The 288,358-nt window shown below is 35.9% G+C and overlaps 10 protein-coding genes across 19 annotated transcripts in view; 4 read left to right on the top strand and 6 right to left on the bottom strand.

Annotated features, from left to right (window-relative positions):
• LOC127865675 (AP2-associated protein kinase 1-like) overlaps positions 1-7,851 on the bottom strand; it is a 40,019-nt gene extending 32,168 nt beyond the window's left edge. For all 3 annotated transcript variants that reach the window (XM_052405594.1, XM_052405596.1, XM_052405597.1), the window contains exons 1-2: positions 7,565-7,851; positions 2,767-2,885 (exon numbers count right to left, since the gene is read on the bottom strand). In XM_052405594.1, the coding sequence (XP_052261554.1) occupies positions 2,767-2,885; positions 7,565-7,667 (222 nt within the window). In that variant the 5' untranslated portion in view covers positions 7,668-7,851. The remainder of the gene's footprint in view (positions 1-2,766; positions 2,886-7,564) is intronic.
• A 5,024-nt stretch (positions 7,852-12,875) lies between these two features.
• LOC127865543 (uncharacterized) lies at positions 12,876-56,898 on the bottom strand. Its single transcript, XM_052405387.1, has 10 exons — positions 55,919-56,898; positions 44,961-45,190; positions 44,232-44,408; positions 43,670-43,867; positions 37,688-37,901; positions 26,756-27,229; positions 23,407-23,636; positions 21,455-21,631; positions 20,874-21,071; positions 12,876-13,616 (listed from the first exon to the last, which is right to left on the bottom strand). Exons 1-10 carry the CDS (start codon positions 56,360-56,362, stop codon positions 13,427-13,429), a joined length of 2,532 nt encoding a protein of 843 aa, XP_052261347.1. The 5' UTR covers positions 56,363-56,898; the 3' UTR covers positions 12,876-13,426.
• Positions 56,899-62,325: 5,427 nt separating this feature from the next.
• Positions 62,326-86,834, bottom strand: LOC127865732 (kelch-like protein 2). The gene is made up of 12 exons (XM_052405664.1): positions 86,659-86,834; positions 79,911-80,109; positions 79,428-79,656; positions 78,327-78,502; positions 77,548-77,644; positions 76,923-77,189; positions 70,380-70,497; positions 69,684-69,881; positions 69,074-69,175; positions 68,033-68,161; positions 66,757-66,897; positions 62,326-65,605 (listed from the first exon to the last, which is right to left on the bottom strand). Exons 2-12 carry the CDS (start codon positions 80,036-80,038, stop codon positions 65,430-65,432), a joined length of 1,761 nt encoding a protein of 586 aa, XP_052261624.1. The 5' UTR covers positions 80,039-80,109; positions 86,659-86,834; the 3' UTR covers positions 62,326-65,429.
• Positions 86,835-92,618: 5,784 nt separating this feature from the next.
• LOC127865544 (uncharacterized) lies at positions 92,619-140,568 on the top strand. Its single transcript, XM_052405388.1, is given in 18 exon segments — positions 92,619-93,208; positions 93,970-94,113; positions 98,426-98,516; positions 107,513-107,590; positions 111,890-111,998; positions 120,270-120,336; positions 120,744-120,817; positions 123,089-123,161; positions 124,297-124,350; positions 124,620-125,777; positions 125,780-126,905; positions 127,686-127,699; positions 128,820-129,456; positions 129,891-129,997; positions 130,780-130,800; positions 132,209-133,566; positions 134,347-134,388; positions 136,814-140,568. Coding segments are annotated over 18 exon segments (5,280 nt in total). The 5' UTR covers positions 92,619-93,154; the 3' UTR covers positions 136,887-140,568.
• A 10,158-nt stretch (positions 140,569-150,726) lies between these two features.
• Positions 150,727-154,707, top strand: LOC127865733 (collagen alpha-1(II) chain-like). The gene is made up of 3 exons (XM_052405665.1): positions 150,727-152,325; positions 152,768-153,370; positions 153,964-154,707. Exons 1-3 carry the CDS (start codon positions 150,867-150,869, stop codon positions 153,990-153,992), a joined length of 2,091 nt encoding a protein of 696 aa, XP_052261625.1. The 5' UTR covers positions 150,727-150,866; the 3' UTR covers positions 153,993-154,707.
• A 1,174-nt stretch (positions 154,708-155,881) lies between these two features.
• On the bottom strand, positions 155,882-161,799 carry LOC127865734 (chymotrypsinogen B-like). Of its 2 annotated transcripts, XM_052405668.1 has the most exons (9): positions 161,693-161,799; positions 161,260-161,433; positions 161,089-161,193; positions 160,307-160,420; positions 159,764-159,977; positions 159,216-159,309; positions 157,946-158,117; positions 156,606-156,745; positions 155,882-156,420 (listed from the first exon to the last, which is right to left on the bottom strand). In XM_052405668.1, the coding sequence occupies exons 1-9, from the start codon at positions 161,745-161,747 to the stop codon at positions 156,247-156,249; spliced, it is 1,242 nt and encodes a 413-aa protein (XP_052261628.1). In that variant the 5' UTR covers positions 161,748-161,799; the 3' UTR covers positions 155,882-156,246. The 2 variants fall into 2 exon arrangements, with proteins under 2 accessions (XP_052261628.1, XP_052261626.1); XM_052405666.1 differs by having other exon boundaries at positions 161,089-161,433.
• Positions 161,800-208,740: 46,941 nt separating this feature from the next.
• LOC127865735 (uncharacterized PE-PGRS family protein PE_PGRS10-like) lies at positions 208,741-215,221 on the bottom strand. 2 transcript variants are annotated; one of them, XM_052405670.1, is made up of 9 exons: positions 215,152-215,221; positions 214,923-215,009; positions 214,326-214,883; positions 214,003-214,116; positions 212,499-212,709; positions 212,113-212,206; positions 210,253-210,427; positions 209,309-209,442; positions 208,741-209,099 (listed from the first exon to the last, which is right to left on the bottom strand). In XM_052405670.1, exons 1-9 carry the CDS (start codon positions 215,204-215,206, stop codon positions 208,926-208,928), a joined length of 1,602 nt encoding a protein of 533 aa, XP_052261630.1. In that variant the 5' UTR covers positions 215,207-215,221; the 3' UTR covers positions 208,741-208,925. The 2 variants fall into 2 exon arrangements, with proteins under 2 accessions (XP_052261630.1, XP_052261629.1); XM_052405669.1 differs by having other exon boundaries at positions 214,326-215,009.
• A 7,700-nt stretch (positions 215,222-222,921) lies between these two features.
• LOC127865736 (ubiquitin carboxyl-terminal hydrolase 31-like) lies at positions 222,922-246,220 on the bottom strand. Its single transcript, XM_052405671.1, has 11 exons — positions 245,315-246,220; positions 242,284-242,607; positions 241,206-241,402; positions 240,181-240,304; positions 239,240-239,346; positions 238,722-238,802; positions 237,019-237,145; positions 236,255-236,377; positions 235,465-235,642; positions 232,914-234,842; positions 222,922-230,041 (listed from the first exon to the last, which is right to left on the bottom strand). Exons 1-11 carry the CDS (start codon positions 245,933-245,935, stop codon positions 229,635-229,637), a joined length of 4,218 nt encoding a protein of 1,405 aa, XP_052261631.1. The 5' UTR covers positions 245,936-246,220; the 3' UTR covers positions 222,922-229,634.
• A 3,434-nt stretch (positions 246,221-249,654) lies between these two features.
• On the top strand, positions 249,655-270,002 carry LOC127865737 (methylated-DNA--protein-cysteine methyltransferase-like). Of its 6 annotated transcripts, none has more exons than XM_052405677.1 (3): positions 249,655-250,086; positions 255,240-255,394; positions 269,206-270,002. In XM_052405677.1, the coding sequence occupies exons 1-3, from the start codon at positions 249,938-249,940 to the stop codon at positions 269,466-269,468; spliced, it is 567 nt and encodes a 188-aa protein (XP_052261637.1). In that variant the 5' UTR covers positions 249,655-249,937; the 3' UTR covers positions 269,469-270,002. The 6 variants fall into 6 exon arrangements, with proteins under 6 accessions (XP_052261637.1, XP_052261638.1, XP_052261636.1 ...); XM_052405678.1 differs by lacking the exon at positions 255,240-255,394 and adding an exon at positions 267,940-268,094; XM_052405676.1 differs by lacking the exon at positions 269,206-270,002 and adding an exon at positions 261,967-262,441.
• Positions 270,003-277,384: 7,382 nt separating this feature from the next.
• LOC127865739 (uncharacterized) lies at positions 277,385-285,088 on the top strand. Its single transcript, XM_052405679.1, has 5 exons — positions 277,385-277,518; positions 280,903-280,936; positions 281,957-282,220; positions 282,857-282,894; positions 283,853-285,088. Exons 2-5 carry the CDS (start codon positions 280,912-280,914, stop codon positions 283,904-283,906), a joined length of 381 nt encoding a protein of 126 aa, XP_052261639.1. The 5' UTR covers positions 277,385-277,518; positions 280,903-280,911; the 3' UTR covers positions 283,907-285,088.
• The last annotated feature ends 3,270 nt before the right edge of the window (positions 285,089-288,358 follow it).

Below are 288,358 nucleotides of genomic sequence, written 5' to 3' on the forward strand. Positions count from 1 at the left end.
AGCCCTGACAAGAATTGCACTATATGTACAGTTAATGGAAAATTTCAAAAGGCCATAACTCTGTGAAAAATCATCCGACCAGAACCAGCTTATAATATGCACATCTCCTCTTGGTAGTGAAGCTTCCCATAAAGTTTCATTGAATTCCGGTCATTAGTTGCTGAGAAATAGCCAGGACAAGAATTGCACTATATGTACAGTTAATGGAAAATTTCAAAGGGCCATAACTCTGTGATAAATCATCTGACCAGAACCCGCTGAAAATATGCACATCTCCTCTTGGTAGTGAAGCTTCCCATAAATTTTCATTGAATTCCGGTCATTAGTTGCTGAGAAATAGCCCGGAAAAAAATTGTGCACGGACGGACAGACGAAGCGGTGACTATATGCTCCCCCCAAAATAAATTTTGGGGGAGCATAAAAACATCTTAACATATTCAATTAAAAGCAAAGTGGGTGTGTCTTGTCTTGTGCACTTGTGTTGTGTGTCACTGTTTGGTCATTAGTTCGTTTCCATATATACCAGTAAAGTTGGTACCGTAAATCTGCACCATTCCTAATGAGAGCATTTTTCCCAATTTCAAAAAAAAATATTCCGAATTCACAAAAAATACTTAGTTTTTATACAAACAATACAATACACCTATGCTTTCCATGTGGTGATTTGACGTTTTATCAGGAACAAAATAAACATGAAAAATACATGACATGTGTACTATTTATATGAAGCTTGGATAAAAGAATTTGATAAAATGGCATTAACATTAACATTGAAAAGTGGATTACAAATTTAATAATGGTTATTAGATTAATGCAACAAAGCATTTACAGTTTTAGATATTTAAATAAATAATAATTTATTGAACCACTATACTTGTGGAAATAAATGTCAACATCATTAAGCATGAAATGCACAATTTCGATGAGGATTACACCAGGTTAGAATCTTTAGTCTCCTACATGTAAGTACATGTAAGTACCTGTAACCTTTTTCTGGCCATTATTATTTTGTGGAGGAGTACACTATAAGGACTTAGTGTGGTATATATAGCAAAGCCAACAAACTGCCACAATGCCACTGAAACTATCCATTGATAGTGACACTGGGTTATCCAAGTTACTGCTACTGATTATCATTCACACATTTATACAATTCTTACTTTTAAAATTGGGGATTATGTATCAAATGCTGAGTCCAGTACATAGTTGTCAGATGATGATTATAGCCAAGTTTCATCGATGATCACGTCTACTGATGCAAACCTGGTTCATTAAGAGGCAGGTTATCCTACCGAACATGAAGCTCAGAGTCCCCATTTAGACAGATGATAATTTCAAGCATGGCTTCAGTTAAAGAGTGTTTGGTTTAATAAACTCAATGTTAAGTGTTGATAGAAACAGGATTTGGCAGGAATCACTCACCCCTTTGATTTTAATATGCAATTTATTATTTGTACATGATATATTAAGTTTTCAATATAATTAACAAGCAAATTAGTTGAATTGATATCCCCCGCCAATATGCTTCTGGACACAAAAGTGTTATATTTGACACTCAAAAAAGCATTTGTTCAAGCTACAAAGGGCCATAACTTCGTTATTATCCGATGGTGTACAATGCCATTTGGCGTGCATCATCCTCTTATTCATATATTCTCATACCAAGTTTCAATGAAATCCACCAAAGCACTTCGAAGATATGGCTCCGGACACAAAAAAAGCATTTTTTCAAGATACAAAGGGCCATAACTCCGTTATTTACAGATGGTTTACATTGCCATTTGGGGTGCATCATCCTCTTATTCATACCAAGTTTCAATGAAATCCGCCAAAGCACTTCCAAGATATTGCTCCAGCCACAAAAGTGCCGGACGGACGGATGGTTGGACGGAAAGACAGACGGACGGACAATGCCAAATCAATATCCCTCCGCCTCTGGCGGGGGATAATAATGTAGCAGGGTTAGGTATAAGGAGAACTTAAACTGCCTTGCTATATGAGCTAGCTTTTATAGCAATGCGGTAGTTTCTGTCTGATTTGGAACCGAGAGGTCCCAGGTTAGATCCCCATGGTGTTCAGGGAATTTTCTGGCTGGGTTACATTGGCGCCATACGTAAAAAATCCACAATGTGTATCATCCCTCAGATGTTGTGGCATGGAGAAATTCATGGAAGAATTTTCCTAATGGATGGGGGGGGGTGTAGCAGGGTTCGGTATAAGGCCTTGCTATATATAGTATATGAGCTAGCTTTTATAGTGACGCTGTAGAGTGTCTGTCTCATTTGGAACAGGGAGGTCCTAGGTTCAATTCCCATTGTGGTTGGGGATTTTTCTGGCTGGGTAACAATTACTTCCCCAATTTCCAGGAAAACGCCGCTAATTTGACTGGTACAAGTAACAATTCTCCATACACTTATGTTTCTTAACTATTCTAAACTGTAGTCATGTGATGTGTTCATTTATCTTCAGATAAAAAATTTTTATTCACATTACATGTAATGATAATCATTTGTATTGCCCTAAAAATTATTGTTGAATAACTGAATAATATTTTGTTAATGTCTCAAAATTATAAAATACGTCATTAACAGTCACTGAAAATGTTGGGCTACCAATTGAACATTTTGATATTTGCCAGACACAGCTACATGTAGTAGACTTCTGTTCTAACTAAAATTACATCACTTTAGACCTGCACTGTGTTAAACTTTTATTCTATACATCACCGATAAACATTACAATATATGCATAAAAATGTCGACTTACAGCAATGTGGATCTCCTTCTTACACACAGCAAGGTCCTGTTCGTTATTCACAAACATTCGTTTAAGAGCATATCGCATACCATTACCAGCCTTCACAAGAAACACAACCGCAAAACCACCTGGAATAAACATTAAAATTATTTTTTTATCTTAGTAGGTTTACAGTTGTGACTATTTCAGGATTGTAAGATTCGCTTATATCGAGCATCTCCTGATTTGCAATTCAAATGAAATAATCTAAATTTATCCCCTTTCAATGAAATGTTTTTGGTTCTCTTCATTAAACTTCCACATAAATTGCAAAGTGAGGCAGACAACTGCACAAGTGTAATAACAACACTTTCATGTTTTTGATTTATTGTAAAAATATTTTTTTACTATTTCTTAAATTCTCAGAAAATGTTGCATGAAACTGTCTAGCATAGAACTGCGTGCACATTGTGAAAATAGGTGATACATGTATAACGACATACACAAGTTCAGTGGGTATACCCCATCCCGATTTGATGCTAATTTAATTCAATCTTTTAATAGTAACGTATTTGCCAAAATTTGTTTGAAGAAATGGGGAAGGCTTGTGTTTTTGCAATTCTTGCACTTTTACGTGTCCAAGCCAAGGACAAAACAAGAATAACTGATAAAACAGAAACTTGTTAAATTGTAAATAGAAGTTAATTAGTTATAAAAGAAGTTTAATAATACAGGTTCAATTTGTTAAAATATGTTCAGGGAATCGAATTGGTGAAGTCGTGTTGAACTCATGTTAATTTCAATCGAGTACTCTCGCTTCTATAATGTGACATCTCAATGCCAGGTTAACAACGTGTGTAGTGGGAAGTTATTGCAGGAATGTATGTTTTGCGTTGTTAAACTAGTTGCAATAATCCAACTCCCAGCTATTGACCCTCCGGGTCACTGTGAGCTGCAACTGGTTATTGCACTTTCCATGTCAAGTCCCCGGCCCAAAATCTGGGCGATACTTCAATCAGTAATATTAGATATATAAACTATTTTCTGGCATTAATAAAAACAAACAGCAGTGCTTTCCACAGGCAATTTAACGGTCCCTCAGCAGGGCGCTTGAATTTGAAATCAAAGACAGCGGGGCGCCTGAAATTTTTCCGATCAGTGTATTCTGACAGTTATTGCCGCTTAAGATCAAAGCGATATCAACTTCTCCGAAAATTTTGAAAGCCGATTAACGATCCTTTGTCGCTTTACCCAACTAAAGCCCGCCTAAAGGCAGAGCGTCGCTGTATTTGAAAATCAATATTGGCCAATGAGAGCGCACGATTTGTATGAACTACAGCAGTAAGCAGGCAATATTGCAGTTAAATCATGCAGACGACTCGTGACATACATGTAATTGCCACAGAAATCTTAGCCAGTTACTTAGTAGACTGATCATGGCAACCAACCGTAATCCTCGTGGTTGTGGACAACGTGAATTTCATGCATAATTCCGTCAAAACATTTATTCGACTCATAAAGTGTTTTAACAAATTATCTTTGAATTCATAGCGCAGTTGTTAATATTTGTTGAAATCTCAAATGGGAATAATTAAATTTGTAATCCGAAACCCATTCGTGTAAGTCGATGTTAAGGTATATTAATCCGAAACACACTTCCGAATGTAAATGTTACTGCAACGTTGAAATACATTTGTATTCTTGCTTTAAATTATCAGTGCAAATTTATTTTGTGTTGAATCTTTTTCTCAATTAAAAAGAGCGCGAAAATTATGCAGCATGTACAACGTCGCGTGATTTGCATAGAAAGCGTGCATGTATTGAGCGTTTTAACAGGCACACAACCTGTCAGGCGATTAACGCATGTTCAGAGGCAATATTTCATCAAATTGACAAATAGTCACTTTAAATTTATTTGATACTATAGAAAAATGGCAAGGTTTGTGTTAAAGAAATAATTGAGAGCTTTTATCGTAAATATTTACCAAAAAGTGATTTATAAAAACGGAATAAACGTATTATCGGGTAATAAATAGAAACTTGAAAAGTAGTAAGTATGCAGTAATAGAGTCGGGTTGAAACGGATGTATTGTGGAATTGTTCGAGTCCGGATTTAACTATCAATGCGGGAAAGTTTTAAAACAATTAAACAATATATATTTTTTAATGACTGGGGGATTTTCTTGAAGAGTCATAGCGCACCAAATGACGTCTTTTGAAGCTGTTATTCTTTCGAGTTATAACGCACTTCTGTAAAGTCAGTTATACACCCTTCAATATCCAAGAACACGGGTAGTACAGTACTACCTGTATTTTTGGATATGGTAGTACAGGTACTAATTGATATTAAGCGTTACTACTTTTCTTTCTGTCAGTGGCAGTGCCGTTACTTATTTCACAAATCCTTATCTGGAGCACTGAACAGATCATATATATATCACTAACGCGCAAATTAAAACAACTTACGCGATGTGGTGTGCTCGCATAATAATGATATAAATCCAAAGTTGCAAACATGTCAACGGTTATTATATGTAAGCTATTTTTTGCAATGGAAAAAGCCCAGTATTCCGCAATTCCGAATTCAAAAATTCTGCATCGATTATCTCCTGAATCCCCGCGAGATAGGTCTTGTGTCTAATCAACCAAACATAATACACCAACTTTCTCCGTAACCTCCATAAGATAGATCGAATCGTCAATTCAAAACTTCGACTTACGATTTGATAAGTTTTTTTTATAAACTTTTAGTTTTGAGCATTTATCTTCAAACAACATGCAAATTGATATCAATGGTAACAGGTATTGTGTTTGTTACGCTGTTTTAGGTTTATTGAATGCAAATTTATAGCCAACTTGTGACTTATTATTTTGACATCGAATTTAGTTTAATCAAGAAGAACGATGAGCTGTACGTATGTAGTAGTTATGTACCCATAAAAGCTCAGAGCATTCAAGAAGAACTAGTTGTTAAACATGCTGTAAGTGAACAATTTTGTCCTGGATCTATCTCTATCTCTCTCGGTTAATGTGCTGGGCCCCTCTGGGACATTGTCGCACAATTGTGAACTATGTACACGTGTGAAGGGAAGAACAATGGTTAAAAGCCGGATAAAAACATTTTGCTCCAGAGTTATATGCACAGCTCCTCCATCCTAGTCTTAAAGACATCTATGGACGAGGAAATGACCACCTGTTCTGGGAGACCATTCCAGAGGCGTATTCCAGTTGGGAAGAAGGAATACTGGTAGTCATTGACTGTCGTGAATGGCACTATGAAGCGGTTTGCATGGCCTCTGGTGTGCACTCCTGCTGGTATGAGTATGCTTCTGGAATCGATGTCCACCAGGTTGTTTACGATCCTGTACATCATGACCACTTTTGCCGCTTGTCGTCTGTATTCAAGCGTTGGCCAACCGAGCTTGTCCATCATTGCAGTGACACTGCTGGTGTATCGGTAGTCGCCTGTGCAGAAGCAAGCATTTCTTCGTTAGACTCCAATTTGTTGATGTTGGATCGGGTTTTGGGATCCCAAACAGATGCCGCATACTCAAGCTGGGGTCTTACAAGTGATGTGTATGCCTTTGCCTTGATGTCTGTAGGGCAGGTTGCCAGATTCCTACGAAGGAAGGCTGATGTTGAGTTTGCCTTTTTAGCGGTGATGTCTATATGGCTGTTCCACGTGAGTTTACTGTCTATGGTCACACCAAGGTATTTGGCTTTATCTGTCTGTTTAAGTGTTTGGCCATGGATGTTGTATGAGCCAGGTGTGATGTTCCGCTTGTTGGTAATACGGATCATTTCGCACTTGTCTGGATTAAAGTCCATTTACCACTCCCGCTCCCATACTTGTAACTGGTCGAGGTCATCTTGAAGTGCCTTGGTGTCATCTGCCGATCTTATGGTCCTGTATAATAGACAGTCATCGGCAAAGAGGCGTACAGTTGATGAGACTCTACCTGGGAGGTCATTTATGTAGACCAAGAACAGGAGAGGCCCAAGGACAGTACCCTGAGGGACTCCTGATGTAACCGGGGCTGGTGCAGATACCTTTCCGTCAAGTACAACTTGCTGTTGTCTATCGGATAGGAAGCTGTTAATCCACCCCAGAGTCTTGCCGCGCACACCGTAGTGGTGCAGCTTTGTTGAAAGACGTCGGTGAGGCACCTTGTAGAATGCTTTAGAAAAATCAAGTAGTATCCCGTCAATCTGTTGCTTGTTACTCAACCCTGCTGCGAGATCCTGTACTGTGTTGATGAGTTGTGACTCGCATGATCTCCTCTTTCGGAATCCGTGCTGTGCATCGGAGAGAAGCATGTGTTCATCCAAGAACTTCATCCAGTGGCTGTGAACAATGTGTTCCATGGTCTTACAGCAGATTGAGGTTAGTGACACAGGACGATAAATGGAAGCTTGGGTCTTGTCTCCTTTCTTGAAAAGTGGCGTGACATTGGCTTGTTTCCAATCAGTAGGGACTTGGCACTGATAATGAGACGCTTGAAAGATGAGGGTTAGTGCTGGGGCTATGACCGATAACATCTCCTTCAGGAATCTGGATGATATCTGGTCTGGTCCTGATCTAACAGGAATTAAATAAATCTTTGAAGGCAAATCTTTTATTGCTGCATCTTTGGCATTTTTTCAGAAATTCTTAAACTTGTTTCCTTAACCGCTCGATACACAGTAATCAGAGGATATTTATTTTGGGTGTTAAATTGAAGTTCAAAATACTGAAGAACCGCCCCCTTACGAGACATGACAACATATAAATGAAGGTTTAGTGTACTTTTTGGTAAAAATCTGAAGACTATACTTGCTAATGACAAACCTTGTGCAATTACATCTTCTACTGTCACGGCAAACTTTCCTATCTGAAATACTTTGCCAATCAAAGGGTTTTGTTGAGCGGTGGATGAAAATAACTTTTTCATTGTCTAAGTGTTTTGAACGACCTTTCACTGAATCTGAAAATTCCTCCTCGTTCATTTAAAAGACTTTATGAGATATTTTAGATAAATTGCACGATGCCTTCTTTCTATCAAGATAATTTTAGTCATGAGTACATTTTACACTTAAAGAAATGACAATTTTAGTTGTCTTTTTGCCGGATGTGTTCGTGTCACGTGACATAGTGCAAAATGCGGATAGAGGATACATTCCAGTAAAAGAGAACAAAGTTTAGAAATATATTATTGCAGATTCTTCTCTGGAATCGCCAAATAGAAAAGAAGCCTGGGAGCTGTGGCACATGTTTTAGAATGGGAGTTAAAACATAATTAATGCATACAAAAGTGTTTTGGGATATGCATTATCACTTGAACACGTGTTAACCAGTATTTACGTATATGAAAGCATAACGTATACACGTGAAAAATCAAATATTTATTTTCCCACCGCTATTCCAATTCCGGATGTATCTATGAATCTACAATAATTTCGTCATGAATACCCGATGTTTTAAGAACAGTCAGATCGCCAATAACAGAAAACTTACAATTTGTCGTCCAATTTATTTATGAACCAAACTTTTAGCTTCTAACTCAAAAATAAATTATTATATATTTTTGCTTGTTCAACTGCACGTAATTGATGCAAATTTATATGAATTTAGCGCGGTTATATTCTAATAACTAACTTTAAATTGACAGTCATTTTTTCCCAATACCGGAACGTCTCCTCTAATAAGAAAAAAAAACAAACAAGTGTCGTGTAAAAACACGGTGTTACAGTGTAAATGGTGAAAATAGACAATCTCCCAATAAACTCCCGGAGCTGGCCTTTTTCCCAAAGATATTCATGCGAATTTACTTGTGTACACTTAATCAAACCCAAACCTCTGCTAACAATAATTCTTCTTAATTCAATGCGTGTTAATCTGTTTTGAACATGGCGCCTTATATTTTAATCATTTCATCAAATTTACGTCTTCTTGAGTGTTCGATATAACCACACCTTAAAGAAATATTGTCGCTCTTTATATAATTCTAGTGCATTTGCCTGAGGATATACTAGTATAGCCCCTAGGGGGGCTATTATATGGGTAAATATAGAGTGCCAAAATAGTAAAGTGTATTCTAGAACAAGTGTCATACTGTGTTCTTTTAGTTATTCTTTATCTTTTAATCACCCTTCCCCCATCCCCACCTCACAGCGTTATGGGAAAATGCGCTCTTTGGAGCTTACAAGGGCGCTCGTGAAAGCATAACATGCATCACGAGGAGACTTGTTCCAGAAGACATATCTGTTTAACACTCTACATCGCCGTAAACACCGTAATGAAATACTGATTGACAATATTTACATTGGAGAACCGGTTTTTCGGAAGGTTATCCATGTTTTTGAGTTGGCGTTCACAACCAAATTCACACGAATCTCGAAACACTGGAGTAAAAATAGTCACACGAGTACACATGCTATATTGGAATGCAAAATTTGAATTGCTCGGCAAATACGTACATTACATACAAACACATAGCGGATTTTCCATGCCATAAAGACAACAAACAAAATCGATTATTTGTCATTGTTTAAAGAACAAACATCACGTAAATAAATGTAACAATTATGACTAGTTGGTTTTGGATTCGTGTTTTGAACAGTGGCGTCATTTAAATTCACCCACGCGATAATATAAGAGACGATGGCAACATGTGGTGTTTACTGACAGCTTAAAGGGGTGGCTGATGCACAATTGGGAAGCCTTATTTGCACACTACTTCGATGGCCGTTGATCACAAATCACACCATGCGAATGAACGAGTTTGAGACCGCTGTACAAAGTCTTCCGGTCGTTCTGCGGCCACCGCATTGGTAAAGTGGGGTCACCGAACTTCTCGTGTTAAGCAGACCGCAGCTGGATGTACATATCCTGCGATTGACATGAGAATGTCGTACGCGTGCATCTCTTCAATCATCTTGCGACTGAGTTACGTGTTTTTTGTGTGTGCATCGTTGCGTTGATCGCAACTTAGCCGCAATGAAAACGCAGTCTTATAACGCATACAGTCTTCTGGTCTTATTGTGCGGGCTTTTTGCAGACGATTTCAATGCGAAAACGCGAGTGCCCGTAGGTTGACCGCAGGATGGAGGAATGTGCGTCACACTCGTGATACACGACGGTTTTTGTGTTAAGGAAGGTGTTTTCTTTTGACAAAATATCAAATCTGGCGCACGTTCGGTGTTCTGCTGTCCACAACCCAGTAGTAAGGATACTGGTAACGTCTTAACGGCAATCTTCAACTTAAGATGCTCAAAGTCAGATCTCGTACATCAATTTAATTCGAGGATCAAAAAAGAATATTGCAAGCTAAGGTCAACAGAATACACAAACGAAAGTATAAAGTCACCACTTACGAGTCCAAATGTATTAGATCCTTGCGGATCATACATAGAACTGATTTTTTGCAGTCATGTTTTCTATTCATTTAATACGTACGATCTATAATTCCCAACCGATTTCACATGAGGAGAATGCAGGCTTACCCTAGTAAACCAATTACATAGGCTAAAACGAGTAAACAGCAACACAATCATTTCAGCAAATATTGCAAGTTGTATACATTTTATATAATTATAGATCGGAACATTCATAATACTACCTTATTACTGTATTTTAATAAACCAGTGCTCGAATTAATAATGATTAAATGCTGCATTAGGTCATGTGTCGAATACAGATTTTTATGCTTTATTTGCAACTTAAATATTGAAACATTATAATTAACATAAATGTATTTGTATTTAATGAAAACTATAGACATAGACACTGATTCTAATTAAACGTGTGAAAACATGACAGCTATAAGCTGTTGTATGGGATGAATATTTATTGGAAGCGATTTGGAAATGGCGAAGTATGGTATGAGAAGATAATATATGTTCTCATGAACTACAGTTTTCATTGACTAAATATCGTGCATGAAATGGTCAGCTAGCATTCAGAATTCAACTCATTAAGAATCTATCACTTTACCGTTGATTTTCTTAAACATTATCACTCAAGATGTCTACTTTCATGTACAGTTTTAGGAATTTAAAGTTCATTCTATTAATATATAGATTTTGCTTGTTTAAGTTGTACAAAACAGCGAATTACCCACTAAAATACAATTGTTTAAGGCAGCTACACAAACTGTACCAAACAAATCTTTCACATATTCTTATCAGTAAGTTTTGTACTCTTGAAGCAAAAATTGAAATAACAGCAACACCAAATAAGACGATAGAAACTTTCAACATTTTCTTTTGCTTTTGTTCACCTTTCCCAAACAAATGTTCTTTATGCGTTTAGTGGGGTTGGTTTTTCCGTTTTAAATTGTTACAGTTCAGCAGGGTGGATAGTTTTGGCAACTCACGCTTTCCTTGGGTTATTTGGTTTAACAGTACTAAGTGCTCAGAGTACTTATGCCATTAACCTACATCTGCCCTATTTGAATCAGGGGAAGGGAGAATGGACTTAGACAGTATTTCATGACCAATCACTACACAAGTTTAATGGTTGGGCCATGGATTGAACTCCCGATGATCAGATGTGCAGTCCATTTCTCTGCTAACTTAGCTACAGGCCCAACAAATGTTTATAAAATATTCATTCTTTTGTGTGATACTGTACCTTAACACATGTTTAATGTATGTACTTATCAGATCAAACATATGTTGGTATGAACAAAAATCACAATACTCATTGTTTCAAATTAATATTTAAAGTTACGAACATTTTTTGTAAAATAGTTACGATGAATTGCTGACTTAAACAAACTTACTAAACACAATTGAAATAAAATTATTCTTACGATTTCATTGATTTACAAATTTATTTGTGATGTACGTTACATTATGGTAACACTACTTTTACGTGTTTTTTCTCAAATAAAAACAATAGTTGAAAAATGGGGATTAGTTAATAACAAACACCACATATTACAAGCATCAATCACCTTCGAAAACATAAATGAAAAGAAGGATTACTTTCACAGTTCGGTTGATTTAATTTACAAAAAAGACATTCATAAACTTAAGTATTAATAGCTGATGGGTGTATCACTTATTGTATAACTTTTTGTTACATCATGCAATCCAAAATACAAACTTGTTAAATATACCCCCCCCCCACACACACAAACAAAAAAACAACTAGTATTTTGTTATTGTCAGCTCATTTTTTATTGACATGTGCCAAATAAATAAATGTAAAACATAATTCACAGTCTGTTATATTTTTTGTAAACAATTTGCAGTACAAAGTGGGAAAAACACAAATCAATGTATTACTACATTTAAAGAAATTTAATAAAATAACTACACAAGTAAAGAATATTTACAGAAGGTTTTCTGTCATGACAATCACGAAATAAGTATGAGTACATTATTTGCAAGTTCAGTTATGTTTGATTATTTCATTGTTGTTTTTCTAACATAACACACTGAGAATAATTTTAAAAAAACGTTAACAAACGTCATGTGAGTGTGCTTTGGTTAAAAGCACTTAATTAGTCAACTTGATTTTAAAGATAATAATCATAAACTTGAATGTTCAATACATAGTATAGTAGCTAGGAGATAATCGTACGAAACTCGCTTCTGTTTATAGTGATGCCTTGTTTAAAAGATAATGAAAAGTATGACCAAAAATGCAAAGCAGCAGAAGAAATAGCGAGAGCATGTATGCATATGTCTATAGAGCAAGAAAGACATTTTACATGAGATAAGTACATATAGTGAATTACGCTACGAGTAATACTTTTGATGTAAAATGTAACAATTATAATCTATAAGGTTTTTAATAGTTTTATCATTTAACCTGTTTTTGTATCAAAACACTGCTTAAAGGGGCCTTTTCACTGATTTGGCATGTATTAATGTTTGTCATTAAGTGCTTTATATTGATAAATGTAAACATTGGATCTTAAAAGCTACAGTAAAAACAAGAATAAAATTAAAGAAAGAAAAAGGTAACCCTCAACTGGGCTCGAACCACTGACCTCTGGAGTAAAAGTCTATCGCTTAGACCACTCGGCCATCCATTCTCATACAATGAGTGATGTTTTTTATACTTCAAATAAGCAATCCTCGTAGTATCACAATATATATATATATATATATATATATATATATATATATATATATATATATATATATATATATAACGACAACAACAGAACTCTCCAAATTATTCAATCGTTTCGCGTTGCAACGCTTTTTAATTTTCAGCTTTTTAAATCGTCAAAAGATGCATCTAATGCATATTTTAGAGCATGGTAAATGTTCAGTATTACTGTTTTCTCACAAATATCATAAATACAACGAAACTAAAGCGAATCCGAAACAATATTTTGTTAAACTTTGTCAATTTACCAAAACGTGAAAAGGCCCCTTTAATTTGGAAATGTTGGATTGTACTGAGATGATGGGGCAAAATATGAGTCTGTTTACATAAGCATATTCACCATGGCTTTTATAAAAACTTTAAAAAAAACGATTTGATGGTGACCACCCTTGTTTGACACACCATTTGTGTTATTCTTTAAATTATGAGTTCATGATATAAACTACATAAAATAACAATTAGTTAAACAAATAGAGTAGGTAACTTTAAGTGTTTTTAGCACAATATCTTTAATTAATGTAAAACTAACAATGATTTGGAAACCAGACCAAACACATCTGATCGCATACAGAATTGCAACAATCATCAATAAAAATACCATTTAAAGCTTTCCATGCTTTTATAAGGAAACAATAGAGGTAATTTCACTACAGACGCCTGTTCGCAATGAAGGACCAGATCTGTAAGCGATGGATGTGATAAATCCTGCGCAGATAGCCCATACCCATGTTTCTCATCGAAGTATATCTTGCTATGCAATATCTTCCCATCAGCACTGAAATGACAACATTATCCATGAGAAGAAAACGCACGACAATCATTTTGACCTTTTGTGTTTTCATTTGAATATAATATGGCAACTGTGTCTTACTATTCTCATTTGTTCCACAATTAATAGGAAACAATACAGTAAAATAAATGTGTATGTTTTTTTTTTAAACGCAGTCAATAATGTCCCCTAAAGGCAAAACCCCTTATATATATATATAAAGTACGTGTATTGAATTGACTTACGTATACATGCATTAGTTTTGACTTCAATCCTCCACAGACATTACATTGACTTAAAAATATAACACATTAGTATGACAATTAAATTTTGCACATAATAGGGATCCTGTTTCTGATATTGAATGGGTTGCATCATTCTAACAAGTTAAGATAACGATCCAATGGAAACAGTTGTTTGAGAAGTTTCATAAGACTGATAAAACATTAATACTGTTCTGATTTAACACAAGTTATCTTTTATCAATTGTTAAAACGTGAAAAATTTCTTTGCGGTTGAACGTGTTGTTATTAGTATTGTACACTCGTAAGTTTCTTCGCAAATCAAGGGTACTGACGATCTGTTTAAATGTTATTTATAAAATAACATAGATGACTAAGGGAATTCTGCAATACATGTCAACTAGACCAGCTGCCCATAATGCTTTTGAACGGTCTAGATTATTTTATGCAGAATTCTTTTTTTTTCAATTTATAAACTTTGTATTTCAATATATCAATCACATATACATGAAAAATGCATTATGACAAATGTAGAAAGAATCATATACACAAATAATACAATATGAACATGCAATTATATATAGTATATTGCGAATTTTCTTCGGAATTCCACTGTTATTGTCTAAGAAGAATATACAAAACATGTAATAAAAGGACGTTAATATAGTGTATAAGAACATATTTTTTTGAGTACTTAAAAGAGTATATACACAAACAACGTGTATACATTGAAAAAGAATTAATAGAAAATAAACAAAAATAAGATAGAGTGCATACGGTGAGTTTTTCTTAAAAAGTTAGAGTTACATCGACCTGAATTGGAATATATAAGATTTATAATATGTATTGCATTAAAAAAACTAACATTATGCTTTCTTGTCTATATAAGTAAATTTGGTCCATAAAAAATTCTTATCAGTGACCACGATGTGACTTCTATATTTTGTAGGAGAAGGCTAAACTGTGTGAAAGACCTTCGTAATTTGGAATACAATGATATTTTCTACATTTAAAAATGTTTCTTTTCACTTCAAGACATAACATGTTAAGACTTAGTTTTTCTGGTTTGGTACTACCTAACATAAATATTTTGCAGTCTATTTCCGATATACAATTTGAAAGCCATTTAGTGAACAATTTTTCGTTTATTTTTTTTAATTAAGCTCTTTAATTTTTGGCAGTTCCAAAAGAGGTGCATGAGAGTTTCTTCGCATTGTTTACAAAAGTTACAGATGCTATTTTTTAAACAATTTCATTTTGAACATAAAAGAGTTTATACCTAGAATATTATAAATAATTCTAACTTGAAACCATTCTATGTAACTGTCCCTTGTTATGCTGAATACTGTTCTAAAAATATGTTTCCATTCTTCGTCTGCAATTACAAAGTCGGTCCATTTGCTTTTACATATAGGCTCAACATCCCGTCTAATAAGTTTGTTATAAATCGACTTGTCTTTGCTTTCATGGCACACAATGAATTTTGAATAGCATGACTGAGATGGACCAGATATTTGCACATCGTTTTTATAAAAAATGTAGATTAAATTTATTGAACAGTGTTTTGACTGATTTTACTAGTCCTTCATAGAGGATAAAGTTTATGGCTTTTCCAGTGATCATTTCTATTTGTGTTTTATTCAAAAAGGATTTTGAATCGATGGCTATATCCCTCACAAATCGTATACCTCTGTCGTTCAATTTTTTCAAAAAGAATGGTTCATTACCTATTTTAATGTTTTCATTATAAAACTGAGGCATTTTAAGAATATTGTCTACATCATGCATGTTTACAGATTCTAAAAGCTGTTCATAACAGGAGAATACTTCTCTCCAAAATTGATTTTTAATATAATGTTTACAGTATACTGTATTCCGGTATTAAAAAGTTTAATAGATCGTATAAGAATAATACATTTACTTTCGCTACACGAATACAATTTTCTCAGCCAAGACTGCTTAATGTTTTTACAGTATGCATAAATATCTAGCATCTGAAGTCCACCCTTGTCATAGCTTTGAATAAGTGTTGAACTTTTAATTTTATAAGGTTTGTTTTCCCAAACAAAATCAAACAACAATTTATTTAATTTATCTAGGACGCTATTTTTGGAGTGGGTATATTGAAAACAAGAGATGTGTTTGTCAGAAACACAATGCCCCCTATTGCGCCGCTTTGATGCCATATATTTGACCTTGAAGGATGACCTTGACGTTTCACCACTCAAAATGTGCAGTTCCATGAGATACACATGCAAGTATCAAGTTGCTATCTTCAATAATGCAAAAGTTATTGCAAAACTTTAACCAAGGTTTAAGTTTTGGGACACACAAATGAATGAATGAATGAATGAATGACAGACTGACAGACAGACAGGCCAAATATAATTAATAATAAGCAGTGCGTAAACAATGCTAAAATTAGTGATTTGGTTACGGTAATTCTACCAATAGGAGTAAGTTTTTTTGTTTTTTTTTTCCATTGATTAATAACAGTATTTGCTTTGGTGATTTTTTCAGAAAAATTTAATTTAGACAAAAGTTTAAGATCAACATCGAAAATAATACCTAATAATTTAAATCTGGTCGCACCCCACGTGAGTTTATATTTTGTCCTGATGGACCGAGTACTATATTTTAGCGCTCCGATCCAGATAACATGTGTCTTATCAAAATTAACCTTTAAACCAGAAAATAGTGCAAAGGTCATGGAGCATTTTAAAGCAGAATTAAGAGAAAGTTCAGAACCGTCTAGTAACAAAGAAGTGTCATCAGCAAACTGTGATATCTTATATTCTATGCCGTTAACCGTAATGCCTTTTATATCTTTACAATGTTTGATCTTAATTGCGAGGAGTTCTGCACATAGTATAAAGATATATGGCGAAATGGGGCCTCCCTGTCTACAGCCGCGGCCAATTGAAAAACTTTCAGACAAAAATAAAAAAATCGAAATCCAACCTTTAAAGCTTTGTCCGAAGTTAAACAAGTTTAAGGTTTGTTCGATACAATCAAAAGACAATGAATCAAATACTGTTTCGAAATCTATCATCATAGTTAGTCCAGGTATTTATTTTATTTTTGGTGTAATTCATTACATCATTTAAGAGACGTGTGTTTCATCCTATGTATTGGCCTGAAACAAAGCCAGTTTGGTCTTTCGATGTAATTGTTTGTAAGCATGGTTTTAATCGATTCGCAATTGACCCAAATGCTATTTTATAAACGGTATTTAGCAGAGTGATAGGCCTTCAATTTCTTAGAAAGTGTCTTAAGGAATACATGTAATAATCCCCTGCTTTTGTGTAACTGAAAAAGCGTTATTAGTGTATGCAAAGTTAAGGCTTCGTAATACAAACATTCCTATTTTATTCCAAAAGACTTTTTAAAAATTGTTGTAAATCCACCTGAACCAGGGCTTTTATCGTTTTTCATATTTTTCTGAGTTATGGTTATTGCATCAAATGTCAAAAGGCCTTCGAGAGTTATTGATTGCGTTGCATATAGTATATTAAAATGTATATCTTGTTAATCGTTAAGGATCTGATTTGGTTGTTCTTCTACTTTTGCATATAGTGTTCTATAGAAATCTGAAGTTTCTTTAAGAATATCTGATTGATTGTATAGAGTTGTCCCATCTTCTTTTTGGATAAATGGTATGTTTTTGTTAGTATAGTGGTGTTTTTCTAATGAGCAAAAGAAGTTAGTTGTTTTCTCACCCTGTTCTTTTACTTTTTGACCTTATAATATGTCCTTTAACTTTTATATCTCTTACAAAATTTAGTTCCATAATTAAATTGTTAAGTTGTTCTTTATTTGACTCATCAAGATTTTTTCAAGGTTTTCAATTTTCACTAACAGCTTGTGTTCATATGTAGTGTTTAATTTATTTCTATGACTTGAATACGAAATAGTTTTCCCTATAATTTCCATTAAAAACGTTTCTAAAAACAGTTGGTCATTAACAGTAAAATATATATCACTGTTATTAATGGACTGAATATTATCTAAGTTAAAGACTGGCAAACAATATTGTTTTCTTATTTCATCTACATGTATTACATTATTTACACAGTTTAGAAATTCGATGTCATGTAGAAGAGAGTTGTTAAATTTCCACAGACCTTTACCATGTTCAATTTTATTTAATTCGAGGGATATATCAATAATTGAATGATCAGATTTAATACTTGATTTTATATTTGATGCGTTTAACGAGTTGAGCAAACATGGAATTATAAGAAAAAAAGTATAGTCTTGCTTGTTGTAAAGGATTTGTGCGTTGCCATGTAAAACGTTTCGTATTTTAATGCATTTTCCTGTTTGTAATTTCTTGTTAAATAACATTTCTTGATTTTAAATTGTTGTTATGGGATATAAAATTACAATAATCCAAGCTGCTATCCATTACCAAATTAAAATCGCCACATAATATATTTTCATCATTTCCAAATTCATCAATATTAAACATATCATTATAAATTTTTGGACAATCTATATTTGGACCATAAACAGTAGTTAATGTAATTTTTATTTCACCAACGGAAATATTTATAGCTAGCAGATTTCCGTTATCATCAATTTTTACTTGATTAACTTTTTTGATTGACATATTTTTCCTATTATGGGCATTTTTCACTGTTGAATTCAGCTGAACAGAATTAACAGGTCAAACGAGTTAGTTATAATGTGGTTACTGACCAATTATCTGCAACTCATCTTGCTACCGGTTGTTTATAAAAAATATATTTTATATTCGATATCTTACGTGACTCACCCAGTTCACTAAGCCGAAATGATCCATAAAACAAAATTGTGTCTTTGTGTCGTATGAACGAATCTGCACTAAAACTAAATTTAGGTTCACATCGTACATGCATGATCAGTTGTCAAGTACGGTTGATATTCAAGTGCATTTTTTTCTCTTTCCGGGTTATTGTTTTAGTATGTTGATGCTGCATTAACAAATATAAGTGTATATGTATATATATATAAGTGTATATGAGGTGAAAACACCAAACATAAACAACGGTTGCGATAGACACCTATAAACTGTTAGATGCCCATAATATCACTTTAAAATTGCACAGCCTCTGCATTTGATTTTCCATTGCTTACAAACACCCCTCCGACCCATTCAGAGTAAACTGCTTTTTTCCAATTCCTTTGGCCAGCGAGTGTCTTGTAGACAGTAAATATGATAATCTTTTTCTTTAAGGACATTTAAAACGTCTATTATTATCTTATTACAGTAGAGGCCGCGGCAGTTTAGGGAGGCAATTTTAACAGAATTCATTTAGGTTACAACAATACGACACTGCAATAACATTGAGCTAAAATATATGTAACACATTTTATAACATTTATAAATATATAAACATGCAGTTCTGAAAGCAATTGTAAACTATATATTTTACTAATGGACAAGAGATGCAATAAATAAGTCAAGATGTGTCATCGTATGCAACAATAAAAAAGGAAACAAATCTAACTACATATATACATTTGTTTTGTGTGTATTCAGTACAAAGGTTGGTTGGCCACATGGCACATGGCAGGAAGATAATTATCTGTAATTATAGCATCAACAAATTATAATGGACATTTTAAAAATGAACAATAGTATTTCTTTGTTTGTGTGCTATCTACAATTGGTCCATAATTACCCCTTCCACACGTATTTTTTATGCTAAAGGGGCCATTGATTTACTTAAATAATGGTATTTGGCATTTTACTTACATCTAAACATAGAACGAAAGCGAAATGTGTTTAAATGGAAAAATGCGGCGTAGTATGGTGTATCAGCTTTACTGTTAATCGTGTGAGCATTATTTCTATAACACATATTTTAATATCCTATACAGTTTGTAAATATTTATACACTGTTTAAAAACACAACAACTGTACAGTGATGTAAAGAAGAAAATAAATACATTAGCTACAGTATAAATTAGCAACAGGTTAATATGTTTACTTTTACGAATATATATCTTACAGTTAATTAGTATTTTGGTGTTTGCACCTATGTAAATGTGATACTTGTAAGAAGACAAAGGAAAACACTAAACAATATAACTGATTATCCCTTAACCTAGCACATTTCATGAGAAAAGTAATTAAAGTTAACCATACAAACAATAAAACGGCACAAATTAAAAACAAAGGCATGCTAGTAAAAGTATTTAGTCATTATTTTGTGTACCATTGTAACATGGTGTGAATATTTAGCTATAATTAAAATGTAGAATATATTCCATTTATGATAATGATTAATATTCTCATCGGCATACAATTAATCAATTAATACTTGTCGTATACAACTTAAAAATTCTATTCTGTATGCAGAATTCTTGTTATTTTTGTATTAAACGTTTAAGCTTACCTGAGCACAACATGATATGGTGAGATTTTGTAAGCTTTTTGACAGGCACGTGTCATACATTGTTCATCGTCAACATTTACCTACTTAACACTCTTAAGTCACATTAATTTCCAAATCTTCATGAATGTGTGTCAGATATATTTTTTTCAATGATATCTCGGCAGATTATCTTGTTAAGACAAATGTTTTGATAGCATCTTATTAACAGAGGGAACACAAATTACTTGGAGTGATCACAAGTTTGTTTTATAATTAAACAAATTAAACCTAGCGTTTGACCCCACATTACCAAGTTTCAAGGTCGACCATGATATAATTGGGAAATAATTACAGACCAAGTTCCATAAAGATTGTACGATAATTTGGCCTCTTTGGTGTTTTTTCATTTTTTCTTTACTAAGACAACGTGACCTGTTATTTTTAATCCCATAACACCAAGTTTCAAATAATATATCATTGGAACAATTGTTCTGCCTAAGTTTAATGAAGAGTGGGCCACACAAATGGCCTCTAAAATATTCATAAGTTGTTTATTTAATTTAACCTCGTTGTTTACTCAACACACTACAATATAAAACTTTGCAAAGCTATCACAATCGAATGCCATGACAAGTATTTGCGCATGCATGGCTACTTACACAATTGAAATGGCATAGCAATCCGTGCCATTTTTCACCCCTTTCCTGACCAAGAATGTTCCAGAGTCACACAATTGCCCGTAGTGAGGGTCCATTGGGTCTGGGTGCTTCAGAAGTTTCTCAGCCTCGTCCCGGGTACATTCAACATACCATGTCTCCTCCACGGAATGAGGCAACAACCCAGTCTTTACCAGATATCTGGCAGAAGAAAAAATGATTGATAATTGTGAAGAGTCAATTCGTATACTTAAAAGGCCCAGTATAAAATATATGGCTATTTTAAATATATTGCAAATTTCAATGAAATGTTTGTTATATTCATGTTTTTTTCTATATATATACTTAGCAAATAAGCTTAATATGAAGGAGAGGAGAAACTCAGACTTGTAAACATGTTCTTAGCAGATTTCCTATTACTACTATGCTGTGTACAATTTGCAAATAACATAATTAAACGTTAGCATTGTAATCATTTAACTTATATTCACCCATGAAGAATAATCTCAGTGTATTTACTCCATGCATATGGACTTTATTGTTTGAAGTAAATGCTTTTTATTATGTACAACTAGCTATTAAACCTTTGTTTGCGCATTTTTTCCGTTAACAGATTTAAAACATTTTTCTTTTGATCCTTGATTTTCAAAGTTATTATCCTGTTCTCTTGTAAAATCTGCTTGTGTAGTAGGTCCACTTGGTTCTTGTACTCGCAAATCTCTCGCTTTCTGTCCAAAAGAGCGGTGTTATTATTTAGGACTCTGAAATTTCAACAGAGCAGATGAATTTTTTGTGGACTCTAAAATTTCAACAGAGTAGAGGAATTGTTGTGGACTCTTAAATATCAACCGAGCAGAGAAGTTGTTGTATATTCTGATATATCAACAGCACGGTGGAGTGTTGTAGATTCTAAAATATCAACAGCGCAGAGAAGTTGTTCTATATTCAGAGCGGAGAAATTGCTATGGACTTTGAAATATCACCAAGGCAGAGACGTTGAAGTGGACTATGGCGTAGAAGCAGAGAAGTTGTTGTTGACTTTGAAAAATCCACAACCCAGAGAGAAGAAATATCAACAGAGCTGTGACATCTTGTGGGCAAAGAAATATAAACAGAAAAAATAAGTTTTAGTGGGCTTTGAACTATTAAAAAAGAATATAAGTTGTTGTTGAATACGTAGTATCAACAGAAAAGAGAAGTTATTGTGAAATGTAAACTATTTTCAGAGCATATAATTTGTTGTGAACTCTGAATTATCAACAGAGCAGAAAAGATGTTGTGGACTAATAAATATCGACAGAGTAGAAAAATTGAAGTGGATTATGAAAAATCAACAGAGCAGAGAAATTGGTGTGGACTATCAACGCAATTATCAATAGAGCATGGCAAATATAAACAGAGCAGAGATGTCAATTATGAATAATCAATTGAGAGGAGAAGTTGTTATGGAATATGAATTATAAACAGAGCAGGGAAGTCGTTGTAGACTCTAAAATATCAACAGAGCAGAAAAGTTTTGTAAACTCTGAAATACAAACAGAGCAAAACAGAGCAGAGCACTTATGTGGATTTTTAATTATCAACAGAGCTGAGAAATTGTTGTGATCTCTGAAATACCAACTTATCAAAACAGAGCAGAGCAGTTATTGTGGATTTTTAATTATCAACAGAGTTGAGAAATTGTTGTGATCTCTGAAATACCAACAGAGCAGAGCGTTGTAGTGGACTTAGAAATATCAACAAAACCGAGAAGTTGTAGTGGACTGTAAATTATCACCTGAGCAGAAAAGTTGCGGACTCAAAAATATCAATATAGCAAAGAAGTTGAATTGGACTGGAACATATAAACCGACTAGAGATATTGTAGTGGACTTTGAACAATCAACACAGAAGAGAAGATATTGTAGACTCCTAAATATCAACATGGCAGATAAATTGTCGTGGACTCTGAAATATCAACAGAGCAAAGAAGTAGGTTTGGTTTATTGGAAAAAGCAATTATTGTGGAAGTGGTTTCCTAAATATCAAAAGAGCAGATAGGTTGTTGTGGAAGACATGCATAGTACCATGTCAAAGTTTTGCATGGAAGTTATCTTGGACTAAGAAATATCAATCAAGTAGAATATCGATAAATTAAAGAGAAATCCTTAAGGGTTCATATTTTGCAACAAATAAGCATATCGATCCATCGTAGAGGAATTGTAATGAAATATGAACAAAGTATGCATTAAGTGAAATCACTAAAATAGTTTATACACTTGTAGTTAAGTCGAGAGATATCAGTTCCCTAAAAAATCTGAGTATGTCTTGAAAACAGTTCTCAAAAACGAGTTTTAATGATAAGACACAGTTCAAACGCAACGTCACAATTAAGAGGAGCAATTTCATGCTATATGATATTGCGTATCACCAAGTTTCTGTTTTGATCGTTATTTTGAATGATCGTTGTATAGACTGATCTTCTACTATATCAGTATGATTAAATTAATCGAAATGTATATTAAGAATACTGAGAAACTTGTTTACGATGCCATACTTGTAAAGATCGCCTGCTGCTACATCCCCATGGAACTCGCGATGTCGCTCAACCTGCTGTGTATATACGGCGACTGTCGTTTCCAGAGCTTCAAGAAGCTTTGTGTTCTCTCTGAGGTCGCGCAAACAAATCTCCTGCTTGTCATACATGTTCCCAAGTTCCATTTCCTCACAACGGAGTTTGTCCACTAGTTCCCTGTAGTCTTGTTTTCGTTTTGTGTCATCTCCAAACTGAAAACAAAAAACAAAAAGGAATAATTTATAGTGTTACAAATGCTTGATTAATATTTGTTGTCTCAAAAATTCTGGCAAATATGTAATATGTATTCAGTTTGTACCCAAAATTTGATGCACACTATGTTAGTGCCAGGCTAATATTAAGGTACATTTTGTGAAGAAGGCAAGCTTTACGGCATATACAACAAGCAAAAGTAAACTTGTTATATAACAAGGAAAAGTAAACTTTTTTCCTAGAATACAAAAGCAGCAATCGGATTCCGACAAGTAATGCTGGGCGTCCTTTGAGTTAAAAACATGTTTGCTTTACAAGCCGGGTTTTGGAAATCATCTGTTATATGTTTAATGTTGAAATATCAGTCTTGAAAACTATGTCATCCCCTTATTTGACACTTGACCAAAGAACATGGATGCCCTCGCATTCCAATTTGATCTCAAAAGTTCACATATGTCAAAAACAAGCAATTTGACTTAATTAAAACCTTACGATAAGACCCTGATCTGTGAGGAAATGAGACGTGTGTTAACCGTACACTTCGTCACATAATGGTGGTCATTCATTTTAAGTTATTTTCAAATTGAATTTTGTATGGCAAAGTTACAATCCGGATAAGCTGCGTTATTACCTAATTTGATCTTTGACATCTAAGTGTGACCTTATTCTTTGAGGTCGACAAACAGGCATTGCATCAGACATACTGTTTCCTAATGGTGGCCATTCGTGGAAAGTTATTTTAAAATAGCAGGATGAATGAACAAGTTATCGTTTCGGTTAGGCAAACATTCACCCTTTGATTTTAAGTGGTACCTAAACCTTCGAGGTAGTAAGATGAGTTTTAAATGTGTCAAATTTTCTTATGAGTATTTGCATGGTACCAGTTTTTTTAATAGATCAATACATAGCAAAGTTATAGCTTAGATAGCAATTGTTGAACTGTTTATGGAAAAATTGTATCTTTGACCTCTAGGTGCGACCTTAACCTTAGGGAAGTGGGTGTTACAAACGTCACATTGTTTTTGGAGGTTTGCATATTCATAATACTTGATTACAACCAGATGAAAACGTGTTGAGTTAAAGAGGCGAGTCTTTAAATATACATAGAAGCAAGACCAACTAGTGTTTACACAAGTTACCAACACCACATTGAGCTGTAAAGGACCACTTAATTAACTGAATGTTTTTGAATGGTACCGTGTATTTCCTTTACCCAACAGAAAACAACAATTGTGTTATATGAAGTGTGTCCGTGTCAATTAACGTTTGGAAGGCTTCTTAGAATTGTTCAGTGAGTGCAATGAAAGATTAGCGGAACTTTTTAGAACTTAGTGATATGGATTATAAAACTGTCTAAAGAACAGTTATAACTAAATATTTCTTGGCAAATGAGAAAGCGTTTTTGTTAAACATATAACCTGATTGCGAACAATTACTTAACTCGTAAAAAAATAATATTACAACAGGTTCAATGAGTAGTCTTTTCTGAATACCTTTTGAGCTTAATGCGAACGTAAAAGTACACCTAAACATCTGCAAAATATATTTAAAGCCATTCAAGTTTGAATCTACCATATCTGACATGTCCACCTTAGCATGTGAAGTACGTAAGAAGAAACCCTAAGTGCATAGGTTATTATCACTTTAAACTGAATGAGGCATTTTCACAGATTGTCGAATAAATCTTGTTGAGTATCTGCAAATGAAAAAATAACAATCACATTCATAGCTCTGGTTAATGGGTTTTTAGAGGGAACTTTTTGTTCAGTTTTCACCAGAAATACACATAATGCAAACAGACTAACCCCAGGGCTTGAAAAATGCTGACCTCAGGGGAATGATCTGAACACACTTGAATGTTACATCACAAAATGAAAACGTTTGGCCTCTCTGATTCAGAAGACAAGTTTTTCAATTTGTCGCTATATACATTTCGTCGCTCAATTGCTATAGTGCTCTATCTCCATTTTTTTTCAAAAATGAGTTTTTTATATTGCTGTGTTCGTGAGAACGATATCTTTAATATGACGTAATCGGATGAATGCTGTACTTCACCATCTTCGGGACTTAGAGCAAACTAGAATTCACGCTCAGATTAGCATATCAATAGCCAGAATTTACACCACGTGACTTTGTTTCATTTAAGAACTGTAATAATCCATCTCCATGACGTTCAATGAATAAATGTCCAGATCCGTAACCTATAAAATGCTCTATGTCCCGATAGAGCAGTTCAGCATTAACGTTTTTTTTTAACCAGAATACTCTTTCTGCATAAATAAAATTGCAAATAACATTAACATATAATTTACTTAAGTTAATATTTAATGATATTCATATTCTCCGTTTGCTCCGGTATATTTTTTTCCACATACGTGCATAAATAAAGTGAGAAAATAAAGGTTAAACCTTTACATGCGTTTTTCTCCAAAACATGAAAATGGTAGTTAGAGCACTATAGCAATCAAGCGACGATTTGTTTAGGAAAACATATTTTTTAATTGAACAAACTTGGAAGAGGACCGTTATATTCAAGTTCATATATATTCAAGTTCTCCGTTTGAACTTTAGTTTTAGCTTTGGTGCCCTACTAAGGCAGCAGCCCAGAATTCTATGAAGAAGGATTGTCAAATGCCGTTGAGAGGGATACGTTGTTTGAATCAAATCGTTGACAACACACAACACATGTACGACACACGACACATGCACGATGTATGACAGACGACGCTGGACAACCATTGACTGATCGAGTCATGACGAGGGATCAAAAATGAGAATTCCATTGCATATGATATATTTAAGAGCATAATAAAATATTGCGTAAAAAGAATTGTCTTCAATATGAAATGTCAATAAAAGAAATTATAATAGAGTAGTATCAGCTTTTTTGTTTTTGGCAGTTTATGGTAAAATGCTCCATATTATCCGATCCTAACACCGTTTTAGCCGCAGATCCCAAATACATGTATACTGTAAATCAATCAAGTATCAACTATTCTGACACGAGAATTAACTTAACATTTCTTTTTATTGTATATAAGGCATTATGTGTTGTTGCATATCGGGCAAAAAAAACACAATCTGGTGTGTGTTACCGAAGTTTGATCGAGATACTTACGGAATCCCTTTTGACTTCCCTGATAACTGGATAAAGCAGTTTTATATCCAGCAAGGGATTATATAATTGGAGAGAATTCACTTTGTGATAATCAATTAAATCCTTCAAAGAATCAAATTCATACGGATCTGAAAACCCAAACTTTCCTACATAATTATAAATCTTTATCAACTTATTTGCACCGCCTTTTTTTAGTGTCAGGGTGTAATCGCCAGGTGTTGAGGCATCCCGAACTAGAAAAGATCCATCAGGTTTCCCCATCAATAGCTCGTTGACCTCTGACTTTGAAATATCACAATAGTAATAATCTAGTTCAAGGCCATCAGATGCACTTGAACTGGGTGAAGGCGCTGAATCGTGTGTATAATTAGCCTTATTTTTTCCATTATCGTATCTTGAGTGTAATGATAATCCAGACATCTGCACATCCATATATGGCTCTGCCATTTTCAGTTTGATAACTCGATAATTCCTCTAAAACTTTCCTATTGGAAGGCGAATGTATACACATTATTTTTAAACATTAATTTTTACTTTCCAATAACAGTTTAAGTAAATTGCAGCATTTTTGTAAATGATCATTTATTATTTATTCAGTCATTACACATTTACCATTTCGTAAATTTTCGAGTTTATGTTACAACTCAGACATAAACTTCCTTGTAGCTTGATCACATTACTTCTCTCATGCATCAAATAGCTTTCTGTATATAAAAAAACAATAGCTCACGGAACTTGATGTTAAACAACCATGATCCTCTTAACAGAAATAATTCAATACGAAAGTATAGCTATGTATGCCTTCGAAAACTATTCCAAGGACACCATGCCAGACCATGCAAACGAACGAGTTTAAGACCTCTAGCCAAATTCGCGCGTTTTGTAAAACCACGTGTAATTCATATGGGTTTTGTGCGGCCACCTTACGGGTAACGGGGGGTCACTGGGCGTCTCGCGGGTAATGATTGTTAGCAGACCTTAGCTGCAACTGGCATGCGAATGTCCTACACGCTTCTCTTTCATCATCTTTCTACTGTGACGTAAATGAAAAGTCGGCGCACGGCCTTCGTAATGTTTCGCGCGATATGCGGAATTAACACTCGCCGCGTAACACAAAGTGTATTTTGCCAAACAAACACACGAATACTAGTGTCATAATGTTTCGTACAGATCTGGTATTGTGTCAGTTTCTGTTTTGTGGCACAGTTGCGTTTATCGCACCGAAACCGCAACGGCAAAGCCAAGTTTAGTAACCAACACTATAGTATTGTGTGTGCTTGTTGATGGTTGATTGCAGTATGGACGCAAGTACGTCCCCCCCCCCACCCCATGTTATTGGTACGTTGTTGTCTTTTACTGAAGTGTGCTCTTATGTGCTTGATTGTCTAGGGGCCGTTTCTATTTCGAAAATTAAATCTATTCTGGTCGCATGCTCGACGTTATGGTTGCCGCAACCCGGTTGTGAACGAGGCTTGAGCGTGTTTGAGCGGATACGGTAAACTTAAGTTAAAGGTGCTCAAAAACAGATCTCGAATATTAATGTTAACAAAAATCAAAGAAAACAGCTGAAGGCTGAAGTCAACAAAGCTTACACATAGAATTATATAGTAACTGTTAACACATGTCTAATGCTATGAATGTTCCGAGTCCAAAATGGATCACATCCGTGCTGATCATCCAGTTTTTACATTTGACATCACTCACGCGTCAGTTTATAGCTTGGTTTGGTAGAATACAAACCATTAGGACCTATAATATTTCACACAACTCTTTGATGATCATATAATTTTGATATGTTTATTTATTAACCAAAACTAAGTTTGTATTTAACTATTTTTTAGATTGTGCAGTCACTTTTCTATTCGTTCAGTACTTAGTCCTTACCGATTTCACAGGAGGGGACTATACAATCCCTAGTGTACCATGTCCGGCTTTCTTTCTTAAAAGTCTGGATCCTGTGATACAAAGTATTTAACCTTGATTTATAAAATGCTATATTGATAGAGGGTCAAATGGGAAATAGGCATACTATTTCCGTTTGTTCATCAGAAAAAGGTATGTTTTATTGTTGCATTTATACTTGACAACTTAGATCGGAATCCTGCAATATCCTCAAAAGGTCTTGAACATATATTGAATGAACTAGATGTGTGCATAAAGGGCCAAATGGATCATTTATACACTATTTCTGGGTTTTTTTCTCGAAAGATAGAAAATGTAGTGGCTATTGTTATAGAAATTTGAAAATCATTTATAACAAATCTAGATGGCGATCTAAACAACATACAAGTGTAAGTTCAAAAGCAGGCTCCTCAATTTGTGTTCCTTTGAGTTTGTTAATGAGTTCCTGTTCTCACTCTGACAACATTACCAGAGCATGGGTCTGCTGTAATGTCATGTTACTTTGAATTTTATTTCACATAAGTATCATATTGATTGAATGCAGTGTAGTTCCTTAAGATTTACATGCCTTGTTGTTCCATGAAATACTTGCTGTTCAAAGCAAAATGATACCAAAAGAAGCTTGGCTATCAATACAAATTGCATCTTGTAGAGATAGAGAATGTAAAACGTAGAAAAACGATAGCACTAAAAATCAAAACAAACAAACATATACAGAGGCTTCAATAAGTAAACAACAAAAAAATCAAACAATTCGAATAATGCTTTTGTTGCATTTGTTAATATATGGCATAAATATGTTTATGTTTAATTTGCAAATTCAAATGTTTAAGACCTTTTTCTAACATAAATGTATATTTATTCAAACAACATTAAAGATATTTATGTATACTGAAAATGATAAAACATGACAGCTATTCATATTAATTTATTTGGAAATGATTTGAAAATGGTAAATTATAACAAGAGAAGATAATATGTATATTCATGAACTTCAGTTTTAATTGACCATACATTTTGCATGTATGTGACAGCTATTTTTGAGAATGCAACGCATTTAGAAAGAAAATCACCCAAAATATCATTTTAATGAACAGATATTTAAATTTTATTATATTTATATATACAATTACTTGTAACAGTAATAAACATCAGTCAAATACATAATACAAAAACGCACGGTTTTAGAATGCTACTCAGACAAGAACGTTGAAATTTTCTTATCAGATTTGCTCTTATTCCAAACAATTACAAGAACAATAACAACAAATAAAAAGAAACATACTTTCTATATTTTCTTAGCTATGAAATTACTTTTGTACAAGATCTTTTCCTAACTTATGTTATTTTATTAGTTTGCTGTTTGCCGTTTTCAACAATCTTACAGTCATATCACGGCTGTCAGTTAACCTATTACCACTTGTCTTGGGTTAGCTGGTTTTCCAACGGCTGTCATTCACCTATTACCACTTGTCTTTGGTTAGCTGGTGTACCAAAGGCGGTCAGTTCAACTATTAACACTTGTCTTGGGTTAGCTGGTTTACCAACGGCTGTCAGTTCACCCATACCATTGTCTTGAGTTAGCTTGCTTACCAACGGCTGTCAGTTGTTATATTACCACTTGTCTTAGGTTAGCTGGTTTACCAACGGCGGTCAGTTCACCTATTTCCACTTGTCTTGGGTTAGCTGGTTTACTAACGGCTGTCAGTTTACCTATTACCACTTGTCTTGGGTAAGCTGGTTTACCAACGGCTGTCAGTTCTCGTATTACCACTTGTCTTGGGTTAGCTGGTTTACCAACGGCTGTCAGTTCACATATTACCACTTGTCTTGGGTAAGCTAGTTTACCAACGCCTGTCAGTTCACTTATTACCACTTGTCTTGGGTTAGCTAGCTTACCAACGGCTGTCAGTTTACCTATTACCACTTTTCTTGGGTTAGCTGGTTTACAAACGGCGGTCAGTTCACCTATTACCACTTGTCTTGGGTTAGCTAGCTTACCAACGGCTATCGGTTCTCCTATTACCACTTTTCTTGGGTTAGCTGGGTTACCAACGGCTGTCAGTTCACCTATTACCACTTGTCTTGGGTTAGCTGGTTTACCAACGGATGTCAGTTCATCTATTACCACTTGTCTTGGGTTAGCTGGTTTACAAACGGCTGTCAGTTCACCTATTACCACTGGTCATGGGTTAGCTGGTTTACCAACGGCTGTCAGTTCATCTATTACCACTTGTCTTGGGTTAGCTGGTTAACCAACGGCTGTCAGTTCACCTATTACCACTTGTCTTGGGTTAGCTGGTTTACAAACGGCTATCAGTTCACCTATTACCACTTGTCTTGGGTTAGCTGGTTTACCAACGGCTGTCAGTTCACCTGTTCACCTATTGCCACTTGTCTTGGGTTAGCTGGTTTACCAACGGCTGTCAGTTCACCTATTACCACTTGTCTTGGGTTAGCTGGTTTACAAACGGCGGTCAGTTCACCTATTACCACTTGTCTTGGGTTAGCTGGTTTACAAACGGCTGTTCGTTCACCTATTACCACTTGTCTTGGGTTAACTGGTTTGCCAACGGCTATCAGTTCACCTATTACCACTTGTCTTGGGTTAGCTGGTTTACCAACGGCTGTCAGTTCACCTGTTCACCTATTACCACTTGTCTTGGGTTAGCTGGCTTACCAACGAAGGTCAGTTCACCGATTACCACTTGTCTTAGCTGGTTTACCAACGGCTGTCAGTTCACCTATTACCACGTGTCTTGGGTTAGCTGGTTTACAAACGGCGGTCAGTTCACCTATTACCACTTGTCTTAGGTAAGCTGGTTTACAAACGGCTGTCCGTTCACCTAACACCACTTGTCTTGGGTTAGCTGGTTTACAAACGACGGTCAGTTCACCTATTACCACTTGTCTTCGGTTAGCTTGTTTACCAGTACAAAGTCTATGTACAGTACGTTTTCAAGTAAATGACAACTGCCCTTATTAAATAACGTGCGTGTGTGGGGGGAGAATGAATACAAGGTGGGCGAGAATTCATAAAAGATGGGGGAGAATGGCCTTAGAAAGGATTTTATGACCAATTCCTACACAACTTAAGTCGCTAGCCCCAAACAATGGTCTACATAAATGTATTTTATAATATATATGTTGAAGACAAATGCCATATCAAAAACGTTCATACTAAATCGAAAATAAATGTACACAATTGTGTCAAAATATAGTGTGTGTGTGGGGGCGGGGGGCGCGCGCGCGCGCGCGTGTGTGTGTGTGTGTGTGTGTGTGTGTGTGTGTGTGCGTGCGTGCGTGCGTGCGTGCGTGCGTGCGTGCGTGCGTGCGTGCGTGTGTGTGTGAAATTGTTCAGTAATACATGTATTATGTTTGTTACTATCGGATCAACTATATGTTTGTAAAGTATGCATTTAAACTTAAACATGAACAAACTTTCACAACACTCATAATTACAATATAAAATTTGGAGATTGGCACCGACAGGTGTATGAAATAAATAGTCAAATACATTCTGCTGCTAATATTTTCATATGTTAATGATACTTGGTGCATGAAAATTCAGTCAATCTGAATAAAAAACGCGGACATAAAGATACATAAATTGATTTCTAGATGTAAATGAATTTAATGCGATGATACCATAAGACATTAATAATCTCTATAGGAGATTTTCTGACATGATAATCACATAATGAGTGTGATTAACTTAAATGCAAAAACAGGTACATAAATTTGTTTATAATCTGCAACAAGTTTGATTTTGCTCTAATTGTCATTCCGAATGTGTCGAATATTCTAGTGTCTTTAGACAAGTGGAGGTTGTTTCCCCTTTGCTTAAGTGTCTCTATTTTTAAAGGACTAAGAAATTGTGTTGTTTTTTGCAAAATATTAAATGCAAATGCTGTCATTTAGTGTATGCTATTGTTTTGCTGATTTTATTTGTTTGCAGATGATATGGTGATTTATGGCAAAAATTTCTAACACACATAATTTAGCCATTTATTGCAATAGGCTACGTGGATTCTTGAAGTCCGTAGTTCGAAAACACTGGTTTTCAGAAAACGTGATGCCCAATGTGAGGACGAACGATTGCTGTATAAAATTGAACCAATACAAGTGGTGATCAAATGAATTATCCCGACTTGAATTTGTTTTAAAATATGCTGGGAATTGGCTACAAATAATTAGTTCATTATTGGTAAATCTTTAAAAGATTTAAATAATTTGTAACATAATTATTTAAAAATCCTATTCAACCCAGAGACGTGTGAATTGTTCGATGCTGTTTAGGTTCTATACTTAATTATGCGTCAAAAGGATGGGGTTTTACCACGTCTAAGATATAGAACGTGTGCATTAAACATTGTGTAAGTCTATATTAAATGTAAGTAAATCAGCTTCATCTGTAGGTGTATATTCTAGCTAGCTAGCTAGCGACTTGTGGCGCTTCTCTTTATATATGTCAAGGTATACGAGAATTGTATCTTATTGGTGTAAGATTTTGCGAAGAGATAATGCAATTATTACCATTTTTAATTTTAAAGCTTTAGAAGATTGTAAACTAGGTCGCTCTAACTGGGTGTCCTGTGTTAAGAAACGTTTAGATGATTTGGGTTTTTAGGGGTATATTTAAATCCTGAAAATTAAATATGTAGTTTTTTTCTTTCGTATGTAATGAGCACGGACTCTAGATTACACGGATAAGAAACGGGACCGTTACGCCAAATATCTTGTTGTGTCTAAGTCACGTGACCGTGTCGTAACTAACGATCTTTTATCGAAGCGCCGAGGTTATAAATTTGATGTACCAACTCACGTATTTTGTTAAATTATAGTTTCATTTCTTGACCGATTTTGACAATTTATTTATCATTAGAAAGCTTACGTAACGTAGTTTTCAGATATATAAATATGTATTAAGTTTTTCCTCTGATTTCGGCAGCCCGGCGAGGTATAACTTTAACTTTTGCAAATATCGTACCGTTTTGGAGTTTTAGCATCTAGATTTACGATTGACATGTTCGTACTTAATACCGATTTGTAGCGTTTATATTTGGAGTTCAGTTTTAAAAATAACATCTTGCTTAGGAGAATTGAATTATGTAAATGATAGAGAAAAAAATGGTTTAAAAATGAAAACAAGTAAGGAATGAAGGCGGGAAAAAGTAGCGCGCGTTCCTAACGCACTGAACTGATGCTAAGGTCTTGGCGATTATGCTTTTGTTTAGATACCGGCCATTGAATTTCCTTTGCCATGATTATTATATTTTTTATGAAATATATTGAAATATTTTGTTCTAGAGACATATCAATAAAGCTAAGTATTAATGAAGCTTAATAAATTAACGATTTCAGCTCTTGATTATAACACAGAAAGGGTGTTAAATTTATGATGAAACAGCGTATATAGCGGACCCTCTTGATATTTTTCGGCTTTGCATACTTCAAATATAATGGGTGTCAAAACATCCATCGTTTGTTGTTGATTATCAAAAAGGTATTTATGTAAAATTATATGAAATGTTATTAACCATAAATTATCAATTATCAATTAATTAAAATTATTTAAAGATTCTTGAAAATCACGGTCAACTGACTATGCATGTATATTGAAATATAGTTATAAGTTAACAGAGTTATAAATATATAGAATTCTAAATTAAAACTCTGTATTATTTGTATTTTTCGGAAAGATTATTTAACCCCGTTGTGGTCAAATGAGAATGCTGTTTTTAATTATGTTGTTCCGTACACTACCATACACTCTTTATAGGACTACGAAATTACGGAGTTTTTTACCGGTACCCGCTAAATACGTTAAATGTTAAGTATTAGATTTTTTAAATGTTTAAAATGTACATGTATAGGTATTAAGCACTTATAATTATTATGATTAAGCTGGCTGACATCTATACAGTATTTAGTTTATTTATATTATTTATTATTTATTTTAGTTTATGGCAATCTGTATGGGCAGATGACTATAAATGTTTTCAATACGCTACATATCTTATAAACGCAAACTTGAGTATTTGGCGTTACATTACTCCAAGAAATGACCACTTATACCACGAGAAGACATGGAGGTATCATAAAAAGTGTAAACTGACCAGACATTGCCACCTGTGGTTAGGGACCAATATACAAGTATAGGTCCCTGCTGTGGCGTATGACACCATAGTGTTATTTAGTATTGGTCGGCACAGTATCTGATCATAACGAGATAATTGGTTTGTGCTGAACACAGGGGCAATAAAACCACAGATCTATCAATAAACAAGATTATTGAGATATCTTTTATTGAACACCGCGATAAAAATGCTAAAACCATGGACTCTAGATTACACGGATAAGAAACATGGCAACATTCTCAGAATCATCGCTGCTATATGTGTAATCACCTAACAATTCGTCTAAAAATAATTTATTTATTTGAGTTGAAGACGATGTACTGTTTTATAAGTCTGAACAAACTATCTGTCTTCTTGTCTAAATCTAAGCCGTCATCGTCCCGGTGAAAAAAATCTGATTTTGAATAGTTGGACATGATGCCCTGATGTCAAAATACGAAATGACCCGCGTAACACCGACCGTGATTTTCAAGAATCTTTAATAAATTGATAATTTAAGGTAAATAACATTTCAAATAATTATACATAATTACCTTGTTGATAATAAACAGCAAACGATGAATGTTTTTGACACCAATTTTATTTCAAGTATGCATGCAAAGCCGAATAATATCGAGAGGGTCCGCTATATACGCTGTTTCATCATAAATTTAACACCCTTTCTGTGTTATAAACAAGAGATGAAATCGTTAATTGATTAAGATTCATTTATAATAAGCTTTATTGATATGTTTCGTGAACAAAATACTACAATATTTTCCATAAAAATATAATAATATGGCAAAGGAAATTCAATGGCCGGTTTCTAAACAAAAGCATAATCGCCAAGACCGTAGCATCAGTTCAGTGCGTTAGGAACGCGCGCTACTTTTTCCCGCCTTCATTCCTTAATTACTTTCGTTTTTAAACAATTTTTTTTTCTATCGTATACAGAATTCTATTCTCCTAAGCAAGATGTAATTTTTAAAACTGAACTCTAAATATAAACGTTACAAATTGGTATTAAGTACAAACAAGTCAACATACACTCCGTGGTAATGAGCGAGTAATACACAACCTGATTCAAGAATGGCAAGGTTTATTACTGCGTAGATCAGTTTTAACGGATTATGTTCATTACAAAACTAACTTAGCCTTTCTTGTCCAAGGCCTCTAACTTTTTAAAAAATCAATGGACTGGAACAAAACTCGAACTTTATCTATTAGTCATGAAGGTTGACTCACATACAAAAATCTGGAAAATATCTAAAGGCATTCAGGACAAAAACAACTTATGCTGGACCGACGGACAGACATACTGACGGACGGACGGGTAGACAGTCCGACTGCTATATTCCACCATACCCGGGTAAAATAACACCTGCCGTTAGGAAGTGTGCTAACATACTCAATATACATTTATATATTTTGTCGCTTTGCTTTGTTTTTCATACGAGTTGTTTTCTGTAAAATGAGGCATACCGGAAATTAAAAGTGAATTACGTTACAATTAATTAGTTATTTACCTTGATTTAAATTTAAATTCATTATCAAATTTATATATCACACCAATACAAGCAAAACAGTACGTATCAGTGTAGTTCGGCTGTAAAATATATGCGCCGAATTTTGAAAACATGTAGACGACTGTGCAAAACAAAACAACACATTGTATAAGCCATACAAAAACGAGGCCGGAATATTTTTATTAAAGCACTGTTTGTAGTTGGCGATGTTATTAATTTATTACATCTGAACAAGTAATTAAGCCCATAAATTTGAGATAGAAGTGTGTATTGGTTGGGATACGTCAAAATAATCCACTGCAATTCACGGATTTTACTATTCAGTGCGACGCAAAGAATATATGCAGCTGAGAAGACTATTTTTGGAAGAAGGGTCCTCCACGTGTTTATATATTAAGAGCCTTTGTGTAAACGTTTTAAATTTCAACTGCATCAGTCTGCAAGTGAATAACATTTTACAATCGTCTCAATTAATTTTGTAAAGTGTTCGCTTAAATTTCATATTTAAAATATTTGGACCGACATTTTCAGTTTAAAATGTAACAATTATGAAATATTAGGTATTGAATACTTTCGATTTTCAGTTTAAATAACAAATCAAATTTTCTGTAATATAATTCACATCAAATTCTGTGACATAGATAATTAACAATTTCGTATATCCAAACTAAGCTTTATGTAAAAATGATTAATTATATACGTAACAGCAGGTCAGAAATAATCTGTTGACATTCAAAAATCTACTATGGCTGTTATACTCATCTCATTTATTGTTATTTTGTACATTATTATTAATTCTAATAAACTACTGTATACATAAAATAACACCAATTTACAAACAAATAGATTTGGTGAGTTTTTATAGCGCATGTCAGTTTGAATGGTTTGTGACATGCAAATTACTTGTGTGGGACTATTTCACTGAATGTGTAAACGTAGATGACAATCATTTAAGCAATGGCCCGTGGGAAAGGCATGTTAAAATTAATAGAAAGGTAACTATACCATGCAGCCACAACATGAAGTCATAATACACATATACATAAACATTATGTGGCTATTTTTTATAAACGGCATAGACCAACACTTATAATAACTTAATTTAATTTTCTTTCATAAATTACATGGCTGTTGCTAACATGTTGTGAATATGCTGAACACACTTATTACCCTAGGTTACTCAGTTCAAACTGTTACACACACTGGTGCATTCTTATAATGCACAATTTGTTTTGTAAAGAGCATAATGAAAAACAAAGTTTGTGAAAATCTAACGTTTAACAAAACATTAAAACGTACATCAACATGATTTGGATACCAAACCATGCCCATCTGATCAAGTCAAGAATTTATACACTTGTCAATAAAAGTACCCTTCAATTATATATTGGTTCAGCGTCATAGTATTTAAAGCTTTCCATGCTTTTATAAGGGTACACTAAACGGGATTTCACTTTTTTGTATAATGTCTCTAAAGACGTCTGTTCGTAATATAGGACCAGATCTATAAGCGATGGGTGTGATAAAGTCTGCGCAGATAGCCCATACCCATGTATCTCATCGTAGAAAATCTTAAGGTGCGATATTTTCCCATCAAAACTGAAATAAAAAAATACTATTTGAGAAGAAAAAGAAAGACAATAATGAAAAAATACTATTTGAGAAGAAAAAAGAAAGACAATCTCTTGGACTTGCTTTGTTTTTATATCAGCATAAAACGGCAACTGTGTGTAAGTTTTCTCGTATGATCCAAGTATGGTCCACAATTGAAAGAAAACAACATCATATAATATGAATGTAGATTGAGTTGTTTGAGAAAAACAAATGTCAGTCAATATATACTTGTCCTATACAGCAAAACCAGTTCCAGTCAGCACTGGCAACAAAAAGAAAATTCAGTCCCTGTCAATATTGGCCTCAAAAAATAATAACCAGTTCCAGTCAATACTGGCCCCAAACAGCAAAACCAGTTTCAGTCGATACTTGTCCAAAACAGCAAAACCAGTTCCAGCTCATGCTGGTCCCAAACAGCAAACAAGAGGGCCAAGATGGCCCTAGTTCGCTCACCTTTTTTACAGGGTCTTGTTTATTGCTTAGTTGAAAATTCAGTACTCGGGAGCATATTAGATTGGTTCTCTTCTGTTTACTTTTACAGTGTGAGCATATGATTAATTCTGATTGAGTACTGTCTATTTGCATGGATTTTTTGCATGCAAACATTTGCAAGTAATGCTAATTCTACATGTGTTAACAAGGTTTTTGTAAGATTTGGACCTCCTGACCAAGATTTTGACCCCACATTACCCAATGTCAAACTTTGCATAGATATCATCAAGAAAAACATCCTGGTTAAGTATCATCATTATTGGACCAAAACTATGACCTCGAGTGTGTTTACAATGTATCATTGGGACAAATCTTCTGACCAAGTTTCATGAAGATTGGACAAGAAATGTGCCCTCTAGAGTGTGTACAAGGTTTATCTATAGCCGAATAAGGAAAACTGCCCCGCCCACTGGCAATCATGTTTTTCAACGGACCGGAACCACTTTTGAACTCAACCAAGATATCATTAAGACAAACATTTTGACAAAGTTACATGCAGATTCGGCATGAACTGTGACTTCTACAGTGTTAACAAGGCTTTTCTTTTTTTAACCTAGTGACCTAGTTTTCGACCAAGCATGAACCAGTTTCGAACTCGATCGAGGTATCATTGGGACAAATCTTCTGACTAAGTTTCATGAAGATCTGACAAGAAATGTGGCCTCTAGAGTGTTTACAAGGTTTCTCAAAAGCCAAATAAGGAAAACTGCCCCGCCCACTGGTGGCCTTGTTTTTCAACGGACCCCAACCACTTTTGAACTCAACTAAGATATCATTAAGACAAATAATTTTGACAAAGTTACATGAAGATTGAGCATGAAATGTGACTTCAACAGTATTTACATTGTTTTTCTTTTTTTAACCAAGTGAGCTAGTTTTTTACCCAGCATGACCCAGATTCAAACTCGACCGAGATTTCAATGGGACAAAGCTTCTGACCAAGTTTCATGAAGATCGGACAAGAAATGTGGCCTCTAGAGTGTTTACAAGGTTTCCCAATAGCCAAATAAGAAAAACTGCCCGCCTACTGGCGGCCATGTTTTTCAATGGACCGGAACCACTTTTGAACTCAACCAAGATATCATTAAGACAACCTTTTTGACAAAGTAACATGAAGATTGGGCATAAAATGTGACTAATACAGTGTTTACAAGGTTTTTCGTGTTTTGACCTAGTGACCTAGTTTTTGACCTGGCATGACCAAGTTTCGAACTCGACTGAGATTTCATTAAGACACAGCTTCTGACTAAGTTTCATGAAGATCGGACAAGAAATGTGGTCTCTAGAGTGTTTACAAGGTTTCTCAATAGCCAAATAAGGAAAACTGCCCCGCCCACTGGCGGCCATGTTTTACAACGGACCGGAACCACTTTTGAACTCAACCAAGATATCATTAAGACAAACATTTTGACAAAGTTACATGAAGATTGGGCATGAAATGTGACTTAAACAATGTTTACAATGTTTTTCTTTTTTTTGACCTACTGACCTAGTTGTTGACCCGGCATGACCCAGTTTCCAACTCGATCGAGATATCATTGGGATAAAGCTTCTGACCAATGAAGATTGGGCATGAAATGTGACTTCTACAGAGTTTACAATGTTTTTCTTTTTTTTAACCAAGTGACCTACTTTTTGACCCGACATGACCCAGTTTCGAACTCGACTTAGATTTCATTGGGACAAAGATTCTGACCAAGGTTCATGAAGATCGGACAAGAAATGTGGCCTCTAGAGTGTTTACAAGGTTTCTCAATAGCCAAATAAGGAAAACTGCCCCGTCTACTGGCGGCCATGTTTTCAACGGACCTGAACCACTTTTGAACTCAACCAAGATATCATTCAGACAAACATTTTGACAAAGTTACATGAAGATTGGGCATTAAATGTGACTTCAACAGTGTTTACAAGGTTTTCTTTTTTTTTGACCTAGTGACCTAGTTTTTGACCCAGCATTACCCAGTTTCAACTAGACCGAGTTATCATTGGGACAAAGCAACTGACCAAGTTTCATGAAGATCAGACAAGAAATGTGGCTTCTAGAGTGTTTACAAGGTTTCTCAATAGCAAAATAAGGAAAACTGCCCCGCGGACTGGCGGCCATGTTTTTCAACGGATCGGAACCATTTTTGAACTCAACCAAGATATAATTAAGACAAACATGTTGACAAAGTTACATGAAGATAAGGCATGAAATGTGACTTCTACAGTATTTTACAAGGTTTGTCTTTTTTTGACCAAGTGATCTAGTTTTTGACCTCGACCGAGATTTCATTGGGACAAAGCTTCTTACCAAGTTTCATGAAGATCGGACAAAAAATGTGGCCTCTAGAGTGTTTACGAACAAATGTGGATGGACGGACGGAAGGACGGACGGAAGGACGGACGGACGGAAGGACGGACGGAAGGACGGCCAAAAGCCGGTCACAAAAGCTCACCTGAGCAATCAGGTGAGCTAAAACAAGAGGGCCTGAAAGGCCCAAAGTCGCTCACCTGAGATAACAAGATATTATTGGGACAAATCTTCTGACCAAGTTTCACGAAGATCGAAAAATAAATGAAGGTTTCTCAAAAGCAAAATAAGGAAAACTGCCCCGCGGACTGGCGGCCATGTTTTTCAACGGACCGGAACCATTTTTGATTTCAACCAAGATATAATTAAGACAAACATGTTGACAAAGTTACATGAAGATAAGGCATGAAATGTGACTTCTACAGTATTTTACAAGGTTTGTCTTTTTTTGACCAAGTGGTCTGGTTTTTGACCTCGACCGAGATTTCATTAGGACAAAGCTTCTTACCAAGTTTCATGAAGATCGGACAAAAAATGTGGCCTCTAGAGTGTTTACGAACAAATGTGGATGGACGGACGGAAGGACGGACAGACGACGGACAAAAGCCGGTCACAAAAGCTTACCTGAGCAATCAGGTGAGCTAAAACAAGAGGGCCTGAAAGGCCCAAAGTCGCTCACCTGAGATAACAAGATATTATTGGGACAAATCTTCTGACCAAGTTTCACGAAGATCAAAAAATAAATGTGGCCTCTAGAGTGTTAACAAAGCTTTACTATAGTAATATAAGGAAAAATGCCACGTCCCCTGGCAGCCATGTTTTTCAACCAACCGGCATTATTTTTTTACTCGTCCAAAATATTATCGGGATGAATCTTCTGACCAAGTTTCATGAAGATCAGACAGTAAATGTGGCCTCTAGAGTGTTTTACTATAGCCATATAAGGAAAAATGCCCCGCCCCTTGGAAGCCATTTTTTTAAAGCAAACATAATTATTTTCGAACTTATCCAAGATATCATTGAGACCAATCTTCTGATCAAATTTCATGAAGATTGGACACTAAATGTGGCCTCTAGAGTGTTAACAAGGTTTTACTAAAGTCATATATAGCCATATTAGGTAAAATACCCCGCCCCTTGTGGCCATGTTTTTAAAGCAACCAAAACCATTTTCAAACTCATCCAAGATATCATTGGGACAAATCTTCTGACCAAGTTTCATGATGATCGGAAAATAAATGTGACCTCTACAGTGTTAACAAGGTTTTACTATAGCCATATAAGGAAAATAGCCTCGCCCCCGTGGTGGCCATGTTTTTCAACCAACCCGCATCATTTTTGAAGTCGTCCAAGATATTATTAGGATGAATCTTTTGACCAAGTTTCATGAAGATCGGACTATAAATGTGGCCTCTAGAGTGTTAACAAGATTTTACTATAGCCTTATATAGCCATATACGGAAAAATGCCCCGCCCCTTGGCGGCCATGTTTTTCAAGCAAACGTAACCATTTTCGAACTCATCCAAGATATCACTAAGACAAATCTTCTGACCATATTTCATCAAGATTGGACAATAAATGTGGCCTCTAGAGTGTTAACAAGGTTTTACTATAGCCATATAAGGAAAAATGCCCCGCCCCCTGGCGGCCATGTTTTTCAACCAACCTGCATCATTTTCGAACTCATCCAAGATATTATTGGGATGAATCTTCTGACCAAGTTTTACGAAGATCAGACAATAAATGTGGCCTCTAGAGTGTTACTATATTTTACTATAGCCATATATTGCCATATTAGGAAAAAAAAACGCCCCTTGGCAGCCATGTTTTTCAAGCAAACGTAACCATTTTCGAACTCATCCAAGATATCATTGAAACCAATCTTCTGACAGAATTTCATGTAGATTGGACAATAAATGTGGCCTCTAGAGAGTTAACAAGGCAAATGTTGACGCTGCACAACGCACAATGGACGATGGCCAAAAAGCGATCACAAAAGCGATCATGTTATGCTCAGGTGAGCTAAAAAGTTCCAATCAATACTGGCCTCAAACAGCAAAACATGTTCCAGTCAATTCCAGGTCCCTTATTCAAAACAAGTTCCAGTCAATACTGGCCCCAAACAGAAAAAACAGTCATAGCCAATACTGGCACCAAACAGCAAAACCCATTCCATATAATACTAGTCCCAAACAACAAAACCAGTTCCAATCAATACTGGCCCCAAACAGCAAAACCAGTTCCAGTCAACAATGGTAAAAATAGCAAAAACAGTCCCAGTAAATAATTGCCAAAAATATCAAAACCAAATCCAGTCAATACTGGTCACAAACACCAAAAGCAGTTCCAGTCAATACTGGCCCCAAACAACAAAATCAGTTCCAGTCAAAACTGGTCAAAAACAGCAAAACCAGTTCCAGTCAATACTGGCCCCATATGGCAAATCCAGTTCCAGTTAATACTAGCCCCAAACAACAAAACCAGTTCCAGTCAATACTGACCACAAACATTAAATCAGTTCCAGTCAATACTGATCAAAAACAGCAAAACCAGTTCAAGTAAATACTGGCCGGGCCAAACAACAAAACCAGCTCCATTCAATACTGTCCCCAAACAGCAAAATCAGTTCCAGTGAATAGAGGCCCTATACAGCTAAACCTGTTCCAGTCAAAACTGGGGCAAAAGACACAACCAGAATCTGATAAAAACTGCCCCCACCGCTAAAGGCAAAACCAATCCTGCTCAATAATGGCATCAAAAGGCAAAACAAGCACCAGCCAGTACTAGCAAAAAAACACTCAACTTTTCTCATGATAAATTTTAATCTCAACAGCTTACCATTAGCTTGTTATTCGTAGGTGAGCTAATATGGCCAATACTTTATGCACATAGCACTAAATGCTTTATAAACTTAAACAATCTCACCGTAATGCCATTATAAGTACTTGCATGTGCATGCATACTTACACAATTGAAATTGCATAACAATCTGTGCCATTTTTCTCCCCTTTCCTGACAAGGAATGTTCCAGTGTCGGAAAATTGCCTGTAGTGAGGATCCATGGGGTCTGAATGCATCAGAAGTTTCTCTGCCTCGTCCCTGGTACATTCAACGTACCATGTCTCCTCCACGGAATGAGGCAACAACCCAGTCTCAACCAGATATCTTGCAGAAGAAAACATGTTTGATATTGGTGAAAGTCTATTCATATACTTAATATGACTTTATAGGACAAGTATCAGGTAAAAGGATAATTTATATGGGGCAATAGTTGATGCTATATGTGTTATACATAGAGACTAAGAATAAAAGCTCAATATTGTTGAGAGGAGTAACATAGACTTATGAACGTATTTTAAACAGATTTCTTATGGCTTGACCTACAATATAATATATATTTGAAAATAACATAATTCCACCTTAACAGTGAGAAAATATTATCAATATTCCCATATCGTCAACAATCTAAATCTATCCATCCCAGGCACATGGACACGCCTTATATTATATATGCAACTAGCTTTAAAACCTTTGTTTGCGCAATTTGTCCTTTGAAAGCTTTACAACGCTCTCCTTTTTATCCTTGATATTTGCAGTTATAATCCGGTTCTCCTGTACAATCTGCTTGAGAACTTGGTCCACTTGCTCTTTGTATTCACCAATCTCTCGGCGTCTCTCCAACAGAGCAGAGAAATTGTGGTGGACTCTGAAATATCAGCAGAGCAAAAAAGTTGTTGTGGACTGAGAATTATCTTCACAGCAGAGAAATTGTTGTTTACTCTAAAATATCAGCAGAGCGAAAAGTTGTTGCAGTACTGAAATATCAACACAACAGAGAAGTTGTAGTGGACTGTAGAGGCATTGTTGTAGACTCTGATAAATCAATAATGTATTGGTTGCATTTATGTATTGCAGAGAAATAGCTTAAAATGACCAAGATTGTTGATGAAATTGCAGTAAAGTTGAGCATTGCCAATCCTCAAAGTGTACATGTGCTTTGGAAATGGTTCTGTAACACAAGTGTTTTAATCAGAAGATCCATTTCAAAAGCATGTCCACTATTGAGATCGGAAATTTAATTGACTGTGTATTTAGATTCTAAGTCTTTATTTTGATCATTCAAATTGAATGATCGTGATTCGGAGTAAATTTGTCATCTTCTATTATCTGTTAATGTATTAATTAATTCAGTATTGGAATTAAGCCAAATTTAGGTGTGCTATTAAACCCACTGACAGATTATTCCGCAAAGCCTTACTTGTTAAGTTCGCCTGCTGCTACATCCCCATGGAACTCACGATGTCGCTCAACCTGCTCTGTATAGACAGCGACGGTCATCTCCAGAGCCTCAAGAAGCTTTGTGTTCTCATTGAGGTCTTGCAAACATATCTCCTGCTCTTCATACATATGGCTGAGTTCATTTTCCTCACAACGGAGTTTTTCCACAAGTTCCCTGTAGTCTTGTTTTCGTTTGGAGTCATCGCCAAACTGAAAAACAGAACAAATACAAAATATTTATGATGTAGGTTTAAACTTATTTATTTTAGCTAGATTGCATCAAAAGCCTAGTGCTTATTTGAAACTCTCTCGAATCCATTTTTGCAGTTACAGATATATTAACAATATTTGTTGTCTCCAAAACCATGGGAAATATGTACACAGTTTGTACCAAAACGTGCAGCACAATTTGTTAGTGCTAGGCTAATATTAAGTTACTTATTGTGATTGCATTATTTGGGGCATTATAACAAGTAATAGTTAACTTGTTTTCTGGACTACAAAATCAGCAGTAAGGACTCTACATTAAGTACCCTAAACAACTTTCATCCGATGTAATGACTACGAAGACATAATCATTTGAAGGTGACTATTTTGTAGTCTTAACAGAGGTTTATGCAAATAAAAATCTAATATGTATCAATTACAACAATAAAGGTGACTGAATGCCATGAAACTTGATTCTTTATGTTTTACGTTTTCTTAATAAATAATGTTTAATCACATAAACTTTGAAATCACAAGCAAAGCCTTCTTTAAACAGACCTAGCACATTAAATTTCAGTGCAAAACCAATTATTTTGTGAATGCATTTTATTCGGATTTAAGTAGTGGTGACCTTGAGGCAACTGGCCCAAAATGCAATCCCACCTGAATTAATCTTTTTGTAGACATAAAGATTTAAAGTAGCATTTGGAATCAATTTGGAAGAACAAACAAAGGAACTAAATTCTGCAAAGTTAGAGGTCATAGTTATGGGTCTTGGTCAGTGACTTTTTATGACGTGTCCAAACACATGAGTGAACATGATGAAGTTTCATTTTAATAAATGTAGTAAATACAGATGTGTTCTATTGGATGCAAACTTATGCTCAGTAATTTTCTTTCATCCAAACCTTAACCTGAATATTGTTAAAAGAGGGGCAAAATTTTGCTAAATGGTTAGTCACAGCACAGCTACATGGTTAGCATAATTATTACGTATTTGTGATTAAAAAGTCATTATTAGAACACATGATTGCTCTTTGCATCATATTTTTCTTTAACAAAATTTATGTGGTGAAAATTTATTGAAAATATATGTATAATCTAAAATTTCATCTAAATACCTGAGTAAATTTATTTGATTTCAGCTTCTTTCAAAGAATAAAATGTTGAATATTTTTTTTGTAATTGTGAAGTGTTTTGAAATGTCTTCATTATTAATTTTGTTCCACATTAGCTATATGAACATATTTTGAATTACCTAGAGATTTAAGTATGCAAATATATGTATTGAAAGGTAAGACATGGGTTTTAATTTTGCTTAATACAGATCAGAGTGAAGAGTCTAGCTAACTATCAACCCTTTTATCTGCAGTTCCACGCCTCATAAATAGCAGGAACTATAAAATATATTACTAATCATATTGAAAGTTTATGAGAGTAGATGTGATCTCTAAAAGGCAGAGCTTCTACAAGTTAACCTGCCACAGACCATAACAAGTATAAATGAAATATAACAATATGTGCTTTATGAATGTATTCTAGAAGTTATATTGATAAAGGTATAATGAGAGGGAAAAAGAGCATCAAACAACTTTTAAAAACCTGTGCACAAATAAAACCTAGTAAATCAAGACATGTGTCTACAGGGCATGGATGCTCCAACATTCCAGGTTTGTCTCAAAACTCCAATTTAAAAAAACACAAAAAGCTGTGTTTAATCTGTATTAGACTTTGACCTTGATCTTTGAGGCATGCGCCACTCCTGCACCTAATGGTGGTCATTTATTTAAAATTACATTAAGTATGACACAGTTACAGTTCTAACACGCTCATTTATGGCAATATTTGAACCTTGTTCGGAGAAAACTGGGTTAAATGCGTGTGCGTAAAGTGTCAACCCAGATTAGCCTGTGCAGTCAGCACAGGCTACTCAGGGACGACACGTTCCGCCTAAACTTGATTTTCGGTAAGGAGGGACTGCCTTGAAACTAAAAATACCATAAAAGGGGAAAGTGTCGTCCCTGATTAGCCTGTGCAGACTGCAGACTCTTGGAGGACACTTTACGCACATGCATTAAGCCCAGTTTTATCAGAACAAAACTCATTTGATCTTTGGCCTGTAATCGTGCACTTGACCTTTGATGTAGGAAGATTAGTGTTACATAGGACACATAGTGTTACATAGGACACATAGTGTTACATAGGACTCATAGTGTTACATAGGACACATAGTGTTACATAGGACACATAGTGTTACATAGGACACATTGTCTTACGATGGTTTACATTTGCAATATATGTGGTTGGACTGACAGTGCGTGTAGGAGAGTGGAAATCAAACAGTGTTGATGGACTGACAGTGCATATAAGAGAGTGGAAATCAAACAGTGTGGATGGACTGACAGTGCCAGTAAGAAAGTGGAAATCAAACAGTGTGGATGGACTGACAGTGCCAGTAAGAAAGTGGAAATCAAACAGTGTGGATGGACTGACAATTCAAGTAAGAAAGTGGAAATCAAACAGTGTGGATGAACTGACAATTCAAGTAAGAAAGTGGAAATCAAACGGTGTGGATGGAGAGACAGTGAGAGTAGGAGAGTGGAAATCAAACAGTGTTGATGGACTGACAGTGCGTGTAGGAGAGTGGAAATCAAACAGTGTTGATGGACTGACAATTCAAGTAAGAGAGTGGAAATCAAACAGTGATGATGGACTGACAGTGCGAGTAAGAGAGTGGCAATCAAACAGTGTGGATGGACTCACAGTGCAAGTAGGAGAGTGGAAATCAAACAGTGTGGATGAACTGACAGTGCAAGTAGGAGAGTGGAAATCAAACAGTGTGGATGGACTGACAGTGCGAATAAGAGAGTGGAAATCAAAAAGTGTGGATGGACTCACAATGCGAGTAAGAGAGTTGAAATCATACAGTGTGGATGGACTGACAGTGCGGTAACAATATGCCTGTGGAATTCCTAAAAGCAATGTGATGTGGATCATTTTACGTGTTTTTTGCCATGCCATGTTACTTTCTTACATCATTGATCATCATTGGCAAATATTAATTATTGGTTACCTTTTAAATGGGCAATATTTCAATTATATGTCAACAAGCGTGTCAAGAGATGCTCTCCTGAGAAGTTTTAATCTATTTGGTATGAAACATCCTGGTATAATAATCTGGGGAAGGTCGACACAGTGTTAGATCAACTATTGATAATCACTTCAACATCCAAATAATTCAAACAAAGATGGCTGATAGATCAATAACAGTTATTGAAATCAAGCGGTTGAATGCACTTCCAAACGACATTAACCCTTTGAGCGCTGGAACCGGATTTTGAAGGCCTTTGCAAACAGTTTGGATCCTGATGAGACGCCACAGAACATGGCGTCTCATCAGGATCCAAACTGTTTGCTATTCTGATAGTATTCTTTGAAAAAAAATCGAAGAAAATGCTAATTTTAGAAATTCAGCAGACGACATTTTAGCAGATGACAAATTTCCCAGCATGCAAAGGGTTAAATGCACTCAGAGTGAATCTCAGTTTAAAACTTAACTTAAAAACGCATTTGTTGTTTTGTGTTTTTTCTGTTAAATAAGCTTCTTGAGTGATAGAACAGTGCAATTGAATATTATCAAATAACTTTTGTGCTGCGTAAGTATATATACTTGTACTTGTATTTGGAATAGGCACCCTTGAGGTGTGGCTTATTATGCAATATTTGTAGAGGAACACTTATAATACTATTGTTGGTACCAAATAATTGAAAATCTGGTCCTTAAAAGTTCAGTGATTTTAAAAGTCATTTCAAGACATCATAATTATATCCCCAAGGCATAACCATGTTTTTACATCAGTAGAATACTTATAACAAACTATGTAGAAAACATAACAGATTAGAATTCAATACCTTAAAGGGATCTTTTCACGGTTTGGTAAATTGACAAAATTGATAAAAGTTGTTTCAGATTCTGATATTTTCGTTTTAGTTATGATATTTGTGAGGAAACAGTATTACTGAACATTTACCATAGTCTAATATAGCCATTATATGTATCTTTTGATGATTTGAAAACCTAAAAATTATAAAGCGTTGCAATGCGAAACGATTGAATAATTTGGAGAGTTCTGTTGTTGTCGTTTAAATTTACGAAACTACGAAGATTGCTTATATAAGGTATAAAATACTTAAACTGTGTATACTAGGCGGAATAGCCAAGAGGGCTAATGCGTTTTTACTTCAGACTAACTCCAGGACTCTGGGGGTCACTGGTTCGAGCCCTGGTACCGGCTACTTTTTTTCCTTTTTTAAATTTTATTCTTGATTTTTTACTGGAGCTTTCAAGATCCAATGTTTACATTTATCAATATAAAGCATTTAGTGACAAACTTCAAAATATGCCAAAATCTGTGAAAAGGTCCCTTTAAGGGGTGTTGCTGCAGTTTTGCTGATTTTTTTCCATCAAATAGATTTTGTCAAAAATTAATATTTAAGATATACATACAAATACTATATGAAAAATGAAATAAAAACATAGGGTCACCGGCCTTGTTTTTATTTTATTCACCATTTATATAACATGTACTTTTTCAATAAAACTGAAAAATCTCTAATTGCGTAAAAAGAATTAATAACCTATGAAATTGGCAACATGTAGATATTATTTAAGCTAAGATACATCAAATACCATTTAATTAAACCACACACTACCAATAAAATGGAGTACACAAGTTAAATTTTTAGAAATTTAGTTTTTAAATTGTTTATGTCTCCCCAAAAAACATCATTTTTTTTACTATTTTAACCACATAGATGGAATTTTAAAAAATTCTGCTAAATCATGGAGTGTATATTGTGTATTGTAATCTAGAGTCGGTTGCTTAATAGAATTCTGCGAAACTGATCAAATATGTTCATCTACGTATTGTCATCATAAAAAACACACACAAAAAAAGGGGGTCACTGCACTTTTAACAGAGATTCTTTGTTTTAATTATCCCTACCGTCTAGACGTCAAATTTCATTTTAAAAAATCAGCAATAAGACAAAATCCAAGTACCGGTACATAGATTGTCAGAATTATGCATAAACATTAGAAATTGTTTACAATCTTAACTGGGATCACAACAGCTTACCAAAAGACATTAATAAAAAAACAATATTTAATCACAAACATAATACCATACAGAATCAAACTTGACCTTAATCATTAATAACTTACATGTTCACAGATTTCGGCATGATTTGAAGTTTAAGTGTTTAAATGCTTTCAATTGATAAATGTAAACAACAGGACTAAAGTAGAGGGTTTTATACTACTATTGCTATTTTCATAGTTTTATACTACTATTGACTCAGATCTTGTTCATTGTTGATAGAGACCATTAAAGTTCATCCAACAAATAGACGTATTCTTATTTATAAAGAGCTCCAGTATAAAACAAGTATAAAATTAAAGAAAGAAAAAAAAAGTAAAAAAAAGTTAACCCCGCCTGGGATCGAACCACTGACAATTGTATCATGAACCAACTCGGTCATTTCTGATGATACTGATAACAAAAATATTGAGTTGTGATAATAGCATCATCGGTGTTGCAATAAATATATCCTCTGTTAAATAAACTGCTGCAACACCCCTTAAACATGCAAACCAAATCATGGCCCATGTCAAAGACCTATAGATAACACAGATTGTTATCTATAGGTCTTTGCCCAAGTTGACCCAATCATAATATCTTTATAGATAACCCTAAAGGACATATCAAATATAAAATCTCTGGGTCTTGAGATTCAGAAATAAAGCTACTTAAAGGGGTCTTTACACGTTTGGGTAAATTTACAAAATATATATAAAAAAAAATATTTCATATTTGCAAATTTTCGTTGTATTTATGATATAGGTGAGGAAACAGTAAACATTTACCATGCTCTATAATATCCATTAATAATTTATATGCATCTTTTGACCATTAAAAACCTGAAATTTATAAAGCGTTGCAACGCGAAACGATTGAATAATTTGGAGTTTTTTTGTTGTTAAATTTTGTGACACTACAAGGATTGCTTATATAAGGAATAAAATACAACAATCATAGTATGAGCACGCATGGCCGAGTGACAAACTTCACTACATGCAAAAATCTGTAAAAAGGCCCCTTTAAATAAAAACATATCAAATCTAGATACTGGTCCCTTTTGAGCTATTATTTTGTTATTTTCACAAATTGTTTAGAGAATTAAATTATTTTGTTTGTTTATTATAAATATACATCAAATGAGACACCTTTTGGCCTAATGATTTTAAGGGAGAGGATGTTCACTGCCTTATCGTTTTTAGTAGGCTGCATGCAAATAAGACAATATAAACTACTTTGGCACAGGTTCACACAAGCATACCGGTTATTTTGAGAGATATGTCTTAAAATTTGCAAAACAGTTGAGAAACAAGAGCTGTTTGTTTCATCAGTTCATAATGGCTGCACACACGCATGGAAGACAGTCAAATTAGTAATCATTAGTTATCAAAAGGACTTTCAGCTATACAGGACCTCTACATTAATTCAATGACAATGGATACATTCAGATTTCTCGAGGTCCTATGAAACTCAAAGTAAGAAGTGAAAGTCCAAGTGTTGACATGTCCTTAACCCAGCAGAAAAAAACAATGGTTTTGTATGAAGTGTTTTCCATAACTGTTTAAAAGCTTAATTGCATTGTTCATGGTGTGAACTATAGTACTAGATGAGCTGTACTTTTTCATTCATTAGTGATATGGTTTAATGTATATTTCAACTGTTTATGGGACTTCTTTAAGTTCAAAATACTTTGCAAAAAGAGAAAGAGTTAGATGTACAATGTTAAAAAAAAATGTGGCCTCCAGAGTAGTAACAATTCACAATACATGATGAAAAAAGACAAACATTGGGCATCACCTTATAGCTAACCATGGTTTACTGTATGTCATTATTCTTAAGATAATATACAGGGCCGTACCCAGGAAATTTTGACTGGGGGGGCCCAAACGGGGAGGGTGCGGGAGGGGTTGCCCCTACCGAATATATTTCTTTTATTAGGCACTGTTCAAGGTGAATTTGAATGCATATAAAAACATTATTTTATGCTTTAAATTTATGGATATATAACAAGTAAATAAGCACTTTTCTGAAGTCTAAAGCATTAACCATTAGCGGCAGTCTATAAAGTATATCATGCTCCAGGTGGGGGGAGGGGGAGTAAGAAAGTGTGACAGTTTGTGACATGGGGGGAGGGGGGGGGGGAGGGCCATGTGTGATGTAACACATTTATTTAAAAAATATATGTCTAATTTATTTATTATTTCTTTAGTAGAATTTAAAGAATATGTTTCAAAAATTTGTGAAAAATTTGAATTAGTTTTATGTCAAAATAAGACGAATTGCTTATCTTCTGAATGTGTTGTTTGAATGTTTAAAATCCGGATCTCACTTGCTTGATTTTGCGGTGGTAAAATGTTAACCTACATTAACTAGTGGGCTGGGTTTATCTGCCAGTGATTTTCTGGTAACATTAATGTGTTTATAAACATAAACACGTGTTTGAGCAGACAGCAATTTGGTATAATGTTGAATCTGTATTTACATGTAAACTTGATTTGAGTCATCCGCTAGCTATTGGCTGAGAGAAGTTCATAACCTTTCAAGTGGGCGATGCTTAGCATTTACAGGGATATTTGAATTTCAAGCAGACAACAAAAAACTTTTTTATGTAAGTCAATAACTATATAACTTACAACCACCAAATTACGCATACATATCGTATGTATACTAAAGTATATGTATGTCAAATTTCATTGGATAATATTAAATACAAACTTCAATATTTTGAAAATAGTCATTTTTGTTTTCTGCTGTTAACATACCAGTGTTCAACTGAAAAATAGGCATTTTGTGAGTTTGTGGCCCTTTTATACTGCTTCTCTGGTGTAATAGGCAACTTGGCTGGGCCGGCTTATTCAATAGGCACAACCTCCACACAGATTTCAATGACGAAATAATTTATTGGACTGTTCCATTTTAGTTAGTAAAATTTCGTTTTTATTAGAGGTTAACACATAGATAAATATTCATACTGCCCATCATAACAACCCTACAGTCATAAAAGCTTGTAATGTGAAAGTTCTTTTACCGGTTAGTGAAATTTTAATACTGTTTAATAGTCATTAGTGTATTGTGATTTAGATTAAATTTGAATTTGGTATTCATTTTAAAAAAATGTTCGAAATAGTGAGTTTGTGACGTACTTTAGGGGGGTCCAAGATTGTGTAACAGTTTGTGACATGGGGGGGGGGGGGGGGGGGTTAATGGTAAAAAAAGCGTGACATGCTTTATCGACGGCCCCTTGGTGTGAAATTCACACATATGTTTAAAGCTTTAGATTTCAGATATGTATGACACTTTATGAAGAAGGAAAAGTAACCTTTAAAATAAAAAACCTTTATTATGAAATGTAACATAAAGTATAACTGTATATGAGGTTTGATTTCAAAGGGAAAATACTACTCTGGTTATAGTCAGTAACTGACATATAACCTACTAGTATTTTCTCTTTGAAATCAAACCTCCTCTAAAGTTTCAAAGTAAATTCATAATAAAATGTCTATCATCTACAACTACAGTTTTCACAGAAATGTATAATAAGGTATTACTCTAGAGGAGGTTTGAATTCAAAAGACAAAACACTATTATCCTTCAGACCTACGACCCTCTGTATCAGTTCCATTTATTCGCTGTTTCTCTTTCCTTGTCCAATCAAAAGACGTGTTACACCAATCATCAAAAGATGAAGCATTGAGCATAATAGGTAATTGACAGATCGGGGATGTCAATCTCTTGCACGACGGTTACATTACATTCACCTCTGTGTTGGGCTCAGAACGGACTATTGTTATGAAAGCGTCTCATTCATGTCATGATCATACCAAGCGTTCATCATTGAGGTTACAGTATACTAAACAATCTCTTGCACGACGGTTACATTCCATTCACTGCATTAAAGAAAACCATCTCATACCATGATATCTTATATCAGTCTCAATTCATTATTATAAAATTGATATGGTTTCTTGATGTTAAGAAACCAACATACATACACACGTTGAAGCAATTCCTAACGTCACTCAATAAACATTATGTTCAATTGTTGACATTTGTAAAGTGCGTGAAATAATTCCATCTGCGTAAATGGGCAATAAAATAGTTCCAAAGAGTTGCATTAAAACTCGCAAGTTTTTGCACGATTTATCGTACATTTAAAAGTCATATTTCTTAATTTAATGCATGCGATCTTAAATATCCAATCAAATATACATTGAATGCGTTTGTTCGGTTTTAGCTATTTTATAGACAAAATGGCGTGCTGAGCCTTTCGCAGAGTTGTATGTGAGAGCAAGGAACGACAACTCTGCGTGGAGTTTGCGGGGATGTGTGTAATTTAAGGTGATAAGAAAACATAGCCTAGGGGCTTATCTCCACTGGTGAGTAAATTAGCGCTAATCCCCTTGTGTATCAGGGGCAAAAAAACACATCTGCGCATTTGTATTGCAAGGAAGTGTACAGTGGGCCCTTTCATGTGAGAAAAATGTGTAGTTGGCCCATTATTAAAAAATCATAACTCGACAGCCAGCTGGGGGGGCCCAGGCCCCTGGGCCCAGTGCCTGGGTACGGGCCTGATATACATATAAACTATATTGAATCTGAAATGTTGTGTATCCTGATTGTGAAAAAATACTGTATAAACTCTTCAAATATAAAGAATTGTTTGTTTGTTTGTTCAAATTTGGGTTGGAAAGGGGGGGGGGCCCATTCCAGATAGAAAAAAAGTAGTGTTTTCCCATTAATGGACTAGAAACATTCCAAATGGTTGGTTTCCAAGAAGTTTGTTATATTAGTTTTAATTTTTCTGAATATGGTATAAAACATTCAGTTCAGCTCAAACACAAAATAAATTTAAAGACATTCAAAAAAGAAAGAACTACCATGCCTCAATACACCCCACTTAGCATGTGAAACAGGATTAGATGAAGGCAAAAGATTCACTCTAAATTTATCATCATTTTTACAGAATGTGTGATAAACCTGATGTTGAAGTTTTTCCTGGATGGTGTTACATAACAAAACTCACCTCTTGTATTGGGTTTTATGAGGGTGATGTTTTTACTTAGTTTTCACCAGAGATACATATATGGAAAACAAACTATCATAGGGCAATAACAGTAATAATATAGTATATTATAAGATTGATGTCTTTATCCCATCCACACACTGTTCAAGCCCCAGTTCCCAATATAATGTGTCTTGTTCTGTGAAAATTGGGCATAATGCATGTGTGTAAAGTGTCGTCCCAGATAAGCCTGTGCAGTCCGCACAGGCTAATCAGGGACGACACTTTCCGCTTTAATGGTATTTTTCGTTTAAAGGAAGTCCCTTTTTACCGAAAATCTAGTTTAAGCGAAAAGTGTCGTCCCAGACTGCACAGGCTAATCTGGGACGACACTTTACGCATATGCATTAAACCCAGTTTTCTCAGAACGCGACTCTAATGTAAATCAATCAAGTATTCTCTAATCTGATCAGAGAATTAAGTCCTCCAATCCAGCCCAAATTTTCTCTGATATTTGGCATTTTTTGATTTTGCATATCTGGAAAAAAAGCAATGGTGTCTAAATTACAGACATTTGATCGAGATACTTACAGAATCCCTTTTGACTTCCCGGGTAACTGGATATAACAGTTTCATATCCAGCGAGGGATTATATGATTGAAGGGAATTCACTCTGTGGTAATCGATTAAATCCTTCAGCGAATCAAATTCATAAGGATCTGAAAACCCAAACTTTCCTACACAATTATAAATCTTAATCAACTTATTTGCACCGCCTTTTTTTAGTGTCAGGGTGTAATCGCCAGGTGTTGAGGCATCTCGAACTAGAAACGATCCATCAGGTTTCCCCATCAATAGCTCGTTGACCTCTGACTTTGAAATATCACCATAGTAATAATCTAGTTCAAGGCCATAAGGTTCACTTGAAACGGGTGCAGGCGCTGAGCTAGGTGTATTGGCGTAAATTTCTCCATCATCGTATCTCGGGTCTAATGATAGTCCAGTCAACTGTACATACATATTTGGCTCAGCCATTTTCAGTCGTATAAATCATCAAGTCCACTAAAACCACTTCCTATTGAAGTCTTATTTGCCTTGAAAGGCACATTTCCTCAAATGCTTTTAGGTCCTTTTTACTTCTAAACAAACAGTTTGCTTAAAATCTGCACATTTTTTTAAGTCATAAGACATTTCATTCAGGCATTTCAGCATGTTTCCATTAGTTTAACCAAGCTTTAAGTTTATTTTACAACTTGCAACTCAGACATATAAACTTCCTTGTAGCTTATCGCATTACTGCTCTCATGTATCAAATATCTCACCGACTAAAAACCCCAAACACAATAGCTCACTCTGCACTTGTCATTTACCAACCGTGATCATGTTCCTTCTCTGCTTAACCCAAAATATTTCTAACAACAGTATAGCTATGAGCTATGTATTCGTTCAAACACTGTAAGTAAAATATCACAACTTCAGGAAGTTTTATCAAGGATTTCATTGGCAAATGTGTGAAGAAAGATGGAAAAACAGATTAAATCATGTCCCATTGTTAAGAGGTGCTCTTGACAAATTCATCTATAATCATATGATGTACCGAGAAGTATCCAGTGTAGTGCCCCCAATCAAGGATGTTATGGTCTGATTCACAATGAAAGTGATTACAATTGTCTCATTTATGCACATCGTTAACTTGAAGATAATAAGTAATTCAGTGCAAAACTGCATTGACTAAATTTGATTTTTGTGTTCACACCTATGCATCTAAAAGTCAATAATTAAGTTCCCCTTTAATTTTTTTGGTTTTTACATCATTTAGTTTAAATAATCAGTCTTTATGAGATATTATTTTAAAGTGTGAACTGTCTTGTCTGATAACCTTTTATAAACATGATCTCAATAGACCCAGGCAGAGTGACTGCGAGTTGAAAGGATCATTCTTGTATGATATCCACTGATTTTCATATAGACAAACAAATACAAATTAGCTGCGGTATGGGAAAACTGGTCTTAATGCATGTGCATAAAGTTTCAATTCAAATTAGACTGGGCAGTCTGCACAACAACTCCGCTTTTATGGTACCGATAATTTTCATTTAAATAAAAAAAATCTTAGCAAAAATACAGTTTTGACAGAGAGTGTCAGCCCTAATTAGCCTGTTGTATTTATTTTATTAACTTGAATAACGCCGTATGAGTAACACTGGCACTAACTTATACAAAAGCATGATTAAAATTTATTTTAAAGCAAAACTGCATATTTGTATGGATTAAAAACAAATCCCTTAAAAATGTCATAGACAGAAATCATAATAGGTGTCTTGTAAGAAATTGACCACACATCTTGAAAGGTTCGATGAAGATTTGGTGAAAAGCAAATTAGTTCAGATAACTTACATTTCAATTTTTGCAGAGAAGTAACCAGCTAATAGTTGACAACACACCCCAAACATCACACAACATTGTGGACAGTAAACGGGTGATCACAATAGTTCACCTTTAGTACGTTTTGCTCAGTTGAGCTCAAAAAGGAAACACAAAAGTTGCTTTAACAGGCTTAAGTCCCTCATCCTGAAGATCAAAAGGCAGAGGCTTGAACCGTGAGGTTGTTTGAGCCTGACTGGGTGTATGGTTGCAATTTATACCTCATGTTAGCCAACAATGATTGTGTTGTTACAATGTTCATGATCATGCAACAAAACAACAAACATTTTGAAATTATTTATTTGTTTTGCATTATATTCATGTATAATTTTCTCAGTTACAACTCATCATTACTCGTTCATAAAAGACTATTATAAAAAATTTGTATTTGACTTATTTATATACAATATCATAATTATTATATAATTTTTTTTATTTTTTTTAATTCCATGAAAACAAACATAAAAAATTGAATGGTTTTCAAATAAATATATCTACAGTCAATATTTATTAGATTTGGTATAGTTATAAGCTTTATTAACATGACAACCTTTAATATGTTACAATGAACATCTCGGATTTGTTAATACCCATTCATTTCATTTTTTACCTTTTTTGGCTACCAATTGCAGGTAGAAGCTTCCATTCTTATTAGGCATGATGAAGCTGTGTAACATAAGAACAAATAGCATCATAGAAAATGGTAAAGTATCAAAATACACATACCATACTTATGCCTAAATAGATCCATTAAGAGCAAAATACCTAAGTTATGTAACATAATATCAATAGATAAATATCACAACATTATCAGATAACAAATGTGAAGTTATCTGACAACATACCATATTTTTTATTTTACTTCAAGTGGCTGTACAGGAAGGAACAAGTTTTATTGTTTAACCATAGTTTAAACCCTTTTTTCGGCTGGATTGCTTCAAAGCTTAGGGCTTATTGAGACATTAAATTAGAGTCGAGACACTCCTTGAGTCAGTTTCCTAGGTAGAACCAGTAATTATGGTCTTAATTGAACTTTGCCAGACTTGGTATTGAACCTATACCTGATTACGCATTCACCATAACCACTATCACACATTGATTTGGGTATTTTATATATTGATAGAGAAAAATCCAATTATTGTTTTTAGATGGTAGCTCTTATTTTCATACTGAAATAAAAGTAAGCATTATAACAGTACAATTAGTTATATTCTAAAATAATTTCATCAAAAAAGTTGTATAACTTCTGTAACTGCATGTAATTACTGGTATCTGGAATTTTGATACTAAAATAAAAGTAACTATTGACACATGGTGTGTGCAGTTGATTTACTGGAGTGTGCATACAAACTCGTGTCTGAAGCCCAATGATAAAGGACATTCCATTTCATGACCTGTATCAGAGGATGTTAGCAATGAAAAATACACAAAGGGGTATAACAAGGTGAAAATATTCTTATTGGTCAATTATCGGTATCTAGTTCTGTTTAAAATTGAAAAGGGTTATGGTCAAACTAATAAGTATCAAAGTATTTTATAAAACACTGAATATTACAAGATCGCTTTTGAAATCAAAGCGCTGAAGGCACCGAATTTGTTCGCTGTTGTATAATCTTAGACGCAACTCAGTTTTCAAAATTATGTTATAGCTTTTTATATCGCAAGTTTGAAATGACCACAACCCATTCAAATTTATAAAGAGTGTGTCTTAAAGCACTGGTCGAGATGTGCTTTTTTTCAAATCATAAATAAACAAGAGGGCCAAGATGGCCCTAGTTCGCTCACCTTTTTTCACAAGGCCTTGATCATTGCTTACCAGTACTCTAGAGCATATTAGATTGGTTCTCTTCTGTTTACTTTTGCAGTGTGAACATATGATTAATTCTGATTGAGTACTGTCCATTTGCATGGTTTTTTTGCAATGCAAACATTTGCAAGTATAATGCTAATTCTACATGTGTTAACAAGGTTTTTGTAAGATTTGGACCTAGAAATGTTGCCTCTAGAGTGTTTACAAGGTTTCTCTATAGCTAAATAAGGAATACTGCCCCGCCCACTGGCGGCCATGTTTTTCAACGGACCAGAACCACTTTTGAACTCAACCAACATATCATCAAGACAATCACTTTGACAAAGTTAAATGAAGATTGGGCATGACATGTGAATTCTACAGTGTTTACAAGGTTTTTCTTTTTTATGACCTAGTTTTAAACCCAGCATGACCTAGTTTCGAACCCGATCAAGGTATCATTGGAATAAATCTTCTTACCAAGTTTCATGAAGATCGGACAAGAAATGTGGCCTCTAGTGTTTACAAGGTTTCTCTATAGTACTATAAGGAAAACTGCCCCATCAATTTGCGGCCATGTTTTTCAATGGACTGGAACCACTTTTGAACTCAACCAACATATCATTAAGACAAACATTTTAAAAAGTTACATGAAGATTGGGCATAAAATGTGACTTCTACAGTGTTTACAAGGTTTTTCTTTGTTTTGACCTAGTGACCTAGTTTTTGACCCAGCATGAATCAGTTTCGAATTCAATCGATAAATCATTGGGACAAATCTTCTGACCAAGTTTCATGAAGATCGGACAAGAAATGTGGCCTCTAAAGTGTTTACAAGGTTTCTCAAAAGCCAAATGAGGAAAACTGCCCCGCCCACTGGCGGCCATGTTTTTAAACGAACCGGAACCACTTTTGATCTACCAACATATCATTAAGACAAACATTTTGACAAAGTAACATGAAGATTGGGCATGAAATGTGACTTCTACAGTTTTTACAAGGTTTTTCTTTTTTTTACCTAGTGACATAGTTTTTGACTCAGCATGACCCAGTTCCGAACTCAATCAAGGTATTATTGGGAAAAATCTTCTGTCCAAGTTTCATGAAGATCGGACATGAAATGTGGCCTCTAGAGTGTTTACAATGTTTTCTATAGCCAAATAAGAAAAACTGCCCCGCCCACTGGCGGCCATGTTTTTCAACAGACAGGAACCACTTTTAAACTCAACCAACATATCATTAAGACAAACATTTTGACAAAGTTACATGAATATTAGGTATGAAATGTGACTTCCACAGTGTTTACAAGGTTTTTCTTTTTTTTTGACCTAGTGACCTATTTTTTGACCCAGCATGACCTTGTTTCGAACTCGATTGAGGTATCATTGGGACAAATCTCCTGACCAAGTTTCATGAAGATCGGACAAAAAAGTGTGTTTTCAAACCAAATGTAGATGACGGACGGACGGACAGACAACAGACAAAGACCGATCACAAAAGCTCAGCTGAGCAATCAGGTGAGCTAAAAAGATAATTTAAGCTTCATTTTAGGAAAACAGGGCTTAATCCATATGCATTAATTGTCATTCCAGTACCAGAAACTCTCTTTAAACCAAAAACACCACAGAACCAGAAAGTGTCGTCCTTGATTAGCCTGTGCACATTGCACAGGCTAATCTGTGTGCACAGGCTAATCTTTTATGACATGCATTAAGCCCCGTTTTCCCTGAAAGCAGCCAATATGTACAGATTTCAATGATAAACACTAGACTGGCCAATGTTGTTTAACAAGCTGTTAAATACTTTTGAATACATACACACTATGTAGTGTACCAGTGGAAACTATTAACAGGCAGATGCGGTGGTTAAAGCAGACACTCCTAGCATTCTTCGTCTGCTTAATTTTACTGCAGTTATCCATTCAAGGTTACAGTCCGCGTACTTAACGCAGACTGCCTTGCAAAATTGCCTCTTCATTATTTGTGAGCTAACGTTCACAAATAAAAACTGTCCATTTTACCGAACACATTTAAGGGAACATTAATTAGCTAATTGTCAATAGTTAACAAACACTTTAAAATAATTTCATAATAAACATAAGGGTATTATGGACATAAGGCCAGGCAATTTATGTAGCTTTAAAACGCATATTATACTTGCAAATAAATGCTAAATACAAGAGCTATATTTAAGAATAACCAATTAATCTTTGGGTTGTACTGAAAGTGATGAAGGAAGTTAGTTTAATTGCAAATACACATAGCTGCTTAGAGAGTACATCATTCATGTATGAATATGATTGGTTGTTAATATCTCAGTTGAAATCTCCCAGATCATGGTTATTGCTCAACTACAACAGTAAACCAGTAAACTGGGGGTGTATGGAATAATTTATAAATACCATAAGCAGCTGAGAAGTATTATACATATTATACCACATGACAAGTAATGACAAATCAGTTCCAAGGCTCTTGTTTTAACCCTTTACCACATTTAGATAGATATTTGACACATTTGTAGTCCCTTAGAAAGTTATATTTAATAAAAGACCTTTCTTACTAGATTCAAGTTTTAAAGGCTTTATTGGCAACCCTTAGATACTGATGAGCAGCAAACAGCATAAAACTTGAACAGACTGTGAGATACTCAACAGCTATTCTGGTTTTATGCTGTTTGCACATAGCCATTTTCACTTTGCTACTGAGTGGGAAAAGGTTAAGCACTTTAAAATGACATGACAATGATATTTTAAAGGGATTTTTAGGAATGTATAAGCACCAGATCACTTGTTTATCATTAATTTATTTAACAAAATAGTGACATTAAGTCTATTGCAAATATTTCAAGCGAGACCTTGCTAAAATAATTAACATAAACATAAAAGTATATCATGCACAAATGCTATTCTATCAAACAAAGACATAGTTAAATGTTTCACTAAAAAAACACACAGCAAATGAGGAGCATTATTACACTGTTGAATTGATAATGAAATTACTGACACTATTGTATAAATATTGTTCACAACATAATTATAAATACAACAATGTAACCTTCAGGTAGCACAGTCATAAAATATAAAATCATGATTAGTGTCAAATATTCAACAATAATATGTGTCATATATGAGTGGCGTTCTGAGAAAACTGGGCATAACGCATGTGCGTAAAGTGTCGTCCCAGATTAGCCTGTGCAGTCCGCACAGGCTAATAAGGGATGACAGTTTTCGCCTGAACTTGATTTTCGGTAAGGAGGAACTTCATTGAACTAAAAATACCATAAAAGCGGAAAGTGTCGTCCCTGATTAGCCTGTGGGGACTGCACAGGCTAATCTGGGACAACACCTTACGCACATGCATTATGCCCAGTTTTCTCAGAACAAGACACATATAGGTTATATATGTTTATATACTGAGGAAATATTATTAACAACTTAAAGGTAAAACCTTTTGCATGTTGGGAAATGTGTCGTCTGCTTAAATGTTGTCTGCTGAATTTCTAAAATAAGCATTTTCTTCGATTTTTTCAAAGAATTCTATCAGAATAGCAAACAGTTTGGTTCCTGATGAGACGCCACGTTCTGAGGCGTCTCATCTGGCTCCAAACTGTTTCCAAAGGCCTTCAAAATTCGGTTCCAGCACTGGAAGAGTTAACAGATTGGATCATTTTATGGCAGTACATTCCTCAAATTGCCAGACGTTAGACTTTAGCTGTGGAACTATACAGCTCCATACAAGGTAATGGTTACATGTATAGAACTAGAAAATAATAAATGCTTGTCTCTAGATGAGCACAAACAATTGTCATTTGTGTTAAATGGATATCATCATGTCCACTTTGCCATCCAGACTGTTATATATGTGAATGCATTTGATAATTTATCCACATGTAACAAAAAAAAACAAAAAAAAACTTCAGAAAAAAACACATTAAATGATATTCAATAGCCTTGCTTTGTAACAGTTGATCATTTTAAGACTTTCAATATGATTCATTGACAAAACTGTATCTCCAGTATGAGACAATCTATTATGTTGCTCTATGATAAACTTTGTTCTTTTGAATCTGTGACAAAAAATTGACTGAACCCTATGGGTAAAGATATTCTAGATTGGATTGATCACTGGCAAGCAACAATCTACTGATTTATTTAATTAATTAACTCAAAAATAATGTTATAAAAATTTCACATAAATCAACAAACAAGAGAGTTCTTTGACACGCTTGCAAAGTACATGTATATGTGGTTATCAATGAATTGTAATGTATCAATAACCCATAGCTGGGTGCTGTTGAGACGTAAATGGCTATATATTGGCAAATTGTCATGTTTGATTGGAAACAGTTAAAAGAACAGTTTAGAATTCAGTATCACAGACAATACAGAAAATAAGTCTTCTCTGATACATGTACAAAAATGACAATACAATAATATATCTTTCTAACAACATGATTTCTGAGGAAATTACCCTATACAGGGTACCGTAATTACTCTATGTTTTCGGACACTTACAAATAATTATTTTTTTGTGTCCAAAAACTTAGATACAAAAAAAATTCACAAAATACAGGTGTCCGAAAACTTAGAGTTGAAAACTGAAGTGTCCGAAAATAGCGTCAATTGTATCACCGACTACCAGAAATAGCATGCACTTGTAAAATACCATGCCGTGTAGTATAAATCACTGCATTTTAAATAATTTAATTTTAAATGCTTAATTTATTTGACAGAAAGTTACTACAAGGTTGTACTTTGACCAACGAATTCAAAGATGAGCATGTGATGTACCGATACTCGCTAGTATGAACCTGTAATTAACGCAATAAAAAAGCAAACTATGAATTCTTTGTTTGTTCATATCTGATAGTTGTTTTCTAACACCTTCCATTGTTCATAAAACTTGCAATAGGGTGCATCACACTTTGAAGCGTTTAGTATTTGTCACAGTTATTTTACTGAGAAGGGGTAGTGCCATTGCGGTAGATAATTGAACTGTTAATTGGCACTACCTCTGGTAATTGTCATAACGCTTATGCTATCGGGCGAAACCATTGTTTTATACCGGTTTACAAGGTTATTTACCCAATAACGCAAATGTAATGTTCCGTTGCCCTCAGGCATGCACCTGCCATGTTTTATGATAATAATCTGGTTTTAAAACCCCATGATCGAAGTGTCATTAGATATCGAAATCAGGACTGAAATTTGGTAAAATAGCGCTGTAAAATATACTGTCCGAAAACTTAGAGACATTAATTATGGACAAAAACTCGTGTGTCCAAAAAAAGTCACGAAAAATATTTTTTTTTGCTAAAAAAAGGGGTATCCGAAAACTTATAGTGTTCGAAAACATAGAGTAATTAAGCTAATCAGTTTCAAGAAAGCATTCACTGATAATGTATGCGTGCATGACATTTACCCAAACAGTTGCAAATAAAAATGCATTAAACAATCTAAATGTCCTGTATCATTATACCTTTTAAGTTGTACATGTTTTCTCCAAGCAAGAGGGCCATAATGATCACATGAGAAGGTTGATCATACCTTTCTGACAAGTTCAATAATAATTTTAATTAAACATCTGTAAATGCATAAAGGGTTTGAAAAAGTTTAGAATAAAAATCATGAAGACTTTAGTAATGAAGAACTGAGTGGCAGCCCCTGGTTTTGATAAAGAACAAAACCATGTTTACGCTAAGATGACAGTACGAATAACAGGTGTACGTTCTGTTTGCTGGTGTGTAGTTTCTTTGGTTCATCTTCACAAGAAAAACTGAAATGTCAAGACTCTGCTAAGTCTGTCTCCTCATCATCACATGTACAACAGACGGATTCATCTTGACTGAATGCTCAAAGATATTTTAATATTAGTAGAAACCATATGCCATTTAATATGATGGCCGGTCTATAACTGTGACCCCAGCATAGCTCCTTCCTGTCATCATGCTGGAGGGCAGCAAGGTCCATACGTTTGCTTTGGGGTCATAGCACTCCACTGACCCAAGATTGGAAGATCCATCGTCCCCACCCACTACATACATCAATCCAATATTAGACACAACACCTGAAAGATATAAACAACATACATGTAACATGTGAGTGATAAACAAAGATGTACACAAATCAACATATAGAGCCAGCATGCAGGGCATTTTCTCAACAGTTTGAGATAATGACATTTACTTGTGAAATTGGGAATTCGACCATCAATTTAATCTAAATCCGGATTGTTTCAATAGTTTAATTTATTAAGTTTGAACAATTGCTTTTAAATTTGCATAAACCAAATTCCAAACATAAACATCTTAATAAAAAATATAACACAAATGCAAAGTCCTAATTTCTAAGCTATTACTAGACTTTAAACAGTTGATCTATTGGCAACTTTTGGAGTGCATTTGGGCAAAAAGATACTTTATGCCATCTAGAATATGTCCTAATAACAGCTACCAGTATATAAGCAACCAAATAGTTGCAGAAAAATAAGTATATAAGTACACATTTTACAAATACAATAGCTGAAACAAGTGCAATAATTATTGTTTTGTAATCATTTATAGCAACAATTATACTTCGCAAAACACTGATCATGTAAATCTAGGGAGCCATTACAGCATTTGCTAGCAAATACAAATTTTGCAAATATTCAAACAAGAATTTAAGGATCATAGTGTTTACATATAGATCACCATTTCTTATTCATTATGTCTACCGGTATTGAATTTTGATGAACATTAAAAACTATTACAGATTTTACCTTTAATGCCAATACAATGCACATTTAATAGCAAATCGAGTGTTACAAAACTTCAGAACAAGTTTTGCATACAATTTTTTTCTGAAGTTGAAACAAAACTACTTAAAATTCATATTCAACATTCAATATAAAACAATACACATCATTAAGTTTTGATTATCTGTAACACGTTACTTACAATTAAAATGAGACGCATCATGCAAAAATGGGTATGATGCCATATGCAGTCATATAGCTCCAGGCCAACCTGCACATTGGCACAGTACATGGACTATGACAATATGGAAATTGCGCTGCGTGAATATTTGATCTGAACTAAGTGAACATGTGTCCTGGAATTGCTTGACAAACAAACGTAACCAAACCAACTTGCAATCCAGTGAAAGCTTTACTGTGCACATTTATAACATAACATATATTCATGGTCCCCTTTCACTTGAATTAAAAATCAAGCAAACCTGCATTCCTCCGACAGCTGTGCATGTCGGCCAGTGGCGTCCAGATGTTGGTCTCGGGGTTGTACATCTCCACAGAGTTCCGTACCAGTGGTCCATCATGACCCCCTACTGCATACAGCACTCCGTCTATCACTCCAACACCTGCACATTAATATTATATACAAATTTTATGAATTTCCAATCAGTAAGGACTATATTAACTCTATGATGAGGCCCATGCTCGCAAGTTTTGACTACCCTGGAGTAATTTGAAAAAACTTTGTAGAAGACCACTAAAAATATCATACATAAAACAATACCCTAAGATTTCAAAGGAAACACTATTGAAAAGCATTTCGCTATACAGGTTTATACCATCAACGACCAGCCTCTGCAAGAAGTGGACAAGTTCATTTACCCAGGCAGCAAGGTCACCACAGATGGAGACTGTGCAAGGGAGATCAACACGAGAATCAGCAAAGCTAACCAAGCCTTCGAAATGCTGAAGCCTATCTGGAGAACCACAAGTCTTAGCATCCACACCAAGCTCTGCGTCTTCAAGAGCAATGTGCTGAGCGTCCTTCTATATGGGTCTGAGTGCTGGAAGACCACTGCTACCATCGAGTGCAAACTGGAAGTCTTCCAGAACAAGTGCCTGTGCCGGATCATGAAAGTCTTCTGGCCAAACATGATCACGAACATGGAACTGCTTGGAAGAGCTGGCGCAAACAGCATCGCTGAGACCATCGCTTTGAGGAGATGGAGATGGCTAGGCCACGTCTGCAGAACGCCACTACCCAGGGTGGCACTGAGATGGACTCAACAGGGGAAAAGAAACCGTTTACGACAGAAAGTGACGTGGCGCCGAACTGTGGAGCGAGAGCTCAAAAACAGAGGCCTCACTCTACAGACAGCACCCGCAACAGCAGCTGACAGACCAAAGTGGGGCTCCCTTGCCATCGCCTCAAGCACCAGACCGCGCAGAGAGGATTGAAAGAGTATTCAGGTTTATAAAATATATGTCACCCCTCAACTCGGCAAAATTTTAACCCAGGGAAAAATGTGTTCATCTTTATATAATGCTATATAATTCTATGTAATTGCAAAGTCCTATAATGCACTATAATACTTCTGAGCTTGAAAGGTTTCCCTTCAGGGGTTTTATGACATCATCATTTAAGACATTTTAATATTTATTTTTATATAAACCATGCAATAAACAGGTTATGCTTAATTTAATCTTTGGGGTGTGGGGGATAGGGGTTCTCTGGGGACTTTTATATGCAGCATAACTCACCAGCACCACTGCGCCTGCATGACATCTCAGCCATTATGGTCCAGACATCATCCACAGGGTTATAGCGCTCTACGGAGCTGAGACACTGTCTAGAGGCACCATCGTATCCACCCACTGCATAGACATACCCTGCAACAACAGAAGATTGCATAAACTTTCCTGCAAACCAAACAAGAGTACTCACATAGCGTTTTGACACATTAGCAATTCTTTGATCTTAACTTTATAGATAGCCAACAGGTTTTTCCTAGCTTTGCACTGTCTTATTTAAAAAAAAATTATTTCTGCAAATTTATTTCACAACTCTTAGCTAAAAATCACTGGAATGCAATAGCGCGTATTTGCTCTATCTTAACATTAAAATGTTTTAAAAGTTGACCTTGAATTGTGCCATTTACCTTGTATGTACATGACACAATCCCATATCACAAGCTTTTAAAAATTAATAGGGGCTTTTCTTTCCTTCAAAATTACCATCACATCAATTTGCAAGATAGTAGGTCTGAGCATCTCTACAGAAACCACAAAGAAACAAGCAATGTGTTTGTGAAACACTATGTCCCCATATATATGACCTATGACCTTCAAGGATGACCTTGACCTTTCACCACTCAAAATGTGCAGCTCCATGAGATACACATGCATGTCCAATATCAAGTTGCTAGCTTCAATATTGCAAAAGTGACATTAAATGAGCGATTTTGACCCATATATTTGACCTTTGACATTGAAGGATGACCTTGACCTTTCACCACTCAAAATGTGCAGCTCCATGAGATACACATGCATGCCAAATATCAAGTTGCTATCTTCAATATTTCAAAAGTTATGGCAAATGTTTAAGTTGGGGCAAACAAACAAACCAAAAAACAAACCAACAGACAGGGCAAAAACATTATGTCCAGCACTTAAGTGGTGGGGGACATAAAAATTGGTATATGGACTGACATACCTACCCACCAACAAACGGATACAAAGCTTCTTGAATAAGAGCATAATTTTTATTTCAAATTGTATGCCTGTCCTTTGTGTAGTACGTACCGTTGAGTACTCCCACCCCTACACTGCTTCTGCGAGTGCTCATATTGGCAATTAGACGCCACTCTCCTGTCCGAACATCAAAACACTCAGCAGAGTTGAGACCTGAAAGAGAGGGAAAAGATGTCATTATTGGAATTAAAGCTGAAAGATGCAAGCATGATACGGGGCAGCAATATGTATGAATGATATTTTAAATAACGTGCTTTTTGGAAATGTACAGCTAAATGTATGCAGCTGCATTACTTTTTGTTACTAATCTATTGAAACAAAAATATTTATTAAGTGGAATATATTATCTACATATAAAAACTAGCCGCAGTTTTTTTAATTTAATTTTGAATTAAATGACTCATTCACTATAACACCACTGTAAACTGTAAAATATAGGCGTAGAAAGACTAGTCAGGAATGATTCACTAAAACAACACTGTGAACTGTACAATATAAGTGTACAAAGACTAGCCAGGAATGATGAAATATAGTTCTTATTAAATAGCTTTAAAAAAAAGTGATCATGTTAGAATTGAGAAAATATTTTTCCAAGATAATATATTAGACCATTGAATAATCAATGGTAGAGAATATTGACAAGTGATTAAACTAACAGAACCTGATGAGCCATCAAATCCCCCGACAGCGTATATGAGGTCATTGAGAACAGCTACCCCCAGGGTGCTTCGTCGTGCCTCCATGTTAGGGCAGCTTGTCCAGAGGTCCTTCAGGGGGTTGTACATGTCCACTGTACGCACACGCAAGGACCCATTGAAACCACCGACAGCATACACCATACCGTTGATCACCGCAACGCCTGAACACAAAGTAAAAAATTGTAAATAATTGAAGAAAAATCTAATTGCTAGTCGCCTGTAAAAGCTCTGTAAGGTATATAATTCAAATTTAGAACTTTTTTTATGACAAGATGATGTTCCAATTGATCAATGACACTATTCGAGTTGTAAGAAATGAGTTCACAACAAACTTGAAAAGATGACCTTCCCTTGATTCTAATTTACGAAATGTACATGGAAAAAATATGTAATTGGGATGATTCAGCTTCAAAATAAAACAAAAAGTGACCAATTAGAAAAGTATAAGTCTGTACAAGATTGGTAAAGAGCATAATAACTTTGTACAATATTCATATATATATAACTTAAAACTTTGAACAAGATGTAGTAACATTTTAAAACAACACAGTTTTGATGATCTTTTCTAGCCATAAACATTTTTTATTAAGTCACAATTTGTTTAAGATAATCCTTGGCCAAGACTTGGCCCCAGTTCAAGCTGTAAATATCATTCTCACCACATCGACATCTCCTTGACGGCATTTCTGCAAGCTGATACCAGCGGTCTTCCTTGAAATCAAAACACTCCACGCTGCGTATTGCTTTTGGGGCCTGTCCTCCTATTACAAGCATCACCTGAAAGTGTACAGTCTTTGTGAAGTGTTTGTTTGTGGTAGTGCCAAGCCTGTAAATTAAAGGCTAGACTTTTTATTTATGATACAACTTTTCTGATAAACATCACTACTTCTGATTTGTACGGGTATTCTATATTGGCGGCATCATGCAAATATTGGTCTTATGCCACAAGCTGTCTGTGTATCTGAAGAACAGTCTGCAGATTTGAGAAGTCTTGTCTAAAGATGCACTGTCCACTAGTCTTATAGCTATACAAATGCAAGTTATGTTGTTTTATTGGCGCTAGGGTAGTTGCTGACCAGACTGTGGCAATGGGCAGGCTCGTCTGAATCAATGCTGGTCGCTTATGGCATAAGACCTATTTTTGTGCTCATATGTTGGTCTTTTGACAGAAAGCCAATTGGTACCCTATAAATTTAAAAGTTGTTTTCTGACGCCATGAAGTATTCAACACTTATGAATGCAGACAGTGAATATGAGGATTGTATAACAAGAGGGCCATGATGGCCATGTATCGCTCCACTGATGAGAAAAGGCTGAAACAAATATTCTCTGCATGTTCAAATACTTAAATATAGGCCCTATTTAAGCACATGTACACTTTTTTGACCCCCTGGGCTTGGTCAAATTTAACCTCAGGGGCATAATTTGAGCAAACTTTGTAGAGGACTACTATATCTCACTACATGTACATACAAAATATGGTAGCCCTAGGTCCTTGAGTTAAGGACAAGAATATTTTAAAAGTTTTCACAAAATAAGCAAGATATAAGCGTATATAATGTTCAATTTTGTGACCCGCGGATCAGGGTCTAATTTGACCCAAAGAGCATAATTTGAACTTGGTAGAGGACTATAAGATGTTACTGCATACCAAATTTGGTAGCCATAGTCTGAATGGTTTTCAAAAAGAAGATTTTTAAAGATTTCACAAAATAGGCGCTTTATAAGTGTTTATTCAATTTTGTGACCTCCCAGGGCAGGGTCAAAGTTGACCCCAGAGGCATTATTTGAACAAATTTGGTAGAGATTTATTAGATGTCACTACATACCAAATTTGGTAGCCCTAGGCCCAATGGTTATGGACAGAAAGATTTGAAAAGTTTTCACAAAATAGGCCCCATATAAGAGTATGTTCAGTTTTGTGAGCCCCCGGGGAGGGTCAAATTTTAACCCCAGGGGCATAATTTGAACAAACTTGGTAGAGAACTGTTAGATGTCACTACATACCAAATTTGGTAGCCCTATGCCTTATGGTTAAGGACAAGAGAATTTTTAAAGTTTTCACCAAATAGGCACTATATAAGCATATAATCGATTTTGTGGCCCCCAGGGCAGGGTCAAATTTGACTCCTGGGGCATAATTTGAACAAACTAAGTGGAGGACTATACAATGTCACTACATACCAAATTGTGTAGCCCTAGGCCTGATGGTTATAGACAATAATTTTTTTTAAGTTTTCACAAAATAGGCAATATATAAGTATATGTTCAATTTTGTGACCCCCCCCCCCCCCCCCCCCCCCCCCCCCCCCCCCGGGCAGGTTCAAATTTGACCCCAGGGATAAAATTTGAACAAATTTGGTAGAGGACTATAAGATGTCACTACATACCAAATTAATAGCCCCAGGCTGGATGGTTATGGACAGAAAGATTTTTGAAGTTTTCACAAAATAGGCCTTATGTTCATTTTTTTGATCCCCTGGGGCAGGGTCAAATTTGACCCCAGGGGCATAATTTGAACAAACTTGGTAGAGAACTATAAGATTTCACTACATACCAAATTTGGTAGCCCTAGGCCCAATTTTTATGGACAAGAAGATTTTTAAAGTTTTCACAAAATAGGCCTTATATACATGTAAGCGTATGTTCAATTTTGTGACCCTCGGGGCAAGGTCAAATTTGACCCCAGGGGAATAATTTGAACACACTTGGTAGAGAACTATAAGATGTCACTACGTACCAAATTTGGTAGCCCTAGACCCAATGGTTATGGAAAAGAAGTTTTTAAATTTTAACAAAATAAGCCCTTTATTAGCATATATTCAATTTTGTGACCCCCAGGGCAGTTTCAAATTTGAACAAACTAAGAAGAGAACTATTACATGTCACTACATACCAAATTTGGTAGCCCTATGCCATACGGTTATGGACAAGAAGATTTTTGAAAGTTTTCCCACAATAGGCCTTATATAAGCATATGTTCAATTTTGTGACCCTCGGGGCAGGGTCAAACTTGACCCTAGGGGCATAATTTGAACAAACTTTGTAGAGGACTATAAGATGTCACTACATACCAAATTTGGTAGCCCTACCCCCAATCTTTATGGACAAGAAGATTTTTAAAGTTTTCAAAAAATAAGACCTTTATAAGCATATATTCAATTTTGTGACCCCCGGGGCAGTTTCAAATATGACCCCAGGGGCATAATTTGAACAAACTAAGAAGAGAACTATTACATGTCACTACATACCAAATTTGGTAGCCCTATGCCATACAGTTATGGACAAGAATATTTTTTAAGTTTTCCCACAATAGGCCTTATATAACATATGTTACATTTTTTGACCCTCGGGGCAGGGTCAAACTTGACCCTAGGGGCATAATTTGAACAAACTTTGTAGAGGACTATAAGATGTCACTACATTCCAAATTTGGTAGCCCTACCCCCAATGTTTATGGACAAGAAGATTTTGAAAGTTTTCAAAAAATAAGACCTTTATAAGCATATATTCAATTTTGTGACCCCCGGGGCAGTTTCAAATTTGATCACAGGGGCATAATTTGAACAAACTAAGAAGAGAACTATTACATGTCACTACATACCAAATTTGGTAGCCCTATGCCATACAGTTATGGACAAGAATATTTTTTAAGTTTTCACAAAATAGGCCTTATATAAGCATATGTTCAATTTTGTGACCCTCGGGGCAGGGTCAAACTTGACCCCAGGGGCATAATTTGAAAAAACTTGGTAGAGGACTATAACATGTCCCTACATACCAAATTTGGTAGCCCTAGGCCCAATGGTTATGGACAGAAAGATTGTGAAAGTTTTCACAAAATAGACCCTATATAAGCATATGATAAATTTTATGACCCTGGGGAAGGGTCAAATTTGACCCCAGGGGCATAATTTGAAGAAATTTGGTAGAGGACTATTAGATGTCTATACATACCAAATTTGATAGCCCTAGGCCCTATGGTTATGGACGGGAGATTTTGAAAGTTTTCACAAAATAGGACTTATATAAGCATATGTTCAATTTTGTGACCCCTGGGGCAGGGTCAAATTTGACCCCAGGGGCATAACTTGAAGAAATTTGGTAGAGGACTATAAGATGTCTCTACATACCAAATTTGATAGCCCTAGGCCATATGGTTATGGACGAGAAGATTTTGAAAGTTTTCAAAAAATAGGCATTATATAAGCATATGTTCAATTTTGTGACCCTCGGGGCAGGGTCAAATTTGACCCCAGGGGCATAATTTGAAGAAATTTGGTAGAGGACTATAAGATGTCTCTACATACCAAATTTGATAGCCCTAGGCCCAATGGTTATGGACGAGAAGATTTTGAAAGTTTTCACAAAATAGGCCTTATATAAGCATATGTTCAATTTTGTGACCCCAGGGCAGGGTCAAATTTGACCCCAGGGGCATAATTTGAAGGAATTTAGTAGAGGACTATTAGATGTCTTTACATACTAAATTTGATAGCCCTATGCCCAATAGTTATGAATGAGGAGATTTTAACAGTTTACACAAAATAGGCTTTATATAAGCATATGTTCAATTTTGTGACCCATGGGGCAGGGTCAAATTTGACCCCAGGGGCATAATTTGAATAAATTTGGTAGAGGACTTTTAGATGTCTCTACATACCAAATTTGATAGCCCTAGACCCAATGGTTATGGACAAGAAGATTTTGAAAGTTTTCACAAAATAGGCCTTATAAAAGCATATGTTCGATTTGTGACCCCCGGGGCAGGGTCAAATTTGACCCCAGGGGCATAATTTGAAGAAATTTGGTAGAGGACTATTAGATGTCTCTACATACTAAATTTGATAGACCTAGGCCCAATGGTTATGGACGAGAAGATTTTGACCCCAGGGGCATAATTTGAAGAAATTTGGTAGAGGACTATTAGATGTCTCTACATACCAAATTTGATAGCCCTAGGCCCAAAGATAATGGACGAGAAGAGTTTGAAAGTTTTCACAAAATAGGCCTTATATAAGCAAATTTTCATTTTTGTGACCCCCGGGGCAGGGTCAAATTTGACCCCAGGGGCATAATTTGAACAAATTTGAAAGAGGTTCACCCCAGGAACATTCCTGTGAAATATCATCAGAATTGGACCAGTTGTTTAGGAGAAGATGTTTTAAGGAAAAGTTAACACACGCACGCACCGACGCACGCACGACGGACACAGGACCATGACATAAGCCCCGCTGGCCTCTGGCCAGTGGAGCTTAAAAATTGAAGTATGCAATGTATTGTTTATGCATTCAAAGAACGTTGGTTTTTTTAAGTAAAATAAAATTAAAAACGAGTTCCCAATTAACATTGCTGTTCATGAACAAGAAAAAATAGTGTTTGTATTGTTTTTCTTCGATCTAATATGTTAAATTGGTAAATATGAACTCATGCGAGTCAAGAACAGCAGGGTGACATATTTTGTGAAAAATCTTCACATGGTTAAAATTGCATATTGTATGTTTATGTTGTTTTCACTTAATTTATTATATAGGATCATCCATTCAGCATTATTGCATTAAGAATATTCTTAATCAAATACATGTAAAATTAAATTTCATATAAAGTAATACATTATGTTACTTTATAAAATCATCATTAGCCAATAAACAATAACAAATTGCGTGTGTCTGCATTTACCATAACATTAAGAAACAAGAGTCTAACTTTGAAGTCTAACAGCAGCTGTTTTACAGAAAACAAGGACGATAATGTTGCAAATTATCAACGAACTGGAAGGAAACTCACACTTCATCTGTAAGACATGAAGGTAGACTCAAAAACCAAAAATCAGCTCAATATATGAAAGCCTTGCGTAAAAAATCCTCTGGAAAACAGTTATTATAGAGGCAATTTCTAAGTCAAAGGCCCATAACTTCAACAAAAATCAATGGACTGGAACAAATTTCACACAAGTGTTGCCTTAAAAACATCCGCAAAATGGTTAAAATATAGCAAATTTATAAGTCCATGCCCTATGACTTTGCCAAAAATCAATGGACATGAACAAATTTCACAATTCATCTGTAGGTCTTGTAGGTGGACTCACATGCCAAAAATCAGCTCAATATCTGAAATGATTGCAATTATACCTCCGGAAAACAATTATTATATAGAACATTTATAAGTCCAAGGTCCATAACTTTGCCAAAAATATATGGACTGGAATGAGTTTCACACTTCATCAGTAGGTCATGTAGGTAGTCTCACATACCAAAAATCAGCTCAATATCTCAAAGCATTACATAAAAAAAACCTCTGGAAAACAGTTATAATAGAGAAAATGTCTAAGTCTGAGGCCCATAACTTTGCCAAAAATCAATGGACCTTATCCAATTTCACACTTCATCTGAAGTTCATGTAGGTAAACTCACATACCAAAAATCAGCTCAATATCTGAAAGCATTTCATTAACAAACTGCCAGAAAACAATAATTATTGAGAAAATGTCTAAGTCCAAGGCCCATAACTTCGCCAAAAATCAATGGACCAAAATGAATTTCACACTATCTGTAGGTCATGTATGTATGTATGTACTCAAATACCAAAAATCTGCTCAATATCTGAAAGCATTGCATAAATACTCTTCAAAAAACAGTTATTATAGAGAAAATGTCACATTGTACCTGCCAAATGAAAACAATATTTCACTTAAAAGCTTATTGCTTCCCTTGACAAAAATTTAGAGTCCAAGACCCTTATCTTCATCAAAAATCAACGGAATAGAATGAATTTTACACTTCATCTGTAGGTCATGTAGGTTGACTTGCATCCCAAAAATCAGCTCAATATCTGAAAGCGTTGCATAAAAATCCTCCAGAAAGCGGAATGACGGACGGATGGACAGTGGGACTGCTATATGCCACTGTACCGGGGCATAATAAAAAGGGACAGAAGACGCATCTTAAAAGGGTGGAGAATAAAAATGAAAGGAGGGACCATATGTTAAATGGGTGTAGAATAAAAATGGAAGGCTGCCCATCCCCCTCCCTTACACTGCTGCAACAACAAAATCCCTTGATAGAGGTTTCAAAAAATCATTTTTCATCAACACCAAAAAAAGATAAGTACAAAGAGTATTGCTTTGATACGATATAAACCAATAAAAAAACTTAATCAACACAAGCTTACTAGTTTGTGACTATTTAATAATAATATCTTACCTTAGGTAACCCAAGAGGAGTTCTTGGTATGGTTCGTGGTGTCTGGAATATCGCCTTCTGCTCTCCCTTCAGCAGATGAAACTTCATAGCCTCTATCAGGAAGTCCTTGCAGCGACTGTTTGTCTTCACGAGGGGCTCCTCTTCCACGTGCTGAACGAGATATTCCTGGGACATCAGCGGCAGACGGACATTCTCCATGAGTTGCGAGACCACTTCCTGTCGGCTGCTGCGGTCGTGGTTCACCCATGACAACACCGCCTCAAACACCTTCATGGGAAAAAGTTTAGATCAGACCAGGTAAAAATTGTATACCCAGTACTTATTAAGTAGTGTCTAAAGTGAGAGGTATTCTAATTATTTTCCTAGTTATCACAAATTATTTTTTGTTACAAAAAACTCAAACAACCGCGATTAATTAAAAAAGCTATTAAAACCTTGATAACATAGTCAGAAACCAAGGATAAACCCAAATACTCCACTTTTTTTAACAGTTGGGTAAACAAACAGAAATCTGGATATAATGTTTTCATTCTAATCAAACTGCGTAGAAAGAAGCCATGCAAATGATTATTTGTTTACAAGAACAGGCTTTGAATGTTTAAATAAAACGTATAAATGTATACACCTGTTCTTCCGAGGTGACAGTGAGTCGGTCACTACATATGAGTTTGCTCACACTTTCCACTGGCAGTGATAGGAACTCGTCATAGCGGAACAATTCCCTGGAACAAAGTGCACACTGCATTGATATCACTACAGGTATGTCAGATCCCAGAGCTCTCACAGTGTTTCAGTTATATTCAACATACACATCCACAAGACAACAGTAAGAACATTTACACAGAGATGTAATTGTTCATTTAAGTCTGTCAGCTCCAACATTTTTTTCTCATTTGTCTTATTTTGGCATGAATGAGCGTTTCTACTATTTTTAGCTGCAGTTTTTCAGTAATAAATAAAACACTGTAATTTTAATTTGGTGCACACAAAATAACTTATGATAATTTAGCGCAATACAACTTTTGTTAACAGTACTAAAGCGTCAAGAAGACTAATAGCCCTGCATCCTTTAAAAGAAGGCATTTCGATACCAAAAGAATGTCACAAAAGAAATTTGAGCTTAAATAACTAAAATACTATAATTGCCATTGCTTTCATAAACCATGCTCCCAAATATATCATTTTCACAATATTTTTCAATCAGCACAAATGAAAATGTTGCTTTTCATATGATGCATTAAAATTTCAAAAAGACCACACAAGTTTAAATTTGGACCAGATCAATTACAGACAAAAATCTGTCAAATGTTTTTAAAAGACATACAGCATTAACGCTTTCACAAACTAGTAACCAAAGCTCAAGACACAGCTGATTCCTAGAAGTATGATGAATGGATTCCTTACGTGAAATGCTGCTCACAGTATGTATTGGCGTACGAAAAGAGATCTGAACAAGCATGAAGATCAGCGAAAGCCTTGATTCCGAGGGCGTTTGAGGGATGCAACTGTGACTGAAGAAAATCACAACACGCATCTCGCACTTCTGTCATCTGTAGGATATTGGCTGCTGGCAGCAATGTCTGAAAACATCAAATGATCACTTGATCAATTAAATATCAATAGTATATCGCACTTTGAAACCAACTGAATATAACATTGTTATAAATCGTATGTACTGTATAGCCAAAACAGATTTGTCCAGTCAAGTGTGAAAAAAAAGACTTATATTTTGGAAACAATTAAAATAGATTCAAACTTGGATCACATTTTGTAAAGGTAAACATTCTTACCATATTTCATAAAATTGAGTCATAAATATAGCTTTTCTAGTGGTAATAGGTTTATCTAGGATTTAAACTGATGCTTTTTTGTCCTAGAAAATGTCCAGAAAGTATTATAAAGATTGAGTTATAAATGTGGCCAGCAGAGTGGTAACAGCTTTCCTAAGCTTTGACCTGGTAGCCTATTTTTTGGACACACATGACCAAGATCCAAACTCCGCCTAGATATTGTCAAGATAATCATTCTGACAAAGTTTAATCATGTTTGTGTCATAAATGTGGCCTGTAGATTGGAAACAAGGTTTCGACCTGCTTACCTACTTTTTGGATGCATGCACCCCAAATTCAAACTCGGCCTATCTATGGCATAGAAAAAATTCTGACCAAGTTCCATCAAGATTGGATGAAAAATGTGGATTCTAGAGGTGTAACGAGGTGCACACTGTGAGCTGCATGTCTGATGACAGACAACAACGGCAGACTGACCAATAATATCTTAAATTGCATGAAATCAGGGATTCTTTTTTTCATTGTGAGTAACCAGGTAAGTTCAACACATTGTAGGGATAGTCTATGTATCACTAAGAAACATCCACACAAAAACACAACAAGCTTGCATGTGTTCAGAGCCATTACAAAAGTTTTGCCAATGGTGCATAAGCATTAAATACGCATTCAGTTGTAAAATATGCACAATTGTAAGTGCTTCCATGGTTTACTTTACCTGCACATTTTCTTCAGTAACCTGTATTTCTGATGTGTAAACAAAGTCTATTAATAGCACCAGTGCTGAAGAGTCTATTTCTTGTAAAATAATCCGATTGGCTTTTGCCTCAGCAAGATCGCCAGTGAACATGGCGTAGAAATACTGGCTGCAGGCACACAGGACAACTTTATGACAGGGAATCTCTATTGAGTCTGCCACCAGGACAACATCACACATGACATTTTGTCTGAAATTAAATAGATAAATACAAATGTGTGCCAAAAACATCTGATATAATAAAATAAGTGCTTAACTGGAATGTATACTTACTTCACAGAAATTGAAATTTAACTCAAAAACAAAATTTATAGAATAATTATGTCTATTAATATATACTGATTACATAATTTCAAAGCACTGAAAAATGTAATCTTTTACTAATTCGGTATATGTTGAAGAAACTATTTCACGTTTGTGATCATCAACACATTAAATACTTACTTTCTCATGACATTAAGGTAATCAAATGCCTTATTAGTGTGATGGGGGTGTCTAAAGGCAGGCCTCGAGTCCCTCGTCCCAATGAACATCTTTGGCCTGGCCTCCACTTCCATTGGCATGGTGGCCATTGCAGCAGTAAAGGAACGTCCAGGCTGAACAACGAATCACATCAAAATGGCTGAGACGTTTTACTGAAATGCTGAAATAAAGACATAAACAATTATTATAAAGGAAATAAGACATAGCCCACATTTTTAGGATGAGCTTGAATGAAGTACAACAGTTTTTCCGACGTGTACACTTTAACTTAAACAAGAGCACCGCATAACGGGTGCCAAGCTAGGCTGTGGGTGCAGTTTTGAATAAATGAAAGCTTGACAGAATTTTTTATTTTTTTATATTTTTTTTAGAAGTCACAGTGACCTTGACCTTTGACCTAGTGACCCAAAATTTGGTGTGGCATGTAGAACTCATCAAGTTGTAGGTTGAAGCACTTTGATTTTAGAGCCAAAACCTTGACAAAATGTTAAGGTTTTAGCACAACGCGTATGATGACGGACACGACACGACGAGCTGCCTATGACAACACCTCAGGTTTTCCTCGAAAACAGCCAGCTAAAAACAGCTGTCCCAAGAAAGCATATTTTACTTTTTTTTTGCTTTGATAGTATAATGTACATATTTTGTCAGTGTTAGTCAGTTTCAAGGCCACAAAGACATATTTAAAGTTGATTATTTTCAACGGTTAAATGGTTTATGTAAACGACATATTTAAAGTCGAATATCTTAATATATAGTTATTTGGCATAAATAAAAAAGCTAAACAAGAGATTGCCAAGCAATATGGTTCCCTACCGGTGAAACTCCACCATTGTCAGTAAAAAAAAAAAAATTAATTACATTTTTTGCCATAGCAACCACAATTTTTTATGCAGGAACAAAATGAATTGATGTGCATAATCTCCATATTGCCATCTGTCCATGTTTCAAGTTTCATGAAAAAATATGAAGAACTTTTTAAGTTATCGCAGGATACAGAAAAGTGTGACAGACTGACACACAGAGCACAAACCTGAAGTCCCCTCCGGTTTCACCAGTAGGGGACAAAAATTATAACCTAAAACAATAAGTGTGACGATTTCAGCTTTAACAAAAGTCATAATCACTTGGCTCTACATTTTAAACAACGCATATCAATCTGCATGTTAAAAGTCCAGAGTTCAAATAAATTTTATTTTGAAAACAGACATTATAAGTTTTACAATCAATATCATAGTTTGACAATTGAGTATTAACCATAAGATAAACAAAATTATTTCAGATGCTTTTATGTCAAGTTACCGGCATGTAAAATAATCAAATAGGTATGTCAAGTTAAACATAATGTATTAAATTCTCACTTAGCCTTTGGCACAAGGAAAATGCGAGGCACTATTATTTTGTTCAAACAACTTAACATGCATTTTACTTTACATAAGGCAGTGAGTTTAATATGGAGATAATGTTTAATAGGATAAGGACAGTAGTTAAATTTCATTTACTTCGAAAGGAAAGGGCTGGCTCCAAATCCAATCATACCCTAAAACTGCATGTAATCAAGTCATTACCAATCCAATCATACCCTAAAACTGCATGTAATCAAGTCATAACCAATCCAATCATACCCTAAAACTGCATGTAATCAAGTCATAACCAATCCAATCATACCCTAAAACTGCATGTAATCAAGTCATAACCAATCCAATCATACCCTAAATATGCATGTAATCAAGTTAACAACCAATCCAATCATACCCTAAATCTGCATGTAATCTAGTTAACAACCAATCCAATGATACCCTAAATCTGAATGTAATCAAGTTAACAATTAACAAATCTAAACTAAAAATATTGAATTGAAACCATTTTCTATATATAGTTACAATCACAAATGTTATTTCTTGTCAGATCAGCCTCTAACCTATGTACACACACAATTTTAGTACAACATCTTATTTATATTATAAACAACATATTTTTCGGCTGTGATTTTCAAGAATCTTTTAATAATTTTAATTAATTGATAATTTATGGTAAATAACCTTTCATCTAAGTATACATAATAACCTTTTTGAAAATAAACAACAAACAATGAATGTTTTTGACACCCATTTTATTTGAAGTATGCAAAGCCAAAAAAAATATGAAGAGTGTCCGCTATATACGCTGTCTCATCATAAAATTAACACCCTTTCTGTGTTATAAACAAGAGCTGAAATCATTAATTTATTTAGCTTCAATAATAATTAGCTTTATTGATATGTTTTGTGAACAAAATATTTCAATATTCCATAAAAAATATTATAATAATGGCAAAGGAAATTTAATGGCCAGTATCTAAACAAAAGCATAATCCCCAAGACCGTAGCATCAGTTCGGTGCGTTAAGACCGCGCCCTACTTTCTTTTGCCTTCATTCCTTACTTATTTTTAAACCATTTTTGTTCTATTGTATACAGAATTCTATTTTTCTAAGCAAGATGTAATTTTTAAAACTGAACTCCAAATATAAACGCTATAAATCGGTATATAGTACGAACATGTCACCGTAAATCTAGATTCTAAAACTCCAAAACGGTATGATTATTGCAAAAGTTTAAGTTATAACTCGCCGGGCTGCCCAAATCAGAAGAAAAACATAATATATATTTATATATATGAAAACTACGTAATGAAGGCTTTCTAATGATTATAGATATATAATTTGTCAAAATCGGCCAGGAAATGAAAGTATAATTTAAAACAAGAGCACCGCATAACGGGTGCCACGCTCGGCTGCGAAAGCTTGTCAGAATATTTTTTTTTAGAGGTCACAGTGACCTTGACCTTTGACCTAGTGACCCAACAAGAGATGTCTTTGTCAGAAACACAATACCCCCTACTGCGCCACTTTGAAATAAAATTTCTATTTATCATTTGGCAGGTATAGACATCATCACCCTTTACAGCTTTATTACTTCTCTTGGATTTTGTCCAATCCAACCAGGGGGGGGGGGGGGGGGAGTACTGTAGACAGACAAAAATGACCAAGTCAGACATCACTGACAACCAAGGCCTGTGGTTTATCAAAGAGATCATAGCCAGAGTTCATCATGTATGTATGGACATAAGTCCACTGGTATTTAATGAAAACTAGCCTTCACAATTTAGAACAGGTAAGAAATGATAATTATATCAAGAGATGTGTTCGTCAGAAACACAATGCCCCCTATTGCGCCGCATTGAAATAAAATTGCTATTTATAATTTGGCAGGTAAAGAAATCATCTCCCTTTAAAGCTTATTACTTCCATTGAATTTTGTCCAATTCAACCAGGGGGAGGGGGGGGGTCTCACAGTCAATTATGTCCATGTCAGACATCACTGACAACCAAGGCCTGTGGTTTAAAAGATATCATAGCCAGAGTCGATCATGTATCTATGGACATAAATGCATAAGTCCACAGGTGTGTAATGAACATCAAAGAAATTATATTTATATCATTAAAAAAACAAACTTTTACATATCAATCATTTAAGTTATAAATAATCAAAATTTTTAATCTGTACAGTAAATGTGAAAAGAACTTCAATTCTTGGTAAGGAAATATATAATATGAGATTTATAATTATATAAATTACTTCCCTTGAAAATAATTGTCTCTAACAAATCGCTATTTTTAGTAGCAAATTATTAAAAGCCACTACTGTGACTGTGATTGACCACTCAAAATGTGCAGCTCCATGAGATACACATGCATGCCAAATATATAAAGTGGCTATGTTCAATATTGAATTATTATCTCCTTTTTTTTAAGCTTATTACTTCCCTTAAATTTGTATTTTTTACCGTAGACCGTAAAGGATGACCTTGACCTATTACCGCAATGTGTTTGTCAGAAACACAATGCCGCCTACTGCGCCGCTTTTATATATTTAACAAAAATATACACGTGGGCAGGTCAGATAACTATGTCCATTAAAGCTTATTACTTCCCTTGACTTTGTTTTTTCAACCCTAGACCTTGAAGGATGATGTTCACCTTGAAGTTTTACCACTCAAAATGTGCAGCTCCATGAGATACACATGCATGCCAAATATCAAGGTGCTATCTTCAATATTAAAAAAGTTATGGCCAATGTTAAGGTTTAAGCACAATGCCTACAGCGGACGGCAGACGATGAGCTGGCTATGACAATAGCTCGGGTTTTCTCCGAAAACAGCCTCGCTAAAAAGACTTGTGTGGGTACATAAAAAAATGTATAACCTTTGCGCTTAGATGTTCGCTAATTATAAAAGATCTATAGTTAACGGTCACGTGACTCAGTTACCACACGGTTTAACCCGCTGTGGTAAAACATAAAATGTTGATTTCTTGTGTTTAACTCGCTATAAATCCATTAATAACTAGACATGGAGCGGCAGAGGCCGACGCGTATCTCCACACCGCATGTTTGACCCAGGGGGGCGCCCCAGGGTTGGTAATGGGGCCATGCTTAGTTGAGATTGACCGTATTGTCATAAGAGATGTTCAGTATCAATTGGAAGTAAATCTGTGTAGAAATGAAGAAGTTAATGTCAAATAACATAAAACAAGAGATGTGTTTGTCAGAAACACAATGTCCCCTACTGCGCCGCTTTGATTTATTAAAAAAAAATATCATTTCTCATGATTTGGTAGGTTCACTAATTACCTCCCTTTAAAGCTTATTACTTGCCTGGGATATTTTTTTTAACCTTTGACCTTGAAGGATGACCTTGATCTTTCACCACTCCAAATGTGCAGCTCCATGAGATACACATGCATGCCAAATATCAAATTGCTATCTTTAATATTGCAAAAGTTATGGCCAATGTTAAAGTACATAAAAATAAAAACAAGAGGCCCATGAGGGCCTGAATCGCTCTACTGCTATAAACATTGTGCAAGTTTGGAAAAAATAAGATGGAAACTGTGTACTTAATCGCGCAAACAAGGAGAATTTTCTCAAATTCAAGGGGAGATTATTGTGTTCTTATTTCTTCGACACTGCTCATATTCAATATGGTTCAAGTCCTCATTGATATAAAGATACTGTGCAAATTTGGAAATAATTGGATGAAAACTGTGGAATTAATTGCGTAAACAAGTGGGATTTCAAAATTTTCTCATATTCAAGGGAAAGTCATTCTGGACTTATTGCTTTGATATTGCTCTTTTTAAAAAAGAGTTTGAGTCCCCATTGATACAAAGACACTGTGCAAGTTTGCCAAGAATTGGATGAAAATTATGGACTTTATCACATAAAAAAACTGAATTTTCATTTTTTTTCTTAAATTCAAGGGGAGATAATTCTGGACTTATAACTCCGATATTGCTCATTTTCAATAGGGTTTGACTCATCATTCAGAAAATTTGCGAATGTTTGTGTTTCTTGTTATTCTTAAGCACATTTATAGTAAATATTTACCAGAGTTTGCTTTAAAACTGGAATATACGGGATTATCAGGTAATTGGTAAGTTATAATTTTGGTATTATTTATTCGCAAATTTTCTTAAGTATCAAATACATTTTGGCATTTGTTACTATTTAAAGATGTGATGAAATAACGTCCAACTGGGGCGTTTTTTCCACTGAACACGCGTAATTCACCTGACATAATGTTCCTGTTTTTATACAACACAAAATACACCCATACTTTCCATGCAACGTTCTACATGTCTGTATAATTTTCGCGCGCTTTTTATTGAGACAAAGGATAAAGCACTTTTTATTTGACGCTAGAAATTTTTATTGTCGCATTAGCATTAAAATTTGGAAGCGTATATCCGAAATTCGGATTACAAATTTAATAATGCTCAATTCAGAATCGAACGAAACATTTACAGCTGTGCGCAATTAATTAAATGATAATCTGTTCAAAAGCATCGAACGAATGCTCTGATGTATTAACGCTACTCCGTATAATACACTTTTCAGAATGCTATTTTTACGAAAAAAATTATTTACACTGATTTGTTTTGTTTACCTTGTTATCATTATTTCGGATGGCTTTTCTGGACGAAATGTGAATGAATTTTTGTAAAATTTTCGTACCAGTATAATGAAAATCGTATTGCAATACAATATGCGGATTGCGTATTGCGATATATACCGATATACCGGTATATTGTTGCAGCACTACAAGTTAGCAATATATTGCGATATATTGCAATATGGGTTTTTGAACTGACAATATATTGCGATACGGTTTTTGGCGTATTGTTGCAGCACTAATGGTTATATACTAAAATTTATATTTTTTTGAAAGAGGAATTAATAAGCAACAAGATAAATGTATAAAATAAACCAATAAAATTGGATGATAAGTTTCTGCATTAGATTGAATTTACTACCATGAGTAAGGGTCAAATACTTGATTCATTCTATCAATATATGCTCCGTACTGTCAGATTTGGCTCCGTACTGTCAGATTTGACAAGAAGGTCATGCAGAATTGTTAATGAACAAAATCCAGAGGGCGCTAATGAAATATCACGAGTTAATCCGACCTGGGAATACAACAGGTTTGAGTATAAAAACTATAATTACACAGATATGTACTTGTTACTCACAAATTTCTTCTTGCATGCAGTTATAAACTAGAGTAAAACATTACAACAGGCTGATAATTGTTGTTAAAAAATAGTATGCAAGTCTTATTAAGTGACTTTTAGTACAAATTATTTTCTGTGTTTACAAGTATTTTACCTATTTTAGAGATTTCCTATGAATTTAAACGATTGACAACGTCATCTCCTGTTCCATAATGCAACTAAAGTTATCTTATCACAACTGATTTTATGATCATGTTAAATTAAATCGAATATATTTATACTATAAACTTTTTATGTTTTGACAGTACAATTAGTGTTATTAACCGGATGTAATTGTATGCAGCACGCATGCGCAATTCACCATATTAACAATATCGGTTACCGGCTCAATGGCACAAAGTTGCTTTCAGTGATTGGTTTCCAGCACCTTATTGGTTTCATCATAGAAAGCAAAAGCGTTCCGTAGCGTCCTTAGTCACACATGGCGGGTCATGTAAAAAAGTGAAAGGGAAAAATCAGTTACTTTCACTAGGGAAATTACTAGATTTTTTTACTATCAAAATGGGAATTATATAGTTACTATGTCAGTTCTTCAGGTAAGAATTGTATTTGCACAGTATAGTATGTCTGACAGTTTAAATTTAATTAGAGTAATTATGCAAGCACTAATTGCTAATTAGTGAACCTATTTAATTTGAGCAAGATTAGACCTGCGAAAGTAAACTGATTAGCGGTTTAAGAGGCATATTGCAAAAGGTTTATGAATGGCTCAATAATCTTGTACATGAATGAAATAAGCTCCCTTTTGAAAAGTAAAATGTTTATGAACTTGAATGATAGTGGACTGGTCTTGATTCATAATCATATTTGTATTATTATTGCAAAAAGTGATTTAACAAATTAATGGAATTATATTTAAAGGAAAATAATTGAGAACACAATATTTTATTAATTAATTTTATAAAGCCATTGATCTGAAGTGCATAGATTTTAAAGGGGCATTACAATATTTAGAAGTCCCCTGAATAGAGACAAATATACATGTATCAGGATTCATCTGATTTACAGTGTCAATAAAATTGTTTATGTTTGTGCTTATTATTTAATGATGTGCTCTTACATTGCAATTGTCTGTACACATTGTGACATGAGTATTTTGCAGATTTTCACATTAACAATGATACAAAATACTTAAACCACTAAAACTTAAGTGCTGCTGATTTTTTTTGCTATTTTGTCAGCATTACCCAGCAGGAACGATGAACTCAGATAGGATTATTGAATCACTTATGCATTAAATCATGATCTGTTCATTTAATTATATATGTTATGTTTAAGCACAATGTTTTTTCAAATGTCTTATTTTAAATGGTTATTAAGCCAAATTTAGTTAAAGTCATGGAATCAAGTATACAGTATCTGGAGTAAAATATGTTTGTCACATGAATTGCTAGCTTGAAAAGCATACCAGTTGTACTACATCAGTATTTTTGAAAAAAACAAACAGGCCATACATACATGTAAGTTGATATTTAAAATATGACATTTAATAGTACCAGAAGAAGGTAATTTACAGAGGGTAAATACATTTAGCAATATTATACTGTATAATGGCTTTTAATATGTCCCTTATATATTGTAAAATTTTAATTGATTTATAACAAGTGTTGTTGTTACGCAAAATTGTAATTCGAATGATTGCATTTGTAAATTTTGAAACCGTTATATTTTAATTTATTTTCAATTTAAGTGCTTCAAATTTAACTTTGTTGTTTCCCCTCAGTGGAAGCTACATGTGTACATGCAGTGGCCAATGTGTAGACGAGAGGTATTTTACAGTGTACATTATGTGATGTTATGGGCATGCGGTTAAATAGTTTATTACTGCATGTATGACTGCTGAATATCTGCATTGGTTTTCTACTCTGTTATATATGTTTTGGGTGAGCATGTGCCAGTGAAATAAGAGCTAAGCTGACTGTTTGTCACACAATTGATTATCTTTCAGATTTAACAGTTTTGTAGTTTTCGAGTTAACAATTGACAGTTGTGTATATTGATTTTTACCATTATTATTGAGTAACAAAAGATCATGTGTTATTCTTGTCACTGTCTTTCTATGGAATTACTTATTGCCCTGATCTGCAGATTAAAATGGATAATCTTATTGACATGATAATCATTAAACATTATGTTTTATTCGTATTTCTTTTACCAAGCGATACACCTAGTTATCACATGTAGAATTAGACAGTCTCAATGACAATTTGTATTACTTACAATTGGGTAGTGAATTCAAACTTGGGAATACAAGCAGTAAAATGGGTTACTCATCTGAGGTAAATAATTATTATGTATATTATTTCTATTTTATTCAACTGGAAACACACAACTTGTTAGCTAGATTGGATATACAGTCACTGCATATCGTGTTACACTACGGACCTAATTATGCTCATGCAAATGTGGGCAATCAATTGTGTTGTCTATGCATACAAAAGTAGCTTAGTAATAATCATGTGTGTCGTGTTCTGAGAAAACTGGGCATAATGCATGTGCGTAAAGTGTTGTCCCAGATTAGCCTGTGCAGTCCGCTCAGGCTAATCAGGGACGACACTTTCCGCCTTAATTGTATGTTTGCTAAAAAGAGACTTCATTTAAACGAAAAATGTCATTAAAGCAGAAGTGTCATCCCTGATTAGCCTGTGCGGACTGCACAGGCTAATCTGGGACAACACTTTACGCACATGCATTTTGCCCAGTTTTCTCAGAACACGACTCATTCAGACACCGATGATAATACAGGTTCCAATCCTTGTCAAAGCAAGTTTGCTTTTAAGACTTTAAACAAGTGATGCAGTATAGTGTTTTTTTCATGACTTCATCATCTAAAGTTAATTTGATTAATATGGTTCTACTGGATCAATTCACTGTATCTCAGATACTCAAAAGCATTCTATGCAAACATTGATGGAGTTCTAATCAATCCCGCTGGACGTAAATAGCTAAAGAACAGTGCAAACAATGTCCTAAAGATTTTTCTAAAGACTTCAAAGTATATGAAGCAATTTAAGTTAATAAAACTCTGAAAGGTGTCTCGGGTAAAAAAACTAATAAGAATTGTTTATAAACAAAGGACGGAAGATCAATTCTTTGAGCCTTATGTTAATTCCCAAAGAAGAGATTCAGGTTATACATTATTAATGCATGATCACTGGCCCACAACTGATATTGAGCTCATAGGGAGATAACAAATGGTGTGCATGTTGCTTTAACCATTTCCCACTCAGAAGCAAAGTTAAAATGGCGATGTGCAATCAGCATAAAATAAGAACAGCCTGCAAGTTACTCGCAGTCTGTTCAGGTTTTATGCTGTTTGCTGCTCATCAGTATCTAAGGGTCGGAAATGAAGCCTTTAAAATTTGAATCTAGTAAGAAAAGTCTTTAATTAAATCTAAAATTGCGTCAAAATTCATATCTAAGGAGTATAGGGTTAAACAGATAACATTAACTGTGTTTAAGGCTTTAAAACATGTTTACTATTTCTTGAATGTGAAAAGTGATGTGGGGTTGCCTGTAAAAGAGACAGTGAATTCTTAACCAGACATATTTATTTCCGAACCATTATTACTGACACAATACTTTTAATTTGAATTTGCTTTAGAGTGTTTGAGACAAGTGAATGCTTTATGGCCTGTTCAATTTTACGAGTCACACAGCAATAACAACTGACATGTTTTAAAGATTGATTTTATCACAGTTTTATTATGGGTTAGTTGTAATAAAATAATTTAACTGTTTGTATAAAGGGAAATGTTATCAATACATTAAATTACAGAAGTTTGGAGCAGTAAAATAATAATATGAGCCCTGTTATGCAAAAGAGGATGCAGAAAGAATTATTCCTGACCAGCCTGCGCACTTCCCTGCCTGCTGAACAGTCAAGCAAGACATTGTAGCAGATATTAGGGGATAATTTGACGCAACAAATCACTTAAGACTATAAACTGAATTATTTATTGTTTCTATAACCTTCTATTTGCAAAGCCATTTTAGACTGATTAAAAAAATTAAAGTTTGCTGTTGTTTGTCATTGTAAAATCTTTGTAAATGAAAAATGCATGACTGGATTTCAGTGAATCCAAAATACTATTCCTATGAACTTCATGAAAATAATAAAAACATTTTCAAGAATATTTTTTATTCTTCGGTTTGTTATATTCATAAGATTTGCTGGTAAATATGATTCTTGGTAATGTAAGCAAGTTTATTGAGTACCAAAATAAGTTATGAATACATAGAAGATCAGCCAGAAAGATCACGAAAGTTTAGCCTTATGACTCCAAACAGGCTATAGTGGCATGTAACCGTCACCAAGGCTGAAAAAAAGTTTTGATTGGAATGTGGTAATAAGAGTATTGATACTCAATGGATTTATTGGCATGCAAAATCACATTTTATCTTTGATTGCTTGTTGATATCAATGATACCATTGATGTAGTCAGATCATCACTATTTCTTATACAATGCTGTGTCAACTGTCTAAAAAATTGACAGGTACATACTTTTCTAAGCTATTTCACATGGTGGGTGGTAAAGTTTAGATATGTTTGATCAATATCAGGAATGACAATTGTTACATTTTTATGCCCCCGGTAGGGTGGCATATAGCAGTTGAACTGTCCGTCAGTCAGTCTGTCCGTCCGAAAACTTTAACATTGCCCATAACTTGTGCAATATTGAAGATAGCATCTTGATATTTGGCATGCATGTGTATCTCATGAAGCTGCACATTTTGAGCGGTGAAAGGTCAAGGTCATCGTTCAAGGTCGAAGGTCAAATATATGGCTTCAAAGGGACGCAGTAGGGGGCATTGTGTTTCTGACAAACACATCTCTTGTTTATCATACATTACAGTTACACTTTTGGCTCCAATCTGCTTTTGCGGACGTTTGATGTGGAACACTGAATGAGATTCCTGAGAGAAAATGTACATCAACCATGTTTAATTATGTTAGATTTCATATAAAAATGTGAAACTCTGAGTTAAAAACGTTAACACATTTCGAACAGGAGGCCAATAGATTGTAAATTAATTTCTAGATAAATATGTATAAAATATCTTGATATATTAAACTTATATTTGGTATTACTTTATTTATGTTCAGACATTTTACTTAGAATGTTCACCAGATATTGACTGTCATTGCCTTCTAAGCTCTTTCAGTGCTCACCGGGAACCAAATTTTGAAAGCCTTTGCAAACAGTTTGGATCCTGAACGTGACAGTTTGGATCCAGATGAGAAGCCACGTTCAGGATCCAAACTGTTTGCTATTCTTAAAATATTCTTTGAAAAAAATCGAAGAAAATGCTAGTTTTAGAAATTCAGCAGACAACATTTTAGCAGACAACTAATTTCCCAGCATGCAAAGGGTTAACTAGAGTGCTTGAAGTCTGCTGTAGTTGATGGTACAACCCAATACAGGTGGACTATTTATCTATAATCCCTCTGTATCACATGCACTTACCCGTATGGTTTCCTAGGTAATATCATTTACGATGTAAGCATTTCCAATAATTACTTCACATGCATGACAATTGTGCTGTTTCCCTATGACGTGTGGGTGAAATTTAAAATCCAATTTCATTTATTATTCATTTGGAGGTTTATTTGTAAAACAGTCTGTGTTTACTGATAGTCAATATTATCATTGCTCTTATTCACTTAGCAGGCAATATTAACACATTAAGAAATATGATATATTGATTTCTGTCCAATAATATTACTAATTAGACATTAATACAGTAACAATGATTGACCTATGTTTGCTTCACAAAACTGAATGCATTCATGTTCAAAATTGACCTTCATTGAACAATATTGCTATTTTCTGCTGATAGTAACAAATTGATAAATAATGCTGTTACTTGACCGCTAGAAAACATTATGTAATGGAAAGGATTTGAGATTTTTCATTGAATAAGAACCACAGCAGCTAAGCCATTTACCCATATTCCAGACTGGATATTGCACTTAGTAGAACTATTGTCGCACAAAATATATGCATCAAAGATAAATCCGAAGTTCTGTGTAATCAGCCACTCATCACTGGAATGATAACATAAGTGTGGAATTAAAAAGAAAACATAAATTTTAGTTTATTGCCGGTAATAAGTAAATGCCTTGATAATAAATTATTTATGAAACACTTTAGTTGATAAGCAAAATTTGGATCAATGGAACTGTATTGTATTTAAAATTCATCAAACAAAGGATGTTATTAGTTTCTGAGCTGCATTGACATAGGGTGTTATGATTGCATTGTTCTGAGATTAAAATGCCTGAATTTTTAAAGTGCGTTGGGATATAAAAACAAACAACATTTTTAAGTTGTTATTTTGCTGGTGGTAAAAAACACGAAAAACTATTGTAAGTTGAAACGATAAATTGTGACAAAATGTTTGCAATCTTGGACCTGTTAGCTACATGTAACTATTTTCATGTGAAACATTCATTTGGATATAAAACAAGGAAGATTCAATAAGAAGAAAAAAATGCTAATAAAGTGTGTGTTTTACTTAAATATGGAAGTCAACAGTCATGGAAGTGCAGTATAGTTGTTAATGAGAACTAAACTTTGGAAACATTATGCTTCATTTGTTGAAAAGTAAATATGATCCTTTTGTTGGTGGGAGTTTGAATGTAAGTAGAAACATATTCAAATGTCCAGTGTTCCTATCAGTTTGTTTTGTTCAGTACAGTGCTTTGAGGGTTTTTTAAACACATTTTATTATTTTTTTAGGGTTTCAATTAAATGTATGTTACTTAAATTGTAACAAATAAGTAATATATAAAGAAACATCTATATAATCTGCTAACAGGTATCCTAATGTGTTATTATGGAACGCAAAACAACACAATGCATGAAAATGTGAACCAAATTCAAACGTTAGACACATTTCTATGTAATGCATGTTCTTGGGCTATTTTAAAAGGACAAATTGTTCACAGTTTGGCAGAATATATATTTATTTTTTTAATTGATTAAAAAAAGAATTTATGCATTACATTTAAACAAGCAAAATAACAATCCTGACTAACAAATGTTATTAATATATGTTTGTTTATTGATAATCAAAAATTGAAATGTTAGTATTAATGGATCGTTTGTAAAGCTTTTAATCGATAATTTAGCGAAACAAACAAAGGATTTAAACTTTGTTGCTGGTTCATAAGTCTGCATAGTATGGTGGTGGCAAGTTGGTTTTTTCTTTGTGATGTCCTGTTTCCGATCCTCAGGACACTTTCATTTTTTTTTCTGTGTAGTTACAAAGTAACATAATGGAGTTTTGTAAAATTTTCCCTTACATATATGAAATCAAAAGCATCAACTTATTAAATATATAATGCATATAAAACAAGATTTAAAAATCAACACATATAAATATGACCTTGTTTTTCAGGTGTACCTCAACTGGGTCAACTCTGTTCTCAGTGGCCATGGCAACATGGTCTGCCCCGGGGTGGCGACCATACAGGAGGGCAAGGTCATCTGTCAGCTGATTGATGCGCTGTGTCCTGACGCAGACCTTCAGCACAAAGTGCAGGTAAATTGAACATATTGACGGCTGCTGTGGACCCATTTATCATGAGTTTTCTGACGCCATTATTGCTTCTGTTATATGTTCAGAAAGTCAGTCAGCAAAATAGTTTTAACAAAAATAGAGGTTTTATACAAGTTTGCAATTGAGCCATTTTGCTATTTTTGTGTATAATTGTACCGTGAATGATATGAAAGGTATAAGAATTCATTACGTTGAATTCCTAGACAGTTAGATTGCTTTAAATTGTGCCCATTGTAAATGCAGTATACAAAACCTTGTTTTCATGTTTCTGAAACCTATTAATCCTCATACCGTTCTTTTATTCAGTTAAGATTTGAGTTAATGACTTTGTCATTTGCTGTCCATCCTGTTTATCAGATAAAATCTTGGCTAAGTTGATCTGTTAAGCAAAAGCTATAAACACTATTAAGCTGTGAAAGCTTGCGCACGTTAAATGCTAAAAGCATACACTAATATTGAAATATTGGTTTTCATCTTAAGTGTTTTAAATAAATAAAGTGGTTTTTACAACTCCATTTATGATCTGATAAGGTACATCAATATTGCCGTTTCAATAAATGGGCAGCAAAACAAAATTGAATTCTATTAAAGCGGGTATATACGATCTTGTCAAATATTTATAAATTAATATAACATGTATAAAAAAACTTATTATACATATATTTCAATATAAACTAAAATAAAAGTTAAGAAGAACATGTGTCGAAAAATGCGAAATTAGCCATATTTTTAATTCTGAAATCGAAAAAGGCTGTACAGCCGAATTCGCTAGCATGTATATAATGCATGTACGATGTGAATCTAAATTTAGTTTAACGGTTCATTTTAAATACCTGCAGCGATATCGATTCATACGACACACGAACACTTACTAAAAAGACGAATGCATCGGTTATTGTAGGAAAGTATGTACGAATTATCTTCGTCACAATCGGCTCGGGGCGCTAATTTGTATTTGCTGCATTTTATGAAATTCGTCTTAAATGTATCATTTTTCTTGCATATTGTGTGTTTTGATAACATATTTGTATCAATATATTACAATTTTACACATATAAAAATCGTATATACCCGCTTTAAAGCATTAGGGTAAATTCAAGTTCTCGATGAATGTTTAATAATTTTATGTTGTTGAAATAGTGTGAATAGCTTACAGCTAAGGTTCAATATTAACAAGGTCTGTTTGCCTTCAAGATCATAATGTTTGACCATTCAAGGGCTTTGTAATGTTAATATTTAAAATCATAATAAACCTGGATAAAAATTGCTTACATTTGAATTGATAAATGGCAACTGAACCAGTCTGGCTATTCTTTGGATGTTTGTACTGTATGTCTTGACAAGTCGGTAAACACTTATGATAAAACATTTTCAACACAGATTACAGGATTATCGCCTAATTGAATTTTTGTCTGACATACAAAGTGTTGCAATTTTTAAATTTGTCGACTCAAGCTTGTGTCAAATACCATTTGTATTCAAATGAAAACCTCTTTATAAATGTAACTCTATCTGCCAATATCGCTCTCTAATTTTAGCTTATCACAACTTTGGTCTTTGGCTAATATTCATCGAATTTCAAAGATAATTGATAAGTCTTTGAAAACCCATTAAAATTAAGTGTGAAATTAAATACCAATAAATTGTTGAAAAAAGACCTCTAAGTGACTCATTAAAAAGGGTGCTCAAAATTAGTGCTAATGAGATGTGATTAAAGCGGGTATATACGATTTTTACATGTGCTGAATTGTAAAATATTGATACAAATATGTTATAATAACACACAATATGCAAGAAAAATGATACATTTAAGACGAATTTCATAAAATACAGCAAATACAAATTAGCGCCCCGAGCCGATTGTGACGAAGATAATTCGTAATTATTTTCCTACAATAACCGATGCATTCGTCTTTTTAGTAAGTGTTCGTGTGTCGTATGAATCGATATCGCTGCAGGAATTTCAAATGAACCGTTAAACTAAATTTAGATTCACATCGTACATGCATGATATACATGCTGGCGAATTCGGCTGTACAGCCTTTTTCGATTTCAGAATTAAATATCTGGCTTATTTAGCATTTTTCGACACATGTTCTTCTTAACTTTTATTTTAGTTTATATTGAAATATATGTATAATAAGTTTTTACACATTTTATATTAATAAATAAATATTTGACAAGATCGTATATACCCGCTTTAAGTGTAATTGAATGAGTAATAAGAGGATTGGGTTTTGTACTTTCAAACCTTATTTGAATATCCTGTGCTGTGTTATATCTGGAATACTGCTTAAAAGGGCAACAAAGACAAACTATGAAAATCCTGTTAAATGTCACCTGTAAACTGCAGCCTGCTACATTTAATATATCATAACCAAGTATCTGAGACCAATATAAACCCTTTACCACTTAAATACGTATTTTGACAGATGTGTTGTCCCATAGAAAGTTGAATAAAATAATTTCAGACCTTTCTTACTAGATTTAAGTTTTAAAGCGGGTATATACGATTTTTTATATGTGTTTAATTGTAATATATTGATAAAATATATAACAATAACACAAAATAGGCAAGAAAAATTATACATTAAAGCCGAATTTCATAAAATGCAGCAAAGACAAATTAGCGCCCCGAGCTGATTGTGACGTACATATTTTCCTACAATAACCGAAGCATTCGTCTTTGTATTAGGATCGGAGTTAGTGTTCGTGTGTCGTATGAATAGATATCGTTGCAGGAATTCAAATAAACCGTTAAACTAAGTTTAGATTCACATCGTTCATGTATGGTTTACATGCTGGCGAATTCGGCTGTACAGCCGTTTTCAATTTCAGAATTGAATATCTGGCTTATTTCGCATTTTTCGACACATGTTCTTCTTAACTTTTATTTTAATTTATATTGAAATATATATATAATAAGTTTTTTACACATTTTATATAAATTCATAAATATTTGACGAAATCGTATATACCCGCTTTAAAGGCTTCATTTCCAACCCTTAGATACTGATGAGCAGCAAACAACCTGAACAGACTGAGAGTTACTCCCAGGCTGTTCTGGTTTTATGCTGTTTGCACAGAGCCAATTTCACTTAAAGCTTCTAAGTGGGAAAGGGTTAATGAGAGATATAGAAATGTGATAAACATCTGCAGTCCTTGTACAAGTTATTTGCAAAAATCTACATGTCTGCAAGCTATTAACACATATATTGTAATAATAATTTCACATCCATGATTACTTTGAGGAGATCTCTGGAAAAACCAGGTTTAATGCATGTGCATGATGTATCGGCCCAGATTAGCCTGTGGTCGGCTTAGGCTAATCAGGGATGACATTTTCAGTCTATACTGGATTTTCCTAGATTGGTCTTATGTCATATGCGACCAGCATATTCCAGATCAGCCTGTGAAATTGCACAGTTTGGTCATGACCTAATTTTTCCGCTATAAAGTCACGCAAAGCTCCCGACCAGAGTGCTCTGATGCATATCAAATAAGACCCAATTTGGCATGACGATCAAATTATATGCACCTCTGGGTATATTTAAGTCACTCTTGTCAGTCTGTGGGTCCTTCTGTCAGTGTGTTGAGCAAATTAATTTCTTTAGCAATTAAATTGAAGCTTAAAATATGTCATCACCATTTAATGTAGATTTTGCAGTGGTGTAGTGGATATGGTGTCCGCATAGGGATTTAGAGGTCACGGTTCGATCCCCACTGTGATAGCGTTCTTTAGATTTCCCCCATAGACACCAAGTACTGGTTCTAGTCCCAGGAAATGGACTCCAGAGCATTTCAAATAAGCCTTAGGCTTTCCGTGCAATCAAGCTAAATTAAATTGGTTTAAACTAAATGTAGATGTTCAAGGCAATTTTCATGCCCAATAATCGAAGCAATTTTTTTATGTTTTTTTTCCTTGAACATAGCTGACAAAGCGCTATGATGATATTCCACATGTTTGTGACAAAGATCCAGTTTCTTGGGGAGCTAAACAATAAAAAAAAATGTTTGTCTGTGGACAAATAATTTTTCTTTAAAAATGTTTTGCTGTTATAATGATGTGGGGGCCATAGCATAGTTAATATAGTGTCCACCTAGTGATCTGGAGCTCGCAGGTTTTATCCCTTGCGTCTTGTCAAGACCACCACTTACGACGTCTCCTACTGGTTCTACCCAGGAAATGGTCTCAAGAGTGGCTCGATAAGTGATAGGCTTTCAATGGAAGTAAGCTAGAATAAACACGTTCAAACTTTACTCTAATAATGTGTGCATATGCTCCCACCTTTAGGAGTCGGGCCCTGTGTCCAATCAGAGTTACCTGAGGACTGCACTGGACCATATGAGAAGTCATGGGATCAAGTTTCATTTTACACCTCAAGGTATGAATGTCCTGTGGCATACATAGTAACGCATGTATTGTATGCTTGTCTCATAACTGTTTACTTCTTTAGCTTATTTCTTGTCAAATTTCTTGTCTTACAGACTATAATCAGGGTAATGTTTACTAACATTTATAACTCTTGTATATATGGGATCTAGCACGAGTTGTCATATCATAACATATTTTATTAAACAAGTTCAGGAATTTCGTTAGTAAGCGAGCCTTTAGCGAGCTTACTAACGAATTTCCAGGACGAGTTTAATAAAATATGGTATGATATGACAACCAGTGTCAGATCTTTTTTATCACATGCTTTTAAATGAGCAAATTAAATAAATATTTACGCAAACATAATGATAAATCCCGAATGTTGTTTACATTTCGTGACGTCATTTGACGCATTGCAGCAAAATAACAAAATGCGATTTGCCAATAAACGAAAACTAAGCCAATGAAAACGCTTAAAAATGCTTTATTACACATGTGTAATAAAAAAAAATATGTAATGGTTGTATAACATGGGAATCAGGGTATAGCATGTGATAAAAATAATTATGTTGATTTTTTACGTCTTATGTGTGTATATTTTCTGACTTTGAAGACTGGTTGAAATAAGTATCATAAGTTATGGAATGAACCAGCTGGTTTCCCACTGTTGATTAATGTTCACAAATTTGATTAATGTTCAAAAAAGAGATTACGAAGTGCCTCCTCTCAATGAAATATCATACACAAATTGATGATCTTTAAACAGTGACATTCTGTGAGCTTACTCGAAAATTAAAGTTTGTTATCTAAATTCATGTTTCTTGAATTCTGTAATTGATATATTCAGATTTAATTACCATGTGCTGTATATTGAACAGAGGCACAGAGGTTGGTATTGTTATCAATTCATAGTCATGTTTGAAATGCCTTTCTAAAGACCTCTCGGTTTGTATGTTAATCCAATATACATATTCAATTTATTATCTGAATTTGTAAATTGTATGACTTGAGCTCGTTGTTGACATAGTACACTGCAGCCAGCTTTAACGATTCAATTTCTGCCTGTGTGCACGATTTCTTAAGAAATTTGTTGACAAAGCTTTTATCAAGCTTGCAAATGAAAACATTTGAAATGCAATAGTGGGAAAGCGAAGAATTGATCGTACTTGCAAAATATAATTGCACCTTGTCATTATGCATTCTTGATCAGAATAATTGTTACCAAAAGCTCTTTGAACATTTGACATTTAATATTCATATAACGGAAATAATTAATTTCTCAAGTTAAAATTGCCTGTATGTATCTTATGACATACTGCATTTCAATAATTAATGATGAATTGTCTGTCTGGTAAGATTTTTTATTGTTAAAAAACTTTTTTTTTCATCAGCGACCTTCTCTGAATAAGTTTTTATCAAATAAAAATTAAACAAAATTGTGTTATTATATAACATAGAAAATATTGTAAATAAACAGCAAGGCTTATTGTAAGTTTTGGATACGAATAAGGTTTTTATCAATCACTGCGAGTTATTGTTAACCAATCTTAATGCTCGAAGAACAATCAACCATTGTATCACATTGCATAATGTCAGCACTTAGCTCAACAAAAGCCGAAATAAAAGAATTTAGGTATGGAGTTACAGACTCGTTTATTAAATTCACACTTCGTAAATTTTTACAAGGTTGTTTCAATGCTAACATTGTCTACAATCAGGGTAGGAATGTTGAGCACATTGTACCTGTTAAGCCGTTAATCCAATCGTTTAAATCTCACTTTCAAATGCGATAAAGCCTTAACATTTATGCTGACAGTTTCGTGTGCTTATCTGGAGTCCAGCTTTGTTGATTAGTGCTGATTAGGAAAATGCTTTCATTTGTTCCATTGACCTTAACATTAATGTACAAAAGGCCCTCTATTTTAAACACTGGTTTGGAAGTATAATGGCTGAACATTATACTGTTGTTAAGGTTAAACTTTGTCTTCATCATATACCATTGTTTGACACGTAACCCTCTACATCATTGTATTGTTGGCTTAAATTTAATTTTTTGTTCTCTTGATTTGATTTGAAAAGATTTATTAATTATTTGAACGATCTCAGAACATATTTTGTGTTTAATTTATTCAGTTTCTTTTTTCTCATGAAACTCTTTTCATTTATTAAGTGCACTTGTTATTTTATAATGTTATAATATAAAAATGTTAAAAATAAATCTTGCTACCAATAATATTGTGTCAATATTTCGAAATATTAACATTGTTTTCTTGTTTGGAAAATTATTATTTTAATATAAATAAACATAAATAAATGAATATAAAAACTACATTTATTAGGCAGTCTGTGTATGTATGTAGCACTACACATATTAGTCTTCTTTTGCGATGTAGTAGTTTGGCATGTTATGCATTTTGTTAAAATATATGGCTTTGCATTCTTTAAAAACAAACTGCATCTTTTTATGAGTGTGCCTACTTTTAGATTGGAAAAAATGGATGAAAAGTAAGTCACGGTCAACAAGCAAACTCTAAATTCTTTTATCTTTCTTGTTTCTTTTACTTAGAAAAACTTGTTCATTAGAGCTCAAAGCATTTGATTTGTGGGAAACTTATTGTTGTAATTGAAACATTCAATGTTTATTGATATAATATTATATAATATTAAAAACAAAATTGTTTTCTTAATTACATTGATGTTTGGTTAGCCAGTTGGAGGGGCAGTCTTCATACAATTTTATATGTTTATGCAGTAAACTTTCTCCAAATTTCTGAACAAAAATTATTAAACCTTCAAATATGTCTTTGCCATCAAGTGTAGATGTGCAAGACCATTTCCATGCACACTGATCGACACTTTCCTGAGTTATTTGCCCTTGAACATAGCTGGCAAAGCGGAGTATTGTTATTAGTTATGTAAGTGACAAAGTTCTAGTTTTAAATGAGGATTAAATAAACCTGCAAACACATTTTTCGCATTGCTTTATATTGAAATATAAACATATTCAAACCAATTGTTTAAAAATGCAAATCTGTCTTGCAATCTTTGTCTAGCCCAGATTTTCATGAACTGAACTATTTATGACTGTTTGCACAACTTCTTTAAAGCATGAACAAATTTGTGTTTATTGTGTTAAATACCTATATTTGCATTTTGAACAGGTACTGTCTTGAAACTACTGCTTTTTCTTCCTTCTTTAACCCCTATAAATGTGCCATGGTATTTTTTTTATATTTTACCATAAAGTCAGATCAGTCTTCTAAAATTTAAAGGGAAATAACCCCATCATTATAGTACCTTTACATTTGAGTAGTTTCCCTTTTATAGACTGTTAAATGGATAAAAGAAAAGAAAATCTGTGCTAGTTACTACACACTTTTTATGCCCACACTGAATGGGAGGCATTGAGCATTGCACTTGTGCGTTTGTCCAGTGGTATATATGTCCAAACATTGGTACATACATCCGGAAGCTTGTGTTTTCATTCCCCCTTTAACTTCGGGATGGATCTTGCTTGAACATACCCTTTGTATTGCCTTAATCAGAAGATACTCTTTAAGAAAGAATTTTTGCTGCAGTGAGTTTTGGCCCAATTAATGGCATTTATCTGTTTTACCATTAAAGATTATATAGTCCCTTAATTTTTATGCCCCTAGATCGAAAGATCGGGGGTATATTGTTTTTTGCCTGTCTGTCATTGTATGTGTCTGTGTGTGTGTGTGTGTCCCAAAACTTTAACCTTCTTCATAACTTTTGCAATATTGAACATAGTAACTTGATATTTGGCATGCATGTGTATCTCATGGAGCTGCACTTTTTGAGTGGTGAAAGGTCAAGGTCATCCTTCAAGGTCAAAGGTCAAAAATGAAAATTCAAAGCGGCACTTATTATACAGTTATCTTTAACATCTGAGTGGGTTTTGTTCAAACCTTCTCTGCTAGATGGCCTAAATGTGTTGATTATCATAAAAAAAACATTTTTGCTGTGACATGCTTCGACAGAACTGTGGGCTTTTGTCTGTTTTTCAACAATGAAATTTAGTGTCCCAAAATTAGACATTGTTACTGTATATTTTTAATTTCTCTTACTGCTCGGGAGATTTCGTTTAACCTATCACTGCACATTGTATTGTGGGGTTTTCTGTGTCCAAACATTTGTCCGGTGAGCATCATTGTCTTGGACACATTTCTAGTTAATAATCTGTTTGAAATTTCACTTTGTTTGGCATCTTTTGACTTTCTATGTTTTGGACAAGAATCTACTGAAAAGTTTGGTTGCAATTTCTTTTCAAAGTGTTTCATTTGTGCATTTTCTCGACATGTCGCTTTTTGGAACATTATAATGTCTTTAATTTGGTGAATAGTTTATTTTATATAAAAAAATTATGTACAAAAATATTCATTTAAATTGGAGAAATATAATCTTTTTTGTTAATTATAATATTATTATTAAGACTGTGGCTCTCAAACTCTTTGAATCCATTTATTCAAAGATAAACTGTTGAGCAACTTGTTGGTAAAAATAAGGGTAGTTTCTCTATCTTACTAAATTTTTCTATGCCAACACCCAGACAGTTTTGAAGATTGTGTGCAAAGGACTTTTATTTTATTTTTTCATTACAGATTTTGTGTGCTGTAAGAACACATGACTTTTGCTTGCTTCTTGCAACAAAAATGAAGTTTGTCTTATTATTGAAAGACTCTTTTTACTACATTTCTATATACATCCTGGAGCATTTACGTATTTTAAGCTTTAACAAAATGATGATTGGTTAATGATATATGCAGTTTTTCAACAGAAGTTTAAGTAAGGCAAGAAAAAAACATCATTTAAAAGATGACCAGAATTAGGGAGGATGTTCCTCGACATCAAGATTTATTTTGGAATGCTCAGATTGTTAATAAATTTTTAGGCCGGCGTTTTTGGAGAAAACCCAAGGTATTGTCATTGCCAGCTCTTCGTGTCGTCCGACGTCCGCGTCGTGCTAAAACCTTAACATTTTGTTAAGGTTTTGAACATTGGCTCTAAAATCAAATTGCTTCCACTTACAACTTTGAAACTTCATATGTAGATGCACCTTGATGAGTTCTACACGCCACACCCATTTTTGGGTCACTAGGTCAAAGGTCAAGGTCACTGTGAACTTTAAAAAAAAAAAATCTGACAAGCTTTCATTTATTCAAAACTGCACCCATTGCCGAGCGTGGCACCCGTTATGCGATGCTCTTTTTTTGTGTTGATACAGATTCTTTTGAATCAGCATGTGAAATTTTCTTAAGCCTTTTCATAAGAGAAAGTAATTTGTTACTTTTATTTTTTAATTTGCATGCATGATTTACCTCCCTTAGTGTTTATTTTCTTTTATAAAGAAAAGTAACTCTTTGGTGATTGGATTAGCTGAATTCAAGGGAGGCAATATGTAAACTGAAAACTCTTATCTGCTTGCTGAAAATGTTTGTACATGGAATTTATTGAACCTTAAATAAACTCATTTATTTTGGCATTTATAGACTCTCACTTTAAACTTTAAGTGGGTTTATCAGATAAAGAAAATTAAATACAAATTGATCATTAGCTCAAGTACTGATGTAGGGTATAAAATACAACCTGGGAATGGCAGTTAAGAAAAAACCTTGCCTTGCCAACTAGTATAAGCCTTACATGTTTGACTCAACACAATTCATGCATTTGTAATTTGGGATCATAAAATATTGTCTATTATTTTCAGGACAACTGTGTCAATAATTGTAAAGATCTGTTGCGACATGATTCAAAATTGGACGTTCTAAAAAATGATATTTTACACATTTAATGCCTTTCCTAGTATATAGAAACAATAATTAAATAAAAATCAAGTTTTTGAGTCCACAAAACCATAATTTAATAAAATTTTATCTTTTCAGTTCTTAAGTCCACAGCAAATTAATTATTTTCTTAACTGTGTAGAAGTCATTTCATTACTAATATTATCATCTGCATAATGCATGAATTTATGGGAATGATTTAAATGATTTTTGTCATTATTTGTGATTTCTGAATGATACATTTATTAATGAATGATTTGTCGTAACATCTTTGAACGAAGAAATGTCTTAAGTATATTTCAACTGCATCAAGAAAAATGAAATTAATTAAAGTTTATTAAGAAATAATTTCCTTCTTAAAATAAGCAAATGTTGAGCCGGTAAAAAAAGATCAATATGGTTTTTTATTATGTTTTCTTCTGAAGTATGTACATTATTATTTTGTACACTTCTTTTATGCCCCCAGATTGAATGCTCGGGGATATATTGTTTTTGGCCTGTCTGTCTGTCTGTCATTTTATGTGTGTGTCTGTCTGTCATTGTATGTGTGTGTCTGTCTGTCATTGTATGTGTGTGTCTGTCCCAAAACTTTAACCTTGGCCATAACTTTTGCAATATTGAAGATTGCAACTTGATATTTGGCATACGTGTGTATCTCATGGAGCTGCACATTTGAGTGGTGAAAGGTCAAGGTCATTCTTCAAGGTCAAAGGTCAAGGTCAAAGGTCAAATATTGAAGATAGCAACTTGATATTTGGCATGCATGTGTATCTCATGGAGCTGCACATTTTGAGTGGTGAAAGGTCAAGGTCATCCTTCAAGGTCAAAGGTCAAATATATGAGTGGGGGCATTGTGTTTCACAAACACAGCTCTTGTTAAACCATGACCTCAAGAGACGGTATTAACAAATTTGTTAAATTCCTGATTCAGGAAAAAGTCAATATATCATAATTTCATCCACAAATTTGATACACAGGGCAGATTAAATCTTAAGTGGTCGCCCCATCAAAACTGATCCAGCCTGCAGGTTATAGGTCTACGGACAAGTCCTGGGCAAATATAGTACCTACCTTATAAACCTCCATGTCTTTGATCGCTCGAACAGAAGATAAACATTGGCCCGTATTAAGGATTATGGGAACAGTATCTGTCAGAGCCATGATCCGTAGTGACATGATATTAATGTGTAGTCTGTAGCCGTTATAATTTATAGTTATTGTTCTGTTGCAATCATTTCAAGTATTTTGCTAATACATAACTATCCATAATTTCACAGTTGTTATTAAGAGGAACATATGTTTATCCTGCTAGAAGTTGTATTTGTAGAGTAGAAATTATCTTTAAATATAACTACAATACTTAAATGTTATATTATTTTATAAGGGTTACAGTAATTGCAGTTATGTCACTTTCTCACATATTTGAAATTCTCATCCATTTGATTTTTCTGACTGTTTTTTTTATATTCTGCTCACCAGAGGAAAACAAGGTGAGATTTTGTGATCACTTTTTGTCCATCCTTGGTTGTGCATTTTCCTATGAAATCTGTTAAGAGCAATGATATCTCGACTGAGTTTGAAACTGGATCACATTGGCTCTAAACCTAGGTCACTAGGTCTAATTAGAGAAAAAGCATATGAACACTATGGAACTCACAGCTGAGCTTTATCAAAGCGCTGAAGGCACTGAAGTTGTTCGCTGTTGTCGTCCTTGATTAGCTTGTGCGCATTGCACGGGCTAATCAGTGTGCACAGGCTAATCTTATTTGACGTGCATTAAGCCCCGTTTTCCCTGAAAGCAGCCAATATGTACAGATTTCAATGATAAACACTAGACTGGCCAATGTCGACTTTACAAGCTGGTATATAAACTCACTGCTAGAGGGTATATACACTCACTGCTAGAGCAGAATCATTTGTCGTCTGCTGCAGACAGGCAGGGGTAGTAGTCCCTTGCAGAGTGAGTTATGGTTCTTACGTTAAGGCTTCTAAGCACATACTGATTTGCAAAATATGCTCTGTAAATTTAGCTGGCCGCTAACGCGACCAACTAAAAATGATTCTTTTTCATTGAAAAACATGGCAGGATTGCTTTTATGGCTATTGTGTAACCTACTTAACACTCAAGAAGTAACATTTTTGGCACAATCATCATGAGACTTGCTCATAACATCAATTGTTTTGTTTAAATGATATCTGGGGCAAGTTAAAACTTGATGGTCAAATGCAAGATTGATCATAGGGGGTGGAAAAGTATTCCTTATATGACTAATGTAGATTTTTGTTAACACTAGAAGTCACATGGTAAGTCCAATCTTTAAAAACTTGATAGCCAGTGGGCAGGGCAGTTTCCCTTATATGGCTTTTTATGAAAGCTTGTAAATTGGCTAAAATTCACTTTTTTAGTCATGAAATTTACTTTTAACATTACTTCTAATGTTATCTTGGCAGAGTTAAAAAATGGTTCTGGTACTGATACGATAATGGACAACTATGGGTATTTCGCAATTTTGCCGATATGGCTATAGTGAAACCTTATTAACACTCTGAAAGTCATATTTTTGGCCCAATTGTCATGAAACGTGCTCATAACATTTGTTCTAATGATTTATTGTCTAAGTTAGAAAATGGATCCTCTCCCTTTAAAAACATTGCCTCCATGGGGTTGGGCAGTTATATGGCTTTTGTAAAACCATGTGAACATTTTTATGAAAATATATTGTTTGTGCCCCGTCTGATGGTTTGTTTGCGTTAAACTTTAATATTGGCCATCACTTTTGCAATATTGAAGATAGCAACTTGATATTTGGCATGCATGTGTTTCTCATGGAGCTGCACATTTTGAGTGGTGAAAGGTCAATGTCAAGATCATCCTTCAAGGTCATGGTCAAAGGTCAAATTTTACAATATTGTAGATAGCAACTTGATATTTGGCTTGCATGTGTATCTCATGGAGCTGCACATTTTGAGTGATGAAAGGTCAAAGTCAAGGTCAACCTTCAAGGGAACAGGTCAAAGGTCAAATATATGGGGGGACATAGTGTTTCACAAACACATCTTGTTTTGTTTTTGTATTTTTTAAAAATGGCAGAAATTTATTTAATGTTTGCAATTAATGTGTGACTTCAATTGGCTATTTATTTAATATTATTATATAAATAAATAATCCAATAATATTGCATGTTTGCTTTTGCTGTTTTAGATGTATTAGATGGTGACATCAAATCTATCCTGGACATTCTATGGTTAATTATCCTGAACTACGGAGTGCACACAATAGGTTTGTATAAATTGGATTTCCCACTTACAAAGATTCTAAGGCCTTGAATGAACTTAACCCTGTTACCACTTTGATATGTATTTTGACGCATTTGTAGTTCCTCAGAAAATTAAATTTAATCAAAGACCATTCTTTCTAAATTCAAGTTTTTGAGGCTTCATTTCCAACCCTTAGATATTGATGAGCAATAAACAGCATACAACCTGAACAGACTGCGAGTTACTTGCAGGCTGTTCTGGTTTTATGCTGTTTGCAAATAGCCATTTTAACTTTGCTTCTGAGTGGGAAAGGGTTAAATAGACATATCAATGTCTAATTCGGTATTCTGTTTTCTTCACACAAAATATCATTTAATTATTGTTACACAAAATATCATTTAATGATTGTTTAACACATAGATCTTGTATTTATATACTCTCTTTAAAAGAGGTATCTTATTACTTTATATTTTAAAAAGATGTCCCTGGGTCAACTCTTAGGCGCAGGAATGTTTGTTGAAAAATAAACTAGTCACTGAAGAAACAAAAATAAATTTTTGTTTGGTTATGAGCAAATCCGCACTATTGATAACATGATTTTAATGTTGCCCATTTTGCAATGAAGTTTGTAATATTTTTTAACATAAATTAAAACAATATGTATGTATATATATTTTAGAATTTTATTAGTTTCAATTAAGATAAATATTTTTTCTGGTAATAAATATGCAAGTCTTTGTCATACGATTACCAAAATTCTTCATACAAAAATGTGTTTGCATTTTTAAATCAATTGGCTAAAAAGCCACAAACTTTTTCATAAATAAGTATAGGAAATATGAAATTGGTTTCAAAATGTGATTTGTAAATATAACAATAAAAAGATTACAGCATTAAATTGTCTTACATCTATGTTTAAACATATTTACACTCAGAAACCATACTTAAAATTTATATCACAAGTTATTTAATAACTTATGGAAAATAAATTCAATAGTGTACATGAAATTAAATAGGAGGATATTACCGTAATTAATTCCTTTAAGTTCATTCAAATTTACAATTAATTATTGTACTAGTAAAACAATAAGAATCTTTTCGGGCATTGTTCTGATTTCAAAGATCAGTCATTGTCGAGCGACCATGTATCTGTATTTGAATGCATACCAAATAAGCCACTGCTAAGTACTATAGCCATTGATCTGGCTAAATGATCATCAAAATAATCAATACATGATCACATATGCATTTTTGCTTCAATATGAACTAACCACACTTGGCGTGATGCCTTTTTCTGCTTTTTTGGGGGTGAATTGTGGGTTACTTCAAAGGGAAGATGGGCTTTATTTTCCTTTTGAATTCATACAGACTGTTTGTTTTCAATTACAGTCATAAATGCATAAGACGAGTTTTTGTGAACAAAAAATAGGCGTTGAAGGAACTGATTTTTACGTCGACATCATTATTGTGTATTGGAAATTAAATTGTTTACATTTATTTTTTTTTAATGGATTTCAGTGGATGGCAAACAAACGCAAAGTGTTAATCTTTGAAATATAATATATAAAAACAAATAGAAACAGATATGGCATAAGAATGTTAACTTCTTCAAATGACAAAGAAGGATTTTTAAAAAAGTGATATCAACGCGGTTTATATTGTAGAGTTAAGCGTTCATCATAGGAGCTGTTGACTCTCAATTAAGACTTTATTTGTTTTACTTTCTTATCTACGCAAAGGTTAACACCAGGTGAATCTCTTTATTTACTAATCTTTTTGTTATATGATCCTTAGTCAATATTCCATATTTACCCATGTTAGTCAATGTCTTCTTAAGAATGTGATGGAAAAGTCACTAGTTTGAAACTAATTTGTGATTTTACAAAAAAATAGAGGATTTAAATCTAATGGCAGATGGTAATATTTTGTGATTTATTTATTTGTCCATGACTTTTGGTGACAAATCTTTACCCTGCCTTTTTCTTTATATAATATGGATTAAAGTTCATTTTTACATTTTAAGATAAAGGTATTGTTAGTTAGTAATTTTAAATATATTGGCATAAAACCTGTCAATATACTATAAAACTATAGATGAACAAAATTTCATAATTTAATGGTTTTAAAAATATGTTGATGCATTCTATTAATTAATTGTATAAAATAAAAGGTATACTGTCTTGGGAAGGACTTTATTGGCATGGAATCAGAGTTTTCATGTCACATGTTTTCATTTTGTTTTCAAAATATTTAATTGTTTCCAACGGCTTTGCAATAATTGTGTAAATTAATGTACATTTGAATTGACTTTAAAACAGGACAGAGCAAGTGTAGACCTTAGTCATGTCGGGTAATAATGAGACAACTACTTATACAGTTTAAGTACTTTTTATTCTAGTTTGTTTGCGTCAGAGTTATTCCTTTTTTATGTACAGACATTTCTTTTGGCAATTATGCAAAGAACCTGGTCCTCTGCATTGTACAATCAATAAATTAAATAGCTGAACCTTTGAGTTTTGTATAAATTTTACAAAATGTTAAGGAAACATTAACAGGCTGAATTAGAGTTTTGCCAATCAAGTTAGGTTTACAGCATAATTGTTTTTATCTTTCTTCTATAATGCTCTGTCAGGAAATAAGTTGACTTGCAGAGAAAACAAAACAACAGATATTGCTTAAGTTTTGCATGTATGTATTCAAATGCAAAAGTGTTTCTTGTTTACTTTTTTATATACGCCTGTTTTTTCAAAACGGGACATATTATAGTTTCACCGTTGGCGGGCGGGCGGCAGGCGGGCGGGCGGCGTCCACAGCAGTGTCGGCTCTCTCATTCAAATATATCATCCGATCTTCACCAAACTTGGTCAGAAGTTGCATCTAGACAATATCTAGGTCAATATCAAAAATGGGTAATGGCAGGTCAAAAACTAGGTCACGGGGTCACTTAGTGCATTTCAAAGATTAAGCATGGTGTCTCAGCTCTCTAATTGAAGTAGTTTTCATCCGATCTTCACCAAACTCGGTCAGAAGTTGTATCATGACAACCTCTAGGTCAGATTTGAATATGGGTCATGCCGGGTCAAAAACTAGGTCACGGGGTCATTTAGTGCTTTTTAAGGATTTAGCATGGTGTCTGCTCTCTAATTGAAGTAGCTTTCATCAGATCTTCACCAACTGTGGTCAGAAGTTGTGTGTAAATTATATCTAGTTCAAGTTCAAATATGGGTCATGCCGGGTCAAAAACTAGGTCACGAGGTCACTTAGTTCATTTCAAGTATTTAGCATGGTGTCCGCTCTCTAATTGAAGTAGTTTTCATCTTATCTTCACCAAATTTGGTCAGAAGTTGTGTCTAGATGATATGTAGGTCAAGTTCAAATATGGGTCATGGTAAAGTTATCAAGTTGTCCAAAACCTTTAAACGGGCATATCTTGTGACAGTTTGGCACTCTTGTTCTAACATTTATTAGCCTGACAACATTTATAAGATTGAGGCTAGGCAGGAAGGAGGGCTGTTGGGACGTAGGCATTCAACAGATGGCTTCATTGAGTGTGCATTGACCAATATTGAAGGCATTATGAATATACAAGATTGTGTTGAGGACTATCTTGGGATTGTATTTGGGCTTCTTGGATCAAGGTCACAGTTAATAAAAATATATAAGCAACAGTTTCTTTTCAATAATTTTAGTTTTAAAAGAATTTGCTGGGAAATTTGGAGTTAAGGTAGCTTACATGCTGATTTAACTTGGGGTTTTATTTTGCCAGTTGGGTCAAGGTCACAGTTACTAAAATATAAAATAAAAACAGCAAAACATGTACCGGTAAGTTGCGTAAAGTTGTTGTCATCGACCCCCTATGGTGAAACTTTGGATGTAGCAGAAGGAGACCAAGTTTGGGAATGTACTTTGGTATAGTTGGGTCATAATCAGTGTCACTGTTACTATTTATAGAAAAAAGACTTTTCAGTCAATAATAGGAGTGTGGATTTTGATGTTGCACTGAAATGTTTCAGCAGGTAACTTACATGATGACCTAGCATTTGATTGCATTTGGATTCAGGTGGTTTAAGGTGAAGATGATTGTGAATTAAAATAGAAAAGATGGTTTATACTCAATAACTGAATTGTGGGTGGAGATATTGTGAAAGTGTTTGTGAAGGAATCTTATATTTAATTTATAACCTTACTAGGGATTGCACCATCATTTTAAATGATGTAAATTAATAAGTAAATAAGTTATACATTCAAAAACCAGGTTTCATGGTTTTGCCATGTTTTTTTTTCAATCATCATGGACACAATTTGTAACACATTCTTTCAGGAAGCAGTCCGTACCAGCGCAGCGTGGGTATAGGAAAGAAGCTGCTGCTTGACTGGTGTCAGCGGGAACTAGGTGTGGAATTCGATCCACAGAATTCTCTTACACACAAGTAAGTTTCTTCCCTACAGATTTCTTATGTACATGTGAGTTTGATTCCCAGAATTCTCTCATGTTCAAGTAAGTTGTATCTCCTGAATTCCCTCACATACAAATAAGTTTGATCCCAAGAATTCTTTCATACAATTCATTTTGATCCCTAGAATATTCTTAAACTCACATGACATCCGGAGGGTTTGAAGCAGACAAATAGCTGATGGTTGTTCTGTAATTTTTACTGAATAAGGAGGCGTTTTAATTAAGATATATGTATTAAGTGTTTTGAGGGATCCATGGATCACGATTGCCATATATCCGGATTGCGATGTATCCAGATTGCAATATAACTTGTCAGGTCATTCATGTGTACATATGTATGCATGAGCATAGTTTGGCAATCTCAAAACATGATATGTACCAACCTTATTATAATGTGTTATATCCATGTGTTATACTTAAGAAATAGTAAACTCCACTGAGGTCCCTATGGCATTATAGTGACCAGCCAGGCAGCCACAAACCGTATATGGACCGAAGCTGTAGGCTGAGGTCCATATACAGTTTGTGGCTGCCTGGCTGGTCACTATAGTGCACTTGGGACCGAAGTGGAGTTTACTATTTCTTATATTACACCGAAGAGTTTCTCCTTTACCATTGTACAGTGTTGTACGATTGTTTATGGTTTAAAAGAGATAAACTGAAGAATTTCGCAGGAATAATGACGTCATTTCGTTAAAAAATGACATCATTTTACAGTTAAACAGTGCAAATTTAGTGGTGTGTAACCCCGAACGGTCCATATACAAAAAATAGTGACCGGTCCATATACTATTAGGTTCCTCTATCGCATTTAACAGACTGAAACCGGTCATATAGATATAGAAGGACCAATATCACTGAGGTGTAATATATTGATATAACAAAAAGTATTATTCAATGTAAGTATTTTCAAATGCGTATTATTACATTTGCAATCTGAAAAGCATTGCATTGGTTTTATTGTTCATGTAAAGTTAACAAACTCAAGCCTTTTATAGACATTTCTCATGTATTTCGTGTAAACTGATCAAAAGCATGGAAAAATTACACTTCATGTATAGCATCAAGCCATTCTTCTTTAGGAAAAGCGTGGGCTTAAATAATTAACTGCTGAATAAAAACTTCATTGCGCAGGGGAGACAATTAACTCTAGTAAGATCTTCGTCAAGCTTTGTTCTTTTAATTACTATTAAGTTGTTAAGATTACCAAAGGTAATTATTGATTTGTAATATTAACAGTTATTTTTTGCACCTTCATTTAGGGATGACCTGTATACTGTTGCCTTAGTGCTGATTGGTTGATACGATTACCAAGAACAATGTCAGTTAAAAGAAAATTTGAAAAGAATGTTTTCAAAGGTGACACACGCAATGACTTCAAACTGTTTATCTCTGATATAGGGCAAGTGGGGTTAATGTTTGTCACACTACATGTATAATTAAGACGCAGAAAATCTGGACCTAACTGGATTTAGCTATGAATGCAAGATGATATAGAAAATTGAAGTGCGTGAAAAAAGGGGTCCACTGCCAACTCGCGATATATGGAATATTGCGATATAACGGATTTTCAGTGTATTTCTTTTCAAATGAGGCTACAAATCAGTTAATCAATATATACATGAGCGATGGTTTGTTAAGCTTCCTCTTTAGATACTACTTGCTGTACACAAATCAGAAGAAACATGTACAACTTAAACACACAGTGGGACTATGCATACAGGATTCATGTCATTGTTCTTGATTCTGCAACATTTTTTAGATGGTCGCTTAGCGACCGTCTAAGGTGGTTAGTCTAAAATTCAGGTCGATACGGCTTAGCTACTAGGAGCCCAATACCCGCTTACTACGCGTATCTTCGTGAGAAAGAGTTGTATAATTTATGCAAGAGGTTTGAGTTCTCCAATTATATTCATTTACAAATGAAAACATGATATTAATATCGTGTTAAATGCAATAGTTTCGAACGGTGCTTTTATAGAAAATAATAAATAAACAATGATCGTATTGTACGTGTCGCGGAGGAGATTGTTTATGAATGAATAAAAGAGTCCACTTTCTGCAGCGTCTTCATGACGTAGTATTTTTGCCATTCATAATATGAGGCTATTAATAGATGCGCCTGTCGATAAACAAAGGAAAGTCCACGGGCGATAACAAGCAATAGGTTACGCTCTCACATACACCTCAATGACGTAGTACAGGTTGTAAATTGAGGCTATTAATAGATTAGGGAAAAAAATAATGCTTATTTATATTCTCAATTTATAAAACCTTGAACATAAGTTCAACAATAACTTCAGTGATACGATAGACAAAAACAAAAAAATGTTTCATAATCGCTAAACCCGAATATAACAAACAATTTATAATAATAATACGAATGACCTGTTTCGTAAACTCGTTCATGCTGGAAAACGTTCTTTGGTTCTCAACAGATAGCGGCGATCTTTTGTATTTACGGGTGCTAGCAACGCAATAGTAGAAGGTTTAGCTTGTTTATATTCACATGAGTTCATCAATTACTACAGGCATACTATAGGCAACCTCGTAAATGCTTTATAATCGCTAAAACCGAAAATAACTAAATATATTATATTAAATATATTTATAACAATAAATATCTTTTTAAAATGTAGTCGGCGTATACGCTGACTTTGAAATAAAGTTTGCAATTTACTTTTCTAAATAAAAAATACAATTAAACAAAAGTTAAACTATTGTGTTGTGTTTTTCACTTGTAAGTTGCATATTCACCGCATGAAATGTGTGTTAGCATTGTCAAACCACACATTAGTGTGAGTAGATAAAAAATATACTACGCGAGAGCACTTCATATGTGTCCTCATATGCCTTGTTATGAGTATCTTTCTTCACTATCGAAATATATTGTATGTTGATATTTGATTTAAACGCAGTTTTCTTTCGACGCATTTAAATCACACGTCAATAGCGCCGTCATGCAACAATGGGTCTTATGTGTTTCGGCAAGCGTTTGTTAAACCCAACATGTGCTTTTGCGCAGTCAGGCCATAGGCGATGCTGTTCGCTATTAAATTACTCAATATGTTATTTTTCTCCTTACCAGAAGGAGAGATAGCTGAGTGGGCTATTTATATGATGGGCGCATATGGAATAAGACCCATTTTCGCATGACAAGGGTCATTACAAATCTCATTGCGAATTGAAAATGCCACATTTAAGAACAATGCGTGTTGATACAAAATTGAATTCAAAATAGCAAACTTGTTAATAATGGCAGCCTATCCACACATTAAGGAATGATTTCCAGACATGCTGACCAAGTACGGCAAACATTGTGGTATGATAATTAAACGATTTTCTCTTATTGTGACACTATACTATTTCGCCTATGATTGTTTTCTCATCTTGAGGCGAAAGTGAAATTCTGCGAGATGGATTGTAACGCGTAATTGTAACAGGGCCACAATTTGTGTCGTTTGAGCATACAGAGAGTAGTCCGGAATTCCTTACACTGAACAGTGCTACATCCTTTAAATTGAGCACATACGCAGTGATGTAGCAAAAATTCAGAGGTTGTATCTCGAATCAGCTTATTAAATATTCGAAAATATTCATGCGTGTCTGTTGGCGTTATGTAAAAGTCACTAAGATGAAAACTTAGTAAAACAGCTACGCCTAAAAGCGCATTAGTGCTCTATACCTATGTTCATGTCAGCGTTGTTGACACCGTGTGAACTGCTCGGGTATCAAGTAAAGCATAAACAGCAATGTTTATATACTTTTATTCCTCCATATACAAGATACGAAGATTATTGTATATTTTGAATTTGTATATGGTGTCAAAAATCAAAAGTTTTGTACACGGAACTTTCATTATGAATTTATATTCTTGGTGAGATAGTTATTTGATATTAGAAAAAATATTCCTTTAATATGATAGTGACTGCAAATTTTCTTTATATTAAGTTCTCATTACCATTTTCATCATACTTTCTATGTTTTCAGAACGTCCAAAAAGCATGTTGTTTTTATTTTGTCTAAGTTATATCTATGAAATAATAAGGATGATAAAAAGTGCACACAAAACTCAACCCGTGCCCTATGACACACACTTTATAAAGTTGAATGGCGTGTGTTCATTTCAAACTTGCGATTGATTTTGAAAAATGAATTGCGTGTTAAATTATGCAATAGCGAACATCTTTAGTGCCTTCAGCGCTTTGAATATTATTATGCAGTCTGTTAAGTAGGGTATCCTGATCACCAATATTGATTTTGTAATTAACTGCTGGAAACTAATTAATTAATTTATTAATCAAGGTTACAATCATGTGACAGTTATGCAATTGAGGTTAATTGTAATTAGCAAATGATTGTTAAAGCAGAAGGCCTTTTAAATGTATTTACTTTGTATTAACCCAGTTATTGCACTTGTCTATCAATACTTGGGGTCTGGACTTCTCCTAAACCCATTACCACTTAGATATGTAAACACATTACCACTTAGATATGTAAACCCATTACCACTTAGATATAAATTTTAAAGCATTTGTAGTCCATCAGAAAGTTAAATTTAATCAAAGACCTTTCTTACTTAAGATTCAAATTTTAAAGGCTTCATTTCATACCCTTAGATACTGATGAGCAGCAAACAGCATAAAACCTGAACAGACTGCGAGTTACTTGCAGGCTGATCTGGTTTTATGCTGTTTGCACTTAACCATTTTCACTTTGCTTCTTAGTGAGAAAGGGTTAATTGCTCCACAAATACTGCTCAGACTTTCACAGATGAAGATCGAGCATTAATGTTTAATTGACAGTTTCATCAGAATTATGGCCATTTGTCTTTTTATATGAACTTTGTTAATATGCTGGATAGTATGACAAAGGGCAAAAGGGGAAAAATAAATTACTAAGATTTAGTTATTGTATCTCAACAACATGATAATGCACTGTCCAAACACTACAAAGCCAGCTGTTTTACTAGTACAATGGTTTTATGTACGTTCTCAAACATTGCAAACAGGATTATATCATTACCTACTAGAATATTAAGTCAATTTTATAAATTATAACAGGTAATGAAGTAAATGGACAGTGTTAATGGTTCGAAACTTACCATCATCAGCTCATTAACTAGTTAATGTCTTCTCTAAACATTCCCCGACATTGTGTGAAGGGGAAGTGCTTGCGCATAAATTTCATTCAAACAGGATAAGTTTTGTCAACATTTAAACCTAAGTAAATGTTTGTAGAGTTGTAATTGCATTTAACCAACCACAAAGTTTACATATTGGTCTGATTGTATTTTCGCTCATTCTTTTCTGGCGGAGAAACTAATGAGGCTAAATTTAGAATATTAAATCAAATATTTGATATCCTGTTATGTTTGTTAGAAATCAGATCCATAACACTGACTTAGGTAAATGTTGAGATGAAAGATTAGGCCAGGTTGTAAAACTAAGGCTTAGTCAAGTATTCCAACCTAGTTCATATACGGTTAAATTATATGATTATCAAGACTATGAAGTCATGATGGCAAAGAAATTTTGTTTTTTACAATCTTTACAATCTTTAAATGTAGGAAAAAAGGATTTTAGACAGTCAGTGACATATATCGGTTAACATAGAAAACATGACCATCAACATAAGTTACAACTAGACATATTTTTTTAATTATAGTTGATACAAAAGGTAAACATTATTTTCTAATGTGTGTGACTGTTAATTTACTGTTAATTTTACAGTATAGAAGTTGTTTTTTTATTAACAGTGAACTAATAAATTAAACTCAATAACCTTTGGTAAAATGTACATTAGTGCTTCTGTGAAATTGTACTTTAATAACAAGTATTGATACTTAACTTTATTGCTTACTAATGTAAATTGGTGCTTTTTGTTTTAATCAATGCTCAACCATGTTAAGGAAGTGATAATAAGTACCTTAGTGTTTCAACAGAGGGCACTATAATAGATTACCCACTGTCTGTTCAACTAGTTGGGCCAATATTTGGGTCCATCTATCAGTGACTGTCAGTATGTTAGCAGACTTAACCCTTTACCGCTTAGATGCGTATTTTGATGCCTTTGTAGTCCCTTAGAAAGTCAAATTTTGTTAATGGCCTTTCTGACTAGATTCCAGTTTTAAAGGCTTTATTTCCAACCCTCAGAAACTGATGAGCAGCAAACAGCATAAAACCTGAACAGACTGCAAGTTACTCGCAGGCTGTTCTGGTTTTATGCTGATTGCACATAGCTATTTTCACTTTGCCTCTGAGTGGGAAAGGGTTAATCCTGTAACAATGCAGGAAGAACTGAAGACACTAAGGAAACTTTAATGGCCTGCTTTTACATAGAAAAATGCAGATAATATATCAATTATTTTTCCATTGGTCTAATTCCAGGTTATTCTATGTTTTTCTTATTTTATATGCTCATGTATGTTTTACAAAAAAAATGTAGGGGTGGGGGATGGTTAGCCTATCAAACACTCCCCACTTGGATCTGTTGGGGGTTTTCACTAGTATGTGCTCCACTGTTGTCAAAAGCCTTTTAAGGATTTTTTAATACAGCTTGTTCACTAATATAACGGTTTAATAATCTAGCACATGTGAGAATACAAAGACAATAGTCATTTTAAAAATGGTTTTGGTAATACTATATATTCAGGTATAATTAAATCTTCTTGAATGACACAACTTAACTTTATCAAACAATTTAAGAACAAACTGCCATATAAGCAGATGTACATTCATGATCCTTCAGTGTTTTAACAAAAAAAATAAGTTTGAGAGCAAATAAGCCTCTAATAAATCCCTCAGATTTTTGTGCAGGTTTATAGTTTCCTTCCTTGAAGTAAAGCATGGCAATTTCAACAAATGTCTTAATTGAAACAAGTATAGTATGAACGTAGATAACATTCTGACCTCCTATTTGCATTTGAAAAGAGTTGAATGTTTGCAGATAATTTAGTGAAAGCAGGTAGTGGGAAGTCTATGATACTTTGTTGAGGTATTTACGCCAAAAGCAAATTATTGGACCTTTATGATGTACAAATATTCTTAAGTTGTATGACTTATTTTATGGACTCAAAGTCATAAAAGTTATTGTCTTAATTTTAAACTGTATTGAACATCTATGGAATTGAGAAATTGATATCAAAATCTAAATATTGGAATGTTAAATAATTGAACATATTCTGATTGGGATCATCATTTTTGAAAGACAATGCTTGGTATCAGTGGTGTGATTAACAATTGACGAACTTGAGTTTTACATCAAATTGCTTTAGATCATTCGATTTGAGGCACTCGTTAAAGAGAAAATCGGAGATTTGTTCTGGAGATTTGGACCCTTTTGATGTGTCAGAATAAGAAAGAATAATAGAAATTAGCTTGGATTAGTGTTGGGTTAATTTTATGAGTGAAATATTAAAATAATGCCTTTTGTTTTGGCCGCGTGGCAGTGTTATTTGATATGTGTTTGTTTGTGCCAGGATGAATGAGCAATATTCAGTTAAGTTGTAACTGTGTCATTTGATTTGTGGGGGTGAGGAAAAACTAACTGGATTGATGATGAATTGATTTCATTTAATAAACTTGGAGGGCATGTCAGCTGTTGAACCAAATCAAAATTGGAACTGTTAATATTTACAGAGGATTAATATTAAAAAATAGTTTAAGTGAGTTATTTTACTAAAACATTTAAAGTCTATGCATATTTCAAAATTTTTGCTTTTTACAGAAATGTGTTCTCATAAGAATTGTATCTTATTTAATAAGTATAACATAATATGAAGATAAGTGATTATCTCATCCTATTTAATCTCAATTTAGCTGCAAAATATTATTTGATTTTTTTTCATCTGTTACTGGACAATGATCAATATTTTGGTGGTTCTGATGCATTAGCCCAAGTTTGTTGTTTAACAACCAAACATTAAAATGTAACATTAGTTGTAATGAGCAGAATTGTGTGAACATGGGTATTATGTTGTATGAAACCAGTGTAGCTCAAGACCAGCCTGCGCAATGGTAGCTCAAGACCAGCCTGCACAATGCCAGTGTGATGAGGAGCTACCCTGTCCACAAATAAGACCACCAAACCTTGCGTGCCCTTACAACGGACAGGGCTGCTCCTTGCGAATGCCAAGGCTGGTCTAGAGCTGTGCTGGCAGGATATGGCACATGATGCATTTTGGCATGATGGGGCTTACTTGTTGTCCCAACGCTTATTATGTATTTTATGTTATTTTTTTCAGTCTTTGTTCAGGTGATTGGTTTCTGAAACTGCTGGCAAAGAGCTCTGGAGCTCCACTAAGTGGTGATGTAAGTGTATACATTTACAATCACTATATTGATAACACAATTTCAAAATTGGAATACATGTTATGGAATATATTCCAGAAAGTACTAAGAGCGTCTCAACGTAGTTACTCTACAGTTCAAGTTGTTTTATTTATTATTTTAAACTAAATTATGTTCTATGTATTTTCTTGGAAGTTAAAAGACTTGAGCTTATCATCAATTTCTTAAAATGGTTTGTTTTAATCCCTTACAAAACTTTTTATTAGAAACATACATGAAAACAAATCACTTTCATGATAACTTATATTGGTCACTTATTATTTTGATCAGCAGCTTAATGGCAAAAGAAAAAGATTGATTACTTAGGTCCATATATTTATAATAGTGAAAAAATGTGTTCTGTATTTTAATAGTTATATATTTACCAGGACAGAGAACAAAATCTAAAGCGACAACTTGCAGCCATTGAACACAAGTACGGAATAAAGCAAGCCTTAATCAGGTAAAGTTGTACAAAAAAAACTATTTGTTTTTAAGTTTGCAAAACATCCAAACATATGCATAATTATTGCTGTGGTAATCAATAAGTTAATTTGTAAATGCCTTTGCAAATTGTTAGCAATCAGATAGTGTGCTTGCCTCTGTCTGTGTTTAGACAACTATATTTGCATGAAACACCTTTCTCCCTAACTCAAGGCCAAGGTCTCACTAACAGGTCAAGGTCAAATATGGTCGTACAACAACATGTCCAGATTGTTACTTAAACCTTTATCATACTGTTATATTGTATAATAACACTTTTGAAGATCTGTATCTCAGATAATTATTTGTGGGAGATGATGTGTCTAGCACAACACCTGTGTCTCTAGCTCAAAGGTCAAGGTTGCACTATGATTGTAAAGGCCTAATATGGGCAAAGCTCTCCTTGTCTGGACTGCATCTTCATCTTCCAGGCAAACTTGAAAAACCTTGCTTCAATTTATCAACAACATCGCATACTTCAACTCTTATATTTACACCGGTGTTTCCTATCCCTAATTCACCCACTGTACACAGCCTCTTTGACCTTAACCTTTTTTGGACAATAAATAATTTAAAAGGAATGACTAGCACTAAATTGAAGCCCTCAACCAGGGGCATGTGTGTTTTGAAAAAGCAGGCTTGTTATGACAAAGCCTGGCCCATTTGGAGGTTTAGGTAAAGCATTATTGAACTCCTTTGCATATTTGCTAATTCAGTATTTATCTATGTAATTTTATTTTTTCTCAGCATTTGTTTTGCCATACACACTGACAGTTTTTATTTGTTTAATATATATGTTTGGATAAGTTACAAACTGTCACTGTTTTTAGACTTGCTTCAGACACAGTTTATATGAAAAATAAAATAAATTTGTCATTGAATGGCAATCAAGTTTATTTAATTAGATACGATTACCTTTTGATTTTAATTTGTCTATGTCCCTTTCAAAGATGCCCTGTAATGGTTATTAAGTCTATTCACTTTTATCTACAGGGGGTAAGGTGCCTTAGTCTCACTAAAGCAAGTATTATCTGAAAAGAGACCATTTTGCTCAATCAATGCAATATAGTTTAAGTATCAATGAAACTCACAGCATGCCCAATCATGCACTGGTTATATATCTTTGAACATTTACTTATAGTTTAACCAGGCTTGTTTGCCAACTTCTTAAATGTCCTCCCAATGTTTACCTGCCTAAGCTGATAGTGTCATATGCGTGCAAACAATGGAAGCCTTTGAAAATGTAGCCCTTCTTGCTGAAAATGATAGCGCTGATGTAAAACTTTCTGTTTTTATTTGCCAACCTGATGTTTGTAAAAAGCTCAGAACTGCTTATTTACTGGTAAAAAATTGCATCAATATTTAACTCTTTCAGTGATGGAACCGAATTTTGAAGGCCTTTGCAAACAATTTGGATCCAGATGAGATGCCACAAAACGTGGTGTCTCATCAGGATCCAAACTGTTTGCTATTCTGATAGTATTCTTTGAAAAAAAATCGAAGAAAATGCTAATTTTAGAAATTCAGCAGACAACATTTTAGCAGACGACAAATTTCCCAGCATGCGAAGGGTTAATAACATATGTGGAAGATTATTGGATAGAATTGATAATAGTAGTCTGCACATGTACCTCCTGACAAGTTGGACTTGAGGTTCTTGAATGAAAAAAAAATCAGTGTGTTCACACATTTATAGGACATACATTTGTAAAGAAATAAGAGTTCAACAGTAATTATGGTAATTCGCTTGCAAAATTTTTGATTTGTGAAAGTCACATTTTACTTTTTGGTCAGAACTCTCGCACCAACTGTTGGTTTATTAGTTGCCGGTTGATAGAAGTACACAAGCTCATTGTTTTGCAAATACTTGCACATTTTACTGGAAATGTTTAGTGAAATTCAAATTTATCTGAGAGGAGTCTTAATATTGTTGTCGTTTCAAAATAAATAATACCATTTATTGCACTGATAGTTCTTGCATTAAAATTTTATTATTGTACCTCCTTTAGTAAAATAAAATCGAGGTTATACTGGATTCACCATAGACTTTTCAGAATCCCGCTGTCAGTGTAATGAAAAACTTGTCCCATCAAGTACTACAAAATTGCAGTTAACTCGTGCAATTAGTATTATCCCACAAAAAAAGCATAGAATTTCTATAACATGATTTACCATTTATGACATGTCTGGTTGGCAAATGTATCAATCTTTGCATATCAGTACTGTATCCGTACATTATTTCTGATTTCAGTCCCAGTGATATAACAGAAGGTACAGCAGATGAACACACATTGATGATATATATCTCACTACTCAGACTCAAGGTATGTTGGACTCTGCCACGTTGATGATATATATCTCACTACTCAGACTCAAGGTATGTTAAACTCAGCCACGTTGATGATATATATCTCACTACTCAGACTCAAGGTATGTTGAACTCAGCCACATTGATGATATATATATCTCACTACTCAGACTCAAGGTATGTTGAACTCAGCCTGGCTGAGTAACATAATTACACAAGGGGTTTCATTAAAAACCAAGAGGCAGGTTAATCAGCCTGCGTCTTGGACCAATGTATGAGTATGAGCTCACGGAAAACAGGGCTTTATGCATGTGGGTAAAGTGTTGCCCCATATCAGCCTGTGCTGTCTTCAAAGGCTAATCAGGGACAACACTTATTGTTGTGTTGCCCCATATCAGCCTGTGCTGTCTTCAAAGGCTAATCAGGGACAACACTTATTGTTGTGTTGCCCCATATCAGCCTGTGCTGTCTACTAAGGCTAATCAGGGACAACACTTATTGTTGTGTTGCCCCAGATCAGCCTGTGCTGTCTTCAAAGGCTAATCAGGGACAACACTTATTGTTGTGTTGCCCCATATCAGCCTGTGCTGTCTTCAAAGGCTAATCAGGGACAACACTTATTGTTGTGTTGCCCCATATCAGCCTGTGCTGTCTACTAAGGCTAATCAGGGACAACACTTATTGTTTTAATGGTATTTTGTTTAATAGAAGACTCTTCTTAGTGAAAATCCAGTGAAGACCGAAAGTGTTAATATGAGACAATACTTAACGCCCATACATAAAGCCCCTTTTTCTGAGAGCAGGGCTCATAATAAATAACACTGGGTGTAAATTTCACTAAGGCATTCTTACTTTAAGTGTATTGTGTGGTTGTTATAATAATGAAATAGGTATTAGACATTTTGTTAATGAACCTCCCAATATGTGCCTTCAAATAATCACTGAATGCTTGCCTCAAGTGAATAAAATCTCTGCATGTTTATAATTACTGGCATATATGATTTGTTTATCATACCTCCATGTATTTCAAAACATTTATGCAGATTTGGTGGTTTAAAAAATGCTTTTTGCTTAAATCAAGGGGAACCAACATCTAGTGTATCCATGTTCATTATTTTCATTGCCATGAATTGTATTTTTTCCTGTTACAGATTGGTGATAGTGTTGATCTACCAGAGAGGTCATCAAGAGAGTCATCCCCCCAGGTAGGCTGGCTCGTGTTTTCCTGTGTAGGCTTTATCATTACATGTACAATATTGATTCCATATTCTTATACACAATAATCTCAGTTCAATGTAAACAGATCAAGCTCTGTTGATAACACAGTAAAAGGATATTCTAAGAAATATGTACTTGCTGCATAAGATATGTGTGTCTTTTAGAAAATTTCCTTAAAGACCTTTCTTAATATGATCTTGAAAATGTATTATCTTATTAGCAACATATATGTGTATTGAATTGTTTGTAACTTCAGGCCTCAGACAAAGTCTCCACAGTTAAAGAAGTACCGGTTATTGTGCTATCAAAAGCAGGGGAGGAACGATCTACCAGTTTTTCCCCGCCAAGGCCAGGTTCCCCTAATTCATCTCCTACGCAGTCACCTCCCAGAAAAAGAAGTCCAGAAACCGATCCGGAAACATCTGATTGGCTATCGCAGTCTTCCGAATCTCCGATATCATCGTACCATGAAAAGTTATCTGGACCTCACACTCCGGACATTTTGCCTGAAGTGGAGAGTCTGATAAAAGAGACGATTAGTAAACACATCGAGGCAGCTATTACTCCCAGTGCAGAAGGGATGCAAAAGCAAGAGAATCATAGTGCTCATGGAAGTAGAATTCCTGTACGAGTAAAGCAGTCAGATGAATCACATGGGACTTCAAGTAGTCCAACTAGAGTAGAAATAGATAAAGACGGACCAGTTTCAAGTAGGAAAATTTCTATTAAAGTACAGAGACCCAGAAGTCCAAATAGTATAATGGCTGAGGCAAGAGCTAGACAGGAACAGGAGAGAGAAAGGAGAAAAAGAGAAAAGGATGAGCATGAGAAACTGAAGAAAAGAGAGAGTGAAAAGGATGAGACTGCAATGACTGGCAGTGCAAGCGAAGGTGGTGAAATGACTGAGCTAGGCGCTAGATTGAAGCATGACATAGATCCTTTAAAGTCTGATGATGAGGATATAGTGAAACCAAAGTCCTGTGTATCTCTTAATAACATTCCTGACTTTGCTCGATTGAATGGAGATGCTCATAATGGCGTTCCAGTGTTTGTAATGCCAGGTAAAAAGCATGATATGGAGTTATTGTTGGAGGCCTTACGTCACGCTCGCACTGAAGCCAGTGTGCAGGATCAGTTAATACAAAGTGGACCATCAGATGATCCAGAGTTCAAACAAGTCATAGATAAAAATATTGAGCAGCTTGAGGCTCAGCTGGCTGCTGTGAAAGCTCAGTCAAAGGAGATTTTTAATGGGCCTGAAAAAAGACCAGATGAAAGTAATGGAACCAGAGGTAGGAAGCCTTCGAGAGAGACATCCAGAAGAAGCCCTGGACGCAGCCCCCCAAGGGGAATCCTGGATTTAATGGCTAACCAGGACATTAGGTCTGAAGAGACCTCCCCCAAGGAACGAGAAATGAACAAACTACTCCTCACGGGATTCTTAGAAATCGAATGAGATCACCCACAGATCATGCCCGAAGATTCACTGAGGACAGCGAGAGGGTTAGAGAAGGTTCCACTAGTCCTGATAAGCGAAGGTCTGTTTCCCCTTACCATAATGGGCATGAACGAGATTTAGACCAAGATCCTGACAAACGGCTTATTAAGTTCCTTACAAATGAAATTGAAAACATGAAGTTGAAGATGGCAGTCATGGAACAGAAGAGTGCACAAAGATCGCTGAGCCCGTATAGTGCTGCCCCTAGGGTGACCAGCGGGCTGCCTGACAGGGAACGAGATAGGAGCCCAGCTCAAATTAGCTCAAGGGCCCGAGCCCGGTTCAGTGAGTATGGTACAGAGGGTAGTTATTCTCCTACAAGAAGGGCAAGGTCAACTGACCTAATTGATGAGATAAGGTCAAGGTCACCACGTTTTGAAAGTCCCAGCAGGTCCTTGTCAAGGTCGCCGGCAAGGTCCCCAGTGGGCGTGTCCAGATCTAGAACTCCAGAGTTGTATTCAAGGGAGAGAATTCGACCAGTTTCACCATCTGCCAGAGTTTTAAGCTTGCAAGATTTGTCTACCTCTATAACTGATGATATTGATGGGAACTTGACATTTTCACCAGCCAGTGGGGCCAGACCTGTGAATCTAGGGTACAGTAGTCCCATAAGAAAAGTGAATGATGAGATCTGGGGTCATGGACAAACAGAAGAAGAGTATTATGCCGACACTGCCAAATACGACAGCTGGAAAAGACTGATCTCAAGAGAAACTGTCACTGATGAAGATTCACTGGAGTTGAAACAAGCCTTGGCTTCTGCCCTTGTTGAGTTAAATATTGTCACAGCTAAACTTAAAAATGCTAATTCAGATATTAAAGATAAAATGGCCAAAACATCAGATGTTCTGAATGACTGCCGAGCACAAATTTCGAAGTCTCAAGCTGAAAATGCAGAACTGAGATCACAGATTGAGCGCGAGAAAACAAAGGCGGAGTCGCAGGAAATGCGTATAAAGGAGATGGAAAAGAATCTGCATAGCGCAAAAACAAGTCAGGATGACAAGACCCTTGACCTTGAGGAGTCTGTGATGACCTTGAAAGGTAAGGGCTATATGATTTTCTTTAGTAGCACTGTCTTACCCATATGTCACTTAAGTGAGGATGTGCAATCTTTCATATTTGTATTTTGTTGTATGAAAAAAACTGTATTTTTTATGGAATCAGTAAATATTGATTTATTGTTGTAAGTTAATATGAAGCTTTTTAATTTCAATTATAGAATGTAACCTTACTGCTTTCTAACTAAGACTTAACATTTAAATTAAATGCTTCTTAAGAAGGGCGTATATTCAAGTCATTTTTGGTTGTCTGGTTTGTCTGAGCAGTGCTCCAGCTAGGCCTAAATTGAAGGGCGCCCCGCCCTGCCCTTTCGAACCTCCGCCCTGCCCTTCCTAGGGCCCCCCTGCCCTTTAAAAAAAAAATATTATTTTTTTTTACATTTTTTTTTTAACATATCATAATTACTAAATCTCTTATAGAATTGTATTAAATTTATTCCTAATTGTAGACATTATATTTGAATGGTTTAATAATGGTTTAATAGTAATGGGAATAATATATTCTAACAATTATTAATAACATATTATTTAACGTGCAACAGGAAGCATTCCTGAAACGACTGCGCGCTCGAAAGTGCCCTTTTGACAAAATACTACTCGTCGAAAGTGCCCTTTTGACAAAAAAGCCCCCCTGCACTTTTCAAATTCTAGCTAGAGCACTGCTGAGGGTCATTAAAATAGAAGAGTTCACATTTCTGTTGAAATTGAATCTTTATGGAGTGTAGATCTGCATGGTGTGAGATATATTTTCGCTATAACCTAGCTGAAAAGAAGTGGGTGGGTACTCAGTCATATTTGGGGAAAAGCTAAAATTAATATTTGTTGATCTGGAAAAACAGGGCATAATGCATGTCAGTAACTTGCTGTCCAAGATTAGTCTGTGCAGTCTGCACTTGCTAATGGAGGATATTTTGTTGCTTTTGCAAATTATTTTGTTTAAAGGAATTATTTTCTTGTGGAAAATCCAGATAAGACAGAAAGTGTTTTCCCTTATGATCCTTTAGGGATTGCGCAGGCTAATCTGGGACAACATTTTACCCAAATGAATAAACAACCATATTCCAAAAGAGGACCTCGTATTTTTACTTGTTAGTTGATATATTGGCAATCATACACAATTAAAGCAATTTGGTTAATTTCAAGAAAAAAAATTGACCTAGTTTTATGCAATGTTTATAAAATATCTCATTATATCATATAACACAAGAATATATTCACAAAAATTCAGTATTTCTATATGCTAAGACAAAAAAGAACTATGCATTTACTCTGGCATTATTGACTCGATTGACTCCATTGTTCTGATAAATAATGGATTTATCATCTATACATTATTAACCAGGGCTAATAAATACTAGTGACTTCATATACCATAATCTGCTGAACACCTCAATAATCATATGGTGGCAACTGACAGATTTGACAGACTTGAAGATAACTCATTTAGTATCGAATAAAGATAAAACAAAAGCTCTGAGATTTCTTAAGAAACCTTTGGGGAAAAATATCTAAATCTCTAGATTAAAATACCAGCTTGTGGTACTGTATGTGGAAATCTTCAAGAAAAACATGCTTGAACATGCTGTAAATTTTAAAAAACCTTTTAAATCAGAATAATTCAATAAATGTGAATTTTAAAAATGAAGAGTGAATATGTAAAGCTGGAGTAAGCTTCAAAAAAGTATCCATGTAAGGTGAATACGATTTCTTCTCATTACATATGGGACAATGTGACATTATAGTTTCAGATGGCATTTAATTTCTCCGGATTTGTTTGCAAAGAACGAGTTTGAACAAGTGAATTTGAATTAATTGTGTTTGAACACCCATTCGGGTGGAGGGGCACTGTTTACATACTAGTAAAGTGACAAAGAAATAGATTAGGATTACTTACAAGATGTATTCTTCCACTCCACGGCATAATTTGTGTAAAGACAGTTATATGGACACAGCCCGTTTGTTTGACCTTCTTAATGAGGAGTATAGTTGGAATTGTCGAGCGTTGGGTATTCGCCCAGAGAATCTAAAAATTGAAGATTTTGTTGATCATGATTTATCTAAACATCCTTTAAAAGTTTCTGAGAATATTAGGAATAGTTTGTCTTGTGACAGAAAGTTTAGAGATTGTTCAGAAAGTAGTAATCTTTTTAATATTAATTCTCATCTTCCACAAGAACAAGCTAATTTATGGTACAGTGAATCAACTTGTGTTAGTGGGGATTTAAACTATTTGGGTTTTGTGGAAGATGTATTAAGTCAGTCATCAGAATTAGACAGTGTCAGTAAAGTTGAAGCAAAGCCAAAAATGCCTATCATACATTCAAAGATCAATAGACATTCAAACAGTTCAAAAGTGCCACTGTATAGTACAAAGTCACAACATAAGGTGCTAAAGGCTGCCACTGGGCAGTCTGATAATATGAAGCCAGTAATGTCAAAGGCATTGTGGGATTGCAAAACAGAGTTTCCTGATAAGCCCGTACTGGATGACTGGGAAATGAGTTGGGCTAGAGAAATAAGAGAATTAAAGAAAGGTACATGTTAATCACATCAGATAAAATGTAATGCAATGTGTTATATGTAGATTAGATTATCATCATCACTACTGTTATGGCATGAACATTTCATAGGGTACTTGGGTTATTTTTTTTTTCAATACCTTCCAAGATGAAGAACTAATTGATTGAGAAGATGCAATTGTTTGCAATTGTGATTTTGTTTTCAGTTGTTTGAAAAAGTTCACTCATCACTTTAATCAAGAAGGTAGATGATAATCATAATTTATTAGCAATGAGAAACCATATTAGATGCTGTCTTTATTTTCAGCCATCAAAAACAGTTGCGAATTGCGGATAAGCATGAGTTGCTTGATTTAATGCCAAAACAAATGTGTGCTGTTATTTACATTTTTAGTTAGATAAGACAGTAAGATTTTTTTTTCTCAATTTTATATTCAATGTTTTTATAGGCATAATTAACCTGGACAAGACACAGATGACTCAACTGGAGGAAGAAAACGACAAACTCCGCAAACGCATCTCGGAGTTTCAGCGGGAAAACATCAAACTACGAGAGGTAAATGTTCCTGCTCTGATTCTCTGCAGTCTGTTAAGGACTGAGATTGCGCTTTTTATCTGATCCAGTAAATTTAAAGATTTATGATAAGGAAAAATCAGTTGATGAACCAGTATAGGCTTTAGGTCGATCTCGAGGAAAACTAATGCATGAGTATTTCACAGGCTAACAAAGGGCCAAACGTTCCACTTTTATGGAATTTTTCATTAAAAGGGAGACTGTTCTTCAGGAAAATCCAGTCTAGGTGGAAGTGTCTCTAAGATAGTAGTAGACCTGTTGTTATTCTAAACAATTAGAACTGAACATAAAAACAGTAAAGCATTCTAATCACTTGGATTGGACCATTCAAGCATATACCACAGAAAAAGTGTGGTCATGTAAACAGGTTTGTTTTGCTTTAGTTGTTCTGTACCTCAAGACTGTTAATGTTGTTTTGAATTTTTATTTTGCTCGGTACCTGATGTTGCAATTATTCATGCTCTTTGTTATACATTGTTTTATAGTTGTTGTTAGCCTATTCAAGCCGAACATCCATACACTGTCTGTCAATGTCATACATTCTGCTGTCATTGTCACATGACATTTGATAGATATTATACTGTTTTAAACTTCTTTAATGCCACATAAATTTATTTCATCATTGATCATTCAATTGGTTAAAACTTGGCAGTTTAGACTTACATATAAAAATATTACATCTTAAATTGTGCAGTCATGCTGGTTGGTATATGCTTATTTATTTTGTTCTCCTACATTTTGCTTTGATGGCAATTTTTGTTCAGATTGCGTCCTATGCTCTAAAGGTAAACCTGGGCACTTTTTGTTGCACATAGAAATTAAATTGCGCACCAAAACATCACTTGTATGAGACGTTTAATGCAAACATGGGCCTTATGCCATATGTGGCTGAAGATCCTGTACATAATGAGACCACCAAATCTTTCCTGACTATCTGGCAGACATGGAAGCTATTGACAAAACTGCCGGAATGCACAGGCTGGTCTGTAGCTACTCTGGCCAGCATATGGCATAATACCCATTTTTGCATCATGGGGCTCATATGTTATAGGGTTAATATAAATAACATTTGACATATTCAGTATCAGTGTAAAAAAAACAAACATTTTTAGTGTGTACTATTTCTAGAAGTACATATTTTAAAAACTAAGAATATTAACAACAGTATATTGTGTACATAATTGGTCAGCAAAAACTATATAATCAAGTCATAGTTTTGCTAATTATTTATTTAAATAAAGAAAGAAACTGAGTCATTTTGTGAAGAAATCTTTTGTTTATGCAATCTTCTAATAAGTTTTAATAATTGATTTCGCGAGAGTGGTTAGGCACCGGAAATGATGGAGGCTTACTAGCACTCTTTCAAATCTGTTAAATACAACTTCCCAGTATATTGTTTGCTTTCTTTCTTTCTGAGATAATTAACACAATGTGTGGGTTTTTGTGGTGATTCACTCCATCTTCTCTTACATGGTCCTCCTGTGCAGCACCTAAATTTTTTAACTCTTCCAGTGCTGGAACCGAATTTTGAAGGCCTTTGCAAACAGTTTGGATCCAGATGAGATGCCACAGAACATGGCGTCTCATCAGGATCCATACTATTTGCTATTCTGATAGTATTCTTTGAAAAAAATCAAAGAAAATGTTAATTTTAGAAATTCAGCAGACAACATTTTTGCAGACGACAAATTTCCCAGCATGCAAAGGGTTAAGGACTACTTGTATGTTATATATTCAATAATCTGTCATAATTTTTTTCATATTTATATTCTGATGGGGTATTTCTAATATTAAAACTAACTTAAACTTAACATGTCTAATGACTCTTGTACATTTTTACTTGCTTTTTGATATGATTATCTTCTGTTTATTTGATTTTAACTTCTTGTTGCTTGGGAACGAGTCTATGACATTTCAGAAGTGATAATATTTTTAATGATAATTGTGAGAACTGGGTGTTTTATTTTTCGAACTTCCCTTGGACTTAGTTATTATTGAACCTAAATGAAACTAGTTTGACTTAGCTTATGGACTATGCACTCAAGGAAAGAGCATCTTAAGCTTTTTTGAACCCCAAGAAAGGATAAGGTTGCAAAACCCTAGTGAATTTTTATTACCAAATCACAATTTAAATATTTATTTGCGTAGCTATTTTGTTAATTAACTCATTATTTATTTAATCATTCGTTGCAGGATTTCAATGAGCTCAAAATCTACAATGATAAAGCCCAGCAGACAATAAAGGACCTAAAGACATGTCTTGAAGACGCAAGGACTGAACGTACGCAGTTTGTGACTGAAATCAAGAAGCTTAAAGAGCAAGGCATGAACAACAAGATCAATTCCATCGTGAACACGTTTGTAGAGAAAGGCATTTACGAGGATGCAGAAAAAGATCACCTGGTTGAAAGGTCAAGGGCTCGTTCTCCATCTCCAGTGCGATTTAACCGACCTCGAAGCACCTCACCGGTATTTTCTCGACCTGTTACGCCTTTACATTCCATTAGTCCAATTCACAAGCCCGATCTGAGTTACACGATGTCGTACACGCCCATGTCAAGGTCACAGACCCCAATTCCCAGCAGCTTCAATTTTGAGGACGTCTCGCCTGACGACGGTCGACCAATTTATCCACACCGTCGAACACTTTCATACATGAAGAAATTTGGGTCCCACAATGATGTGTCTGCAACTCAAGTGGATTTAAATGATCCTGAAATCCAAGAGCTGCTGAAACCTAAAGGAAAGCTAGAATATGACCTAGACCTCAATGATAACCAGTACAAAGAAGAAAAAGAAAGTCAGTCAGAAAAGCGTAAATTGTTGTACAGCCCTTACATGGATAAAGATTTTATTCCAAAGTCAGGGCACAGTCATTATGAGAAAGATTACGAAAACGAAAAACCGTCACCAGAAAGTAAGTCCAGTCCAGCGTATTTTTCAACTAGTCAGAGAAAATCTTCTATCGAGGATGACTGGGAAAGCAAACAGTTTATACAAGCCCTGGACTCAGCAGTGAAACAGACACCTGCTCAACTGGCAAATCAGCGTTTCCTTCAGGAGCTAGACAGATCATCAACCGGTGAACACACTTCTCCTGATAGATGGCGCTCACCTTCGAAAGGAATTCTGAAAAATACAAAAATGGCCCAGAATATGTCAATAAAAGAGAGTATGCCTTTAAAAAGGTCTATGGAGTCTAGGTCATATTCACCTGCAGTGAGATCAGGCACTTATTCTCCAAGGTCACCAAGGTCATTCACCCCTGAGTCAAGGTCATACTCGTCACCTTCCCCAGTCAGGTCTTACGGAGCAAGCACTCCGCAGGCAAGGTCATATTCGCCAGCAACTGAGAGAACTAGGTCACAGTCACCTAGAACAATGGCTCAGAGGTCTTATTCCCCAGGTAGCACTGCATTGTCTCCTGGCGATCGTTTCCGTAGCAACCCTATGAGAGATAGTGGTTACAGCACACCAACCTATCCTAGGACCCGGAATCCAGAAAGCCGCGACTATGCAAGCGGGCCCAAAACGCCCACACGACAAAATAAGTAAGTTTGATACTACATGTACTTTGTTTGTAGTTTGTATGTACAACTATATACCCCCCATAATTTCCTCAGTTCTTTAACGTTATGTCTTGTGGTGGTATTCTAAACCTCTCATAGACAATTTTTATCTAAGAATTTAAAAACTTTCTATGAATTATCTCAACCTTAGTTTATAAAAAAATATTGTATGATACTTCTAGAAAAGTCATAAAAATGTCAAATTTATAATAAAAAGTTGCAATCATCACAGTAAATTTATCAAATTTCATAATAAAATACTTTTTTAACTCAAAGTTACAGATTCCATATTCAATAATGAAAAACATTGCCTTTAAATAATTCTTCACCTTAATCATTTTATTGGAAATAGAGCATGTTTCATAAAGTTATTTGTCAAAAAAATCCCTCATAGAAACTTCTATGACTAACAATAACAATATAAATATTGAAGATAACATTCAAATTATAGAAAATCCCCAAGGGTCAATTCTTAAAACGATGTAGAATACCACCCAAGAACCCCTCATGTTTGTAAGCCCATATATAGTAGTAGTCCTCTACATATTTGCATGATTTTACCATTAGAAATAAAAATGTGTTTCTACTTAGAAAACAAATAAATAACTACATTATTCTGCTACTTGTCAAATTATGCAAATTTTTGATACTTGTATCTGTTTTTATATTAATATTCACTGATAATAAACTAACACAACAATATCACTCTGTGAATAATATTATGATCCAGACCTAGAAGCTCCCATAATGTTTTGTTTGCAGCATGGGCCCCTCTTGTGGACTCCTGTCAGAGGAGGAACGACGGTATGCAGATCTGCTGATCGAGAAATACACAAGGCAACATATAAAAAGCCTGGCTATTTCCTCTAGTTAGCCTTTAGTGTGGTGTAACCTATCTAGGTAATCTGTCTTTTTGGTACTAACACTATCCTCCCCCCCTTTCTTTTCCTGGAGTTTCTTTTTTTTCTCACAGAGATATTATATTTGGATTTTTTTATAAATATGCAGCTGAATTATTCCTTTATTTTCAACGTATGTATTAAGCTTGATTGCGTCAAATGTTCATTGAGACGTTCTGGAATTTGTTTCCTCAGTAAAACGTTAACATGAGAACTATGTTGTGCTTCCGAAGCTACACGGATATTGTTGCAGGAAATTAACATGGAACATATTGTGACACACAAAAAATAAAAAAAATTTGTATTGGGTTAAAGCTATGTCACCAGACCGCATCTAGCGTTTAAATTTTGGCTATGGCTATAAGGAACATTGAATTTCTGTGTGTTTACTTTATTTTTCGAAATGTTGTAAGAAATATTTGTTGATTTTTAGTGTTTATTGGCTTTTAATTTTAATTAGCATAAGCATTAATTTTTTATGGGGTTTTAATTTAATTCAGTGATACAGAATTTACAAAGCAAGCATATAAATGTGACATAAAATAAACTGCTTGCAGTGTCATACATATATTGTCAAAGTGTTCTGTAAGAAATTTAATATTTTATTTTCAGTGTATTCAGAATGAAATTCAATATTTTACTTTTTGTGTATAAATAAAAAACGAGGTAAATTAAGCAAAAAGGTTAATACCATAGTGTTACAATTTTTAGAGCTTTTTGCAAAGATTTTAATGTATCTATTTATTGGTTCCAAAATATTTTGAAGTAGTTGTGAACGATAAAGTGCATGTTTGCTGAAAACTTATTTTCATATTTGATTTTTTTTATTTTAAATTAATCATTGCACTTTTTTTTCTTCATTAATTGCAGTTATATGAATATACTGGCACTTTGCATACTATTATACGACTCGTATGATGAGAATATGGGTGCTATGCCATATGCATCAAGATCATGCAAGGCTTAGGGGTCTTGATAGGGGACATGGTAGCTCTTGACCAGACTACATGAATGCGCAGGCTGGTCTGGAGCTACACAGAACGCATATGATTATGGCATTGCACCCATTTTTGCATGATGCAGCTCATAATTATATAGATCAGATGCTAATGTAAGAGGCCATTGTTCATGTTATGGCTTGCTATTCAGATTTCTCACTCCCTTTTATAATAATGTACCAAAAATAATAGTTTGTAAAATAAAATTATGTTAATTCATTTGTATGTGCTGGCAATTTTGTACATGTTACTTGCAGTTTTTTCCTGTGGTTTCGGCTCTTGGTACAGGTTTCTCATACTTGAGGGCACAGACATATTGATTGTAGCCTGTTTTCTGTTTGTACAAATTTTCTGTTGTATGTTTTTGTGAGACAGGGAATGGGTTTGAACTAAATTTGCTGCCTCGTATGTGTTTGTGTTGTTTAAGGTACAGAAATTCTTTTTAAAAAAATAAATGATTTTGACTAAATTTATTCTGCCCTTGATTCGACCATTTGCCAATCTTTTACTTGGGTATCTGGATAATATGTGTTTGCTGAGCAATTGGGTGTGCATATGGATTATATGCAACTGTAAGACAATCGGTTTAACCCTTTCCCTCTCAGAAGCAAAGTGAAAATGGCTATGTGCTTACAGCATAAAACCAGACCAGCCTGCGAACAACTCGCAGTCTGTTCAGGTTTTATGCTGTTTGCTGCTCATCAGTATCTAAGGATTGGATATGAAGCCTTAAAAACCTGAATCTAGTAAGACGGTCTTGAATTAGGGGCTACAAACGCTTAAAAATACGTATCTCAGTGTTAAATGGTTAACATTCTAATTGCATTGTTTATAAAATAATATTTCGTTAACAAGTTGGCGTTTACAATAGACATTGATATACAGTGATCACAAAGTTTAATTATGAATGATAAATAAGTGTTTGTGGTGTTGTTTTTTAGCTCGACTATTATATATGAAATATATATAGTGGAGCTATCCTACTCACCCCGGCGTCAGCGTTAGCGTGAGCGTGCAAATGTTAAAGTTTGCGTACTACCCCAAATATTTCCTATGTCCCTTGACATATTGCTTTCATATTTTGCATACTTCTTTACCAACATGACCCCAACCTATGAACAAGAGCAGACAACTGTATCAAGCATTTTGTAAGTCGAGCGCTGTCCTCTGACAGCTCTTGTTCAATCTTAATGAGAAGTGCAGTTTTTATTGTAATTTTAATTATCATTCTGCGTTGCAAATCTTTTACATTGGATATGCTTTTGATTTTTATCTGATTATTCTTTTTCTACGTGTTATATGCAATTAAATATTTTAATCATATTCTTGCAGCCATGAAGTTATCAACATTCAAGAGAGCTACCAGAAAACACACAGCCTAGAACCAAGTGACCTTTGGTGCTAACGTTCACATTTTCCATCACCATAGTGATGCTTATAGTGATGCTTCTATTGTCATAGCAACAACATTTCTGTCATAGCAACATTATAGATATATGCCAGCATTTATGTTATTTTAAGTTTTTATAAAAAGTAGACTTCAGGTACAAAAGTTTTGTAAGTTTCTTATAAATGGTTATTTAGGTTCTAATAAGTGTACATGGATATTTTATGCCATCATGAAGTGGAATTTATTTAGCATGGCACTGGTCCATCCATCAGTATGTACCTTGCATGACATGTCGGTATGAACGTACCTCCGCAAGCTTTTGTTTTGAACTCCTCTCAAATATTTAGTGGATCCCTCTCAAATTTTCACACTGGAATGGCCTAAATGTGAAGATGATTGTAAAGAAAGAAATTGTGACTGAGACCTGTTTTGTCTGAAATATGGCCCTTTTTCTTTTTGTCCAGTGTAGTACTATGGTCGATTTCTCTATGTCCAAACATGTGTTGTCGGGGCATCAGTGTCTGTGACTCATTTATAGTTCATTTTCTTTTTGGACAAGAGTATACTTTGTGGCATGAAAAAAAAAATCATGTTGGTTAATTCACTGAAAAATATGTACACAATATTATTAATGACAGAATGTGATGAATCTGTGTGTAATTTATGTCCTAGAATTTATTTTAATTTTCTATTTACATGTATATTCATGTATGCTTATTGAGTACTTTTGTTTTACTTGAATGCTATTCTCTCAGCTTACCACACCTTCTTTGTGTTTCAATTTTGCCAAAGAAGGTTGACTGATGGAGACACTGCTTGTAAGGTTGACTGATGATGACACTGCTTGTAAGTTTGACTGATGGAGACACTGCTTGTAAGGTTGACTGATGGAGACACTGATAGTTTACACTTTTAAACAGTGACTTAATTAGCCATCCCAGTGAAAATTGCTTTCAACTCACTGGGATGAACATATTGTTATAGAAACTTAAAAGTACTTTACCTCAATGAACCAATCAGTTAAGTAATGTTATATCTATAAAAAAAAGCTTTAAATTGACATTTTTATTTTTTAAATGCAAAACATAAAGTTTACTTGAATGTTTACAATGCTTGGAGAAGTATTTTTATAATTAAACAATTTATCTACTATGTGTTAGGTTCATTTAGTTAATTTATTGCTTGTCATAATTAATTATGTTGTTTGATGTTTTGCAATCCGATGTTCACATTGGAATTGAAAATGAATTACATGCTATATGAATTGCTTCTGATTGTTTTATGGGCTGCATAGATTTAGATTTTTACTACATGATGACAATTTATTTTTGTCTTTTGTAAAAGCAAATATTTAATTAGCTAGTTGTAATATTTCATTTGTTTTATTTGTTATTAGGCGACTAGAAGTATTTTAGTATTAAAAGCACATGTGATAGCAGAAGTATTGTTTGGAATTGAGCATTCAAACAAATAATTGTTGTTATTGTTGTTTCAATTTTTGTGATTTTGTTACATTTTAGAAACCAACAATTTGGTATCATTTTGTTTGAACAATGATGAAATGTATCAATGTACGTCTGGAGTGTTTCATGTGTAACATTGATATTGTTAAAAAAAAGATGTATGTGCTCTACATGTTAAAAAATGAAATTTATGAGTCCAGCTGTTATAAAAAGTAGGTAAAATGAATAAAAAGGCCATAAAGATCGCACACTTGACATCATTTTGTCCTTAATTGGGTTGCATACAATTTACGATCAATGTAATACATAAATGTCATTTTGTGAGTTAACAGCTGGTAGGATTGTTCGTGTTTGGGACAAAAAGTATAACCGCAATTTTTTTATTGGAATTGCTCGATATTAAACAAATAAAGTTATTTTTTTTCTATTAAGCACCTGTGATATATGTTGTACACAAGAACATTTTGTTTTTAGTATTTTAATTTAATGTAACTACACATATTTATTGATTTAATTTTACCGATATATTGCTTTATTTATTTTTAATATATATATATATTTATTTGCAGAAAAATGTTGTGATATCAAATGCTGGTATATTAACAGATCATTGTATGTGTTTTTTATAAGTAAACCTATTATTTATATTGCAGTATGTATTTTGCTGACTTAAGCTTATGCTTTTCTGAACTTTTTTTAAACGTTGACAAATTAGTGTTACAGCAAATTTGAAATAAATCTGCTTTATTCCTATTTTGCTCTAAGTTTCATGAAGATCAAAGCGCATTAAAAAAGTGCTCCATCTTTACAATTGCTAAAAAAATGAATTACCCATCTACTTTAACACAATTAAACTAAACAAAAGGCGTAGCAAAATATAACTTTGTCTTTGATAATGATTATTCGAGGTTTCATTTCAGAATTAATGGCTTAGGGAAACCTTGGGGGCTGTTTTTTGTATGTAAATCAAAGGGACATTTTGCCACTAGAGCACAAAGCGAAATTTGTAACATGAACACTTAATGGAATAATGATGACTGAATATAAAATTAGAAATGACTCATGATGTGACTTGGAGTGTTTCATGTGTAACATTGATATTGTTAAAAAATATCATTTCGTGCATTTAACTCTGATAACCAGGTCCCAGTTTTGTAAATATTCTTAAGTCTGTTTTATCATGGTAAATTTAAGCTCACTTTTTGTAATTGCAATACAAAATGCACACATTGAATATAAACATTAAAAAAATCTTTAAAGGAAAATAGCATGTTGAGTAAAGAACATTAATACTGTTTTCTACCACACAACGTTTAGCAAGCATTATGAATGAATAAAATTATCAACTTTAACCAGTTTTGCTTAAAACAAGACTGAAGAACTTTTGACAAATTTGGGGCCAGAAACTTACTTTTAAAACCTTGTATTGTAAATGGAACAAATAAATAAACCAGTCTCTGTGAAAATGGGGCTTACTGCATGTTTGTAACACATTGTCAGGGCCTGACCAGGCAAGTCAGAGATGACACTTACCACTTCGCCTGCATTTTTGTTTAAAAGAGATTTCCTTAAAACAAAAAAAATAAATAAATAAAAGTGGATGGTGATGTCCCCAATTACCCTTTGTGAACACGTTAATCTTGGATGATACTTCTCTTTGGGAACGGCTCAATTAAAATACACCCGAGCTGCCTGCTTAATTGAAACATGTTAGTATTATGGCCTTTTTGTGGAAATACTTTTTAAAATTGTGTTTAATATTCGTGCTATTCAATGTTTTGTGGTTGTTTTAAATAAAAATGAAAAACATGCACATCAATGTTCAGTGCTTGTAATTTTACATATATTATCTTAAAGAAAAATTTCATAAAAAAATTATATTTTGCTGTGTTTTTTTAAATTATGTCAAACAATGTTCAGATGTTTTTTTCCATTTTGGAATATCGAACTTTTCTTTAATTCAAAGGGTTCGGTGTTTTATTGAAAAATGTTTAAACATTTCGTTTTTGAAACCACAATGCAAGTAATTGCTTACACACTAAGCATAGTTTCAATAAGAAACAAATGAGTGTATGTGTGTAATTATAAGTTTGTTTTTACTTTCATTGTAGGCTTTTCAATTTTGCTTGTACCGGTATTTATTGTATTGAAGGATTGTTATAATTACTTAATTTTAGAGTATTATTTTCTTATTGCAAATATACACATTTTAGGAAATAAACTGTTTGATTAAACGAACTTGTTATGCATTCTTCATAGACGTGTAAGAAAAAAAATTGAATGGCAATTTTTGAAAAAGCTGTAATTGTGCTGCTTATAGGATACTGGCCAAATTTAAATGTTGGGCTTACGAAGATCGCTTTTTGCCCACAACCCCTGCAGTGATAATAGCTAAAGGGCATAAAATGTTACCCCTGCTCGTTAATTAAAATATGTATATGTGTGCGCGTGTATGTATGAGACAAATTATGTCCGACTCATAACTTTTTCGTACCATTAAATTACATTTCTTGCGACCATACTTTATGTACGTCATAACAATTAATGTCAATAATATTTAGTCGATCTAGAGGGCAGGCCAGACCACGTGGTAACAAGTTACCGTATCAATTAACGCCCGTACTTGTGTTCGATGATGTTCATTAAATTGATGGTACCGTTCGAACAGTTGTAATTGATCTGAATCCGCTGTTACTAATAATCGATTACTAGTACACAAAGGGGTCGGTCATTGATCTAATGACCACACCTTTAGCGTGGGTGTCATTTAATGCAACGCATCAGAAAAATCGTTTGATTCAAAACCATCCGTCATTCAATACACGTTTTTCTATACACCAAAGAAGTCAGGGAGAAATGGTTATTACTTAATCAACATGTCTCTTTCCTGCAGTAGAACTGTTAACCATCCCAAAATATTGTACCAATTGACCTTTCGACAGCCGATTGATTGACAGGCTTATTAACCAATCAGATTACAGCATAGATTAGGCCCGTTACTATCCGCCATTTTGTCCGTCAAACTCGCCGTTGTCCGACACATAAGCTTATACGTAATTCTGTGTTTTAAACAAAGAAAATGGTTGAAAGGTGCTGTTATGGCACTTGTTATTCAGACACAAGGTATCCAGAACGGTTAAAAGATGGAAGTACGTTTTTTCCGTTCCCTCAACCGGGTACTAATCTTGAAAAATTCAAACGTTGGATTCGTCTTTGTGGTCGTCCACACGAACAGCTTAATCTCAACATATTAAGCGATCGCCCGAAAGCAAAACACAGTCGTTATAATAAGATACTACGCGAAAATAGAAAATGTAAGTTTTGCAACGGACACGTTATAAAAAAGAGTATAACTTTGTACTTGTTTATCCTCTATATAGACAAATTAGAAAGGAACATTTAAAACCATTTTTCAAAGGTGGCCAACGTTAAATAAATTTGACATTCTAATGCAGTCGGCAAATAAATAAGACATTATAAACTTTGCTAGATTTTTTTAATGCTAATGAAATCGTAATAATAAAGACAATCAGTTATTATTTTTAATAATATCACATAGAATAAAACATTTTTTATTTCTTTCGGTTTAAGTCTTCCAAATTTAATGTAAGTTAAGAAACTATTTTCAAATGCGCAAGTAATTATCAATAGGGGCCAATAAGTGTCATTTTACACCATATGTGGGCTTTCTACTAATCCGTTATCAAAACAGATGCCGCAAACTGTGAATGACCCTTTGAAAACCCGGTCTGATTAGCGAGTTTTTTTGTACATGAAAATTCTTTCAACTTTTTATATTTTAAACATTGCAGAAGATAGTTTTCGAGGAAATAATAATATATAATAATATATTGTGTATGTTACTCTTTTGACGACTTTGACTTTGTTATACGATTATAACAATGCGCATGGGTCATTTTGACCAAACGCATTGTAGATATGTGTTATATCGGATTTCAATAGAAACGTTCTTCGTCTTCTATTATAATAAATTTACTTACCTGTGCCACATTTGCGATGTTGCCATCGGTTGCAAAAATTAACGGCTTTTAATTAAAAAACTGAAACATCTATTACTCAAGGAAAAATATTGTGACTAACGAACAATTCATACTGTATGCGATAATTGGCGATAATTTTGCCGACTTTGATGATAAATTTAACGGCTTTTAAGTAGACTAATAAAAAAGTTTTGACTATTTAATAGATATGATAATTATATTCAGCACCACTATTCAATGATAATAAAAACTAGTGTATGGCCTTTCTGGTATACCATGAGGCCTTTTTGGTTCACTTATGCGGCCGATTCGCGTAGCCATTTTTATGACGGACTTCGGCGGAGTGACCCCCCTTGAAATCGGTGGGCGTGGCTTCACTCTCGCTGTCGAAAGGTCAATTGGTGGCCGATTTTGTCGTTCTGGTGGCTAGATTTGTTGTTTTTTCGTGTTGCCGTGTTTGTGACCTCTTTCAAACCCACCAACACGCCAGAAAGGTATGGCAGAAATCAGACATAGCAAACTGTTTGCGCAATCCTACATGTCAATGGCCATGCCACGGATGGGGTCATCAACCCCCGTTGTTATCGTCGGTTATGTACTTGGTCACTCAGTTATAACCAGTGGTCAAGTCAGGTCACCGTGTTCATACAAATCAATTAGCCAGTAATTAATGTTATTGAACGCAATCACATGCGATAACAATGTTTTTATTTTAGTTTATATTTCATTTTAATTACATGTTTTGTCATTATTGTCCGCCTACGTTAATAACTGAATCGATATATAGATGTAAATGACATTCAAAACTATCACAGATAATAATTTAATGTTATACTAAGAAGAAATTGTATGAAACAATTGTTGAATTTTGGTCCAATATTATATTTTGATGAAATGTTTGCGTGTACTGTGTTGGTGTTTGTTCTAAACCTCGTTAACGGGCAAAAATTACCGCTTTTTCTCGGACAAAGTACTCCAGCTGTTCAAGCACGGATGGCTAATTCTATGGTTTCGGAACATCCGGTTGCTTCTCGGAACACATTTCTGGAACCAGCGCTGCAGCCCGGAAAATGGTCACCAGGGGAACCGATCCGGGTATTTCCGGGAAGTCGCGACGAGCCCGTTAATTCCTGTCAAAGAAGGTGAGAGTAGCTTAATGTTTTCGTAGTTTTATTTATTTTTCCATTCATTTTCTTTGTTGGGCAAGAGTTACATGAATCTGGTAATAAAAACACACCCTGTTAAAGTATTAAAGTAATATGACCTTAAAGCGCTGTATTTCAACTGAACAATGTTATATGCTGTTTTCTTAAATTTTTGTTTAAGAATGCGTTAAAAATCTTTTCATAAAAGAAAAGATAACGGAAAGTAACAATACAATCGATCAATCGTGGTTGTACTTGACATTGGAATATTATAATGTATTGCTAATCGTTATTATTATCTTGGCGGTGACTGTCTCTTAATTGGTTTTGGTCTTAATTTATGCAAGTGCATCTTATGCGTAATATTTTGAAAATGCCCCAGGCGATCAATTTATAGTCCATTTTACTGATAACAAAAAAACAACAACATTTGTGTTAATTTATTTAGACGTTTCTGTATTGTTACATATTGTTTATTGCGTTTCTTGGTTTATGTGTATGAAATTGAATTTGTTAAATGCTGTAGTACAACACATTATGATTTATTCTGCCGTGCCTTTAGAAGCTATGCTGTGCTTTGTTGCATGCATTTCTTAGTGTGTACGTTCTTCCGCGCCCGAGGTTGCATTATGTGTGGATTCGGAGTGTATCCCAAGTATTCCTATCTAATGAGTCGCGTTCTGAGAAAACTGGTCTGAATGCATGTGCGTAAAGTGTCGTCCCAGATTAGCCTGTGCAGTCCGCACATGCTAATCAGGGACGACACTTTCCGCCTTAACTGGATTGTTGTGTAGAAGAGACTTCCTTTAAACGAAAAATACCATAAAAAGCGGAAAGTGTCGTCCCTGATTAGCCTGTGCGGACTGCACAGGCTAATCTGGGACGACACTTTACGCACATGCATTAAACACAGTTGTCTCAGAACACGTCTCTTATGAACTTCCTTGACTCACGAAAGTTGGAACGACTTTTTCAAGTACAGTCGCAATTCGAAAATTCCACCTACGTGTATTTAGTTCAAAGTTTATGTTTTTCGTTTATGTGGGGTCTTGTGCTGTGGTGGACGGTGGAGTATCCGGAGGGAGACTCAGCTGTCCAGTATTATGAACACCGACCAAACTCCGCGCCATGAGCGGGGATTGAACATGTGTTGTCAAGATTAAAAGCGCATGTAAAACCACTGCGCTTACTGGGCAGCGCGATACATTTCTTCAAAAGGACCGACGTATTTAACCTGAATTAACCGACCATACATTACCGACGAGCTAACAACTCTTTACCTTAACGTCGAATATACGGTAGAGATACGCTCGTCATTCACTGAAATAGGCGAACAGACGCTGTCATACATTCGTACAACAGATCATAAATTAATATTAGCACATTTTATACTCGCTTCCTGAGTGAATCGCGTGTCTTCAACAAAATCATACGAGATGAGTGCATTTTCGGCAAAACGTTAGAAATCCGCCTATTGCAATTATCTAACTCGGTGCTACTTGGCGATGAGTATTTAAACAACAACAAGATAAGTATTGATGCGAAGCAGCAAAAATCTAAGATTTTTTAGTTATAACCCCCAAATAACCATTATCTATGATGTTGTGTTATAGCCACCAAATAACCATTATCTATGATTTTGTGTTGTAACCCCCAAATATTTCATAGTTCATTTTATTTACATTGGTTTCCTTTTTTTTACTGGCATCCGTGTGCAGTTTTCTTTAATGGAACAGAACTGTGTAGGTTTTAAAAAATCTGCTTCATCTTGTAAGCGTAATTTCATATTTTTCTCAACTTCAAGGGGAGATGATTCTGAACTTATTCTTACGTTGCTCATTTACGATAGGGGTTGAGTACTCATTGATATGCAAACACTGTAAAAGTTTTAATGTGTTTACGAACCCCCCCCCCCCCCCCCCCACCCCCACCCTCTCACACATATATTTCATGGGCATAATTCAAACAAAAAATGGTTACAATAAAACAGCATATTTATTTAAACTAAAATGTCTACATCAAAACAAAAAGTTAACATAGAACACAAATAAAATATTTTGATTCTACTGGGGCTCGAACCTTGGGCCTCTCACATGTGAAGCGAGCGTGTAACCATGACACTACGGAACCACTTGAAAATTCAATTTCTAACTAAGATATTAATAAGGGACTGTAATGTAACGGTTATCAATAAAGCAATAAACCGTGTAATCGCTGTCGTCTTGTAAAATTGAAGAAAATACGCGTTAACCAAAACTCGAACAGCAAAAGTCTGCGCTATTTTATTATTGCCCAGTCCATGTGATCAGTTATTAATTAAAAGAATTAGCTTTGCATTATTGGCAATAAATGTTGTAGTATATGTAATAGGCATAAATGCAGTACTTATTTACACTAATTTACACAAAAACTTACCACTATGCAAGATATTCTGACAAAAATATACATTGATCCGTAAAATAACTTCTCCCATAAGCGAAAAAAACGAATTACATACGAGTCGCCGCACTTCAGTGCGACGCCAATGACGATTCAGTATCAGTTGCACGTGAATTTTATAACAAATAATTACACTTGATGCTCCAAGAAAATTAATCAGTTGTCAGATTTATTGACAAGATTTTGTTGGACTGGCGATAATGATACATTCCAATATATTATCGTGCTATTTTTTATAACGAGTAAAGTAAAAACGTGTGGAAGAGCATTAGACATGTCCTTCTTGCTTTAACAGTAAAAGAAATGTTTGTTTCCGCCAAGCCGATCAATTACTTTTCGTGCCGACCTTAAAATTGTTTGTTTTTCGTATATAAGGTTGACCTTATACATCATTTAACATCATTTTTGCTTTATTCCATCATATTCACTTAATTTACTAAATATCACATATATAAAGAAGTGAAACTCCAGCTGCTGGAGCAGTATTGAATTCTCATTAAAACAATTAGTTGGTCCTTTATTTAAGTGACCGATTGCCCAAACAATACAAAACAGCACAATACAGCACAATACAAACCACCATAAACACAAAATATGAATAAAGCTGGGGTCACCGCCTTGGAACGGTCAATGCAAAGCATTGGGGGTTTAAACCGGTTATAGAGCGCTCAACCTCACACTTGGCCCAACAGTATTCATAATACATTTAAGTGTAAATAAAATTTAACGTCATAACATTGTAACTCAAATCAAACAATAATAAAAGGGAATTAAACGCAATTTAATTACAATTTAATTACTCATTGGTATTGAGCATACCAGAGCAACAGAGTTACAACTGAACTTTTTGACGAACGATAAAATGAAACTACAAACAAGTGTCAACTACATTCCTTCTTTATAGAAAAAGATTTAAAAATATAGCGTCATTAAGTTAATATTTCAGATAATCATCGCGCAAATATAGGAAGAAGCAGCAATAATGGGTGTAAAAATTCCATATAACATTGCTTGGTTGTTTATGTGACTGCTAAAAATTAAATTAATAATAATTAAATAAAAAAGAAACGCCTATCAGAGAGAAAATATAAATAAAATTGAACGTTATAAACCCAATTACCTATGCATGTAGCTTACAACTGGAATAGTGATATGGAAGATTAATTTCATTATATATCCCTTATACGAGTAGAATGACTCAAGAAATGTTAAAAAATAAACGGAAAAAATAAATGGAAAAAGTCGGGACGCCCTATGTACCTTAATTGTTTTTTTAGATGTTAGTGAAAACAAACCCAATATTTTGGACTCGATGTAATTCTAGTATGTTTTCCCCTGTTCTTCAGCGGTTGCTCAGGATCCGGCATGCACTGCGTCTTCTGGGGAAGTCTCTGTCCACGTGACTATCGCGGGTTGCCATGTCGATGTCAGAGAGGTGGGTGCGCATGCTTTAATATTATAAATGTAGAATACACTGTTTATAAATTCGTGAAATTGTTTTACTTTGTATATAATAATGCCATACAAATAGCTCCATGCAACAATTATATTTGCCCCAAAACCCAACATGCGTTATGAGATTTTTTTGTCCTTTTTTTTGTAAAATCGTAATCATCTTATAAATAACTGCAATATAAGTTATACATATTAATTAAAATAATATAATCATAAATGTGCATTTTTTATTGAATAGTTATAGATATTCACTTGTTTGGTTGAAAAAGCGCATTAAATTACAGTTGTATCTTCAATACTCTCTACATTAAACTATTCACTCCCAAAAATTCAACGATACAAAATGGATTTGTAGCTAAGATATAAAGAAGAGTCTGTCTCGGTGAAAACCGCCCGTAATGCATGTGCGTAAAAAATCGTCCTCTTTATTCTGTACGGAACTGGAACGACACTTTCCGCTTTTAATGAATGTTTGGTTTTACGGAAAGCCTCTTCTAAACAAAGGTCAAGCTTAGGCGGAAAGTGTCGTCACTGACAAGTCTATGCGAACTGCACATGCTAATCCGGGACAACACGTTACACACCTGCATAAATCCCGGATTTCCCAGAGACCGCCTCTTATACATATACATTATTTTGAGAATTATCAACGTATCAAGATCAGCCTGTGCAGTTCAATCAACTAGAACTAGAAGTTCATATACAGTTAACGGTCAGTCCTTCTTAACGTGAACATATTGTGTTTGGTGCGGTTCCCAGGCTGTCTCGTGGACACGTACTTCATTCCGTTCGGGCAGTCACGGAACATGGACCGATGTAACAACGTCTGCACGTGCAGATCACGTGAAGGAACGGTACGTCGTACATATTTTGTTGAAACAAAACATATTAATTATGTTTCAAATGTTACTATTAATATATACAAACAACAGTAGCACACACGCAATACTTATTAATTATGTTTCAAATGTTACTTTTAATATATTCAAACAACAGTAGCACACGTATCGCTTCCACACATTTATTTTACCTCCATTGTATCGAACTCATTACGCATGTTGAAATAATGTTGAATAATAATAATATACATAGTTCACGAAATTACTCTAGGCGTCGAATATCTTTATTATTTTCTGGTTTATTCTACAAACTAAGAAAACACACTTAAATTATGTTTCAGCCCACCTGCACTTTGAGAAATTGCTAGTGACGTTGCCTGACCCAGTTTCGACGCCACGGTCTCGACGTCTGCCAGAATACTACACTCGGTTGAAGAGACAGGGCGTTGCTTTTTGTCTGTTATATATTTTGTTGTTTGAGATTTATTGACCCATTTTTAATACAGGTTCAATACAAGTGTGTTCACTCTTGAATATTGAGACCAAGTAACTTATTCTCGTACCTGCATATTTCTTCACACACCAAAAACGAAAAACAGCAACAACAACATCAACAAAAAAATATGTGTTATGTTTAAACGACGCCCACGCATAATGATCTATGTTAAATTTACTCCGAATATCTAGTAATGGTATGTATCTTAAGATCGCTTAGTCTACAGTTTGACCCAGCAGTGATTGTATAACAAAGGTTACGTCATCAGACTCATCACATTCGTCGCTCAAGTTGTTATGGACGTAACAGGATTTTCATTAAGCTTGCTTTCATAAGATCTGAAAATAGGCCAACAGACCTGATTATATGTTTTGAGTCCCCATGTTGTTTTGTTATAAAAGCTATTTTCAAAATGTAACAACCACGCAGATACAGCAACAACACTTTGTTCAGCACCGTTTTCTATATCACTGTAAATGTGACAATAGTAAAAGCGGAAGATCAAACACATATTGAATTTCTGTAGATCGGTATATTATTTTGAAACTGGATCCTTCTGTCTGTTATATAGTCACGCAATGTTTCTGATAAGCGGGCGGAGAATCTCCTGACCAGAATGTGCGAATGCACAGGCTGGTCTGAGGCGACGCTGGCCTCACCTACAATAACACACAGGTTTTTATGGCGCGGCTCATTTAACAGAATAATGACCAGCAAGTTCCACACGACATTGAACAAGTATAAGTTCATGTCAAACATATTGAAGGGACAAAGCGATGGTATTTCTCATATGCTATTGTAAAGACCTGAGTAAAACTGCATATATCTCCTTCCACGTATAAAATATTCCAGTAACAGTAACTTTTCATGAATTGTTAACTCTTTCAGTGCTGGAACCGAATTTTGAAGGCCTTTGCAAACAGTTTGGATCCAGATGAGACGCCTCAGAACGTGACGTCTCATCAGGATCCAAACTGTTTGCTATTCTGATAGTATTCTTTGAAAAAAAATCGAAGAAAATGCTAATTTAATAAATTTAGCAGACGACATTTTAGCAGACGACAAATTTCCCAGCATGCAAAGGGTTAAAGAAAACAATAATGCCAAAGATATTTCTTTTATACACGCCTCACGTGGGATTCTACTCACGTCTGTTAAAATAGCTTACTACAATGAGAATGTGAGAGCACTGCTTAAAGTGTTCTCTGATACAAGTATTTAATTACATAAACATAATATAATGAGCGTTTATAAAAAAAATAGATACATGTGTCAAGTGACCATTTAATTTAGACTTAAAAAATAAATATCCTTATTTTTGAAAATATAATACCGTACTTATCGTCGATATGCGTTTTATTAGTATTCTAAAAACATGTAATATTTCGCACATCGAATGTGTTTGTATAAGTTCAGGCATCCCAAAACCATGCAACCCGAAGATGCTACACATAGTAGTATTGTGACCTAAACGATTTATTTAAATCGAACGTTTGATCCGCATGCACTATTAATAAGTATATGTACTTGTAATTGCAATTAAAGAATGCCAAACATCAACGATTGTCAAATGTTCAAGGTATCCTCTCTTACGCTGTAATTGTCTTATAAACAAGCGAACAGTCTTTTATTTCCCAATCGATATTGATGTCACTGTCATAAATTACAGAGACGATGCTTTTGTTCTGTTCATTGATCTTTTTGTAATTAATTACAACTAAGCCAAAATTAATTATGCAATCATTCAAAACGCACGTTCATTGTTAACGTCAATTGAGCCCATGACCTCAACGGGTCTGGATTGGTCGCAATTCTTTTCAATTGGTCGCGTACTAGCTTTGACCACGGACGTATAGTATTATGACGATTGTTTCGTAAAGGATTTACGCTATTGTTATCTATCTAGTCTACGTAGCGTCATTAACCAACGCGGTGATGGATGCCTGGTGTAGCAGTAGATCGATCTCCGGAGCGTCACGCTTCTAGACGTATAAAATTACCTGCACGTAACGTTACGTTAGTTTTTCGCAGGACCGCTCTCAGTGAGCAAACAACATTAGATGTTAAATTAAACTTTCGTGGATATGACATTTCGATTTTAACAAAAACATTGACACATATTTTACTAAGCTGCATTTTATCACATCTCAGTAAAAAATGACTTTTAATAATATTTCCATTTTGCTCGGGATATTAGTATGTGTGCACGGGCAAGGCACGGGTGTTAACGAACGAGTGACGGTTCAAAACCTGGATCCCCGGGGGCATGGCGCGGCCGTTCCAGGAATCAATGAGGTGTTAGACACCATGATGTCTGCGGGAACTGGAAGTGCATCTCAAGGTCAAGCTACTGGAGGTTTCGTAACAGATGGAATTTCAACAGCAGGAGGCGGTTTCGTTACTGATATGGATATCGGTAGAGTCGTTGAAACACCATACCCACCCGTCGGAAGTGAAGGACTAGCTGTAGGCGGTATCTCAATGGAAGGGGGAGCTTCCAGTTCAACAGGAGGCTCAGGCGCCAGCCGTAGTAGAGACCGAACGGGAAGTATCAGCACAGAAACGAGATTCGAACCTGTGAGTGGAACAAGTGGGCAACTTCCAAGAGAAACACGCAGAGATCCAGCTCGGGGATCAACAAGCGATCCGACGCGAGGAGGTTTTGGTAGTTCTGTGCGCGATTCTACTCGTGGTTCCATGAATGAGCCCAAGCGTGATCCAATTAGAGGATCATTTGGTGATCCCATGCGCGATCATAGTAGGGGATCCTTTGGTGATCCTATGCGCGATCCGTTTAGGGGTTCTATGGGTGATCCTATGCGCGATCCTTTGAGGGGATCTATGGGTGATCCGATGCGCGATTCAATGCGAGGACCATTTGGCGTATCAAGCCGGGAGCCAATTAGGGATCCAATGCTGGATGGAATGCGAGGACCACCGTTCGATCAAGTCGACAGGAGAGTCGAGCCGCGCGACCGAATATTCAGCGATCCCCGCGATGTGCGAGGTGGGGCCGGTATGTTGGATGATCCCTTTGTCGGACAGAGGGATCCCGTATTTGATCCTCGCCTTGATTCCAGAGATACGCGTCCTGCTTCCAGAGATGCTCTTCTTGATTCCAGAGACCCGCGCCTTGATTCCAGGGACCTGCGCCTAGATTCCAGGGACCCGCGCATTGATCCCAGAAATACGCGCCTCGATTCTAGAGATGCTCGTGTTGATCCAAGGGACCCGCGATCAATGGATCCTCGTGGTCCGACCGGTATGTTCGATCCAAGGGGTGGTTCGACCGGTATATTCGATCCAAGGGGTGGTTCGACCGGTATGTTTGATCCAAGGGGTGGTTCGACCGGTATGTTCGATCCAAGAGGCTTCTCTGGAGATGTAAGAGGCGACATGCTGCGGGCACCTGCATTTGGCGGCTCGAGGCCGATCATATTTGACGAGTTTGGAAGACCGATCTACTCGGATCCTATGGGAAGCGATCCGTTCCGTTTCCGAGGAAACATGAGTTCCGGTTTCGATCCGCGTTTCACACCATCAGGATTCCCAATGACCGAGGGTGGCCCTGGCCCGTTCGGCATGTTCGAACCCAGAATTCCCTTTGGGCGAAGACGTAAGATTGTTTCCTAATATGTTATATTATGTTAAGCGATGTTTGTATCTACATTGTATACAATTGTTTAAAACATATATTTCTTGTTATATTTTGTTTAAAGATTTTTTTTAAGTGCTATAAGTTTTCAAAGCGCAGTTTGAACGGAAAATGTGGTAGCTGTACTACTTTAGTCACACGATGTCATTCGTTCAGAAAGCACGAAAGATATCGTACTAATTTACAGGTCAATTATGTTTCAATTAGCACTGTGTTCCTTGGTTAAAACCACATTGAAACCCTCTGCTAAGTTATATACGAGCATATAAAAATATACTTTTTACGAAATAATAAATGAGTACACAGCTTGTTTAACAATGAAAATACAGTTAAAATTAAGATTTGCGCTGGAGAAACTCTAGATTTTATGTTGGTTTACTTATTTATAAACTTATATTTCTAGCATTCCCATATCCGCCTTACCCGGGCGGCTTTGGTAGCCCCGGGTTCTTTGGCGCACCAGGCGGCTTCTTCCCGTACCCGACCGGACCGTTTGGGGGCATGGGACCGGGTTTCTTACCCAGCGGTGGAGGTATGGGACCCTCGTCGCTAGGTGGTGATGGCCTCCGGTTCAGAGGCGATTCGTTTGGCGGATTTTCTTCCGGCGTAGGTTTACCACCTCGAGGTTTTCCACCCATTTCTGGCGGAAGTTTCCCACCTATTTCCGGCGGATTTCCCGATCCCTCTGGATCCCCCGGCGGATTTATGGATCTGAGCGGAAGTTCCGGTGGACGCATAATGGATTCAGGAAGCATGGGCGGAAGTTCTGGTGGCCGCTTTATGGATTCAGGAAGCCTTGGAGGAAGTTCCAGTGGACGCTTTATGGATTCAGGAAGCCTGGGCGGAAGTTCCGGTGGACGTTTTATAGACTCAGGAAGCATCGGCGGAAGTTCCGGTGGAGGCTTTATGGATTCAGGAAGCGTTCCGTTACGTGGAGATTTCGGCGGTGCCACTCCCTTGGGAACGGATTCCGGATTCTCCAGCTCCGGTTCCAGCTTTAGCAGAAGTAAGAGGGTGTTAAATTCGCTTGATTAAAATCTTGACTTTAAATAATACAATAGTGCTTTACTATGTTGATTATATTTGTGGCCATTCCAGTTCAAGTAGTTAAATAACATTGCTAGTGTAAGCGCGTTATAACCTTGCAAAAACAGATTTATTTTGAATAAAAGTGAAATGCACAAAAACAACAACTCACATACTATACAGCTAAAATGTGTGATTAAAAGCCTGGGTTAGAAAAAAGACAACATCAAATCAAGAGAATTTTTTCTATACTGAAAATTCAACCACGACATTATAGAATATATCAAAATGATGTGTTCGTTGTTCAGTATAGAATTTAACACATAACTGTTTTGATTTAAATCCGTTTATATTTATATGCCTTAAACATATAAACATAAATCGATGAGGCTAATTTAAAGCACACGTGGTTTGAGCGCTTCGTGGATATTTGCCGTTTAAAACAACGTTTATATTAAAATGCAACGAACAATGTGTTAATGTTAAATCTTGCACTTTATGATTATATAAAGTTCTGTTGTATGTGCATGTAAGTATGTGACAATGTATAACTCATATTTTCATTCTTTTCAGTGGACCCCGGCCCGAGAGGCGTTTTCTAAGTTGTAGAAGGGTCCTACGAGGGGGCGTAGCGACGCCAAACTCGAGCTCTGAACAAATCCATGTATTTTTATTTAAATACCCTAGTATTTTTATTTTCCTGTTTGTCGTGTTTTAAAAATTATGCGATTCTGTACGGTTATCTTTCACATAAAATATTTTGGTCCTCTACTTACTGGTATAATTTTTTCCATAATTTAGAATAAAAAAAAATAACGAGGATAAAATACGTGAAATTTTTCGCGGTAAAAAATATATTAAATATGGCAAACTATGCGTTTAAGTGTACGCGTGATTTTCAACCGTTGTTTATAAAAAAGATGTTTAAATGTTTTTGTCTAGTTTTTATGTCCCTGCTTTGTAACTAGCAAGTGCTTTTTGTTAATCGTCTGTAATGTATTATTTCTATGTTTCACTTTGACGTAAAAAAGTAATTTTAATTGCAGCCAGACACAAATCGTTTTTAATCGATCACGTCATGTACAATAAATCGAGCACAAACTGTATACTATTGAATTGATATAAATGTAGCCTCCGCGCAGAGATTTGACTGGAACCAGCATTGCTGGATCAAATCCCTGCCTTCATAACCAACCACGTGAGGATAGGCGAGACAGGTGGTACACAAATGTTGCCGTTGTAATTTTTACTTTTTTTAAGGTATTTTTTATTATGAGCCTAAACTTATACACTATTTCAAAATATAAAAGAAAATTATACTACTTTTTTTATAATATTACACTTAAACAAAAATAATAAAATCCTTGTGTTGGCAGAGACTGTGTGTGTGAGCATGAAACGACAACTCTGCGTGGAGATTAATGTAAATTTTGAAGTTGAACGATACGCTGTCAAATAAATTATTGCGGACACTAATTTGACTGAAATTGTTCTTATTTAATGATCGATGCAATTGATCTTGTTTGATACATGAACCTTACGATAAAGTATTGGTGATCGATTTGAAATCAGAACAAAGAACATTTTGAATTAATTATTTTGAACAAAAACTCCATCACCCGAATGACTTATACAAGCGTAGAACATCTGTGTACGTAAGTACAGAATAGTCAGATGACTTAAGAAGTGAACAACATTGCTTTGAGAAAAAAAGCTTAATACATTTATGCCTAGCGTCTAGAAAAAAAGGCCTTGGCAAACAGCGTAGACCTAGATGAGACGCCGCATGATGCGGCGTCTCATCAGGGTCTACGCTGTTTGCTGAAAGGAATTTCTGTCAAAAATATTCTATATATAGAAATAAATACACTGGACATCACTAAGTTTGAAAATAAATTGATCCTATTTAGAAGGATGGGAGAGTCCACTAGGCATAAATGGGTTAAGTGTCGTTCCAATTACTGACTAAATATTATTGCGTCTATTTGAGAAAAAACATGTCCCTTTGTAAACAAGGCCTAACTGGATTGTGTATGGCACAAAATATTCGTTGAAAAAAGCCCACAAGAAATATCAATAAATGTTCCAGTTATTAGATAAAAACACATCGACGCTCTGAATTGAAGGAAAATACATTCACTAAAAGTTAAGTATGTGACGGAATGAAAATCTGAAAGCTGTCTGTATTTATTAAGACCTTTATCACTATCAAAACATGAATGCGTACTCTAGTGATTATTTATAAGATTGCATTTGTTGATTAAAATTCTACGTAACATGTTTCAAGGCTAAGGAATTAAACACCGTTGTGAAAACTAGATCAATTATCGAATGCTAATAGCGATGTACAAAAGAATACAAGAAGGCTCAGTGTAATTTTAAAAAATCGACCGTTTACTCGTACGATGTAGATGTATGAAAAGCAACTTTCCTTTGTCAATTCTTACTTTATCATCAAGTTAAATTGTATATAACAAACAACGATCACCACTTCGTCATGTTTCATTTATTTTATTATCGTGTCAAAACCGAGGAAACATTTCGCAATTTTAATTGATATTTGTTTTGCTCTGAAGATTAACCACTACACATCACACCACACGATCATTTGACACATTACGCATTTGTTTATAACTTGTCATACTATCCATGTTTTATCGTCACGATTTTGTAATCACATCATTAACTAAAGGAAACGGAACACTTGAATTAAATTAAAAATAATATTTTAACAAATATTTTTTGTATCCAGACATGCATATATTTTATTATTTTACCGCCACCAAATTAATCATTATTGAAACAGATATATTTTTTACAACTTATTATGATCCGTTTTACTAAAAACTCGTCATGTTAGCTATTTCGGCGGATTGTGGATAGAATCCAAGGCCGGAAATCGGATACCCGGGTATACACATTGGGCTTTTTGGCGGTGCGACACCCTGAAGCTCCCCAGGAGGTGGCGCCTGCCAGCTCCCACGTGACTTCTCCTTTTCTGAGACACGAGAGGGGTCCACCAGAATCGCCCTAGTATAATTTATACATGTGTAGTGTTATTATTTAAGTACGCGTCATCTACCTGGCAAATTAACTAAATTCTTAATATACTTTTTGCATAAACATTCACAAAACGTGACCCGATATCATCAACGCATATGTTATAATCAAACGAACATTAAGAAAATGTTTTTTCCAAATTCCAATTATACTACCTGACATGCGCCGATGTCCCCGTTGCCGACGCAGATGTGGGAGTCGAGAATGTAGTTGCCCCACATGTCCCCGCCGCTGCACACCGCGTTAGGGGTCAGCGAGACGCGCAGTTCGTTTAGCTTCGTCTCGTCCCCAGTACCTGCAAAGTAATCCGGACAAACGGTTATCCCAAACAAAAGCAATTTCACGGAGAAGAGCATTTCCGGACATAATGAATATTATGACCAAAACACTGCCGGACTTAAGGATTTAGTGGAAAAAACAGGCCACAGCGAATTTGCGGATAAAAGCATTCACGGACAAAAGACATTTAAAGTCAACAGCACTTCCGGACAAAAGATTGACCGGATTTAGAGACTTTTCGGACAAAAGCAATCCCGGTTAAAAGCTCTGCCGGACATGAGAATTCACGAACAAAATGACACCGAACAAAATCATTTTAAACAAGAAACTGTCGAAGACGGGTGATGCTCCCCAAAGTTTTTTTTGTCACAATATTTCACTATATTCAGATAAAAGGAAACGTCTTGAGGGCACAGTAGTTGGGGGGACAATAATTTTTTTTAGCAAATTTCAAAGGGCCATAACTCTGTGAAAAATCATCCGACCAGAACCCGCTGATAAAATGCACATCTCCTCTTGGTAGTGAAGCTTCCCATAAAGTTTCATTGAATTCCGGTCATTAGTTGCTGAAAAATAGCCCGGACAAGAATTGCACTATATGTACAGTTAATGGCAAATTTCAAAGGACCATAACTCTGTGAAAAATCATCCGACCAGAACCGGCTGATAATATGCACATCTCCTCTTGGTAGTGAAGCTTCCATAAAGTTTCATTGAATTCCGGTCATTAATTGCTGAGAAATAGCCCGGACAAAAATTGTGCGCGGACGGACGGACGCACGGACGGACAGACAAAGCGGCGCTCCCCCAAAAATTTTCTGGGGGAGCATAAAAAAATCCGAACAAATCAATACCAGGACACATCGCAATGAGTGGGCTTTCGTCTGCGAAACGAGCTTATCAAGATGTGGAAAGCAGCACTAATAAAGTACCGGTATTACAAACTTGTAAATTTACTGGGAACGTAGTATTGAATATACTAATCCATGCATAATTAAGATTAAATATTATTTCAATCTTGCTTTATATCTTGCTCAAAGCTAAACAAACTTCTACCAAAAATGCTGTGATCTACTTTCAGCCTTTTGTCATTTCATGAACTGATTACATTATAAATATTACTATTGAAAAAAAAGTTAACTCTTGAATGAACATTATATACAGCCACGGAAAAGCGTCTGCGTGTTGCTGATGAGACATTGTAACATAGACTGACTTTTTGTATCCCCCCAGCCGGAAATCCAACATTCGTCCTGCGACGTGTTGTACACAGTTCCCACTTCCGGTACGCAGGCCGGAAACACGTGCTCCTCAAAGGCGACAGGAGCCGACAACTTCAGTAGAGCGATGTCGTTGGGATACGGCGCTCCCTCGCGATATCCTGGATGCTGAAGTGCACGGAAAATATACAGCATCATGCGTACATCTATAACTGTTTTGACTTACTTTATATTTTAGCACTATATCCCCATGGGAAGCGGCGGGCTGACTGAATGAAATGTGACGTTTTTGTTGGGGTTTGGGCCAATTGGCCTAAACAAATAATTCAATAAATCAGATCCGAGAGAAGCGTTTATGTCTAAATCATCACAGTGTGAGATGCTATCAAGTTATATCGATCAAATGGACCAATACTTATATTACGAAATACAAAAAAGCCAAACAAACAATAGACAAAGTGTAACAGTCCGATGCCCAAAATCTTTTGGAATATCTAATAAACCGGCTGAATGGTATCGAGTTCAGTCTAATGTGTGGATATGTATTCAATTTGTTTTTCACCCTTTGCATGCTGTGAAATTTGTCGTCTGCTGAATTGTTGTCTGGTGAATTTGCATAATTAGCATTTTCTTCGATTTTTTTTTCAAAGAATGCTATCAGAATAGCAAACAATTTGGATCCTGATGAGATCTGGATCCAAACTGTTTGCAAAGGCCTTCAAAATTCGGTTCCAGAACTGAAAGAGTTAAAGGCGATTTTTATTGAAGCAGTATACAGTATTGTTACAATCTTCCACATGCTCTGTGCTTTTAACCCCAAGGAAAAACAAATGTGCAAAAGTCGCATGGTGAAGTTGATATGGTGTCCGCCTAACGACCGGGATGTCCCGGGTTCGGTCCCCATTGTTGGAGCGTTCTTAAGATCTCCCCCAAAGACACGAAGGACTGAGCGTACAAAGGCAACGGATTCCACATCGTCTCAATAATCTTTTGTTCTTCGATGCAATAAACCTAAGTTCAAAAATGGATCTTTAATAAATTAGATCTCGTTCTTTGAAAAAAATGGGCTTATTGCATGTGCGTAAAGTGTATTCCCAGATTAGCATAATGTGCAGTCCGCACAAGCTTATATGGGACGACACTTTCCGCCTAAACTTGATTTTGTTTTTAATGGACAGAGTAAAAATTTCATAAAAGCGGATAAAGCCGCCCATGGTAAGCATGTGCGGACAGAGCAAAGCTAATGCAATTCCAATGTATGCTGACATTGAAGACAGTAGCCAGGTAGACCCGCTCCCGGTCTGTGTTGGTGACCTTCCTGTCGTGCTCGCCGAGCACCACCCTCGGGACTGAGCTGGACCTTCAGTGGATAACAGAGGAGTTAAGAGGTCGGGCGCGGTGGTTGGGATGGTCGTGAGCTGATGACATGATTATGAAGTCATGAAAAGATTTCCGTCATAGATTTTACAAATAAAACACACATATATATATATAGATGTTATAAGAAGTTAGTTTTATGACCAGCTCTAATTTCAATTTGAAAAATTATGATCGTGACCATTTTAAACCGACATGAATAATTTTTGATGTTTCTATTGTATGGTTTTGGTGGATTACCAATATGAACTAACAAATACAGTTACTTAATTACTTTCGCGAATGTCTGAGCGCTGAAGGCTCAAATCCCATTTCAAAATCCTGTAGTCGGCAACTTGTGTTTTTTTCGTTTTTCTCTGTTAATGTTCGGGATATTGTACTTGTTTGTTTCCTATTCTGTGACCGAAACTCTTTAAAGCGAGAGATGAACTCCTTACCCGTCCACACAGTGCGCTGCTGTCACCACCCACTGTGGCGCTATCAGGGAACCACCGCAAAAGTGGAACTTGTCCGAGTTTTGGAGGGACGCCTGCCAGGGCCACGTGTGTGGCGTAGCTTCCGTCCCTCCCACGATGCGACTCTGGCCCATCCGACTGTTCCTTTTGAAGCGACGGATCGCCGGAAGGTACGGGTTTCCACACACGACTGGAACTAAAAATGTTCATAATGAATTATAATATTTAATAAATACAGTACACAATAAGGAAATGTGTTTTTTTATGGACAATCCCCACAAATTAATTGGCGTAATTTACATCACGCATACGTCGAAAAGTCGTTAAAATTGATTTATTGGCAGTAATTTGTTATCGTCTTGAGGGCGAAGAAAAAATAAAATAGTTTCTGATGTAAATTAAATACACAGATTAAAGAATCTTTCATATATAAACCAATTTTGTTTTGTCGTTTTTATTATTTTATATAAAAGAAAGAAATAGGTAGTAAAAGCGATTAACAAGTGCCACCGATAAGGCACTTACGAACAATCGGCAGACAGCACGAAGTTCCTGACGTCTCACAAGTGAAACTGACGTCAGCCTCGCCGTCACAGCCGTCACTGACGCACCTACCACCGTTACCTGAGCACGTAACGTCTGAAAATTGAAATTTGAAATTCATGCGATCGATATAATGAATGTGCCGTCTTGTACATGTAACCGTTTCGTTCGAACAACAATGCCGCTTGAAATACGACTCAAACAGTTTTCTGTCTACAATATACGTCAATAGCAGCCAAGCTAACATCGAGTTTGATTAATTATTGACTGAGATAAATTTCAACGAAACTTTTAACTTGGTGTGCACTATCGGAAATAAAACCGCTTGGTGCAACACGTGCATGCTTAAACAATCGTTGCCTGTGATTACCCGAAATTCACCCATTACAGTTTGGTTCGACTTTGACATTTGGACTAAGGATATATAAACCGCCGGTCTATGGCAGATTGTGTAATTCCGTTTAGCATAAACTCGCTTCGATAATTCTGTACAATGCCACGGGTGTTGCATATGTATACCCCCCTAGCCATTATCCCTCCTGTCATACCAACACAGGGAGTCTTATTTGACTATTGTCTGAACGTCAAGCACTAACCGGGTCAAGTGTATTCATAAAAAACAGATGCGTTTAAAACAATACTTAAAGAAAACAACAACCAATAGTTCGATTACAAAGCTAGATTCGTTTCATCTATGTTTAAGTTCCATATGAATAGTTTGTGAAATTGCTTAAATGAAAATAACACGACATCTTAACCCATACCTGGTTCTTGGGTTGTTGTGGGAATACCGGTTGTCATCCAACCACCTCCACCAGGGCCTGTGGGCCATCCACCGCCACCACCACCGCCGGGGCCAGTCGGGATACCTCCGCCTCCACCAGGACCCGTTGGCCACCCGCCACCACCACCACCGCCGGGGCCAGTCGGGATACCTCCGCCTCCACCAGGACCCGTTGGCCACCCGCCACCACCACCACCGCCGGGGACTGTCGGGACACCACCACCGCCACCGCCGGGGTATGTCGGGTTGCCACCACCACCGCCACCAGTTGGCAAACAGAACGGCCAGCAACTACCCCCGGATCCACTTGTGGGCATAGGCCACCCTATGAATTTATTTGTAAATCCATTAATTTATGTTTTTGACTTCGAAGTTTATAATTACAAAGCGTGTTGTAATATTGGCGGTTTAATTCCAAATATAAATATTCTGTATAAGAAATTTTCATTGCGAATCAGGGTTATTCAATTGTTATTAAATGACAGATGCTCCCTTTCTATATTGTTAATAGAATAGGCCGAAATTATATGAATAAATTGATAAAAGACATATACGCTTATTTTGAAGAAAAGAGATATACTTACACTGCCCACGTGTGTGACCAATAAGACATATATAAAAAAGAAGTCCGGAAAACATTGTCGCCTCGAAATGCTCTGGAGAACCAGAAGACGTCGCTCTTTATGTACAGAAACCTTTGACTTGCGTCCAATATATCACCTTGCCAGCTAACAACACCTTGTATCGTTCACAAGGCTAATGACTGGGGCATGCGTTGGGAACACTTAGCCGCCACTTGATGGGACTAATAACGTAAATGAAAACTCTTACACCAGTCGAACCCTTGTCGTTATGGTACTTTATATGCGTTCCATGTTTTCAAAATAAGACAAAGGTGAACGCCATGACTATTGACCACGGTCATTGACCCGTTCTCAAATAATGATGAAATCAAAACATATAATTCAGGGGCAGATTTGTTTTGTTTTGTTTTAGTTTCGGTTTGTTTACCAAACGCTGTACAGTGAAAAAGCACTTTTACACCTCTCGTTGCATGCTTTCAAAGAATGCAATTAAGTTCGGGTTATTCTGCAATAATAACGAGCTGAATGTTTAAAAAAAAATCTGACGAATTCCAGGAAATTGTACATTAAATTTTACATACAAACAAGAAAGGACATGTCTTTCCAGATAAAAGTTATCATACGAAAAATAATAACAAATATAAGTTGTTTTCGTGTCTTCTTTTAGATACCCTCCAATAATACAACACATAATATATCATTCAATAAATAACTATATTATGTGTTGTATTAATTCCATTCTTTGAAAGCGTGCATCGAGAGGTGTAAACGTGCTTTTAAAAAACACTTTTACATAAAAACAATAAACGATAATTCTTTTGAAATAAAAGTTATCATGCGATTTGAAAAAAACAACAACAACAAATATACACTGTTTTCGTGTCTTGTTTTGAATACCGTGCATTAATAATATACTTATTTAATGAATGATATATTCGATGTGTACGGGGTCAACGTTAGGCGGATCACGCGTTCGTTGGATACAACAGCAGGATGACGTTCCCACAACAAAGCCCTAATTAGAAGTGTTCTTACAAATATTTGACAAACAACGAACTTCGATAAAGTTCACGGTATTTTCATGACAGTTTTCAAATGGTGTGTTCGTATGGTTTATTATGGCGATCAATTTTGGTGAAGTGATGTCGAAATTGGGAATTGACACGTGTTGCTTTGTTAATATTTTCGGACATTCGTAGATACTGATATCTTGTTTTTGCGAGTGCGTCTATGACGTACGTGAAGGATATCAATAACATAGCCGTATCTTATTCTCGTGCCATAAATCAATCAATCGTTAAATGTCAACTCCCAAATGTTCTAAGGTTAGACATTTATGGTCTTAAAGGGGCCTTTTCATAGATTTGGGCATGTATTGAATATTAACATTAATGCTTTATATTGATAAATGTATACATTGGATCTTAAAAGCTTCAGTAAAAGAACATTCAATAAAGAAAAAAAGAAACCCTCAATTGGGCTCGACCATTGACCCCTGGAGTAAAAGTCTATCGCTAAGACCAATCGGCCATCCATGCTCATATAATGAGTGATATATTTTATACTTTATATAAGCAATCTTCGTAGCATCACACAATTAAACGACAACAACAGAACTCTCCAAATTATTCAATCGTTTCGCGTTGCAACGCCTTATAATTTTCAGGTTTTTATATCGTAAAAAGATGCATATAACGGATATTTTTGAGCATGGTAAATGTTCAGTAGTACTGTTTCCTCACAAATATCATAACTACAACGAAAATTTGCGAATCTGAAACAGTTTTTATTTTTATTTTGTCAATTTACCAAAACGTGAAAAGGCCCCTTTAAGCACTGCTAGTAGGGCTCTTGTTGCAAATATTAAGCAATTCTTATATAGCAATATCTTCGGACGGGTTTGTTTTAGAAATTAAAGCTGCTTTTAGAAAGCAGGACCAAGTTAGATCAATACGAAAAGAACAATAACACAAAATATTCCGTTAATAATGACCAAGCGATTTAAAATCTGAATGTTACATATATATATCAAACATAAAAAATAGTTATCGCGTGTATATTGAATCATTTCATAAGTTAGAGTTATTTTAGAGAATTGTTTAGGGAGCGGAGCGGACGGACCGACAAAAATAACGGACGGAGGGTAAACCAATAGTCGCATCCGGTTAATCCGGTCAAAGGCTTATGAATTTTCTTGCCGTGTTTACCGCTCTCTTTGTGTGATTTCATTGCTTTTTGCAGATTAATCCATGCAGTATGTTTAACAGGTTAATATAGCTCGATCGGTCATTGTCTAGGATACTACCTTTACTAATGGTGTCCGCCTAGCGACCGGGAGGTCACGGGTTCGATCCCCGCCGTGGGAGCGTTCTTTAGATCTCCCCCAAAGACACCAAGTACTGGTTCTAGGCCCAGGAAACGGACTCGAGAGCGTTTATATAAGCTTAGGGCTTTCGATGCAATCGAGCTAAAATAAATAGGCTTAAACTAAATGTACACCGGGCACTCTTAAGTATGCGTAAATGTACATCGGGTACGGAAAATATACTAAAACGTACCCGGGAAGAATAGCGCTAAATCGGTCGTTGTCGGTTCTTTTTTTCAAATAAATTATGTTATTATGTATGTCAAATTTTGGTTAACTGGTCAAAGAGAATTTGTTTTCATATTCCGTAGCGCGTTTCACGACATCGGATTTTGGGCGGGAATAAAACTACTACTACTACTACTACTACTACTACTACTACTACTACTACTACTACTACTACTACTACTACTACTACTACTACTACTACTACTACTACTACTACTACTACTACTACCTACTACCACTACTACTACTACTACTACTGCTGCTGCTACTACTACTACTACTACTACTACTACTACTACTACTACCACTACTACTACTACTACTACTACTACTACAACAACTACTACTACTACTACTACTACTACTACTACTACTACTACTACTACTACTACTACTACTACTACTACTACTACTACTACTACTACTACTACTACTACTACTACTACTACTACTACTGCTGCTGCTACTAGTACTACTACTACTACTACTACTACTACTACTACTACTACTAGTACTACTACTACTACTTCTACTACTGACAGGCTGCGTATCGTTATTCTTGGTGGGTGTCGTCATACTCATCGATACCGGCGTAAAAAGTCTCGACCTCGCCGGGATTCTCACCGTAAAGCTTGAACCGAAGATCGAGAACCACGTTTTTCTTTAGGCATGCGTACTGGCAGTACGTCTGCAGCAGTCCCTCCGCTACCAGGATGCGCATGCGCAGTTTGTACCGGAAGCACGTGTCGTTATCTCTCACGGCTTTCTCGTTTCTGAAAACATGCACATACAGAACTATAAAATGTTGTTGTTTAAAAGATTATGTCCACTCAACAAGCTGCTACTCTCACTCAATCTTGATGAAACTTATTCAGAATTTGTTTTAATCTTGTTGAGGTTGGGTAACAAGAAATGACACCCGGTCAAATCTTTTTTACAATAAGCATTTAATTAAATTTTCAAAATGTTTATCTTGACGATATTAAGGCTGTAATGAAATCTTGAACATTTGACTAAAACACTGTCACAAGGTCAAGTCTCCGACACTAAGGACTTTCATGGCTCTCTTTTTAAACAACAAAATAAATGGCAATATTGACGTGTCGTGTTCACCAGTTTTTAAATGATTCTCCAATGCTTTTAGCTAGAAAACCGTGAAATCACTTAAACTTTAATTTAAGACAAGTGTTAATGTAAAGTTGACCTTTGGCAGTAAGTCGCGAGCATTTAATACGGAGAGTGAGAAGTACCTTTACGGAGACGGTGCATTTTCGGTTATAAATAACGGAAGGGAAAATACGTCAAATAAATATGTTTTATCAGCTTCCGTGTTGATGGACGTCCTAAATGGGCAAAGTTGTTTCGGATCTACCTAAATGTGTCAGAAGTACAAAAAAGACAGAAACAATCGGCAAAATAGTTATAAAATGTATTTGCTTTTGCATCGACCGTTCCAACTTCTGCATAACACTATTTTCTAGCTGAAACAACCCAACAACATTAAAAAACGCGAAGTAAACAACAAGCTACTACTATCACTCAATACTGATGAAACTTATTCAAATTTTTTTACCCAACCTCAACAAGATTAAAACAAATTCTGAATAAGTTTCATCAAGATTGAGTGAGAGTAGTAGCTTGTTAAGTGGACATAATCTTTAAAACAACAACATTTTATAGTTCTGTATGTGCATGTTTTCTATTTTATGGACTGGCTGACATGTAGTTCTTAACTAGTGCGTTGACCTTTTGACAGGTTGACATTGATTCAAATGAATCTTAGCTAGCACGTCAATTATATGACAAAATTCAATTCAAAAGTTATTTGCAACAGTTGAGTTTGTAGCAAGCACGTCAACTGTGTTCAACGGGAAATTACTATAGCTGAGTTCTTTACTCTCATGTTAACTGTATAACAAGGTTCAACACCAAATTACTTCAGCTGAGCTCTATGTTATCACGTTATCTGTATGACAAGGTTCAACGGAAATTACTTCAGCTGAGTTCAATGTTATAACGTTAACTGTATAACAAGGTTCAACACCAAATTACTTCAGCTGAGTTCTGGGTTATCACGTTAACTGTATGACAAGGTTCAGCAGGAAATTACTTCAGCTGAGTTCTATGTTATCACGTTAACTGTATGACAAGGTTCAAGGGGAAATTACTTCAGCTGAGTACAATGTTATCACGCCAACTGTATGACAAGATTCAGCAGGAAATTACTTCAGCTGAGTTCAATGTTATCACGTTAACTGTATAACAAGGTTCAGCACCAAATTACTTCAGCTGAGTTCTATGTTATCACGTTAAGTGTATGACAAGGTTCAACGGGAAAATATTTCAGCTGGGTTCTATGTTATCACCTTAACTGTATGACAAGATTCAACGGGAAATTACTTCAGCTTAGTTCTATGTTATCAGGTCAACAGTATGACAAGATTCAACAGGAAATTTATTGAGCTGAGTTCTATGCTATCACGTTAACTGTACAACAAGGTTCAACACCAAATTACTTCAGCTGAGTTCCATGTTATCACGTTAATTGTTTGACAAGGTACAACAGGAAATAACTTCAGCTGAAGTCTATGTTATCACGTTAACTGTATACGAAAAGAACAATAACACAAAATATTCCGTTAATAATGACCAAGCGATTTAAAATCTGAATGTTACATATATATATCAAACATAAAAAATAGTTATCGCGTGTATATTGAATCATTTCATAAGTTAGAGTTATTTTAGAGAATTGTTTAGGGAGCGGAGCGGACGGACCGACAAAAATAACGGACGGAGGGTAAACCAATAGTCGCATCCGGTTAATCCGGTCAAAGGCTTATGAATTTTCTTGCCGTGTTTACCGCTCTCTTTGTGTGATTTCATTGCTTTTTGCAGATTAATCCATGCAGTATGTTTAACAGGTTAATATAGCTCGATCGGTCATTGTCTAGGATACTACCTTTACTAATGGTGTCCGCCTAGCGACCGGGAGGTCACGGGTTCGATCCCCGCCGTGGGAGCGTTCTTTAGATCTCCCCCAAAGACACCAAGTACTGGTTCTAGGCCCAGGAAACGGACTCGAGAGCGTTTATATAAGCTTAGGGCTTTCGATGCAATCGAGCTAAAATAAATAGGCTTAAACTAAATGTACACCGGGCACTCTTAAGTATGCGTAAATGTACATCGGGTACGGAAAATATACTAAAACGTACCCGGGAAGAATAGCGCTAAATCGGTCGTTGTCGGTTCTTTTTTTCAAATAAATTATGTTATTATGTATGTCAAATTTTGGTTAACTGGTCAAAGAGAATTTGTTTTCATATTCCGTAGCGCGTTTCACGACATCGGATTTTGGGCGGGAATAAAACTACTACTACTACTACTACTACTACTACTACTACTACTACTACTACTACTACTACTACTACTACTACTACTACTACTACTACTACTACTACTACTACTACTACTACTACTACTACTACTACTACTACTACCACTACTACTACTACTACTGCTGCTGCTACTACTACTACTACTACTACTACTACTACTACTACCACTACTACTACTACTACTACTACTACTACTACAACAACTACTACTACTACTACTACTACTACTACTACTACTACTACTACTACTACTACTACTACTACTACTACTACTACTACTACTACTACTACTACTACTACTACTACTACTACTACTACTGCTGCTGCTACTAGTACTACTACTACTACTACTACTACTACTACTACTACTAGTACTACTACTACTACTTCTACTACTGACAGGCTGCGTATCGTTATTCTTGGTGGGTGTCGTCATACTCATCGATACCGGCGTAAAAAGTCTCGACCTCGCCGGGATTCTCACCGTAAAGCTTGAACCGAAGATCGAGAACCACGTTTTTCTTTAGGCATGCGTACTGGCAGTACGTCTGCAGCAGTCCCTCCGCTACCAGGATGCGCATGCGCAGTTTGTACCGGAAGCACGTGTCGTTATCTCTCACGGCTTTCTCGTTTCTGAAAACATGCACATACAGAACTATAAAATGTTGTTGTTTAAAAGATTATGTCCACTCAACAAGCTGCTACTCTCACTCAATCTTGATGAAACTTATTCAGAATTTGTTTTAATCTTGTTGAGGTTGGGTAACAAGAAATGACACCCGGTCAAATCTTTTTTACAATAAGCATTTAATTAAATTTTCAAAATGTTTATCTTGACGATATTAAGGCTGTAATGAAATCTTGAACATTTGACTAAAACACTGTCACAAGGTCAAGTCTCCGACACTAAGGACTTTCATGGCTCTCTTTTTAAACAACAAAATAAATGGCAATATTGACGTGTCGTGTTCACCAGTTTTTAAATGATTCTCCAATGCTTTTAGCTAGAAAACCGTGAAATCACTTAAACTTTAATTTAAGACAAGTGTTAATGTAAAGTTGACCTTTGGCAGTAAGTCGCGAGCATTTAATACGGAGAGTGAGAAGTACCTTTACGGAGACGGTGCATTTTCGGTTATAAATAACGGAAGGGAAAATACGTCAAATAAATATGTTTTATCAGCTTCCGTGTTGATGGACGTCCTAATCGGGCAAAGTTGTTTCGGATCTACCTAAATGTGTCAGAAGTACAAAAAAGACAGAAACAATCGGCAAAATAGTTATAAAATGTATTTGCTTTTGCATCGACCGTTCCAACTTCTGCATAACACTATTTTCTAGCTGAAACAACCCAACAACATTAAAAAACGCGAAGTAAACATACTTATCTGCTTACCTTGAATACCAAGCTGTCAATGATCAACAAGTCGTGCAACTGTGAAATATCCGTAGTCCATCAGCAACTTTTACTAACCATTCACACTCGTAACGAGGTGTGAAAAAGCTTGATGGATGCCATTAATTTACTTGAGTGACACCAGAACTCATGTCGATGAGCAACTTAAATCACAGTTTTTACTCATCAAGTGTAATTGATATGTATATAAGTAATATGCCTTAATTATTCAATAAAAACAAAAAAGTAATTGAAGTATTAATGCTGTACTCTATTCTCGTTTAATTGGGGTGCTGTACTGCATGTATTGTTACTGCACGTATCACAACTTATTACTTTGCTTACGGACAAACATACGAGATTGCTGCTGTTGTTTTTGTTTTCATTACTCTAATCAACGGATATCTGGAAATGGATATGGAAATGTTCAACATGTGCGCCCATCTGTACGAATCTGAACGTCGGTTCCAGAAGGCATGTGAACAGATTGCTTTCCTTAACGGCAGACTGGATGACTTGCAAATGACGTACGAGAAAGCCGTGAGAGATAACGACAAGTGTTTCCGGTACAAACTGCGCATGCGCATCCTGGTGGCAGAAGGACTGCTGCAGACGTACTGCCAGTACGCATGCCGAAAGAAAAACGAGGTTCTCGATCTTCGGTTCAAGCTTTACGGTGAGAATCCCGACGAGGGCGAGACTTTGTACGCCGGTTTCGATGAGTTTGACGACGCCGACCAAGAATAACGATACGCAGCCTATCATTGATCTCACAAAACAAATCCTGGTGTCCAACTATGCACCGAATGGCATGACAGTATATGGAGATGATGAGGAGTTTTGCAATGTCATTTACAATATCTATTTGGGCTAGATACCCTCCTCTCGACCATGCATGGAGGAATCAGTCGGATGTAACCTCACTATACGCTAAGGTGTTTCCGGAGATGATTTTGCGAAATTGTCATGACACTGTTTGTAATCATGTAATGAAAATATACAAAGATAGATGTGTATTCTCCGTGAGGAGAAAGTTTGCAGAAGGCAGTATTTGTTCAAATTACTGCTGTTTCTTTTTTGCTAGCTGGAAATTAAAAATATTCTTCCAAATCAATTTTGTTTTATTTAAATCAAGACAAAAATCACGAAGAACTCAGCTGAAGTAATTTTCTGTTGAACCTTGTCATACAGCTAACGTGATAACTTAGATGAATCAATTTCCTGCCTTGTCATACAGTTAACGTGATATCATAGAACTCAGCTGAAGTAATTTCCTGTTGAACCTTGTCATACACTTAACGTGATAACATAGAACTCAGCTGAAGTAATTTGATGTGGAACCTTGTTATACAGTTAACGTGATAGCATAGAACTCAGCTGAAGTAATTTCCCGTTGAACCATACATTTAACGTGATAACTTAGAACTCAGCTAAAGCAATTTCCTTTTGAACCTTGTCATACGGTTAACGTGAAAACATAGAACTCAGCTTAAGTAATTTCCTGTTGAACCTTGTCATACAGTTAACGTGATAACATAGAACTCAGCTAAATTAATTTCCTGTTGAACCTTGTCATACACTTAACGTGAGAACATAGAATTCAGCTGAATAATTTGGTGTTGAACCTTGTTATACAGTTAACGTGATAACATAGAACTCAGCTCAAGTAATATCCCGTTGAACCTTGTCATACAGTTAACGTGATAATTTAGATCTCTGCTGAATTAATTTCCTGTTGAACTTGTCAAAAGTTGACGTGCTTGCTACAAACTCACTGTTGCAAGTTACTTTTGAATTTTGTTATATAATTGACGTGCCAGCTAAGATTCATTTGAAGCAATATTAATGTCAACCTGTTAAAAAGTCAACGCACTAGTAAAGAACTACATGTAAGCCAGTCCATAAAATAGAAAACATGCACATAAAAATCTAGAAAATGTTGTTGTTGTTGTTTAAAAGATTATTGACACTCAACAAGCTACTACTATCACTCAATACTGATGAAACTTATTCAAATTTTTTTACCCAACCTCAACAAGATTAAAACAAATTCTGAATAAGTTTCATCAAGATTGAGTGAGAGTAGTAGCTTGTTAAGTGGACATAATCTTTAAAACAACAGCATTTTATAGTTCTGTATGTGCATGTTTTCTATTTTATGGACTGGCTGACATGTAGTTCTTAACTAGTGCGTTGACCTTTTGACAGGTTGACATTGATTCAAATGAATCTTAGCTAGCACGTCAATTATATGACAAAATTCAATTCAAAAGTTATTTGCAACAGTTGAGTTTGTAGCAAGCACGTCAACTGTGTTCAACGGGAAATTACTATAGCTGAGTTCTTTACTCTCATGTTAACTGTATAACAAGGTTCAACACCAAATTACTTCAGGTGAGCTCTATGTTATCACGTTATCTGTATGACAAGGTTCAACGGAAATTACTTCAGCTGAGTTCAATGTTATAACGTTAACTGTATAACAAGGTTCAACACCAAATTACTTCAGCTGAGTTCTGGGTTATCACGTTAACTGTATGACAAGGTTCAGCAGGAAATTACTTCAGCTGAGTTCTATGTTATCACGTTAACTGTATGACAAGGTTCAAGGGGAAATTACTTCAGCTGAGTACAATGTTATCACGCCAACTGTATGACAAGATTCAGCAGGAAATTACTTCAGCTGAGTTCAATGTTATCACGTTAACTGTATAACAAGGTTCAGCACCAAATTACTTCAGCTGAGTTCTATGTTATCACGTTAACTGTATGACAAGGTTCAACGGGAAAATATTTCAGCTGGGTTCTATGTTATCACCTTAACTGTATGACAAGATTCAACGGGAAATTACTTCAGCTTAGTTCTATGTTATCAGGTCAACAGAATGACAAGATTCAACATGAAATTTATTGAGCTGAGTTCTATGCTATCACGTTAACTGTACAACAAGGTTCAACACCAAATTACTTCAGCTGAGTTCCATGTTATCACGTTAATTGTTTGACAAGGTACAACAGGAAATAACTTCAGCTGAAGTCTATGTTATCACGTTAACTGTATGACAAAGTTCAACAGGACATTGCTTCAGCTGAGTTCTAAGTTATCACGTTAAAGGGATCTTTTCACGCTTTGGTAAATTGACAAAATTGAAAAAAGTTGTTTCAGATTCGCAAATTTTCGTTTTAGTTATGATATATGTGAGGAAACAGTAATACTGAACATTTACCATGGTCTAATATAGCCATTATATGCATCTTTTGACGATTTTAAAACTTAAAAATTATAAAGCGTTGCAACGCGAAACGATTGAATAATTTGGAGAGTTCTGTTTTTGTCGTTAAATTTTGTGAAACTACGAAGATTGCTTTTATAAGGTATAAAATACGTCAAGTATGTGTACTCGGCGGAATAGCTCAGTAGGCTAAAGCGTTTTTACTTCAGGACTCTGGCAGGACTCCAGGGGTCACTGGTTCGAAACCTGCTCCGGGCAATGTTCTTTTCCTTTTTTAAATTTTATTCTTGATTTTTTACTGAAGCCTTTACGATTCAATGTTTACATTTATCAATATAAAGCATTTAATGAATGAATTAAAAAATGCCAAAATGTGTGAAAAGGCCCCTTTAACTATATGACAAGGTTCAACAGGAAATTACTTCAGCTGAGTTCTTCGTGATTTTTGTCTTGATTTAAATAAAACAAAATTGTTTGGAGGATTATTTTCAATTTCTAACTAACAAAAAAGAAACAACAGTAATTTAAACAAATATTGTCTTCTGTAAACTTTCTCCTCACGGAGTATACACATCTATCTGTGTATATTTTCATTAGAGGATTCCAAACAGTGTCATGACAATTTCGCAAAATTATCTCCGGAAACACCTTGGCGTATAGCGAGGTTACATCCGACTGATTTCTCCATGCATGGTCGAGAGGAGGGTATCTAGCCCAAATAGATATTGTAAATGACATTGCAAAACTCATCATCATCTCCATATACGGTGATGCCATTCGGTGCATAGTTGGACACCAGGATTTGTTTTGTGAGATCAATGATAGGCTGCGTATCGTTATTCTTGGTCGGCGTCGTCAAAGTCATCGAAACCGGCGTACAAAGTCTCGCCCTCGTCGGGATTCTCACCGTAAAGTTTGAACCGAAGATCGAGAACCTCGTTTTTCTTTTGGCATGCGTAATGGCAGTACGTCTGCAGCAGTCCTTCTGCCACCAGGATGCGCTTGCGCAGTTTGTACCGGAAACACTTGTCGTTATCTCTCACGGCTTTCTCGTACGTCATTTGCAAGTCATCCAGTCATCCGTTAAGGAAAGCAATCTGATCACAGGCTTTCTGGAACCGACGTTCAGATTCGTACAGCTGGGCGCACATGTTGAACATTTCCGTACCCATTTCCAGATATCCGTTGATTAGGGCAATGAAAACAAAAACAACAGCAGCAATCTCGTATGTTTGTCCGTAAGCAAAGAAATACGTTTTGATACGTGCACAAACAATACATGCAGTACAGCACCACAATTTAACGAGAATAGAGTACAGCATTAATACTTCAATTACTTTTTTGTGTTTATTGAATTAATTAAAGGCATATTACTTATATACATATCACTTACATTTGAGAGCGAGTCAAAACTGTGATTTAAGTTGCTCATCGACATGAGTTTTGGTGTCACTCAAGTAGCTTAATGGCATCCATCAAGCTTTTTCACACCTCGTAACGAGTGTGAATGGTTAGTAAAAGTTGCTGATGGACTACGGCTATTTCACAGTTGCACGACTTGTTGAACATTGACAGCTTGGTATTCGAGGTAAGCAGATAAGTATGTTTACTTCGCGTTTTGTAATGTTGTTGGGTTGTTTCAGCCAGAAAATAGTGTTATGCAGAAGTTTGAACGGTCGATGCAAAAGCAAATACATTTAATAACTATTTTGCCGATTGTTTCTGTCTTTTGTGTACTTCTGACACATTTAGATAGATCCGCAACAACTTTGCCCGATTAGGACGTCCATCAAGACGGAAGCTGATAAAACATATTTATTTGACGTATTTTCCCTTCCGTTATTTATAACCGAAAATGCACCGTCTCCTGAACGGTACATCTCACTCCCCGTATTAAATGCTCGCGACTTACTGCCAAAGGTCACCTTGACATTAACAATTGTCTTGAATTAAAGTTTAAGTGATTACACGGTTTACTAGCTAAAAGCATTGGAGAATCATTAAAAAACTGGTGAACACGACACGTCAATATTGCCATCCATTTTGTTGTTTAAAAAGAGGGCGATCACAGTCCTTAGTGTCGGAGACTTGACCTGTTGACAGTGTTTTAGTCAAATGTTCCAGATTTCATTACGGCCTTAATATCGTCAAGACAAACATTTTGAAAATTAAATTATAATGCTTATTGTAAAAAAGATTTGACCGGGTGTCATTTCTTTTTATCCAACCTCAACAAGATTAAAACGAATTCTGAATAAGTTTCATCAAGATTGAGTGATAGTAGTAGCTTGTTGAGTGGACATAATCTTTTAAACAACAACATTTTATAGTTCTGTATGTGCATGTTTTCTATTTTATGGACTGGCTTACATGTAGTTCTTAACTAGTGCGTTGACTTTTTGACAGGTTGACATTGATATTGATTCAAATGAATCTTAGCTAGCACGTCAATTAAATGACAAAATTTAATTCAAAAGTTATTTGCAACAGTTGAGTTTGTAGCAAGCACGTCAACTGTGTTCAACGGGAAATTACTGTAGCTGAGTTCTATATTCTCACGTTAACTGTATAACAAGGTTCAACACCAAATAACTTCAGCTGAGCTCTATGTTATCACGTTAACTGTATGACAAGGTTCAACAGAAAATTACTTCAGCTGAGTTCTATGTTATCATGTTAACTGTATGACAAGGTTCAACAGGAAATTGCTTTAGTTGAGTTCTAAGTTATCACGTTAAATGTATGACAAGGTTCAACGGGAAATTACTTCAGCTGAGTTCTATGTTATAACGTTAACTGTATAACAAGGTTCAACACCAAATTACTTCAGCTGAGTTCTATGTTATCACGTTAAGTTTATGACAAGGTTCAACAGGAAATTACTTCAGCTGAGTTCTATGTTATCACGTTAACTGTATGACAAGGTTTAACAGGAAATTGATTCACCTGAGTTCTAAGTTATCACGTTAACTGTATGACAAGGTTCAACAGGAAATTACTTCAGCTGAGTTCTTCGAGATTTTTGTGTTGATTTAAATAAAACAAAATTGCTTTGGAAGAATAGTTTTAATTTCCAGCAAACAAAAAAAGAAACAACAGTAATATGAACAAATACTGCATTCCGTAAACTTTCTCCTCACGGAGTATACACATCTATCTGTGTATATTTTCATTACAGGATTACAAACAGTGTCATGAAAATTTCGCAAAATCATCTCCGGAAACATCTTAGCGTATAGTGAGGTTACATCCGACTGATTCCTCCATGCATGGTGGAGAGGAGGGTAGCTAACCCACATAGATATTGTAAATGACATTGCAAAACTCCTCATCATCTCCATATACGGTGATGCCATTCGGTGCATAGTTTGACACCAGGATTTGTTTTGTGAGATCAATGATAGGCTGCGTATCGTTATTCTTGGTCGGCGTCGTCAAACTCATCGATACCGGCGTACAAAGTCTCGCCCTCGTCGGGATTCTCACCGTAAAGCTTGAACCAAAGATCGTGAACCTCGTTTTTCTTTAGGCATGCGTACTGGCAGTACGTCTGCAGCAGTCCTTCTGCAACCAGGATGCGCATGCGCAGTTTGTACCGGAAACACTTGTCGTTATCTCTCACGGCTTTCTCGTACGTCATTTGCAAGTCATCCAGTCTTCCGTTAAAGAAAGCAATCTGATCACAGGCTTTCTAGAACCGACGTTCAGATTCGTACAGCTGGGCGTACATGTTGAACAATTCCATACCCATTTTCAGATATTCGTTGATTAGGGCAATGTAAACAAAAACAACAGCAGCAATCTTTCTGAAAACATGCACATACAGAACTATAAAATGTTGTTGTTTAAAAGATTATGTCCACTCAACAAGCTGCTACTCTCACTCAATCTTGATGAAACTTATTCAGAATTTGTTTTAATCTTGTTGAGGTTGGGTAACAAGAAATGACACCCGGTCAAATCTTTTTTACAATAAGCATTTAATTAAATTTTCAAAATGTTTATCTTGACGATATTAAGGCCGTAATGAAATCTTGAACATTTGACTAAAACACTGTCACAAGGTCAAGTCTCCGACACTAAGGACTGTCATGGCTCTTTTTTTAAATAACAAAATGAATGGCAATATTGACGTGTAGCGTTCACCAGTTTTTAAATGATTCTCCAATGCTTTTAGCTAGAAAACCGTGAAATCACTTAAACTTTAATTTAAGACAAGTGTTAATGTAAAGTTGACCTTTGGCAGTAAGTCGCGAGCATTTAATACGGAGAGTGAGAAGTACCTTTACGGAGACGGTGCATTTTCGGTTATAAATAACGAAAGGGAAAATACGTCAAATAAATATGTTTTATCAGCTTCCGTCTTGATGGACGTCCTAATCGGGCAAAGTTGTTTCGGATCTACCTAAATGTGTCAGAAGTACAAAAAAGACAGAAACAATCGTCAAAATAGTTATCAAATGTATTTGCTTTTGCATCGACCGTTCCAACTTCTGCATAACACTATTTTCTAGCTGAAACAACCCAACAACATTAAAAAACGCGGAGTAAACATACTTATCTGCTTACCTTGAATACCAAGCTGTCAATGATCAACAAGTCGTGCAACTGTGAAACATCCGTAGTCCATCAGCAACTTTTACTAACCATTCACACTCGTAACGAGGTGTGAAAAAGCTTGATGGATGCCATTAATTTACTTGAGTGACACCAGAACTCATGTCGATGAGCAACTTAAATCACAGTTTTTACTCGACATCAAGTGTAATTGATATGTATATAAGTAATATGCCTTAACTATTCAATAAACACAAAAAAGTAATTAAAGTATTAATGCTGTACTCTATTCTCGTTTAATTGGGGTGCTGTACTGCATGTATTGTTACTGCACGTATCAAAACTTATTACTTTGCTTACGGACAAACATACGAGATTGCTGCTGTTGTTTTTGTTTTCATTACCCTGATCAACGGATATCTGGAAATGGATATGGAAATGTTCAACATGTACGCCCATCTGTACGAATCTGAACGTCGGTTTTAGAAGGCATGTGAACAGATTGCTTTCCTTAACGGCAGACTGGATGACTTGCAAATGACGTACGAGAAAGCCGTGAGAGATAACGACAAGTGTTTCCGGTACAAACTGCGCATGCGCATCCTGGTGGCAGAAGGACTGCTGCAGACGTACTGCCAGTACGCATGCCGAAAGAAAAACGAAGTTCTCGATCTTCGGTTCAAGCTTTACGGTGAGAATCCCGACGAGGGCGAGACTTTGTAAGCCGGTATCGATGAGTTTGACGACGCCGACCAAGAATAACGATACGCAGCCTATCATTGATCTCACAAAACAAATCCTGGTGTCAAACTATGCACTGAATGGCATCACCGTATATGGAGATGATGAGGAGTTTTGCAATGTCATTTACAATATCTATTTGGGTTAGCTACCCTCCTCTCGACCATGCATGGAGCAATCAGTCGGATTTAACCTCACTATACGCTATGGTGTTTCCGGAGATGATTTTGCGAAATTGTCATGACACTGTTTGTAATCATGTAATGAAAATATACAAAGATAGATGTGTATTTTCCGTGAGGAGAAAGTTTGCAGAAGGCAGTATTTGTTCAAATTACTGCTGTTTCTTTTTTGTTAGCTGGAAATTAAAAATATTCTTCCAAAGCAATTTTGTTTTATTTAAATCAAGACAAAAATCACGAAGAACTCAGCTGAAGTAATTTTCTGTTGAACCTTGTCATACAGCTAACGTGATAACTTAGATGAATCAATTTCCTGCCCTGTCATACAGTTAACGTGATATCATAGAACTCAGCTGAAGTAATTTCCTGTTGAACCTTGTCATACACTTAACGTGATAACATAGAACTCAGCTGAAGTAATTTGATGTTGAACCTTGTTATACAGTTAACGTGATAGCATAGAACTCAGCTGAAGTAATTTCCCGTTGAACCATACATTTAACGTGATAACTTAGAACTCAGCTAAAGCAATTTCCTGTTGAACCTTGTCATACAGTTAACGTGATAACATAGAACTCAGCTGAAGTAATTTCCTGTTGAACCTTGTCATACAGTTAACGTGATAACATAGAACTCAGCTAAAGTAATTTCCTGTTGAACCTTGTCATACACTTAACGTGAGAACATAGAATTCAGCTGAATAATTTGGTGTTGAATGTTGTTATACAGTTAACGTGATAACATAGAACTCAGCTCAAGTAATATCCCGTTGAACCTTGTCATACAGTTAACGTGATAATTTAGATCTCTGCTGAATTAATTTCCGTCAACTGTCAAACAGTTGACGTGCTTGCTAAAAACTCAACTGTTGCAAGTTACTTTTGAATTTTGTTATATAATTGACGTGCCAGCTAAGATTTATTTGAAGCAATATTAATGTCAACCTGTTAAAAAGTCAACGCACTAGTTAAGAACTACATGTAAGCCAGTCCATAAAATAGAAAACATGCACATAAAAATCTAGAAAATGTTGTTGTTGTTGTTTAAAAGATTATTGCCACTCAACAAGCTACTATTATCACTCAATACTGATGAAATTTATTCAGAATTTTTTACCCAACCTCAACAAGATTAAAACAAATTCTGAATAAGTCTCATCAAGATTGAGTGAGAGTAGTAGCTTGTTAAGTGGACATAATCTTTAAAACAACAACATTTTATAGTTCTGTATGTGCATGTTTTCTATTTTATGGACTGGCTGACATGTAGTTCTTAACTAGTGCGTTGACCTTTTGATAGGTTGACATTGATTCAAACGAATCTTAGCTAGCACGTCAATTATATGACAAAATTCAATTCAAAAGTTATTTGCAACAGTTGAGTTTGTAGCAAGCACGTCAACTGTGTTCGACGGGAAATTACTATAGCTGAGTTCTATACTCTCATGTTAACTGTATAACAAGGTTCAACACCAAATTACTTCAGCTGAGCTCTATGTTATCACGTTAACTGTATGACAAGGTTCAACGGAAATTACTTCAGCTGAGTTCAATGTTATCACGTTAACTGTATAACAAGATTCAACACCAAATTACTTCAGCTGAGTTTTGGGTTATCACGTTAACTGTATGACAAGGTTCAGCAGGAAATTACTTCAGCTGAGTTCTATGTTATCACGTTAACTGTATGACAAGGTTCAACGGGAAATTACTTCAGCTGAGTACAATGTTATCACGCCAACTGTATGACAAGATTCAGCAGGAAATTACTTCAGCTGAGTTCAATGTTATCACGGTAACTGTATAACAAGGTTCAGCACCAAATTACTTCAGCTGAGTTCTATGTTATCCCGTTAACTGTATGACAAGGTTCAACGGGAAAATATTTCAGCTGAGTTCTATGTTATCACGTTAACTGTATGACAAGATTCAACGGGAAATTACTTCAGCTGAGTTCTATGTTATCAGGTCAACAGTATGACAAGATTCAACAGGAAATTTATTGAGCTGAGTTCAATGCTATCACGTTAACTGTACAACAAGGTTCAACACCAAATTACTTCAGCTGAAGTCTATGTTATCACGTTAACTGTATGACAAAGTTCAACCGGACATTGCTTCAGCTGAGTTCTAAGTTATCACGTTAACTATATGACAAGGTTCAACAGGAAATTACTTCAGCTGAGTTCTTCGTGATTTTTGTCTTGATTTAAATAAAACAAAATTGTTTGGAGGATTATTTTTAATTTCCAGCTAACAAAAAAGAAACAACAGTAATTTAGACAAATATTGTCTTCTGTAAACTTTCTCCTCACGGAGTATACACATCTATCTGTGTATATTTTCATAACAGGATTACAAACAGTGTCATGAAAATTTCGCAAAATCATCTCCGGAAACATCTTAGCGTATAGTGAGGTTACATCCGACTGATTCCTCCATGCATGGTGGAGAGGAGGGTAGCTAATCCACATAGATATTGTAAATGACATTGCAAAACTCCTCATCATCTCCATATACGGTGATGCCATTCAGTGCATAGTTTGACACCAGGATTTGTTTTGTGAGATCAATGATAGGCTGCGTATCGTTATTCTTGGTCGGCGTCGTCAAACTCATCGATACCGGCGTACAAAGTCTCGCCCTCGTCGGGATTCTCACCGTAAAGCTTGAACCGAAGATCGAGAACCTCGTTTTTCTTTAGGCATGCGTACTGGCAGTACGTCTGCAGCAGTCCTTCTGCAACCAGGATGCGCATGCGCAGTTTGTACCGGAAACACTTGTCGTTATCTCTCACGGCTTTGTCGTACGTCATTTGCAAGTCATCCAGTCTTCCGTTAAGGAAAGCAATCTGATCACAGGCTTTCTGGAACCGACGTTCAGATTCGTACAGCTGGGCGTACATGTTGAACAATTCCATACCCATTTTCAGATATTCGTTGATTAGGGCAATGTAAACAAAAATAACAGCAGCAATCTCGTATGTTTGTCCGTAAGCAAAGAAATACGTTTTGATACGTGCAGAAACAATACATGCAGTACAGCACCCCAATTAAACGAGAATAGAGTACAGCATTAATACTTCAATTACTTTTTTGTGTTTATTGAATTAATTAAAGGCATATTACTTATATACATATCACTTACATTTGAGAGCGAGTCAAAACTGTAATTTAAGTTGCTCATCGACATGAGTTCTGGTGTCACTCAAGTAGCTTAATGGCATCCATCAAGATTTTTCACACCTCGTAACGAGTGTGAATGGTTAGTAAAAGTTGCTGATGGACTACGGATATTTCACAGTTGCACGACTTGTTGAACATTGACAGCTTGGTATTCGAGGTAAGCAGATAAATATGTTTACTTCGCGTTTTGTAATGTTGTTGGGTTGTTTCAGCCAGAAAATAGTGTTATGCAGAAGTTGGAACGGTCGATGCAAAAGCAAATACATTTAATAACTATTTTGCCGATTGTTTCTGTCTTTTGTGTACTTCTGACACATTTAGATAGATCCGCAACAACTTTGCCCGATTAGGACGTCCATCAAGACGGAAGCTGATAAAACATATTTATTTGACGTATTTTCCCTTCCGTTATTTATAACCGAAAATGCACCGTCTCCTGAACGGTACATCTCACTCCCCGTATTAAATGCTCGCGACTTACTGCCAAAGGTCACCTTTACATTAACAATTATCTTGAATTAAAGTTTAAGTGATTACACGGTTTACTAGCTAAAAGCATTGGAGAATCATTAAAAAACTGGTGAACACGACACGTCAATATTGCCATCCATTTTGTTGTTTAAAAAGAGGGCGATCACAGTCCTTAGTGTCGGAGACTTGACCTGGTGACAGTGTTTTAGTCAAATGTTCAAGATTTCATTACGGCCTTAATATCGTCAAGATAAACATTTTGAAAATTAAATTATAATGCTTATTGTAAAAAAGATTTGGCCGGGTGTCATTCTTTTTACCCAACCTCAACAAGATTAAAACAAATTCTGAATAAGTTTCATCAAGATTGAGTGATAGTAGTAGCTTGTTGAGTGGACATAATCTTTTAAACAACAACATTTTATAGTTCTGTATGTGCATGTTTTCTATTTTATGGACTGGCTTACATGTAGTTCTTATCTAGTGCGTTGACTTTTTGACAGGTTGACATTGATATTGATTCAAATGAATCTTAGCTAGCACGTCAATTATATGACAAAATTCAATTCAAAAGTTATTTGCAACAGTTGAGTTTGAAGCAAGCACGTCAACTGTGTTCAACGGGAAATTACTGTAGCTGAGTTCTATATTCTCACGTTAACTGTATAACAAGGTTCAACACCAAATAACTTCAGCTGAGCTCTATGTTATCACGTTAACTGTATGACAAGGTTCAACAGGAAATTACTTCAGCTGAGTTCTATGTTATCATGTTAACTGTATGACAAGGTTCAACAGGAAATTGCTTTAGTTGAGTTCTAAGTTATCACATTAAATGTATGACAAGGTTCAACGGGAAATTACTTCAGCTGAGTTCTATGTTATAACGTTAACTGTATAACAAGGTTCAACACCAAATTACTTCAGCTGAGTTCTATGTTATCACGTTAAGTTTATGACAAGGTTCAACAGGAAATTACTTCAGCTGAGTTCTATGTTATCACGTTAACTGTATGACAAGGTTCAACAGGAAATTGATTCACCTGAGTTCTAAGTTATCACGTTAACTGTATGACAAGGTTCAACAGGAAATTACTTCAGCTGAGTTCTTCGTGATTTTTGTCTTGATTTAAATAAAACAAAATTGCTTTGGAAGAATAGTTTTAATTTCCAGCAAACAAAAAAAGAAACAACAGTAATATGAACAAATACTGCATTCCGTAAACTTTCTCCTCACGGAGTATACACATCTATCTGTGTATATTTTCATTACAGGATTACAAACAGTGTCATGAAAATTTCGCAAAATCATCTCCGGAAACATCTTAGCGTATAGTGAGGTTACATCCGACTGATTCCTCCATGCATGGTGGAGAGGAGGGTAGCTAACCCACATAGATATTGTAAATGACATTGCAAAACTCCTCATCATCTCCATATACGGTGATGCCATTCAGTGCATAGTTTGACACCAGGATTTGTTTTGTGAGATCAATGATAGGCTGCGTATCGTTATTCTTGGTCGGCGTCGTCAAACTCATCGATACCGGCGTACAAAGTCTCGCCCTCGTCGGGATTCTCACCGTAAAGCTTGAACCGAAGATCGAGAACCTCGTTTTTCTTTAGGCATGCGTACTGGCAGTACGTCTGCAGCAGTCCTTCTGCAACCAGGATGCGCATGCGCAGTTTGTACCGGAAACACTTGTCGTTATCTCTCACGGCTTTGTCGTACGTCATTTGCAAGTCATCCAGTCTTCCGTTAAGGAAAGCAATCTGATCACAGGCTTTCTGGAACCGACGTTCAGATTCGTACAGCTGGGCGTACATGTTGAACAATTCCATACCCATTTTCAGATATTCGTTGATTAGGGCAATGTAAACAAAAACAACAGCAGCAATCTCGTATGTTTGTCCGTAAGCAAAGAAATACGTTTTGATACGTGCAGTAACAATACATGCAGTACAGCACTCCAATTAAACGAGAATAGAGTACAACATTAATACTTCAATTACTTTTTTGTGTTTATTGAATTAATTAAAGGCACATTACATATATACATATCAATTACACTTGAGGGCGAGTAAAAGCTGTGATTTAAGTTGCTCATAAGCATGAGTTCTGGTGTCACTCAAGTAGCTTAATGGCATCCATCAAGCTTTTTCACACCTCATTACGAGTGTGAATGGTAAGTAAACGTTCTGGTGTCACTCAAGTAGCTTAATGGCATCCATCAAGCTTTTTCACACCTCGTTACGAGTGTGAATGGTAAGTAAACGTTGCTGATGGACTACGGCTATTTCACAGTTGCACGGCTTGTTGATCATTGACAGCTTGGTATTCGAGGTAAGCAGATAAGTATGTTTACTTCGCGTTTGATAATGTTGTTGGGTTGTTTCAGCCAGAAAATAGTGTTATGAAGACGTTGGAAGGGTCGATGCAAAAGCACATACATTTAATAACTATTTTACCGATTGTTTCTTTCTTTTTTGTACTTCTGACACATTTAGATAGATCCGCAAGACCTTTGCTCGATTAGGACGTGCATCAAGACGGAAGCTGATAAAACCCCTTCCGTTATTTATAACCGAAAATGCACCGTCTCCGTAAAGGTACTTCTAACTCTCCGTATTAAATGCTCGCGACTCACTGCCAAAGACCAAATTTACATTAACAATTGTATGAAATAAACATTTGTACAGGAAGCACGTGTCGTTATCTCTCACGGCTTTCTCGTACGTCATGTGCAAGTCAACCAGTCTGACTTTAAGGAAATCAATCTGATCACAGGCCTTCTGCAAAAGCATATACAATTAATAAATATTTTGCCGATTGTTTCTTTTTTGTACTTCTGACACATTTAGATAGATCCTCAATACCTTTGCCCGATAAGGACGTGCATCAAGACGGAAGCTGATAAAACATATTTATTTGACGTATTTCCCCTTCCGTTATTTATAACCGAAAATGCACCGTCTCCGTAAAGGTAATTTTCACTCTCCGTATTACATGCTCGCGACTCACTGCCAATAGTTAAATTTACGTTAACAATTGTCTTGAATTAAAGTTTAAGTGATTACACGGTTTACTAGCTAAAAGCATTGGAGAATCATTGAACACGACACGTCAATATTGCCATCCATTTTGTTGTTTAAAAAGAGGGCTATCACAGTCCTTAGTGTCGGAGACTTGACCTGGTGACACTGTTTTAGTCAAATGTTCAAGATTTCATTACGGCCTTCTATCGTCAAGATAAACATTTTGAAAATTAAATTATAATGCTTATTGTAAAAAAGATTTGACCGGGTGTCATTTCTTTTTACCCAACCTCAACAAGATTAAAACAAATTCTGAATAAGTTTCATCAAGATTGAGTGATAGTAGTAGCTTGTTGAGTGGAAATAATCTTTTAAACAACAACATTTTATAGTTCTGTATGTGCATGTTTTCTATTTTATGGACTGGCTTACATGTAGTTCTTAACTAGTGCGTTGACTTTTTGACAGGTTGACATTGATATTGATTCAAATGAATCTTAGCTAGCACGTCAATTATATGACAAAATTCAATTCAAAAGTTATTTGCAACAGTTGAGTTTGTAGCAAGCACTTCAACTGTGTTTAACGGGAAATTACTGTAGCTGAGTTCTATGTTATCACGTTAACTGTGTAACAAGGTTCAACACCAAATAACTTCAGCTGAGCTCTATGTTATCACGTTAACTGTATGACAAGGTTCAACAGGAAATTACTTCAGCTGAGTTCTATGTTATCATGTTAACTGTATGACAAGGTTCAACAGGAAATTGCTTTAGTTGAGTTCTAAGTTATCACGTTAAATGTATGACAAGGTTCAACGGGAAATTACTTCAGCTGAGTTCTATGTTATAACGTTAACTGTATAACAAGGTTCAACACCAAATTACTTCAGCTGAGTTCTATGTTATCACGTTAAGTTTATGACAAGGTTCAACAGGAAATTACTTCAGCTGAGTTCTATGTTATCACGTTAACTGTATGACAAGGTTCAACAGGAAATTGATTCACATGAGTTCTAAGTTATCACGTTAACTGTATGACAAGGTTCAACAGGAAATTACTTCAGCTGAGTTTTCGTGATTTTTGTGTTGATTAAAATAAAACAAAATTGCTTTGGAAGAATAGTTTTAATTTCCAGCAAACAAAAAAAGAAACAACAGTAATATAAACAAATACTGCATTCCGTAAACTTTCTCCTCACGGAGTATACACATCTATCTGTGTATATTTTCATTACAGGATTACACACAGTGTCATGAAAATTTCGCAAAATCATCTCCGGCAACATCTTAGCGTATAGTGAGGTAACATCCGACTGATTCCTCCATGCATGGTGGAGAGGAGGGTAGCTAACCCACATAGATATTGTAAATGACATTGCAAAACTCCTTATCATCTCCATATACGGTGATGCCATTCGGTGCATAGTTGGACACCAGGATTTGTTTTGTGAGATCAATGATAGGCTGCGTATCGTTATTCTTGGTCGACGTCGTCAAACTCATCGATACCGGCGTACAAAGTCTCGCCCTCGTCGGGATTCTCACCGTAAAGCTTGAACCGAAGATCGAGAACCTCGTTTTTCTTTAGACATGCGTACTGGCAGTACGTCTGCAGCAGTCCTTCTGCAACCAGGATGCGCATGCGCAGTTTGTACCGGAAACACTTGTCGTTATCTCTCACGGCTTTCTCGTACGTCATTTGCAAGTCATCCAGTCTTCCGTTAAGGAAAGCAATCTGATCACAGGCTTTCTGGAACCGACGTTCAGATTCGTACAGCTGGGCGTACATGTTGAACAATTCCATACCCATTTTCAGATATTCGTTGATTAGGGCAATGTAAACAAAAACAACAGCAGCAATCTCGTATGTTTGTCCGTAAGCAAAGAAATACGTTTTGATACGTGCAGTCACAATACATGCAGTACAGCACTCCAATTAAACGAGAATAGAGTACAACATTAATACTTCAATTACTTTTTTGTGTTTATTGAATTAATTAAAGGCACATTACATATACATATCAATTACACTTGAGGGCGAGTAAAAGCTGTGATTTAAGTTGCTCATAAGCATGAGTTCTGGTGTCACTCAAGTAGCTTAATGGCATCCATCAAGCTTTTTCACACCTCATTACGAGTGTGAATGGTAAGTAAACGTTCTGGTGTCACTCAAGTAGCTTAATGGCATCCATCAAGCTTTTTCACACCTCGTTACGAGTGTGAATGGTAAGTAAACGTTGCTGATGGACTACGGCTATTTCACAGTTGCACGGCTTGTTGATCATTGACAGCTTGGTATTCGAGGTAAGCAGATAAGTATGTTTACTTCGCGTTTGATAATTTCCAAGTCCAAAATTTATTGCATAAACATTATACAATGTCAAAGCACAACAAATAATGTTGTTGGGTTGTTTCAGCCAGAAAATAGTGTTATGAAGACGTTGGAAGGGTCGATGCAAAAGCACATACATTTAATAACTATTTTACCGATTGTTTCTTTCTTTTTTGTACTTCTGACACATTTAGATAGATCCGCAAGACCTTTGCTCGATTAGGACGTGCATCAAGACGGAAGCTGATAAAACCCCTTCCGTTATTTATAACCGAAAATGCACCGTCTCCGTAAAGGTACTTCTAACTCTCCGTATTAAATGCTCGCGACTCACTGCCAAAGACCAAATTTACATTAACAATTGTATGAAATAAACATTTGTACAGGAAGCACGTGTCGTTATCTCTCACGGCTTTCTCGTACGTCATGTGCAAGTCAACCAGTCTGACTTTAAGGAAATCAATCTGATCACAGGCCTTCTGCAAAAGCATATACAATTAATAAATATTTTGCCGATTGTTTCTTTTTTGTACTTCTGACACATTTAGATAGATCCTCAATACCTTTGCCCGATAAGGACGTGCATCAAGACGGAAGCTGATAAAACATATTTATTTGACGTATTTCCCCTTCCGTTATTTATAACCGAAAATGCACCGTCTCCGTAAAGGTAATTCTCACTCTCCGTATTACATGCTCGCGACTCACTGCCAATAGTTAAATTTACGTTAACAATTGTCTTGAATTAAAGTTTAAGTGATTACACGGTTTACTAGCTAAAAGCATTGGAGAATCATTGAACACGACACGTCAATATTGCCATCCATTTTGTTGTTTAAAAAGAGGGCTATCACAGTCCTTAGTGTCGGAGACTTGACCTGGTGACACTGTTTTAGTCAAATGTTCAAGATTTCATTACGGCCTTCTATCGTCAAGATAAACATTTTGAAAATTAAATTATAATGCTTATTGTAAAAAAGATTTGACCGGGTGTCATTTCTTTTTACCCAACCTCAACAAGATTAAAACAAATTCTGAATAAGTTTCATCAAGATTGAGTGATAGTAGTAGCTTGTTGAGTGGAAATAATCTTTTAAACAACAACATTTTATAGTTCTGTATGTGCATGTTTTCTATTTTATGGACTGGCTTACATGTAGTTCTTAACTAGTGCGTTGACTTTTTGACAGGTTGACATTGATATTGATTCAAATGAATCTTAGCTAGCACGTCAATTATATGACAAAATTCAATTCAAAAGTTATTTGCAACAGTTGAGTTTGTAGCAAGCACTTCAACTGTGTTTAACGGGAAATTACTGTAGCTGAGTTCTATGTTATCACGTTAACTGTGTAACAAGGTTCAACACCAAATAACTTCAGCTGAGCTCTATGTTATCACGTTAACTGTATGACAAGGTTCAACAGGAAATTACTTCAGCTGAGTTCTATGTTATCATGTTAACTGTATGACAAGGTTCAACAGGAAATTGCTTTAGTTGAGTTCTAAGTTATCACGTTAAATGTATGACAAGGTTCAACGGGAAATTACTTCAGCTGAGTTCTATGTTATAACGTTAACTGTATAACAAGGTTCAACACCAAATTACTTCAGCTGAGTTCTATGTTATCACGTTAAGTTTATGACAAGGTTCAACAGGAAATTACTTCAGCTGAGTTCTATGTTATCACGTTAACTGTATGACAAGGTTCAACAGGAAATTGATTCACATGAGTTCTAAGTTATCACGTTAACTGTATGACAAGGTTCAACAGGAAATTACTTCAGCTGAGTTTTCGTGATTTTTGTGTTGATTAAAATAAAACAAAATTGCTTTGGAAGAATAGTTTTAATTTCCAGCAAACAAAAAAAGAAACAACAGTAATATGAACAAATACTGCATTCCGTAAACTTTCTCCTCACGGAGTATACACATCTATCTGTGTATATTTTCATTACAGGATTACACACAGTGTCATGAAAATTTCGCAAAATCATCTCCGGCAACATCTTAGCGTATAGTGAGGTAACATCCGACTGATTCCTCCATGCATGGTGGAGAGGAGGGTAGCTAACCCACATAGATATTGTAAATGACATTGCAAAACTCCTTATCATCTCCATATACGGTGATGCCATTCGGTGCATAGTTGGACACCAGGATTTGTTTTGTGAGATCAATGATAGGCTGCGTATCGTTATTCTTGGTCGACGTCGTCAAACTCATCGATACCGGCGTACAAAGTCTCGCCCTCGTCGGGATTCTCACCGTAAAGCTTGAACCGAAGATCGAGAACCTCGTTTTTCTTTAGACATGCGTACTGGCAGTACGTCTGCAGCAGTCCTTCTGCAACCAGGATGCGCATGCGCAGTTTGTACCGGAAACACTTGTCGTTATCTCTCACGGCTTTCTCGTACGTCATTTGCAAGTCATCCAGTCTTCCGTTAAGGAAAGCAATCTGATCACAGGCTTTCTGGAACCGACGTTCAGATTCGTACAGCTGGGCGTACATGTTGAACAATTCCATACCCATTTTCAGATATTCGTTGATTAGGGCAATGTAAACAAAAACAACAGCAGCAATCTCGTATGTCCGTAAGCAAAGAAATACGTTTTGATACGTGCAGTAACAATACATGCAGTACAGCACTCCAATTAAACGAGAATAGAGTACAACATTAATACTTCAATTACTTTTTTGTGTTTATTGAATTAATTAAAGGCACATTACATATATACATATCAATTACACTTGAGGGCGAGTAAAAGCTGTGATTTAAGTTGCTCATAAGCATGAGTTCTGGTGTCACTCAAGTAGCTTAATGGCATCCATTAAGCTTTTTCACACATCATTACGAGTGTGAATGGTAAGTAAACGTTCTGGTGTCACTCAAGTAGCTTAATGGCATCCATCAAGCTTTTTCACACCTCGTTACGAGTGTGAATGGTAAGTAAACGTTGCTGATGGACTACGGCTATTTCACAGTTGCACGGCTTGTTGATCATTGACAGCTTGGTATTCGAGGTAAGCAGATAAGTATGTTTACTTCGCGTTTGATAATGTTGTTGGGTTGTTTCAGCCAGAAAATAGTGTTATGAAGACGTTGGAAGGGTCGATGCAAAAGCAAATACATTTAATAACTATTTTACCGATTGTTTCTTTCTTTTTTGTACTTCTGACACATTTAGATAGATCCGCAAGACCTTTGCTCGATTAGGACGTGCATCAAGACGGAAGCTGATAAAACCCCTTCCGTTATTTATAACCGAAAATGCACCGTCTCCGTAAAGGTACTTCTAACTCTCCGTATTAAATGCTCGCGACTCACTGCCAAAGACCAAATTTACATTAACAATTGTATGAAATAAACATTTGTACAGGAAGCACGTGTCGTTATCTCTCACGGCTTTCTCGTACGTCATGTGCAAGTCAACCAGTCTGACTTTAAGGAAATCAATCTGATCACAGGCCTTCTGCAAAAGCATATACAATTAATAAATATTTTGCCGATTGTTTCTTTTTTGTACTTCTGACACATTTAGATAGATCCTCAATACCTTTGCCCGATAAGGACGTGCATCAAGACGGAAGCTGATAAAACATATTTATTTGACGTATTTCCCCTTCCGTTATTTATAACCGAAAATGCACCGTCTCCGTAAAGGTAATTCTCACTCTCCGTATTACATGCTCGCGACTCACTGCCAATAGTTAAATTTACGTTAACAATTGTCTTGAATTAAAGTTTAAGTGATTACACGGTTTACTAGCTAAAAGCATTGGAGAATCATTGAACACGACACGTCAATATTGCCATCCATTTTGTTGTTTAAAAAGAGGGCTATCACAGTCCTTAGTGTCGGAGACTTGACCTGGTGACACTGTTTTAGTCAAATGTTCAAGATTTCATTACGGCCTTCTATCGTCAAGATAAACATTTTGAAAATTAAATTATAATGCTTATTGTAAAAAAGATTTGACCGGGTGTCATTTCTTTTTACCCAACCTCAACAAGATTAAAACAAATTCTGAATAAGTTTCATCAAGATTGAGTGATAGTAGTAGCTTGTTGAGTGGAAATAATCTTTTAAACAACAACATTTTATAGTTCTGTATGTGCATGTTTTCTATTTTATGGACTGGCTTACATGTAGTTCTTAACTAGTGCGTTGACTTTTTGACAGGTTGACATTGATATTGATTCAAATGAATCTTAGCTAGCACGTCAATTATATGACAAAATTCAATTCAAAAGTTATTTGCAACAGTTGAGTTTGTAGCAAGTACTTCAACTGTGTTTAACGGGAAATTACTGTAGCTGAGTTCTATGTTATCACGTTAACTGTGTAACAAGGTTCAACACCAAATAACTTCAGCTGAGCTCTATGTTATCACGTTAACTGTATGACAAGGTTCAACAGGAAATTACTTCAGCTGAGTTCTATGTTATCATGTTAACTGTATGACAAGGTTCAACAGGAAATTGCTTTAGTTGAGTTCTAAGTTATCACGTTAAATGTATGACAAGGTTCAACGGGAAATTACTTCAGCTGAGTTCTATGTTATAACGTTAACTGTATAACAAGGTTCAACACCAAATTACTTCAGCTGAGTTCTATGTTATCACGTTAAGTTTATGACAAGGTTCAACAGGAAATTACTTCAGCTGAGTTCTATGTTATCACGTTAACTGTATGACAAGGTTCAACAGGAAATTGATTCACATGAGTTCTAAGTTATCACGTTAACTGTATGACAAGGTTCAACAGGAAATTACTTCAGCTGAGTTTTCGTGATTTTTGTGTTGATTAAAATAAAACAAAATTGCTTTGGAAGAATAGTTTTAATTTCCAGCAAACAAAAAAAGAAACAACAGTAATATGAACAAATACTGCATTCCGTAAACTTTCTCCTCACGGAGTATACACATCTATCTGTGTATATTTTCATTACAGGATTACACACAGTGTCATGAAAATTTCGCAAAATCATCTCCGGCAACATCTTAGCGTATAGTGAGGTAACATCCGACTGATTCCTCCATGCATGGTGGAGAGGAGGGTAGCTAACCCACATAGATATTGTAAATGACATTGCAAAACTCCTTATCATCTCCATATACGGTGATGCCATTCGGTGCATAGTTGGACACCAGGATTTGTTTTGTGAGATCAATGATAGGCTGCGTATCGTTATTCTTGGTCGACGTCGTCAAACTCATCGATACCGGCGTACAAAGTCTCGCCCTCGTCGGGATTCTCACCGTAAAGCTTGAACCGAAGATCGAGAACCTCGTTTTTCTTTAGACATGCGTACTGGCAGTACGTCTGCAGCAGTCCTTCTGCAACCAGGATGCGCATGCGCAGTTTGTACCGGAAACACTTGTCGTTATCTCTCACGGCTTTCTCGTACGTCATTTGCAAGTCATCCAGTCTTCCGTTAAGGAAAGCAATCTGATCACAGGCTTTCTGGAACCGACGTTCAGATTCGTACAGCTGGGCGTACATGTTGAACAATTCCATACCCATTTTCAGATATTCGTTGATTAGGGCAATGTAAACAAAAACAACAGCAGCAATCTCGTATGTCCGTAAGCAAAGAAATACGTTTTGATACGTGCAGTAACAATACATGCAGTACAGCACTCCAATTAAACGAGAATAGAGTACAACATTAATACTTCAATTACTTTTTTGTGTTTATTGAATTAATTAAAGGCACATTACATATATACATATCAATTACACTTGAGGGCGAGTAAAAGCTGTGATTTAAGTTGCTCATAAGCATGAGTTCTGGTGTCACTCAAGTAGCTTAATGGCATCCATTAAGCTTTTTCACACATCATTACGAGTGTGAATGGTAAGTAAACGTTCTGGTGTCACTCAAGTAGCTTAATGGCATCCATCAAGCTTTTTCACACCTCGTTACGAGTGTGAATGGTAAGTAAACGTTGCTGATGGACTACGGCTATTTCACAGTTGCACGGCTTGTTGATCATTGACAGCTTGGTATTCGAGGTAAGCAGATAAGTATGTTTACTTCGCGTTTTATAATGTTGTTGGGTTGTTTCAGCCAGAAAATAGTGTTATGAAGAAGTTGGAACGGTCGATGCAAAAGGAAATACATTTAATAACTATTTTGCCGATTGTTTCTTTCTTTTTTGTACTTCTGACACATTTAGATAGATCCGCAAGACCTTTGCTCGATTAGGACGTGCATCAAGACGGAAGCTGATAAAGCCCCTACCGTTATTTATAACCGAAAATGCACCGTCTCCGTAAAGGTACTTCTAACTCTCCGTATTAAATGCTCGCGACTCACTGCCAAAGACCAAATTTACATTAACAATTTATATTAAATAAACGTTTGTACAGGAAGCACGTGTCGTTATTTCTCACGGCTTTCTCGTACGTCATGTGCAAGTCAACCAGTCTGACTTTAAGGAAATCAATCTGATCACAGGCCTTCTGCAAAAGCATAAACAATTAATAAATATTTTGCCGATTGTTTCTTTTTTGTACTTCTGACACATTTAGATAGATCCTCAATACCTTTGCCCGACAAGGACGTGCATCAAGACTGAAGCTGATAAAACATATTTATTTGACGTATTTCCCCTTCCGTTATTTATAACCGAAAATGCACCGTCTCCGTAAAGGTGATTCTCACTCTCCGTATTAAATGCTCACGACTCAATGCCAAAGGTCAAATTTACGTTAACAATTGTCTTAAATAAAAGTTTATGTGGTTTCACGTTTTCTAGCTAAAAGCAGTGGAGAACCATTTACAAACTGTTGAACACGCCAATATTGCCATTTATTTTGTTGTATAAAAAGAGAGCAATGAGAGTCCTAAGTGTCGGAGACTTGACCTGGTGACAGTGTTTTGCTCAAATGTACAAGATTTCATTACGGTCTAGATATCGTCAAGATAAACATTTTGAAAATTAAATTATAATGCTTATTGTAAAAAAGAATTGACCGGGTGTCATTTCTTTTTACCCAACCTCAACAAGATTAAAACAAATTCTGAATAAGTTTCATCAATATTGAGTGATAGTAGTAGCTTGTTGAGTGTCAATAATCTTTTAAACAACAACAACATTTTCTAGATCTTTATGTGCATGTTTTCTATTTTATGGACTGGCTTACATGTAGTTCTTAACAAGTACGTTGACTTTTTGTCAGGTTGACATTGATATTGCTTCAAATGAATCTTAGCTAGCACGTCAATTATATAACAAAATTCAAAAGTTACTAGCAACAGTTGAGTTTGTAGCAAGCACGTCAACTGTGTGATAAGTTCAACAGGAAATTACTTCAGCTGAGTTCTATGTTATCACGTTAACTGTATGACAAGGTTCACCAGGAAATTATTTCAGCTGAAGTCTATGTTATCACGTTAACTGTATGACAAAGTTCAACAGGACATTGCTTCAGCTGAGTTCTAAGTTATCACGTTAACTATATGACAAGGTTCAACAGGAAATTACTTCAGCTGAGTTCTTCGTGATATTTGTCTTGATTTAAATAAAACAAAATTGCTTTGGAGGATTATTTTTAATTTCCAGCTTACAAAAACACAACAACAACAGTAATTTAAACAAAAATTGTCTTCTGTAAACTTTCTCCTCACAGAGTATACACATCTATCTGTGTATATTTTCATTAGAGGATTACAAACAGTGTCATGACAATTTCGCAAAATTATCTCCGGAAACACCTCAGCGTATAGCGAGGTTACATCCGACTGATTCCTCCATGCATGGTCGAGAGGAGGGTATCTAGCCCAAATAGATATTGTAAATGACATTGCAAAACTCATCATCATCTCCATATACGGTGATGCCATTCGGTGCATAGTTGGACACCAGGATTTGTTTTGTTAGATCAATGATAGGCTGCGCATCGTTATTCTTGGTCGGCGTCGTCAAACTCATCTTACCGGCTTACAAAGTCTCGCCCTCGTCGGGATTTTCACCGTAAGGCTTGAACCGAAGATCGAGAATTTCGTTTTTCTTTTGGCATGCGTAATGGCAGTACGTCTGCAGCAGTCCTTCTGCCACCAGGATGCGCATGCGCAGTTTGTACCGGAAACACTTGTCGTTATCTCTCACGGCTTTCTCGTACGTCATTTGCAAGTCATACAGTCATCCGTTAAGGAAAGCAATCTGATCACAGGCTTTCTGGAACCGACGTTCAGATTCGTACAGCTGGGCGTACATGTTGAACAATTCCATACCCATTTTCAGATATCCGTTGATTAGGGCAATGAAAACAAAAATGACAGCAGCAAAATCGTATGTTTGTCCGTAAGCAAAGAAATACGTTTTGATACGTGCAGAAACAATACATGCAGTACAGCACCCCAATTTAACGAGAATAGAGTACAGCATTAATACTTCAATTACTTTTTTGTGTTTATTGAATTAATTAAAGGCATATTACTTACATACATATCACTTACATTTGAGAGCGAGTCAAAACTGTGATTAAAGTTGCTCATCGACATGAGTTCTGGTGTCACTCAAGTAGCTTAATGGCATCCATCAAGCTTTTTCACACCTCGTAACGAGTGTGAATGGTTAGTAAAAGTTGATGATGGACTACGGCTATTTCACAGTTGCACGACTTGTTGAACATTGACAGCTTGGTATTCGAGGTAAGCACATAAGTATGTTTACTTCGCGTTTTATAATGTTGTTGGGTTGTTTCAGCCAAGAAATAGTGTTATGCAGAAGTTGGAACGGTCGATGCAAAAGCAAATACATTTAATAACTATTTTGTCGATTGTTTCTGTCTTTTGTGTACTTCTGACACATTTAGATAGATCCACAACATCTTTGCCCGATTAGGACGTCCATCAAGACGGAAGCTGATAAAACATATTTATTTGACGTATTTTCCCTTCCGTTATTTATAACCGAAAATGCACCGTCTCCTGAACGGTACATCTCACTCCCCGTATTAAATGCTCGCGACTTACTGCCAAAGGTCACCTTTACATTAACAATTGTCTTGAATTAAAGTTTAAGTGATTACACGGTTTACAAGCTAAAAGCATTGGAGAATCATTAAAAAACTGGTGAACACGACACGTCAATATTGCCATCCATTTTGTTGTTTAAAAAGAGGGCGATCACAGTCCTTAGTGTCGGAGAATGACCTGGTGACAGTGTTTTAGTCAAATGTTCAAGATTTCATTACGGCCATAATATCGTCAAGATAAACATTTTGAAAATTAAATTATAATGCTTATTGTAAAAAAGATTTGACCGGGTGTCATTTCTTTTGACCCAACCTCAACAAGATTAAAACAAATTCTGAATAAGTTTCATCAAGATTGAGTGATAGTAGTAGCTTGTTGAGTGGACATAATCTTTTAAACAACAACATTTTATAGTTCTGTATGTGCATGTTTTCTATTTTATGGACTGGCTTACATGTAGCTCTTAACTAGTGCGTTGACTTTTTGACAGGTTGACATTGATATTGATTCAAATGAATCTTAGCTAGCACGTCAATTATATGACAAAATTCAATTCAAAAGTTATTTGCAACAGTTGAGTTTGTAGCAAGCACTTCAACTGTGTTCAACGGGAAATTACTGTAGCTGAGTTCTATATTCTCACGATAACTGTATAACAAGGTTCAACACCAAATAACTTCAGCTGAGCTCTATGTTATCACGTTAACTGTATGACAAGGTTCAACAGGAAATTACTTCAGCTGAGTTCTATGTTATCATGTTAACTGTATGACAAGGTTCAACAGGAAATTGCTTTAGTTGAGTTCTAAGTTATCACGTTAAATGTATGACAAGGTTCAACGGGAAATTACTTCAGCTGAGTTCTATGTTATAACGTTAACTGTATAACAAGGTTCAACACCAAATTACTTCAGCTGAGTTCTATGTTATCACGTTAAGTTTATGACAAGGTTCAACAGGAAATTACTTTAGCTGAGTTCTATGTTATCACGTTAACTGTATGACAAGGTTCAACAGGAAATTGATTCACCTGAGTTCTAAGTTATCACTTTAACTGTATGACAAGGTTCAACAGGAAATTACTTCAGCTGAGTTCTTCGTGATTTTTGTGTTGATTAAAATAAAACAAAATTGCTTTGGAAGAATAGTTTTAATTTCCAGCAAACAAAAAAAGAAACAACAGTAATATGAACAAATACTGCATTCCGTAATCTTTCTCCTCACGGAGTATACACATCTATCTGTGTATATTTTCATTACAGGATTACACACAGTGTCATGAAAATTTCGCAAAATCATCTCCGGAAACATCTTAGCGTATAGTGAGGTAACATCCGACTGATTCCTCCATGCATGGTGGAGAGGAGGGTAGCTAACCCACATAGATATTGTAAATGACATTGCAAAACTCCTTATCATCTCCATATACGGTGATGCCATTCGGTGCATAGTTTGACACCAGGATTTGTTTTGTGAGATCAATGATAGGCTGCGTATCGTTATTCTTGGTCGGCGTCGTCAAACTCATCGATACCGGCGTACAAAGTCTCGCCCTCGTCGGGATTCTCACCGTAAAGCTTGAACCGAAGATCGAGAACCTCGTTTTTCTTTAGGCATGCGTACTGGCAGTACGTCTGCAGCAGTCCTTCTGCAACCAGGATGCGCATGCGCAGTTTGTACCGGAAACACTTGTCGTTATCTCTCACGGCTTTGTCGTACGTCATTTGCAAGTCATCCAGTCTTCCGTTAAGGAAAGCAATCTGATCACAGGCTTTCTGGAACCGACGTTCAGATTCGTACAGCTGGGCGTACATGTTGAACAATTCCATACCCATTTTCAGATATTCGTTGATTAGGGCAATGTAAACAAAAACAACAGCAGCAATCTCGTATGTCCGTAAGCAAAGAAATACGTTTTGATACGTGCAGTAACAATACATGCAGTACAGCACTCCAATTAAACGAGAATAGAGTACAACATTAATACTTCAATTACTTTTTGTGTTTATTGAATAATTAAAGGCACATTACATATATACATATCATTTACACTTGAGAGCGAGTAAAAGCTGTGGTTTAAGTTGCTCATAAGCATGAGTTCTGGTGTCACTCAAGTAGCTTAATGGCATCCATCAAGCTTTTATACACCTCATTACGAGTGTGAATGGTAAGTAAACGTTCTGGTGTCACTCAAGTAGCTTAATGGCATCCATCAAGCTTTTTCACACCTCGTTACGAGTGTGATTGGTAAGTAAACGTTGCTGATGGACTACGGCTATTTCACAGTTGCACGGCTTGTTGATCATTGACAGCTTGGTATTCGAGGTAAGCAGATAAGTATGTTTACTTCGCGTTTTATAATGTTGTTGGGTTGTTTCAGCCAGAAAATAGTGTTATGAAGAAGTTGGAACTGTCGATGCAAAAACAAATACATTTAATAACTATTTTGCCGATTGTTTCTTTCTTTGTTTTACTTCTGACGCATTTAGATAGATCCGCAAGACCTTTGCTCGATTAGGACGTGCATCAAGACGGAAGCTGAAAACCCCCTTCCATTATTTATAACCGAAAACGCACCGTCTCCGTTAAGGTACTTCTAACTCTCCGTATTAAATGCTCGCGACTCACTGCCAAAGACCAAATTTACATTAACAATTGTATTAAATAAACGTTCGAACCGGAAGCACGTGTTGTTATCTCTCACGGCTTTCTCGTACGTCATGTGCTAGTCAACCGGTGTGTCTTTAAGGAAATCAATCGGATCACAGGCCTTCTGCAAATGCATATACAAGTAATAAATGTTTTGCCGATTGTTTCTTTTTTGTACTTCTGACACATTTTGATAGATCCTCAATACCTTTGCCCGATAAGGACGTCCATCAAGACGGAAGCTGATAAAACATATTTATTTGACGTATTTCCCCTTCCGTTATTTATAACCGAAAATGCACCGTCTCCGTAAAGGTACTTCTCACTCTCCGTATTAAATGCTCGCGACTCACTGCCAAAGGTCAAATTTACGTTAACAATTGTCTTAAATTAAAGTTTAAGTGGTTTCACGTTTTCAAGTTAAAAGCAGTGGAGAACCATTTACAAACTGTTGAACACGTCAATATTGCCATTTATTTTGTTGTATAAAAAGAGAGCAATGAGAGTCCTAAGTGTCGGAGACTTGACCTGGTGACAGTGCTTTGCTCAAATGTACAAGATTTCATTACGGCCTTGATATCGTCAAGATAAACATTTTTAAAATTAAATTATAATGCTTATTGTAAAAAAGAATTGACCGGGTGTCATTTTTTTACCCAACCTCAACAAGATTAAAACAAATTCTGAATAAGTTTAATCAATGTTGAGTGATAGTTATAGCTTGTTGAGTGGCAATAATCTTTTAAACAACAACAACTACATTTTCTAGATCTTAATGTGCATGTTTTCTATTTTATGGACTGGCTTACATGTAGTTCTTAACTAGTACGTTGACTTTTTGACAGGTTGACATTGATATTGCTTCAAATGAATCTTAGCTAGCACGTCAATTATATAACAAAATTCAAAAGTTACTATCAATAGTTGAGTTTGTAGCAAGCACGTCAATTGTGTGACAAGTTCAACAGGAAATTAATTCAGCAGAGATCCAATTTATCACGTTAACTGTATGACAAGGTGTAACGGAAATTACTTCAGCTGAGTTCAATGTTATCACGTTAACTGTATAACAAGGTTCAACACCAAATTACTTCAGCTGAGTTCTATGCTATCACGTTAACTGTATGGCAAGGTTCAACGGGAAAAATATTTCAGCTGAGTTCTATGTTATCACGTTAACTGTATGACGAGGTTCAACGGGAAATTACTTCAGCTGAGTGCTATGTTATTACGTCAACAGTATGCCAAGATTCAACAGGAAATTTATTGAGCTGAGTTCTATGTTATCACGTTAACTGTGTAACAAGGTTCAACACCAAATTACTTCAGCTGAGTTCTATGCTATCACGTTAACTGTATGGCAAGGTTCAACGGGAAAAATATTTCAGCTGAGTTCTATGTTATCACGTTAACTGTATGACAAGGTTCAACGGGAAATTACTTAAGCTGAGTTCTATGTTATCACGTCAACAGTATGCCAAGATTCAACAGGAAATTTATTGAGCTGAGTTCTATGTTATCACGTTAACTGTGCAGCAAGGTTCAACAGGAAATTACTTCAGCTGAGTTCTATGTTATCACGTTAACTGTATGACAAGGTACAACAGGAAATTACTTCAGCTGAAGTCTATGTTATCACGTTAACTGTATGACAAAGTTCAACAGGACATTGCTTCAGCTGAGTTCTAAGTTATCACGTTAACTATATGACAAGGTCCAACAGGAAATTACTTCAGCTGAGTTCTTCGTGATTTTTGTCTTTATTTAAATAAAACAAAATTGCTTTGGAGGATTGTTTTTAATTTCCAGCTAACAAAAAAAAGAAACAACAGTAATTTAAACAAATATTATCTTCTGTAAACTTTCTCCTCACGGAGTATACACATCTATCTGTGTATATTTTCATCAGAGGATTACAAACAGTGTCATGACAATTTCGCAAAATCATCTCCGGAAACACCTTAGCGTATAGTGAGTTTACATCCGACTGATTCCTCCGTGCATCGTCGAGAGGAGGGTATCTAACCCAAATAGATATTGTAAATGACATTGCAAAACTCCACATCATCTCCATATACTGTGATGCTATTCAGTGCATAGTTGAACACCAGGATTTGTTTTGTGAGCTCAATGATAGGCTGCGTAGCGTTATTCTTGGTCGGCGTCGTCAAACTCATCGATACCGGCGTACAAAGTCTCGCCCTCGTCGGGATTCTCACCGTAAAGCTTGAGCCGAAGATCGAGAACCTTGTGTTTCTTTAGGCATGCGTACTGGCAGTACGTCTGCAGCAGTCCTTCTGCCACCAGGATGCGCATGCGCAGTTTGTACCGGAAACACTTGTCGTTATCTCTCACGGCTTTCTCGTACGTCATTTGTCATTTGCAAGTCATCCAGTCTGCCGTTAAGGAAAGCAATCTGATCACATGCCTTCTGGAACCGACGTTCATATTCGTACAGCTGGGCGTACATGTGGAACATTTCCATACCCATTTTCAGATACCCGTTGATTAGGGCAATGAAAACAAAAACAACAGCAGCAATCTCGTATGTTTGTCCGTAAGCAAAGAAATAAGTTTGTATTGTGCTGTTTTGTACTGTTTGGGCAATCGGTCACTTGCCTTAAATAAAGGACCAACTAATTGTTTTTAATGAAAATTCAATACTGCTCCAGCAGCTGGAGTTTCACTTCTTTATATTGATACGTGCAGTAACAATACATGCAGTACAGCATCCCAATTAAACGAGAATAGAGTACAACATTAATACTTCGATTATTTTTTGTGTTTATTGAATTAATTAAAGGCGTATTAATTATATACATATCAATTACACTTGAGAGCTAGTAAAAGCTGTGATTTAAGTTGCTCATCAACATGAGTTATGGTGTCACTCAAGTAGCTTAATGGCATCCATCAAGCTTTTCACACCTCGTAACGAGTGTGAATGGTTAGTAAAAGTTGCTCATGGACTACGGCTATTTCACAGTTGCACGACTTGTTGATCATTGACAGCTTGGTATTGAAGGTAAGCAGATAAGTATGTTTACTTCGCGTTTTATAATGCTGTTGGGTTGTTTCAGCCAGAAAATAGTGTTATGCAGAAGTTGGAACGGTCGATGCAAAAGCAAATACATTTAATAACTATTTTGCCGATTGTTTCTGTCTTTTGTGTACTTCTGACGCATTTAGATAGATCCGCAACACCTTTGCCCGATTAGGACGTCCATCAAGACGGAAGCTGATAAAACATATTTATTTGACGTATTTTCCCTTCCGTTATTTATAACCGAAAATGCACCGTCTCCTTAACGGTACATCTTACTACCCGTATTAAATGCTCGCGACTTACTGCCAAAGGTCACCTTTACATTAACAATTGTCTTGAATTAAAGTTTAAGTGATTTCACGGTTTACTAGCTAAAAGCATTGGAGAATCATTAAAAAACTGGTGAACACGACACGTCAATATTGCCATCCATTTTGTTGTTTAAAAATAGGGCCATCACAGTCCTTAGTGTCGGAGACTTGACCTGGTGACAGTGTTTAGTCAAATGTTCATGATTTCATTACGGCTTTAATATCGCCAAGATAAACATTTTGAAAATTAAATTATAATGCTTATTGTAAAAAAGATTTGACCGGGTGTCATTTCTTTTTACCCAACCTCAACAAGATTAAAACAAATTCTGAATAAGTATCATCAAGATTGAGTGATAGTAGTAGCTTGTTGAGTGGCAATAATCTTTTAAACAACAACATTTTATAGTTCTGTATGTGCATGTTTTCTATTTAATGGACTGGCTTACATGTAGTTCTTAACTAGTGCGTTGACTTTTTGACAGGTTGACATTGATATTGATTCAAATGAATCTTAGCTGGCACGTCAATTATATGACAAAATTCAATTCAAAAGTTATTTGCAACAGTTGAGTTTGTAGCAAGCACGTCAACTGTGTTCAACGGGAAATTACTATAGCTGAGTTCTATATTCTCACGTTAACTGTATAACAAGGTTCAACACCAAATAACTTCAGCTGAGCTCTATGTTATCACGTTAACTGTATGACAAGATTCAACAGGAAATTACTTCAGCTGAGTTCTATGTTATCATGTTAACTGTATAACAAGGTTCAACAGGAAATTGCTTTAGTTGAGTTCTAAGTTATCACGTTAAATGTATGACAATGTTCAACGAGAAATTACTTCAGCTGAGTTCTATGTTATAACGTTAACTGTATAACAAGGTTCAACACCAAATTACTTCAGCTGAGTTCTATGTTATTACGTTAAGTGTATGACAGGGTTCAACAGGAATTTACTTCAGCAGAGTTCTATGTTATCACGTTAACTGTATGACAAGGTTCAACAGGAAATTGATTCACCTGAGTTCTAAGTTATCACGTTAACTGTATGACAAGGTTCAACAGGAAATTACTTAAGCTGAGTTCTTCGTGATTTTTGTGTTGATTTAAATAAAACAAAATTGCTTTGGAAGAATATTTTTAATTTCCAGCAAACAAAAAAAGAAACAACAGTAATATGAACAAATACTGCATTCTGTAAACTTTCTCCTCACGGAGTATATACATCTATATGTGTATATTTTCATTACAGGATAACAAACAGTGTCATGAAAATTTCGCAAAATCATCTCCGGAAACATCTTAGCGTATAGTGAGGTTACATCCGACTGATTGCTCCAGGCATGGTCGAGAGGAGGGTAGCTAACCCAAATAGATATTTTAAATGACATTGCAAAACTCATCATCATCTCCATATACGGTGATGCCATTCAGTGCATAGTTGGACACCAGGATTTGTTTTGTGAGATCAATGATAGGCTGCGTATAGTAATTCTTGGTCGGCGTCGTCAAACTCATCGAAACCGGCGTACAAAGTCTCGCCCTCGTCGGGATTCTCACCGTAAAGCTTGAACCGAAGATCGAGAACCTCGTTTTTATTTAGGCATGCGTACTGGCAGTACGTCTGCAGCAGTCCTTCTGCAACCAGGATGCGCATGCGCAGTTTGAATCGGAAACACTTGTCTTTATCTCTCACGGCTTTCTCGTACGTCATTTGCAAGTCATCAAGTCTTCCGTTAAGGAAAGCAATCTGTTCACAGGCTTTCTGGAACCCACGTTCAGATTCGTACAGCTGGGCGTACATGTTGAACATTTCCATACCCATTTTCAGATATTCGTTTATTTGGGTAATGAAAACAAAAACAACAGCAGCAATCTCGTATGTTTGTCCGTAAGCAAAGAAATACGTTTTGATACGTGCAATAACAATACATGCAGTACAGCACCCCAATTAAACGAGAATAGAGTACAACATTAATACTCCGATTATTTTTTGTGTTTATTGAATTAATTAAAGGCGTATTAATTATATACATATCAATTACACTTGAGAGCTAGTAAAAGCTGTGATTTAAGTTGCTCATCAACATGAGTTATGGTGTCACTCAAGTAGCTTAATGGCATCCATCAAGCTTTTCACACCTCATTACGAGTGTGAATGGTAAGTAAACGTTCTGGTGTCACTCAAGTAGCTTAATGGCATCCATCAAGCTTTTCACACCTCGTAACGAGTGTGAATGGTAAGTAAACGTTCTGGTGTCACTCAAGTAGCTTAATGGCATCCATCAAGCTTTTTCACACCTCGTTACGAGTGTGAATGGTTAGTAAAAGTTGCTCATGGACTACGGCTATTTCACAGTTGCACGACTTGTTGATCATTGACAGCTTGGTATTGAAGGTAAGCAGATAAGTATGTGTACTTCGCGTTTTATAATGCTGTTGGGTTGTTTCAGCCAGAAAATAGTGTTATGCAGAAGTTGGAACGGTCGATGCAAAAGCAAATACATTTAATAACTATTTTGCCGATTGTTTCTTTCTTTTTTGTACTTCTGACACATTTAGATAGACCCGAACAACCTTTGCCCGATAAGGACGTGCATCAAGACGGAAGCTGATAAAACATATTTATTTGACGTATTTTCCCTTCCTTTATTTATAACCGAAAATGCACCGTCTCCGTAACGGTACTTCTCACTCTCCGTATTAAATGCTCGCGACTCACTGCCAACGGTCAAATATACATTAACAATTGTTTTAAATTAAAGTTTAAGTGGTTTCACGGTTTTCTAGCTAAAAGCAGTGGAGAATCATTTAAAAACTGGTGAACACGTCAATATTGCCATTTATTTTGTTGTTTAAAAACAGAGCCATGACAGTCCCTAGTTTCAGAGACTTGACGTAATTTCCTGTTGAACCTTGTTATCACGTTAACTGTATGACAAGGTTCAACAGGAAATTACTTCAGCTGAGTTCTATGTTATCACGTTAACTGTATGACAAGGTTCTACAGGAAATTGCTTCAGCTCAATTCTAAGTTATCACATTAACTGAATGACAAAGTTCAACAGGAAATTACTTCAGCTGAGTTCTTCGTGATTTTTGTCTTGATTTAATTAAAACAAAATTGCTTTGGAAGAACAAAAAAAGAAACAACAGTAGTTTAAACAAATATTGCCTTTTGTAAACTGTCTCCTCACGGAATATACACATATTTTTGTGTATATTTTCATTTCGAGGCTTAGAACGACGGGAGCGCGAGCCTTGGCGAGCGCTTTCGGTGTTCGAGCCGAGCAACATAAACTTCTCTGTTGCTAAAGAAACTTCAGCGTACAGTTTACATAGTATTGACAGACCTGTATGCTGAAGCTAATCCCGTATCGAAAGTCAACCAGAGTCATAACATATTTATGTCAAGCTATAAATCAAAGAAAGCTCATTTTCTTGGATACATTTCTACATATATTGGTGAATGAATATAAAATACTGCATTGGGGATTATTTTAAGGTTCAAATGTTTCAAATGCATCTTACAATATACGAAAATAACTCTCATCAGTCTGAAATTCACAATTTTGACGCCATTGTCGCTTTGTCACGTGACGAGTTTTCATTTCGATACTTTCAGATCGACCTTGACATTATTTGCTGAAATTGTAAACATTACTTTCGTTTTCTGAAATCTATTATTTGTGATAAACAACTTACGTCTGGTGGATTATAAGACTGATTTCAGTGTGAATCCGGTAGTTTTAAATAATATTTACTTTGAGTTTGTATTTACACTACAATTTGTTTACAAAACAAGCGAGAATAATATAAAAAAAATACCGGGAAATGTCATTCTGAATTTGAAAACACTTGAGCACATGGTATGTTACTAAAAATAGAAATAATGTCATATGACCGTAAAATCTCGGGAGATTCGCATTTCAAGTAAGTCTGACACATCGGTGTTTTTCTCGATATGTAAAATCAGAATAGATAAATTTGAAATGTTTAAGATAGTATTTTGTGAAAGATTATATCAGTTAAATGTAAAAATGTCAATCTTTCCGATCAAGTGGTTGATTTGGGACAATAACTGCATTTAAAAGCTGTTTTGGACCGGTATTTATTGACTGTCAACTTTTCGGGAATTTCTGGATGACTTTCCTAATGGGGTTGGTCCATAACTATAAAGTCGCGCCAGTCAAAAATCATAAAAAGCGACATTTAAAGTTATGGTAGCCAGAACTAACTTCTCTGTATTCAACGCTAAGCCTAGTATTCTATTTATCCCATTTGATTTTTTTTCAACGTGACATTTAACATAAACAGATCTAATAACCTAAACAAGAATTTTATTTCAGTCTTAAAAGCGCTTAAAATCTAACGAATGTAACCATGCGTAGTGATATAAATGTATTTGTTCTGGTACGAAAATAGTCTTTAAAAAATTCACACACAAACTGTTAAACAGGTAATAATATCACCATATGCCTCGATGAAATTTTACGCAGTATGCGAATTGTAACACATAACGACCGCAAAAAGAAGATTTTACTTTACTATAATTCATTTTATTTTCGAAAGAAAATGATCAAAATCCAATATGGCGGCGATTGCTCCTGACAAAATGATGTCGATGTCCACATTATGATACATGTACACCATCGACGACCTTGACAATTTCGACAAGTAAACAGACAATTGCAGCGACTGACACTTTATTTGACTTAATATACAGGGCAATACGTTTTCCGAGTTCGGACGACGAATTTAAGGATGCGCAGAACGTGTTTTTTTATAAAATGTTATGGGTATGCCGTGTGTGATCCGATGCATCAATGGCGCCCATGTTAAAATCATTTCCCCGAGAACAGGGAACGACAAAAGTACAAACAAAAAGCAAAACACGTTCGAACTAGTTTCTTACCTTTAATTATCCTTTAAAACCCATCTAATAATCCATTTAACTCTATAATTGACGATTTTGCATTTAGGGTCTTTAATAATTATTTTAGCATAGTTAAATAAAGACCATTATGCCATCCTATCACTATATTCCAATGAGTTTACGAACTCAATAAACTTTCTTCTTCATCACACGCTACATCATGTACTCTATGTACATTACTGCTGTTAAAATGAACCGGAGCAGTTTATTAAATAAAAGCCGTTGGTAAACTCGGTTGCATTTGCAGATTTCTGCATACAAACATAATTATGTTTAAACTTGCACAATGTTTTATTTGTCTATGGTAAATGCCCATATTGTACAAAACAATTTAATATATAAATACACAAAGAATGGAAAACATTCCATTACACAACAGATAAATGAGTGGATAATACCCGTATACAAAATGGGACGTTCCGAATTCCAGTGTGGTGCTATTTTTACCATCTTATACTTTACACAGCTCTATGCCTAACGTGAATTAAATCGGAAAGCAAATATTGCAGATTATTTATGAATTGTGCGATATTTGTATGGTTTGTTGTACATTCTTAAATGTCAAAAGTATATGGATGGATTATAAACAATGCACATTACACGAAATAAGGAACATGTGATAAATTGACAATTATGTCGATATACAGTACATGTTCATGTGAAATAAGTCGCGTTTATAATAAAGCGTAAAAAAAATGGGGAAAATGACGCAATAAGTATGTCATTTTATGGCGCCATCAATCAGCTGATTCATTATACGGATGGCGAAAAATTATGTCATATGACTAGATTTCATACTTTTGAAGCTAAGTTTTCTCGACTTTATTTCTTATGAAAAATCATTCAGTGGTAAAGTAAAAAGTAGTCCGTGCACGCGACAGGTATATCCCACAAGGTTGAATACAGGCTAGTATATTCCATAAGGTGTTATACCGTCAATGTCGCGTTGAAAATGGGATAAAATATACACTGTTGTCATTATCAAAATTTTGTTATGAATCATAGTGTCTTGTATTACACACCGGTTGACGTAAACACCATTCAACAGACACATCTTTATGCCGCCCTTCGAAGAAAAGCGGGTATATTGTTTTGCACATGTCGGTCGGTCCGTCCGTCCGGATTCAGGATAATACCTCAAGAACACTTAGGCCTGGGATCATGAAACTTCATAGGAACATTGACCATGACTGGCAGATGACCCTATTGATGTTAAGGTCACTAAGTCAAAGGTCAAGGTCACAGTGACTCGAAACAGGTAACATGGTTTCCGGATGATAACTCAATAACGCTTAGGCCAAGGTTTATGAAACATTTAGGAACATTAATCATGACTGGCAGATGGCGCCTATTGATTTTCAGGTCACTAGGTCAAACGTTAAGGTCACAGTGACTTGAAACAGTAAAATGGTTTCCGGATGATAACTCAAGTACGCTTAGGCATAGGATCATGAAACTTCATAGGCACATTGATCATGACTGGCAGATGGCCCCTATTGATTTTCAGGTCCCTAGGTCAAAGGTCAAGGTCACAGTGACTCAAAACAGGTAAATGGTTTCCGGATGATAATTCAAGAATGCTTAGGCCTAGGATCATGAAACTTCATTCACACAATGGCTGCCACTACAACTGACAGCCCATTTGGGGGGCATGCGTGTTTTACAAACAGCCCTTGTTAATGTAGCGACATCTAAATAGAAATTAGTAACTAAATTAAAATCTTCATGTATATGGAATAAATAATTTTTCGCCTAAGCACCGTATGTGTTTCGTCACGACTTGCATTTATCAGCGGGTCATAAAAATGTGACAAACCAATAATACTTGTTTCATTATGTCATATGGTAAACATCGCATAGAAGTAGGATTAGCAGAAATAGTAATAGTAGTACTCGATGTTCAACATTCGGATGTTACGGCAGATCTGGTAGTGGCAAATTACGAAATGTCTAAACTTAAGTTACAATCAAATGACGACGCAATATTTAAATATATTTATTTACATACAAGTGTTTGTTAAATAAACAGTATATATTTTCCAATCTAAAACCAAATTATAAATTCCAAATAAATCAACCTAAAGCACCTTGAAAAAATGAAACATTTCATCAAATCTACATTAGACACTTTATGGCAGGTTTTCAGTGCTTGCAGTATTATTGGAGTGTTAGCTGTTTTTGCGGATGGTGGCGAGGATCCAGGGCCGGAAGGAGGACACGCGCGTGTAGACGTTCGGCTTGTTGGCCTGGCGACATCCGTTGTAGCCCCAGGAAGTGGCCCCTGCCAACTCCCAAGAGGTCTCGCCCTTTCGGACACACGACAGGGGGCCACCGGAATCACCCTGTAACAACATTAAATGTGCAATATATTTTGGGAAATATTTCGTTGTCAACATATCGTAGCAGTTTAAATGTTTGCTGCTTTAGTGTGATGCATGAGCGCACATTGCCCACGCCCACGTCTCCGAGGCCGACATAGATCGGGAAGTTACATGATATGAAAAGCGTCTAAACGCATGCCGTTTACGTAAGTCGCTAATATTGTACGTACGTTGCACGCGCCAATATCCCCGAGGCCGACGCAGATCTGGGACTCGAGAATGTAGTCGCCCCACATCTTACGACAGACGTCATTGGCGGTGATGTTAACACGCAGTTCGTTCAGCTTCGTTTCATCTCCAGTGTCTGCATTGGGATAAAACTTGTACAATGACACTTGACTGTCTTACGGCGAATGACAAACTGTGTACAACAGGTTCATATCAGTTACAGTGATTTCACACGCGCGCACACTTTATGTATTGAAAGTCTTTTTAAACGATTTTATCACTAGAACGAAAACGCAAGCTTTCGAACGCATACAAGACGGATATTTACGGTAAGTACATATCATAGTCTTTCTGTACTCTCTTATTTGGGAAGTATTGCTATTCACATATCCTAAGGTTCGAAACAAGCGAAATTTATCATTAACAACTTAAAAAAGCATCGCATATATAGCATCTGGCACGAGTTGTCATATCATACCATATTTTATTAAACGAGTTCAGGAATTTTATTAGCAAGCGAGCCTTTGGCGAGCTTACTAACGAATTTCCTGGACGAGTTTAATAAAATTTGGTATGAAATGACGAGTGTCAGATCTTTTTTATTACATGCTTTTAAAAGAGCAAATTAAATAAATTTACGCAAACATAATGATAAATCTCAAATGTTGTTTACATTTCCTGACGTCATTTGACGTTGCGACGCCACTATAGCAAAATGACAAAATGCGATTGGTCAATAGAACGAAAACTAAGCCAATGAAAACGCTTCAAAAGTATATTACATATAAAGGTTATATTACATGGGGAAACACGGTATGGCATGTGATTAATACTATTTCATTGCCAAAATCAATGTATCTGCAAAACAGGTTCACTATTAACCGTAATTTTGCATTTGCAGTAATTGAATGACTAGCTTTTAATCCTAACTGTCATCAGAACCTACCTTTCGTATCACCCCAACCGGAGATCCAACACTCATCACCACGGGACGTGTTGTACTCCCTGCCAATTTGCGGTACGCAGGCCGGAAACACGTGGTGACCAAGGATCGCCGGCGCCGACAGCTTCAGCAAAGCGATATCGTGGGGTATGGCGACGCCCTTATTGTACTCCGGGTGCTGAGATTTAAGTCAAAAGTTAAGAATAATATGTATAGAACATTTTTGTCAACTGCACCCACGTGGATCTGTACGACTCTGTACTATACTGAAATATACTGTAATATATAAATAATGGATACAACTCGACCTCTGCAGTCCGGAGATGGGTTCGTCACTTTAAATTCAGTTTTTAAATTGCATTAAAATACAAATAAAGAAAATATATTTATTGATTTCTATTAATAATTCATGAAACAGTTTATAATAATCGGTTTCTTATACGCACATTCTGCGACAATCTTTACTACATGTAATACGTTGAGTATTTTTACAATTTACCAGTCAGTCAATTTTCAACTTTACAAGGGTTAGCTACTTGCTATGGACAATAAAACTATCGTATATCGAATAGTAGTTAAGAAGGAAATTACTCAAATGCGTTTAATGAAAAATAACCAATTATGTTTTATCCCCCGCCCCTCGTTTTAATGCAAATGGTGTCTGTTGTTCTGTATTTTGTTTTGCGCGTCTTATTAACGGCAGTGCACAAAAGAACAAAAAGCCAAATATGAGCAATAATATCGCTTGTTATGAAATGACGTTTGGCACCGACATTTATTGACAAGACGGCTGTCGAAGTAAAAATAAAGTATATCTTTTGCAAGTTTTGCTTACATTGTATTTGGCAAACGTTTGGAACAATTTTGGAATATAATAAGTCATAAATAGTTTTTACCAAAAACATTATAAATCCAATAGCATATTTTGGTTCGTTTGTAAAACACGTTATATTCCATTTCCCTACAGTATTATGGTGAAGCCGAGGTTACGATCCGGAAAGAACATATGTTAATTTGTTGTTGACCGACACACTAAACGTCATTTTTGCCAAACAGAGAACTGCTAGAACTGTTGTTTAGTTTTGTTAAAAATCTACAGGGCCCTCACACTACTTTGGGGGAAGGGGTCCGCAGACCTTAGGAGGGGGAATTTTCGCGGCGTTTCCCTTTTTGGGGGATTTTTTTACTTACTCTCTCATTATTTCATTTGTACACGTTTGCACTATATTCATTGCATTTTTCATAACTTAGTATGTTTGAAAAGATTTAATTGAAATAGAATTGAGGTATAATAATCATGAGACACATCTTTCTATTAAAAAAAAAAAAAAATAATTTTTTTTTTTTTTTTTGGGGGGGGGGGGAATTTTCCCCCCAAAAGGGGAAAAAAGTATACTTTTCAGGTGGGGGACTGCCACCGAAATTCGGCGGCAGATTTGATAGATTGAGGGCTCTGATCTATTTTTAACTTTGATGATCATCTATGTAGCAAACAGAGTGATTTGAATAAATTTAAAAAACAATCATCCAAGAATCATTCATGTGATGTTTTTATAAACGGTTTAGGAGGAGATTGCTCTCAACGGAAAGTTTACGTACGACGCCCGACACGACTTACGTCGGGCAATGGCGGTTTCTGAATCCCACAATGTGATTTGCACTGGCGCGAGCTAAAAGTAAGCGTGTCATTTGTTGGGAGTCCATATACTGAGTACAGTATAATATGTATTAATTCTTTTCCTTTACGAATAGACTCAATGCTTTCTATTGATCTAGTAGTGATCGGCTATTCGAATACACTACATGTCCTATTGCATCACCCGTTTCGCGAATACGCCCCACCCGATACAAGCGTACACCTACCGAAAATACAGAGGCCTTGAACACTTGCTCGCGACCGGGGTCAGTTATCTCTCGGTTGTGTTCCCCAAGCACTACCCTCGCCACTGAGGTCACCCTAAAATGTGTAAGAAACTGCGAATTTGCTGAAACTAGCATGTTGCAGACAAAATCAAAGGCAGAAAAAATAATAGGAAAACACAAAATTATTGATGATATTTGAAGTACGACGCTCTTTATATTTTTATTAGAGCAATTGTTGCAGAAAGTGTGAAATTTAAAGATAAAAAAAAACATTAATCAACTTAAACCTTAACAACTCAATCATAATATATCTGAAGATATTTCGGAATGTTTTTGGTGTGACATCAGTTTAAAAGCTATTTATTGCAAGCGTCATCAATTCTCACCCTTCAACACAGTGTGCTGCGGTTAAAACCCACTGTGCCGCTATTAAGGATCCTCCGCAAAAGTGAAATTTATCCGACTTCTGGAGGGATGCCTGCCATGGCCACGTGTGTGGCTTTGCTTCCGTCCCTCCCACAATGCGGCTCTGACCTCCCTGAAGGACCGGAAGTAGGCCACTTCTAGTTAAGTAGGGGTCTCCGCACTCGTACGGAACTGTAGTTTACATAAAATATATATAAACAAGCAAATTGCAATGATAATGATACCATGGAATAATTATATAATACATGACACTTGGAGCATTTTTGTATATAATCAAACTACGATGGCGTTAGACAGTAAGAATTGAACAGGAAGACGTTAGTCAGTAATAATTAAACAGGATGGCGTTAGACAGTAATAATTTAACAGGATGTCGTTGGTCAGTAATAATTAAACAGGATGGCGTTAGACAGTGAGAATTAAACAACGATGGCGTTAGACAGTAAGAATTAAACAACGATGGCGTTAGACAGTAAGAATTAAACAGGATGGCGCTAGTCAGTAATAATTAAACAGGATGGCGTTAGACAGTAAGAATTAAACAACGATGGCGTTATACAGTAAGAATTAAACAATGATGGCGTTAGACAGTAAGAATTAAACAGTATGGCTATAGTCAGTAATAATTATTAAACATGATGGCGTTAGACAGTAAGAATTAAGTAACGATGGCGTTAGACAGTAAGAATTAAACAACGATGGAGTTAGTCAGTATGACTTTAGTCAGTAATAATTATTAAACATGATGGCGTTAGACAGTAAGAATTAAGTAACGATGGCGTTAGACAGTAAGAATTAAACAACGATGGAGTTAGTCAGTCATAATTAAACAGGATGGCGCTAGTCAGTAAGATTTAAACAGGATTGAGTTAATCAGTAAGAATTAAATCACGATTGTGTATGTCATTAAGAATTAAATCACGGTGGAGTTAGTCAGTAAAAATTAAATCTCGATGGAGTTAGTAAGTAAGAATTAAATCACGATGGCGTTAGTTCAATGTGTCACAGAGAGACGAAACATAACGAAAAATAGATGTTTGAAAACATTGTCATGAGCCGGACATCTTTCTGCTTTTTTGTTGGAAAGTTTAACAAATATTAATTTAGCCTTTGCTTATAGGGAAATCTGCGGCTATCAAGCTTGAATCTTAAAATTTTAAATAAGGTCATAATCAAGTTACAAAAAATACGAAGAGATATTTTGTGTTTCTAAAAACAACAACAATATTCTTCTGTATTTAAATAAGCTGATTTTTTGTATTAATAACAATAAACATTCGTCTATGACTCTGTAACAGACTTGTATCGGTAAGATAAAAATAATGCATACGCTGTGTACAATTTTTAGCAATTATTTATGTTATGGTTCCAGTAATACATTCCAGCTTTGTTTGGACTATCATCTGTGCGGTGTGATAAAAGTGCTCAGCTTCCTATTGGCTTCACATCTACACATGTACATACGAACGTTGGGTAGGCAGCAAGAGGTCCCGGTAGTAGCGCACTCGAAACTCGCGTCCACCTCGCCGTCACAGTGTCCACTGACGCAAGTGCCTCCGTTACCATCACAGCTGAGATCTACACATAACCAGAACGACTGCTAGAATCAAAACCATCCTCGACATATCGCTACATGTTACTAACAATAAAAGCTTACGTGAAACGATATAATTGATGATAGTGATGATGACGAATAAACTGACATTACATTCGCCATCACCCATAATAATAATGATGTAAGAAAAAAAATGAATACAACAATTCAGAACAAAACATGGTAATTCTACCTGGTTCTGGTGTCGTCGGTATACCCGTTGTCCCCCATCCACCTCCACCTGGCCCTACAGGCCATCCGCCATCGCCAACAGGTCCAGTGAGCCAACTTCCTGTTCCCCAACCACCACCGCCACCGCCGCCGCCGCTCGAACCGGTCGTTCCCCAGCCACCACCTCCTCCACCGGAACCAGTTGTTCCCCAGCCGCCGCCACCACCCCCGGAACCTGTTGTTCCGCCGATACCTCCACCAGGCCAGCCTCCACCGCCACCTGATCCCGTTGTTCCCCAACCACCTCCACCACCTCCGGAGCCAGTTGTTCCCCAACCACCTCCACCACCACCGTTTCCTCCACCACCAGGCCAACCTCCGCCGCCGCCTGATCCAGTTGTACCCCAACCGCCACTACCGGCGCCGGAGCCTGTTGTACCGATACCACCGGGCAAACCTCCGCCACCTCCACCAGGAAAACCTCCACCGCCACCGGATCCCGTTGTTCCCCAACCGCCACCACCACCGCCAGACCCTGTTGTTCCAATGGGAAAACCTCCGCCACCTCCACCCGGGAAACCTCCGCCGCCACCAGAGCCTGTTGTTCCAACGGGAAAACCTCCGCCGCCAACAGATCCTGTTGGCACCCACCAGCCACCGCCTCCACCTAAACTACCACCACTACCACCACCAACTGGTGGGCCCCCTGAAACAAGATAATAAAAGCTAACGTTTGTGATCGCATGTAAATACGGTTTTCAATAATTACCCTTTCATGTTGAATGCGGCATAAAGATACTTAAATTTTACGCATTTTGCATCTAAATTAAGAATATGAAAAGCTGTACACCACGCGGTGGTCATGCCAAAACAGGCAAGACCGATCAAAACTGGTGATAACATGTGTCTGTCCACGACAATATTGCAAACCGTTTCGCGAACCAATTTCTTATATTCATATCCAAAAAGCAATAAACAACCGAACGTCATGATCTAGTAACTACTTAAGAAAACAAGTGAAAATTATGAGCCACTCAGAGAATTTAAGACAATCGTTAAATGAATTCGCACCGAACAGAGGCTTTTAATAGCTGTGTTTATTACCTGCATAGAGCCAGTTGTCCAAAACTTGATCAGTCAATAAATAAATAAATACAATGATACGTCAGTAAAAGTTGCACTGGCAAGTTTCTCATGAAATAAGGGTTTTTATGACTGTGCTAATTAAAGGACCGTCAAAGATCCTTCGCCCGGTATTTGTAACAAGAAGACAACTTCATTAAAAGCCGCAATAGTGAACTGTGGAGTCGAAATCCTGTAAAAGAGTTCACTTATTATTGTTATCTTCGGTTTCCAAATTTCGTCGCACTATCAAAATGTAATGTTTTAGGCTCAGAACCTAATTATATTAAATAAGTCCATATCGTGACCATAGATTGGCGTTGCATGATCTTACCTCTATACATTGAATAAAGTTGTACACATAAAGAGTGCATTTGTTGAAAATGTATACTAGTATTTGTTTATAAATCAAACGTTTTGGATTTTGAAATACGCGACATGTGTCAATTAACGTACCACATTTTGTATTTGGGGTTACATATTGTAAGTTGTACGAAATCTGTATATTTTAACACAAAATTTCAAAAATAATAAAAACGTAATAAGTGATAATTACATGTGTGATCGCATTCCAACATGACCATTGAAGATCGAGTCTGTGGACTCGTCTACCGACTCTCACGTTAACCCCCTAATCGCTGGGACATAACTCGTCCGGTAACACTTGGGGCCCTATGTAACCACGTCACATTGACATAGTTCCCTCATAGGTACCCTGGGTATAGAGGTGAAAGCGTGGGATTATATATTTGCTAGAAACAATCCAGAGCTCTGACTGGGATTCAAACCAGGCATCTCCTAATTCCTAGACCAGCATCCTTCCACTACATCACTGTTCCCCTCATGAATGTATTTAGCTTTTTTTGCTTACCATGTTTTGAGCGAATGTGGAGATAACTGTTTATGTCGGTTATTAAGATGTATATGTCTGTCAGTCAGTGGATGTTTTTAAGAATCAAAAGTTTCAAAACCACAGTTCAGTCTTAAATTTTTTATCTGCAGCACCAAACGTTTGCATACATGCTGAACGAGGTTTAATTAAACTTATATAGCGTTTGGCATTTGGACTCGAATGATATAGCAAGACAGGTTCAACAAGAACTGTTGGATAAACTTAAGATATACGCATACTCAAACTTTGGACTCAATCCAAGTTAACCTGGAAGCAGGCGTCACCAAACATTAGAGAAATCCGGTATTAAATTGATTTTTTCAATCACTATAAAACTATATGGCAAAGAGGAACATGTATCAACATTTTTAGACCAATTTTTATGCCCTTTTAGTGAACTTATTTAAACATGGGTTATGATGACAAGTATATGAAAAACTGCGTGTCGCCAGAACTAAGTGAATGAACGAAACTATGCGTAAGGTATCAAAAGTACATTCATGTTTCAACTGTTGATCGTAATTATCATCATCATCATTCCATTTACTGGTCTGGTTGTTTGAGAAAAATAAGGGGCAACGATACAGATATCCTCCTCCAGTCAGGTAGTAATTCGTCTATGGGGAGAGATGTCTACTCATTCACATTTTCCTTCCAGCTTTTCTTTTGACGGCCTCGACGGCGATCTTCCGTTAGCCTTCCATGGAGAACAGTCTTGCACAAACAGTCGTGCCTGGTGACGTGTCCAAACCAAGCCAGCTTTCGTCGTTTATCGCCAGAAAGGGCTCTTGAGGACAATCAAGTGTTACAGTCATGTTCCGGACGTACTAGTTCGACTTGTGTTTCATGTAGGAGATGCGGAGCAGTCTTCAGAGACAATTGTTCTCAAATGCCTGTAAAGCGTGATGGTCTCACAGCCGCACAGTAGGATGGAGACTACAGGGGACGTGTAGAGCCTGTTCTTGTTGGTATAGCTGATGGATTTCTTGTCCACCACCTGCTTAGTCTGGTTATGGCTGCGGTCGCAATGCCAATTCTTATTCTTATTCAGCGGTACTTGAGGCTGGTCAGTGTGAGTATGTTGGTGAGATCTTGAAGTTCACTGCCGGTGCCACCCATGAGGTTAATATCATCAGCTAATCTCAAGTTGGAGATAGATCTTCAGCCGATAGAGGTAGAGGTGTGTTGATCATGGAGAGTCACCTGCATTATCTGCTAAAGGAATGGGCTAAACAGGACGAGAGTGAGCAGACATTCTTGACGGACACCTACTGATGTCCTGACAAACCCCTCCCAACCCCTCTGCTCTCCATTGATAAGTACAATGCTTCTGGCGTTTCCGTATATTTCTTTGATGACTTGCAACAGCCCTTGTTGAATTATCAATGTTGAATTATCTCATAACATGTCATAGGCCATCATGTCATACGTGGGCGAAATCTTTCTTAAAGTCGACAAAGTTGTGGAGGACGTAACATTGGTTCTGCAGGTGTTTCGCAATTATGACAAAGTTGTGGAGGACGTAACATTGGTTCTGCAGGTGTTTCGCAATTATGACACTGCGGTTGACGACCTGTTCTACTGTGTTCCATCCAGCTCTGAATCCAGCCTTCTCTTCGGTCAGCAGTTTCTCGGCCTCACTTTTCTATCGGTTGCGGATGATGCGTAGCATGACGTTGCTGGAATGACTGATGAGGCTGACGATGCGGTACTTGAGGTTGCCCTTTTTCAGTAGAAGGATGACCAGAGACTGGGGTTGTTCTTTAGGAGACTGAGGTCTGATTTACAGAGACTGGGTTGTTCTGTAGGAGACTGAGGTCTGATTTACAGAGACTGGTTTGTTCTGTAGGAGACTGAGGTCTGATTTACAGAGACTGGGTTGTTCTGTAGGAGACTGAGGTCTGATTTACAGAGACTGGGTTGTTCTGTAGGAGACTGTGGTCTGATTTACAGAGACTGGTTTGTTCTGTATGAGACTGAGGTCTGATTTACAGAGACTGGGTTGTTCTGTAGGAGACCGAGGTCTGATTTACAGAGACTGGGTTGTTCTGTAGGAGACTGTGGTCTGATTTACAGAGACTGGGTTGTTCTGTAGGAGACTGAGGTCTGATTTACAGAGACTGGGTTGTTCTGTAGGAGACTGAGGTCTGATTTACAGAGACTGGGTTGTTCTGTAGGAGACTGAGGTCTGATTTACAGAGACTGGGTTGTTCTGTAGGAGACTGAGGTCTGATTTACAGAGACTGGGTTGTTCTGTAGGAGACTGAGGTCTGATTTACAGAGACTGGGTTGTTCTGTAGGAGACTGAGGTCGGATTTACAGAGACTGGGTTGTTCTGTAGGAGACTGAGGTCTGATTTACAAAGACTGAGTTGTTCTGTAGGAGACTGAGGTCTGATTTACAGAGACTGGGTTGTTCTGTAGGAGACTGAGGTCTTATTTACAGAGACTGGGTTGTTTTGTAGGAGACTGAGGTCTGATTAACAGAGACTGGGTTGTTCTGTAGGAGACTGAGGTCTGATTTACAGAGACTGGGTTGTTCTGTAGGAGACTGAGGTCTGATTTACAGAGACTGGGTTGTTCTGTAGGAGACTGAGGTCTGATTTACAGAGACTGGGTTGTTCTGTAGGAGACTGAGGTCTTATTTACAGGGACTGGGTTGTTCTGTAGGAGACTGAGGTCTGAATTACAGAGACTGGGTTGTTCTGTAGGAGACTGAGGTCTTATTTACAGAGACTGGGTTGTTCTGTAGGAGACTGAGGTCTGATTTACAGAGACTGGGTTGTTCTGTAGGAGACTGAGGTCTGATTTACAGAGACTGGGTTGTTCTGTAGGAGACTGAGGTCTGATTTACATAGATTGGGTTGTTCTGTAGGAGACTGAGGTCTGATTTACAGAGACTGGGTTGTTCTGTAGGAGACCTAGGTCTGATTTACAGAGACTGGGTTGTTCTGTAGGAGACTGAGGTCTGATTTACAGAGATTGGGTTGTTCTGTATGAGACTGAGGTCTGATCTACAGAGACTTGGTTGTTCTGTAGGAGACTGAGGTCTGATTTACAGAGACTGGGTTATTTTGTAGGAGACTGAGGTCTGATTTACAGAGACTGGGTTGTTCTGTAGGAGACTGAGGTCTGATTTACAGAGACTGGGTTGTTCTGTAGGAGACTGAGGTCTGATTTACAGAGACTGGGTTGTTCTGTAGGAGACTGAGGTCTGATTTACAGAGATTGGGTTGTTCTGTAGGAGACTGAGGTCTGATTTATTTAAACAGTTGGACCGAATACTGCAGCGACATCTACAACTACCGTAGAGGTCGCTGCAGTATTCAGTCCACATGTTTTAATAAATCTAAACAATCAGACGGCTGTTTGGAACAGAATTTGGTACATTCGAAGAGGAATATGCTTGATGACATCGGGAAAATAGCAATACAAATACACATTATGATTGGTTTCAGCGTATAAAATGATTAACTGCACATTTTGTGCATTCGATATTATATCTCGCCAAATTCAATAAATATACGGAACAAATGTTTAACAACAAAACTATATTTTTTAAAGCACTCAAGGTATGAAAATATTCATGCATTTTACTCTTCCTAATCACTTAAGTTGTTAAATCTTAAACCTCAGATTAAAACGAGCAATAGCAATGGTCTTTTATCCGAACAAAAAGAAGGCTATTTTGAACATACGTTGTACATTTGATACGAATATACTTGATAACATCAGCGAGAGAGTGAAGAAGCACGGTGAGCAAGGAACTCGCTGCGATCATGTTTCAGATGAGAAATACATCCCAACACAATTCCAAAAAGGAATCAGCAAAAACCAGTGAATGGTCCATGAAAGAACATCTTACATTTTTATTAACGAATGACACTCTATTTTAAAAAAGATTACATTTGGAATATCGGATTTCAATACCTTTTGTGATAAAATAAAGCTCAAGTAGTTTTGTATATGCCAGTTTGCAAGGTTAACTCGGGACGAGTCTTTGTTGCGAACCGGTTGAATTAACAGCGTAATGGAACCAAGCATAGTATATTTGAACTATCGTATACGTAATTCACGATCATTAACATGGTATGCTTTAAAGGAAACTTTTCACAGATTTTGGAATATATTCAAGTTTGACATCAAATGCTTTATATTTATAAATGTTAACATAGGATCTAAAAAGCTCCAGTAAAAAAAAGAATAAAATTAAAGAAAGAAAAAAAGTAACCCTCAACAGGGCTCGAACCACTGACCCCGGGAGTATAAGTCTTACGCATAGAGCACTCGGCCATCCGCGCGAACAGCATTAGGATGTATTTTATACTTTATATAAGCAATCCTCGTACTGTCACACAATATAACGACAACAACAGAACTTTTTAAATTTTTCAATCGTTTCGCATTGTAACTTTATAATTTTCAAGTTTTTAAATCGTCAACAGATGCATATAATGGATATTTTAGAGCATGGTAAATGTTCAGTATAACTGTTTCCTCACAAATATCATCACTAGAACGAAAATTTGAGATTCTTAAACAACTTTTTTTCTTCAATTTTGTCAATTTACCAAAATGTGAAAAGGCCCCTTTAACTGGCGGTTAATTGACTGCGTAAACATTTGAATATTCTAAGCTGACTTATATTTGTGGGATTGAAAGCATTTAACATAAATATTATATGTATTAATATTATCTGAATGCGACATGTTTGTATTTCAATTTGTTATATGAATGCATGTACAGGTACGCGTGTACAAAACCACTCAAAGGTAAATCATGCTTGTCAAATAATAGAATGAGTGTTAAAATAGGTAAAACTAATTGGTAAAACATGTGATCGTTTCTCATCGTAAAACTGAATCATGAGATGTATAAGGGGTTTGAGTATGCCATTAACTTTTATATGGCTGCTTATCGTCTGGTTGTCCAATTATTTCCTCGATGCACTTCCAAATACTGGTTAAAAACCATACTATACCGGGCGTACCGTAGATGCCTTGCATGGTGTCGCCGAGTGCGAGCATGGTGTCGCCGAGTGCGAGCATGGTATGCTGTATAACTGTATATAACGTGCCATAACTGCTTTTAGCTTTTATATCCCCCGAAAAAGGCGGTGTCCATCTGTCATAAACTTTTCAGGGCCTTATCTCAGAAACTATATAAGATATCAACATGAAACTTCATGGGTAGATTTATATCGATGAGGAGAAGTGCCATGCTTAAGAACGATAACCCTATACTTTTTAAAATAAGTTATTGCCTTTGTCGTTTTTGTATGATGTAATTTTCAGGGCTATATCTCAGATACGGTACAAGATTTTAACATGAAATTTTATGAGTGCGTAGAGATTTATGAAAAGGAGTGTAATGCAGTAGAACCATAACTCAATATATTCTTAAATAAGAGTTATTCCCCTTTATTGTGTTTCGAACGATGTTTCTTGGGCTGTATCTCAGAGACGATACAAGATTTCAAAGTGAATTTTCATGTGTGTATAGATAATAATAAGGAGCATTGCCTTGTACAAGAGCCACAACCATACATTCTTAAATAAGAGTTATTGTCTTTTGTTGTGTTTGTATGATGTAACTTTCCAGCACTATGTCTCAGATACAATAAAAGATTTCAACATGAAACTTTCCGTTGTATATATATATATATATATATATATATATATATATATATATATATATATATATATATATATATATATATATATATATATATAAGGAGCATTGCCATGCATGAAAACATTTACCATACACATAATTATTTTTATACCGTATATCAAGGGTTTTGTACCAATCAATAAACCATTTGACGAAGGATATCAATTCCACGCATTTGCTTTTTTTATTGTATTGCAGTATAACATCTAAAGAAATACGCCTGGTTTAGGTCATTCTGGTCAGTATTACAGATGACCATACGAATAATTCAATACTGGCCGAACATATCTCCCCTGATGACACAAAACGGTCTTTAATGAACGTAATTCGGAGATCAGCCTCGAGCTGCAAAAAAGCAGAAAGACGAACAAACATGTTTTAAATGCCACATTTATTGTTAAGATCTATTTCCAAAGTGTTAGTAAGAACGTTTTGATTTGTAAAATGTAATAATTTAACAATATACACAACAACTTAAAGCTCTTATATAAATTCTAATATAGGATCGACGAACATTATAACAAATTGTGTTCTCAAAAGTAAAGGTAATATGTAATTTTAAGAATCTATCAGACCAAATTTAATAAACCAATGTTTCATTGTGACAAAACTGTGATACAAAACGAAACGTATTCTAAATTTAACAACTTAAGAAAAGGTTAACAGAAATTTTGGAAACTAAATTGATAATATGTCACTTAAAGGACAATTTTGGTATCATAAAACTCATGTTGCACAAAATTTACATTAATTAGCGTTCTTGTCTTACTTAACAGAATATACTTGAAAATGCTAACAACAACTGCACAAAAACTAAATCTTACAAACACTTTTACGCGTTCTTGAACATGTATTATTCATAAAAAGCTGTAAATTACCAGACTTCATCATCATCCATCGGAAGACAAAACTATCAACAACAAACAATCTGCAACAATAGTAAATGTAATATTTACAAATATGCACATATGAATATTGATTTTTAGACTGCACAGTTAACATATGTTTGCAGAATAACAAATAATTATTTTTAAACATAGATTAGAAAACATAACATTCAGGCTACAATGTGATTTAAAAGTACATAATATTTATGTTTAATGTAAACTAAAGTTTGTGACAGAGGTGACGACAAAAGCTATGTGCAGCTTCATATAATGCGGCACAAGTCATGTGAATTTGGGTGTTGTACATTAAAAGGTGCAGGAAAAATTCTCTGGACAAAACTGCAACAACGTTAAAGTAGAAAAAGATGCATGACTTTTGTAATATTTAGCATAGGGTGGTCAAAACTCACATGCATAATTTCAAATTATAAGGAACAATGTATGTTATTTGAATGCTGTGTTTAATTGGAGTTTATTGAGGAATATCATAACCTTCATAAATGATAATTAATAATGAGATAAATGGCGTTTGTTTTTGTTCAATATTATTTCACAATTTTCCACATCTATGATTGGGCACATCACGGGTTTGCTTGGCAAGTGGTTAGTTGGACATTAAACAGTTCCAAATAAAAATGTTTGTTCTGTTAGAAAAAATGTAATACTTAAATGCATTCAAATTAATTTCAAAATTCAAAATATTAATAATGATTTTGATTTGAATTAATTTTCATTTTCACCAAAAAAAATGTAACATAACTTCCATCCCAAATCTCCCACTCATACCGAAAATTGATTTAAAACAAATGGCACTTTAATATTTCTTTTAAACAAGAGCACCACATAACGGGTGCCACGCTCGGCTGCGGGTGCAGATTTGAATGCTTTAAAAAAAAAATTATTTTTTTTTGAGGTCACAGTGACCTTAACCTTTGACCAAGTGACCCGAAAATTGGTGTGGCATGTAGAACTCATCAAAGTTCAGCTACATATGAAGTTTCAAAGTTGTAGGTTGAAGCACCTTGACAAAATGTTAAGGTTGTAGCACGACGCTGACGGAAGACACGACTACGGACACAACATGACACGACGAGCTGGCTATGACAATACCTTCGGGTTTTCTCCGAAAACAGCCGAGCTAATAAAATCAAACAGAGAATTGACACCAGTTTACATACATTTCTCTACAAAAGAACTACTATTCAGAGTTTTTGTCATGGACGACTGAAGAGGACACAGTTAATCAACAAGAGAAAGTAGCACAACTAATTAAGGTATGCAAGCATTATGTCTGTTGAATGAACCAACAGTTCCTAATGATTCTAACAAATGTCTAAGTAAATCCATGTTTATTTTCTACATTTTGTCTTTGTTTTGACCACAAGAAACTGTATTGTATGTATATGTAAGTATGATCTGATAAATGAGTTTAAACAATTAGTAAAGACTGTTTAGTTACACATAACATGAATTGTCAAAGTAAGCACACAGAATTTAAGTATCAAACTAAATTTGTGCAATAGGTGACCATAAACAATAACATGTTAAAGAAAATAAATTAATGAAATGTTTAAGAAAATAAATTAAGATTTCATTGAATGTCATTTTGTAAATGATCCAATATGGAAAACGTAATGAAAACAAGAAATAGAAAAGAAATACAAAATGTCTTACACATTAACAATACTGTACAAAAAAACATGAATATATTTTTATTCACATCACACTTGACTAAAAAAAATTACAATAAATACTAAAATATTCACAAATCAACCCTTCTAATCAGGCAAGATTTAATTAAGACAATAATTGACAGCAACTAAAAATAAGTTTTGAACAACACAAATAGTATCCAGATTTAACATCAGGGTGCTGACCTTTGATCCTACTTGTTTTCAAATCGGGGTGTTGTAGGGATGGAGCAGGAAAAAAATCATTTGAAACACTTAGTACGAAAATGGGTATTGTGTCAAATGCAGCCAGCATATTTCTAAACCACAGAATGGTAAGGAGCTACCATGTTCGCAGTTAAGTCATGCAAGGTTTTGTTCTCTCATTAACGGACAGCGTAGCTCCTCAACAGACTGTGCTGGGAAAGAGCTTAGCTGGCTGCATATGCTTTAAGACCCATTCACTCACGACGCAGCTCATATGTTAAGAGTGAATAAGCAATCGGCTAAATATTGCTCCATTATTAGTACCACCAGGCTGAATGGCCGAAAAAAAAGTTTTAAATCACTTCATAAGTTTCTCCAAATTTTGAATAAGTCATATCAATCATGAATGTGTCATGTGCCTGAAAAGAAAACTGTCAAACCCTGTGATTGATCAATTTTTGATGAGTGAAAATAATTTTGAGAAATTTGGTACAGGCACATTTCTAAAATTGTTTTAAAATCTGATAATCAAATTTTGAGAATATATTGAAAACAACTGAGATGCATCATGATGTTGTTTGTAATATGAAGTTAAAGAATAAGGAAGCTGGTTACTGCCAAAATCATTTTTAAATGTTACCATAATATTTTGAAATAAGATAACAGTTTCAACAGTTTCTAGGATTTTCAGCGTTTTCCAAAATAACAATTTTAGGGAAACTGACACTCCATGACATCCATGTGTTTTTTGTGTTACAAAAGCACCATTATTCATAGAAAGTGTGTAGAGGGTCAACACATGAACATTTCTGGTGAATTAAGTTTTACTGGTAAGTCTGATGATCACTTTTGAAGATTTATTTCAGTGAAAACTATTTGAAATACAGCAATTGATTTCTGACCAGTTTTATAGTTGCTTGTTTTTTTAAGCTTAAAGAAGTTTTTGGTTACAAGGGATAACATAGCTTCAAAATATTTCTTTGATATGAAGACATTTGGTCAATGGGTACCTCATAAACCTTTCTGATATGTTGGGACAAAATCCACATGGTGGTTTCACACGTTTAGTATTTTGAAGAAATTTTTTATATGGGAAGCTGGATGCAACTGACCACAAAAGCTTCACACCTTCACCCTTTCCCCAATAAGAAGCAAAGTGAAAATGACTTTTGCAACCAGCGTAAAACCAGAACAGCCTGGAAGTAACTCGCAGTCTGTTCAGGTTTAATGTTGTCTGCTGCTCATCAATAACTAAGGTATTGAAATGAAGCCTTTAAAGCTTGAATTTAGTAAGAAAGGTATTTAATTAAATTTAACTTTCTATGGAACAACAAATGTGTCAAAATACGTATCTAAGTGGTAAAGGATTAACAGTTAACTCATGATGTTCTCACACAGCAACAGTTTTGTAAAAGCAAAAGTAATACAGTTATGAAATTAGAAGCCAACCAGGGTAGATACATTTTTTACCTGCACCACACTTTGTTAATAATTCTTATCTAGAAAAAAATCAGGATACGATTTGGTAATATCCTTGGCAAATAATAATAGACCAAGAAAAACAAACTGTCAAATATGTGCCATATAATCCGTGTTTAAACATTAGATCTAATCATTAATGTTTGAGAGAAATATATGAATAACAAAACAAATGTGAATGTACATTTAGTTGTTTTAACCTTTGTAAGATACTCTCAAACCTTTTGTGATTGTAGATTAACACTAGAAAACACATCTCCAAAATCAAAGAATCAACATTTTAATGTACAAGTACAAGCATGCTATTTATTGTTTCACAAACATATATTTACAGTATTTACAGGTTTATGATATGCATGAACTGTTATCACATGCCAAATAAATGTTATATAAAATCTTTAAAAATTGAAAAACTGTGGGTTCTAACAAATGCATCACTTTGTGATTAACAACATGGTATAAGAAAACTATTTTTACTAAAATAACTTTTGATGTGAATACATTAACAAGATAATTAATAGCACTTTAAAGGTCTTTAACAGATCTTTGTGTTACATGACACTGTCAAAGTTTGATAAAACACAACACCGAATTGATACTTCAAAGATAAAATGATTACATGTATAAAAATAATGAAACATAAAAACCTGCTATGCCTTTACCTTTTTTTACTTTGTGTTAATACAAATTATCTACGTATACTTTAATGTAAAATTATTTTTTCTCAGTATTTAAGTAAGATTATGTTACTCCTATAAAATTTAAAAAGGAAGTAAGTAGTATGAAATTTAAGAAAAGTTGATAAATATATATTTGTGTCATGAAAAGAAATGGAATGTCCTCAATAACAGACATTTACAGTATGGTAGCTTTGCTACAGAATTCAAATCAGTTACTTTTACAGATTTTTGGAAAATGTGTACAGTAAAATATCAATTAGGCCATTTATCAGTCTTCTGCCATAATCTGACAGATTATGTACATGATTATAATATTTAATAAAAACAAACTATTATAAATGTTGCATCTAGAAAAAATATGACCATCTAGTTTCTACAGTAATTTATTCTAATAAAGTAATTAAGCATTGCTTTCTATTAAATATAAAATAGGAAACTTGTTTTGTTACTAAAATAGTATCTAATACTAATGTAATATTTTGCTATACAATACAATTATTTTTTCCACTGACAACTAATAATATATGGAATGCTTCATAATTTTAATCACAGGAAAGTTTGTATTTCAAAAATAAAAATAGAAGCAACTTTTTAAATCTTAAAACTTAGTAAAATATACATCATTTAAAACATGACTTGTAAGATGTGTTCAGATTTCATATATTGGGTAAAAACCATTAATTGGCGTCTAGTACAACAAATAAAGACCAATATTGTCCTGCAAGAAGAGTTGTAATACATTTGCAATAATAGTTATTGGTATTTGCTAAGCACTGAAACTGTAAATACATTGTTTGTAGCAGTATCAGTTTAATGCTTAACAGGTTTAGTCCGCTTGCAGTAACCAAACTATCTAGCACTAGATATAGATACATTTAATGCATATGAATTGAGGTATTTAAATGTCTATTTGTACCAAACCTGGATTCAATGTAACATCATACTCATGATTAACCCATTTATGCCTAGTGGACACTCCCATCCTTCTAAATTGGATCAATTTATTTCCAAAATTAGGGATGTCTAGTACATTTATTTCTATATTTAGAATATTTCTTACAGAAATTTCTTTAAGCGAACAGTGCAGAACCTGATGAGACGCCGCATCATGCTGCGTCTCATCTGGGTCTATGCTGTTTGCCAAGGCCTTTTTTCTAGACGCTAGGCATAAATGGGTTAAATTAAACACAAACACATCCTACTGGGTAATTTACTATTCATACCTAGTAAGTAAGCAATACAGTATGTTACAACATTGCTGGCCATTAGCATGCTAATCGAAAGTCAGTAAAACCTAACTGTTCACTTGTGTGCAAGTTTCTTTGTAAATTGTTTACCCTGCAAATATTTAAAACTAACTGTACACAATGTATGAAACTGAAAGTAACTGAGATTCACAAACATAGACTTAATTTGTTAATACATTATGTTTACAGTAATGACTTAAATACAATGCTTCAACATGACAGTGAATTGAATATGATCACAGTTCTATGCAAGGAAGAAAATGTAATCTCATAACTAACAGAATCTGTGCAAGGGTAATGCTTTTTCTTCGGAAAACATTATAATGGCAATTGTAAATATATCTACAACATTTACATAATAAAGCAACATTATCAACAATCTTGCTACATTAACATGGAATTCAGTAACACATTAACACTTGAATCATACCTTCTCTACAAAAAACGCTCATATACCAGCACTTTGAGGATGGAGTGTACAACACGTGAATATTTGTGCCACAGTCTCTGTGAAAACCACTCTTAATGCATGTTCATTAAGTATTTTCTGGAGATTATTACTTTCCACTTTTGTGGAATTGTTCATTGAATTATCTCCTAACATAAATCCAGGCTATGCAGAAAGTGTTGTCCCTGATTAACCAGTGCAGAGTGCGCAGGCTAATCTAGGCCAATACTTTACACACATTCATTAAGCCTGGTTTTCCCAGAGACTCATTTGTATCAGTGACACATTTCTTAAATGAGACACTTTTATCTCCTCTTGATCTTTTAAGCCCTTTTCATTTCAACTCTTGACAAATAATTAGCACAAATTGTAGTTACCGGGTACATGTAAATCTACTATTTCTAACATACTCTGTCTACCACATTGGACAAACTTTAATACATCAATTGTTTGTGTCTGCATTATACATATTCCAAATATCTGAAACAAAATCAAATGCATTCAAAACCTGCACATAATCTCTCATTCAATAATATTCATTAATGAACACACATGAGGTATTTCCATCGAGGAGTGTCAAAATCGTTTATCATATTCAACTTAATTTTACATTAAAGTTTGGCAAATCTCATTGCATGCCTCAGACATGCAGGTCAACATGGACACTTATTTTGCCACATCTGCAGCATGGCTTAGTCATACAGCCTTCTCTCAGTATCATGCCGATGAAAAACACTTGTATAAACATTACACTTATAGATTATAAGAAATAGGTTACGCATCCTCATTTTTAGAGATTTGCATCTTAAAAACACATTTAACAGTGAGTTAGAATTGTGTGTGAGTAGGTATTCAACTTCCTCAACTAATTTGGACGTGACCAATATGTGATTACATGCTTGAGACCTTGTAGCAGATTTTAATGTAAACACAACTTTGTCTATTGGTCACAGAGACAAACAATTTTCACTTGTTTTATAAACAGACATAACATTGTCAGTTGATTGTGCTTTCACTCAGACTATGTTCACACACTGGACTCCTTCAAGCAATTCTGCTGGGACCGAGACTTGCGTTGTTTGATGGCAAGTCGCTGGATCATCTTCTCCGTGTGCAGGTGGGGCTGATACCTGTCCACGTACAGGTGGGGATTGTACGGTGCGCGCGAGCGGGGCGGCTGATAAATAGATGCATCGGGAAAGTCGGAGGACTGTAAGGACGAGTATCCAGTATCAAATGTGGTGTAGGAGTCGTTGTGTGAGTCAAGTATGGGGTCCGCGCATGGCTGGTGGCGTATTGTGGCATAACGGCTGGTACGCTCAAATGCTGTTTCATCTACAGGTTGAGATAGGTAGTATTCGTCGCTGTACTCACTGGCAGACTGATGATAGGACAGTGGGCGCTCAGTTTTTAAGCGGACACTTCGCCGGTTGTCTAAAAGAGTGAAAGCAAAGCAATTTAACATAAACAAGACATGTGTCACTGAAACTGATTCACCCACAACACTTGCTTGGACACAGAGTAATCCACATCATATTCTACAGAATACGAAATGAGAAAGGGCATAATGTAGCCAAAAATGGTCGCAGTCACTATTTGTTCAAGTTCATTCACACATTAAAGCCATCAAACTGTGATAGTTGGATCAAGATTTATCGGTAAGCATTAGTTAAAGAGGAGTAAAATCACTAAATTGTAGGCCTATATTTTAAAGTAGAAAAACAGACAAAGGGGCATAATTCTGCAAAAACGCATCATTACAAATGTCTGCTCATATAAGTCATTCAGTCGCTAGTGAACAACTTTAAACAGACATAGGGCCATTATTCTGCCAAAATTGAAGTAGCCACAATTCCTTTCTTAAAGGGACTGTCAACCACATATGACGAAAAAAGAAAAGTTCTAAAATACCGTATTTGTTTACAATTATTAGTTTATATTGGTTAAAATATCACGACTGGTATATAACATTACTTGAAAAAAGTTCATATTATCAGTATATTTGGTAATAAAATTTCGCAATGTGAAATCGAAAGAACATCGGGAAAATAGGTGACATAACGATATACACACTATAAATAATGCAAGTAGATTGATAATTTTATATATTAGATATATACAATTCACTACGCATGCACAATTTGCATTCCTGGGTTTACCACGTGACGATGATGATCAATCTACTGGCGTTATTTATAGTTTACTTTTAGTTACCTGGTAGACATACCCAGTAAAATTTATTACCAAATATACTGAAAATATGAAAACTTAACAACTTTTTTCAAGTAATGTTACATACTAGTCGTGATATTTTAATCACTATAAACTAATAATTTTAAACAAATACGGTATTTTACAACTTTTCTTTTCTTCATCGTCGTGGTTGAAAGTCCCTTTAAAGATCATCTATAATGAAGGATATTTAGCTGTTAAAGTGTAAGTGAGAACCACCCATTAGTTAACCCTTTCCCACTCAGAAGCAAAGTGAAAATGGCTATGTGCAAACGCTGCATAAAACCAGAACAGTCTGTGAGTGACTCACGGTCTGTTCAGGTTTTATGCTGCTCATCAGTATCAAAGGGTTGGAAATGAAGCCTTTAAAACTTGAACTTAGTAAGAAAGGTCTTAAATTAAAGTAAACTTAAATAGGGACTACAAATGCGTAAAAATACGTATCTAAGTGCTAAAGGGTTAAAGAGAATTTGAAAACAGAAGTTTCATAGGAATATAAATTGAAAAACAGACAAAGGCAATAATTATGCCAAAAATAGTTGCAGACCATATAAGCCGCATTCTGAGAAAACTGGGCATAATGCATGTGAGTACATTGTCGTCCCAGATTAGCCAGTGCAGTCCACACAGGCTAATCAGGGACGTCACTTTCCGCTTTTATGGTATTTTTAGTTTCAAGGAAATCCCTCCTTACCAAAAATCAAGTCTAGGCGGAAAGTGTCGTCCCTGATTAGCCTGTGCAGACTGCACAGGCTAATCTGGGTTGACACTTTACGCACATGCATTAAGCCCAGTTTTCTCAGAACAAGGCTCATATTTATATCTTTATGATTGTCAATTTGATGGCAATCCACCAAGTTATTTTTTTTTCAAATACACAAGCTTTGTTACGAACGTACAGACGGACAAATGCAATACAGGTCATGCCTCCCATTTCTTGGGGGCATAAACACACAAAAGACTGTATTGTTAGAAAAATGGTTAAAACAAGGGTTGTTTGTAAAACATGCATGCCCCCCATATGGGCTGTCAGTTGTAGTGGCAGCCATTGTGTGATTACGTTGTTTGTCACTGTGACCTTGACCTTTGACCTAGTGAGCTGAAAATTAAAAGGGGTCATCTGCCAGTCATGATCAATGTACCTATGAAGTTTCATGATCCTAGGCGTAAGCATTCCTGAGTTATCATCCAGAAACCATTTTACTATTTCGAGTCACTGTGACCTTGACCTTTGACCTAGTGACCTGAAAATCAATAGGGGTCATCTGCCAGTCATAATCAATGTACCTATGAAGTTTCATGATCCTAGGCGTAAGCATTCTTGAGTTATCATCCGTAAACCATTTTACTGTTTCGAGTCACTGTGACCTTGACCTTGACCTAGTGACCTGATAATCGATAGGGGTCATCTGCCAGTCATGATCAATGTACATATGAAGTTTCATGATCCTAGGTGTAAGCATTCTTGAGTTATCATCGGGAAACCATTGTACTATTTCGAGTCACTGTGACCTTGACCTTTGACCTAATGACCTGAAAATCAATAAGGGTCACCTGCCAGTCATGATCAATGAACCTATGAAGTTTTATGATCCTAGGCATAAGCATTCTCGAGTTATCATCCGGAAACCATTTTACTATTTTGAGTCACTGTGACCTTGACCTTTGACCTGAAAATCAATAGGGGTTATCTGCCCGTCATGATCAATGTACCATTGAAGTTTCATGATCCTAGGCCTAAGCGTTCTTGAGTTATCATCCGGAAACCATCTGGTGGACGGACCGACCGACGTGTGCAAAATAATAAACCCCCTTTCTTCGAAGGGGGGCATAATAAAAAAATAAGATTTTTGAAATATTCTTAGCCTAATTAGGTTATATGCAATAAATGAATACTTAAATCAAGTGTTGTAACATGTGGCATTGGTACTAGACAACACAATTAAATCTTGGAATTATCACATGGTTTTTGGGACAGAAAAATAACTGAAGGCTTCACAAATCAATTTTTGTTGAGTAAAATTTAAGACATAATTTTTTTTACAAAAAATGTTACACTTAATAACCTACATACCAGATTGTCTGTCTGCAGACCGATTTCTCATTCTAACAACTGGCCTTGATCTTTTATCCTCGAGGTCATTGCCATTCAACCCCTCACTCTTTATACCCTCTGTGAATGGCTGCCTTGACCTTGAACTAAGGCCCCTGTCTGACATCCTTGCACTGGGTTTCATCTCTTGTGATCTTAAAGTGGACTGACCCAAAGCACTTGACCTTGGCAATGAAGCACTTGACCTTGGCAATGGAGGCTTATCAGCAGCAGATGACCTTGAAACCTGGTCAGCTGGAAGACTCTTGGGCTGACTGTCGTAAATTCGATGACCTTCAACCGCCATATTAAAACCTTGCTTGTCAATATTGACAAGAGGCTTTTCTGAGTTTTGGGGACCGGAACACTGTCTGTCCACCACTAGCCTTGCAGGTTCTTTGGAAAACTGTCTGTCAACCATAGGCCTTGAAGGCTCTGGGTAACTCTTCCTCACAGGTTGAGGGGTGGAGAAGGAGCGCTTTGGGAGGGGAGGAGAGGGTGACTTCCTCATCTGCTGAGGGGTGGCGAAAGCATCGGGTCGATATGGAGGGGAATCTGGTGTCACTGGATGTTGGCTTGTTCGATTCTGGGCTGTTTGATTTACTAGCTTGTTGCTCCGAGAATCTGAAGGCTTGGGATGCTTTTCACTTTTGGATTTACTGATTTTATTTGAGTGAATTTTGAGTTTCTCGCTGTTGGATACTGACCCATTAGTAATTGTTATGTTTCTCTCATTATTTAGACCAGCCTGCGGGCCAGCCTTTGTCAAGCCCGTTGCACTATTACTTAAATAGTAAGAACTGTCTGACTGAGTATGATAAGCCCCTACACTCTGCTGTTGCTGATAAACATCTGGCTGTTGAAACTGGGCAGCCGCTCTCATTGGCTCCTGCTGGTACAGATCAGCCTGGTGAGACGGCATGGATTGCTGCAACAAAACGTAAGTCCCCGCATTAGATGGGACAAGGATTCCAGCGCTGGGAAAGGACTGATAAGCTGTTGGGCTGCTTTGCTGCTGACAAGCACTGGGGCTGGGTTGTTGAAATGGGTCTTGTGGAGACGAGGGGGCACTGCCGTCACTTCCAGAGGTCAGAGACTTGCTATTCTTGCTGGAATCTACGCTATCTGACCTTCTATATCGGTCACTGGCTTGTCTGGGTGGGGGGATAGGTCTCCCAGACTGGGTCGTGTTTTCTTCCAAGGTTTTACTTCTCAAGATCTGCTCAGCGACACTTTGTTTATGCCTGTCAGTGTTTCTAGGAATAACTTCACTGCTGTAAGTTTTGTGAGATACAAATGGATCCTGGGGTTGGAATAGCTCTTTTCTTGGGGATTCATGAACAGCATTTTTGGCCTGCTGCCTGGGAGAATTTATCCCAAAATCATCCCTATCTCTGTCCCTGGGAGAGCTAATATCCTTCGGAGAATTGATTTCAGATCGCACGCTATCTCCATAATAATCTCTACTCTGCAAATCTTTTCTAGGACTTGCATTCCTGTGCTCCTCAGCATCTTTGAGTGAAATCGCAGCAACGTCCAAACTCAGGTCTTTCCTATTCCCACTGTGGCCATCAGGTTCGAGTCGCACTTTGTTTAAATAAAGGTCATTAAACTCAGGATCACTTGACCCATTCTTGCCCTCACTTGATGCATTAGCAAGAACTTTTCTACCCGGAACCTGGTCTGATGAGGGTCGACTTGTCAACTCATCCTTGCTTAATGGCAGCTTGTTTAGTGAGAAAACCCAGTGATTCCTTGTTTGTAAACTGTTCAGAGTGTAATTTGTTAGACCCTTTCGTTGGTAGAACAAGAGGTATGCAGCTTTAGTTACAATGTCCTGACGTGACAGGGGTTTCACATTGGTGTCATCATATTCATACCACTTCATATCTACGGGGTTCTTGCAGAATGCTGGAAAACATAATTTACATTCAATTGTATAAAATCATAAGTTCAGCTGTAATAGATGGCCTTCCAGATTTTCAAATGTGGAAACAAATTGAAATATGAACAACTGGGTAATAATTATAAATAATAATGTTTACTTCCATCAAGAGTCTTAATGTGTGTATGTCAGAGTATATGTAAAGGTCATCACCCAGTCTTCACAACCACCTCATGTGCTGACCTGGCTGCCAAGAGTCTTAAAATTTGTTGACATTTGAGTTAATTACTTTAACAACAGTGTTTAACCATGTCTGTCACAAACCTTTATCTTTAAAAAACAACAACATCATTTTGCACATTATCAGACTGTAGTTTATTGTAAAGCCCATGCATAACTTAAACTTAAGCATTTTTACATGCCTTTTTTTGCTTGTTTTGTTAAATATCTCTAAAAACACATGTAAACTTTTAGATTATTCTCACAAGCCTTTCCAATTGTATTACAAAGATAGGTTCTATGTTAAAATAGATAAAAACCTACGAAGTGAAAACATCATCCTTCCTCACAAATCTAATTGAATTATAAGGTCAAACATGTAAGTCTCATAATTATTAAAACATGAAAACTCAACTCAAAATATCATACCTGTGTAATGTCCACCACTCATGTTACCATAGTGATTGGCAACGGCATAAAGGTCGTAATGATTGTACAGCTCTTCATCGGAGCCTCCCGGTGTTTCTAATAATAGATGTGGGGTCATGTCAAGGTCACCCACTGGGAAGTTGACGAGAACGTTGACCTTGCTCTTGTGCAATCCACACTGAAAGGTTAACAAACTTTAATGAAGATACAAGTTTTAACCAATGGACAGTACTTTTCCTAAAAAGAGGCAGGGTGACTTCTTTTGTGAAAATGGGTGGATAGTAAACTGTGTCCATTGTCAGTGACTTAATTGTGCTGTTTCCACATAAGTGATATTCAATTATCCATTCAGTTAAATGTTTAATATAAACAGGAGTTTCTTCAAATCTTATTTTCACCCTTTTACTCCTGGATTTAGTAAATATGCTTTTTGACTCTTCAGTTTTATCATGAAAGTGTTAGAAAAAATTACAAAATCTGACCAATTCTAAAATATATGAGGTTACTTGTGTCAACTTTTGACTTTTTGAATCTAATGAAAGTCCTGGTATAAAGGTTAGTATTTTTACTGATGAACAAAATAATAGAATGTGTGTGTTTTAATTATTGAGCTATGAAATGATTTTGATCCATTTGGAAGGCTATTTACACAATCATTGAATGTGTTGGATTCCACTCTGAAATCTGTCAAGCAAAAGTTAAACCCTGCATATAAACCCTGGTTCCACTTTTGAATCTGAAAGCTTCTATTACCCTCAAATCCCACAAAAACATGTAAATGTGTACTTACGTGTCTGAATCGTTTGAGGTGTATGACTAGAATATCAGGGGTGGACCAGAGACCAAGCTTCTTGATGGCCCCGTCTGGCACCTTGCCACACACAGGGCAGTTCCAGGCATCTCCCTCACCCAGCTGTAATATCAATTTATGATTTGTGTGACTATTCAGTTAAAAATTTAATTTGATTCAAATGGTAATATAATTAGTTAATGAGACAATAGTGGTATTAATTGTTCATGATATAAAGCTGAACTGATACAAACTTGAAATATGTAGGCACTATTGATATGTTTGTAAAGTTTTATATTTCCAGCACCAGTACTAGTTGAATTACATGTACACAAAATAAGGGACTGACAGGAGGACAGAAAGAATAGAAGGACAAGGGCACATCTATATTTTGCATTGCTCCTTCCCTCTAAAAAACGGGGCACAAACATGAAAAAAAATGTTTCAAATACAATTTAACATGCCATAATAGAACAAACTATAAAAAACATAATGAAAGTTACAATCTACCAAAAATGTCAATGCAGTATTGAACTTCAATTAGGAAAGCCTCTAAAAATGCTTTTTCAGCAAAATAAAATGTAGGGATACTCTGTCATTGGCTAAATAAGCAAATGGTAAGCACATTTGGATAAAGAATATTCTTTTATGCTACATTCATTTAACCATAAAAATAGTGAAAATGAGAACAATTTTTACAAAATGCTGTAAATTTTGGCAAAATACATATTTAAGCCAGTGGGAGCACTGTTGAGCATGCCTACCCGTTCCTCCTTGGTGAAGACCCGGAGACAGTCCTCGAGGGAGACAGAGGTGGGCTGCTGCAGGTTTAGCCGCGCCGTGTGCACAGAGTCATGTTCCTCCAACTGGTCATCATCCAGCTCCACATAGCTGTAAGCACCCCAAACATGTGTTCAATAATGGAAGGAAATCTCATTTATCAATGTCGACTTTTCCTGACATGAACTTCCAAAATAAAGTTAGGCTATACTCACAACTGTAATCACCAAACAAGTAATCGGGAAAGGAAGGTTATCTTTTTTTTATCAATGTTGATTTTTCAAGACACAAACTTTCAAAATGAAGGGATAGTTTTTATTATTGTTACAGACAAGACAGTTATAAATTAGATACATAAAATGTGCAGATTGCCAGAATCATGCTAAAATGGGTCTTATACTATATGTGGCTAGCATTGTTCAAGTTCAGCCCGCACAACCAAGTAGTCTGGTCAGGACCTACCTGTCCAATATAAAGACACTAAAGCAGGGTTTTTTATTTGATTTTGGGGAAAGGGCCTTGCCTTTTTTAAGGGGAAAAAATCGCGCGAAACTCCGGATTTTGGGGAAAATAAGGAAAGTCTTATATAATCAATTATTCATATTTTACTGTTTTTAAAACAAATTCAAGGCAACAGATAATTTAATTATGCAATATTTTTCTATTTTCTACACTGGATCAGGTAAACTTATATAATTAAAGAATATTTTTTTTTATTTTGTTTAGATATTGTTTTGGGGAAAATCTCTGTAAGAGGGGAAAAATTCGTCTAGGGGAAAGGGCCGAAATTTGGCGGGTCTCAAAGAAGGAAAAACAAGAGATGTGTTTGTCAGAAACACAATGCCCCCTATTGCGCCCCTTTGAAATAAAATTTCAATATATCATTTGGCAGGTTTAGAAACTATCTCCCTTTTATAGCTAATTACTTCCCTTGGATTGTATTTTTTGACTTTTGACCTTGAAGGATGACCTTGACCTTAAAATTTGTTTTAGATTATATTCTTTTAACAAATATTACTTCCCTTGTGAAAATGATCTGTACCTGCCAAATGATATAAAATAGAAATTATCTCCCTTTAAAGCTTGTTACTTCCCTTGGATTTAGTTTTTTTACCTTTGACCTTGAAGGATGACCTTGACCTTTCACCACTCAAAATGTGCAGCTTCATGAGATACACATGCATTCTAAATATGAAGTTGCTATCTTCAATATTGCAAAAGTTATGACCAATATTAAAGTTTTCGGACGGACGGACTGACTGACGGACAGTTCAACTGCTATATGCCACCCTACTGGGGGTATAAAAAACCTGTAAAGGTATCGTGGTCTCATTCACAGACAGGGTAGCTCCTGACCAGGCATTGTAGATATGCAGGCTGGTCTCGAACTGGTTGCATATGGCATGAAACCAATTTTTGCATGACACTGGTCAATATGGCTTGGTCACTTGGGTCTGTAAGTGCGCAGAATGTCTTTGCGTATTAGATCCCCAATCAATGAACCTTCTATATAGTGTTTCAAAGACATTATTTCTTCCAAGGGAATGGACTCATAAAGTGTTTATACAACCCTTTCCATTAAATCAAGCTAAAAAATAAGGTTAAATTGACAAGCGTTTTCTCTTCCTTTACCTTCCAGAGAAAAATAATGTTATTTAATGAAATTAAATTAGAAAGGCAGACTCACCTGTTCTTCATACGTGGGTCCCATTCCACGACAAACTTCACATGTGCCGGACCAAACTTTGCATCATAGGTGGACAGTGCTCTGTAAGAAAAAAACACTTCAAAAGTTAACTGAAAGAAAAGGTGATATCATGTTTTTAACTCTATTTTGCTTTTTGATCAGACCATGGGAAATAACACTATGTAATCATAAATAAATTACGATGTATCTGATAAGTTCTGTATCCTACCGATAAAATGGCAAGTTACTCAGATATATATACAACTGATAGTACCAGGTAAAGTTGACTAGTGAAAAACATTATTTGGATCACTAATTGAAATCCCAACACAACATAAGAACTTCAAGCTAGTCCAAAAATGAGTGGAGATAATTACTTATGTTAAATGTGAAAACAGCAGTATCTGTTTGAATTGGGTGTAAAGGCAGGTAATGGTAAACCAATGTTGATAATAAAAAAGTTTGAAATACATGACAGTGTACCACTTTCAAAAGCCAATAAAGCCGTCCAGACCTACCTGTCTATAGCCTCTGTGTACAAGGGCATGTCTACATCTGTTGGCAAGTACATGTCTGAAGGTCCACTGTCGATCACACGAACATCAAATATGATACGTTCTAAACGCTGCAACAAAGTGTGAATAATAGTATGAGGCAACATGATCCTGCAACATCATCCAACATCTTGCCATTGGTCTCTTTTCTGACGACAGTTTTCAATGTCATCACAGTCCCAACATGTAATATTGACTATTGAAACAGCTTGTAACACTATTAGTATTACATTCATTTAATTGTATTGAATATTTATTAAGGAATTAAGCAAAATGATGTTAATGGTCATGGTTGCTGGACTATTTACAAAATGCCAATAAATCAGTGCTGATATATATACTGGTTAAAAACAAAATGCCTTTCTTTGCATAGAACACCATTTAAAGAATAATGCATGCATTATTATAATGCATATGTTTGTGCATAAACACATCTAAATTTTAAAGAAAAAACTCTCCTGGTGGTACTTTTTGACAAAAAAATTCTTATTACCGGTACAAAGAAAAAAATATATACAGAAATAGATCGACTCTTGACTTCTAAATAATGACCCCTGACAATTTAAATTTGACCCTGTTCCATATTTTTAGCCAACAGTAAGTGTTGTAGTATTTAAAAAATCTATAGAGCCTGGTTCTGGGAAAACTGGGCTTAGAGCATGTACATAAAGTGTCATCCAAAATTAGACTGTATAGTCTGCATGGCATAGGCTAAACAGGGTCGACACTTTCCACCTGTACTGGATTTTGTTTAAAAGAGACTTCCTTTAAATGAAAAAATCCGTAAATGACGAACATATCGTCTCCTGAAGAGCACAGGTTGATCTGAGCGACACAATATGATTATGAATTCAACCCAGTTTGCTCAAAACGCTGCTTGATTTAAATTGTGTGAAAGTCCTTACCACACTTTTCTCTACGAGCTCCTCTGACACCGCCTCTCTCATGCTCTTGAGGATGCACCTCTGCAGCTGGCGAAAGTCAATGTCTCGGGGAATCTTCAGCACCTCAGGTGGACAGAATCTGAAACTGAATGACAAACATTGATACTGCAGGTGACTGTGATATATCAACAAAGCAATGAACTCTGAATTAGTTGATTCATAACAAACTAGGTGGTTAAACACAAAATATTTGTCCTTTAATACAAGGAAGTAACTATGTTCTTATCAAATTTTCAAGTGCATGGTTGTAGCTTAAATAATTTCAAACGAATGAAAAGATGACTATTTTTATCTGATTTATTTTGCTAGGGATTAAATATATGGGCCCCACCTGTATTAATGACTGTTCTTTCCTTTCAAAATACAACCAACTTTTAATGATTGCAAAAAACAAGCTTCCTAGGCTATTGGTAAATAATAACCATGTAAGATGTTTATTTCCCTTTTAAATGCTTAAACACACCATTAACAACAAGCCATTTTAAGTGTTACATTATTTTATTTTTCAGGTGCTTTAATAACAATGCTAATTGAATCACAACAGTTGTCGTATATACATGTAAACGCTCCCTGATACAGTGTTTTTTTCACCATTTTGGGAATGGGGCCGGCTCCCTTTGGATTGGGAAATTCGCAGCGTTTTGACTAAAATAAGGGAAATTAGTGTTGTTGTTGTTTTGCTAACAAATGCTTCAAAATTGAGGATACAAGTGTGTCCAGTATTATATTTACTAAGGTTGATCTTATATGGATGGGAGATAAACAAAATATTGAGTTCTAAAAAAAAATATATATATATATTTTTTTGAAACCTTCCATTGGGAATTTTTAGCCCCCAATTGGGAAAAATATATACTTTTTTTCATTGGGAATGCGTCTGGTTACCGGACCCGATTTTGAATTAAAAACACACCGTGATACCATCTTTAAATAACACAAGACACAAATAAGAAATTTAGTTAACAATTTTCAATTAAAGTCCTTACCTTTTTTTAGTAGATGTAAACTTTTCCACATGCACAAGGAGTATTTGAATCATGTCTTCATCAGGCGTTTTGTTCACTTCACTGAGTGGAAAAGTTTCAAACACAAATACATTTTCTGATTCGTGAATGTCAGTGAGGGGCTGATCATCACTGAATGTATTCCCAAATCCATCGCTGTTTATTTGGCACAACACAAGCTAAAACATAACATTGAACCCAATTTAAGACGTATTTTAAAAAACCTTTGTGGTTTGGGTATTTTGGGTCCCAACCATTGTTTGGAAGAAACCACTCACAGTATTAAATGGACATTATAAATTGCATGGAAGAGACAATTAAAGACAATGTCTAAAAAAACTAGAGCTTTGTCACAGACATGACGCATACCCCCACATGCCGCATTGACACAGAATATTTTGCATGTTGTCTTCCCACAAAAAAAGCGGACACCATGCTCAATGTTTAAAACGCACTAAGTGACCCCGTGACCTAGTTTTTGACCCGGCATGGCCCATGTTCGAACATGACCTACACATCATCTAGATACAACTTCTGACCAAATGTGGTGAAGATCGGATGAAAACTACTTAAATTAGAGAGCGGACACCAAGCTTAATGTTTAAAACCCACTAAGTAACCCCATGGCCTAGTTTTTGACCTGCAATGACCCATGTTCAAACTTGGCCTAGACATCATCTAGATACAACTTCTGACCAAGTTTGGTGAAGCTCAGATGAAAACTACTTGAATTAGAGAGCGCACACCATGCTCAATGTTTAAAACGCACTAAGTGACCCGGTGACCTAGTTTTTCACCCGGCATGACCCATATTTGAACTTGGCCTAGACATCATCTAGATACAACATCTTACCAAGTTTGGTGAAGATCGGATGAAAACAACTTAAATTAGAGAGCGGACACTAAATACGGACCGAAAGACTGACCGACCAACCAACCGACAAACAAGCTCACACTATATACCCCCCTAAACTTCGTTTGTGGGGGTATAACTAAGACCCTTAAATATTTAATGGCATTATCACGACATACAAGAAAATGAAGATAGTTTATAACTTACTCGATTTGTATTGACACGGAGTTCAACAGACAATTTCGAACGCAGATCATTAACACTGTCCATCACATTCATTTCAAGGGCAATCTTCAACTGCTTTGGATTTTCATCCAGGTACACTATGGTCAGAAATACTGGACGAGTGGCTTTCTGGGGTACAGGTATTGAAAGGCAGAGATACGATTCAAAAGTATTGCTGTGTTTTTCACAGTTTGGACAAGACAAGGATGACTGGTACAGGGCCTGGAAGCGGTTGTACACTTCAAATCCACTGGCAGCTATGAGGACCATGTCTGGACTGCTACTGGCGAATGAGGCTTCAATAAGCTGTAAAAACAAATATATTCAAACACATAATTTTAAATATTTACGCATAAATTTATATTAAATAATGCTAATTTTATTAACTAGCAGCAGTAGAAGCAGAGGCAGAAGTTTCAAAATGTACAATGTAAAAATATTGATGGCAAAACATGTTGTTTCAAAAAGGCATAATGGAATGCTAAAGTAGTAATATTGAGATCTAAATAAAAACGTTTGAGAATTTGCGGGGAGAATTATTTTTAACACACTCTTAGGCCAGAGAAAAAAATTAGTATTTGTCAGACCTGCCACAAATAAAATTTGTAAACTTTAATAAAAATATGTTGTTTTTATCAAATTATGCAAGCATGATCCCTCTTGCCCTGCATCTCAACTTGGCTATACATTATGACATAGACTGATAGTACAAAACGGCTCCATCTATCAACCTCTCTGTTCTTGGCAGAACATTAAAAAAAAAGTTTTCAATGACTTTTACTTTTGTATTCAGCTTTATATTGGTGTTACTGGGTCCAAAGCTTTGGGGCCAGATTCCTTCTAACAGCTGATCAATTTTTTATCATTTAAGGGATTCTTAAGGATTCACTGTCACCTTAGCACATTGTTATCACCAATAGACGAATTAATTGTTATTGTTTACATTCGGGATTTTCCGCGCATGCGCACTGACTGGTTGGCAAAAAACACTGGTTACAGTAACGTAAAATATGTATAAAGGGCTTTTGTTAAGTAAATAAATTTGATAATAAAACCGAAATAAACATTAAAACTCTTAAATAATAGTGCAAATATATCATATATGGTACCAAATAAATGTATATTCACAAATAAAATGTCATCTTAATAAAAATACTAAGTAGTTATAATTAAGCATATAGAGTAACCGTGTTCGGAAGACTAAATACTGACAATTCCACAAGACAAAACAATAAATTAGCCGTATTCTTCCTGATAATAAGACTTGAATAAATTATAGTTTAACACTAATAAAACATATATTAATTTTATTATAATTATATGTGGGGTGGATAGTGTTAATTTTCATCAGCGATCAATAGTGTAAGAGGCGCATTTGGTCAATTATAAAACAAAGTCCTAAAAAGCGGAATACATTGCTTGTTTTAAATATTGTGGTAATTTTTCTTTAACATTGAATGAACAATATAAATACAATTTAGAATACAAATGGAAAAACCCTGCATAATAATTATGCAAATTGAACTGTCTTTGCATGTATATATTGAAATCCCTTTAATAGAAATAAATTAAGGAGTGATAAAAAATATAACATTTTATGATAAATGCATATATTTAATTTATTTAACGAAAGTAGTTTTTACCCTATTGTGATTGCTTGTGTTCATGATGGTGTTTCGTAGACTCCAGTAATGTAGAAACTTTACACGTAATAGCGGAGTTAACTTTTGTCGGTACCCGTTAAATACCTGAATTGCGTAGCAGTAAAATTTAACAATATTTAAAATGTATAGTTATTTAACAATGTATTATTATGATTAAACTGGCTAATCGATATAAACACTAGTTCCTGTTAATCCATTTCCGAAAAATGTCTCCATTTTTGTTCATGTTAAAATATTTTCATTGAAGCAACTGATCAGTATTTTTTAGCTTTAAAATTTGACTTAAATGATTGCTCAATATGCCAAGAGATGACATGGAGCAGGGGTTTTTCTGCCTATTTTGGGAAAAGGAGTCTGACCAAATTGGGAATTTCTATCGACAAAATTGGCCATTTTGGGAATTTTTGCTTCGATGAAACGGCTCATTTGGGAAAAAATGTGAATTTGTCATGCTTAAATAATTCAGTGGTTTTACAAATAAATTTTATTTTTATTTGTTATTTCGTCTTCTTTATATAAACAAATGCAATATTGGGCATGTTCAACGTTTATTCAAGTACTGCAGTTTTGTTGTTTTTTAGTTACAGTTACAGATAAAAACTGAACAGTCAAAACCTTATAGCAGATATTTTTGACCAAAACAAACACTGGTAACAAAGGTGCAATTAAACACCGGGATATAAATGCTTCAACGAAGAGTGTCACAATTAGTGTGAACAATTAAATAAAACAATTACATTAAACAATAGAATTTATTTAATGTGTAAGAAGGTAAGTTGTTTAGACATATAAGGGTTCAATTCAGTTACCCTATGTCGCGTACATAAAATCGACCTATTGGTTGTTTATTTTCATCCTTATTTGTTTCCGTTTATTAAATTTAATTTATTCGGAAAGAATTTCAATTTCTGAGAATTTATTTAACTAAAATGGTCACAAAGAAGTGCCAATTAGAGAGATTTTTGTGTAACCACATACCGAGCTCTTAGATTGTGTTCCACTACCGAGTTCGTTGTTAGTAAAAACAAACAATAACAACAACAATATAATTGGATCCAAAGATGCATTTCCTTGCATGCCAATGTTTCATTCAGACATAATTATAAAAATTATATTTGATATTGTGCATGATTATCATTTAAAACGATGATTTTGTAAACCTTCGCTATATGCGCTTATATGAATTGCACCTCATTTTGCCAACCAGTGGGCGGAGTCTAAACTTTGCAGGTGCGTGTGACGTCACGCGTTAACTCCTCTTTAGCATACATACTTTTATTTACATGTAGGCCACCCTGATAACCATACATACACAAATAATATATATATACATGTATATGGTATTATACCTTTTCTTTTTTACTTTTCTGAACATCTTTAGATTTTTTCTTTCCACCTTGATGGATTTCTTCATTGATTCTATCCAACAACCAAAGTAAAAACTCTTGGGCATCGTGCTGCAATGATCCTTTATACTGGGAGTTGTATTTGCTGACTACAGACTTGAGTTGTCCAGATATGTCTGCAGTGTAATCGCCTGACCACAAGCTTTCTAGCAGACATGCCAGCTGCTCACTAACTTCACCCTTCACATTGCCTACAATTCTCTTTAATCCTTTATTGTTCAAGACATCTTTGAATTTCTTCTGAACAAAGTATTCAGCAAATATATCTGTATTACTCAAACACTGTAATATTGTGTTCATAAAACATGTATTTCCATGATTGTAAATGCCCTGAACCCCTGGTGTTGCTTTCCATTTTGGTACATGTGAGCTTGCAGTCTGACTCATGTGATCTGAGTTAGTGGTTGGCATATTATTAGAAGTCTTTTCACCAACCTTCCGCTCATTCTGAATCGCATCCTCTGAATGCGACAAGTTATGCCTCCGCGGAAATGTGGGAGTAAAACCACCTTTCAGATCAGCATAGACACCCACATGTGTCGAATTTCTGTTAATGACGCTCATAGATATACGCAATCAATTCTCAGACATACTGAAGTTGTAGAATTTCTTCCATTTTTTAAGACATTATGTTTGTTTACAAATGTCAAGGTATGTTTACAACTGAATAATATATATTAAGGATTTGAATTCGTTAATTTAACACATATCAATTGTCAAAAATTATATTATTCATTGTGAGCAATAATATGTCACCACTGAATGCATTATTATCGGTAACAAAAGCGTATTAAATACTTAAAATAACTTGTTTCCGTGTTTATCTAATTACTTGGCGGCCATTTTGCATTGACTTGTGGGAACGGTAATTAAGACAAACGCAACACCACAATATTATAAGGAAATTTGTTTCTAGTCGTTCGCAGTTACAGGGCAATCCGATGTATGCGTTTTATGATAATAACAAGAAATTTCTTATATATATATATATATATATACATCATTGATTTACTGTCTGTGTAGGTGAAAAATATTCTGTTATAATTAAGGTCGCGGTGATGAAGGAACCCAAACAGACGTTATTATACTAGACTTTTCCAAGGCGTTCGCTACTGTGCCACACAACGAACTTTTGTACAAGTTGGAATGTTTCGGCATAACTGGAACGTTACATACATGGTTAAAAACTTTTCTCACTCAACGACTTATGCAAGTTGTAGTTGACGGTAAAGTCTCCCAGAAAACCACAGTGGCTCCGGAGTTCCTCAGGGCACAGTCCTTGGCCCCTTAATGTTTCTATGTCACATAAACGACCTGCCACTTTCGGCCAAATCGCAAGTGCGCCTTTTTGCGGATAATTGCCTGCTATATCGAAAAATAAAAACCCAGAAAGACTTTGAAATTCTCCAGAATGACTTGAAAGAACTTGAAAAATGGGCTAATAAATGGGGCATGCGTTTTAACGCAAAGAAGTGCTATGTGATGTCAATTAAGAACAAGACTCCACACTTTTATTCTCTATGTGATCATATCCTTAAACAAGTGCCTGATAATCCATACTTGGGGCTTACCATATCTGAAGACTTAACCTGGTCAACACACATAAACAAATTAACAAAGAAAGCAAATTCGACAATGGCCATACTGCGTAGGAACTTAAAGAACTGCCCTATAGATTGTAGGAAAACAGCGTACCTAGCACTAGTGAGATCTTGCTTGGACTATGGCTCTTCAATTTGGGATCCTTATTTGACCCGTGACATCGACAAAATTGAACAAGTGCAAAAACAAGCTGCTCGTTTTATAACTGGAGACTACAAATCACGAGAAGGCAGCGTTACCAACATGTTAAACAACTTGAACTACCATAGCTCCAATAACGGCGCAAAATCAACCACCTAGTGATGCTCTACAAAGTGGCCGAGGGGCTGGTGCCAGCTATACCAGCAACTGAATACTTAAAACCAGCAAGGGTTAAAAGACACATTAAAGCAAAACAATATAGTGACTGTGTAACATCAAATATAATAGACAATCAAGTAATAAACAACGATAGAGGCTTTGTGATCAAAAACACAAATTGTGTACAATTTAAAAACTCGTTCTTCGTGAAAACAATTATAGAGTGGAACCACCTGGAAAATAGAGTGGTTCACGCAGAGACAGTTGAGGGATTTAAGTCTGCCCTCCATTTCGACTAGCGCACTCCCCCGGTGTACTACGCCGTAACTGGCCCTTCACCGTACTAAGCAGAAGCGGAAGCAGAAGTGTTGTGGATGAGGTGTCCGCCTAGCGATCGGGAGTTCGTGGGTTCGCTCCCTACTCGGGAGCGTTCTCATTATCTCCTCCATAGACACCAAGTACTGATTCTTCCCAGGAAACGGACTCGACAGTGTCCATATCTGCCTATAATAGGCCTTCATGTAATAGTCAGCAATTGACTGTAGGAAGTACGAAGTAGTAGAAGAAGAAGAAATATCAAGAATAACTTTTCTTTAGCGCAGTTTTAAGCTGCATCAAGTACGGGGAGGGGCGTCAGATTTCATGACTTATTTCGCATTATAAAATACTTTTGATCATATATCTATGGATAAAGCGCATACATACAAAAGAAGAATAGAAATAAAATTAAAATAACCCGATGAAACGTGAACCATCCATACATATTTGTTCGAAGAAACCTGATTTGGTGATTTGTCGGACATTCGATATTTGATTATTAATAGTATCGTGAACCATCTCGATCATGCAAAATATATTGATCAGTTTGATGGAATAATTCATATTCAATCAAAAATAAATGTTATGATGAAATCGTTGAAACCACATGTAAAATGTATTATTGACATGCCATGTGTTGCATGATAACCATATATAAAGAAGTGAAACTCCAGCTGCTGGAGCAGTATTGCATTCTCATTATAAATAAATTATCACAATCAGTTAGTCCTTTATTTAAGGCAAGTGACCAATTGCCAAAACAGAACGAAACAGCACAATACGAAACAACATACACACATAGAAGAATAAAGCTCGGGTCACCGCCTTGGAACGGTCAATGCAAAGCATTGGGGGTTTAAACCGGTTTTAGAGCGCTCAACCTCACACTTGGCCCAGCAATATACATGATACATATAAGTGTAAATAAAAATTAACCTCATAGCATTGCAACTCAAATTTAGCAATAATAAAAGGGAATTAAAACGCATTCAATTTACCATTTAATTACTCAATGGTAGGAAGGAGACCAGAGCAACAGAGTTACAACTTTTTGAGGAATGATGAAATGAAATTACGCACAAGTGTCAACTATATCCCTTCTTTTAAGAAAAAGATTTAAGAATATAGCATCATATAGTTAATATTTCAGATCATCATCGTGCAAATACAGGAAGAAGCAGCAATAATAGGCGTAAAAGATCCATATTACATAGCTTATATATATGCCTTGCGGGATGGAATGCAATGTATTTAAAGTGAGGACACAATCACGATCCCACTGCTTGAACGACGGTCGCTTTATACTTAATACTAAAGCATTTTTAAATGTCAATTCTGAAAGCAATAAAAAATGTACACAAATATCATGATAGAGAATAACAATACTTAAATGATAAAAAATATAAGTAAACCTATGTCTGCCGAGTTAACTGTTTCTAGCCACATCTCTGCAACAATAACAATATCTGCTTGTATCTAAGAAATATTAATTGTATGCTCAAGTTGACCTCTTTTACCTGTTAATGGACTGGCAATTAATAATGAAGACTATGAGAGGAATGTGAGATATTCTTTTTGAGTATATTTACTGCCAGAGGGCTGTGTGATCGATTTTGTAATGATGTTGCATATGTACAGAAAAATTCAATTTCGCTTTCTCTGGCAAATGTTAGGTTACTGAAACTGTCGTGGGAGGGGAGGGGAATGGGTCTGATCCGTATTAGAGCAAATCTCTCTGGGATATTGTCATCGTGAATTAATGGTAACACAAATAAGTTATACATAAGGAGCATTGATGCAATAGACAGAGAAAGCATATCTGATTTAAACATTGCTTTACTCTGAATACATCTGTCGACTATCACCACTTGCTCATTTAGGCGACCTCAATATGACCCGCGTCATGTGAAAATGGGTCTTATTGAATATGCGGCAAGCATATGCGAAGGTAGGTCTGTAGCTACGCTAGCCGCATGCGGGTAATATGATATAGAGCTGTGTTTGGAACCATGTATAATAATGCGCCCAAATTTTCCATATCGTCTTGAATGTGAGAAAGAATTTCTTTGTGATTTAGTGTATGCCGTCGTGTCTTAGCCAAATAGGCGAATTAAAAATAAAACGACTTTGATATTACTTTAAACTTATCACTACTTGCTATTACAAGTTGTAATTTAAAGTAAATAACATTTAATGTTCATATGATTCAAAAAGCATATATTGCTGTGAAAGTAATAACAAACTTTTTTAACGTATTCTAAAACTGAAAGTGAAAGTAGCACCAAGTAGACATTACCCCGATGAACGCGTCATTTTGTGTTCGTACAGATATCCACCTGCAGCATCATGTCTACAAAGTGCTTCTATGGACCCACCAACAAGTTCCTTGTCTCGACTCCGATTGGGGACGTGGAATTAGAGTGTTGTCCTAAGGGGATCCATTCGTTGTGCTTAGTCGAGGGAGTGAATGATACGAACTTCAATCCTAAACCAGGGTAATAAGATAGTACAGTTTGGTTTTGCCCTGCACTCAAGTCTACCAATTAAGTAGTACATGAGTTCCTACCAAGTAGAACATGAGTCTCTACCAAGTAGTACATGAGTCCCTACAAAGTAGAACACGAGTCTCTACCAAGTAGTATATGAGTATCTACCAAATAGTACATGAGTCTCTACCAAGTAGTACATGAGTCTCTACCAAGAAGTACATGAGTCTCTACCAAGTTGTACACGATTCTTCACCAAGTAGTACATGAGTCTCTACCAAGTAGTACATGAGTCTCTACAAAGTAGTACATGAGTCTCCACCAAATAGTACATGAGTCTCTACCAAGTAGTACATGAGTCTCTACCAAGTAGTACACGAGTCTCTACCAAGTAGTACATGCATCTCTACCAAGTAGTACATGAGTCTCCACCAAGTAGTATGAGTCTCTACCTAGTAGTACATGAGTCTCTACCAAGTAGTACATGAGTCTCTACCAAGTAGTACATGAGTCTCTACCAAGTAGTACATGAGTCTCTACCAAGTAGTACATGAGTCTCTACCAAGTAGTACATGAGTCTCCACCTAGTAGTACATGAGTCTCTACCAAGTAGTACATGAGTCTCTACCAAGTAGTACATGAGTCTCTACCAAGTAGTACATGAGTCTCTACCAAGTAGTACATGAGGCTCTACCAAGTAGTTCATGAGTCTCTACCAAGAAGTCAATGAGTCTCCACCAAATAGTATATGAGTCTCTACCTAGTAGTACATGAGTCTCTACCAAGTAGTAGATGAGTCTACCAAGAAGTAGATGAGTATCTACCATGTAGTAGATGAGTCTCTACAAAGTAGTACATTAGTCTCTACCAAGTAGAACATGAGTCCCTACCAAGTAGTACATGAAAATCTACCAAGTAGTACATCGGTTTCTACCAAGTAGTATATAAGTATTTACCAAGTAGTACATAAGTCCCTACAAAGTAGTAACTGAGTCGCTACCAAGTAGTACATGAGTCTCTACCAAGTAGTACATGAGTCCCTACCAAGTAGTACATTAGTCTCTAACAAGTAGAACATGAGTCCCTACCAAGTAGTACATGAGTTTACCAAGTAGTAGATAAGTCTCTACCAAGAAGTAGATGAGTATCAACCAAGTAGTAGATGAGTCTCTACCAAGAAGTACACGAGTCTCTACCAAGTAGTACATGAGTCTCTGCCAAGTAGTATATGAGTCTCTGCCAAGTAGTATATGAGTCTCTACCAAGTAGTAGATGAGTCTCTGCCAAGTAGTATATGAGTCTCTACCAAGAAGTGGATGAGTCTCTACCAAGTAGTACATGAGTCTCTGCCAAGTAGTATATGAGTCTCTACCAAGTAGTAGATGAGTCTCTACCAAGTAGTACATGAGTCTCTACCAAGTGATACATGAGTCACTACCAAGTAGTACATAAGTCTCCACCAAGTAGTACATGAGTCTTTACCACGTTACACGTGAGTCTCTACCACGTAGTATGTGAGTCTCTACCAAGTAGTACATGAGTCTACCATGTAGTAGAATAGTCTCTACCAAGAAGTAAATGAGTATCAACCAAGTAATATATGAGTCTCTACCAAGTAGTACATGAGTCTCTACCAAGTAGTAGATGAGTCTCTACAAAGTAGTACATTAGTCTCTACCAAGTAGAACATGAGTCCCTACCAAGTAGTACTTGAATCTCTACCAAGTAGTACATGAGTCTCTACCAAGTAGTATATGAGTATTTACCAAGTAGTACATAAGTCCCTACAAAGTAGTAACTGAGTCGCAACCAAGTAGTACATGAGTCTCTACCAAGAAGTACATGAGTCCCTACCAAGTAGTACATTAGTCTCTAACAAGTAGAACATGAGTCCCTACCAAGTAGTACATGAGTCTACCAAGTAGTAGATGAGTCTCTACCAAGAAGTAGATGAGTATCAACCAAGTAGTAGATGAGTATCTACCAAATAGTACACGAGTCTCTACCAAGTAGTAGATGAGTCTCTACCAAGTAATAGATGAGTCTCTACCAAATAGTAGATGAGTCTCTACCAAGAAGTAGATGAGTCTCTACCAAGTAGTACATTAGTCTCTACCAAGTAGTACATGAGTCTCTACCAAGTAGTAGATGAGTCTCTACCAAGTAGTACATGAGTCTCTACAAAGAAGTACATCAGTCTCTACCAAGTACTACATGAGTCTCTTCCAAGTAGAACACTTGTCTCTACCAAGTAGTACATGAGTCTCTGCCAAGTAGTATATGAGTCTCTACCAAGTAGTAGATGAGTCTCTACCAAGTAGTACATGAGTCTCTACAAAGTAGTACATGAGTCTCTACCAAGTAGTACAGGAGTCTCTTCCAAGTAGAACACGAGTCTCTACCAAGAAGTACATGAATCTCTACCAAGTAGTACATGAGTCTCTACCAAGTAGTACACGAGTCTCTGCCAAGTAGTACAGGAGTCTCTTCCAAGTAGAACACGAGTCTATACCAAGAAGTACATGAATCTCTACCAAGTAGTACATGAGTCTCTACCAAGTAGTACTTGAGTCTCTACCAAGTAGTACATGAGTCTCTAACAAGTAGTACATGAGTCTCTACCAAGTAGTACATGAGTCTCTACCAAGTAGTACATGAGTCTCTACCAAGTATTACATGAGTCTCTACTAAGTATTACATGAGTCTCTACCAAGTAGTACATGAGTCTCTACAAAGTAGTACATGATTCTCTGCCAAGTCGTACATGAGTCTCTACGAAGTAGTAGATAAGTCTCTACGAAGTAGTAGATAAGTCTCTACCAAGTAGTAGATGAGTCTCTATCAAGTAGTTCTTTAGTCCCTAACAAGTAGTACATGAGTCTCCACCAAGAAGTATATGAATCTCTACCAAGTAGTGCATGAGTTTCTACCAAGCAGTGTATGAGTCTCTACCAAGTAGTACACGAGTCTCTAACAAGTAGTACATGAGTCTCCACCAAGTGGTATATGAGCCTCCACCAAGTAGTACATGAGTCTCCACCATGTAGTATATGAGTCTCTACCAAGTAGTACATGAGTCTCTACCAAGAAGTACATGAGTCTCCACCAAGTAGTATATGAGTCCTTACCAAGTAGTGCATGAGTCCCTACCAAGAAGTACATGAGTCTCCACCAAGTAGTACATGAGTCTCCACCAAGTAGTATATGAGTCTCTACCAAGTAGTACATGAGTCCCTACCAAGAAGTACATGAGTCTCCACCAAGTAGTATATGAGTCTCTACCAAGTAGTACATGAGTCCCTACCAAGAAGTACATGAGTCTCCACCAAGAAGTACATGAGTCTCCACCAAGTAGTACATGAGTCTCCACCAAGTAGTACATGAGTCTCTACCAAGTAGTACATGAGTCTGTACCAAGTAGTATATGAGTCTCCACCAAGAAGTACATGAGTCTCCACCAAGTAGTACATGAGTCTCCACCAAGTAGTACATGAGTCTCCACCAAGAAGTACATGAGTCTCCACCAAGTAGTATATGAGTCTCTACCAAGTAGTATATGAGTCTCTACCAAGTAGTACATGAGTCTCTACCAAGTAGTACATGAGTCTCCACCAAGTAGTACATGAGTCTCCACCAAGTAGTATATGAGTCCTTACCAAGTAGTACATGAGTCTCCACCAAGTAGTATATGAGTCTCCACCAAGAAGTACATGAGTCTCCACCAAGTAGTACATGAGTCTCCACCAAGTAGTACATGAGTCTCCACCAAGAAGTACATGAGTCTCCACCAAGTAGTACATGAGTCTCTACCAAGTAGTATATGAGTCTCTACCAAGAAGTACATGAGTCTCCACCAAGTAGTACATGAGTCTCCACCAAGTAGTATATGAGTCTCCACCAAGTAGTACATGAGTCTCCACCAAGTAGTACATGAGTCTCCACCAAGTAGTATATGAGTCTCTACCAAGTAGTACATGAGTCTCCACCAAGTAGTACATGAGTCTCCACCAAGTAGTATATGAGTCTCTACCTAGTAGTGCATGAGTTTCTACCAAGTAGTACATGAGTCTCTACCAAGTAGTGCATGAGTCTCTACCAAGTAGTGCATGAGTCTCTACCAAGTAGTGCATGAGGTTCTACCTAGTAGTGCATGAGTCCCTACTTAGAAGTACATGAGTCTCTACCAAGTATTGCATGAGTCTCTACTTAGAAGTACATGAGTCTCTACCTTGTAGTGCATGAGTCTCTACCAAGTAGTACATGAGTCTCTACCAAGTAGTGCATGAGTCTCTACCAAGTAGTACATGAGTCTCTACCAAGTAGTACATGAGTCTCTACCTAGTAGTGCATGAGTTTCTACCAAGTAGTACATGAGTCTACCAAGTAGTGCACGAGTCTCTACCAAGTAGTGCATGAGTCTCTACTTACAAGTACATGAGTTTCTACCTAGTAGTGCATGAGTTTCTACCAAGTAGTGCATGAGTCCCTACTTAGAAGTACACGAGTCTCTACCAAGTAGTATATGAGTCTCTACTTAGAAGTACATGAGTCTCTACCTAGTAGTGCATGAGTCTCTACTTAGAAGTACACGAGTCTCTACCAAGTAGTATATGAGTCTCTACTTAGAAGTACACGAGTCTCTACCAAGTAGTATATGAGTCTCTACTTAGAAGTACACGAGTCTCTACCAAGTAGTATATGAGTCTCTACTTAGAAGTACATGAGTCTCTACCTAGTAGTGCATGAGTCCCTACTTAGAAGTACACGAGTCTCTACCAAGTAGTATATGAGTCTCTACTTAGAAGTACACGAGTCTCTACCAAGTAGTGCATGAGTCTCTACTTAGAAGTACATGAGTCTCTACCAAGTAGTGCATGAGTCTCTACTTAGAAGTACACGAGTCTCTACCAAGTAGTGCATGAGTCTCTACTTAGAAGTACATGAGTCTCTACCTAGTAGTGCATGAGTTTCTACCAAGTAGTGCATGAGTCCCTACTTAGAAGTACACGAGTCTCTACCAAGTAGTGCATGAGTCTCTACCAAATAGTGCATGAGTCTCTTCCAAGAAGGATATTACTTCACTGTTCTCACAAAAAATGTCTTAAATGAGACTAAATTTGTAATAAACATCCTGCCAGTGGGATACTTTTCTTCGTTTTCAGTAAAAGTGTAGGCCTACTGTCCCAGACTTACAAGGACAATGGGTACACATATAAGCCGGCGGTAGACTGTGTCAGATGGCTTGAGGCGTATTTCAGCCATCCTGAGAAGAGACTGGTGGCTACACCGAGTATTTGTCAACACATCGGTAGGGAAGGTCGGTATGATATTGTATTGGGCGTGATTTTATATGGGACAGGGACATATTATCACGATATTTGGATTTATACCCAATAGGTCAATCAGAGGTTTAATGACTGGATAATTCAGATGAACCTGGGATTACATGAATATAACAAATACAGCAAGCTACCATTTTGATACAGCTCAGTACAATATGCCTCATACATCAATTGATTTAAAAACATATTACATGTTATGCATAAAATGGCCACTACTCCATTGATAATCAATGCAAATTATTGGAGTGTTTATTAGGCATTATGAACCTTAGAATGAAATAACCTTCAGTAATATCTGTCCAACAAAGTTTTTTTTCAAGACATGCATACAGACCGTTGTCTGTTCGTTGTTTACGGTAAATAATTCAACAGGAATATAAAGGTATAGATTTAATAAGAGCAAGATAATTTGTATTATTTTTCCTATCGTTATCAAATGATGTTGGTCATGTATTCTGAAGTAAATTAAATTCGTACATGCATTATCCCAAAGTGATGTGCATCTGAGATAACGCACACATGTTTATCATTTGAGCATTCACAAACTGTTCGACATTGATAACATAGATTAACATCTTTGCCCCAGATAAACGGTTTGCTGCGCTGAACAAGTTTCATTTTTAATATACTAAACGTTTAGGTCAACACATTAAAATACGCATCTCCGTATTCACCTCTCACTATGTTTAGAACAATTGTATTGTCCCTAAATTTCACATTGTCAGTATTTTTTAATGGCTATTGTCTCATTCTTTCTCAGATTGGCTGATATACGCCTTTAACCAGTGTTGGCTTATTATTCACTAATGCGACAAAATCAATTATATACAAGCCTTACATGCGAGAATGGGTCTTTTGTCATATGCGGCCATTGTAGCCCCATTCCAGCCTGCGAATCTGCACAGTGTCGACTGGAGCTACCCTGTTCGTTTATAGTCACACAGGGTTTGTTGGTCTCATAAGCGTATATGGTAGCTCCTTTCCGGACTACACGGGCGCGCTGGCTGGTCTGGAGCTACACTGATAGGATATGGCATAATACTAATTTTCACGTGAAGCGACTAATAAATATTACATATTGTAGGGTCTTTCACTTACAAAGTGTGGTTCACACTGCTAAAAGAGGTTCAGATTGGCCAAACTATATCCTACGGTGGGCTGGCCAGACTATGCGGGAACGTGAAGGCATGCAGAGCAGTGGGCCAGGCTATGAGGAACAATCCGGTTGGTTTGATCATTCCATGTCACAGGGTCATACAGGAAAACGGCCAGCTTGGAAATTATTCCCATGGGACAAGGAACAAAGTGAAACAATGGCTGTTGGAACACGAAGGGTCGTGCAAGTGATGACCTTCTTTAGCCGATAGTACATATTCGTGTGGAGGATGTGTTGCGCCTATACTACTGTATCAAATGCCTTTAGAAACCGTCGTGAAAATACTAAAGAAGTCGAAATGTGGTCATTAAGGGTCTTGAAAAGGATGGGCTTCTTTTTAATATAATACAGGAGCAGTGCATGTGTTATATGTTCAGTCTTTATTAAAGGCATACAAAACGTGGCCGTGTTTTGACTACCGGTAATAACAGACGCCATTATGTGTTCTTTTAATAGTACATCGAACGCCTAGTGTGAAGATAAGTGTGTTCAGTATGTCCTGTTGCTACAACATTTTCATTGTATATGGGTATTCAGCTGTTTTGTATCAAGTAGATAACAGACGTTTGTGATATATAAGATCAATGCTTTACTCTTTTTGTTGCAAAAAATAACTTTACACAGACGTATTGCGCAAAACAGAAGGATTTTAATACGTTGAACAAAGTTATCCCTCCCGCATAAAAATTGATTTGTTTGTGTGAATATTAAATTTGTTCGGTCATTCTGTAGATCACTATTGTTTTCTCTGACTCACATCGTTAGTTTTCTGTTTTTCGACGATGATTGTTATAGTAATAGACTTCAAGTTTCATAGTTAGTCTCATCGCATTAGGAGTTGATGATGTTTAACCTTTAAATAATCGGAAACTGCCCGTTTAGCTTTCATGCTGTTAAAAGTCTTCAGCATTTTCACACACATGAACATGTTTTCAATTACCTTTCTTGTACCATGTTTGTTGATCGTACCAATTGCTCAATGAATTCAAACGTTAATTACACTTATTTTTTGGAAAATCGGCCGTTCTAAAAGATGTTTGCTATCTGGCGATATCTGCTAGTTTTCCTGTTGTTTGTGTGATCGCATTTTGCTCCTCGTTCCTCGTCACCATTTACATTCTTATCATTCTAGAGGACACATTTGCTGTCCAATATAAACGAATACCTCGTTAACACTCTCAAAGGAACATTTTGAAGTTCAATCTTCTTGAACCTTGGTCAGAATATTTTATTCTAATGATATCTCTGCTGAGGTCGATAGTAGTTCCGGTCCGTCAAAAAAAAATACAACAACAAAAAAACACGGCTGTTTGAAGGCTGGAAAATAGTTCAGGCTTTATGAAAAATTTAAAATGCTAATTTCGCTCCGGATGTTTCTGGAGTTTTGTAATTCCAATTTCGTAGTCTGTAATTTTAAGTTACGCCTCAAAGTCTAAACGCCATAAGTTTAATTTCCGTCCTTTTGAAAAAAACATAACCGTAACGTGGCACTGTAGATTTCCATTTTCGGCAATTTACAATCGATTGAACTTTCCAGAAGTCATATTTTTTTACCACATTTGTATTAATCTCACTCCTAAATAATTATTATGATATATATGCTAGTGTGAGAATATTTGGTCATTTGATAAATTTCGCTGTCAGGGGGTGGGACAGTTCACCGGTATATGTCTATATTCAACTCCACCTTCACAGAATAGTTAAGTCCCTTTGCTTCTCAGGCGGACACCCTTGTTTTATACATTCTGCGTCAAAATTGATATTAAATTTAAAAGGGACCTTTTCACAGATTTTGGCATTTATTCAAAATTGTCATTAAATTCTTTAAATTGAAAATTATAAACGTTGGAACAAAGAGCTCCCTTTTAAAAATAAGAATACAATTTAAGAAAAAAAGTATTCATCAACTGGGCTCGAACCACTAACTCTTGGAGTAAAAGTCTATCACCTAAACCACTCGGCCATCCGTGATCATACTGGTAGATGTGTATTTTATACTTTATATAAGCAATCCACGTAGTGCCACACACTGTTACGATAACAACAGAACTCTCCAAATCATTCAATAGTTTCGCGTTTGTAACGCTTTAGGGCCTATAATTTTCAGGTTTTTATATCGTCAACAGACTAATATAATTGATATTTTAGAGCATGGTAAATGTTCAGTATTACTGTTTTCTCGCAAATATCATAATTACAACAAACATGTGCGAGTCTTATTTTTTTTCTATTTTTTTCAATTTACTAAAACGTTAAAAGGTCCCTTGAAGATTGTTTTTCACCCCGAATGGCGCATAGCTTTTGTTAAATATCACAAAAGATGTAGATCTTTGCCTCTCCACCATGAGTCTCCACCAAGAAGTATATGAATCTCTACCTAGTAGTGCATGAGTTTCTACCAAGCAGTGTATGAGTCTCTACCAAGTAGTACACGAGTCTCTAACAAGTAGTACATGAGTCTCCACCAAGTGGTACATGAGTCTCCACCAAGTAGTACATGAGTCTCCACCAAGTAGTAAATGAGTCTCTTCCAAGTAGTATATGAGTCTCTACCAAGTAGTACATGAGTCCCTACCAAGAAGTACATGAGTCTCCACCAAGTGGTATATGAGTCTCCATCAAGTAGTATATGAGTCTCCACCAAGTAGTATATGAGTCTCTACCAAGTAGTACATGAGTCCCTACCAAGAAGTACATGAGTCTCCACCAAGTAGTATATGAGTCTCCACCAAGTAGTATATGAGTCCTTACCAAGTAGTACATGAGTCCCTACCAAGAAGTACATGAGTCTCCACCAAGTAGTATATGAGTCTCCACCAAGTAGTACATGAGTCTCCACCAAGTAGTATATGAGTCTCTACCAAGTAGTACATGAGTCCCTACCAAGAAGTACATGAGTCTCTACCAAGTAGTATATGAGTCACTACCAAGTAGTATATTAGTCTCCACCAAGTAGTACATGAGTCTCTACCAAGTAGTATATGAGTCTCTACCAAGTAGTACATGAGTCCCTACCAAGAAGTACATGAGTCTCCACCAAGTAGTATATGAGTCTCTACCTAGTAGTGCATGAGTTTCTACCAAGTAGTACATGAGTCTCTACCAAGTAGTGCATGAGTCTCTACCAAGTAGTGCATGAGTCTCTACCAAGTAGTGCATGAGGTTCTACAAAGTAGTGCATGAGTCCCTACCAAGTAGTGCATGGGTCTCTACTTAGAAGTACATGAGTCTCTACCTAGTAGTGCATGAGTCTCTACCAAGTAGTACAGGAGTCTCTACTTAGAAGTACATGAGTCTCTACCTAGTAGTGCATGAGTCTCTACCTAGTAGTGCATGAGTCTCTACCTAGTAGTACATGAGTCTCTACTTAGAAGTACATGAGTCTCTACCTAGTAGTGCATGTGTCTCTACCTAGTAGTGCATGAGTCTCTACCTAGTAGTGCATGAGTCTCTACCTAGTAGTGCATGAGTCTCTACCTAATAGTGCATGAGTCTCTACCTAGTAGTACATGAGTCTCTACCTAGTAGTTCATGAGTCTCTACCAAGTAGTGCATGAGTCTCTACTTAGAAGTACATGAGCCTCTACCTGGTAGTGCATGAGTCTCTACCTAGTAGTACATGAGTCTCTACCAAGTAGTACACGAGTCTCTACCTAGTAGTGCATGAGTCTCTACCAAGTAGTACATGAGTCTCTACCAAGTAGTGCATGAGTCTCTACCAAGTAGTACATGAGTCTCTACCAAGTAGTACATGAGTCTCTACCTAGTAGTGCATGAGTTTCTACCAAGTAGTACATGAGTCTACCAAGTAGTGCACGAGTCTCTACCAATTAGTGCATGAGTCTCTACTTAGAAGTACATGAGTCTCTACCTAGTAGTGCATGAGTTACTACCAAGTAGTGCATGAGTCCCTACTTAGAAGTACACGAGTCTCTACCAAGTAGTACATGAGTCTCTACCAAGAAGTACACGAGTCTCTACCAAGTAGTGCATGAGTCTCTACCAAAAAGTGCATGAGTCTCTTCCAAGAAGGATATTACTTCACTGTTCTCACAAAAAATGTCTTAAATGAGACTAAATTTGTAATAAACATCCTGCCAGTGGGATACTTTTGTTCGTTTTCAGTAAAAGTGTAGGCCTACTGTCCCAGACTTACAAGGACAATGGGTACACATATAAGCCGGCGGTAGACTGTGTCAGCTGGCTGGAGGCGTATTTCAGCCATCCTGAGAAGAGACTGGTGGCTACACCGAGTATTTGTCAACACATCGGTAGGGAAGGTCGGTATGATATTGTATTGGGCGTGATTTTATATGGGACAGGGACATATTATCAGGATATTTGGATTTATACCCAATAGGTCAATCAGAGGTTTAATGACTGGATAATTCAGGTACACCTGGGATTACATGAATATAACAAATACAGCAAGCTACCATTTTGATACAGCTCAGTACAATATGCATCATACATCAATTGATTTAAAAACATATTACATGTTATGCATAAAATGGCCACTACTCCATTGATAATCAATGCAAATTATTGGAGTGTTTATTAGGCATTATGAACCTTAGAATGAAATAACCTTCAGTAATATCTGTCCAACAAAGATATTTTTCAAGACATGCATACAGACCGTTGTTTGTTCGTTGTTTACAGTAAATAATTCAACAGGAATATAAAGGTATAGATTTAATAAGAGCAAGATAATTTGTATTATTTTTCCTATCGTTATCAAATGATGTTGGTCATGTATTCTGAAGTAAATTAAATTCGTACATGCATTATCCCAAAGTGATGTGCATCTGAGATAACGCACACATGTTTATCATTTGAGCATTCACAAACTGTTCGACATTGATAACATAGATTAACATCTTTGCCCCAGATAAACGGTTTGTTGCGCTGAACAAGTTTCATTTTTAATATACTAAACGTTTAGGTCAACACATTAAAATACGCATCTCCGTATTCACCTCTCACTATGTTTAGAACAATTGTATTGTCCCTAAATTTCACATTGTCAGTATTTTTTAAATGGCTATTGTCTCATTCTTTCTCAGATTTGCTGAAATACGCCTTTAACCAGTGTTGGCTTATTATTCACTAATGGGACAAACTCTAATTATTTACAAGCCTTACATGCGAGAATGGGTCTTTTGTCATATGCGGCCATTGTAGCCCCATTCCAGCCTGCGAATCTGCACAGTGTCGACAGGAGCTACCCTGTTCGTTTATAGTCACACAGGGTTTGTTGGTCTCATAAGCGTATATGGTAGCTCCTTTCCGGACTACACGGGCGCGCTGGCTGGTCTGAAGCTACACTGATAGGATATGGCATAATACTAATTTTCACGTGAAGCGACTAATAAATATTACATATTGTAGGGTCTTTCACTTACAAAGTGTGGTTCACACTGCTAAAAGAGGTTCAGATTGGCCAAACTATATCCTACGGTGGGCTGGCCAGACTATGCGGGAACGTGAAGGCATGCAGAGCAGTGGGCCAGGCTATGAGGAACAATCCGGTTGGTTTGATCATTCCATGTCACAGGGTCATACAGGAAAACGGCCAGCTTGGAAATTATTCCCATGGGACAAGGAACAAAGTGAAACAATGGCTGTTGGAACACGAAGGGTCGTGCAAGTGATGACCTTCTTTAGCCGATAGTACATACTCGTGTGGAGGATGTGTTGCGCCTATACTACTGTATCAAATGCCTTTAGAAACCGTCGTGAAAATACTAAAGAAGTCGAAATGTGGTCATTAAGGGTCTTGAAAAGGATGGGCTTCTTTTTAATATAATACAGGAGCAGTGCATGTGTTATATGTTCAGTCTTTATTAAAGGCATGCAAAACGTGGCCGTGTTTTGACTACCGGTAATAACAGACGCCATTATGTGTTCTTTTAATAGTACATCGAACGCCTAGTGTGAAGATAAGTGTGTTCAGTATGTCCTGTTGCTACAACATTTTCATTGTATATGGGTAATCAGCTGTTTTGTATCAAGTAGATAACAGACGTTTGTGATATATAAGATCAATGCTTTACTCTTTTTGTTGCAAAAAATAACTTTACACAGACGTATTGCGCAAAACAGAAGGATTTTAATACGTTGAACAAAGTTATCCCTCCCGCATAAAAATTGATTTGTTTGTGTGAATATTAAATTTGTTCGGTCATTCTGTAGATCACTATTGTTTTCTCTGACTCACATCGTTAGTTTTCTGTTTTTCGACGATGATTGTTATAGTAATAGACTTCAAGTTTCATAGTTAGTCTCATCGCATTAGGAGTTGATGATGTTTAACCTTTAAATAATCGGAAACTGCCCGTTTAGCTTTCATGCTGTTAAAAGTCTTCAGCATTTTCACACACATGAACATGTTTTCAATTACCTTTCTTGTACCATGTTTGTTGATCGTACCAATTGCTCAATGAATTCAAACGTTAATTACACTTATTTTTTGGAAAATCGGCCGTTCTAAAAAATGTTTGCTATCTGGCGATATCTGCTAGTTTTCCTGTTGTTTGTGTGATCGCATTTTGCTCCTCGTTCCTCGTCACCATTTACATTCTTATCATTCTAGAGGACACATTTGCTGTCCAATATAAACGAATACCTCGTTAACACTCTCAAAGGAACATTTTGAAGTTCAATCTTCTTGAACCTTGGTCAGAATATTTTATTCTAATGATATCTCTGCTGAGGTCGATAGTAGTTCCGGTCCGTCAAAAAAAAAAACAACAACAAAAAAACACGGCTGTTTGAAGGCTGGAAAATAGTTCAGGCTTTATGAACAATTTAAAATGCTAATTTCGCTCCGGATGTTTCTGGAGTTTTGTAATTCCAATTTCGTAGTCTGTAATTTTAAGTTACGCCTCAAGTCTAAACGCCATAAGTTTAATTTCCGTCCTTTTGAAAAAAACATAACCGTAACGTGGCACTGTAGATTTCCATTTTCGGCAATTTACAATCGATTGAACTTTCCAGAAGTCATATTTTTTTACCACATTTGTATTAATCTCACTCCTAAATAATTATTATGATATATATGCTAGTGTGAGAATATTTGGTCATTTGATAAATTTCGCTGTCAGGGGGTGGGACAGTTCACCGGTATATGTCTATATTCAACTCCACCTTCACAGAATAGTTAAGTCCCTTTGCTTCTCAGGCGGACACCCTTGTTTTATACATTCTGCGTCAAAATTGATATTAAATTTTAAAGGGACCTTTTCACAGATTTTGGCATTTATTCAAAATTGTCATTAAATTCTTTAAATTGAAAATTATAAACGTTGGAACAAAGAGCTCCCTTTTAAAAATAAGAATACAATTTAAGAAAAAAAGTATTCATCAACTGGGCTCGAACCACTAACTCTTGGAGTAAAAGTCTATCACCTAAACCACTCGGCCATCCGTGATCATACTGGTAGATGTGTATTTTATACTTTATATAAGCAATCCACGTAGTGCCACACACTGTTACGATAACAACAGAACTCTCCAAATCATTCAATAGTTTCGCGTTTGTAACGCTTTAGGGCCTATAATTTTCAGGTTTTTATATCGTCAACAGACTAATATAATTGATATTTTAGAGCATGGTAAATGTTCAGTATTACTGTTTTCTCGCAAATATCATAATTACAACAAACATGTGCGAGTCTTATTTTTTTTCTATTTTTTCAATTTACTAAAACGTTAAAAGGTCCATTGAAGATTGTTTTTCACCCCGAATGGCGCATAGCTTTTGTTAAATATCACAAAAGATGTAGATCTTTGCCTCTCCACCATGAGTCTCCACCAAGAAGTATATGAATCTCTACCTAGTAGTGCATGAGTTTCTACCAAGCAGTGTATGAGTCTCTACCAAGTAGTACACGAGTCTCTAACAAGTAGTACATGAGTCTCCACCAAGTGGTACATGAGTCTCCACCAAGTAGTACATGAGTCTCCACCAAGTAGTAAATGAGTCTCTTCCAAGTAGTATATGAGTCTCTACCAAGTAGTACATGAGTCCCTACCAAGAAGTACATGAGTCTCCACCAAGTGGTATATGAGTCTCCATCAAGTAGTATATGAGTCTCCACCAAGTAGTATATGAGTCTCTACCAAGTAGTACATGAGTCCCTACCAAGAAGTACATGAGTCTCCACCAAGTAGTATATGAGTCTCCACCAAGTAGTATATGAGTCCTTACCAAGTAGTACATGAGTCCCTACCAAGAAGTACATGAGTCTCCACCAAGTAGTATATGAGTCTCCACCAAGTAGTACATGAGTCTCCACCAAGTAGTATATGAGTCTCTACCAAGTAGTACATGAGTCCCTACCAAGAAGTACATGAGTCTCTACCAAGTAGTATATGAGTCTCTACCAAGTAGTATATTAGTCTCCACCAAGTAGTAAATGAGTCTCTACCAAGTAGTATATGAGTCTCTACCAAGTAGTACATGAGTCCCTACCAAGAAGTACATGAGTCTCCACCAAGTAGTATATGAGTCTCTACCTAGTAGTGCATGAGTTTCTACCAAGTAGTACATGAGTCTCTACCAAGTAGTGCATGAGTCTCTACCAAGTAGTGCATGAGTCTCTACCAAGTAGTGCATGAGGTTCTACAAAGTAGTGCATGAGTCCCTACCAAGTAGTGCATGGGTCTCTACTTAGAAGTACATGAGTCTCTACCTAGTAGTGCACGAGTCTCTACCAAGTAGTACATGAGTCTCTACTTAGAAGTACATGAGTCTCTACCTAGTAGTGCATGAGTCTCTACCTAGTAGTGCATGAGTCTCTACCTAGTAGTACATGAGTCTCTACTTAGAAGTACATGAGTCTCTACCTAGTAGTGCATGAGTCTCTACCTAGTAGTGCATGAGTCTCTACCTAGTAGTGCATGAGTCTCTACCTAGTAGTGCATGAGTCTCTACCTAGTAGTACATGAGTCTCTACCTAGTAGTGCATGAGTCTCTACCAAGTAGTGCATGAGTCTCTACTTAGAAGTACATGAGTCTCTACCTGGTAGTGCATGAGTCTCTACCTAGTAGTACATGAGTCTCTACCAAGTAGTACACGAGTCTCTACCTAGAAGTGCATGAGTCTCTACCAAGTAGTACATGAGTCTCTACCAAGTAGTGCATGAGTCTCTACCAAGTAGTACATGAGTCTCTACCAAGTAGTACATGAGTCTCTACCTAGTAGTGCATGAGTTTCTACCAAGTAGTACATGAGTCTACCAAGTAGTGCACGAGTCTCTACCAAGTAGTGCATGAGTCTCTACTTAGAAGTACATGAGTCTCTACCAAGTAGTGCATGAGTCTCTACCAAGTAGTATATGAGTCTCTACCTAGTAGTGCATGAGGTTCTACAAAGTAGTGCATGAGTCCCTACCAAGTAGTGCATGGGTCTCTACTTAGAAGTACATGAGTCTCTACCTAGTAGTGCATGAGTCTCTACCAAGTAGTACAGGAGTCTCTACTTAGAAGTACATGAGTCTCTACCTAGTAGTGCATGAGTCTCTACCTAGTAGTGCATGAGTCTCTACCTAGTAGTACATGAGTCTCTACTTAGAAGTACATGAGTCTCTACCTAGTAGTGCATGAGTCTCTACCTAGTAGTGCATGAGTCTCTACCTAGTAGTGCATGAGTCTCTACCTAGTAGTGCATGAGTCTCTACCTAATAGTGCATGAGTCTCTACCTAGTAGTACATGAGTCTCTACCTAGTAGTGCATGAGTCTCTACCAAGTAGTGCATGAGTCTCTACTTAGAAGTACATGAGCCTCTACCTGGTAGTGCATGAGTCTCTACCTAGTAGTACATGAGTCTCTACCAAGTAGTACACGAGTCTCTACCTAGTAGTGCATGAGTCTCTACCAAGTAGTACATGAGTCTCTACCAAGTAGTGCATGAGTCTCTACCAAGTAGTACATGAGTCTCTACCAAGTAGTACATGAGTCTCTACCTAGTAGTGCATGAGTTTCTACCAAGTAGTACATGAGTCTACCAAGTAGTGCACGAGTCTCTACCAAGTAGTGCATGAGTCTCTACTTAGAAGTACATGAGTCTCTACCTAGTAGTGCATGAGTTTCTACCAAGTAGTGCATGAGTCCCTACTTAGAAGTACACGAGTCTCTACCAAGTAGTGCATGAGTCTCTACCTAGTAGTGCATGAGTCTCTACCTAGTAGTGCATGAGTCTCTACCAAGTAGTGCATGAGTCTCTACTTAGAAGTACATGAGTCTCTACCTAGTAGTGCATGAGTTTCTACCAAGTAGTACATGAGTCTCTACCTAGTAGTGCATGAGTCTCTACCTAGTAGTGCATGAGTTTCTACCAAGTAGTGCATGAGTCTCTACCAAGTAGTGCATGAGTTTCTACCAAGTAGTGCACGAGTCTCTACCAAGTAGTGCATGAGTCTCTACTTAGAAGTACATGAGTCTCTACCTAGTAGTGCATGAGTTTCTACCAAGTAGTGCATGAGTCCCTACTTAGAAGTACATGAGTCTCTACTTAGAAGTACACGAGTCTCTACTTAGAAGTACACGAGTCTCTACCAAGTAGTACATGAGTCCCTACTTAGAAGTACATGAGTCTCTACTTAGAAGTACACGAGTCTCTACCAAGTAGTGCATGAGTCTCTACTTAGAAGTACATGAGTCTGTACCTAGTAGTGCATGAGTTTCTACCAAGTAGTGCATGAGTCCCTACTTAGAAGTACATGAGTCTCTACCAAGTAGTGCATGAGTCTCTACCTAGTAGTGCATGAGTCTCTACCAAGTAGTGCATGAGTCCCTACTTAGAAGTACATGAGTCTCTACTTAGAAGTACACGAGTCTCTACCAAGTAGTGCATGAGTCTCTACTTAGAAGTACATGAGTCTCTACCTAGTAGTGCATGAGTTTCTACCAAGTAGTGCATGAGTCCCTACTTAGAAGTACACGAGTCTCTACCAAGTAGTGCATGAGTCCCTACTTAGAAGTACATGAGTCTCTACCAAGTAGTACATGAGTCTCTACCAAGTAGTACATGAGTCTCTACCTAGTAGTGCATGAGTTTCTACCAAGTAGTACATGAGTCTACCAAGTAGTGCACGGGTCTCTACCTAGTAGTGCATGAGTCTCTACTTAGAAGTACATGAGTCTCTACCTAGTAGTGCATGAGTCTCTACCAAGTAGTGCATGAGTCCCTACTTAGAAGTACACGAGTCTCTACCAAGTAGTGCATGAGTCTCTACCAAATAGTGCATGAGTCTCTTCCAAGAAGGATATTACTTCACTGTTCTCACAAAAAATGTCTTAAATGAGACTAAATTTGTAATAAACATCCTGCCAGTGGGATACTTTTGTTCGTTTTCAGTAAAAGTGTAGGCCTACTGTCCCAGACTTACAAGGACAATGGGTACACATATAAGCCGGCGGTAGACTGTGTCAGCTGGCTGGAGGCGTATTTCAGCCATCCTGAGAAGAGACTGGTGGCAACACCGAGTATTTGTCAACACATCGGTAGGGAAGGTCGGTATGATATTGTATTGGGCGTGATTTTATATGGGACAGGGACATATTATCAGGATATTTGGATTTATACCCAATAGGTCAATCAGAGGTTTAATGACTGGATAATTCAGGTACACCTGGGATTACATGAATATAACAAATACAGCAAGCTACCATTTTGATACAGCTCAGTACAATATGCATCATACATCAATTGATTTAAAAACATATTACATGTTATGCATAAAATGGCCACTACTCCATTGATAATCAATGCAAATTATTGGAGTGTTTATTAGGCATTATGAACCTTAGAATGAAATAACCTTCAGTAATATCTGTCCAACAAAGATATTTTTCAAGACATGCATACAGACCGTTGTTTGTTCGTTGTTTACGGTAAATAATTCAACAGGAATATAAAGGTATAGATTTAATAAGAGCAAGATAATTTGTATTATTTTTCCTATCGTTATCAAATGATGTTGGTCATGTATTCTGAAGTAAATTAAATTCGTACATGCATTATCCCAAAGTGATGTGCATCTGAGATAACGCACACATGTTTATCATTTGAGCATTCACAAACTGTTCGACATTGATAACATAGATTAACATCTTTGCCCCAGATAAACGGTTTGTTGCGCTGAACAAGTTTCATTTTTAATATACTAAACGTTTAGGTCAACACATTAAAATACGCATCTCCGTATTCACCTCTCACTATGTTTAGAACAATTGTATTGTCCCTAAATTTCACATTGTCAGTATTTTTTAAATGGCTATTGTCTCATTCTTTCTCAGATTTGCTGAAATACGCCTTTAACCAGTGTTGGCTTATTATTCACTAATGGGACAAACTCTAATTATTTACAAGCCTTACATGCGAGAATGGGTCTTTTGTCATATGCGGCCATTGTAGCCCCATTCCAGCCTGCGAATCTGCACAGTGTCGACAGGAGCTACCCTGTTCGTTTATAGTCACACAGGGTTTGTTGGTCTCATAAGCGTATATGGTAGCTCCTTTCCGGACTACACGGGCGCGCTGGCTGGTCTGAAGCTACACTGATAGGATATGGCATAATACTAATTTTCACGTGAAGCGACTAATAAATATTACATATTGTAGGGTCTTTCACTTACAAAGTGTGGTTCACACTGCTAAAAGAGGTTCAGATTGGCCAAACTATATCCTACGGTGGGCTGGCCAGACTATGCGGGAACGTGAAGGCATGCAGAGCAGTGGGCCAGGCTATGAGGAACAATCCGGTTGGTTTGATCATTCCATGTCACAGGGTCATACAGGAAAACGGCCAGCTTGGAAATTATTCCCATGGGACAAGGAACAAAGTGAAACAATGGCTGTTGGAACACGAAGGGTCGTGCAAGTGATGACCTTCTTTAGCCGATAGTACATACTCGTGTGGAGGATGTGTTGCGCCTATACTACTGTATCAAATGCCTTTAGAAACCGTCGTGAAAATACTAAAGAAGTCGAAATGTGGTCATTAAGGGTCTTGAAAAGGATGGGCTTCTTTTTAATATAATACAGGAGCAGTGCATGTGTTATATGTTCAGTCTTTATTAAAGGCATGCAAAACGTGGCCGTGTTTTGACTACCGGTAATAACAGACGCCATTATGTGTTCTTTTAATAGTACATCGAACGCCTAGTGTGAAGATAAGTGTGTTCAGTATGTCCTGTTGCTACAACATTTTCATTGTATATGGGTATTCAGCTGTTTTGTATCAAGTAGATAACAGACGTTTGTGATATATAAGATCAATGCTTTACTCTTTTTGTTGCAAAAAATAACTTTACACAGACGTATTGCGCAAAACAGAAGGATTTTAATACGTTGAACAAAGTTATCCCTCCCGCATAAAAATTGATTTGTTTGTGTGAATATTAAATTTGTTCGGTCATTCTGTAGATCACTATTGTTTTCTCTGACTCACATCGTTAGTTTTCTGTTTTTCGACGATGATTGTTATAGTAATAGACTTCAAGTTTCATAGTTAGTCTCATCGCATTAGGAGTTGATGATGTTTAACCTTTAAATAATCGGAAACTGCCCGTTTAGCTTTCATGCTGTTAAAAGTCTTCAGCATTTTCACACACATGAACATGTTTTCAATTACCTTTCTTGTACCATGTTTGTTGATCGTACCAATTGCTCAATGAATTCAAACGTTAATTACACTTATTTTTTGGAAAATCGGCCGTTCTAAAAAATGTTTGCTATCTGGCGATATCTGCTAGTTTTCCTGTTGTTTGTGTGATCGCATTTTGCTCCTCGTTCCTCGTCACCATTTACATTCTTATCATTCTAGAGGACACATTTGCTGTCCAATATAAACGAATACCTCGTTAACACTCTCAAAGGAACATTTTGAAGTTCAATCTTCTTGAACCTTGGTCAGAATATTTTATTCTAATGATATCTCTGCTGAGGTCGATAGTAGTTCCGGTCCGTCAAAAAAAAAAAACAACAACAAAAAAACACGGCTGTTTGAAGGCTGGAAAATAGTTAAGGCTTTATGAACAATTTAAAATGCTAATTTCGCTCCGGATGTTTCTGGAGTTTTGTAATTCCAATTTCGTAGTCTGTAATTTTAAGTTACGCCTCAAGTCTAAACGCCATAAGTTTAATTTCCGTCCTTTTGAAAAAAACATAACCGTAACGTGGCACTGTAGATTTCCATTTTCGGCAATTTACAATCGATTGAACTTTCCAGAAGTCATATTTTTTTACCACATTTGTATTAATCTCACTCCTAAATAATTATTATGATATATATGCTAGTGTGAGAATATTTGGTCATTTGATAAATTTCGCTGTCAGGGGGTGGGACAGTTCACCGGTATATGTCTATATTCAACTCCACCTTCACAGAATAGTTAAGTCCCTTTGCTTCTCAGGCGGACACCCTTGTTTTATACATTCTGCGTCAAAATTGATATTAAATTTTAAAGGGACCTTTTCACAGATTTTGGCATTTATTCAAAATTGTCATTAAATTCTTTAAATTGAAAATTATAAACGTTGGAACAAAGAGCTCCCTTTTAAAAATAAGAATACAATTTAAGAAAAAAAGTATTCATCAACTGGGCTCGAACCACTAACTCTTGGAGTAAAAGTCTATCACCTAAACCACTCGGCCATCCGTGATCATACTGGTAGATGTGTATTTTATACTTTATATAAGCAATCCACGTAGTGCCACACACTGTTACGATAACAACAGAACTCTCCAAATCATTCAATAGTTTCGCGTTTGTAACGCTTTAGGGCCTATAATTTTCAGGTTTTTATATCGTCAACAGACTAATATAATTGATATTTTAGAGCATGGTAAATGTTCAGTATTACTGTTTTCTCGCAAACATCATAATTACAACAAACATGTGCGAGTCTTATTTTTTTTCTATTTTTTCAATTTACTAAAACGTTAAAAGGTCCCTTGAAGATTGTTTTTCACCCCGAATGGCGCATAGCTTTTGTTAAATATCACAAAAGATGTAGATCTTTGCCTCTCCACCATGAGTCTCCACCAAGAAGTTTATGAATCTCTACCTAGTAGTGCATGAGTTTCTACCAAGCAGTGTATGAGTCTCTACCAAGTAGTACACGAGTCTCTAACAAGTAGTACATGAGTCTCCACCAAGTGGTACATGAGTCTCCACCAAGTAGTACATGAGTCTCCACCAAGTAGTAAATGAGTCTCTTCCAAGTAGTATATGAGTCTCTACCAAGTAGTACATGAGTCCCTACCAAGAAGTACATGAGTCTCCACCAAGTGGTATATGAGTCTCCATCAAGTAGTATATGAGTCTCCACCAAGTAGTATATGAGTCTCTACCAAGTAGTACATGAGTCCCTACCAAGAAGTACATGAGTCTCCACCAAGTAGTATATGAGTCTCCACCAAGTAGTATATGAGTCCTTACCAAGTAGTACATGAGTCCCTACCAAGAAGTACATGAGTCTCCACCAAGTAGTATATGAGTCTCCACCAAGTAGTACATGAGTCTCCACCAAGTAGTATATGAGTCTCTACCAAGTAGTACATGAGTCCCTACCAAGAAGTACATGAGTCTCTACCAAGTAGTATATGAGTCTCTACCAAGTAGTATATTAGTCTCCACCAAGTAGTACATGAGTCTCTACCAAGTAGTATATGAGTCTCTACCAAGTAGTACATGAGTCCCTACCAAGAAGTACATGAGTCTCCACCAAGTAGTATATGAGTCTCTACCTAGTAGTGCATGAGTTTCTACCAAGTAGTACATGAGTCTCTACCAAGTAGTGCATGAGTCTCTACCAAGTAGTACATGAGTCTCTACCAAGAAGTACATGAGTCTCTACCAAGTAGTGCATGAGGTTCTACAAAGTAGTGCATGAGTCCCTACCAAGTAGTGCATGGGTCTCTACTTAGAAGTACATGAGTCTCTACCTAGTAGTGCACGAGTCTCTACCAAGTAGTACATGAGTCTCTACTTAGAAGTACATGAGTCTCTACCTAGTAGTGCATGAGTCTCTACCTAGTAGTGCATGAGTCTCTACCTAGTAGTACATGAGTCTCTACTTAGAAGTACATGGGTCTCTACCTAGTAGTGCATGAGTCTCTACCTAGTATTGCATGAGTCTCTACCTAGTAGTGCATGAGTCTCTACCTAGTAGTGCATGAGTCTCTACCTAGTAGTACATGAGTCTCTACCTAGTAGTGCATGAGTCTCTACCAAGTAGTGCATGAGTCTCTACTTAGAAGTACATGAGTCTCTACCTGGTAGTGCATGAGTCTCTACCTAGTAGTACATGAGTCTCTACCAAGTAGTACACGAGTCTCTACCTAGAAGTGCATGAGTCTCTACCAAGTAGTACATGAGTCTCTACCAAGTAGTGCATGAGTCTCTACCAAGTAGTACATGAGTCTCTACCAAGTAGTACATGAGTCTCTACCTAGTAGTGCATGAGTTTCTACCAAGTAGTACATGAGTCTACCAAGTAGTGCACGAGTCTCTACCAAGTAGTGCATGAGTCTCTACTTAGAAGTACATGAGTCTCTACCTAGTAGTGCATGAGTTTCTACCAAGTAGTGCATGAGTCTCTACTTAGAAGTACACGAGTCTCTACCAAGTAGTGCATGAGTCTCTACTTAGAAGTACATGAGTCTCTACCTAGTAGTGCATGAGTTTCTACCAAGTAGTGCATGAGTCCCTACTTAGAAGTACACGAGTCTCTACCAAGTAGTGCATGAGTCTCTACCAAAAAGTGCATGAGTCTCTTCCAAGAAGGATATTACTTCACTGTTCTCACAAAAAATGTCTTAAATGAGACTAAATTTGTAATAAACATCCTGCCAGTGGGATACTTTTGTTCGTTTTCAGTAAAAGTGTAGGCCTACTGTCCCAGACTTACAAGGACAATGGGTACACATATAAGCCGGCGGTAGACTGTGTCAGCTGGCTGGAGGCGTATTTCAGCCATCCTGAGAAGAGACTGGTGGCTACACCGAGTATTTGTCAACACATCGGTAGGGAAGGTCGGTATGATATTGTATTGGGCGTGATTTTATATGGGACAGGGACATATTATCAGGATATTTGGATTTATACCCAATAGGTCAATCAGAGGTTTAATGACTGGATAATTCAGGTACACCTGGGATTACATGAATATAACAAATACAGCAAGCTACCATTTTGATACAGCTCAGTACAATATGCATCATACATCAATTGATTTAAAAACATATTACATGTTATGCATAAAATGGCCACTACTCCATTGATAATCAATGCAAATTATTGGAGTGTTTATTAGGCATTATGAACCTTAGAATGAAATAACCTTCAGTAATATCTGTCCAACAAAGATATTTTTCAAGACATGCATACAGACCGTTGTTTGTTCGTTGTTTACGGTAAATAATTCAACAGGAATATAAAGGTATAGATTTAATAAGAGCAAGATAATTTGTATTATTTTTCCTATCGTTATCAAATGATGTTGGTCATGTATTCTGAAGTAAATTAAATTCGTACATGCATTATCCCAAAGTGATGTGCATCTGAGATAACGCACACATGTTTATCATTTGAGCATTCACAAACTGTTCGACATTGATAACATAGATTAACATCTTTGCCCCAGATAAACGGTTTGTTGCGCTGAACAAGTTTCATTTTTAATATACTAAACGATTAGGTCAACACATTAAAATACGCATCCCCGTATTCACCTCTCACTATGTTTAGAACAATTGTATTGTCCCTAAATTTCACATTGTCAGTATTTTTTAATGGCTATTGTCTCATTCTTTCTCAGATTTGCTGAAATACGCCTTTAACCAGTGTTGGCTTATTATTCACTAATGCGACAAACTCTAATTATTTACAAGCCTTACATGCGAGAATGGGTCTTTTGTCATATGCGGCCATTGTAGCCCCATTCCAGCCTGCGAATCTGCACAGTGTCGACAGGAGCTACCCTGTTCGTTTATAGTCACACAGGGTTTGTTGGTCTCATAAGCGTATATGGTAGCTCCTTTCCGGACTACACGGGCGCGCTGGCTGGTCTGGAGCTACACTGATAGGATATGGCATAATACTTATTTTCACGTGAAGCGACTAATAAATATTACATATTGTAGGGTCTTTCACTTAAAAAGTGTGGTTCACACTGCTAAAAGAGGTTCAGATTGGCCAAACTATATCCTACGGTGGGCTGGCCAGACTATGCGGGAACGTGAAGGCATGCAGAGCAGTGGGCCAGGCTATGAGGAACAATCCGGTTGGTTTGATCATTCCATGTCACAGGGTCATACAGGAAAACGGCCAGCTTGGAAATTATTCCCATGGGACAAGGAACAAAGTGAAACAATGGCTGTTGGAACACGAAGGGTCGTGCAAGTGATGACCTTCTTTAGCCGATAGTACATATTCGTGTGGAGGATGTGTTGCGCCTATACTACTGTATCAAATGCCTTTAGAAACCGTCGTGAAAATACTAAAGAAGTCGAAATGTGGTCATTAAGGGTCTTGAAAAGGATGGGCTTCTTTTTAATATAATACAGGAGCAGTGCATGTGTTATATGTTCAGTCTTTATTAAAGGCATGCAAAACGTGGCCGTGTTTTGACTACCGGTAATAACAGACGCCATTATGTGTTCTTTTAATAGTACATCGAACGCCTAGTGTGAAGATAAGTGTGTTCAGTATGTCCTGTTGCTACAACATTTTCATTGTATATGGGTATTCAGCTGTTTTGTATCAAGTAGATAACAGACGTTTGTGATATATAAGATCAATGCTTTACTCTTTTTGTTGCAAAAATTAACTTTACACAGACGTATTGCGCAAAACAGATGGATTTTAATAAGTTGAACATAGTTATCCCTCCCGCATAAAAATTGATATGTTTGTGTGCTTATTAAATTTGTTCGGTCATTCTGTAGATCACTATTGTTTTCTCTGACTCACATCGTTAGTTTTCTGTTTTTGAACGATGATTGTAATAGTAATAGACTTCAAGTTTCATAGTTAGTCTCATCGCATTAGGAGTTGATGATGTTTAACCTTTAAATAATCGGAAACTGCCCGTTTAGCTTTTATGCTGTTACAAGTCTTCAGCATTTTCACACAAATGAACATGTTTTCAATTACCTTTCTTGTACCATGTTTGTTGATCGTACCAATTGCTCAATGAACTCAAAAGTTAATTACACTTGTTTTTAGAAAATCGGCCGTTCTAAAAATGTTTGCTATCTGCACATTTATTGTCCATTATAAATACATGTAAATACCTTGAAAACACTCTCAATGTAACATTTTTTTAAGTTCAATGTTCTTGAAACGTGTACAGAAGATTTTATTCTAATTATATCTGTGCTGAGGTCGAAAGTAGTTTCGGTCCGTTAACAAAAACACGGCTGTCTAAAGGCTGGGCAAGTGGGCATTATTATTTTTGTGGGTATATTGAAACCTTGTTAACACTCATTTTTAGTGTTATCAAATTTGGTCTGTATATTTGTCCCAATCATATATCGGATGATTTTGAAAATGGTTTTGGCTCGTATAAAAATGTAGCCACGAGGGCGTGGTAATATCTCGACTAACGTAAAAAATAGTTCAGGTTTTATGAAAAATTTAAAATGCTAATTTCGCTCCTGATGTTTCTAGAGTTTCGTAATTCCAATTTCGTAGTCTCTAATTTTAAGTTACGTCTTATGTCTAAACGCCATAAGTTTAATTTCCGCCCTTTTGAAAAAACATAACCGTAACGTGGCACTGTAGATTTCCATTTTCTGCAATTTACAATCGTTTGAACTTTCCACAAGTCATATTTTTTACCACATTTGTATTAATCTCACTCCTAAATAATTGTCTTTTTATAATATATATGCTAGTGTGAGAATATTTTGGTTATTTGAAACTTTTCGCTGCTAGGGGGTGGGGCAGATCCCCCTTATATTTCTATCTTCGACTCCACCTTCACAGAATAGTTAAGTCCCTTCACTTCTCAGGTGAACGCCCTTGTTTTATACGCTCTGCGCCAAAATTGATATTAAATCTTAAAGAGACCTTTTCACAGATTTTGGCATTTATTTAAAATTGTAATTGAATTCTTTAAAGGGGCTGTCAACCAGATTGACGAAAAAAGAAAAAGTTATAGAATACCGTACATGTATTTTTGTACAATTATTAGTTCATATTGATTAAAATATCACGACTGGTATATTACATAACTTAAAAAAAGTTTTTAAGTTTTCATATTTTCAGTATATTCGGTAATAAATTTTCGCAATATGAAATCGAAAGTACATCATGTGCAGTTCATTTCTCTACCATTTCCACACGTGCTTAAATATTATAACGACCATAACGAACAACAAAGGTCAAAGCAAACTAACAGGTCAAAGGTCAAGTACAAAACGAGGCCTTTTTTCGCGGCCTGCCAAAAATCCGTCATTTCTGGCTTGATATCAACATTTTCGCATTTAAGAGTATATAAGTTGTTAACAGTCTAATACATATCTAAAATATGCAACTTGGTATGACAGCTGATCATGTTCAATTAAAATGACTCCATCATCGATTTTATATGAAGTTTGATTTCAATATTGCATTCACATGAATGCTTAAAAAATTCAGCAAAATAAGGCACTTTTATATCATTGTTTTACCATTTAAAATGATTCACAGGGCGTTGAAAATTAAACATATCTTAACATTTGTTTGTAGCAGTAACAAACGTTATCTAGTTTTCAAACTGTTCACTGTGGGATGGTGAGACTAAATCGAGCAGAGATAGTGTTATCGCCTGTATCATCCTTGTCATTTATGTGATAATACATTAATGTCGCCCACTTGAACGAGTCAATATCTCGTCCATTTCAATAGCAACGTCTTTGCGTGTAGGAAGGATCCAACGAACCAGGTAGGACTTCATTTCGTTTAATTAGTTCACTTTATATGTAATAATAATTTATTTGGCATGTCGGTAAAAAACGAGCCTTATGCATCTCGGAAAAGTGCAACAGCTTTTGCAGTCCACTTACAGTTATTAGTGACGTTAAATGCAATTTACACTGGAATGATATTTGTAAAACATTAAACTGAAAATATAAAGAGGCGGAAATAATAAAATAAGCTTTCACTTATTACAACAGCTTAATTAACAGTTCTTCATATTTATGTTTATGTATTTAGTTTTTGAGCATCTTATATTTTATTCCAGTTACCTGATAGCAATTAGTCATATATAACATTGAAAAATACCGGCACTGATATGTTAGATTTAGATATTTATGTGGACTTTGATAGAAGTTTTATTAAAAGTATAAATTGTGTACCAATGGGTGACTTTTCGATTAATTGAGCTTTAAGTCGTTGACTTTGCTCGGACGCGTAGGTTGACCTGGTCACAGTTGGCACTATTTATATTTATTGGGCACATTCAGCTGTTGGTCGTATAATGTGCTGTTGTACGGACACTGACCTAATTGAATTGGCTGACAGTCGTAGATTTAGCTATTGACTATTTACTCTAGCTCCTTTGCTTATATATTTGTTAAGGTCGTAGATTTAGATGAACACTGTCACTGGTATGGTTGATTAAACGGAAATGTGTTTGTTGAAGACACTAGTTTAATCGTCGATCTGTATTACTGCACCTATTTCAAGCACTTGATATTAGGGACTATGGTATACAAGTCATTATCTGTGTAACATGTTTATCAGTTAACAAAATCGTTATCATTGGTCACCGTGATGGATAACTTCATCAAGTTTAAACTAAACGCTATGAACTGCTGTTAATTTCAGGGACAGTAATCGTTATCGACAAATAAGTACATTACAGGAGATAAAAATCACAATCCTAATTGTTATTTTGAGTGAATGATTAATCAATAATTGTTTATTGTTTCCCATGAGCAAGAATGTTGTAAAATGTGTCAAATATGTTTGATTGTTGCCCAGTCAGAAAAGCGGTTATGTGCCAAAAAGCCGCCTACAAAATGCAAGCTTTACATTGTAATCTCGTTACAAACAACAACAAAAAAGTCAGGGCATATGTTGCCATAAATACTGCCATAAATGTCAAGATAATAAGTGTACATTATTTGTTGACATTTTTTTAGTATAATAACACAGTATATTCTAATAAAAGTCACGTAAAAACAAAACCAACGGTTGTAGTCCCGATTGCAAAAATTGTGTGATTTACGTTTTACTGATGTTTGGTATATAACAAACGTTTACCAGTATTCAATAATATTTTGAAGTCGATTTAACATTATTTTGATTTGGTTTATGTTTTATATGTGTAACTGTTTCATCGGCCTTTTTGGAGCTGTTCTTTATCCTCCCATGGGTCATTGTGACACCAGTGGTTATGGTTACCAAAGCTCATACGAAGTACACTTCCAAAATGCTCATCAACTAGTGCATATGCTCGATTATGATTCAGTTGATTTAAGACGTTATCCATTATTGAACGGTCTTTTACTTTTGGAAGTCGAAAACAAGTTTAATATTGTCTCCGAAAAATTTTCCGTGATGCATAAACTCATGTATAATTACGTATGGGTGGTGAAAATACAAGTTTCGCGCGCAACAGATAATAATTATTATGCAAACTCTACTATATATTTTGTTTTCAATTGACAAAACACCTGTTATATTCAGCGACAACTATTATATTAACTCCTTAACTAAGTATGTTCTATACCAGTTTGTATATGGATTTAATAATATTTTTTGTAAGGTGTAACACTGGGCAGAATCCAACATAAACTGCCTATAAAAAGACAATAATTTACATACGATGTTGTATTTAAAATTGGGAAACAGTTTAATTGTGAAAGTAATAATCTATAGAGAAAGACGAGCAACAACTTTGGATGTGTTATAGTAACCCGGAAGCCTTTTTGCTGCGGGGTTCTTGAATCATCGTCTTATGATTTAGTTGTTTCCGTGTGCTTTATCTAGGTTATGTCTTGTCTTGTTACCGGTATTGAGTTGACTGTTATAGGACTATCATTCAATAAATCAATTTGCGTAAAAAAAATATTAATTACCATGCACGACATGTGCTTTATCAATATAAACTTGGGGGATTCACATGCTTTTGTACAATTTCACTAAGGGACCATTGTTTTCCATATACATGTACATATATAATCAATTATGCAGTTTATACTTGCTTTACTTAGATACTAAATGAGTTTCCTAAACACTGAAATTAGCCACTAAACATCTCACTTTGTGTACATTATTTTAAACTCTAGGGCTTGCTCTATTCCTATAAATAGTTTGTTTATTTTTACCGACAGACCCTTATTGTTATGCCGACTTAATCTTTTTGGCTTTTTAAGTTTTATAAATGTTCGATCATTTGTGTCTTGTTCTCAGAAAATTGGGCTTAATGCATGTGCGTAAAGTGTCGTCCCAGATGAGCCTGTGCAGTCCGCACAGGCTAATCAGGGACGACACTTTACGCTTTTATGGTATGTTTGATTTCAAGGAAGTCCCTCCTTGCCGAAAATCAAGTGTAGGCGGAAAGTGCCGTCCCTGATTAGTCTGTGCGGACTGCACAGGCTAATCTGGGATGACACTTTACGCACATGCATTATGCCCAGTTTTCTCAGAACGCGACTCATTTTATGACATTCGCTTTTTATCTCAAACTTAAGCTTGAATATAAGGGACGACATTATGTCAAGAACTTTGAATCATAACTGTCATTTAACAGCACACAGAGTGGAAAATAACTGGTGTATTGTACACGAAAAAATGATTAGTCGACCTACCTACCCTATTCGTTTTTGAGGTATTAGTGGAAACAAAGGACTTATTTTGGGGCCTTATCAATTAAAATGGGAAACAACTTGTGTGTGGCAAACAACAACCAAAAACAACGTTTGCCTACCTATATATAATATTTTGTTGATAAATTAGTGAAAGCAAATGACTTATTTTTGCCTCACATGTAAACAGTCGCTCATCTATTCTATTAACTTTGTTCATCGTACACATTATTCGAGGTGCAAAACGTGCAGATCACATTTTTAGTGCAGGTATGTTATGCATAGTCTCCTAAATTACTCTTATACCACTTTTGCACATACAATTACACGCATGTTCAATAATAATATAACGTCTTAATCGAGTTAACGAGTAATTGAAAAATAAGATGATGAGAATGTGTAAAAATGTTAACGGGAATTGGTGACGGTTTAACAGAGTGGGAGTGCATTAATTGTAATACTAGCAAACTGGCTGCTTTTAATATTTAACAATGACTTACGTTTTATTTTAGAGTCTCAAAATGAAGCTTGCTGTCATTCTAATTGGTAAGTACATGAATCAAGTCACACGCATGTCGTTAAACTGAGCCGTGTTCTGAAAAAAACTGGGCTTAATGCATGTGCGTAAAGTACATGAGTCTCTACCAAGTAGTACATGAGTCTCTACCAAGTAGTACATGAGTCTCTACCAAGTAGTACATGAGTCTCTACCAAGTAGTACATGAGTCTCCATCTAGTAGTACATGAGTCTCTACCAAGTAGTACATGAGTCTCTACCAAGTAGTACATGAGTCTCTACCAAGTAGTACATAAGTCTCTACCAAGTAGTGCATGAGTCTCTACCAAGTAGTGCATGAGTCTCTACCAAGTAGTACATGAGTCTCTACCAAAAACTGGGCTTAATGCATGTGCGTAAAGTGTCGTGCCAAATTAGCCTGTGCAGTTCGCACAGGCTAATCAGGGACGACACTTTCCGCCTAAACTTGATTTTCGGTAAGAAGGGACTTCCTTCAAACTAAAAATACCATAAAAGCGGAAAGTGTCGTCCCTGATTAGCCTGTGCGCATGTAAAGATTATCTTTACTGTACATCGCTGGTGAAAAATACAACAGTTTTACCAATCACTATCTATCATACTTACCAGTACAAGCGATGATCAATAGTTATGGGCGTTATTCTCCCAGTTAACATATCTCCGAAGAATATGATCTTACATATGAAGAATTATTGTTCAAGATTGAGTTGCGCGTTATTAATAGATTTAAGAATGTTTTATGTTTATTTGATCACGAGACAGTACAAAATCTTTTTAAGGTGGATAATTGAACACTATAAGTATCATAATCATCATCGTCACTATCTCATACTTTCATTTTTTTTGCACGAGCAAACATGGCTATTGACTTCAAGTCCAACAAAGCGCATGGCAATAACATTATTAACATGTTAAAACTCACTGTTGCGTGCTCATTGTAGCAGTAATGATGTTAATTGTTGACGACGAAATGATGATGGAAGGAAAGTCTTATCTTTCGTTAAACACTTTATATATACATACAATTTCAGCTCTAAACCTCGCCTTCATAAGTGTAGTCAGAGCGGAAAGCAGTATGGCTACACGTAATCCTAGTGCTACAACGACTACGACAATGGGCACCACTACAGACACTTCATCTACACCTGTGGCCGGCTCATCTACACCTGCGGCCGGTATATCTACAGGCAATCCTTCACCACAATCCACTTCCGGCACATCTAGTACCACGGTTACTTCATTACAAACCACAACCGGGTCTCTCACCACCGATAGCAATACAACCAGCTCAAATGGTAACGCTCAAAAAATTTACTTAGGATTTTAATGATTTTGTTTTAATTTAAATGGCCAAACAAAATAAATCTCTGACAAACGCAATGCAATTTTTTTCTGATTGCGCTATATTGTATGACTGGAGAGTAATCAGCATGTTGTTACGTCATATTTATGGGACCTGTTTTACAGATTTAGCTGCCCGAGAATTCCTCTAACATTTTTGCATTTAGACATGTTAAACTAACTGAATAACATCGACAACTTTTGAATTGTAAAGCACAATATTATGTTTATTTAAAAATGCACACACGCACGCGAGCACGCACCATGCGCGCACGCAGGCACGCAAGCACGCACGCGCGCGCACCCGCACAAAAACACGCATTCATTTGTTTATCACAAGGTAATGATGTTAATGCTTGTGAATGTTTGTTTTTGTTTAAAGTTTTAACGACAACCAGGCCCTTTAAATTTATTAAATGTTATAAGACTATTCGTGTAGTAGGAAACAGGATGTTTTTCAATTCCATGAATTCTCTCCGTCATGCATGTTGATAAAGAACACAACTAACATGAAATTCTGATTTTGTCAAATGTATGTAGAACGACTTTGTGTTCAGCAGCATTTAAAGATATGTTGGTGTATATTTAAGGAACAATGACGACGTCAGCGCATAGCAGTGGACACGTGGTAAGTGCATTATGTGTAACTTACTTAGTTAAGTTATATTCAAGTATTTACCATACAATTACCACAGTAATCATCCGGAATCCGTTGCCACTGAGTAAAATTAAAGATAGCTTACACCTAACGTGGTTAATCGCGAAGGCTTTAAAGGGACTTGTAACAGATTTTCGTATTTTTGAACATGTAATTTAATATGTTTACTAACGCATCTATAATGTTTTAATAGTCTCAACTAATTATAATGGCAAGAAAAAACTGGAAAAAATATTGCCATCCGATGGATTCGAACCCGGCTACTCTGAAACCAAAAACCAACACGCTGCCACTGTGCAACGCAGCCGTTCATGATCATTTTTAAACATGCTTATGCTCGTCCTATTTTCCAAATAATTGAGGAAAAGCATTACAAACGCTTTATTATTTTACCGATTTCGAATGATGATTATTCGTTTTTGAACCGCTACTTTAAACATTTGTCTTACTCAAGAGCTTTATTTCGCTCGTTTAACCCATTTATGCTGAGTGGGCTCTCCCATCCTTCTAAACTGGATCAATTTATTTCCAAAATTAGGGATGTCTAGTATATTTATTTCTATATTTAGAATATAACTTACTGAAATTCCTTTAAGCAAACAGCGCAGACCCTGATGAGACGCCGCATCATGCTGCGTCTCATCTGGGTCTACGCTGTTTGCAAAGTCCTTTTTTCGAGACTCTAGGCATACATAGGTTAAACATAATGCATTCATTCTTTTTTGAATATATAACAATTAATTTAAAAATCGTCATTTCACCTATCTGTGAATAAATTCATTTTAATGCATGTGGATCATTTGTAATCATTTTGCAAACAATACTATTTTAGAATATCTTAATTTATCGGCAGCGCCAATAAATTTAAGTGAAACTCTAGCATGAATCATTCAGCTGCTCATACAGTCAGCGTTGCTTTTTGTTGCAGTTAACTTACTCAGCATTCGCGGTAACGATGGCAACAGCCCTCTTCCTGGTCTAGATAGTTAACAATGGAAACAGATCGGAAACAACGGTTGATATGCTGAGGTCAACAACAAAACAACTATATATATATATATTTGTCTTTTAGTAAAATAGCTGCTTGATTTATACGAACACTAAACAGAATACGTTCCGCTTCAAACGAAAATATCTAATGGTTTACCAATGCTACTAAACTAATACATGTATGCTGTTTATAAATTAAAAAAACAAAAACATTGTATAATATTAATTTACTTTTTATAAGAGACAGTTTCTCTTATTTGATTTAAATGCGTAAATGGAAAAGGTTGTCTCTGGAGCTAAAGCTGGAAAGGCTCGGAAATCACATGATTTATTGAGACTTTAAACACAATATTCCACTAAATTCTTGATACGAAAAAAAACTTAATTACACGTGTGTGCTCAATGGCATGGGCAGGTAGTCTTCTTTTAAATAATAGTTTTACTGAATGAGACGTTAATTGTAATATACTTAAACGAAACAAAAACGTATTTTTAATATACTAGCACATACTAACAAAGCTTATACGAAAAGCATGCGTATTTTCTACGCGTTTGTAAGCTCCCAGGATAACTACGATGTGGTGTTCGTGACTGAAGAATTGAGACGGCAATTTGAGTGGTTTTGATAGCATTCTGCAAACATTGATTCATTTATGACTTTAAGAAAGTCAAAAACGACGATGTCCATTAGCTACAATGTTACAGTCTATGACATTCTGAACTTTGAATAAAAACGTAATATAGCTTATTAGGTCATATTATTATTTTTTTTCTAAAAATATCCTCAAAGTTTGTGGGCGTTTTATCGAGTGTATAACATTAACTGATTAACTTCCGGTAACGTTCTAACACAGAGCTCATAATTGGTTGACTAATCAATGTCAAATTACGCATAACGTGACATACGCGGGGTTTCAAAAATACATGTAGTATTAAATCAAAGTTCCATTTACAGATAATCGATACATACAAATGTGATTATATAGAAGAGACGAGTGTTAAGGCTTCCGAAAAATTTTACTAGTTGTTTGAGACTATTACTTTTCTTTATGTCCATTCGCTAATGATAAATGTGAAGCCTTTCATAAACAGAGACGCATACCTACTGTAACGACTATTTATATTTTTACTGCATAACTGATAATACATTAAAATGAATAAATATTTAAATGCATACATGTATTTCTTTTTATTCGTTAATCTCTAACACGCATTGAATAATCAAAACAACCGAGTAGGGGAGACTAGTATGAATAGTTTTGAATATTTTAGTTTCTTTACCAAATATCTTCACCAAATGCATTTCCTAACTGTGTATACAAACTGTGAACAATGTTAATTGTTTTTAATGCCAATCGCACTGTCCGTCTGTCTGTCCGTCTGTCTTTCCGTCACACTTTTGCGTTAAGGTTTCGAAAAATGCTCATTACTTCTATGTTGCTTCAGATGTAACCTTCATATTTGGTATGTATGTGTATATGGGCAAGACCTTTATATACGCACAAACGTTTTGACCCCTTTGACCTTGACCTTAAGGTCGCGTTTAGGTTTCGAAATCTGCGTTTAGGTTTCGAAAAAATGTTTTTTCGGGGGCATAATTATGTTTTCCGATGGAGACAGCTCTTGTTTTTTTAATGGAATTATATCAACAAATAAGAGACATTTTGATGACACTGCGTATATGTGTGACACAATATATTGACAAGGGTCAGTAAACGATTAAAATATAGATTTCTAAAAGGACAGATATGCAGAGATGTTGTATAGGGTAACGGATGGCCATTTCTTTGTATTCATTTTAGAGTAAAGCAAATTGTTTCTGAGGTAAATATTGTTGAAAAAAGACCCTACGAAGGACAGCCACGAGATTTGTTAGATATTGTATGCCCCTGTGACAATGACATTTGACCTCGAAATCGATAGGTTTCTCCTTTCCCTGGCGTATTTACATTACCTTTATTTGAACAGTTCTATATATTGCGTGGAAACTTTAGATTTTTCAGCCCTAGTAACCATGACCATGGTTGACCAAAAACAAAAGTATTGATATCCTGATGTCCTTATTGACGCATGTTTTGCTACAAGTGGCGTTGCATTTTGACGTAAACAGCGTACTTATATTGATTACTGGAGGTCTGGCCCTTCTCTAGATATCATGAGGAAACGTATTCAAAAGCCCAAATGACCTTCATAATTTGGGTATTGACTGGATGATCTCTAACTCAATTGATGTCTTCATTTCTTCCTCTGTAACCTGTATACAAATATGTATGCCTGTAGATCAAATCGTAATCATTTCGTTCAGATACGCAATGTGGTAATCTCGAGCAGTTTTACAAATGCAACTTTTGTGACGAACTTTATATTTGTTAAATGAAATTTGTTATATGTACTTAATGAATAAAAAGCAGCGTGATGCATAGATTTAACGTATCAACTTAATCGTCAATTCAATCGTGCTTGGAATTATTTTAACAAGCTGCGTAATGCATGTTCGGATTTAATATGGTATTGACATTTGACAAGGAGAGTACATTATTGGTAAATTATTTAGACAAATACTCGATGAATAATTGTGTTATTATACACGGATTTGCCCTTTAAATGCCGCTAGACACATACACAAAGTTTGAAAAGTTGAAACTCCTCATGTACATTTAAATTTCTTTTTAAGAACAACAATGAACACATGGCAAAACCATGATAAATAGAAACGCATAAGTTATGATTCTTGTAGACAAACTTTAAGTGCTATAATTTACATATGGCAATAACTGTAAAATAGGGGAGCAAGGGTCATGGTTCATGGGCACTGCATATCCTCTCAATGAGATCGATCTACTAATAAGTTTGACGTTGTTTCAAAATTTAAGTACACTTTAATTATAAATTTATTATATAAGCATTTTCTGAACTTTTTGTGACGATCATATGAAAACTCATAGAATTATCAAAACTAAAAAGTACGGACACACTAAAGACTGACGGACAGTGCACGGGGTAAAAGCATAAAACGGTTTTTTACCAATATTGTACTTTTGACATGTAAGTTAATTTTGGAGCTGACCTTCGACCTTAAATTGTGACCTTGACCATTGAGCTATGGAGACGTTGTAGCACACGACACTCCGTCATCACTTCGTAAATCATTGTGGTCAATTATATATTTTGACATTTCATGATAAATGTTAAAGTAAAAATCCGGACAAAATCTTGTGTGTGCCAAAGTAAACCTTTGGCCTCTAGGTGTGGCCATGACCTTTGAGGGCAGGAGGATTTACACGCGAAACGCCATCTACTCATAATGATTATTTGTGATAAAATTGCTTGATGAGATACCCATTTCTATTCTAGACAAAAAAACTCTAGCAGTGTTTTTCAAACGCTTCAAAAGGGTGTCTTTTAATTCAAATACTTATCCTTCAACTCTGTGAGATCAGGAAGCTCAAACTGCGTTTGCTTAATTGAGCATTAGGCTAAAATCAGCACCTATCCAAGCCTTTACCGTCACAGGCCCAACATACGTTTTTGATAGTTATTGGGGTGGAGTGCTATCACAGGACCATGGTATTAAAAGAGTAATGAACCGAACTAAAATAAAAGATATCACACATCGTAATTGGCTGTTAGCAGTAGTTACTGATCAAACACTGGATGCCATTCAACGTAGGTCAAAACTGAGAACTTACACCTATTCTTCAGTTGGCCGAAAACGGGTCGTTTACTAAAGGTCTTTGCTTTCATTAACAGTACTGACACCAACAAGATGTCCATTGAATACTTTGCATAAATCCTACCAAAACCAGCCGCAAGATCCATTTAATGAATCCTTCCTCATAGGCGCAGTCAGGCCAAAACCAAAAGCAATACACCTTCGCACCAATGTTCCAGACCCAAGATTATCTCCCGACGTCTTCAATGACCAATAAAATTTTATCGTAAAGGACTTTGTTTCCTGGAAAGTCTTAAAGATAATGTTTTTTTTTAAATAATTACCATGGCATTCCTGCTTGTGATAATCAACTTCTGTTTAAAATCCAGCAATAAATGATGACCTCCAATAACACAACAATCAGTGCCATATGTGCCTTCCCATAAAACAGCACGCAAGGTTAAGGTTTCTTTATGGACCAAAATCCGTTTAACCAACCAATAGAGAAAATATATGGTCCCTCCCTGAAATAAACGATACAATGTGGTTTTAAGTAACTGTTTTTTATACAAAAGGGGGTAAATGAAAAAGTTGCGACAATGAAAAATCAATCAGCAAAAATATTTGAAAAGAACTGGCCCACAGTTTTATTGTGAGTTTTGATACCTCTTTCGCTTGTTCAGACTCTTGCCCTTGTTTCGAGTCGAACAATTAATCGGAAAGTTCTGCGCTATGTAAGGAATCTAAAATATTAAAACATTGATTTGCAGTTCTCAGACATATATAGACCAA

This window comes from Dreissena polymorpha, chromosome 2, assembly GCF_020536995.1.
Source record: "Dreissena polymorpha isolate Duluth1 chromosome 2, UMN_Dpol_1.0, whole genome shotgun sequence".
NCBI lineage: Eukaryota > Metazoa > Mollusca > Bivalvia > Myida > Dreissenidae > Dreissena > Dreissena polymorpha.

Excerpts from the sequence above, each read along its gene's own strand:
- LOC127865734 (XM_052405666.1), bottom strand. The coding sequence starts at position 161,747 with ATGTTTTCCGGACTTCTTTTTTATATATGTCTTATTGGTCACACACGT. Across the intron at positions 158,118-159,215 it reads ACCTGGCTACTGTCTTCAAT|CATCCAGGATATCGCGAGGG; the intron begins GTCAGCATACAT and ends CGTGCACTTCAG. Across the intron at positions 156,746-157,945 it reads CGGCTGGGGGGATACAAAAA|GTACTGGGGACGAGACGAAG; the intron begins GTCAGTCTATGT and ends ATTACTTTGCAG.
- LOC127865543 (XM_052405387.1), bottom strand. The coding sequence starts at position 56,362 with ATGGCTGAGCCAAATATGTATGTACAGTTGACTGGACTATCATTAGAC. Across the intron at positions 23,637-26,755 it reads GGGAAGTCAAAAGGGATTCC|TTTGGAGATGACACAAAACG; the intron begins GTAAGTATCTCG and ends TTTTGTTTTCAG. Across the intron at positions 21,072-21,454 it reads GAAAAAATGCGCAAACAAAG|ATATCTGGTAAAGACTGGGT; the intron begins GTTTAATAGCTA and ends TTCTTCTGCCAG.
- LOC127865739 (XM_052405679.1), top strand. The coding sequence starts at position 280,912 with ATGAAGCTTGCTGTCATTCTAATTG. Across the intron at positions 280,937-281,956 it reads GCTTGCTGTCATTCTAATTG|CTCTAAACCTCGCCTTCATA; the intron begins GTAAGTACATGA and ends ATACAATTTCAG. Across the intron at positions 282,895-283,852 it reads CGCATAGCAGTGGACACGTG|TTAACTTACTCAGCATTCGC; the intron begins GTAAGTGCATTA and ends TTTTTGTTGCAG.
- LOC127865736 (XM_052405671.1), bottom strand. The coding sequence starts at position 245,935 with ATGAGCGTCATTAACAGAAATTCGACACATGTGGGTGTCTATGCTGAT. Across the intron at positions 242,608-245,314 it reads AGAAAAGTAAAAAAGAAAAG|CTTATTGAAGCCTCATTCGC; the intron begins GTATAATACCAT and ends TTGTTTTTACAG. Across the intron at positions 239,347-240,180 it reads AGCTCGTAGAGAAAAGTGTG|CGTTTAGAACGTATCATATT; the intron begins GTAAGGACTTTC and ends ACTTTGTTGCAG.
- LOC127865732 (XM_052405664.1), bottom strand. The coding sequence starts at position 80,038 with ATGGCCACCATGCCAATGGAAGTGGAGGCCAGGCCAAAGATGTTCATT. Across the intron at positions 77,645-78,326 it reads TACTGTGAGCAGCATTTCAC|GGAATTGTTCCGCTATGACG; the intron begins GTAAGGAATCCA and ends ACTTTGTTCCAG. Across the intron at positions 68,162-69,073 it reads AGGGGTGGGAGTACTCAACG|GGTATGTCTATGCAGTGGGT; the intron begins GTACGTACTACA and ends CTGTTGTTGCAG.
- LOC127865737 (XM_052405677.1), top strand. The coding sequence starts at position 249,938 with ATGTCTACAAAGTGCTTCTATGGACCCACCAACAAGTTCCTTGTCTCG. Across the intron at positions 250,087-255,239 it reads AACTTCAATCCTAAACCAGG|TAAAAGTGTAGGCCTACTGT; the intron begins GTAATAAGATAG and ends CTTCGTTTTCAG. Across the intron at positions 255,395-269,205 it reads TCAACACATCGGTAGGGAAG|GGTCTTTCACTTACAAAGTG; the intron begins GTCGGTATGATA and ends TACATATTGTAG.
- LOC127865733 (XM_052405665.1), top strand. The coding sequence starts at position 150,867 with ATGACTTTTAATAATATTTCCATTTTGCTCGGGATATTAGTATGTGTG. Across the intron at positions 152,326-152,767 it reads AATTCCCTTTGGGCGAAGAC|CATTCCCATATCCGCCTTAC; the intron begins GTAAGATTGTTT and ends TTATATTTCTAG. Across the intron at positions 153,371-153,963 it reads CGGTTCCAGCTTTAGCAGAA|TGGACCCCGGCCCGAGAGGC; the intron begins GTAAGAGGGTGT and ends CATTCTTTTCAG.
- LOC127865735 (XM_052405669.1), bottom strand. The coding sequence starts at position 215,206 with ATGTTATCACCAGTTTTGATCGGTCTTGCCTGTTTTGGCATGACCACC. Across the intron at positions 215,010-215,151 it reads TGGCATGACCACCGCGTGGT|GGGGCCCACCAGTTGGTGGT; the intron begins GTACAGCTTTTC and ends ATCTTGTTTCAG. Across the intron at positions 210,428-212,112 it reads TCAAGGCCTCTGTATTTTCG|CACCCGGAGTACAATAAGGG; the intron begins GTAGGTGTACGC and ends CTTAAATCTCAG.